Below are 288,358 nucleotides of genomic sequence, written 5' to 3'. Positions count from 1 at the left end.
AGCAAAATTCCTTGTCGACAGTCTAGATGTCAAGTCTGGACCTGAAATTCTCCGAGGCGGAACAACTCTGATGGAACTGCCACAGCAAAATACCTTGTCGGCGGTCTAGATGTCAAGCCTGGACCTGAAATTCTCCGGGGGCGGAACAACTCTGATGGACTGCCACAGCAAAATTCCTTGTCGGCGGTCTAGATTTCAAGCCTGGACCTGAAATTCTCCGAGGCGGAACAACTCTGATGGACTGCCACAGCAAAATTCCTTTGTCGGCGGTCTAGATGTCAAGCCTGGACCTGAAATTCTCCGAGGCGGAACAACTCTGAAGGACTGCCACAGCAAAATTCCTTGTCGGCGGTCTAGATGTCAAGCCTGGGACCTGAAATTCTCCGAGGCAGAACAACTCTGATGGACTGCCACAGCAAAATTCCTTGTCGGCGGTCTAGATGTCAAGCCTGGACCTAAAATTCTCCGAGCGGAACCACTCTGATGGATTTCCACTGCAAAATTCCTTGTCGACCACAATTTCTTATCAAAGATCTAGATGAGTAGCCTGGACATTAAAGATCTCAGTGGAAGAAATCAAATTTTACGGATTGCAACAACACAGTTCCCTGTCAACGGTCGAGATGGCAAGCCATGACCTGAAATTACTAGTTGAAGAAAATAATTCCTATAAATAGAAATACCGCCATTCCTTCTTATTGGCTTGAATGCCATTGTAGGATCTGACATTCTCTTGAATTTATGAATTGATCCAACTTACAGTAGTTACAAAATTCTATAACAGCTTAGTAGTCTCAGGTACTGTCTGTACTTGGGGGGGGGGGGGGGGTGGCGGAGGGTCAATTGTGAAATAAAGTTGTAAATGAATATGAAAATATTTATTTTTATTTCAATGAACGATAAAAAATCCTTAGTAATAGTTTAAAAAGATAACACACTATTGTGAATGAGCTGGTTTTAATGTTCAATAAAAACTTACAAAACATTCTTATTCTGGCTGCATTTCACAAAGCTAAAAATAGGCTGCATCTTATAATTTTGTCTTTTAGGAGACTTAAAAAGCTCTATTGCACTTAAAGAAATACTGTAAAATATATAATCTCCTTTTCACCTTATAACAAAATTATGCAGTGTTCAATAATATTTATCGTCACTGTGTTAAATAGAAGAAAATAAAAAGAACCATTTTTCACTTTTATATTTCAGGGGGATTTAATACCGTCTTCAGGAAGTTTTAAATTAAGTTTAATACAAATCTATAAAACGTAAACAAGAATCATGAAATGATAAATTTAAACACAGTGCATAACATTTGATAAAGTCCAGCTGACGTAAAATTTTTCTTATTTAATCTTGTTCGAACAGTTGATTTTTAGAAAGGATGGAATAAAACTTTTAATTTTTGACAAATTTTTAATCTTTAAACAATAATTTAAATTTATGTCTTTAAACATTTGTATTTAAATTTAGACCAAATGGGTTTTTTTGTCTTCAAACATGATTTAATGAGTTTGCTCTACGTGCTTTAGTTTTAATCTGTTGTAATTTTCATCAGGGAATGGTGGGTAGTTGGTGTATTCCTTTTAATGTAAAACACTCTTGTTTATGTTCTAGACCATGTCTTGCTAATGGTTTTTCTTTATTTTTATGGAATATATCAAACCTATGCCCTGTCATACGGATTCATAAATGGTTAGATGTTTGGCCAATGTATTGTATGGAGCATTACTTGCAATTTATTTGGTATATTAGATTTTTAGAATTACAGTCATTGTTGTCAATTATAGGATGGCTTTTTATATGAAAAATATATATCAAAGGGAGATGTTGCGGCAAGCCAATCAACCTTTTCACCAAAACTACTTCCTTTTAATATTAGTATTTTTTAAATAATTTGTTTAACTATTTTGCTACCAGGCAACTTATTTATAGAAAGGTGTGTCTCTGATGTTAAATTTCCAAAATATACATGTACGTATATTTTATATACGTAAACTCGAGAACCGGTTGCAATAAAACTATTGCATTGTCTGCTAACGACACCATTTTGAGGAAGGAACCACCTCACCCGAGCCTTTACCTGAGACTACCTCACTGTTGTTTCTGTAGTTGTAGTTAGAATATTTAAGTTTCATTCCATTGATATTTGACCATAGATTAATTTAAAACTGTTAAAACTATCCAATGCAAACAAACCTCTTTTAACCAACTTTATACATGTAATTAACAAATCGATTACATGGTATAGTTGATACGCTAAATATTCTACAGTTACACGATGGGATTAGCTACTGAGTGGTAAAGAAAGTTTTGATATCAGATGATGTATATAGTGTCGACTACAGTAACTCACCTAGACTTATAAATGAACTCAATCAGATATAATACAAATAACATACGGGTAGTGGAGCGCACAGAATTCAAGTAACGTATATGTTACAATATACCTAAATATATTACGCTCAGCCGAAAAAAAATGAGTATACATGCGCCAAAATGGAGCTCCTTCTTGTCTATGTATAAATAAAGATTCATATAAAAATTTAAAGCACACAAAAAAGACATTTTTAGAAATATCTTGCGGATGGATTAGGGTACTTGTGTTACCATGCCACATCTAAAAAAATGTCATATGATGTACACAGTTTGCTTACAAAATTTATTTCTTCTGCGATTTTCCCGTCACTGTACGGTTAACCGCAATAGCAATTTAAAAGTGATCGCTATAAATCAGTAACCATATATAAGTCAATTCGTTTTCGATATATTGTGCGGTCATACAGACATACAGAAATTAAATCTTTCGTCCTTCTCATATGAGTGGCTTCGGCACTGTCAATCGAATTCCTCATAGTGCATGTTTTGGAGTTGTAGTTGTCAAAATTTAGTATTAGTGTTTTTCATTTGTTTGCAATGTTTTCATTTTAACTTTAATTTGAACGTTGGGTACTGTTTGATTAACCATTTAATAATAATAATTAGAAACCTCAACCTGTTTCCGACAGAAGTAGAGAAAATGAATGACAGTTACATTATTTCAGTTTATGTACATGAGTGAAATATATTTTAATACATAAATCAAGAAATGGGAATCATAACTAGAAATGTATGTCTTAAAAATATTTCTTATATTTTATAAATACAACTGTTTACCAGACTTTAAATCTAGTTCAATAATATATACGTATAATAAACAAAATATTTAGATATACTTATACAAAGTATTTACCCTTATATCAGATGTTAGGACTAAACTCGGCACAGACGCAGCGCCTTCATGCCTACCGGGCTAGGAGTTAACTGATTTTACCCTGTTTCGTTTGAAAGTGCTTGTTTGGGACGGAGGGGCGTTGAGACAACGATCAGTTGAGTAAACGCCCTAGAATGTCCTTATTTGAGGTTAGATGCATTATAGGGTCTTTGAGTCAACGACCCCTTAATACATATATTTCAACTTATTCTGAAACTAGGTTGTTGATTCTACGGACCTTTTTCTACTTTTCAACTTTTAATTTATATTTGGGCCGTTGATACAAAGATCCGTAGTGTAAACGGCCCAATTTAATGAATTAGATAAAAAATATAGAAAAAGGGTCGTTGTGTCAACGAACCCACTTGTAGTTCTATTCTTATATTCGGTATATGGGTCGTTGTGACAAAGAACCATTGGATTGAACTTTTAGTTTTCTTAGTAAATCGGTTCGTTGTCACAACGCTTCGTAGAGTAAAAGACCCTCTGTTATTTGTTATTTTTTCAGAAAGGGTCGTTGAGTCAACGATTAGTATTGTAAAAGACCCAACACTGATATTGCAAATATAAAAATAGGGTCGTTGAGACAACGATTCGTAGAGTAAAAGAGCTGCCCCCCTGAAAATCCTCATAATGTTCGGGAACAAGAAAGAGACAGCCCTAAAATAAACGTTTGATGTGCATTGGCTATAGATGAAGTGATAGGACCCTTTTTCTTCGCAGAACCGACAGTCACTAAATAGGTATACCTCGACATGCTAGAACTTTTTGCAATTCCGCAAATTGAGCATAGACAATGTTTACTGGCAGCAAGATGGTGCCGCTCCACACTGGGGTAAGATAGTACGTGACTACCTAAATGACTCGTTTCCTGGTCGTTGGATTGGACGGGATGGTCCAATTCCTTGGCCTCCACGTTCCCCAGACATTACACCCTTAGACTTTTTTTGTGGGGCTATGTCAAGGACAGAGTCTTCGCCAAAAAAGTTCAAGATATTGAGCAACTCAAAAATAGAGTTCGAGAGGTTATTGGAAGCATAACTCAAGCAATGCTCAGAAAACACATGGTGTGAGGTTGAATTTAGACTACAAACTTTGCGTGCAAACCTCGGAGAGCACGTGGAATTAGTTTAGTTTCCTTGTAAAAGTATGAGTAACAGTAATCTTTTTGTCCTTCATTGGTAATAAAACTGTTTTAAATTTGCTATTTAATAAAACAATTTCCATGTTTTTAAGTTGATTGGTTATTTATTTATTCAATCTTAAAATGTGTACAATAATTTATAACCACCCTGTATTATCCAGCTTCGATGTTATATGACAATCATAAGCAACATGAACTACAGTATATTAACAACAAGAATAGTACATAGGTAGAATAGTTATAATTTTTAATAAAATAAATAAAAAATAACAAAACCAACAAGACCTACGTATCAGAGAAACTTTAAAATATTTATAACTTGCCTTGATAGCAGTGAGCAACCGCTTTTGTGAAATGGAGGAAAGGATTCTCCCCATGGATAGCCAGGAGCCAAACTCACGATCGAAGAAACAAATCTCGTCACTTTCTAAGAGACATCTCCCATAATTTCTTCATATTTCATATTCATCACATCATCATTTTAAAAAGTCTCCAAAAATTTGTTATTACAATATTATTCTACGGCTTTAGATTAACTATAAAGAAAAACCCGGCCTTCAACTTATTATAATTAATAAGTTGAAATTCTGTGTTAAGTTTAATAGGTTTAATGTTGAATTATACATTGGATTAAAACAAACAAAACATTCGATATAAACAACCGAACAACTGTATGAGTGTAGGCCGCTTATAAAAAAGTTCACTCGATTTGTAATATTACTCACGAATTACAACTTTATTCGTGAATAGAGCCACATTACGGCTTCGCCCGTTTCTTAATAGTCCAAAGTTCTTTATTTACAACAGCATAAAGAAGTGTAATGGCGTCAAAATTTACAATGAATTAAAATCTTCAGGTCTCTTGCTTTACAATTTACTGTTTACAGAGTCAAAAAATTCTGTCATGGTGTAACAACATTTCTGTTTAAAATTTAGGATCGCCAGGATTAAGTTGGTGTCGACCTTTATCCAAACATCGCTAAAATCTGTGATGGTCATTAGAATACTGTTATCCACACCATAACTCTCCACACTGCACCAGTTTGGTTAAAATATTAATCTTATTGTTTACAATAAGGAAATTGCATCAAGCAACGTTACATTAGTCATTGTAAGCAAACGTCATCAAATTTTAATCCATTTTAAAGCTTTGATGTCAGATATTTAGGGAAAAAGGTGAGTTCACGTGAGTATTAGCGAATTTTTTCTATGAGTTTTCACGATTTATTTGAAAACGTGGAAACCCCCTAGTGAAGTGTCTCACGGATTTCTATGGTAAGGCTTCGAAATTTAAAAACCCGTTTTTAACGAGTATCTTAATGATGTCAAAAACGAAGATGTGTACGACGGTGATAGATATTTCGTGAGTATTAGAAAATATAATATAATACAGAAAAAATAGTAGCGTGCATAATTTAGTGTGACAAATATACCTATCTGTAACGTACACAGTGAATATTTGGAACTGTTATCCATAACTGTATAGTTGTAGTTGCAAATTTTTGGCTTTCTCCTTCCATTATCCATGATGGAAATAAAATATGCTCCCTCTACTTTGAATCATACATGTTGTAATATGATGTTTTTAACAAAAATACCTAATTTAAAACTATGTAAAAATATTAGTAACAGAATACAACTTAAACTTAAAAATTAATTTGAGAAAACGAAAAATATTTAAAGCCGTTACCACACAACACAACAGTAACTGATATTATTATTGAAGACAGCGCTAAACTTTAAGAAGCATGTATACATTAGCCAATCATTCCCAAGATACGTGTTATACAGACATTTTACTCGATTACAACCATTTTTAGTTTAATGTGTAACGTTTCATAAACAATAAAATAGTACTTTAGATCAGAATAAACAATTCAATAGTTGAATATCGATAAATACGTTATATTCGCCATTCAGAAGTGAATACCATTATACTACGTGTTTTATGTATAAGATATAAAGATTGTGCACCCTTTACGAAAGTTCGAATCATAAATTTTATTATTTAAACTGCCTTGCCAGCAAACGAAGGCAATGAGAACATTAATAGCTCAAAAGTCAATGGCCTAAACACAGACGTCATTTTGAAGCTGAGATATCGTCAAACATCTAGCAAACAATGAAATAAATTTCAATTCCGCATTTGAACAATTCACTTCACAACATTTTGTTTCACTGCGACTCTGGCTTGGAATTTGTCAAGTCCAAAAGGGATTTTGTTGGACTATTCTTATTTGAAAGCCAGCCTTTGTTAAACTCTTCTTCAGAGCTCATTCAGTACATTCTTGAGGCGTATTTGAGTAGTGTATTCAGAGGTTATCTAACACATCATACAACATTTTGTTTCACTGCGACTCTGGCTTGGAATTTGTCAAGTCCAAAAGGGATTTTGTTGGACTATTCTTATTTGAAAGCCAGCCTTTGTTAAACTCTTCTTCAGAGCTCATTCAGTACATTCTTGAGGCGTATTTGAGTAGTGTATTCAGAGGTTATCTAACACATCATACAACATTTTGTTTCACTGCGACTCTGGCTTGGAATTTGTCAGGTCCAAAAGGGATTTTGTTGGACTATTCTTATAAGCCAGCCTTTGTTAAACTCTTCTTCAGAGCTCATTCAGTACATTCTTGAGGCGTATTTGAGTAGTGTATTCAGAGGTTATCTAACACATCATACAACATTTTGTTTCACTGCGACTCTGGCTTGGAATTTGTCAAGTCCAAAAGGGATTTTGTTGGACTATTCTTATTTGAAAGCCAGCCTTTGTTAAACTCTTCTTCAGAGCTCATTCAGTACATTCTTGAGGCGTATTTGAGTAGTGTATTCAGAGGTTATCTAACACATCATACAGCATTTTGTTTCACTGCGACTCTGGCTTGGAATTTGTCAAGTCCAAAAGGGATTTTGTTGGACTATTCTTATTTGAAAGCCAGCCTTTGTTAAACTCTTCTTCAGAGCTCATTCAGTACATTCTTGAGGCGTATTTGAGTAGTGTATTCAGAGGTTATCTAACACATCATACAACATTTTGTTTCACTGCGACTCTGGCTCGGAATTTGTCAGGTCCAAAAGGGATTTTGTTGGACTATTCTTATTTGAAAGCCAGCCTTTGTTAAACTCTTCTTCAGAGCTCATTCAGTACATTCTTGAGGCGTATTTGAGTAGTGTATTCAGAGGTTATCTAACACATCATACAGCATTTTAGAGCTTATTTTATGGGCAAAACAACAGCTTGTATTCTTGTCGGTCTTTTGTTTTATAAAACATGTTTCTATAAATGTATAAATTTCTTAATTCCTCCAGACCATTCGTCCACAAACAAATACAGTTTTTTTTATCTCGTAACTGTACATTCTCTGTTATCCCTGTACATACAGCTGCTATACACAGTTTGAATGTCTGTGTTTTTAAAGTATTCAGTTTGTATCCGCTATGGCAAACTACTCCATGTTCAGTTTTTGAAATGAAGACATGTAAACTGAAATGGCCATGTTGTTTTACAAATGTACGAGAACAACTACCGAACATGGCAGGATTATGTGACATCACCTCACTTGTGCGTTGTTAACCCTTTTACTGCCAGCGTGTTCTAAAAGCTGTTTATGTCAGTCTATAACAGCCGAGTGTTGTAGCAGTAAAAACAGTGGCTTATTATGCGTTTTTTTTTTTTAATATGAAAACGTTTCGTTCTTTAAAGACAACTTTTTATGAAATATATCGTACACATAACATTTGACCAAGTGTAACACAGAGTCAATTTAGGTCAAAATATTGCTTCAAATAAAAACTAGACTAATTAAAATAAGTTCAATAATAATTCGCTATTAAATAGGGATTTTTAATGATAAAGCAATAAATAAGTTACATCAAGTTTTCAATGTTCAACAAGTAATTTGTGACTTTCAATAAATTTTAATCCTATTTAAGCCTACCTGTGAAAAACACGTGATCATTAAAAAGCATTTATTTTATAAGTTAACTTTTATCCAATAAATAAAGAACCAATCCTTTGTAATTTCATTGTCTAATCTTTATGTATATTGAAATTTCCATGCTACCACTGCAATGTTTTTTTTTTTTAGTTTCTTTTAAAATCTTTAAATATGTGCCACTTTTAGACTAATTACAGTTATTTCCTTTAAGTGGTCTAATTAATATAAATAGTGTTTTAATTTAACACGTTTTTGTGTTAAGAATATTTAAATAAAAACACATACAGTCTGATAAACAGAAAACCAAGGTCTTCACTTTTAAAATTAATATGTTGTAAGTACACCTGAAGTTTGGTATTCATTAGGATGTAAAGACATGTTTTATAATGTTGGTAATACTGATATGATATACAAATAATCATTTTATATTTCTACTTTAGTTACGAGATATGAAATAGCAGTTACGCACCAGTTGCGTTACAGCAATCTAAATTAAACTATTTTCGGGTTAATGGGTTCTTGTAAACATTAAAGACAATACAATAAATGACCACAGCGTACGATCCTGCTTCCTTTCATGACCTTTTTCATACGAAGGATGCAAAATGAAAATAAGAAAAATTAATGAACTTCAAAGCATTCATGATGACGGGAGAAGACACCATTGGAATTAAACTACCTCATTGTCAATAAAACAAATGTCATACTCTAGAAACCCCATCACATTTAATAATTACAAACAACTGAATTATTCCTACATAAAAAAATACAAAGAGTTAAATATACTATATTTGCAATACACTTTAAATATCGTTGTTGTGAGTTGGCGTAAGTGGAAAGAAGCAACGCCATCTCTCATTTCCATTCCCACTTGTCGGTCGTCGATTCCCTTCGAGTCCCACAGCTGCAGCCCATTCAAGTTATCACACAAGACATTAATCTTTAGCATCTCCCAAATTAATGCAGTACTGAAATTACTTCATCTTAATCTTTAATTGTGCATATTTATGATCGTAAATTATATACTATTTAAGTAACCTGAAAATGTGTTTAAAACGGCTTATATTCTTATTTATAAGTGCGATTACTAATTACAAAATATGCTTTCATTAATTGGAAGGGATATTCACATAGTATATAGTAGTTGTCCCGCTTCTCTAACCTTTTGAGTTTTTACAAACATTAACTTGTTATTTTTTGTCTAACTCAAAAGATATATAGGGATTATTTTATGAAATTTATAAGTTTATTTTATGATACATTTTATATTGTAAACAGCTCTTTTAGCTCACTCGGAAGAAGAAGGTAGATATTGTGAAAACTGAAATATTATTAATTTATTCTCGTGGGATTTACATAAACTTAATATCTTGAAAACGGTTCGAAGTAAAAAAGTTTAGGAAATAAACATTTCATAACAGTTATAGATTTTTAATAAATAACGAAGTTGTGATTTTTTTAGTTTAAGAACCGAGTTGTCCAAGAACTTACCCGAAACATTTATAAGGTAAATTGTTGTACCAAGTTTTAACATTTTTTTGTATAGATGTTTTCCATATGCCAGAAGCTTTGTGTACCAACGTCTTATATATGATTGTATACAATTTATATAATTGTGTGTGTGTGTGTGTGTGTGTGTGTGTGTGTGTGTGTGTGTGTGTGTGTGTGTGTGTGTGTGTGTGTGTGTGTGTGTGTGTGTGTGTGTGTGTGTAATTTAATAAATTGTACTTGTAAATATGTGTTTGTGTGTGTGTAAAACATTTAGAACTGAGATTTGTTTTAGGCTCGGGAGTCATGTTCGGTGAAGTTATGCAGATTTTTACTGCAAGTGCTACCATGAGGACGATTGCAATAAGCTAAATTTTGTATACCAAATCTAATTAAAATCGGACGATCTTAATCACATAAAGGTGGTTCCGAATATGTTTTGTTATATGTCGGAGGAAACTTGATGAACTTCAACATTGATAATTAGTTCCTTTTGTAATAAAGTATGCATTTTTTTTAAATTTTACATGTAAAAATTGCGAAGTTGAGAGAGTGGCTACTTGAAAACGTAATTTGAGATGGACTCTGACATATATCAAATTCCTTCCAGCACAGATGGAAAGAGAAGATTCATATGCACAGCACATGATACACGAGTAAATACAATATTTCCTGGAAGTTATTTGTGCTCTGGGGGGCGCTGTAGGCTACAGTTTTGTTTTGTCGGTTGGAAGAAAGTGAAGAGTGAGCTAACGTATTTCAACAATTACGATTTCAATATCAATATATCAATTTGGTGTAGAAAATAGTAATAATAATAGTTCCTTAGCTTAGAATTTTGCATTCGTTGTATGAATCCATCCAATATTATATGTAGAATTTTGTAGCTTATTCGACTCAACAATTTTTTTGCAGTTTATGCCTCCTTCCACAATAAGAGAAAACTAAAATATATTTACAAAATATACCCGAATGCTCAATTTTATACATACAGGAGTAGTACCAAAGTTTTGTTGAGGTAGGTTATGCGATGTTAGGTGCAAATTGTTCTGATTTGTTGTACAATTGATATTAAAACACGATTTTAAAAATATATATTTTGGCAAAATGGAGGATATTCATCAATTTGTTTCTCTTGCCCAATAAGAGTATTCCAATTTGCATTATCTGTGTAACAAAATTGGATTAATAGATATTAATCTACTCAATACTTATAATATACCGTGATCGTTTTGTTGCTTCAACCCATAATAATTGTACTCTCGTATGTATTGTATTTCAAATACTTACACTGATACTTGCAACTTAAAGTTTAACTGAACGACCGTGTCGGATATTAAAAGCAACTTCTAGGCATGTCATTTTTCCTTGTAGGGTTGTGTGGGAGGGAAAATATAATTCACTACATTATTAAACTTAGGTTTGTTTTCGAGTAGTTCTTTTAATGCTAAACATCCTTATGTAACAAAATTATGATTTTATATATTTTATAAGGCATCAGTGGACCCAGATTGTCTGTATTTCTGATGACAAATATAAACTAATGACAAAATCGTATAAGAATGTTAGTAACAATCGGCCATGCTAGGATGCTAGAAAAAACAAACTTGTCAGGTACACAACTTTATACAAGTAGAAGTATACTGTACAAATTTCACTGCTCCATTTCACACTGTTTAGGCTAACGACTATCGAGTTACGGAATACAAAATGTCATTTATTTTATGCAAAATTTAATACGTGAAATAATGACAAATAATTTGAGATAATCTACTTCTTTTTATTATTAGGCACTGGATTTATCCATTGATGAACTAAACCAGCCAACGTGCTGTTCACACTGAAACGTCTGTAGTTAACAGATTGGCCGTATCATTACTACATGGGCACAGTCTGTTACAAATGGTTACGGTTAAGCCACGATTTGTCACCGAATAGCGTCTCCGCGGTCACGGTACATTTAGGGTATAGATCCTGGGACACGCATGAGTTTATAATATTGGGCGATAACTGGCAGTCAGTGGAATATTACCTCAATAAACAAGTGATTCAAAATTTTCAGAAAATTATCTCATACAACTAGGAGCTCGAGAAATCTTCAACTTAAACAAAGAGGAAGTACACCTATAATAAAACCTATTTTCGGTAAGTTTGCCAGTTTCTTGTTCACTTAGGGGTATTCTTTGTCAGAAACACAACAATAAATGACAAGCTAAAATACTATAATATAAGAAAGGAATGTATTCCATATCTAACAAATATATAAATTAAGCTTTAGTACGCACTAGCCATAGTAAATAATCATAATGAAACCTGTATTATTTGTTTGGTGAATTGGCTTCTGGAAAGTCAATTTATTCTGGCAGACACTAAATTGGTACCGTGTCAATAACAAGCGGAAGTCCATGATGATATCCATAATTATTCCTTTTGCGTAATATAATAGTGACCAAGCCTTCTTGTAAATATTAGATTAAACGTCTTATAAATACATCATGAAATTTATTTGTACTTACGTTTAGTTATTGTAATGATATGAACATTTTATGTTTAAATGTACTTAATTCTAAACCACTGTTTGTTGTAAAGATCGGGAAACTCAAACCCCATATTTACAAATAAGATAGACGTGATATTTAACCACCTGAAGAAGTAGAGGCTTTACCAACTATCAACAAACATTCGTATATTGAAATTGTTCATGGTTCGATGTACTTCTAACCGACAAATTACAAGTTCTTTAATATCAAGTGTGATTAGTAGGACAGAGTTCCATAATGAGAAAGAGAGGTTTCATAGAGATTTTGAATTTGAAATTCGTCAAAATACTCTAACAATATGAATTAATTGCATTTACAACTACTCTCAGTAACAACAATAGAGCTTTGTTAGTTAAATTAGTGAGAGTGAGTTGTAGAGAGTAACAATTGGACTAACTTGTACCGGTAACTAACCACTCCAGTATTGCCATTCCGCCACCAGTAGGTAACCTCCATTCTGGTTTCTTGACATTAAGGTAGTGGTAATTTACTGACTTCACTAGTTACTACTGGCACTTCTCCTATGAATTCCTTAACCCCCAAACATGATAATAGTGTTTCCGAATACGCCTGTGAATAAGTATCGTTACACATTAGTACTGAAAACTTAAATCCTCAATTCTATTTTGCTCTTTTAAGCTCCAACTATAAATGATTTTATTTCTTTTTCTGCATTTTGAATGAAATCTTGAAACTAATCTTATATCAGTTCTCTGAATTACAATTACTTCTCAATTCGAGATGTAAAGCTACTTGAGCATATTGACTCCTTAATTTATATCTCCTGACAATCTCTTTTAGAATTTAAAATACATATTGATAAGACTTGGGGATTCAACGATTCAATCTACTTCACGGGTAACCCGAAGTTTGTTTTCGTCATGAACTCATGCCTTGGAGTGAATGTTTCATTTTTATTGATCCCTTGGCCATGTGAATTTCCTGTTATCCGCATTTAATCGACCCTTTAAGCTTTTATTGATCTGTGAATTTAGGTATACATGTCTAGTTTTAGGATTGTTGATGATTTTAGGATATTTGACTCTTTAGGTTCATTCAAAACCTGAGTTCTTAAACCTCATTAATTTTAGCTCTCGTACCGTAAACCTTTTCTTTCCTGTGGATTCTCAGGACAGGATCCTTGGTTTCTAATAAGTCGGTCTAAAATACAATACCTTTATCTACTGATAGCTACCTTATCCGATCCGCATATTGGCTTCCATTTAGAGGGAGGGGGATGCTAAGACTTACCTGAAGCCGGCAAGTATAATTCCAAGAGAGACAAAGTGGGAACTGTGAAAAGGAATGGAAATAGAAGAGGTTCTTACTTCCAACTCAATTCCATTTTTACACGCAGTGACCTTGCTCTTGCTTTCTGTACAGGAGTACAGTTCGAGGACTTTAGCTGTGCGCGTGACCTTGAATGTGTGGGTTATAGGCGGGAGGGGTGGCGGGGTAGCATTATGCGCTGCGTCCCGAAAACATTTCCTGTGACTCATGAGTAAAACCCTCCTTTCAGGAATCGTAATGACCCAAATAACTCATCACATTTGCTAAAATCAGTATGTTTTGTGACAGTGCTGATTGTGGTGGAATTAAATAAATAAGAGAATACCAAATAATAGCAATAATAGGACTTATCCTTGTTTTTCAGTTGATATAGTGTTGTTTAACGTGTTTTTGAAAATAACGGATTTGACAATACTAATCTGCAAATCTAAATCGTGAGTTTAAAGTCGTTAAAGAGATGGTTGCGCCTTCATCTCAGCGGCTAGCACGTAAACACAACCCGCCACACAGATAGCGTGTATTATTGTTGAAAGGGTAGTATTAGTGTCCTACGAGCACAGCTAAATTCCTCCAACTGTAACGTGGTTTCCTTTATTAGGCTGTTAGTTTTGAATATTGTTCTTGAATTTTTCTAATGTTGATGTCTACTTAAAGTTGTATTTAAAGTTATTTCTCCGTCGAAACTTTTGCTTCCTTTCTGTACGGTTTGTTTTTTCAAAATAGAAAAAAAAACAGTTACAAAATAGAACAATACAAATATAATTTTTCATTATCCTTATCTCTGAGATGGCATGTTCGGTTGTACACGTCACACATGCCTCGAGCTGTTCCTAGTAATACTCGTATCTCAATACTATCCTTTTAAGGGGAAATAAATATATTGGTCTTGATGAAAAAATAAACTTTTAAATAACCTAACTATCCGACAGTCACGTACGAGTTACAAGTTACCCCACCCAAGGGCTAACTGCTATTGGTAATTAAGTTACTAGGTAGTCCTTAGCCTAAGCAATTTGGAATGGAGCAGTGAAACTTGTATGGTACACTTCTACTTGTATCAAGTAGACGGGGACAGAGATTGTGTCATAAAATATAAAATCAGCTTTTATTTTTTAACGAAAATTGAGATTTATAGTTAGTTTGGGGACGATAAAAGTGTATTTTACCGAGGGTGTCGGAATATCTTGCGCCGGCCTGGTATTACTCAATCATTTGATATATACAGGCACTTAAATGAACCCTAGGATAAAATCTCGTGGTGGTCGCTGAGCTGATCTGTACTTGCAGTGTTCATTAGGAGGTATGTTTTTATATGCAGAGTACCCTTTTTTACAAACAGGGCATGTTCGTAAAAAAGTTAAAGTTATCAATCAGTTAAAGTTATCAACAGTTAAGAGGAATAATTGTTTACAAACTTAAATCTTTTCTGCATATACGAGATGTATAAATCGAATGCATATTTCTTTAAAGATTGTGTATTACTCTTACACCCAAGTTTTGATTTATTTGGATGAGGCCGTCATTTTGCGGTCGTTTTTTTATCTGAGTTAAAAAATCTTTAAAAAAATATTATTACCAGATCTACGAGTGCTTCTATTGTCTCATGCCGGATGGTTCCGTGCCCTACAAAATATATTGTTCCATCCGAATTGGATGTTGGAGATTAAACAGGCTGTGCTCAAACTAAAACATCAATATTATACCAGATACAGGCCTGCAACAATGCTGTATAAACACATATAGTCAGCTGGATAAGTCAATCAGCCACTACTTCTTCAACACGACTTCTAATGTTGTTAATTTTTTAGCAAATACAGCCTGGTCAACTTAGTATCTCATTTGTTTTTAATATTTACAATGTAAAGATTGTTTATTTAAAGATTCCAAGGAGGCATACATTATGTAATTAACCTTTCACATAACTACATATAAATACAACATCTTGACTTTGTCCTCTCTCAACAATTTCACTCACTCAGTATATACTGTCAGGAAAATAGGTAACTTAGTTTCGACAAATTTGTTAGTTAAAACCTTATCAAACCTATGCTACGATTTTTTGTGTGCATAACCATCAAGCGCTCTTATCTTCCGTTTACCCTGCAGGTCCCCCACCTGCCACATAAAATGAGAATCCCAAAAGTATACATCCCGAACCAATCGAAATCGCTATAACCGGAGATCTACTATTGCGTATCATGGAATGCCAGAGAAGTGATACCTGTCACAGTAGAATATTAATACAGCGCACAAACAGATCTAACCATCTCTACTTTCATAATATTATTTGTAAGTTATTGTGCGTAACAAAAAACCGTGATAAGACAGAAACGAAATATTTTAGTGCGCTGTAGGGATTCAAAGTTTTCGTTATCAAAAAAGATACGAGATAATGTAAAGATTCACGCTGCAGGAATACTCGTACCACAGCAGCAAACTCTTGTGGAATTCATGCACATTTTTGAAATGTGCTAGACTATTTAAAAACTATAAAATATGTAGTCTATGTACTTGGGTGCAGTACACATCTTATTCTTGATACTAGCCAATCTCGCTCGTTACCCATTTCTCGTTAACCACTTCACCCATCGGGATTAAAGCAAGCCTATGCGCTGACATTATTTGCTTCAAGGACTTCTTAAAGATACACTATGTTTATGTTGTACTTTTGTGTCAGCGAGATTCAGGGCACAAGAGGAAAAGCAGGGAAATAGTACTGGAAAATATTTATAGGGTGTGACAAATTTGATGGATGACGCGATTAAGGTGAATGGCAAGTGATTTTATCGAGTGGAGCTCGGACTGCCACTTTCAATAAGCAAGGACGTGAAGGAAATGGGGCAACAAAACCTACTCGAAGGTCTAAAATACAGTTTATTTAGATTTGAATTAACAGTAACCTAATATATAGCTCGGTTTGAAACATTAATGAATGAAATCTTCTTCAACGAATGTATAAAGCATAAAGGAATCAAACGAGCCTATAATGAAGTGTAATTTACTTCCTCTAATGGGCTGAAGATTTCGGGAATAAGAATGAAGGAAGAAATATGTGAAATATTGGATTCTTGCTCGAGCAAGCGCAAAGTGGATTTTTCGAGGGAAGCCTTTTATATCCACATTCCAACCGTCCTGTTGGAGGTATTATCAGTTGGTTTCTTACTCCTTATTTTTCTGAGAATTCACATCGAAAACGAACGCAATTAGATGTTGCCAAAATTGGAATGAAAGCAAAAATAGGTAGGAAAATTAATCGGCAGTTACTCTGTATTCAATATTTCCTGAACAATAAAAATGTATAAATATACAGTTTTGTTGGTTGTACAAAACTGTTTTAACTCAGTGTTAAACAGTATAGTTTTCTTGAATTTGCAAACAATATTTTTTTAAATGTTATTAGCACAGCAATACGTTTTATTACTTTTAAGAAAAGATCCATGAAATTTCAATATTGTAAAAATCATATTTTAAAAGGGGTTATTTTTATAAGGAAAGGTGAATTCTATCGCAATGTCTGGTAGCGGACATAAATTTAGAAGCTTTAAGCGCTTCATATCAGTACGCGAATCAGTTAATGTTTGAATATGTTGGCAAAGTTAGTAGACTGTTCATAACATCCCCTAAAGACACGACTTAGCAAGTCTAATAACCATAACAGTGCATGTCTTTACAAATATGCGTTTAAAACGCATTGCACCAAACATAATACTTCTCAATCAAATCAAACCACTTTTGTTTCATTAAGTCAAATTTCTAAAATTATAAAAATATTTTAACAGTATTTCTTTAATTCTCCCCACAGAATACATAAAAACGAATTGCAACACGTGTTGCTGTCTCTTAATTATTGACATTGAGAAAATTTGTATTTTATGTTTGTGGTTTGTTAACATAGTTGGTACCTTTAAGGTACACTGCAATCTGTTTATGTAAACAGTTCCCGATACATGCACCTCTGTATTATCACGATTACGGCCGTAATTCTTAATCTTTATAAAAATTGGCATTGACGTTCTAAATCGGACAAAAGTGAACTGAGCTCCATCCAGTCTAAACCGTTTTCTAACTCTAGAAGTATTAGGATTGGGTGAATTTTAATCAAAGTTGTCATTACTATTCTATAACAATTGTTAGCAATAGATGGTTCGTAAGCGACTTTGAAATCAAGGAAGTAGAGCCCTAGAACCTAAATGTAATAAACAAAAATCCTTGAGCTTTCCAGTTATCTATTGACCTTTGATAAAATATTCCTACAGGTAACGTCAAGTTGTTATTAGCCCCAATCAGGCTGAATTGGCATAATTTCCTAGAGGCTGAGATCACGTTGAGGTCCTAGATACATTGTGTTAATCACGTATGTATATAGTATATAAAATTACTAGAATTAAGCACATAAGCACCTCGGAATTCATACACAACCAGGTCTTATTGATCTCTAATATTTTAGTAGGGAACATTAGTAAACTATTTTTCTATTCATTTATCTCACAGTGGATGTCATAGGTGTTCAGTAATTAAGTTCAACAGATGCTTGATCCTAATTTAATCACCATTAGATAACGTCATTGTGTGGTTGCATTGAAGTCATGAAGCGTAACGGGTACAATTACTCAGGCTTCAGCGACAATATTGGAATTCCCCGTACTGAACAGAACAATTGCGGTTTGATTGAGTTCAAATATTGCGAATTCCGTGTTGACAATTTTATTTATTTGGTCTCGATTGTTTGCAACAAACCCATAGAGAATAATATTCCTTCCGGCTATGACGGAAGAATTTTACGTTTGGCTATCACCTCAAAATATCAGAGGGTTCGTTATTAGTTTAGTACAATAATTTGCGCAAGTAATGAATGACGACTCTGACGTACACATAACTACGTTATGTTGAATGGGTTGATTCGATGTGAATGTTGAGTTAGCTCCAGTTCACCTTCCTCTTATTGCAGCGTCTGAATTCTCTGACCTGTTGTAACTCCTGGAATATGGAGTCTTGTTCGTATGAAAAGATCCAAAGGAAATCGGTGACGAAGAAGATCAAATTGTCTATATAAATACAATTTTACTTAATTCCTTTTACAATTCTTTGAACGTCCATCATTTGAAACTAAAAAATATTGCTAAAAATGAACTAAAAATAAAAGTTGCTAGAAATTTCTTTAAAAACTTGTTAAATTTAAATGTTGTGAAATACATGATAGACATTTGTCACAAATATGAATGGGCGCCATCTTGAGAAACTGTTAACTGGCTAAAAATGTGTGCGATTATACTGTCTCTGTTAAAAGTTTAATCTGAATCCGTTAAACATGTACATAATGTAAATACATATTTACAAGTACAATTTATTAAATTACACACACACACACACACACACACACACCACACACACACACACACACACACACACACACACACACACACACACACACACACACACACTCAGGGTCGAAAAAGCTATATGCATTTTGGACCAAATATGAAGGTATATTTATGAACTTGTGTGTGTATATTTGGACTAATGCACCCTGTTTGACTTGATAAAATAGCACATCCCTGTCTGTTTGCTATATTTGGATTAATATACCTTGTTTTATATGATTAAGTAGCACAACTCTCTCTGTGTGCTACTCGTATATTTGGACTAATACACTTTGTTTGACTGGATAAAATAGCACATCCCAGTCTGTGTACTATATTTGGATTAATATACCTTGTTTTATATGATTAAGTAGCACAACTCTCTCTGTGTGCTACTCGTATATTTGGACTAATACACTTTGTTTGACTGGAGAAAATACGACATCCCAGTCTGTGTACTTTATTTGGATTAATATACCTTGTTTTATATGATTAAGTAGCACAACTCTCTCTGTGTGCTACTCGTATATTTGGACTAATACACTTTGTTTGACTGGAGAAAATACGACATCCCAGTCTGTGTACTTTATTTGGATTAATATACCTTGTTTTATATGATTAAGTAGCACAACTCTCTCTGTGTGCTACTCGTATATTTGGACTAATGCACTTTGTTTGACTGGAGAAAATACGACATCCCAGTCTGTGTACTATATTTGGATTAATATACCTTGTTTTATATGATTAAGTAGCACAACTCTCTCTGTGTGCTACTCGTATATTTGGACTAATACACTTTGTTTGACTGGATAAAATAGCACATCCCAGTCTGTGTACTATATTTGGATTAATATACCTTGTTTTATATGATTAAGTAGCACAACTCTCTCTGTGTGCTACTCGTATATTTGGACTAATACACTTTGTTTGACTGGAGAAAATACGACATCCCTGTCTGTTTGCTATATTTGGATTAATATACCTTGTTTTATATGATTAAGTAGCACAACTCTCTCTGTGTGCTACTCGTATATTTGGACTAATACACTTTGTTTGACTGGAGAAAATACGACATCCCAGTCTGTGTACTATATTTGGATTAATATACCTTGTTTTATATGATTAAGTAGCACAACTCTCTCTGTGTGCTACTCGTATATTTGGACTAATACACTTTGTTTGACTGGAGAAAATACGACATCCCAGTCTGTGTACTTTATTTTTAATTGCTCCAACTCTTTTCAGTTGTCATCAGTACTACGTTACTGGTACAAATTTGAAAGGTATATAGTTGAAAGGTTTCAAAGCAGAAGATATTAGTTACGTTATGTGAAGTAATTTATTTTCAAGGGAGTGTGCTGCAGGTGACATCTATTATCGTTACCTTGTCTTGGAAAATTGAATTTGTCATTAATAAAAAAAGTAGGCTATTACAAAATATTGTCATATGCACTTTTGATTAATTACACATTGATTTAACAACTAACTAAAGCGTATTGCGGAGTGTATTTTTACCCATTTTATAAATAATTAAGTGTTTAAAATGGATCTCATTAACGCCTGTTTTAAACCTGCGATACCTGCAGTACGCTAGACGAGGCTCAGAATTCATCTGAAGAATATGTCGAACTCGATGACTGTGTGGCCTGATAGACAGCTCCGGACCCACTCATAAAACTTATATAGGGTTCCATATGCGTAAAATAAGTTTCATGACTAGGTGGATGTGGCTGATCTTGTCGAGAGCCTTCGAGAAATCCAGATAAGTGACATCGGATTGCGAACGAGGACAACATAATCACCAAAGGAGCAAACTATATTATCTTGTAAAGAAATTACATTATTTTTAATAGTAGTTATTTGTTAAAACAAATTTACGAAAAATACAAACAGTGACGGGGCAAATTTTTCAGCGACATAAACAGTTGTTCTAAGTACTGTAATATGTAATGGACTGTATCACATTCTTCTTGTTTTTTTCTGCTACATTATCTGTTAATTTGTTGATTATATTGATTAACTAAACAAATGCAATGTTTAGAAATAAAACAAAATAATTACGTACATGAAGCTCAAACACGTGCAGAGATATGTAATATTAAAATAGCGTTAGAATTATGTAATATATAAATATCTCATATAAAATACACCAATAAAGTGTATTGATAAAATATTGAATAAAATATTTAACAATATACTCGATTACCATATTAAACTAAGTGCATTTACATCAAAGTTGATGCCTAAAAGTAACGCTTTGTTAAATGTATAATGTGGCATAAAAAATGTTTTTTTAAATGTATTAATTAGACAAAAGGAATGCAATTACTAGCGAAAAGAATAAAGTATTGGACCGTGAATGGAATATTAACGAGCGGTAAACACGATTCTGAAGAAACATAATTTATAAACATTCAACCGTAAATTGAGATGGTTGCATAATATTTTTTATATTAATTATTCAATTAAAAAACATTAAAGAAGAATATGTGCATTAGTTCTCCACTTTACTTTATTTTCATAAGAGATTCCAATGCCTGCAAATTGTATATTGTAATTATTAACTTCATATATTCAACATTACATTTAGCATTATTTCTAATAACGTTTAGAATTTTTTTGTATTACATTTTTTCTGCAATATAGGCAACTCCTGGTTAAATTTTAAACTACACATTTTTCAATAGTTAACAAGTGACATAGAAAAACAATTTTATAAACTATTGCTGGTGCAATAATATAGTACCAATTGCAATTAATATATATAATTTCAAAGCTACTACAGTCATAACTACTTTTCCAAACAACGATGATTTTATAAACATAATTATCCTAAAACGGTTTGACAGAGGTAGAGGTTAAGTGCACTGGGTTCCCCACTCATAACTTATGGGGACCACGTAACCTCTATCCTTCCCATGTTAATTTTGCCAACTTTATGTACCTTTTTCCCAAAAACTATAAAAAATGTGTGCTTGAAATTTTTACCCTATGTACTATACACCTTTTTGTACACATTTATAACTTTTTGTAATAATTGGTTCATAGTAGGAGTTTTGTTAATTTTTTTTGTAAGTGTATACAAAATTATTTAAAAAAAATATGTTTTAATTTTGTAAAAAATGCTTAGGTATAATTTACAACAACCAAAAGTTATAAAAATGTAGAAGGCTATAAGACAAACACAACAACAAAAACTCTATATTGATATCTTATATGGTTGCTGAGAAAAAGGTACATACATAATAAAAAAGTACACTTTCGGAAAACGCAAAAGAAAGAAAACAAAGAGAATTTTTGACCTATTTATTTAATACGATCCAGATGCATATGCTGGTTGGTCTAGCCCCTCTTCCTCAGCATACAACTCCTCCAGTTTCTTTTTAGATAGTTGTTTTGACTGTCTGGCTTTTTTTGAATTTCTGCATTTAGTCGATCCGCTATCCATATGCGCTGGTCATCAAAGTTTTTGAATACTTTTGCAGAGTGTTTTCCTACTTGAAGGCCCAAATTATTCAGAACCAAGCACTTGCTGATGTTTCCTTTGTTGAAGGCACTAACTGCATCATAAGCTCCCAGTTGAAGTGTTTTTAGTTGAACAAATGTATTCTTCGGATTTCGGTTCCATACTACATTGTTGAAGGATTCATTGGGGTTCTGGCTTTTTCCATGCAAGCATTTTTTTTAGTAAATCAGGTGCAGCTAGATCCTTGTATATAGGTTTTACAACCTCCATGATAGCTTCAGGCAGATGAAAATGTGAAGTATGGTCATGGTCATATTTTTCTTTATTACATCAAAGTTGATGCCTAAAAGTAACGCTTTGTTAAATGTATAATGTGGCATAAAAAATGTTTTTTAAATGTATTAATTAGACAAAAGGAATACAATTACTAGCGAAAAGAATAAAGTATTGGACCGTGAATGGAATATTAACGAGCGGTATACACGATTCTGAAGAAACATAATTTATAAACATTCAACCGTAAATTGAGATGGTTGCATAATATTTTGTATATTAAATATTCAATTAAAAAACATTAAAGAAGAATATGTGCATTAGTTCTCCACTTTACTTTATTTTCATAAGAGATTCCAATGCCTGCAAATGGTATATTGTAATTATTAACTTCATATATTCAACATTACATTTAGCATTATTTCTAATAACGTTTAGAATTTTTTGTATTACATTTTTTCTGCAATATAGGCAACTCCTGGTTAAATTTTAAACTACACATTTTTCAATAGTTAACCAGTGACATAGAAAAACAATTTTATAAACTATTGCTGGTGCAATAATATAGTAACAATTGCAATTAATATATAATTTCAAAGCTACTACAGTCATAACTACTTTTCCAAATAACGATGATTTTATAAACACAATTATCCTAAAACGGTTTGACAGAGGTAGAGGTTAAGTGCACTGGGTCCCCACTCATAACTTATGGAGAAGCCCGCGCCCCGAACCTCTCGCTCTTTGTCACTGCGAGAGCCGTCCGACCTGTGGAAGGAATGCTTAATGTTGGCCGCTGTTTTGTACATGAAGATTACAATTTACAATATGAGTTATAAGAATTTTTCCTTCTTATGATATTAAAAGTATGGAATTTAAGGACTAATATATCTAATTCTCTAAAAATACAAATTAACGTTTTTGTAACTACATTTTTAAAATTACTGTTTGACATATTTCATTTTAACGTATACTAATAACATATAATGTCTTCACATTATCTAGCCAATAAAATACTATTATTAGAAGTTTGTACATTCCTAAAAAGAACCCTGTAATATCCTACCAAAATAAGTTGCCTAGGCCATTAGGAACCCTTTCCAATATAATTAATAAAAATATTGCATTAGTCGTAGGCTGCTGCAGACAACTAACAATACTATTACATTATTTTTTCTAAACAAAAATGCAATGTTCTCCGTTTACTGATGCGTACATAAATTATTCTTTGCTGGTACGCGGTGTCTTAATTATCACAACTCAGACGTGTCGTCCATGACTGAAAGGTCTCAAGAAGGTGAAGTACGAGTACTTTCCTCATAACGAGAAAACGTTTCAGTTTGTTTTGGCGACGCTCGACAACCTGTCGTTCTTAACAGGCTCATCAGCCTTTGTCTTCAAGCTAGACTCGTCGCTAAAACATTTCACAATATGTGTTTAAAGGTATTTTCATTTTATTTTCATTCAAGGGAATTTTTAAGCTTTTTTACCTTTTGCCGTACCCATCACACATGGCGAGTTCTGTAATTTATTTCCCATCTGTGAATACACGAATGGTATTTTAGAATCGCTCACTATGCATACATGTTAAACAAGCTTAGGTCATATACAAAGGTGTAGAACGAATTGGTGGTCCCAAGGAAATTCTGGACGTTACTAATTTATATTATTTACTCATTTAGAAATATGAGTTACATGATTGGCCTAGCCTTATCTATTAATCCTAAGTAACAAATTTTGTATATGTTCCAATTGTTACATCCCACAACGTATCGATAAGAAAAAATACACTACATATAATTTGAATGTACTTACATTTGGGACACCAAGTCTCAAGCTAAAATAACTATATAATTTCCTTTTATAATCCAAATCGAACGAATAATTAAATGAAGTAACAATAGAACATTCTTGAAACAATTCTTAGCATTGGAAGTTTCCGATGAACAAAATGTGGAGAGTACACCTGTAATAACAATTTAAACACAAAATGTTAATCCTACGTTTTCAATTTACCTTCCAATTCTAGTTTTCTGTTACGTAGCAAATCCTATTCTCTGTACAGGAGCGCGAAATCATGTAGTAGGAAAAGATCTCCATCCAAAGTCAAGACAGCCTATATCACAATTTCAAAATCTAGGCTTATAAAGAGTGTTAGAAGTCATATGAACCTACAAAGCTCGTCTAAATTTGTGTTGGACTAGATTGATTTTTAAATACCACGGAATTTAGCAGGCTACTTGATTATTTTGTTATGTTCCACAACATTTTAAAATCCTAATGTCATCCTAATAAGAACTAGATCTGTGCAAAATTAATACTTTTGGGTTGAGCATTATTGAAGCTGTGAACTCGAATGGTTGGAAAAATTTCATTTCTGCATGTCTGTCCGCACAAAAGGAACTCACCTAAAAACTTGAAATTTTGCATGAAGCTTAATTTATATAGTGGCAACATTGAGTTCTATTATGGCGAATGTCACTCCATGCGCCATATACAAATATTTGCTGAGAGTTATCAAATATTTTTACACTGGTTTTATATGGTTAACCGTGATGGCAACGAGAAACCTGCAAAATAAATTAAATTTGTAAATGAGATAAGTACAGTCCAATTGTTTTAACCGTAGACTCGACCTGGGAGAGCGGTGGTAGGCGAGGGGTGCGGTGCGGGAGGATTGTAAAGGGCTTTCTGCAAACGTACGCTCAAGGTCACGCGCTTGTGACTAGCGGGATAGATGCGAATAGACGGTTTGGACCTCTAATCGACTGTCAGTAAAGTTATATACCGTTACACAGAACTCTATGGTAATATTTATTGTCCTATATCGACTGCCTGCCTGCCAGTTCAGTCAGTTCACTTTGCCGCGACCTCGACGATCGCTTCGTGAAAATTGCTTATAGCCTATAACTTAGTGCGAATATTTTTTAACATTTTAAGTTTTGCTTACTGGAGTGTGTTTTAGGTTAGTGCGGGCTTCTATATAATGGAAACATTCGTATCGAAGGTAACTTCAGGAAAAAACTTCACAGTCAGGCAAGAGAAATAATTTGGCGAGTGAGCGTGTTCATGCTTAACGAAACTATTGAGCCAAACCTCATACCGTTAAAGAAAGGTATAGAAAGAACAGCGGCAGCTTGCGGAGTTTCGGTTGGAGTAATGAAGAAAATTCGTAAAGAGAAGAAAGATCTTGACACCACGGATGATACAACGTGCTCATTTGCTACACCCAAGAGAAAGAAAAGAAGTAAAATCGTCACAGATATTGACGACTTTGACAAATGTGTAATAAGAAGAAAGATTTACAATTTTTACAAATCCGAGCGTTCACATTCCTTCGCTAAGTTATTAAAAAACACACTCGCAAAAGATTTTAAATTTCAAAGGTAGTGTATCAAGTCTTCGAACAATTATTAAAGAATTAGGATTCAAATGGAAACAAATTGAAAACAACAGAAAAATCTTAATTGAACGGAATGAAATAAGAGCTAAGAGGATTGATTATTTGAAAAAAATAAAAGAAATCAGAAAAGAAAACAAACCAGTCGTATATATGGACGAGTCTTATGTTTTGTCTACTCACGTTACTCGAAAAGGTTGGTGTGATGGTAGCTTAGAGGGTTACAAAAGTAATATAAGTAAAGGCGATTAGAGCGATTATAGTCCACGCAGGAGGGGACATGGGTTTCATTCGAAATGCATGTCTAGTTTGGAAGGCTGGAACAACCGATGTGACTATCACATGCAAATGAACCATGAAAACTTTGTGACTTGGACAAAAAACACAGTTAATTCCCAACCTTCCATAAAATTCGGTCGTTGTCATTGACAATGCTTCTTATCACAAACGTACAAGTAAATAAAGCTCCAAATTCAAACTCGAAAAAGGCTGATATGACTAAATGGTTGGATGAACATGAAATTGAATACGACTCTTCATTTCTAAAACCTGAATTGTACGAACTAATAAAAATACTCCATAAGGACAGATACAAAAATTTTTGTTTTTGATAACCTCCTCCATCAATTCGGTCATTCAGTTCTTCGATTACCGCCATACCACCCGGACCTTAATCCAATCGAGATGATTTGGGGAATAGTTAAAAACTTTGTAGCCCAGAAAAATGTTACCAATAAAATAGCCGATACAATTCAGTTGTGTAAAAATAAAATGGATGCTATATCTGTAGAAGAGTGGGAAAAAGTTTGTGATAAGTTAATAAAAGTGGAAAATGAGTATTTGGAGAAGGAAAAACGTAATATATGACGCAACCAAAAGTTTTTATAATAAACATCGGTGATTCTGAGACCAGCGATAGTGAAGAGGATAGTGACGCCAATGATGTGGAGGAACTCGCCGCTCCATTGTAAAAAAAGTACTGTAAGTATTAAAGAATATTATTTTAATGCAATAAAGTTCAATGCAATCATTATACTTGTTGTAATTGCTCAATATTAATAGTTAGTTTAAACATAGAATACAAGTGAGTTAACACCGTTGTATAAATAATACAGTTATTGCTACGGATAAAGTATACAATTGCAATAACAATTAAACCCACAATATTTTTAAGACTAATAAATTAGTTAAATTAACTTGGTTCTTTCGTAAAGGTATTTTTATTGCACAATAAACTAATTTATTGAGTTAATACGGTATCAGTGAGCCAATGCGCCAACTACAGTTCCGGCAGAAACGTTCACTCATCACTTCATATACTACAGGCTAAACTAACCTTCCAATAAAAAAATGATAAATTACAAAAAAATATTTTCACACTATTTTCATCTATTTTCACACAACTTTCTCGCTGACAAATTTTGTCTGACCAAAAAATAAAAAAAATGCTCGCTTACTACTTTTTTCTTGTCATTGTAAACGCTATGTAAAATGTAAACAATAATCAAAATTATTTCGAATTTTTTTAATATTTAAAAATGTAACCAATAGATTTGCCAATATTAAGAGCTTTAATTTTGACGCATCTTACAGAATTGTACGACATTGGCTTCACTTTTAAATCGCGAGAGGAAGCGTTAAAGGTCACTGATTTTTGCAGTCCGTTTTCATACTCCGCCGGGACAGTTTAACACAGCGAGACTGACTTTTTTCATGCAGGTTAGTAGTCCGCGGCCAAGTCTACGGTTAAAAAAATATTAGACTGTACAAGCAAATGAGATATGTAGATGATTCATACAATAAAAAGAACATAATAATTGGGTGAAAGTCATGTTTGATGACAAAATCCAATTTCAGAGCATGTTTGCGTTGTAGTACCCTCTATGTCTCACCGGAATTTCTATTATTTAAACACTCCTATAAAACACGAGTAACTAAAACGTGATTGTATCGCCTGGCAAGATTTCTAGATAAAGATCATCTTAAGACTTTAAATTTTGTGTGAAACTTTATTTCTAAGAGAGTAAATTCTATGATACGTTCTGTATCGAACCATGGAATTTGACTAAGCGACATTGAAGGCTCTCAGTAGGTTGACACGATTTTCTTTTGTCTGCTAGAAGATAGTAAAATTTCTGTTTTTTATGTTGTTTGTTTATTATTGGACCGTAGGACATTTCGAGAATGACATAGGTTTGAAATTTTGCATGCAACTTCTGCAAAGCCTGTTACGCGATACGTGGTGTGGCGTACTCCTGCCTTGTTTGTAATCAGATGTAGAGCGGAAATTAGTCTTTGAAGACTGAACTATAATGCTTTCTTCTAAAGTACATCCGTCCTTTTTACGTCATCAAAATAAGCTTTCAATTATCATAATCATTTTGAGAAGCTGTGAAAATATTCAATTACGTTTTCCAGATGCAACTTCCGTCGTATAACAACTACCTATCCACACGTGGTAGACACCTTGGAAAACAACGCAAGGATCACGATGTGATAAAGGTGGCAAAAGGGGTTTATCGATAATGTGTGCATCCCAATAAACGTATATATCGAGAGCGTGTCGTTCGGATTCTGGAGACTTTTACTATGACCAATTTTGCTTCTTTCTCCTGATTTCTGATTGATGTTATTTTACAAAGGATCTAACGTGGTTGTAAAAAAGGAAGTAGGTTGTTTCTACGGCTTGCAACTGCCCACTTATATGAGGTAATAGTTGTTAATGTCCTCTCCACACCGTATCCATCCCATATTTGTCGCCAAAAACTGTTATAACTGCAAATATGTACGCGTGAATTCTCTACTTACCCATTACGAGTTATATAACATAATAACAATATAAACAAGCGGAATTAATACAATATACTAATATAACAGTCAATAGACTATTTATATGAATAATATATCACAGACGTATAAAATTTACTGAAACAATTTTATTTCTGTACTAGCTGTTACCCGCGGCTTAGTACGCAACTTCATTTTGAAAAACAGGTATAATAAGAGCGTGCATTACTTTTTAAATGGCACTCGAAACAATCCTGAAAAAGTGATAGTTGCTGAAAGATATTCCAATCTCTTGTCCATTATTCATTTAAGTTTAAAATAGGGCCATGATGTCGGAGAGAAATGTTGGGCCATAAGTAGAGAAATTTCTAGAATTTCTTTCCAATGATATTTTATGGAATAGTCTAACGGTTTTAGTAACAATTTGCAAGATTTTAGCCCAGCGTGGAAAAATCCTGTCTAAAGTCGAAGCTCTCACCTTTTCAGTTAACACTTATGATGATAACTGAAAAGTTATCATAAATACTCAATACTTAAATAGTCATAAATTTGGCTATAGTTGATTAAAATCCAAATAAAAACAAACCCAGAAAAAGAAAAGCTTCTGTATGTAAATGTTTAATGACAGATGAACAACAAACATTTATTATAACCTATTTAAATGTGTTAAGCAGTTATATATTTATTATTCTTGACTTTTGGCGGGTGATTTATCATCTACTCATTAAGATAATGGAGTACGTAAATATAATCGATAATGGAGTGTTAAGGGGATTTTCAAGACCAATAGGGGTGGTTTTTGAAATAGAATGTTAACCAGGGACCCTAAATGTCCATGTAAAATATCAGTACAATCAGTCCAGTAGTTGTACTTGCCTGAGTAAAAAAACAAACACACACACACACCACAAGACAGACATACAGACACTATTAGATTTTTATATTATAGTATAGAATGTATAACAAAATCGTTGAAGCTGTGTACTGTACCGGCCTAACGTATACAAAGTAGGTTTAGTTCCATCTTCGTTCGCAGTTGAGCTACTTTGATGCACTTTACAACTTTCAACTAAAACTTCGCTCTTCAATATGCCAACTTTGATACTTGTTGAAATTGATATCTCAGGTCTATAATTGGAAATAAACTTGTTTCTAACAACAACAATTTTAAACTAAATTATATAGTTTGTTAAAGTTTATATTTTCACTAGTAAATTACGGATGGCGAATGTAATGTCAATATTTATGCTTTAAACGGGTTTATTTCTTTTTTTTATTGAATAAATAATAAAATACAATGAATGTATAGTGTTAATATTTATATTTATAATCATAATAAAATATAAAAAAATGTAATAACACTGAAGACTTAAGTGACAAACTCGAGAAGCATTGGCTAGAATACAATAATATGCTATGATTCTACATTTTTTTTAGATTATATACGTTTGATATAATGTTACCATTAAATACAATATAACGTAACAAGACCAAAAATAATGGACTTCAAAAAGGAGGAGTTTTTCAATTTGATCTATTGCTATGTTTCTTTTGTTTGTCCACCGATTTTGTTCTGAAACACTCAACCTATTTGAAGAATCATTTTTTTAATAAAAGAGACCTGACCACAGTAGAAGTTACTCTCTAATGTTTTAAGGATTAGACAAATATATCAATAAGAAAATATTTTAGGCCACACAAAATAAATTCTTATGAAAACCAAGACAAAGTAGATTGCAAGAGAACTTCCATTACATTTCCCTGTGTAATACTAATACCCGCATCAGTCTTCATTAAGCATTACTTTAAATCGTTAAATCGTGGACCAATCACTTAGTCAGAGTAGAGATCTCGAAACTTAGTGTTTAGAATTATTGAAAAGAGGGCAAATTTACGAAAGAAACCCTTTCATTTTTTCTTTTAAATTAACCCTCTTTGTTTAATTTGAAGTGTTTATACTTATAGGAAAATTTAAATGCTTTGATTTTGTGGTGACTATGAAAGTTAATACTGAAATACTCGTAACTTCTGTATATGGCATACCAGAGATATTTAAATGATTGAATGGCGTTTTTTTGTACGTACTTTTTATCTTATATTTTTAAAGTATCATAACCTCAAGAGAAGTTGTTCAACTAATTCAAATTTTTCTACAAAAACGATTTTAGATTTTTGAAACATGCGAAGACATTGGACACCAAACCTACCCTTGTTTTGAATATTCTCAGGGCAGTTTATATATTAAACCTCGTATAAAACTGTAGAGACATGAATAGGTGGGGTCCACAAAAAGCGCTTTCGAATTGCTATTTTCTTCATCCATAACAAGACCGACTGATAAAAGAGATCTGACTTGGGGACGGCGTAGTAAGCCACCCAGTCGGTCGTGTGAGTCATCTTACGTAACCTCCAATTATTTTGCTAAAACGCTGTACTATGAGGTCAAGTGTACAAAGTAACCAATTCTACTAACTAAACACACTTAACTTTCCAGAGTGGGGATCACTATAGGACAGATAGAGGACTCGTTATTAATGAATAAGTAAATAATCTGCTCATGACCAGATATAAACAAACCTATTGCCACTGAATAGATATGTTACTGGCGTTATCAAAGGAACCGACGTGCCCCAAGGGTTAGTTACTAGACTAAAGCATCCCGCACTAAAATAGTCGGAGGGTGACTGGTCCGTCTGAATACACCCTCTGCAAGTCGTGCCCAACGCTGTTTTCAGTTTTAGTGATTGAAACAATTAGCGATTAGTATCTACATCTGTGCAACGTGGGAACATAATCAGTTTTTCCAACAAACAAATATACGAACTTTTTCATTCGTACGTTTTCCAGCCAACATTGTAAGTCAACCAAACAGTTAACGGCCATAGCTAAAACAGCTGGTAGTCAGTAGCGTTATGTCAACACCACTTCAAATGTAATCGACTACTTTGGTGCGGGCTACTGTATCATCTACTTTTCTCGTACATGTAATTAATCTGAATTATTAATTAAATATAACTTTCAAATACCAACAGTCCAGAAGAGTAGGAAATAAAACTCACTTCTGTTTTCATATTTAGACCCAATTCAGACACTAAGGTAACCCAACCCTAAGGTAAGGTTACTAAGGTAAGGTGGGGTTCTGGGTAGTGTTACCCAGAGGGGATCAGTTCTGGATGGTTTATACCTTCCAGATGAACCCACCACTGGGCACAGCAAAAACCGATGTGTCACTTCAATCTGGGCAACCTTATGGATGTCCAGGAGCGGCACATCACTAACCGCAAATGTCAAGATTCAGGGGTTCATGGGCAATTCGATAGATCTAGTCTACTGTGGGAGATGACTGTTGGAGTTGGTGGGGTTTGTTCCCTAACCTCAGAGGTTCTTGCTAGCCTCAACAAGGGTGTGCCACCCCCTGCCTACTTTTACCGGAGACGGAGAGGCTGGTCCAGAGCTGACCTCCAATTCTTCCGGGGAGACATGACTTTGAGATGTAGTGCTCTAATTCCCGGAAGCAGCGCAAAGGTTCTTACTTGACCAAGTGCAATTTATAAGCTTCTTGTCCTAAGAGAACAAAAAAAATCGTAAGTGATGGTATGGCATAGGTTGATATCTATAAATAGATAGCGGTCCAAGTTAGATTGTTACTTGTTCACATGTTTAAGGTAATAAACCAACAACAAGTACAGTGATACAGTTAACTGTTCAGTGTTGAACCAAAGTACATCGTAAATCTACTTAGTTTCTATTTCAAGTAAGATAAGAACTTTCTAGAGTACGTAATGGAGGAGTTAGACACGTTGGGAACTGAGTACTTACCGGTAAATGTTGGTTTGTTATCGTTAACCCCTTAACAGTATTTGGTGCCTCAAATTATGTTGTTTTGTGCTGCTTTTGCTGAGAAAGGTTTGTACCAAGTTTAGACTTGTTTGGAGTATTTATCTTTTCTTGACTATTTAGAAATAAAGTTTGCAAGAAAAAGGTTTTGTGCAAAATTGAAATTCTACAGATGAACTTTCTCTTGATGTTAGTCAGAGATTCCCTCGTGGCTTACAAAACAGAAATAGCACTCACCGCAGTGTCCATTACACAAATCGTCCCGAACTTTGCGACTTTTCCCAACGTTCAGGGATAAAACTGTAATAAGTTCGGGATGAAGCGTAAAAATTGCAGAGCTGTTCTGAATTCAAATTATCTCTCTTAATATCATCATTTGTATTATAATGGAGGATTTAGACAACGTTGGTGACCTAATTGCATACCGATATTAGTATTATTGTAATTTGCTACGCTCGCGTTAAGCAAACAATGTACTAAATAGGATTTTGCATTTAATTGAACTTCATTTTTGGACAACTAAATCGTTAGTCTGTTTTGTTACAGGTTCACATAAGTTAAACATGTAACAAAGTACTGTGGTAACGTAATGGAGGAGTGAGACATAGGTTGAGAACTGAATTAGTTACTGGTACAAGTTAGATTGTTACTTGCTAACTTGCTGAAGTTGAATCAACTAACACACAACGTAGACTGATGCGGTTAAAGGTGTTTCACGTTTAAACAACATTGTATGAATGTTTCACATAAGATAAGATAATAAATTAAAAGAACACTTTTATTGTACTATTAGAAGACATGGGAGAGGAGTCGTAGAACAGCTTTTACTATCATGTATTATTATATATAAATTAAAATGAAAAACTATTGTTGTCACTAAGATCTTCTTCATATTTTTTATCCATAGCCACCTTTTGCCCGTTGACTCAAGGAATCTAGTACTTTCCCGTTTAAAAGATCTAGTACTTTCCCGTTTAAAAGATCTAGTACTTTCCCGTTTAAAAGATCTAGTACTTTCCAATATAAACTTTTAATTTAATTTAGGGTGGTTGAAACAACAGCATATCTTATGAAATATAAATAGGCAAAAGGAGGCGTGTCACTACGATCCCTGTTGACAAATCGACATTTTCATTTTTTTTAGTGGGGTCGAAGAAAATCTCAAATATAAAATAGGGTCATTGTCTCAACGATCCGTAGAGAAAATTACTTTTTTCTCAGGAAGGGTCGTTGAGTCAACGATTAATAGTGTAATAGACCCATCAGCAAATGGGTGACAGTGGTCATCATACACATTGCCATGTCATCTTGACAGTAAATATTTACCTTACAACTTCAAATTGAGCGTATAGTTCTCGCAGTTCCTACACTGGTACAGGAAGTTAGGTCCTTTGAAAGTTTATTTGAGTTGATGTGAGTTAGAGAGTTTCTGAAACTAGTACATTTGTGAAGAGACTTTCAACCTTAGGGGTTTAGACTTATTTATAAAATTCTTAGATTTTTAAACGAATGAGTTAAATTCTTCTACCAATGGCGTTAAAATATCCAAAAGTACAATTCGCTAAAAGATCGATAATGGGAGATCATTACTCGCATTTAAAAGAACATATTACAGAAGTAACAGGCTAAATCTCAAGATTACAGAAACAATCTCATCTTTGACTGTTTAAATTTGGTTTAAGAACAGAGACCCTTTTTTAATTTCTCTAATAATGATCTTTTATAAATCATTATTGAGGAGACATTTCGTTTTTTTTTCGTTGAAGCTCTTTGGGTTTTTACTATCAAGATTCCATTTGTACCTATTGACTGTAACTCGATTCAGAAACTATATTGGATTCAATCGGTGTATCCACGTACTGGGATTTCAGAAATGCTACAAAAATCAGATCCTGATGGATCCACGATGGCAAAGGATCGATTTGAAAGCTTTCACTGAATAGCGAAACGACGAATCAGCAAGAACGTCGGAGCTGGAGGAAATAATGACAGACCGCTCCAGCTTGCAAAGGGTGGTCTTGAAGTCACTTTGGCGAGTCGCTACGTTGATATCGTCCATTTCAACTCATTAAAAAAGGGTTAAATTAGTGTTTACAGCGTCCCTCGTCTCTTCTAGAACAGCGCCCTTTCCCCTGAAGACAGTGTCAGACAGGGTGTCTTCACTTAGCCTAGTGACGTTCCAACCTTGAGGTTGTTGGTGTTTAGATCGTAAGTCTGATTTCTTGGCAAGATACTGTGGATTGTTAAGTAGTACTGAAGAGGTTGTGAGAGGAGGCTACTATAGTATACCAATATGCTCAATGACCTGAACTCCGTTGTCTATACCACAAATACGAGTGTAGGGAACAGTGTATAAAAAGTGCACTCATTATTAATATTCAAAGCATTTATAACTAACACTTTTAATGAGTTTTAAAATGAAAATCCAGAACCTGATATAAATCCACTGTCCCAGACAGTCTTCTGAGCAAAGTTTTATTGAAAGAGCCGCAATACGTGTCTAAACCAGACGTTTCTCGGTTAAATTTACTTGTGTTTTAATCCAACTTTTAAATCCCGTGGAAGTTCATTAATGATCTAAACTCAATATACTTAACAAAATTCGGTGTCACCTTTGCATTATAAGAAACTGTTATACTCTGTAAAAACATTCTACTACAAATTAATTTATAGTACCTAAAACAAACATTTAACAACTACAAACTAATTCTGCCACCCAAAAAACTAAGACTTTACAGTATAATGTCATTAACATTCCAGGACAGAATTTTTCTGCACCATGGAGTAAATTCAAACTTCTGTATTATAAAATAGTCATTAAAATGTATTGTATTTTATGAAATGAAGCTCGTATAGATTAGAAAATACTGTTAAAGAGTGAATACAACATTGAATGTAGAATATTTTAGGTAAGTTAAACATTATCATTGTCTAAGGTAAGGATAGAGAACTGGGGGTGACTCGCTCCTCGGATAGCTTGGTCTGCTGGCATTGTTGAGAACATTCCTCAGCTGAGGTAAGGTTGATATTAGATCGTGGACTTGCACTTTCACAACTTCATAAATGAGAAGTCTTCATAGCTAGATATTGTTTACTGTGTACATACTTGGTAACTTACGATTTTTCTATTAATTACGAACATCTTTTATGGACCTTGAAAGTGAACTTATCTGTCTTATTTATAGGACATAAAAATATTATTACATTTCTAATTTTTAGGTCGAGGAAATGAATTTGTTAGATTGGGTGGTGGGGGGGGGGGTAACGGTAGAGGTGAAATATATTGTTACAATCATTAGCTAACGAGTTTCCTCTCAGTTTTACTTTGTTCCAAGACCTTCCTAAGTTATAAAAAGTGGATGGAACGGCAACTTAACATGGATCCATATCATGTTTAACTCAATTACTTATAAACAAGTTGGTTAGTTTGTTAGATTGTTTTAGATTTCATGCATGTATTATGTACCGATTCATTCGAGAAATATTCTTGGTTCATTAAGAAAGAGAATATCTAGTCAATTATTATTATTATTTAATAAGTAAATCAATAATTCGATCAAGAACCAAGAACTGTAACCATTGTATCCTCATGAGATTAAATACTACTCACAAGCTCAAAATTAGGGTAATTGCAAGTTGACGTAAAACGTACTTGTAAAACGTATTAATTTAATTATATACTTTAAATGTAATTAATTAGTGTAAAAGTCTAGTTCATCAAATCAGCTAAAATAACACTTTTATAAAAGACCATTTGTAAAGAAATCCAAGTGTATACACAAGTACAAGTATATTAATTATAAAAGTGTATGCTTTTATAATTAATATTAAATTGAAAGTCCAGGCACCATGCGCGAATATAAATAAATTCGAACAAACTGTTCTCTTTACTGATATCAAACAATATTATCATTAATAATTCGCCCATCGCAAAATTCTATGTACTCCTTATATTTGGATATAGAGTAACAGTTGCAAATATAAACGTCAATCTTGTAAAACTTTATATTTTAAGCTGAGTTAATATTATTTTAATCAAATTAAAAATCTCGATACTTTGATAGTTATTGATTCCTTGATAGTTTTAATTAATCTATAATTTTTTACATTCCATGAAAGAGATCAACAGAAATGAGTTACTAAGATATTTTATTGCTCTGCAAATTACCAAATTACGTGACATATGGTCTGATGTTCTCCTACCTTGTATAACATACGATAAATGAATAATATTGTACCTCGTTATTTGATTGCTAAAGGATACTGTGTAGTTATGTGTTACCATTATAAAAATATAACAATCGTAGGGAATGAGATGGAAGAGTAAAGCAATATAAGATAAAAACTTCAAACATATTCAAAAAAAGGGAAAATGGATTGTGTATGGGTTGCGTGTAATTATACAAATACAAATAAAATCGAAAATTATTATTTAAATACACTTGTTCATAATTAAATGTATGTTTAAACTATGTGTTCAATAAACTAGTATCTGCAACATACTTCGTACTCATTTAACGAAACTTGTAGGTTGAGGTGTTTGTTTTTTTACTATTTATGTGGTCTAGAACATAAAGTAAAACGTATATAAAACAACAAAAAACTATATAAAATAAAGGAAGAAAAAAGCCTTCTTCGTAATCCCATTAATATTTCTATAAATTTCGTTTCTAAAAGTTACCATTTTATTCTTTGTATAGAATATTTATTGTATGTATACCCTTTTTAACACGACATTTGATGAAATGGTACCTAAAAACTAAAGTATAATGAAGACTTTTTTTCATTATTAATTAAAATAAGCCTTAACGCATTAATTTATTTATTTTACATTATATATTGTCATTTATAGTCCAGTTTTGGAGCCATTTCAAATTCAAATATGTGTATATATATATATATATATATATATATATATATATATATATAATACCATAAACTAGTCTATAAAATTGTATATTAAAAGTTCATCGAATTTTTTCGAAAACTCTCAAAACGATAATGAAAAATAAATAATATTATGTATGAAAAATCTAATAGAACAAGTTTCAGAACTACTGGAATATATATATATATATATATATATATATATATATAACATTTATTTTTACAGATTTACAGAAAGTCTCTTTTTCCTTTTTCGTAATGTCAAAGAATTTATAATTATTTATTAATTTTATGTAATTGTAAAAGTTAATTTTCAAACACTCACGAAAAATCGCTCAAATTCAACAAAATTTGTTTTAAAAGCTTGAGCATCTTGGAAAATATTACTAAATTTCATGAAAAACAATTATTTAATAAATATTATTTTCTAAATAGCCAAACTCATCCTATATAAATAAAGCGTGAAAGTTAAATTATGCAAAATCTCTACAATTTCTTACGGTTAAAACCCTTATAAAAGAAATCCATTATACAGAGATCAATGAATTACCGCAATATTTTAAACAAAGTTTGATGTAGGCTATTCTTTGTTATCTACTTTAAATTTAAAAGAGTTCTTTGAAATTTTAAAAATGTAATTCGTAGCACACTAACAGTAGGGTACCTATAAATATTTATGTGAAAGATTTGTATGCAAATTTAAAATGCAACAACCAGAACATTTTCATTGATTGTTGACATTTCTTTTTTATTATAATGACTATTTCTAATACGAATCGTTTGCAAATGGATTTATCAATCCAGAAGAGTTAGTTAAGACTTTAATAAATATTCTTTCAACGCAATTTAATAGAGATTACTTTATGATCATTTTCTCTTATGTGGTGATATTAATATAAAATCAAAGGTACCAATCATATTAATATAAAATCAAATGTGGTATTAATATAGATAATATTAAATTAATTTCTGAAGAAGAAATACAAATGTTTATTTATTTTTCAGATCAGTATAAGCACTGCTAAAACCTATTATCAAATTTTCCTAATAAATACTTTATCTTTAATTTTAATTGTGCCAATTTACAGTTTTTTATTACTTTAATATTGTTATAGTATAAAACATTTAAAAATATATTAGATAAATTTACTTTAATATCTTCTAATTTAGTAATTGTCAAACGAAATTTTGTTTCTATTTTCTCTAAATTCAACAATTTTATTTCTTGTTTTCTTGTAATTTAGCTTCTTATATTTTTTAATTTAAATTCTCATGAAGTTCAGAATGATACATTTAATGACAAGAACTGGGGAATTAAGTAATGTAGGAATAGGGGAAGGGTTCAGCAAATGGTCCATCAACAACAGTTGCTACTACTCGGCTTGTTCTATAGTCATTACACTATGGCCACTTATACCCAACCACTCAATGATAAATGTGTCCTCAATATAAAGCTCGCTCACGGCCTTGGATTTCAACCCCCTTGGACACTTCTACTGAGCTATCCAGACTTCCTTCCAATAGTTCAGTGAAAATCAGTAGTAGCATATAACTCATAATATATAATCATATAACTCATAGAATTATGTAAAATGTTTTTTGACGTAACTTATTCAGATGGGCAAAATCCTCTTATCTTTCTTAAAATGCATAGAAACTTTTAAATATAATAGAACTTTAAAAACAAGCCAGTTCTACTGAAAACTTTATGAAGATTAACGAAATTTCCAAAATCTACACTAACCACCCCTTATATTAAACCTCTTATATCTCGTGAACTATGTATGTTTTATGGTGGAATTTGGTATATATAGAATCAGAAAATATAAAAGATCATTTTAAAATCATCACTTCCGGTCCAACACTTAAAATTACTTTTAAATTTATTTTTAAGGTATCATATCCATTTTTTTAGAAATAGTTTTTAAATTAAAAATTAATACTTCTACCAGTGTGTTTAACATTTGTGGAAAACAAAAAACATATTCAACCTTATAAAATATTTCAAAAACTCAATAGGTTTACTTTAATATCGTATTTTATAACATAAAAACCCAAAAAATGAATTGTCTTTACTTCAATCCAGATATTTCAAAGAAAGATTATAATCGACGTCACAAACCTAAAAAACGTATCAAAATAAAACAATAAAAGACAATGAAATTAATCGTCAACAATCTGGGCAAAATAAAACCAAATTAAAAAAAAAAACTTAAAGAATTACAGAAATTGATTTAAGAAAATAATAGCTACCGTGTACACACGCGCGCACGCAAACACTTCATACGTTGCTTTATGCTACAACATTCGACCTACTTCATACCCATTGCGATGGTGTCATACAGTTATCGACAATATGTAGAGTGTCTCTGAAATACAAATATCGGAGTATTATCTCCTATGTAAAAAGAAAAGTAAAATTAATGTTCAAATAAATAGTTCATAGAAGTAGCAAATGGCAACCTGCATATATGTTTGTTTTAGTAATACTTACATTATTGCAAAATATTATTTAAAAAAAATGTTCTTACTGGTGTCAAATTATGGGCGTTTCAAACGAGTCACGCTAAATTTCATTAAAAGCGAGTCAAAAACCAAATATTAACACAATATATAAATATTACCAAAAGAACAAATGTTTAATTTGCTAATTATTTGTTCTCATATCAGAGCCTGTTAATTTATATTTACGTTTTCAAACAAAACCATTTTATAGTTCTGAATTTTATGTAAAAAGTACTTTCAATGAGAAAGACGGATAACTAAATATGGCAAACTCGTGGCTATTCTTAGTTTTTGCCTTTTTCTCTGAAGTCTTTTCTATAGAAACGGCTACATAATAGCCTATGTGCAGTTCCCCAGCCCAGAAAATATAAGGAACAAGCTGTGGGAATGTTACAAAGCCCGCCAAACAAGACCTTGTGGCCGAACAGCTGGATTGAGAGAAGATTTCTTTGAGCAATGACATTAGTGGATACTGTAATATTTTGGTTATGGAGAAGGGTCAACGCCTCATCTCCGTAATATGATCCCCCTTCGGATAATTTGAAGTTATAATGTGTAGGCTATGTGTATGTTTTTGTGTTTCAGGGCCAAATTTATAATTCTTTATTAGTTTATTCTCTTCTATCCAGTTGAAAACTAACATATTTCTGAGTGTACTTTAATAAGGCTATGAAAGACGACTGAGAGTTTAAATAATGGTATTAATCATTATAGCTTCTTCATCTTAGTCCAGGCAAGAACAATTTTTTTTAGCAAATGATACATTAATTATTGTTAGAGTTCCGATGGCCGAGCGATCGAAGACGTTGGACTTTGGTTCTGAGTTTGAGATAGCGTATGTTCAAATTCTGATGCACCGTTGCACTTTTCAGCAGTACCATCGACCTTGTACTGTATCGACTTTCCCCCTTATTCTGTTTGATAAGATCCTCGCACAGGCCAGTGACCCATTAGGACGGGCAAAACAAAGCTTAAAAGGGGATCGGCCTCTCCTAAGAAAAGAAGAAAAAGAATGCACATTTTCAAACTAATTAACATTAATGGATGGCCCATTGATCAAATAGAAATTAAGGGGATTATATAATGTTACGTGGTGTCCAAACCAACGAGATTCCGGTGCTAGCTGTTCATTATTATATTTTAATTCAGAACTATATACCAAAAATACATCATAATATAACATACAACAGTTATTACAATATTGAATTGATAAACTTATTAATCTGCTAAGTTACGTGCGTACAGCTGTATTCAGTAAAATTATCAACAATCCACATTTGAACAGCAAAGAAGTGAGACAATAGAATCATGACAGCCTTGAACAAATTTGTTGACGTGGCTGGTAATTCCATTAATCTGCGAAAGTAAACGAAAAAAGTGGAGTTCCAGCTTTAAAACGGAGTAATTTTCTTGATGAGAGAATAAATCAATGAAATCTAATCACCATTAACATTTAACTTTTCATGTTGACACCGTATTCAAACACTGCTAACACAGTTACATTCTTGAAGTATTTCGGCCTCGCTGCGGGGAACAATCTTCAGTCAGGCGAATAAGACTCTCACAGCGGGGCTAAAGTTTCCAAGAATTTAATTGTTTAAGTAAAACTTGGATATTAGTTGGTTACGGCACCATCGCGTAAGCTTGAGAACTAAGATTACTAATTACTATTTGCCAATTTCATATTAAAACAGCAAATACAGGTGATTTGAATGATACCAGATAAAATTTAGATAACAATTACTAGTAAAGCACAGCTTATATCTATACAATATCAATATACAGGATGTCCAAAAGTCATGTCACACTTTTAATTATTGTTTACAGATAATCTATAATCAATCACAGGTCTATGAAACATATGTCGATTAAAACAGCAGTCCATAAAGTTTTCATTAGTTGATTAGTTGTCATCATGGTAACTTAGGAAAGAAAAGTTTAGTGTATTTTGTGGCTAGCAAAGTTTAATTTTGTTATTTCAGTGCAACGTCAGTAGCGTCGAGTATTTCATGAAAGTTCCTCTGACACACGCAGCATTTATCGATGGGATAAAAAGTTATTGGAAAGGAACAGATACCTTGTTAGATATAACGTGGACAGTATAAAACAGGAGATCGGTCGAGAACATTCAACACACTTTTGTAAGAAGTCCAAAAATTGGTATAGAATAGTGATCGCGAGTTGGATGTCCCTAAGTCTACAATTTACAAAGTTTAATTACTACTTAATTAAGTAGTTACTTAATCGTTATAAATCTCGACTATTGCATTATTTAAAGCCTGATGACAAATTAAAGAGGTATGGCTTTGCCGTTGTTATTCTGCATCAAAATTGACTGAAATAAAATGTTATAAGCAGCAGTTTTCTTTATTGATGAGGCTAACTTTCACATATTTAGAAATTTGTACCATTATAACGTTCGTATATTGAACATTTTAAGGAAAGAATCAGAGTTATGATTAAATCAATTGCCCCAGAAGTCTTAATCAAAGTATGGGATGATATGTTCGCTTGGACGTCTGCAGAGCAATTCATGGTGCTCGTGTCGAGTTCAGATATACTGGTGATCCTTCAAAGTGTGGTGCACTCACTTTTCGAGCTTTTTCAACTTTTCAATATGTTTTAAACCTCTTACACTGCTGGTGACTGAAGCCTAGATTCCTGCGCAAATCCTTGAGCCTTTTGCGGTGGGTGAGCTTACACCAGGTCCTCAACAAACGAACAACAAACAGTAACACAAAACTCTGAGAACTTTCATGCCAACCTAATACAATCGTCAAAATGTGATAAATCAATTATTATCATTTCATAATACTCAACATTTTTGGACTCAGTGCTATAAAGATTGCATATATCATAAAATTCATTGAATAAAACAATTATAAATCTGATCAGTGCAGTCGATGATTGAGGGGTAGCCGAATCATTAGGGCTGTGAGCTCCTGGGTCGGGGCCATCAATCACGCCATTTTAATTGCACTGTTGTTTCATCGTAACGCAGGGAGCTTTGAGGACACAGGGCCCATTTTATAATTTAATTCCGCTAAATTATCTCTCAATAGCCCAGATTTTAAAGTGGGAGCACCAGATTATGGTATGAATACTGTGCATATTAATGTGTCCAGATGGTTGCACTGAGCTGCTACGAGTTAAATAATTACTATACCGGCTAGTTTAACTTTCAGTACATACAATTATTTTATAAATCAAGCTCTTGGGTAAAACAATTAAAAAATTTGTACTCTTGTAAATCGTTTTATCATAGACTTAGAATATTTCAAGAAGCGCCATTAAAAAAATAATCAACAGGTTTGAACAATTTTTGAAACCTCTATGAATGAAACCTCTTTAAATATTTGTAAAATTGGCATATCGTGTAAACTAAATTTCAAAACACATTAGTTATATTTTGACTAAAACAGATCCTGGGAACATATTTTAAGATATAAGGAGAAAGCTCAGTGATACCCTTTGTATCGTGTCCATAAATTACTTCATCAAACCACCATTTGATTTGTCAGGTCAAAATAAGACATGAATGTCGTATAAATTATAGTCCTTCCTTGCTAAGTTTACCGTCTGTGTCTTTTATTTAATTTAAAAATATAATTTTTCCTAAGATAACAAACAGACGGTAAAATATACAAGAGGTCTGTACTGCATATGACATTACTTATTTATTGAATTTCTTATGGACCAAAGTAAAATGTTTCAGGAAATAAAGTGTTTCCGAAAGTAGGGCACGTTGGCTGATATGTTTAGGAATTAACTCTAACTGAGAGATGAATTATTTTATGTTTCTAGAACTCAGTTCAGGGAAGAGTAGTGGAAGTTGGAATTATAAGAGCTGCAATATACGCGTATTACAGGAGAAAGACGATTTCATGAATCGTTATTGTTGATTATGCTGTAAACCGAGTGTGAACTTGGGGAAGTCAATTATAAGTTTTCCTGATCCCTCCCACTGCCCCTCTCCCACCACCCCATTTAACGCTCAGGACTGCCCAGGATCACGGCTCTCAGCATCGCTCTACAAATCCTCTTTTATATTAATGATTAACTGTGGATTACGAGCTTCCATGCCAAGACTTAAAGTAGTCTTTGCTAAACATAACGGAAATTGCACATCGAGACTGAGCTGTTTTATTCCTATCATTAACCGTCGTATTTCCTACCGTCGATATTTATTTCCTCACGGGATTTCATAAAAGACTCAACTTTTCTGATTACATTCAGAACAGTGATGATTAAAATTATCATATAATGAGATATTTTTGTCGTCGCTTACACTTCTTTATTTGTTAAATAATAATTTATTTCGTATTAGAAACCTTTATATTGATTTTTGCCAGTTTATTTCTTAATATACAGTATTTGTCAAAGTCAAAATATTTATGATACTATTCAACATTGTTTTTAGCGTTAGTCAAAAATAAAATAAATTTAAATAAACAATCATTTGGAATATATAAAATGTCTATGATGCAGCATTGACAAAACCGCTCAGTGCAATAACTGTCAAGATCCTCATTAATAATATATTAGCTTAAAATGCCTCTCTTAAGCTATAAAAACCCCTTTCGGACAGACAGAACTTTAATTTTGTTCTTACAAATTAATATATTAGGGGCATGGTTTATTTTAGGTGGAATACTATTACACAACTTAGGCCCTTGATAAAAAAAATAAGTTAATAGAAAGAGAAATTTTAAAATGGATAGAAACAAAATTATGTTTGTATCTCGTTTTAAATTGATGAGTCAGAGTTCTAAAATAAGTAAAGTGCTTGTGAATAAAACTTACAGCTGTCATGTGACCGCATCCCCCAAACAATTCTCAATGCCCTCTTTTGGAGAGCGATAACCTTTTGGAAATGATTTTGAGTGGTAAACCCTCAGAATATTAACCGGTAGGTTAGAAGGGGCACGAGGACTCCGTGGTAAGCGAGCAAAAGAGCATCCTGCGAACTAACTGAAGCTAGATATCTCAAGGCATAAAAAAAGAGTTTATTTTTTACATATATAATATATGTAGACATCCCATTTCAGATTACTTGGATACCCAAACATTTTCCAACAGATGAAGCGCAGAGTATTTCATTATTCAGATGGAGGTTTAGAGGAAGATTAAAAAGACGGTTTGATGATAAAATGATCAATTCTGTTTTGGCCAGTTTAGGAAGAATTTATTAGATGAGGATCAGAGAGTTAAACGTGAAGAATATTCGTCAAACTGAGTTTTCATGACCCTTGAGTCATCGCCATTATATTAATGAGAAGACTAGTATCGTTGGCAAATAAAATTATTTTGAGGTTATAAGGAAAGACATGGTTCTTTACAAAAGAGGGTAAGGTATTAAAGAATATTAGGAATAACAACGGTCCCAGTAAGGAACACCTGTTTTAATTAAACTAAAATCAGACTTACACACAGTTGCAGGTTGGGAGATTTCAACAAACTGAATCCTGTTTGTCAGTATCATATTTGTTTACCTGAATCATATTTGTTACAGTAGACCTATAATGTAGATTTCAAACTTCAATATTAATATATATGTTTGTGTGTGTTTTTTGATTTTTCAAATCCAAACAGATGGGAAAATCTTTGGTAGACTACCTGCATTAGGAAACCATCACTTCCCAGAGTGTGGGATTCTTACTCTAAAGAAGTACATACCCACTAACACCACCACCAAAAGTACTTCCTATTCGTCCAAACACCCTCATGGGACCGCCGTCAGTCATTATTTCATGGGGGCGGACTGGCTATTCATAGGCCCTTGTCTACTCTTGCAGGTTGTTTAAATCTCCTGGAGGCTCCTCTTTTTCTCTGCTTCTCGGAGTTACAATACTATTTTTGCTGCAAATTCCCACACCGTTTTCCAGATGGTCTCATTTGCCAGCATCTCCCCAATGATGTTGTCTAGGGCCTGGTGAAGGTATTGATGCAGGGTCTCCAATTCCTTTCGAAAATGTGGGCAGTGAAAGAATACATGCTCCACGTCTTCTGCGTTGTGCTGGTATGCTAGGCATGTAGCGACGTCCTCCAGCCTGAAGTGAAGCCAATAACTTCTGTGATTCAATGTTTATTGAAATATATGCTACTGTTATAATATACAGCAAAGTTTTCATTTTTTATATGTTTATAGCACATTGACCATGCATTATAACTGTTAGCTTATAACTACATTATTTACTGACTGATTATTTATGATCTAAGTGCCAAAATGTTTGGAATTGGATTGAGAAAATTTTATTATTGTTTTAAAATTGTCATAATTTTATGTTTTTTATGGTATTAAGCTTCAAAAACTTCAACATTCCGCTATCTTAAAATGTAATATGATGATATCATATAAATTTTCTCATGGCTTTAGACTGCAATAATAATTGTGCCAAATTTTAGTTTACGTCTTTACTGGTTTCTGAAATAAAATTAAAAACTAAAAAACATATAGACAGACAGTAAATGAAAAGAGATAGACTATTGGTTGCATTTAGTTTTTAGCTCCTCTTTGTCCATGGAGCTACATCATAAAGTTTTTGTCCAGAGATTTGTTACAACTTGTAACATTCTTTGGGATATAGCATATATGATGTTATACATCGAGACTACTCTAGCTATAGTACATTATGTTAATTGTTAACGTGCAGTCAAATACTCAGCTTGGACATTCTGTGGGTTGTTTCTGTCCAATCATCATTGACTGCTAAAATATCACCTGGTGTCAATCTCTCTATATCCAATTGGGCCTTCATTTTTCCTGTAAGGCTAATTCCTGTAATGTCCTTCTTATACTGTTTCCCATGACTTTTGTTTTCCAATACGCAAACCACTGAGACTTTTCGGAGGTTATTTCATACTTTTTAATTGTTGATGACACAATACATCCCTGTATGTATCTTGGTTATCCCACTTACGTACCTTGACACTTTTGTTGAGAAATATCTTTCTGGCTTTCCCTTCTATGACTTCTCCAGCTTAGTGGTCCAAATCTCACTTACCAATCATTATGATAACTTTCTTGCCAAGTGAACTAGCTTTCTGTGGTTGGAAAAAATTCTTCTATTTACTAAAAGATCTATGGCTGGAAAATCTGCCAGCACTTCCTGAAACTGTGTTATAAGCAAACACTATTCTCAGGACTGCATTGACTACAGGCTCTTACTGAGAGCAAGGACGTAGCCAGCGAGGAGGTCTAAGGGGTCCGAATCCCCCCCCACATTTTCAATTTTTTCAATTGTCTTTTTTTAGCAAACTATTATTAATATTTAAATGATTCAGTACAACTATACTTTAACTTTATTACCAAATCAGTTTGAACTCATTTTACTATGCAGCTTCATAAAGCCCACTTCTCTTTATTATGACTGTCTTTACGAGCTCTACGTATTTGCGTTGCTACAGGATAATGCACATCGGAATCCGAGCGGCGAGCACTGACCCTGAGTCCTGACCGTCAAAGTCAACAGCCTCTTCGTCAGGGTGTTAAGAAAGCAATCCGCAGGTAGTGGTGCAGCCAAACTACAAAAGCGTGTTTGTTTGACGCTTGTCAGTAAAGAAAAGTCTAGCAAAACAACTACCTTGCTTATTCTACTCTCACTGCTCAGTAGCATCGTAGCGCAGTAGCTCTCTACATCTTGTTTAGCTAGTTGTTCTGTCATTATACCAAACCAAAGTGTATTAGGTGGTTTTAATACAGTGATAGTGAAGAGTGTACTGTTTTCCATAATGAAGCGAAGTAATGTCAAAACTTTTTTTAGTGATTGTTTTTTCATCAGGTATGGAAAACAAGTTTTAAATATTGTAAATAATTTGAATAGTCATTCAATTTTACCACAACTAATTTTTGAAGATGTAAGAGCACCATGCACTTCATCATCCTTCACTCAGACCAAGTATCCATGAAATACAGAACTAGAAAGTGATGATATTGGTAAAATTTCCAAATGCCTGTTTTCTTCTTGTCATAGTCTCGAGTTTTCTAGTAAACAGCTGCAACAGCAACGTAGCAAAGTTTTATTTGCAGTAGATGAACCAAATAATAAATTTTTATTCCCTACTAAATTAGTAAGTAAAATAAAAAAAACAGTAATGCTTCCAAAGAAACTGGTTGAAATGATTTACTTGTTACCTTACTCTAAAACGGCTGATGGCGCTTACTGTAAGTATAGTGTAAGCATTTTGTACTGAGGCAGTTTGGAATGGGTCCCAAGAACACACATTAGTGCCATCAAATAGAAGAATGCTTTAGAAGCATGTTGCAACAAAGTATCAAAACTTGTTCTACCACAGCGAGTATTTTTTGAAGGTGAAAAATAATTCATAGTGTTGCTTTTCAGATAGATGTCGAAAGGAAAAAAAGTTTGAGGAAAACAGAAGTACTCTTAAGCCTATAATTGAAACAATTATCTTTTGTGGGGAGCTAGAGTTGCCTTTGAGAGGCGATGATCATAATTAATTCTTGTAACTATGGTCCGATTGTATTGGATAAGCCCAGGTTTAAAGATGGAAAATTTAGGACTCTTTCAAGGCATAGAACTAATGCAGGGGATCAGAAACTAAGAGAGCATTTGATCAATATTCCTAAATAAACAACTTACATTAGTCCTAATATATAGTCCAGTATAATCCAGGAAACTGTTGTTAGATAAGCCAATAATGGTAGAGCATTTACTTTAATAGCAGACAAAACACTGGACGTGTCAAGCATGAACAAATGTCTTTATGTTTCATTGATTCAGAAAAAAATGCTCACGAGAACTTCTATGTTTTGTAAAAGTTATTGATATGACTGCTGCAGGAATTTCAACTCTAATTCTTAACTAAGTCGGAGTCTTGGACTCAAATTGGAAAATTTAGTTGGCCAAGGTTATGATGGCATGAGCACAATGAGTGGGAAGTTTAATGGTGTCCAGACAAGTATTAAAGATCATCCAAGAGCATTATATGTGCCCTGTGCTAGTCACAGATTAAATCTTGTACTAACAAATGCTTTGAACAACAGGAGCGTCAAGATTAGAAGTCAAGAAAAATGTTACTTTTGTTAAAACTCTTTTACATACATCACTTCTTAATGTGCATTTGTATACTTGTACTGTGTTTTCCAGACAGTAAGCATTGTTTTTAAAATTACATTACTACTTAAGTATAATAAAATTCAATTATTAATTTTGTACAGCCTACTAAAGCAGTGCCTCCACAATTATGACTATCATTCATCAACACAACCTATTCAAATACATAAAAAGTGCAAAAGTCACTCACTATTTTGCTTCTTAAACTTGAAAGTTTCAAAAATTAGAATATATCCGGATAGGGCCACAATTTCGTCTAGAACCCCCCTCCCCCAAACCTTTTTACTGGCTACGTCCTTGCCTGAGAGATCATTTTCCTTATAGAACCAGCTAATATCACCTGTTATTAAAGAAATAATACTAGGACTGGATACAAGCAGAACATCTCTGAGTGTATGACTTATCCAGCAGCCTCCTTTTTACATGCTTAGGTTCACCAAGGAGTTTGCTGCAACCTAGATTCTTTTTGCTTAAAAACTCTAAGTTGGCAGATGATTCCATTTATTTTTCTTCTATAATATTCTTTTGCACTGCTTTGGTGCTACTTATAACATAATTAACAAAACCTTATTATCTGGGATTTCTTTGGCAACTTCCTTCTAGAAAAAAAGGTCTGTGGTTCTCCACATGTATTTTCTTGTTCATTGTTCATCTATAGCTTTTTGAATATAGTGGTACCTTCGCTTTGATAACTTTGTCATATTTCTTAAATAACTTGGTAGCTCCTTTATGAGCAGTGCTTCCTGAATGACTAACCATTTGGGTGAATTTAGTTAATTTTTTATTGCAACGGTGATAAGTTATCCCTTTTTCCTTTCTGCCCTCGTTCCTTACTTGCTTGACCCATTTGTTGATAACCCCTGTGGAAGCTGCACTGTTTCCCAATAACCTGTGTTTGTTTTCATCATGTTTCTTAAGGCGATACAGGATGATCCCTCCTAATACTTTTTCCACTACACAGAATGTAAGATAATGTTCTTTCCAGTGCCTTATCTTCTTTCTTGAGGAAAATTAATTTGTGCCTCTTTCAAATCTTGAGGAATACTCTCTTATAAGAAGGCATTAATTATCTCCAATAAGATAGCAGAATACATACCAATATCATATGTAATATACAATATGATTCCATTATATCTTAAGAATTTCGTATTTCACCTAGACCTGATGATTTGTTTAATCTAAATCATCTATTTGACGATCATGAGTTTGCTATATACATCATTTTTGCCACTGTAACATAAGAAGCTAAATCCACCTTCTTAAGGTATGAGATGTTAATTTTGAGTTTAGCTCCAGTTCACCTTCCTACCATAAAAGCTAAGTTATGTGGAGAAACTCGGTTGCTCCACCGTGTTTAGAGATCGGGTCTATCACGTAGTGCACTCAATTGTGTACCTGATGAGACAATGAGACTACCACTTCACTTATACATAAGGTGTCTCTGATGTTGAAACAATGTAAATGTTTCGTTTTGAGCTTTTTTGTCATCGAGTTTCTTTGATCTCTTCAGACGAACATGATTCGAGATTCCAGGAGTCAAGTTTGAGACAGCGTCAGATACCAGACGCTGCCATAAAAGGAAGGTGAAATGGAGCTAAACACAAAATTCAATTGAATCAACTCTTCCTACCACAGTTACATTATGCATAGAAAACTCGGTTGCTCCATCGTGCTTAGAGATTGTGTCTTATCACATCATAGTGCATTCAATTGTGTAGCTGATGAGACAATGAGACTACCACTTCACCTATACATAGGTGCCTCTGATGTCAAAACGATGTAAATGTTTCTTTTTCAACTTTTTCATTGTCAACTTTCTTTGGATCTTTTCAGACGAACATGACCCCAGATTCCAGGAGTCAAGTCTGAGACAGCATCAGATACCAGATGCTGCCGTAAAAGGAAGGAGAACTAGAGCTAAACTCAAAATTCAATTGAATTAACCTTTTTATGATAGCTATTTTATGTACTCATATGTTAATTTTGTTTTAGGTAAAGGAAGTAACTTCAAAATTAAAAGGTAGTTTCCTATATCATACCAACTATAGTCAAAGAAACTACTAACCATTATAATTAATTCTGTTTTAAGCAAAACAGGAGCTAGCAGATTTGATATATTCAGTTAAGGAGCTGATTATAAATCATTTGGATTATAAGCTGAACTTTCAACATTGTGATTAAACTGATGTTGCATGTCACATAACTGCACTAAAATTTGACGGTGTCTCAGCTGATATTCTTAAATCTAAAATTTAGTTCTTTCTTTAAAGCTGAAGCTAAGTAAATCTAAGTACTCTGTCAGGTGTCTTTCCTGATGATTTTAAATTGGAAAGGTATTTCAATTATACAATTCGAAAGAATTTACTGACAAAGTTAATTTCAAACCAATTTCTCATTCAGTGTGTTTTCTAAGGTATTATAATGTATAATTTAAGGACAAGTTAGTATCTTAAATTTTAAAATTTAGGCCTACTATCCACCAATCCAATGATCATGTACTTTTACAATGACAAGTTACAAAAACTTCTTATTCCTTCGTTGTCAGATCTTTTTAGTCGTGGTGTTGAATGGCTTCATCATAAAGTTAAAATACAATACATCACTGTGGAAATACTACTAAAACACGACCACACATGATACTACATGCAGGAAGCTGTGGAACGGCAACAAAAGGTATGAGGAAATTCTTGATATAAAAAAAAATTGATTCATTGATGAGAGACAATGAATTACCAAACTTGAAGCTATTGGACTCCCGTTGAGATGCTCGTGAATGCTCAATGCTTTTCTGACTGCAGAGAGGATAGTGACCCTTGTCAGTGATTTACTGAGTTGTTCAGTAAAGTGTCCTTGTGATAATCTTTTTTATATTCATCATTATTTTGTGTGCCACGGCATATTTTCCCATACGCATAAATTGCCGGAGCATTTCCTTCTGTTTTGCAAGCGTGTGTGTGGAAAAAACTATATTAAAAAAACTATTCAACCGATTTGAATAATTTTTTTTTAGTTTGTGTGTTATAAAACAAGGTATTTTTCCATATAATATTATAATTTTATTTTTATTTACACAAAAAGAATATAGGTTATAACAAAAAACTAAAAAATGAAAAAAAAAAAAATTTCAAGTTTTAACTAAAATTTTATTTATACAATATTTTTTTTTAAATTTTTTTTGCTATACCATATGAAAGAGCATGAAAAACTGAACAAAAATCATGCATAATATGGTGTGTGTTACAGTAATATTTAACCAGATACTGCAATATATACAAAATACAACAAAAAGCAATTTTTGTTCAAGTTTGTCAAAAGTTTAGAAACAGTATTATAACTATCCTATTTCACTCAATGAAGTAAGACGACTGTAAAATACTAATTATATAAAAAGTATATAAAAATATACACAGGCCTACAATATAACCTTACTTCATCTAAAATCAATAGTTTGATTGGAACTTGCGTTTTACTTCATCACCAATCCAACAATAAAATATACGTCACTAAACACGAAAAAAGAAGTTTATAAATGCATTGTAAGTTTTACTGAACACAATTGCAGAATAGTAATAACAACAGTTTTCAGCATAAACACACGAAACTAGCACAATGTAAACACACAACAAACGAAACTGTGTAGTTAATGGCAACAAGTAGCAGCTGACCAACTATTGCGTCATCTGTTTTTTTTCTGATGGCAAATAACTACAAGGGGGCGGTGAACAATAAAAATCAATCACAATCGATTGTTCGAAACTTGTAGATTGCCGTGAAATAAGTTATTTGTCAAAACAAAAATGAATTATATGTGATATTAATTAAATACAAATCGTCTACTGGGTAGATGCCGGCAATTTATGCACATTTAACAACATCTACTATGTAGACGCTGCGGCACTCAAAGGGTTAAATAATAAATTTTAATTCGTAACTATTCCCAGTTACTTTTAACTTTTAATTATTTTCAAAGGAAAAATAACTGTTTGGAAAATACAGAAAAATTGTTTAACAACAGAACTGTGGTGCTCGATATTATAATGCAGAAAATCTAACCATTCATAGTGCAGAGATTAATTTAAAATTCAACATATTACAAGTTACGAGCAAGGACGTAACCAACCAGTGAGGAGGTCTAAAAAGTCTGGACTACTCCCAAATTTTCAATTTTTTTAATTACATTTTTTATTAAACGATTATTTATATTTAAATAATTCAGTATTACTATAATGGCTCTTACTTTAACTTTATTAACAAATCAGTTTAAATTCACTTTACTATGCAGTCTCTTATATAGCCCTACTTCTGTTTATTATGACTGTATTTACACTCTCTATTTACCGAGTGTCTCAACAGGTGTGACAATCACTTTTCATTTGTTAAAAGTGTTAAGGACACTTCCGGGGTCAACATGTACTGCTGAAAGATCGATTAATTCAGAATTTATGATTGTTTATTTTTACTCGATGGATAAATGAGGTTATGAATGAAAGAGAGGTAAAATGGGCACATATTACACTTATATTCAGTGTTCATGTTCTTAAGGAAATATTGTTTATGACAATATTTAAGTATGTAACATTAGATATTAGTATACTGGGAATTATAATGTAAATTATAATTTAATTTTGTATGTTTAGCTATATTGTTAGATTATTATTTAAAATTTTGGAATACTTAACTTAAGAGCTGGCTGTACTAGCGGCCATCTTGACTGTTAGTAGTTCCATAAGAACAATGTGAAACCTCATGTACTTTTACAACCTTATTTTTAGTCATAGAATTATGGGTGAGGTCTCATTTTACAGATCTTAGATTAGTATTAGATTAGAACCCATACCATCCTCATGTAAGCGATTTTTAAAATTCTGCATTTTTTGATGAAGTGTGTGTTTTTTTTACTTATTTGAAATAAGATTTTCTACGATGTCCACAATTTCGTTTAGTGGTCAAGCCTCCAACTAATATGATTTTCCCATTTTGTATTTTTAAGACATACTTTGGGGGTTGGATTGATCAAAACCCATAAGATATGCACTGGAAGTATTTTTAAATCACCATAGGCACTAAAAAACTCAACAGATCACAAAATACTTTGCAATCATGTACATCATCAATATGTAAATAACTGTAAAACTTTGAATATTGTAAGATATTCTAAATATGAGTGGCTCAGTAAATAATTGAGATGCCAGTTTGTAGTTTGAGGTCACAAATTTTTAAAGGAGGTTAATTATTTTGCACTTTTTATAGAGGATAGCCCATCACTTTATTACAATATAACTCTGAAATCAACAAAATGACAATTGTACAATACAAAATGATAGACGCAACATTAAAAAATACACAATATGTACAGAGATCAGTGTTGTGAGCATAGACCCGATACGAACACCCTTATAAAAATAGTTAATATACACAATAAGCTATTATGTACAAAATACTACAATTTTACTATAAGGCAGGGCCCATTCAATACTAGGCAACAGGTGACTGTTGCCATCACTTAGTCTTAATCTTGCCTTGAATCCATCACAATTTGTATAGCAGTGAGTACTTTTTTTAATTTACTGGATAAAATCTTATTTTTTGACTTTGATGTTAAAGCCATTAAAAGCTTAAGAGCTCAAAATATTATGTGAAAAACGTGTTAATAACTCTATTAAACTACCATAAAAGCTAAGCTATTTATTTAACTTAATCGAGTTATATTAATTAAAAACAACAAAATCTACAACATCTCTTACGAAAATAGGAAAGGCTCAACCCATTAACCAAAAAAGATACTTTGGCTAACAATTAAAAAAATAAAAAGGTTAACAAAAAGCACAGGTACAAAGTAAAAATATTTCCTAAACACAACTAATTATTATTCTTTGATGTTATTAAAGATAAACCTTAATTTTATTAAAAATGAAATAAGCAGGAAGCCGACAGCTTAAAGACATTTGCATTACTTGCCTATAATAGTTTAAAACACTTTACTTCCCTGTATATTTTGAGGAGTAGAAATAAAGACTAACAATGTAATTCAAAGTTCTAAATGGTTTACTCCTTATGAACAATGAATGTTTTAAGCAAATACAGTTCTTGAATGACAAACAAAATCTAGATCAAGGATGTAATCAATCAAATACTGTAAGTGGGGGGTTCATGGCTGCCTAAGTCTGTGGTCACAAAGTAGACATCTTTTGAAGCTAAAAATATAGGCTACCATGTATGGCCTATATAGTCAACGTAATTTATAGCTAATTTGAGATTATTTGTTTTCTAAGAACATTTTTTATTTCTAAAAAATGAGCAAGAGTAAGTCAGAATTAAGTCAATTTACAATATAATATGAGATGTAAATAGTTTTTCTTTTTAACAAATAATTGTTTGATCATCATATTTTTAAAGTAATTAAATAACTTTGAAACACAAAGCAAAATCAAGAATCAAATCAAAAGTTCATTCAGTATCAGATGGGAAGATATTTATTCAAATTTCCAAATTTCTTTACACTAAAATTGCACCACACATTGCTATAATAACTACTTCAAATTAAATATATTCACAAAAGTGTTAATCTTCATCTTCTAAGATTTATTGGTAAAACAAAAACAAAAATATTAAAGTAACAAAGTTATTTCAATTTATTTAACACATTAATGACGATGTGTACCCCATTGGGTACACGTGACTTTTCACAACTGCTGTTGTGTACCCGATCAGGTGCACATGGGGCTTGCGTAAAGCATGTTGAGTGCCTAATGGGGTACACAGTCCTATGTAATTTCTTATTGTGTATTTATTGTTTGCTTGTCTTCGTGGTTTGTTACATTTGATTCCGCACTTAAATAAACACCTTGGACTATTGTGTATCCTGTTGGGCACATGATTGCTTAGTTTTGATTGTAAATTCATTTTTTGGATACACCTTGGGGTACACAGAGGAAAATTGAAAAAAAGCATATTGAAATCATTTGTTTTGTGAAAAATTGTGAAGTTTACATACTATTATAGTTATACTTAGATATTAAACTTAAAAACACAATTATGGTTTTTTGCCGTTAGTATTGAAAAAGTCCAGAAATAAGCCATCATCGTGAATGTGTTAAAAATTACTAATATTTCATTGTATTTACGATAGAAAAATATACACACTTCCATTCACTTATTTGTATTTTATATTTAGACTGTATTGTCTTGAATATAATTCATTATATCCATTTTCTTCAAATCAACTGAATTTACTTTTTAATCTATTAAACACACTTTCCGAAATTGTTTATTAAATTTATATTTTTGGATTTCAATAATTTGTTACATAAGACACAACATAACATATTTTACAACTGTTATCCTATGCAAATTTTTAAAAGAAATACTATATTTAATAGATTTTTACTAATAATTATTCTTTTATATATCGTGTGATCCCCTCAAACAAAAATAAAATAGTACATTAGGAATTTTATATAGATTAAAGAGAAATAAGTGTTAAAGCCTATTATGTTCAATGCAGAACTGCTTTAATTACATTCATAGACTGGACAAAACACAGTTCAAATAAACCTCACACTATTCAACATTCTCTGACTTTTCACTAAACATCAAATAAACAGATAGTTATCATACTAAGTAATAAGTAAAAAAAGTAATCCTTACCTTAAAAATAGAAAAAAATAGAGAGATGTCAGATAAATTTCAATGCCCATAATAAAGAAGTTGAGTTTTACAAAACTCGATGAACTAAATTTGGAATCAGCAACAAATAGACTCAATTTAACTAAAGATGCTAAAAAAGGAGGTTTTTCTCTTTTACTTCAATATCCAACTTTTAATACAATGATTAAATCAAATTTTTTTAAATTTATAATATCTAAGCAATAAATGTAATTTTACAAATTATTTGGTATTGGAAATATGCTCTCATAAAAATCACTTAAGAAATAAATGACCAAATGAAATTAATCGCTAAACTAATATTTTTATAATCATGCACTAAGGCAATTATAACCTTAAATAATATTATGTACATATATGATACTTAACTTAAAAATTTAAATTATTGACAACCTTTTTTCACTACTAATTCTTAGCAACTATAAAAAAATAATAATGCTGATAAATGGTACAGTTACAAACTGTTCTCAGTAAATCAAAATTACTGAGAAAAAAATGCATATCCTTTATTTAGAACAATGTGAAACATCCTCAAGAAAAGTCAATGTTAAAAAATGAATCCATTGATAGCAACTTTGGAAATTATTGCTAACCCAATTTAAAAATTTAAAAGTTTTTGGTGTTTTCTTAGTAATATTAAACATTTTCAATGTTAAAAATAAATCCTTAATGCGAATAAAACTATTGTTTTCCAATATACACAATGGGAGTCTTATGTAAAATATATACATAGAATTTAAAATTCAATTATGCACACAAATCAGCCTCAAGGTTTGCGGGAGGGATCTGGTTCCTTGTGCTTGGGCCGAGGTTCCGAGTCGACAAGGGAGGATGAGGTGTTGTTGCGTGGTACCAGCAACACGGAACCATCAGCTGACTGCTGCAAGCTCCACTCGTACGGAGAGTAGGGATTACCTTCCGAGTCTCTGAGAGCCTAAACAAACACATTTATCTCATTCCAAATGTGTGATTCTTAATAAACTATTGTTTATAAGAAAGTAGGAATAGTCCCCACTGTCAAGCCAATCCATTTGGCATTATGTCAATACTAAGATATATATTATTATAATGTAATACAAATATAAGTAAATACACATGATAACTGAGAAGTTTGCAGACAGATTGATAAACATACAAAAGTCAATGTTGAGATGGAGTTCTTGCTATTTGAGACTTCAACAACTTCTGTGTTGTGTCAAAGAAAAGGGAAGGAGTCAAGATATTTTAGAATTCAATGAATATGACAGCTTGCCAAAGTAAAATTGGCAAAATGCTTACAGGTGTGCATGAGTGACATGCAAAATTGTGACTATTTTTTTATAGTATTTTAGCTACACCGCAGCCTCAAACAATATGTGGTGAAATGGAGAAGATACCTACATAACAATCATTATAAGCTTTGAAACATAAAAGGTTAATAGTGTTTTTTTTAATACCCTTTATATTTTTATTTTATTTTTTTTTATTTATAGTATTTTTCCTGTGTGTTACCTAGTCCCATAAAAACTACTGGACTGATTGTACTGATATTTTACATGGATATTCTTATGGGCCATAGTTAACATATAGGCCTATTCTTATTTGAAAAATTCCTCACTGGTCTCTAAAGTTGCATTACAGCAAACAAATATTATTAAGTGAAAGATCCTGTTAAATGTTATCAGCTGCTCTGTATAAACATTATTTTATAACAGCACAACCATCTTTAATTAATTTAACCACTATTTTCAATTTGTTGACATTTATAGTTTTGTAAGCATAGAGTAAGCTTGATAGTAACATCAGTTCTTATATAAACCTTTTATGCAACTGCTGTTTAGCATAGAGTAAGAAAAGTTCCAGATAAGAAAATTAATAATTTTAATAAAAATATACTTTTAAACAATGTACATTTGAGCAAATATTAAGTATTCAGTGCTTGGTCAGTACTGTAATGCATGTATCAAAGGCAAGGTTACTATCTAACTTTAACTATACATTTAAAAACTTATAAAATCCATCTTAGTTGTCTTTTGACAGAAGTAAGCTTTTTAGACTTGTGTGTGTGTGTGTGTGTGTGTATATATTTTTTTTTTTTATATATATTATTATCAGGGAAACAAGGCAAAATCAACAGTTGCACAAAAATTACTAAGACCAGAGTAAATTACAATGGCCATTAATTATAATTGGGCTTTCCTTTATTAACTAAATATTAGTTAGAATAGTGATTCCATGAAACATAACCAGTTGGTGTCAATGTCATTAGTATTTTAAAGTATGTATTATTAAAAGAGTTTAATACTCAAAAAGACACTACATAGACCTTCTTCCCATGTAGTGGTGACGTACAAGGTGGGTGAATCTAATACAATAGTGCACTGTGTGATTAATTAAAATGTAATTAATAATAACTGGAGTAACTTTTCACCATGTTCAATCTGTACTGCCATTACAAGACCATGACTGTTCTATACCCTCCTTTACACCCTCATCCTCATAAATACCCCGATTCAGTTTTACCCCATAAAAGCATAAGGAACAAAATTGTATTTTTATTAAATAAAAATAAAAGATAGGAATGTAATCACAACAAACTGGAAGAACAAACACTAACAGACATATACCTGAACCGATAATTAAGATACTTGTTAAACATGTTTAATGAAAATCATATTCCACCAATAAACCAATGCATAAAAGTATTGATCACAGTTTACTAAGGTTAGTACCTGGAATATATGCCTATACAGCTGAGTGTATTTGTTCTTCATTCTCTGAGTCTCTGCAACCAGAAAGTCACGTTCTCGTACGAGTCTATGTTTTCTGTCCCTCATCTGTTTCACTTCATCTGCAAGACTCATGATCTGGTCCAGTTTGCGTTTACGACAGTTCTGTGCTGCAACCTACACACAACACAAATTACACCCTATTATCTTTCAATTGCATGACTTTTATTGGATAAAACATACAATGAAATGGAATCAAAACTGTACAACTCAAACTCGTACTTGGTACGGATGCACTATCGAGTACTGTTGTTGTCACATAGTGCACAATATTATGATATAGCAAGACTTGTCATTAGTCAACACTTTGTTTGAACATGAGAAACTTATCTGAATAAAAATGGATTCTTAATTTTTGATATCCAATCAATCTATCTCCACTCCAGGCAAACCCAATAGCTTCTACTAGTCCATAGTCTTAACTAAGAGAAGTACATAGTATGCACCCATGACAATCTCAAGATTGTGAGCATGCAGGTGAAAGCTTGTCTGCGATGCTTCATCATCTTGTACACTCTCGATAAGGTAATACTCCACTGAAAATTTGGGTTTGGATAGAAGGTAACAAAGTTGTAACACACGACCATCACCACTCTTGATTCACTGTGACTTATGATACGTCAGTTTTATGTGCAATATGCAATTACTAAGAGAAGGTAAAGTATAATCTTTGATGCACACAGAAAAAAACAGAAGCAAGATGGTTGTTTTTAGATTACATTATCGCTAAGTGTGTTCTATGAACATTGATATCATATGTCTTAAATTATTTAAGCATAGCAAATCTACAAAAGTTCAAAGTTGCACCTTATTCTTGCCTCGGCGGCGAATGTCTCTGATGAGAGAGAGCTGGGTCTCACTGAGATCGTACTTGGACAGTCGTTCGTTGAACTCGTCCATTGGCAAGTTGATGATGTCAGGTACCGGAATCGGTACATTGAGAGCTCTAGCTCGCTTCTCATCCCGTGTCATCGGCTCCTCATCACTGCGGCGTCCTGGGTAAACATACACACCCAAACGTTAATTTAAGTATTTTGTATAGTTAAATTTTTTGTGTTCATATAGTGATACTATATATACATTTAGAAAAGCTAGGAAGAAACAACTGACCTTTCTGCTTATCTCGGGTAATAGGTCTCTGCATGGCACCCGTCTGGTCGGGAGGCAGGTGGTAGGTGTGGTTGTGTAGCACGTGTTCCACGGGTGCTCGTACTCCTGCAATTAACCATAAACCCATTGTTGTGATTTCCTGTCTTGATCATATTTAAATGTACACGTTTTCTACACAAACATATATTTGGTGAAAATAAAATTATTTTACACAGTAGAAACAAATTTTAAAAGATTTTTATTGACATTTGCTATGCAAAATCTCCAACCATAATTTTTGTACTCAGTTTATCTAAAAATAAACTTTGTTTTATGTATGAAGAACAACATATAGTTTAATTTAAATCATTGAGAACCTAAACTGTGCATGAACTAAAAGTAAGATAATTAAAATATAATGTACAAGCGTTAGAAAAGTACAGTAGACAGATATATGTGCCAAAACAATACAAACAAATCAAAATTAAGATAATAACTTAAATAGAATGTTATATCTTAGGCTTAACTGGCCAGTGCCATGGCAAGAATCATCTACGTTTTCCGGTCGAATATCAAATCTTGAAATATTTGGTTGGGCTTTTCAGTTAACAACTTTAGACCAAAACTGACAGCAGTTGTTAGGTAATGCACTTTCGCAATGAGAAAAGGAGAATTTTTCATGATTCACTGAGGCTTAACCAAATGTATAAATATAAATACATGAATTACAATATTAATAAGTAAAACGTGCTCAAATGTAACTGTTAACTCCAAAAATAACATGTAAATATCTACTCTTACACATGATCGTTGACAGACTAAGCATCCGTAGATCTTGAGTTTTTTGGTAAGATAGTGGAATCACAGATAAACCCAATTAGCCCTCTTCACAGGTGTGACTTTCGATCTAAGCTCTTTTAACCCTCCAGCTGGTATGAAACGAATTTTCGTCGCCAAAGGCCCGTCCGATTTGGCAACGACGAATATTCGTCGCCAAAGTAGACATGTACAGTTATTGAAATTTTAGGCAATTAAGATCATATAAATGATTTTTATTTGATATATTCTGGAACAGCATTAACTATAGTACCGATTTACTGTTCTTACTTCGATTATTGTCTTCTTTGTTTACCGTAAAACATCGTTCTCTATGGACAGCTGACGTGAACATAGTACGAGTCAACCACATTGTTGTTAAACTGTAAACAATTGCCGGGTTTTCTGTTTTAGGTTACGAATCCAATAGTATTTGTGGATATTGTATTTTATAGTGTTTTAGTGTTGTTATTATTGTTTTTTAGCTTTCTTAGGTTATAGTTTTAGTATGGGTGAAAACTTTAGAGACCGATAAATCTAGTGACGCTGAGTGAAAAATGAAACTTTGTATATATTGTACATATGTAAATAAGGTAAGATTAAAATTTATTATTTTATTTTATTTTTGTTTTATCTGTCATACTTATATAAGTAAAAATGCAGTCATGAGATTATGTTTACCCATGAAAAATAATATTTATTTAGAAATCTACGCATTTTTGAAAATAAGTAAATACGCGTGATTTTTTCATACAAAGCCCTGTAACACATACGTTTTGAGGTAAAAGTTACAATAATTATATATTTTTGGAATCAGGACAAAATTTTGAATAAGTTATACATTTACAGTTTTGATGTAAAGCTTATTGCTAAACAGTTATACAACGGAATATTTACAAATATAATGTCAAAAAAAATGTTTTCTTACATTTTGTAAAAAAAAAAAACAAAAGTATGTTTCCATGGAAACAATAGGATATTGTTATTATAATGCTCTCCATATAATTGTGAATACATTGACATATAATAGTTTATATTTGGACTAACAGTTATGAAATGTGATACATTATAAGAAACGTCTGCGAGGCTGTTAAAATAGAGCCGCCAGTACAGAGTGACACCATTGCCAGCTCTAGGGTTAAACTATTTATTGGATCTTAATTTAGAAATATAGAAGAAAATGTTGGCATATGCAAGATTTTAAAGAATAAATAAAAGAAATACTATAATTTTGTTGGACACTCAGCATATATTGTAGGGTTTTGAGCACCTGCTTGATGTTGACACTATGTTGATGTAGTATGACTTTTCCTCTATAATTCTACTGACATTATTGGTTCTTGCCACTATTTTATATGTGGCTCTTAGAAATCCTTGGTAAAATAAAAAAAAATAAAATTCATGAAATAGAAGTATTTTTAATAGTTAATACATTTTAAGTACTGAAAAATGTCTTTCCAACACTACTGGAAGAAAGTTAGTTTATGTATCTGACTGCTTTAAAATGTATTAATCTAGGAGTATAAAATGCAAGATAAATTTATAGTTTTTCAATGTAAAATTTTAGAATATTGTTGTTGTCAAGACTAATTGCTGACATGTTAATTATTGTTCCGAATATTTGAAAATCCCACCAACTTAAAAACTTACAAGATATTAAAATTTTTTTTAGCAATTAAGTAATTTCTAAAAATGCAGAGTTTGTTAAACACTTTATTTTTGCTCTGTATGGGATCATAATCTCCACATAAAATGTTGTAAGAATGTAACAGCTTCAACAATGTGCAAAAAAGTTTAAATGTTGCCCTCCATGTGTATGCCCTCCATTTCAAACAATTTACCTAAGTAACCTGACTAACAAATTTATCCAAGTGCAAGTACAATTAATTGTGAAGCCAAGTTTAATCATCAATCAGCAAATAATTATTACAGTTATCATGGTTAGTAGTTTGATTACAGAGGATTTTAAAACAATTTTTATATACGATAATAAAATTTAAAGATATAAAATTTATTGTTACGAAACTTTTAATAACTTTAACAGTATTTCTCCAATACTTCAGTTGATTCAGTAGAAGGAAAGTAATTAAACATTGTTAATTTGTAACTATTTTCTAACCTGAATGTAGGTGTCTGCTGAACTCCACACTGCAACTGTACTTCATCTCAGGACTGGCCTTGGGCTCTGCATGGTGGAGAGCAGAGAATGCTCCGTCACTGGCTCCATAGTCAAACTTGGCTGTTGGAGTGCAGGGACCTGGACTGCCCACCACCACACTGCTGTTGGAGCTGGATGCTGTTTAAAGATACTCCCGTCAGGAACATGTTACAAACAAATCTAAGAAAGCTCACTCTTAAATATCCAAGAAGGGAGGTCCAAACAGTTTGTTTTGGAATTAGCAGGGAACATCATTTTACAATCTAATACTCTTTCCATTTGTAAATCTTAGAAAAAAAAACTCTGAATTGAAATTTATAGTCATATAAGGTAGTTAATCAGTCACTCAGTAAAACCCTTCATGAGGGAGAGTATTTATTTCTTTAACATTCTCATATGTTCTTTGAACACGGTCAGAAATAATGTAATTTATGAACTGACATTATTTCTTCAAGGATAGGTATTTGTATACTAACTAACTAGGTATTGCTAACTCATGTTTTCTTTCCATTACAGTCTGTATTGCAGGGTTTATTTATATTTTGATCAAGATTTCTAAAAGGGTGTTATTTTATAAGTAAAAATTGTTAATATTGTTACAGAATCTTTACATCAAAATCATATTGTGACAAAATAAATCCAATACTTGTGTAGACCTCTACACATCAGAACAAATAAATATTTTAAGCACTGAATATATACAGAAGTGAACCACATATATTGAACTAAAAATGTGCCAGTTTAATATTTTAGCACAAAAACCATTTGTATCACTAACAATTTCACTGATGGAGACTGTGGCTGTTATTTGATATATTTGTTTGGTATTTTATAATGTCATATTGTAATTCAGTTGTGATTTTTAAACTTACAAGTGCCAATGTGCATTATGTTCATTCTTGTAAAATTACTGCTGGACATTTGATTCAATACATAAGGAAGCTTTTTACATCCTGTGACAAACTAGAGACACTACTCTAAAAAAGAAGTGTTCTGCAATAGAAAACAGTAGATCAAAAGATTCAATTAGCTGTTGGTATGCTGCAGTTTCTTTAATACATCTCAAAATTAAGTGTACTACAATATATTTCTAATTTTAGTATATAATCTGAAAGTTTATTTGTATATTTTTGGTAGAAATTGGTGATCATTACATAGTTATTGGCAGCCAATTCCTTAACTGCAGCCAAATTCTTACTTAATAAAAATAATAAGTATTTTATTATGTACATTGTTTACTAAGGACAAATTTTAGTTTTAACCTCTATTCCAATTTTTTACTACAAATCATTAATTTTAATTATTTCATCATACAACGATAATATATAACATGGTAAGATTTTCTTTGTATTTATAATTTTAATAATGACATTTATCTGACATATGCTCATCCGTGTTTATGTGACTTATTATATTTTCCTTGTGACTTTCTTATGAATGCACGATTTATCAGCTAATGGTCATCTCATGTGCTTTAGAAGGGAACATGTGCAGAATAATGCTTTCTAAAACATTTTTGAAGCAGGTCTTCAGACTTTTGTCATGTTTTTCTATAAGTTTATAAAAAAACAATATATTTTTTAACATTTTGACTGTGACAAATACATTACAGCAAAGAATCAGATTGAGAGTACTCCAGATCACTCAGTATGGAGTGACAATGAAGGTGGTGACTATCTGCTTGACGTTTTATCACTTAAGTAACATTTTCAAAAGTATAATATAAAAAACAAATATAAGAATAAAAAAGTTTAAACAAATCGGGTATGGTTCATAACACATGGTATCCAAACAAGTAAATAAAACATATGTAGAGTAATAAAAATTTGATTTCTTCTAGGGTATAATATTGAATTTTATTGCCAAACATTGTTTGATTGTTCACCCGTTGCATGAGTGATTTTAATGTTACACCAATGTAGTCTTCAAAGTTGACATGATAGTTTATAAACCACATTTTCATAGCTACAAGTAATTTGTTTAATAATAAAATACTGTTTCTAATAGTACTGCTTTTGAAACAGTTTGTCAATTTCATCATGCTCCACACATTTTAGTTTAATGCATGAATGACACTTGTGCTTGATTTGTTTAATATTTTCATTTTTTTCAATACTCTTTCAATGCAAACTTAATATTTTTATATAAAAAGAATTTTTTCATATAAAATATTTTATTTAGAAGATTGAACTGGATTTATTAAAATTAGTAGTAAATATTATGGGTTCATTAAAAGTTTTGTAATACCAAATAAAAATTATATGAAATTGTAAAATTGGAATGAAAAGTGAAAGAAGACTCACTTGCGACTTGCTCCTGGAAGTATCTCTTGCCGTACATGTGGTGCTTCTTCTGGGCAACTGAGGGTTGGGGTAGCCTGTGACTGTTAGCACCACCTTCTGCGGCATGCTGACGGCCCGAGTAACTGTAGTCACACCACCGCAGCTTGCTGAGCACACATTCATATTACTGATGTGTAGAAAAAGGTGTACACACTTATACATAACATTAGAATCTATATCACACAAATCTCGACTGAGGGTTGGGATAGACTGTGGGTATTGGTACCACCTTCTGTGATGTAGCGTAACAATGTCAAATTAAAATTTAATTGATAAATAAATTTGGGAGCATATATATGTAAAAATATTTAAGAATATAATCTATTTATGTCAGATTTGTCAAAACATAAATAAAATGAAAAGTGTAATTTCTTAAGAAAGGGTCCGTGAAGGTAGGTTTGGTACAGAAAGACAGCGGTTTATCTGGAAGTCAAGTACGATAACACTTTTATTTAACTTAATAACAATTTAATAAAATTTTTAAAGTAATTTAAGTAATCAAAAAAACATGTAAAGGGATATTGTGGGTTTTGAAGATCTCTCTACATGCGGCATGCTGCCAGCCTGAGTAACTGTAGTTATACCACCACAACATTTTTGCTGAGCACACATTCATATTACTCATATGTAGACAAAGTGTACACATTATACACTACATTGGAATTTAGATAACCCAAATCTTGACTGAGACATTTGTGACAGTGAGGTTCCGATTAGACTATTAAATTAAACTATGGTCTTGTGCTTCAAAAGTAGTTTAAAAATAAATTCCAAACATTACTTTTATCCAGATTAAATTAATTTGACCTATCTGTTGGATGAATGATAGTACAAACCACAGACAGGTGAATTTATAGGATTTTTATTTGTTACATAAAAAAATCTATTTTCTTTATCCATAAAACAATTCTTTTTTAATTAATTGAAAACACCCACTAAATGAATATCTCTATTCTCAAAATGTGTTTATTTTTTCAAACATTCTAAATTTTACTGGATGTTATAGTTCCAGGTTAACAACTATTCCATCTTATTTAATTACGCCCCATGTTTTAAGTAATATTTATAAATTAGATGCTGTTTGTCAATAGGTTCTTGGATACATAAAAAGTAATTTTTGTTTAACGAATTAGTTCTATTTCAGTTTTTATGAATATTTATATTTCAATTATTATTATTCACGTTTGTTTCTTGATTAGATTGTTAACCACTGATTGTATATTATATGCCAATGAAACATTTCTTTTAATTTGGTGTTTACAGTTAACTGTTTAATGCGTTTTTATGGTACTAAAGTGATGTAGTAGATATTATATTGGGACATTGTTATATTAATCATACAACTTTATATTTGTGATAACACTGTTAATGGATATGTTTAACACCTGACAAACTTTGCTAGTTTAATTTTGAAGTTATTCAATGATGGATATTTTTCCAAAGTCCATATTTTTAAAATTCTTTATGAGGTATGGGTAAGATCAATAAATGTTCCACCACAACATTTTCTAATCCTGAGAGAAGGACTATCTCTCAGTCGTAATATTTAAATATCCATTATTCTTTACAAAACAGGAGATCTAAATTTTGTCAATCTTATGACGTTGATTTGTCAGGAAGGATGAAGAAATCTATTCACACTTTGCATTATTTATTATTGTTTGACAAACTGTGTGTTCGTAATTATTTTTTATAGAAATCTTAAATGTAAGAACTTGTCAAGTCACACCTTATTTTAAAGGTCTCATTTAGTACAGAAATGGTGAAATGTAGAAGAAAACATCTAACAAAAAATAAATAATGGTGTAAAGCATGATTACTCTCATATATAAATGGTAATAAAAGCCGATGCTCAGTTGAAGGAATTTATTAAAACTGATCTTAATCCTACAAATTAAAGTTATTTTTTATAATTTTAGTAACTTCCCATCCATTAGTAAAAGGATTACATGACATTGCTACTTTGATTATGTTTCTAACTAATGTTGGTGAATTTCTGTTAATATGGTTTTCTCCATAAACAAATAAATATGTCTCATCACTTAACCAGGCCTTGGTGACTACCTCATCAATCAGAGTGGTCAGTGTTTAAACAGTCAATTTACCTATTGAGCTTTATGAAGGAAGTCAAAATTTTATAAATAGTAGCAAACAATATCTATGAGCTTTTGAAAGTTCTGGCATTAAAATGTAGAGAATAACTTTACTATGATGAGGGATATGGTGACCGGGTACAATCCTTTGAAGAAGTTACTTATTTGCTTAAGCTTATTGCCAAAGATTTCTCCAAAGACCCCATATTGATTCTGGTGTATTCATACAATACAATATTTTGAGGAGGCTGATTGTATTAAAGGCTATCAAAGAAGTGGTAGATCCATATCTGGAATGGAAAGGTATGTAGGCACAACTGTCATTATTGGAGTGATGAAAACCCTCATTAGGTGGGAAAGCCATACACTGAGATCTGAAAAAGTTAACGTCTGGACTGGAATTCTTGAAACTCACATTGTTGAACCTTTCATAGTCAATGGAATTATGAGGGGAATTCTTACCTATTATAGCTGTACAATTCCATTTTACGAGTTTTGCTGGGGCAAAATGTTAATAGACATTAATTTTAATTTTATGTTGTTAAGAAAAGAACACTACTGGACTTGAAATTTTCACCATCATTGGATCAGATATAGAGGAAAATATAGTGTGGCCACACAGATCATCTGATCTAAACCTTCTAGATTATTTCTTATTGGGATATTTAAAATAAATAGTTAATAAAACTAAGCCTGCGAGCAAAAGGCAGTTTATCCAGTGCATAACGGGAGAAGCTCAACGAATATCTCATGGTGTATTACAAAATGATGTTCAAAGGATTTGGTACAAGTTGCCACACTGCCAAACAAGAGCACTTTGAACACATATTGTAATTGTTCTTCTGTTGTTAGTACAGTCTCTTGTATTATCTTTTATTAACTGTTATTGTAAGTTGCCATTGTATTGTAATGGATGTTTCCCCAGATATTTTTGGTTAGTTGTGTTCTTCTACACGCCTCCATTTTTCTGACTGAATTAACTTTTTGAGACAGGGTTTGTGGCATTTAAGTCAACTAAATGAGACCTTTAAAATAAGGTATGACTCAGCCCATTCTTACGTTTAATATTACTATGACACCCTCCATGAGCCGGATTATTTTTCAATGGTATTTGTCAAATACAATTACTGAGTCTACAATTTGAGATATATAAAAATAGTTATACCGCTTTATAGCTTATAGTTTAATTACATACAACATTTTAAACTCAGGTCCTCAGCAATAATTTTAATGCTGTATCATTAGTACTGATATTATGACATTATAAAACTGACCCATGGTAGTCTGTGGTGTAATGATCGGCTGGTGTGTGGCCAGAGTCAGAGTTGGTCTCCATCCACTCATTGTCTGAAGAGAGGGAGGGAACCCGCTCACTGCCCATGGAACTGACAGCACTGTCGGAGTCTGTGCCTCGTTCGTGGGGCTGGGAGTGACCCGTTGCTCCCCCACCTGTGCCCTCCAGCATTCGCATGGTGTACATACCTGCACATTTTCACTCACATGTAGGCTCCGCATGCTCTAATTGACAGCACTTGTCTCTTAAGAAAAGAACATTACGACTGTTAAGCCGTTAGTAATTACTATGAAAGCTTCTGAGAATGATGATGTTAGCTAAATCTGACATGTTTTAGGAAAATACCAAGTTAATACTTTTAATCTGGTGTTTTAGAGTTAGCTAGACAACACTTGTAGTTTCTGGTATTGAGTCTTATGACTAAGAGGTAGATAACAATAGGAACCCATCATATCTTTATGATTGCTAATAAACACTTAAAAATTCAATTCCAACAATATACTGTAGTAACCTATATTAAAATGGACATGACTTCGTTTAACAGCAACATTTTGTGAACACAATTTTGTTTCTAACATAATACGGAATAAAATAAATCATCAAATCTCATGTTTAACTATGTTTCTTAAACACACCAGGAAATATCGGGTTATTCTTATTCACTTAAACCCAAAGATAAAGAAAGAAAATGTTAAAAGAATTTTTTAGAGTATATTTTAAACTAGTAAAAGATTTAAAATTTTAATGTTTAATAAATAATGGTAAAATGCAGGTAACAATGAATTTGTAGCTGTGTCACGACGTTATTCCACTTTCACAATAGATTTTAAAGTTGCAGGACCTGAGCTCTTGTCACCTGTTAATTACATCCTAATTTATAGTTTTGTATACATCAAGGACATGTGTAAGATGTTAAAAATACGAGTATCAATATGTAAATTGTAATTTGGCATTTAAACACGCCTTATACATGTTTCTTATCACTATTTTATACATGATGTAATAAATGATTTATCCCCTTAGCCTGCTGAGGGCTGTCATCAGAACATCACTTAATTTTCTATTGCTGGGGTAAAAACTATACTCATACTAGTTTGAACATGTTCAAAGGAGAATTCAAAGTTAATTTAAGAGATGTACCTACTTAAAATTTTATGTAAGTTGATTGTGCATATATATTAAGAACATGGTTAAATTGAATAATTTATTGACATTTCACGTATTTAAGAGATTTTAATCTACATACATAAAACAAATTCGGGTTAGTTACATTATTTATAACTCAAGAATGGCTGTACTGATTATAATTATCTCTGATTTGTTAAATTAGTCTCCTTCCCGAATAACAGAATAACCATTAAAATGTAAGGAAAAGTTCATGGAATAAATGAAGTAAATAGAAAAAAGGAGATCTTTATATAATAGTATACATTGATAAAATTATTAAATGTTATGAACTGTTATGTGTAAACATTGTCTTATGGCAGTAGAACCATATGTTTAATTAATTTAACCACTATTTTTAATTTGTTTACAATTATAGTCTTGAGAGTTTAGAGTAAGCTTGATATAAACAACACTTCTTATTTCTGCCTTTTCTGGAACAACTTTTGAGTACAAAGTAAGTATATATTCTGATAAAAAATTAAAAGTTTTAGTAATATATACTTTTTACACTTTAGTAAATATTAAGTATGTAGTGCTATGTCAGTACTACAATGCAGATATAAAAAACAAACTTAATATCTAACATTTACTACCAATAAAACCCATCTTAGTTGTCTTGTAATAGAAGTAGGATTTTAAGACCTGTGTATGTACATATATTTCCTTGATCATGAAACAAGGCAAAAATCAACAATGGCGTAAAAATACTAAGACAGGAATACATTACAACAGCCATAAAATACAATTTTTGACAAATTTTTTTATTGATACATGTGCAAAGCCTACGAAGTTACATGCGGTAACTGCCTGTTTTGTATAAATAAATTAAACATGACATTGAAAGAATAGATCTTAGGAAGGTGGATGCATAGTAAAATTAAAAATTTAGAAAATAACAAAAAGCTATATATTTTATATCTATGCATTTAAAATATATGCATACCACCCTTTCATGCATAATTCTTAATTGTTGTATATACAATAATTTAAGATTATACAGTATTAGCCAAAATAAACAATACTGAACTCTGGCTAGTTTGTTTCTTCAGTTCAAAGGTTGTATCCTGTAGGGAAAACCACTGATGGGTTTGAACATTTTTCGCATGGACATATTGCTAATATTCAGTTTGGGAGACGCTCGCATTAGGCTTCTTTTCGGTGACTGTAACACTTGTTGCAACACTCTTCCATGGATTTCATTTGTACAAACAGTAGTTGGGCAACCTGAAAAGCCCTTTCGCTGTGTCAAAACACTACCTGGTCTTCGTAACTTTTCAACAACACTAAGAATAACAGCATTACTAGGCGGGTTTTTGTTTAAATGTTGCTGAAAACGTAATGCAGTGTATGACAAGCTTGGCCCACCCACACGTCTAATTCCATATGAGTGAAAATAATTATCTACAATAAAAACTTTCTCTACCGTTGTTAGCACCATGCTAGCTAAAACTAACCTCAAATAAGAAAGAAGTAATGAACACGAAGCCGTGGCAACAATCGACAACTGAATCAGCAAATGGAGAAGGCAACTACAGCTGATTCAGTTTCAGTACTGTTTATTATGGCTAATACTGTATTACAATTACTATGTCTATTATGTTGAAAAACCAATTTGCTGACATTTTATAATTATTGGTATAATTCCTTTCGATTTTGAAATGTCAAAATATTGTTCAAACTTTCCTATTCACATTTGGCATCATCCATTTTTTTTATTTACACTAAAAATAATTTTTTAAATATACCATTCATTAAAAAGTTGCAATTTAAAGCAAACATTTTCTTACTTCTAAAATATAAAGTTAATATGTGCATTCTCTTATACCTTAATCATATAAGGAATAAGAACATAAGGATGAGCCCAAAGTTGTAAATCGACCATAAAAACATGTGAACAATATTCCTTATATGAACTCATTCTTTAAATATATCATTTGTATTAAATAAATAAGTCATCTGATAAACAAAATCATCAAATAACCAACCCAAAAAACTGGGGTTTAAAATATTTAGAAGAATTTTAAAGAAATACCTGAGAGGACATCGTCAAGTAGTTTTTGCCAATGAGAGCAACAGTGACAATGAACCGTGGCCAGTTTGCACATGACACAACACACTGCTGACTGTCTTGGTATCAATCGCAGACAAATCACTTGTCATCACAACATTGCCTCACACTTGCCAGGAAGTGGATATCTGTTAAGATTACTGTAGCCATGCCACCCGATATTGTGTAACGATTATTTGTTCATTGAATCATTACATTACAATCCAATGTGAATCAAACACTATTTCTTGTACACAAAATGTTCACTGACACTCATCATTTAATCAATTCTAAAAATGATTATGGTTACAGGACAACTTACAACTGTTTCCATGTATTGTGCAATGGAAATACCACTCACATCATTGTGATAAAATGTGTGGGTGAGAGAGAGATAAGTGGGTCACTACTGTTGAGACTCTTCTGATAACACTTGCTTATCAATTTACAAAAGTTAGCTCTACTTCTCAGTCCTTACTTATGATATAGCCAAATAACAGTTACAATAGTTTATTCCAGTGCACAAGAACGATTCCAATATCTCTGACTATATGAATTCCAAGATGTTCATTTGAAAATGTTCACATTTCTTAAAGAAAATTAGTATCATTTAGTTAATAGGTCTTTGGTGGAGAGACAAACTATTAAACATATACTTCTTCCAAAGAAATAAATGTACATTTTTGCAATATAAATAATAAGTAAAGATTCTGGCACATCTTGCATGTATTATTCACAAATTTAACATGAATTTGTTCTAGCATTTCTTAGGATGCACAATGTCAATATTTCAACTAACAATTTTTAATCCAAAAAGTAAAATTAAATATAAAATTGGGAGATAACGCTATGTATTTTCTTATTACAAAATACATTTCCAATGCATGGCTACCCCTTTTCTAATTTTTACTAATAAATAATGTATGTATATACATATTCAGTTCGATTACTGAAATTTGATTAACTAAATTTTCAGACTGACCAAGTAGATTATAAATGAAAACGATTTTTTATGTTTCTGTTTCATAGATAAATAAAGACCATATGTTAAAATATCGCAAAACTCAATGTACTGTACTTCCAGGGTAGTAGCATTGATCTGCAGGTGAACCGAATCTTAAAACACGTTTTTGCTATAAAAAGGGAGATTACTAATATAGGAGGGAGATTTCATATTATCATTTCAGAGATCATTCCATATTAACCTAATTTCCATTTCACCAAATTACCTCAGTTATATCACATTTAATTAAATCAGACTCTAAATTGCATATATATTTAATTATTTATATTGCAGCATTGGCTCTGGATACGATCTTTTGCTGAATAACTGAGTCACTTAAATTTAATGTATATCCTATTTATATAATATATAAATCACTCCTGAGATGGTCACTGAAAGATACTGTAATCTTCTAATCCATATTAGAATGATTGGAATTTAAGTTTAAAGACAAGTGTTTTAGAAGTTTGAAGTTGGAGAATGTAACATTTTTATACACACAGACAAGACTTTTCAAACCATTACATATAGCTAATAATATTTGCAATTTGTTTAATTTCCTAAAAGAAAATGTATGCCTATTTTTCAGCCTTTCCTATAAAGTATGACACAAATATGCTTTCCAATACCAGTTCTCTATATTATCATATTTCTTTTGTTTAGTCAAGGAATTATACAAGTTTTTGTTTACCTATTGTATCCCTCATCAGTGTAAAACAGATTTTCTGACACCTTAATGGTTTTTTGCCATAAACAAATTTTGCTTAGTGTCTGGTGCATTGCTTTTTGATTCCATTTGAAATAGTCAGTGTGCTCACTTGTTTCCTCAAATTGTAGTAATGGAGTGAATGGTTCATAGAGTCATGTTGGAACCCGGCTCCTCCGTTTTTATTCCATCATCTTTTGTAAATATATATTGTCAAAGGATGCAAAATTCAAGTAGATTTCATGCACACATTTACAGCTATGTTCATTAAATTGAATTTGTCACTTTTGATAGGTTCCATCTGTAGTAGTTAATACTATTGTCATTGCTATGTGTATCACACTACAACAGCAGTATTTATTCATGATACTGCATGGCACATTGCGTTCTGTCAATTCAATCAGCTGTGAACAATTTTACCAATCTTTAAAGTATATAATTGCCTATAAACTACTTAAATATTTAGAGAAAAAAACCATGAAATGGTAATGGTATATGGAATAAAATACGTCTATGCTTTATTCTGATAACGAAGTATTTTACATGCCAAATTTGGAATATATCTGTCCACTATGTTTTGTATGAATGATTTTCAAACATCTAAAAAAATTTTAACAATTTTTCATATTTATAATATTAATTGAATATATACAGAGTGTAAATTAAGTCCTGATACGCCTGGATGTATTCCAAAAGGATTGAGATATTGATGTACAATCTTCACCTTACTTATTAAAATACTGGTTTTTCTGAGGATACAAAAATCCCCCCCCCTTTTTAAAACAGAGTAGAAGGGGGTAACTTTAAATTTTCAAATTGCAAACCCTATCTTGTAAAATGTAACTTTAGAAGGCTATTTAATAGAAACACAATGACATGAAGATAACTTCTCTATCACGTTCCTAGCAAACGTTATGGGCAAATAACCCCTTACATTATAATGCCTTAGAAAAAGACACCTCTTACCTAAACTATACACACTAAAAAAATTACACACTACGTAAAGGGATAAGCTGGGCACCTCAAAGTCTTACTGAAAGATATCACTCCTGCATTGAGTTGATATGTGTAAGAAATTGACATTTTCCCTACTGATTATTTTTTGCGTTATTTGCCCATAACTTTTGTTAGAAACGTTGTAGAGATCTGTTCTTAGTGTCATTGTGTTTCTTTTTAATTGACCTGTAAAAGGACATAAGTAATTATATAGGTGTTTTAATTTTAAAATTTAAAGTTACCCCCTTCTACTCCCCTTTGAAAAAGGATGAAGAAATTCTTTTATCCTCAGAAAATCCAGTATTTTAATAAGTTTGGTGAAGATTGTAGATCAATATCTCAATCATTTGGAATATAACCAGGCATTAGGACTTAATTTACACCCTGTATTTAAATAGTGTTAGACCACATGAGGAGTCTGATTGTAGTTAGTTGCAAGAGCTCTACACAACTACTACAAGATTACACCGACAACCAGCTGTAGCTTAGCATGAAACTACTTCAGCTTATGTACAAAAATACTGATGATTTTATTGTTGAGCTTTGCAAAATCAAGCAACATTTATCAGATAATATAATCCTTATCACAGCTGATGTCATATACTTGAATACAACATCGCATTTGATGAAAGCATAAAAAACTAAGCATTTCCTAGATAATACATCTACATATTCAAAACTACTCCCTTCATTCAAAAATTGTATAGAGTTTGTAATAACGATTAACTATTTTAAAATTTTACAATCATTTCTATTTAAAACTACAAGGTACAGCCATGGGAACACACATGGATTGCTATTATGTAAATGTTTTCACAAGGACATCTGAAAATATTTTTTAATTCCAAAACAAACTTACTTTGATCTGTTATCGTTACACTGATAATATTTTCTTATTATGGCAACATAGTGAAGATCTCCACAGAGACTTTCCTCAACACATTTCCTAGATTACAGTTTATTTAAAAATATTCCCGTACAATTATTTCTTTCTTATGAATTTTTGGAAGAAGGATTTCTAAAAAATAAAATTCATATTAACAGCTAGTATACCTGAACTTTACTAGCTGTCACCATACAGGAGCGAAAAGAGTACTCTACAAAGTTTAGCCATTCAAGAGAATAATCTGTGTGAAAAAGCAGTTGGGTTTTTTATGAATAATATTAACAAATCAATTAACACATTAAAACAATTTGAAAACATATATAATACCACAAAATAAGCTTGTTTGTATTTAAGAGAACTCATAACACATGCTGTATTTAACATTACAAATTAAAGTGGCGATTAACTGGTGTAAAGTTACCTTCATTCATCGCCATATCCATAAGCTGGAGGTCTTCATCATTGAGGATGGACGACAGGAACCCATCAGTCGTGTGGTTCATCTCGGTTGTCCCATTCTGTAACATTTCCATCAGAATAACACCAGCCCACTCCATTCACACTAGCCATGAATATGTTAATGGCCCTAAACTGCCCCGTCATCCGCTATTGTACTAAGGCTTAATACATACATTGATACCTGCCACAATTAGATATCACATTGACTCACTGAACGCCTTCAATGACCCTTCCTTCATACGGATACATGTACGAGATCTTGTTAATTACCCTTCTGGAGCAATCTCTTCCAATATTAAGCAGGTCTTAGTAAAGTTCTTTTTATTTTTAGGAAATATAGCTATTATTATTAGTTAATAATGCAGGCAGATAATAATAATAAAACTTGAAAACTAAACATACATTTATTATACACCACGTACATTTATAAATTTCTAACAAAAATTGAAACTGACAGACTAATAAAATATTAATACAAATGGAAAGTTGTTGATAATTACATTTTAAAATTTAATATAAATATTTATTATATACATACTAATTAAATTTCAAACAAAAACTGAAAACGAGAGACTATTCAAATTTTTTATATTAGTCGTTAGATGATCTAAGCTGTTAGAAAACTCCCCTCTAGCCTGTAAAATTTATCCAGTCTAATAAAATGTGGCGATTTGAATAAAGGATCATTATTTGCTTTCAACAATCCTTATATATAGGATCTAAATATTTTTACAAAACAATTTTGTATTTACTACAAAATTTTTATATATATATATATATATATATATATATATATATATATATATATATATATATATAATGATATCCATATAGATGAAGTACTGTGTTTTTATGCAAGCAAAAATCAATTTTAATCTAACTACATGAATTGCTGCTGGTTTTTACTAATCTCCAGAGTTATAACATTGGATGCATAACATAACTAAAGGAAGTGATGGGAAGTATATTGAAACATTACTCTCAGGCCACATTGATTACAGAGAAATGGATGAGAGTGACTTCATTAAATGTAAGAAAAACAGTTTAGCTCAAATACAAGAAAAATAAATGTGTTGGTTATTCTAAGTATTCCGTTCAACTGAAGACGTACTGTCCTGAGAAGAGAACTTCTAACAAGGCACCAGTGCATTACAACTTGTCACACCCAAGTACACATACCTGATAATACATCATATCATGGGGGTTCTCAATCTTGAAGTTGACATTCTGATGTTCCCCTCCGATAGGCTCACTGCTGTTAGTCAGGTTCATTGAGGTCGCTACTGCATTGCCCAAGTTGGAACCTCCTCCTAATATACAACAAAGTTACTTTATTAATTTTGGTACAAACAATTAATCACAATCACCCACAAGAGGATTCAGGGGAGCTGGGGCCTTCGTAAAGCTGTTTGAAAACCTAAAAAAAATCTTCTGAAAATGGAATACTTTTAAAAATTACATTTTATTACTGTATGACATCTTACTGACAATCTTACTGATAAAACTGTATATTTCTCACATAATCAGTTTTTAAACTAATATGGTGATCTAGAAATGATTTGTATAGATATTTGTATAGCTTTAGATATTTATATATAACTAGCTATTTCCCGCGGCTTCGCACGCGTCTCTTAAGCTTTGCCCGTATATTTCTTTGCCTTCAAATAGTGTTTGGCTATTTAATATACGTAACTGTGTCTTAATTGCAGTTTATAATGTGAAGGCGCTTTGATAACTTTTATATCTTACAGTACAGCTTGGTGGTGAGTTACATCAATGGGCATTGCATATAAACCTTCTACATAGAAAAATACAAATAAATACAAATTTTCATAGTGATAGAATGCAGCAAGATTTAAATCAATGTGCAACGTTCGTCTTGATCGAACGTTGCTTATTCTAATATTTTGCAGCCTTCTTTCCCGTTGTTCAGTTGTCTCAGACGAACGGGCCTGAGTAGTACGTATTGGATTAGTTTCCAACCTCAATTTTCGTTGTTCAGATGATTCCGTCGAACGGGTTTCAGCGGCATGTACTCGAATATTTTCCAGCCTTAATACTCGTTGCTCGTCTGATTCTGAGGCTCGTATTGCTCTATTCTTCCGAGCTTGAGGTGTAGATCGACCAATTGCTTGTCGCTTTGGAGGCATAATTGTACGGGAACAACGTAAAAAATGCGTTTGAATTTATAAGATGTTAATCAGCACTCCGAATCACATAATGTATCCGATCCAATTGAACCGGCTGTTCACACACGGATAGATGCTTTCTAACTTTATTAATATTATTAATATTAATCCTTCATAACTATTATTATAGTTGTACTTACATTTTAAATAATTTGACAGCTCTATATTTTATAATATACAAAGAACAGCTGATTAAAAATTTGAAAAGACGTTAACATATGTTTGCTGCAATGCATTTCTTATGGGTATTTCTGTAACCAGTGGGGCGGAATCCTGAATCGGGAAAGGGATAACATCAATGGGCATAGCATATAAACCTTCTCCGTGGAAAAATACATATACGTACAAATTTTCATCATGATCGGTCCAATAGTTCACGATTCCATAAAGGACAAACATACAAACATTCATTTTTATATATATAGATTAATCTATTACTGGCTTGACATCCTTTTATTTTCATTGCAAATATGTTAGATACATAGAAAGCTTTTTTTAAGCCTACAAATGTTTTTGAGTATTTTCTGAAAAAAATATCACTAACAAAACTCTTTACTTAGACTAGCGGAAGTGAATGTACTTAATTTAGATTAGGTCATCAATAAATAGAATACAGGGACAAATAGAATCACGTTAATTTGATAATGCTTATTAATAAATGGATTATGGTCCTCACTTTCTAAATCCTTTTACTTTTTATAATACGATAAATATCTAAAAAAGATGATCATTTTCCAGAAACATTAAATAAGATATTATTTACTTGGGCCCTCTGCAAACTAAAATCCTGGATATGCATATGCTACTAAAGTATTAAAATGAACGAATTACACAAACAGCATTTGCAATTTGTAAAAATATAATAAGCCCTTGTTATATTTAACATTAACAATAAATGGGGACTTATTTTATTCCAAATTACTGCTTAATGCATCTGGAATTTGAACTTAATATACTATATTTTATGGTTTACTTTACTTAGAGACTGTGTCCTTATAAATTATGTACCAATACGTTATACTGCATTACTGTACATGATACAGTAAGTATATTAGAGACTTCTTGTTGGAAACACTGAGAATAAACTAAGTAATATTGATTATGACCAAATTATTGGCTACTAGTTGTATTGGTGTTATATTTATCCTTTTCAAATTGATGTCAATATAGCCAATCAGAATAACAAACATTCAAAACTCCCCTTACTTCTTCATATTTTGGTAATATACTAATATTACACATCAAATTGTTCAGAAATTAATGGTTTGAAAACAATTATGACTAAATAAAATTGTTATTCAAGAGGTATAATTTGCTTTCTGTATTATGTACAGTAATAACTTTAGATTAATATTATATTGAAGTTCATAAATTAACTAATAATTGAATATCAGGTCTGAACTTCAAAATTGAGATAGAAAACAGATTAGAGCATAGTAGTAACTGAACTAACAGACTTCCATAACAGAAAACGCAATGTATAATGCACATAATAATATGGCATACAGCTATAATTACCTACCTAGCTTGCTAAATCTCTTTTTACATTTTTTAATTATAACGGGTGTCCATCATAATATGTTATCTCAAAAACTACAAAATTTACAGGAAATTTTGAATGGGAATTTGTTTATACTTTTTTTTGTTTTATTAAAAACATGAATTAAAAATTTCAAAATTTTGCCTCTTTTTCCACCTAATTTTTCCTGTAGATTAGTGATAGCCGTGACATTTGTGTCAGTTAGTGGGTGAATAAGCGAAATAAAACATTATATTCCAAATAAATTAACTAATTTAAAAATGGACTTTTATATTTGTAAAATGGGTTTACCAATTGAACAAAAATAAATACATAATTATAAATAGGCTATAATTGATTCTTAGTTTTGGTATATTTGTACAGAGAAAGCATTCATTAAGATTAAAATTTTTGTCTTAAAAATTAATTTTTTCATGAAACTAAAAACACTAAGTAATATATAATGAATTTACCAAAACTCAAAATTAATTATATTACTTTAATTTGGAAATCATCACATTTTGTCTGAATATCAAAACTTAACATTACAGAAAGTTTGCTATCAAGTGTATCTTCATTTGTTTACTTATTTTAATACAGTGTTACTGTGCAGTTGAAAAGTTGCAATATAATTAAATATTTTGCAGGTCATAATTGTTGTTAACTTTCAAACTTCTCTGGATGTGTGTGTGTGTGTGTGTGTGTGTGTGTGTGTGTGTGTGTGTGTGTGTGTGTGTGTGTGTGTACGTGCAAGTTTAAAGTATGAATACACTATATATATATATATATATATATATATATATATATATATATATATATATATATGTATGTAGGCCTATCTTGCAACAGAGAAAGACTTTTTTGGTAGTAGGTAAAATGTATATAATTAATCTATTTCCCAATTCGTTCTTTGACTAATGACAAACGTTTACAGCAAGGAAACATTTTTTTATATAATGTTTAATTTTTAAATCCGGCACATACATTCAGTTATTTATATAATTAAAACGTGAAAGGGAAATATAGATATAAATGAATGTGTGTTCTCCTATGAAAAGAAAAAAAAAACACAAGTACTAAAAGTGCGCAACATATATCTTGACCATATTTCATAGTTAATGCACTCCACTCAGACGCCAAATGGAGATTGTGAATGAACACTACCCAATGTTGAAGTAGTGACTGACCTAGCGGTTGGTAGGGAGTGGAGTTGGTAGTGATGTCGCCCATGGGTGGGGCCAGCGTGGCGTTGTGCAGCAGCACGCTGCGGTCTGCCGAGTAGCTGGGACCCCCTGTGTAGGGGCCCGAGGGATGGAAGTGGTGGTACGGGTGGCTGGGGTCCGGCAAGCTGAGCAGGTTAGCCAAATCCTGCCAGCGCTGCTCCATGCTCATCGTGCGCACATACGGCATGCGGCCCTGCAACCAAACACGATTTACATCACCTTATTGTTTAAATTAATCACTGAACCTTTAGGTACACCTACTGCTACAGTTTTTTAATTAGATTGCAAGTTTATTAACACATCCTCACCTGTTTGTAAAAAAATATACTATACATTGAAAATCACTCTTTATAATACCACAGTATTCTAATCATTAATACAAAACACAATAAAATTAATTTTAACAAAATTTACATTAATAAAAATTACTCCAGAGTTTTCAACCTTTTAAAAGTTCTGTAAAACAATAAAAACAAATTCTAAATCTAAGTTTCTAAAATAATTTATCCTAAAACACAACGAAAACATAACATAATTACAATGTTAATATCGATAAAATTGACTTAACAAAAGATTAAACTAAATGCAGAGACGAAATTTATCAAGGACTATTCAGCATTCCATGTATTGTACATGATTTTGTTTTACAATGTAGGTATTCAGCGAGAAATCCAAATTTATAAAACCCCATTGTTACACTGTTTTAAAAGAAAACGTTTTTTCAATGAACGAGCACCAAGAAAGTAGAAGGTTGCAGACAACGATGTTGAGGTACGAGATGTGATGAGGTGGTGATTAAGTGCCAACAATAACCTTTAATGACTTGGGACAAGGCCAAAAGGTTTTATCAAGTGAATATCTAATCAATTACACACTACATTATTGTGATAAAAAGACAGGACACCAAGGAGACTTGTTTTGCAATTTTACAAGGCATTAATCAATAATTGAATAAAAATAGTATTTTGTTCGGACAAAGACTATTAAAACGAACAACCAATTGACATGACCAGACCAGCTTAGTTAATAAAAGCACCTATTAATTACCCAGTACTTTATCTAGAGTTAACTACAAAACACCCAGTGGCCACGGGATGGTATACTACAATTATTTATAAGGCATTCTTTGGCAAGTAACTCTTGCCTGTGATGTGACCACGAGAGGCAAGACAATCCTTTGACAAATGACGACTGGGTGTGCAGACTCCTGACTTTGTGGAAGAGTCTATTGCGAGCACTGCGGTGACGTGCGTCTATAGCACGTTTTACGGTTAGTTCTTACTATACTGGCTTACTGGCTGTGCTATTTTCACCTTCCATGTTAAACTTTATCACGTTCAGGTGGTGAGATACAACAATCATGAAAACTGATTACTGAATTTCTTCTGGTCTATCTACAATTTTCATATGTGCTGTAACCGATCGTACAAACCTGATTATTCATCCACAGTCCGACATTTTGATTCCCTGTAAGATATATTATAAAATTGGCTTAACATAATGTATTAATGTTACAAAACAAAGTAAATTAGTGTTCTTCTATTAATGTTTTTTCTTGATGAGTGAAAGTAACTATTTTGATTGTTTTAAAATGTAAATATTTCACCTGTATCAGCAGGTGAATGGATAATGCCTATTGAAATTGCCCTCATAGTAGAAATAAACTAGAATTACTGTATAACTTTACCACACCCCAGAACTCAAAACAACCCCCGTTCGAAAGTGTAAAATCTGGATTAAGCCCGTTGGCTAGCTTGGTACACGATTTCGTTTCAATGTGGCGGCCGTAGAAAAAATCACAACTCTGTTATTTATAAACCTAGAGTAAAGGTAAAGTATTCTGGAACGCTTGTAACATGTCCTATAGTTTTGGTTATAAACAATGTGTTGTATCTCAAACGATTTTGTAGAACTGTATAAAATCAATAATATATACGCAGTTTAAAAGATAGACATGGTATTAAACGTTTGCGCAGTCTGACCTGCGTGTAAACACTTTGTCAACTATCAAAACCTACCATAATATTGATAACAACGTTGACAGAGATAATAGGATGATACAAATGTGCGAGAGTAGAACAATCGATTAAATGAATATCTGATCTCGTGTCTCCACAGTTGAGGTATGTCCCCGCGGCCATGTGGGTCAGGATCGCACGCCGCGCCGAGTCGCCTGCCGAGTGCTGGACAGTACGCGCGATATTTGCACCGTTTAGAGCAGAGCAAACAAGGGCGTGCTGATGGACAAACAACGGACAAGGGCACAGAGATGACGACAGTGATGTTGGCCTCCACCAAACACTTGGCCTGGTTGATAAGCTCACAACACTATCAACTCCCGTCATTATATATGATAATATAAAATTATTAATATATATATATATATATATACATACACACACATATATATAATTTGTATTGTCATCATAATTATATCCTGAGAACATTGCAGTGCAAAGTAATTATGTAATTTTATGTAATCAATCAAAATTGTCACACAAAGTAAAAGAAACTCAACGCAACTTAAATCTACATGACGAGAAAACGACATATTTGTCCGAAACTGGGTAGGCCACCAGTATTAAGTATTTTTTTAAAGATCTAGGTTTTAACCCCGTACATCTAAAATAAGGCCCGAACACCACAAAACAACTTCTACTATTAAATAATAATAGTAACCTATTAAATGCACCAACAAAGGTACTGATGAATACTGAGGTCTGATTATCGGTTAATACATTAAGGATATACCCAAAAAGCATCATTCCATCACGCCCAACCGGGCAGATGGTCTGAGAATGTGGACTATAGAGAGATAAAACCAAAGAGAAACGTGTAAAAACGACCGAGGAACGCATAAAAAGTAAAAGGAGGTTTGCGAGGTATGTTGTTCCAGGTGTTTGATTGACAGATCTCGGCTCCGACTCCTCCACAGGCCACGGTCAATATTGACTTGAGTCGTGAGCGTGCTTCGGCCCACGCCTGCGGGATCTCGCCGCCGAGCTACCGGCTGGCCGGCTACTCTCTCGGCCGGCTACAGTGTAAACACCCCCAGATTGTACATTGCCAAGATCACCTTCAAGCTCTGTTAAACTCAAAGCTGAATTCTTAATTAGGCAAAAACTTTCAAAGGTCGAGACCCAACTCTACTCCTCATTCAGCCAATTTATTGTTTTAACTTTTGCGTCATAATTACCGTTTTTGTTATGTTCAATCTAGTTCTATCTTATGTAAAAAAAATAGCTTCGCTTCTAAATAGGTCTTCAGCTATCTCCTATGACAACCAGCTTTGCAACGTAATACAAGTACAGCAACAACTACAATAGTGCCGTAAACTGTCAAACTCCTTTGGAATGTAAATAATGCTAATTGCGGATCAACTGCTACAGGAACCTCTGTAATCACTGGGTCCTAGATTTGTGTTTTACACATACACCGAACACGAGCAAGAAATTGACTGGAGACGGTAGGAAAGCCAGGCGAGAGGGGCGATATGTCAGGACGGTGTGTGCCCGGGGGAGTGATTACAGTGAAGAATGACCGAGAGGTGATTGGTGATTAGCAGCCAGCGCTGTCCTGTGGTACCATCGCTCACGCCGGAGCAGAGGTACTCGGCCCACAATGGGACCCGATACTTGGCGACTTTCTCCAGAAAACTATCGCCCGGTCAGTGGGTCGGCAAGTGCTCCCGACGACTGTAATTGTCTAAATAGCTGTTCGGTGCAATTGTCGACGTTACAAGCTCGAACAAGAGTTCAAAATCAAGGTCGTCTTAATATTGCGAACCTCCACTGCACGGTCGCTTTTGTAAAAACGTAAATTATCAACTAACACCAACCCCAGCAAGTCTTATAAACAAGCCCATTTGGTACGATTATATTCATAATTATTTGTTATTAATTTGTAACGGAAGTGTGTTTATAAACCTAATTAAAACATTAGTACCATATATTATGATGTATAGGCTAAATTATACAAATAGCTTAAATCAAACTCTGTAATTAATAAAAGATTTAGTAATTTTATTTGACAGATATATGCCAATCGATAATATTAAAAGCTGGTAGAACAGCAAATATAATTTTTTATGCAAAGTGATATTTATGACGTAAAGCTCTCGAGATCATGATGGGTTTTCAATGCGACTTGGCAAATATCTTAAATGATGCAGGTGCACCTTTATAGTCCACGTGTTGAAAGTAAATCTCAGTTGTGAAGAGTCTCCGCGACTCAGGTCGCCACTAGGACTTGGACGCCCGGCGTTGAAGTCTCCGGAACGACGCTGCGGCTGTAGCCCGGTAGCCCTACGGTAGCGGCGCGGCGGAACGAGCAAGCCGGCTGCTGCGGTCGTGAGACCGTACACCGCCCACACCACGTCTATCACAGCCTCACGAATAATTATGACGGAACCACTAACAAAGCCGTCTCTCCCACAGCAATCTTTTACTGTAACGAGGAACGTCACATTCAGGCCCGCTCTTTAAGTCGGTCTCTTTCATACCGCAACTTAATCTGCCGGGTGCTACCTACTCGACCTCTTATGTGATGTAGCCAGCTGAGTATAACGCTAAAAACTGCGCTAAGTTTTACACTTATCCCTGAATTCACTTGTCTTGTACTTAGTTTGTTTAAAAAATAGATTTTAATTTGATTGTTGATAAATGATGAATTTGATTCTAGTGAATCACTAAAGAGTTTAGTAATTTAATTACAAATCAATTTATTTAATTTATTTTTAAAAGAACTGTAGTCAAATTTACCAAAACATAGTTCTCCGTAGCTATGTATGTACCAACACTATTACTTGGGAGGATGTTTGATCAGCTCCTAGTCCTTTTACAAGAGTCTTTGGTCGAATGCGGAGTACGTAAACATCAGCATAACAGGTCAACTGTCCACCTCATTTAGTCAAATTTTTTGATCGCACGAGACGCAAAATTCTATCCGGGAGACTACCAACATTATTGCTTGGGAGGATGTTTGATCAGCTCCTAGTCCTATCACAAGAGTCTTTGTACAAATGCGGAGTACGTAAACATCAGCATAACAGGGCAACTGTCCACCTGATTTAGTCAAATTTTTTGATCGCACGAGACGCAAAATTCTATCCGGGAGACTACCAACACTATTACTTGGGAGGATGTTTGATCAGCTCCTAGTCCTATCACGAGAGTCTTTGGTCGAATGCGGAGTACGTAAACATCAGCATAACAGGGCAACTGTCCACCTCATTTAGTCAACTTTTTTGATCGCACGAGACGCAAAATTCTATCCGGGAGACTACCAACACTATTACTTGGGAGGATGTTTGATCAGCTCCTAGTCCTATCACAAGAGTCTTTGATCGAATGCGGAGTACGTAAACATCAGCATAACAGGTCAACTGTCCACCTGATTTAGTCAAATTTTTTGATCGCACGAGACGCAAAATTCTATCCGGGAGACTACCAACACTATTACTTGGGAGGATGTTTGATCAGCTCCTAGTTCTATCACGAGAGTCTTTGATCGAGTACGGAGACTTGGAGGAGTCACTATAGCAGTATCTTTTCTACGTTATTTGCGGGAAGTCTCTAATAGAGGCCAAAAAGAACGCGAACATATGTTCTTTTCCCTTATCTATTGGTCCCTAGCCCGTACTACACCTGTCTTTCCTACAATTACTTGTCCGAAGTACCCTAATAGACATATCTGTACAAAGTGATGGAAGTAAATGAGTAATTGATATCTGTAATACTGAACTCTTTTATAAGTATCGATATAAACGACTGTACTATATTACTGACTTCGTTATTAAAATGTAAGAATTATCGAATTGCCCGGAAGAGTAATGTAATGTATCGTGTTCAACTATTATCACTCAACTGATCCACAGCACAGCGGTGGCGGCGCGGCGCGCGTCCGCAGGCAGGCTATGGGCGATTCGCCACACGATGGCGCAAGCGGGGACAGGAGTGCCGATTTACGACGGTGCTGCTGTAAATGTAATATTTTAATAGTTAGATGCTAATGTTGGCCATAAAGGTGCGTGGCATGCAATATATCCTTATTGCTGGACTGCCGCGGCCGGCAGGTACAGTATACTCGCACTGACACCAGTAGCGCACTGTCCGTACTGGAAGCGTTTCTGTCTCGAGTAATATTTATATTTCAATACATATACTTTGCTATTTCCGAGCTTCGTCATCGAGAGTGAAAATATGATCATTGGGGTCCAGAAAAGTGCCAATATTTTACTAAATATGCGTCCGTACCGTACGTAAAAGAGCTTATAAACAAACTGAGACTTCATTATTCCCTGACGTTTTATTCGTTCTTCACAACTAAAACTATTAAAGGATATAATAAAACACAACATAAAACTACGCGTTTATTTCACATATATTGACAAGTATAAATGAAATGATCGTATAATCTAAGTAAATGTCAAAGTGTTACGGTTGCCTTAGGGTCGAAGGCGTCGGACTTACAGTTTTATACATAGCGCAGATTGAAAACCTGTCCATAACGGTGCAATATCTCTTATCCAACACTGTACAGATTCTGTCCTTTTTAGCTTTTTAATTGCGCTGTGCATATTAGACAATTAACAGACTGAGGCTAAAAGGGGGTAAGTCTCTCCTTTTGATATACAGAAATGTCACTTTTACTCCATTTTTTTCCAGCATAGTCAATAATAAATTAATATTGGTAGTACTTTAAAAGAAACAAGACTACTTACCATGTACCTATATATTGTAGTCCATAAAAACGAGATGGTATAAATTATGAACGCGGTTGTGATGGACAAAACTGTACGTACTCGTAGATGTTGTACTAAACAGGATGATTACACTAATTTTTGCGCATTCGCTAAAAGCGTAATTCACGAGCTCAAATCTAGAATTTATCGTCAATTTAGAGTTCTCTGAAAGTTGGTCGTGAGCTGTGTCTATTACATCTTCGCGCTTCTGGTTGGATGTCGCTCACAGCCAAAATTGAGGGATAGTGACAGATGGGCGGGCTGACATTAATGCATATTTTGTGTTCTATTCCACGCTGTTTGTCTTTTTCGTTGTCACATACAATTATATCGACACAGACCTGGTGTCTATGTGTACTAAATGTTCTATCTATGTCTTACAGTAATAAGTTGTTTTGGTTAATCGTCTATAAAATTATATAATTTGTTACAATAAACAATGTACTAGTTTATCACCTGTACTTTTTGGTTGTGTGTGTGTTTACGCATAATTTAGCAATTCATTTTATATTAGAAAACAATGTTTAGATAGGCCTATTGTTTCTAAAATTATTTCAAACTTAGCCTCTTAATCGTCGCCAGGGGTTTCCCAAGCGGTAGCCTAGCCCGCGACCTTCACAGGTTGTACGCAGTAACAATCATAAAACAGCTTTGAGCTAGCTAATTAAAAAGCTTCAGATTCCTTTTCATCCCAAGGATCATAATACAGTATAATGTGCACGGATAATACACATCAACGGATCGCATCATATTCACATTTTTATGTTGAGAATATTAATGAATAAAGTTTAGTGTCTTAAAAACGCGTTTTATTAAAAATAGTTATTGCAAGGCAATTAAATGAAACAAGGATCTGTAAACCTGTACTCGAGTTTAAGCGCAATAAAGTCAAGTACTTCATAGTTCATAAATTGTGAATGCTACATTTTACGATTATCTATATTAAATGCGGTATTTATAAGCGTGCACTTCCATGCTTATACGCACTAATAATAATTTTATTTTGCGTGGGGGAATATTCCGTTGAATATTTACAAGTTCTTCTTGTGTACAGTTTAAAATTAACAAACCTCAACCGACAAATGCCATCATAGTGAAATGAAATATTTAGCATAAAGTGTGTTGAGTTTCTGCAGACGAGAACACACACACCTGTGTTTGTGCAGTAGGTCGGCACTCGCCAGGAATGTGTCCTGTCCGTTGTGATTGAAGTGACATGTGATGATTGATCACCCCAGCCTCTGCCTGCTCGCCTGCAACCTTGTACCACTGCATATTTTACTATCCGGTAGACCTTTAATAGATCCTCTTTCTTTTCTATATGCAAAGCAATTCAAGAGCGCTTCGATCAGGAACTCTATACTCAAAATTCAATTATAACATCAAAATTGATTTCGTTTTAGCACTAAATAGCTTAACAATTAATGGTGTTCATAGTCCATATCCTATTATCGGGCACCCAAGATGACAACATTGTTATTTTATTAAATATCGTTAAACTTTAAAGGGCATTTATAAACTCAATAGAAAGATTACGTTTCTATATTAAATATTTGTACTTGCCATTTTATCTTTTTATCCACACTACTATCATACTTAAATAATGGCTGGGGATGTGAAAATCGTTTACAAATTTCCTAACAGCCTGGCACTCTAAATTCCAAATTTTATATCGTTTCTTGGTCGACAATTAAATACAAGTTTTGCTTTAGTAGTTTTTAGTCAAGTGTACACACATATTCCATTAATATGAGCGAATCCAATAGTTACATAATCTATCCATCCGCCCTTTCTGTAAGGATTCCTCATTTACTTTAATCAACTTTTATCCATGTTCTTATTTTACGATTTACGATTGAAATATAAAAAAACACCCATAATTTAAAAATCGCCATAATTAAACTGGCAGTTCCCAGAGAACGGTGCGTGTGTACAGTGTGGCCAGCAGTAATGTCCGACAATTTGTCATCGGCGCTGAGTAATAGCTTGGCCGGCGGTAATCACAATAATAGCGGCCGACTGCCATCTGCTGGCCGCGGACTCGGCAGGACACGCGGCGGTCAGCTTCACCGGTAGTCTCGTGTCCTGTGCCTTGTGTCAACTCAATAAACATGTACAAATGTTGAACTGCCGACCGATCTATCTCACAGGCTGTGTAACCTGTGGCGCGGGAGTAGCCATCGCCGAGAACGAGTGGTCTCTCGCCTCCCGACTCCGCCGTTAGCGACCATGATGTGGCATAGACACACGCGGATGTCACCAATTACAAAAGGAAAGCCCGCCGTAGAAACTGTTTAATGAACCACTTTATGGCCTTCTGGCAAATGAGGAATCCTAGTTTAGTGGTCGTAAAGTGTGTGCATTACGAGAGTTAGCATCGGTTTATTGAATTTCAGTGTTGATCCGACGCTCCTCGCTAACTAGGCCTTGCTTTCTCGCCGGTCCCGGGAAATCAGCGACATCCTCATTGCACATTGTCCGTTTAATGTTCGCTGCATGCGGTTAACAATACCGCCATTTCGTTAGTGTAAGCCTCGCGTCTCGGCTGTTTAGGGAAATCGCCACAAGGGAAATAAAATCCTCCTTCGACTTCCCCGACACTGAAATACTGTGCAGAATTCACAGCAACACGTTGTCTAAATGTCGACAGACGACAAAGCATTCATACGAGGCCGACAATTGAAGGTGAGGATAGTCATGGAATCAAAACGCGATACCTGAGTTGATGAGTTTACGAACCAGTCAACTATTTGGTGAGGAGATTGCAAGCGCCCATAGTCTCACGTTGACGAGGGCTCCCAAGACTCCCAGTGCCAGAAGAACTCGCCCATCGTGGCACACTTTACTCCAACAGCTTCTCTTTTTCTATAGCCCAACACTACAGCCCATTTTCATATTTGATTTACAATCATGATTAGGGAAAAAAGAGGACATGGAAGGGTACACCTCTGGAAAACACTACCAGTAAAACGTGATGGTCAAAATCCAGCATCGTTCGATGAGACATGTATTATAAATACCACCAGCCAGGCCCCTGCTGAGAATAAACGTTGACATTCCCTATCGTTCTTGCTGAGTCCAGCAGCTATCAGATCCAGAACTCACAAAGATCATAATTTGTATTGATATAACAAAATTACACCTGAACCCGTAACTGATGCGAGGACTATTCTTCCACAAGATAGCTAAATAGTAAGATACGTACCAGCACAAGTCAATTTTGTATCAGTTCTTAGCTTATTCCGCTTTAATGTTTAAGTTAACCGTACGTAGAATACTGGACATATAGTGGAGGAAAACTGATCCAAATAGATAATAGACAAATCATGTACCTTGTAATACTTCATGTGTAAAAAATAAGTATTTAACTTCTTACAGCAAATACCCAGACCTTACAAAAACGTTACAATATAAAACAGCTAATGAGCTTACGCAGTCGAGACATAAATATTCCCTTGGTTTTCCGTTTCAGTCGCAAGTTTAGGGTTTATGACGCTAAAAAATGTTTTAGCTCGATGCTTCAAGTTGTCGTTAAAACCCAATATGTACAACAATTCAAAATTGGGATTAAGAGAGAAAACACAAAAGTACAACACTACAGTAGCTTCAGAATTTGGATAGTACCTCATACAAGTGCCACGTACATCGCCTCTGCACCTCCTCTCTACGTGTATTATTGAGTAAGCATTACGGCTCGTGGTGACTGGGTAATGTATGCATACACAACTCAGTTAACAATTAGGACTTACACATACTGGATTACGCCTACAATTGTATCAAATTACTTGTCTACGATTGCAATTATTTGTCTATTGTGTACAAATGTTAAAGAGCAATTTAAATGACATACGGCAACAAGTCTAATCGGCATCATTACATAGTCAGGATTAGCCGTAGCATTTTATCAAATTTACTTGTCTAAAATTGCAATTATTTGTCTATTGTGTACAAATGTTAAAGAGCAATTTAAATTACATACGACAACAAGTCTTATCGGCATCATAACATAGTCAGGATTACGCGGAGCATTTTATCAAATTACTTGTCTACGATTGCAATTATTTGTCTATTGTGTACAATTGTAAAAGATCAATTTAAATTGCATGCGGCACAAGTCTTATCGGCATCATTACACGATTTTGGCATAGCTAAAGTGTGTAAGGGATGTGTTTGGTACTAGCCCGTGTATAAAATAGAAACAACATTCTTTTCTGTTAGAAAATACAACATATTTACATCAAATTCTTGAAATGAAAAAATCACCCAGATATCAATCAGATTAAAACATTAACGAAACCAAAATCCCACAACCAACAAATACTTAGTCTTCATCAATAAGTGCTGTATTTTGAGGACTAATAAAACACTATATGCATTATAAACGTAAAGACTATGTTATGTATGTAATATGTTCATTTCCTACATTTTAAAAGGTATATAGTCTTCTACTTTGCGGTTTACTTACCACGTTCAATTATTATATAGTTTCATATGATAAGAATCCTTTGTTTGACGCATTAACACAACATGAACTATTCAAGTTGAAAGAGTGTAACCACACAAACTGGCCAACCCGAGCCCAGTTACTGGCATTGACAATTTGGAAAAACAAATGAGAAAAATACCGGGTACAGAAAATGCAAATATAATGGGCCTTAGGATGATCCTTGCCCGGGCAAGATTCAAACCACCCTGCTATCAGCCCACGACAAGTCAAGGTTGATTATAAGAAAAACTGAGCAGTCCCTCGCTCTGGATATTAGAGCGGCTGTCTGGGCACCGTACCGGCGCGAGGCGGGTTACACTACACTGTTACCTTCCACGCGAGAACTGGAGTGTCCATGTTGTTTGAATTTCTAAGTATTTTTAACAATTTATTTGTCTAAACATTGTGCAATTATGATATTCCGGTAACTATGAAAACCCTTGTTTGACATGAAAGGGTAAATCTGAACTCTACACTTAATAAATGTCGCTTATAAGAAACATGTACATGTGTATTATGGTATAATATAGATATTTATAAATTGAAACCAATTACATGATTATCGTAATTATAAATTATTATGGGCCCCCGCACAGGTCCATTCTTTAGGGGTGTTGTACAAGAATGTTTAGTAACTATTTAAAGACAACAGTATTTCGGACATTTGCTACCGTTATATCAGTATAACAAGGCGTGTTATACCTTTTGTAATATAAAAGATGGAAAATAACTAAAATCTTTTATCCTTTCAAACCTTCCATCGTCAATAACAAACTTTAGACAAAGTATTTAAAGTCGTTTTACATGTTCATAAGTCTCTTGAGATTAAAAGAAAATTGCAACGAAAAGCCCCGCTCCATCACAGCAATTCCTTTATAAATATTTTTAAGAGGGAACCATGCTCTGGGTGTCGTAACAAAATTGAGCAGCAAGCACAGAACAACTAAATTTGTCAATGAAAGAACACACAGCAGAAGTTCTAAACAAGCTAAAATGTATTTTATTCGATAATATTGACTTATGTTGCAGCATATTGGTCTATTAAATCGATAATCTAACAGACTCAGCAATTTAATATTAGTAGTAGTATTATTAGAGCCATTAAATATGTTAGATATAGACTAGTGGACGGTAATTGCCCAACTACTGGAGACACAAGTGCTACTAGAAAATTAAACTGGTTTTGATATACTGACAAATGCAATCTTTGACTAGGTTAAAAACACAAGAAAGAGAAATTGTTCGTAAGCGTTAAGTATTTAACTTTTCACTCTTCGACAAATTATAAAGAAAGAGTGAATCGGTAGAGTGGTGTGGAAAGCAGGTTGATGTGAGGCGCAGCAGTCGTCAGCAGACCTTGTACAACAAGGCCCGGGCCACGATTATTGAGAGCCGGCCTGGCATTTACACAAGTGGAAAGTCTGACAATAAACAGAAGACATTAGGACGGACACATCAGCCGCTAGAGCCGCCAGGATCCACGCTACTTTCCTGACCTTGCGGCACGGCGCGGCGTAGTGCAGCAATCACAGGGTCGTTAGGACAACTACTGGTGTTTACGCGTTTAGGAACTTTACTCCGCGGATTTACTTGATATTTCACCATCAAGGATGTGGTTTTTGGCCGACAACGAGCAGCACTTCCACTAGCATCGTGTCATTGGACAATTTATCTCAAGAACTTCAGTTATTTCTTAAATGTTTTACAATCGATCACGATATTACGGGGAAGGACACTCCTGCCCGCGCAATGAGCAGCAGTACCGCCAGCATCGTGTCATTGGACAATTTATCTCAAGAACTTCAGTTATTTCTTAAATGTTTTACAATCGATCACGATATTACGGGGAAGGACACTCCTGCACGCGCAATGAGCAGCAGTACCGCCAGCATCGTGTCATTGGACAATTTATCTCAAGAACTTCAGTTATTTCTTAAATGTTTTACGATCGATCACGATATTACGGGGAAGGACACTCCTGCCCGCGCAATGAGCAGCAGTACCGCCAGCATCGTGTCATTGGACAATTTATCTCAAGAACTTCAGTTATTTCTTAAATGTTTTACAATCGATCACGATATTACGGGGAAGGACACTCCTGCACGCGCAATGAGCAGCAGTACCGCCAGCATCGTGTCATTGGACAATTTATCTCAAGAACTTCAGTTATTTCTTAAATGTTTTACAATCGATCACGATATTACGGGGAAGGATACTCCTGCCCGCGCAATGAGCAGCAGTACCGTCAGCATCGTGTCATTGGACAATTTATCTCAAGAACTTCACTTATTTCTTAAATGTTTTACAATCGATCACGATATTACGGGGAAGGACACTCCTGCACGCGCAATGAGCAGCAGTACCGCCAGCATCGTGTCATTGGACAATTTATGTCAAGAACTTCACTTATTTCTTAAATGTTCGATTACGATGTTACGGGGAAGGATACACTTATCCGCCCAACGAGCAGCAGTACCGCCAGCATCGTGTCATTGGACAATTTATCTCAAGAACTTCAGTTATTTCTTAAATGTTTTACAATCGATAACGATATTACGGGGAAGGACACTCCTGCACGCGCAATGAGCAGCAGTACCGCCAGCATCGTGTCATTGGACAATTTATCTCAAGAACTTCACTTATTTCTTAAATGTTTTACAATCGATCACGATATTACGGGGAAGGATACTCCTGCCCGCGCAATGAGCAGCAGTACCGTCAGCATCGTTTCATTGGACAATTTATCTCAAGAACTTCACTTATTTCTTAAATGTTTTACAATCGATCACGATATTACGGGGAAGGACACTCCTGCACGCGCAATGAGCAGCAGTACCGCCAGCATCGTGTCATTGGACAATTTATCTCAAGAACTTCACTTATTTCTTAAATGTTCGATTACGATGTTACGGGGAAGGATACACTTATCCGCCCAACCAGCAGCAGTACCGCCAGCATCGTGTCATTTGACAATTTATCGCAAGAATTTCACTTATTTCTTAAATGTTTTACAATCGATCACGATGTTACGGGGAAGGATACACCTGTCCGCGGAACTCAACAGTATGTTTCTACAAGTATCTTAATACCTGGATATTTTAAATTTTCACAATCTAGCCTTGTACAAATTAATACCGCATGAAATCTTTGTTTAAAAATTAAATTATGGGTGGATTGAAATAAAATTAAACCTAATATTATACTAATAAGAATCACAATTGTCTACCACTGTTTATTAAATATAACAATACAAAGATATTAAAATGTTTAACGTATTTGAACATTCTACGAATTAGACACAGAATAAAGAATAACTAATAAAGATTTGAACACCGCTATGTTTATTATTTTCTATTATTTTTCTAGTACTGTTAAATTCAAACTTTAAGTATACATTGTCATAAAACGTTGTTATACGTTATTAAAGATCAGTGGAAACAATAGTACCAAAGATAACGGAACATCTAAAAAATATCTGGTTTTTACTAAAATGAAGTTAGCAGCACATCCCACCCACGATTAGATCTTTATCTTGCCGACTGCATCTTTACCCTTGCACTGGTTATAGAGAAGTAATCCGACAGTGACGAAGACCTTACAGTGTCTATAAAAAGCTAGTAACCATGTTTTCGTCGCGAAATTGGAAATATACTAATATAAATCGCCTCTGAAGCAGCTCGTCCCTTTAATCGTCTTATCGTGTTATCTCACAGAGTTCAGACTTCGTTTATTGCAATGATTGGAGAGTAGGTACTTAGATTGTTGGCGATCTAACATGTGTAGGAAGGAGATCGGATGTAGGACGTGGACTCGAGGTGCAGCGACCCCCGCGCTGTTAGTGTGTAGCTAATGCCAACTGCGGCCGTACAGCACGTGGTTTATGGCACACATCACATTCTACCGGCCATCAATCACACTTTCCACTCAACATTTGGCCAACTACAATATATCCACGGTGAAAGCTCCACCACTCAAAACATTTACGATTGTTTCAAGTAATTTTTCTTAGTTGTTCTCACACCTTTCGCTCGCTGCTTTCAAAATATACGTGATTTACTCGCATTACTCCCATATTGGGCGATGTCACAACAACATACTGAGCATATATATATTCCCAAGATTTACACTACCCCTGATGAAAATACAAGTACTTCGTTATTTTTTTAAGGAGAATATATTTCTAAACTCAAGAAAATGCAAAAATGTTAATATATTACGTCACGAGGTTCTTCTGCATAAATCTTTGGCCCCTTAAATCACCTGACTGTTGAAAGGCTTTAACTCTTGATTTCAAATCATCTCTAGACAAAACTTTAATATCTCTGGGTGCATCTCGTTTAAAAGTGTTCCCTAATTCTAGGATCTCTTAGTCACTCGGTGTTTCCGGCATTTCAGACATTCCATCTCTTGAAAGTGCCCAGCCTAGGTGAGCTCGAGATTACTGGGAACTCCCAGTCTCAAGCTCTTCCTGGTCTGTAGAAGCTTCTAGTCCTCTGGACGCTCCCAGCCGTTAGTGGTAACTGGTAAATCAACCATTTACCTACATTTAGAGGATGGCAAAACGAAACAGTCTTTAGAATCGGAACACAATAAAATTGAGGGATGGAACTGTTTGTATGTTCACAACTTAAAAGGAATGTCTCATTACCGCATAAAAGAATGAAATGTGTTCGATTGTATAAAGAGTCTCTTCAGGGTTCGACGAAACATCATCCTTGATTGAATCCTATATCATGACATTGCGCGCCATCCCATATGCCATCCCAAAAGCATCACACTTTTATCGCAGCCGTCTTATTCGACAAACTTGTTCGATGTGATTATTTTTTAATTTTCATAAACAAAGTCAATGGTGACAGGATAAATGTATAATGTTCAAACAGCATCACCAAAGAAGAATTGCAGTATTTATTTCTTGAATGGAAATCCGTAGAAATAGTGAGAGAGCTAAGGATGCTACTATGAGTATGTAACACTGATGTTAATAAATATTTTAGTTATGTGGATCAATCTTACATAATATCTATGTATGCAGTATGGAAAACTTAGTTTTATTAATGATCATTTATTGGCGTTTCATTCACACAAACGATAAATTGCGTGTTCCGATAATGTATAGAACACAGAATATACTTTAAAATGTCTATACATGAATGAAACGTTGCTGGCACACTGGAAGAATACAGCGACGCGACGTCAGCTAACAAGGGCGTAGCGTCAGCCCGCTGGGCAGAACGTAACGCCAGCACGAGTACGTTCGCTCCACTGCAGCATTCCCGTCTGTCATTAATAACTCGTCCGTCACCCCACAATACGTTCATCACCATCACTCTGCCGGTCTAATCGAAAATATACGGCTAATTAGGGAATAACTAGCGAGCATTGTGGACTACGCGGGTAGGGCCGGACCGGGTACCTCCTCGGATGTCCATATACTCGCGTGGTCCGTAGGTGTAACGTGGAGTGAGGCTACACTCGTGAGCAATGGTGAGCACCGAATAGGGGCTCGATAAGATGAACAGACGAATATTTTTAATAAACCAACTACTTTGTCAAACCAACCACTCTTAAATCTCAGCCAGATTAAACTTGAATAACTAGTGTGTGGTCTACCTCAGGAACCGATCTTCGACCCGCTCTATTTTCGGCATCGGCAAACTTTTAATGGCGGCGTAGGCGGTGGCAAAGGAGTTACGACAGTTTCCGCAACACATTGAATCTGCTAAACATTCTTTACGAACACATTTATTCGATATAAAAAAAACATATTATTTGAAAGAAATTCAAAACAAATAAAGAGCTAAATAAATAATTTTAATTTATTTAATAGAAATTTATAGGAATGAGATTTATGTACAGGTAGTTACTTGAGATCATACTTAATGTAAACATTGCGATTTTGTGCTCCACAATATTTCTGCGGTATATAACGAGAATGTATGCCTCATAAATATACCTCGGACTACGTTTCATTTAAATATCAGAATTTAAAAGTTTATTCTACTTAATCCCCAGCATGCTACATCATGAGATTGAATGACAACCATAGAGAGTCGTTACACAACTGGTGGCTGAGATATATAAAATTCTTGAACTCAAAAATAGTTTTCTCATGGCGTAAAATATGACTTCATTATTAACTCTAGAACTTTACTTGAAAGATAAGAGGTTTGAAGTTACATTTTTATCGAAAGCAATTATGACTTAATCATTTTCAACCATAGAAAATGTTTACACTGGTAGACATTCTGCCCACAAAACCTGAATGGGATATATCAAAACAATATGCGTTATTGTGGAAAACTGCCGCAAAGACCGTGATGGCCCCGAAGTCTTGCAGATAAGTTATCTCATATGTTAATGTAAGAGCAGCGATGGCGATGGAAAGTAGGAAATCCTACCTACTCTTCTGTAGCCGGCGAATTGCGGACCTTCTCCGTCTCCCTCCACTCACTCGGTCACGAGGCTAGGTCCGTCGCAACTGGCTGGGCCAGCGCGGGTGTCCCGGCCCCGTCCCCACTTGGCACCTCTGGGGGAAACTAGGCGTTTTCCTCCAACAATAACTTATTGTCACAGACACTTACGACAACCAAATCGCAATAACTACCCAGACTACAACCAATAAAATATCCCATCCGGCAGTCGGAGGGAAGTTAGACCTTTATATGCGGCTATGATCTTGTAGTGTCAAACTGAAGATGTATCAATAGATTTAAAAGTTATCACTATAATATAACAGGGAAAAATACTTTACCAATTAACTTCCGACATTTCCAGTTTGCATCACGTCAAAACGTTTTAATCCGGTTCAAGTGGTATGACTCTGATAACTTGGACATACACAAGATAACCATGAGAACGGCCGCATAAGCAAAGGAACGGTTTTATAAATTAATACTCGTAAAATAACCGTCAAAACCTTATCAGGGCATTTAATTACTACAGCCCTAGGTTTGGTTGTAGTTAGTTAGTTGTGGTGGTCATATTCACATGTAGAGGTATTGAAGCTACGTTATCGACTCTTACTCTTCAAAACTTTGGACGGCCAATATATGAAAACATTAAGACATAAAACTAGTTTTATAGTAATAACAGATTTTTTTTTCATTCGGTACAACTTATATGAGAATTTTAAAATTCCTTTGCCTGTTTTGGTCTAGAATGTAGCAACTGGATTATTACAATTATTCTCTTTCACAATTTAAACGTCATCTCCCTTGATGATAGCGTTGTTACAAAAAAAATTACATTCCTTAATTACTAAAGAAAATAATAAAAATTGGTAGGAATTTTGTTACATAGATATACGCTGATGTTTGAAATTCCTATAAGGCTCTATTCAAATTCAGGTGTTGAAGCAGCACAAGCATACTTTGTAAAAGATCATCACACTCCCATTTGTAACACCATACAATCCATACAAAATAATTAAAATTAAATTCTTCATTTATTTTGAGTGGAACAAGTAAAAAACCCCGTTACACAAATTATTTCTTATTTATAAGTCCAAATACTGTATTTTGTTAAATTGTAAACTTAATGAAATGGCTTCGTTATGTGTAGAAAACTCGGTTACTCCACCGTGCTTTGTGGTCGTGTCTTGAACTTCGTAGTACACTCAATAGTGCATCTGGTGAGACAATGAGAATACTTTTTCACCTTGACTACACTTTATTTTGTAGTATTGGTGTCTCTCATGTGGAAAAGATGAAAAAGAACCCGTTTAGAGCTTCTTCGTTGTCGTCGTTTTTGGATCTCTTCAGACGTACATGACTCCAGATTCCATGAGTACAGTTTTGTGACGGCGTCATATTGCAGGCGCTGCACTAAGCGCAAAGTGAACTGGAGCTTAACTCAAAATTAACTTTGAATTAACCATTCCCACCTTATTTTATGGTCCTCCGATTCAATTGTATGGACGTCAGATCCGTGCGAGCATTGTAACAGAAAATGGGGCAATTTACAACAATGTAATCCGGACATTAGATATCAATTCCTAGTTCAAAAATATAATAGTTTTAAATAATACAACTGATCTAAATCTGCCGTGCTGTGTGCACGTAAGAACGGAAGCGGTATAAAATTATATTTTGCATTTTGAAAAGCAACGCCGATTGATCTTTAATACAGTTCGACTGTTTCAGACTGTATTGTTTGTAAAATTCATATAAACGTCACTCAGCTATCTGGAGAATTTAATAAGATAGCGTAATAATTGGCCCATAACTTTACAATAAATACAACATACGTTGACACTGCTGTTTCTTGAAATTATGGACACTTAACTGAACAACAAAAAACTTCCAATGGCCATCAACAACAGATTTACTACTCATCAATACTCATGAGTTTCTTGGAAAAGTCAAGCCATTACAATGATCTATAGCATAGTGAACACGTGCTACCTTGGCACATCGGCGGAGTCAAAAATGCCCCTATCAAATCCGTGTGAAAGGTTTAAACTAAAAGCCCCCTTAATGGCAGATTTATATTTTTGTTCCGACTATCCTGAAATCAATGCGTATGGTTCTAGGAAATCAATAAAAATTCCTAAAAAGACACATCACGTTAAAATAATTGCTATACACGTTAATGTTACCGAATCCATTTTCAGCGGCAAAGAATAAAAAAATGACCACACCTCAGTGTAAAGGTGTCTAACCTGTTATCCCATCAACCTATTAGGAAGTTCAATACGATGCGATTAATACTATTTTTACGGCACATAGAATTGTACAACATTGGCAGGAGAGCTGCTCACTATTGTTTTACAGAGGCCAAGTGCGACCGTAAGTAGAGGGAAGATTAGGCCTGAGCCTGAGGCCATGTCATTATCGTTTAGTCCATCCCACATTACGATCATACGCGGCTCCGCTACGCCAGTAGACGATACGGCCGAGAGCGTAACTACCGCAATGCGTTCCCTAGGCTCCATCGCACGATCACCGCAGTCCATACTTAGCTCGTCTAAACTTACCCACGACCATTCAGCTAATCGTTCATACATATAGAGCCGGAACGCTGTTCAAACAAAACCTTTGATTGATGTGACTTGGTTTGTTTTGAACATTTGAAGCTAATAAATACCAATTATTTACTATAGTTTGAAATGTAAGAACACTAATATTTGACTAATTTATTATACAACCATTTCGGACTCTAAAGGAATTTTAAAATAAGCAACAATATTCATCTAAAATACTAGTTTATTTCTCTTTTCACATTATGGCCATAAACTAGTAAATACGATATCATCTACAAAAAGCTGTAATTTTCGATTAACACACATTAATCCAAAAAGTTATACACTAGCTAAAAATTAGAGTTAACAACCGACTGAATAATACGTGAAGCAGCTCCCAAATTAAAGTAACGGATCTTGCTTCTAAGAAGTCTGATGAATCGTTAAGCTTGCTTTGTTGAACACAGCTCAAACAAATATTTCCGGAATGCGGCAAAGATTTGTTTGACTTCTTCGAAAAAAACCAATAGGGAAGAAAGAAACCAAAGTCTCATCGAAAACCGGATATCACCGACATTTGCGTTGCACTTATTAGACAGGTACCTGATAGAATCATATACAGATCATATCTACAGAATCTAATTTGCAATGTAGTTCTGTCAGTTATGGTTCTAACCAGTAACTGTATGATATTATACTCACACCACCAAGAGGATGATGGCACAGTACACAGTTCCACCAATACGCTTCCCTGAGATGGAAATTTGATGTATGTTGATGGATGAGCTGCTGCGACTACAGGTTTCACCCTGTCTGTGTTAATCTGACTCACTACTTTGGGATGAGCCGGCATCGGAAATTTCGACTATTTACATACTAAAAAATATAGTTCGTAGAAACAGAAATATACTCGGGAAGAGACAAAGAATGGACCATAAAACCACGCTAGGACCGTTCGTCTTAATGCCGTGGGGCGAATAGTAAAAGTATTAAGACGGCGTTCTGTATTCTGTAATGACCTCGGCGATAAACTGAACCGTCGCAAATTCCCATGTCCACGAAATGTATTCCTGGTGCCATCTGGTGCCTGTGTACAGTTACCGGTGGTAACGTTACCACTGCCACTACCGGTAACTACCAGTGTTGTGCGGTGCTGGGGCCGGTGCCATAAACTACGTATGTCCGGTAACTACCACGTACAGCACAACTACCACTACTAACACATGGCTACTCTATACACTATTTATATAGATTGGCTTGTCTTGTAGTTTTCGCTATATCAAATACTTAAAAAATAACCTCGTGCAGTAACTTCTATCGGTTGTCACACTAGCCGACTGCAGTGAAACGATGTTATGTTAATCGTTAAACACGTTTACGTCCTTATTACATCTGTGGTCGTAGAGAGATTGATGCCTCGTTTTGAAGATATGACTAATAAGCATACAAACGGGTGTTCGTTTTTGTTAAGTGTGTAATATTTTAGCATTACAATGGTAAAAGTACAATAAAATATTATATTTTTGTGAAAACCTATTTAAAATGTCTAAAATCTATAAAACACAATTTTAATGTGTATTAATTATGTGTTTAAAACGAAACATCAACCGAAATGCCACAACCAACAATGAAAATTTAGTGTTGTCACATTGTTCTCATGAGCCGCCGCCGCAACAGTACAGCCGACCGTCAGTTTATGAGTTCAAAACATTGTTTAAGTAGTTTTGTTTGTTAAGTTAAATCCTTATAGAGTTATAAATAATTTGTATGGTCCGGAATATTTACATATCACTATACAGGAATTCTGTAATAACGGCAAACAAATGGAGGTTTTCGTTTAAATAATTAAAAGCCCTGTTCCTTAAGCTCTGTCTCTTAAAAGCTTTCGCAATATATAGATAGTAGTTATGTAGCAACATAACAATATAGATATACTTTTAGATTACTGCAGATTATAAATTAGGATACATTTTTTTAAAGGAATCCAATCATATAGTAGGGCCTACCCTTTATACAGATATAGCATCACAGTAGTTTTGTACAATTCGAATTGTTTGATTTGAACGATATGTATTATAGGACGAAAGCATAGATATAAAATGACACTTTGTTATTGTATCCAAATCGCCAATAAATGTAGATCACGGGGGACAGAAGGCCTGAGAGGTGTGAGCGGGTGAGCGGGAGAGCCGAGTGCTGTACACACAGCCCGGCTGGACGGCCGACCTTCCCCGGTCCCGGTGAGCAAACACTCGACACTCTACTCGCCTTGACTTTGTCAACCAACACCACACTCGCCAAAAATACCCCGGCAGTCGCTCTTCACCACTTCACCTTCGTCTTCGGGGAACATTGGCGCGGCGGTCCGCCTCCACTGGAATTTGTTTGTATAGTTATACTAACTTCGAGTTAAGCAGTATTTCTGAATAAAGAGTTATGATCCATGGCATGCCATCGATCGGGGCGAGTTAATTGTGTCTATGATTCCGAAAGTTAAGATGTGTATCATCTGCTTTAATATCTAACACAAATTTTGAAGAAAATTCAAACGATTAAGCTACTTCCGAATTCTGTAATCCTTCAATTTTCATTAGCTCCTGATTAACAAACAACTAGTATTTGAATAGTTTATAAATACATCATTACACAAATAAATGTTATAAATATTATTTTGTTCCAACTAAACCATATATAGGGTAAACATCTAATCATTTAGGAATTCCCATGACAGGGCGTAAGTTTTAACATTTCCTATCAAAACAAAGACAAATCATTGGCAAAATAGTCTTGAACATAATCAAGACAAAATTGAACAGTGTTTTAAATAGGGCTGTCGGGCAAATATATCAATTGAAAATTTTACTCCAAGGGGAGCTCATTGAACTCAATATAATTATCAAAAATATTAATTGACTAGAAAAAATTTGTTTTTAAAATAAAGTAACACCATGCATTGGGTCGCTATGAAATGAGGCTGGGAGTAAAATAAAAATGTCAGAATTATGACATAAGTAGTATCATTCGAACGGTCTTTTATTAGCTGTATAGCTTAAAGCTATTGTTATTTTATTAGGTCTATAGCACTTCAAATTGTTAAACGTTGGCGTTGCTTCAAATCTGCTAAGATAGCTAAAAATAAACTGTAATAAAACCTAAAATTGCTAAATCAATTAAATATTTGCCAGCATTTAAATCAGTTAAATATCACCATTTCAATACAATCAACTAATTCCAGTTCTTCCTCTCATTTAACACATATTCTTAAATATTTTTGGCATCAACCAAAACTGATGAATGCTCGGCCCACTGTGCCCATGAAAACTCAAGAATACATAACGTAGACTACTGCGTAGTGGATCCTCGGTTACATTACGCCATTGTTCGATAAAACAACACTTAATAAATCAATTTGGAAACAATTCTTATAAAAAACCGAACAATCTGAAAGAAATGGTACCTAAAACATACATAACGTTTTATAAGGATCAAACCTTATACACATTTTAAAGGGCCGGCTTGAATGTTCCCAAAAAGGTAACCACATTTACTAAAAAAATACATTTAGCTAAAACATTGGTTTTTACTTAAAACGTATGACCACAACCACTGTAGTTGGCACGTAGAGTCGAATAGTTTATAGCCTTCTCAGACTAATGACGTATGTGACAGTTGAAATTACTCAGATTCGTGCCGCCCATGCCTTATGCCATACCTCGAACTTATAAACAGAGTCATTAACAGGCAACAAGTTATGGCTCGCGCTCACCAAGTGCACGATGTCGAAATTCAATGCAACATCGAGTTTACGGCGCCAGTGATTTAGAGCTCTTTAATGGAAACTTGACCTGTGTACGTTGGAGGAAGAATAGACGCGCTAAGTGGAAATAGAAAACTACAATACGGACACAAATATAAATATAGTATAAGCGTTACAGGTTGATTTAGGAATAACATTATTACGCTAATCCTTCAGCATTCAATGCCATATCGTGGGACACCATACAAATGATCTCTAAAAATGAAAACAAAACAAACTATACTCGTAATAAAATTTGGTGGAGTACATTACGAGAGTTGCGGCACTACTAGTAATTTAAGTTTTGGTGTACCTCAAGGCTCCTATTTAGGTACGTAATTTTTCAGACCCCTTCTTTTGCTTCTTCTCACGAGAAAGATATTATACAAGAAGCCCTCTGTTCAACATGCAATTATTTACGAAACCAGACTTCGTACACATAAGAGTGTCCATGATACCAAAATCGGCGATGTAAGTTTTGCCACTGTAAGGGTTCTTGATAATCCCTTATTGAAGGTCCTGAGCTCCGGAACTGGTACTGCAAGACGGGGTGGGTTGCTGATACATACCCAAATCAAGTAGTATTCAAAAGTCTGAAGTGGGAAGTTCTGGTGCCATGTTTTTGGCTTGTTTTATATTTTCGGGGTTGCTGAACACATATCTGATGATGTCAACTATACAAATTGTATGCAATTCGGGGATAATACACAGGAAAATCCAAGAAGTCATGCTCTTCTAGACTATTTTCTCTATTATACAAACACCAACGGGTGAGCTACTGTTACGATCACACAGAACTGTGTTTTTTACAAAACGTGTAAAGTTCATAATGTTCGTTTTAAAAGGAAGTATTATACTACACGTATAGCAATAGGCAACTGCTAAACGCTGCTAAAATTAAAGTCGAGTTAGGTTATATTTTTCATCAATAAAAAATTACACATAATATTTTAAACCAACTTTGAGATTAAGTTATAGGCCTTGGGCTTAAATAAATTATACTTTGTTTACTCTGTAATTCCTAACTGGAGTTCACTACAGATGAGATAAAATATTTCCGTACCGAGACAATGAAAACCAATGACTAAAATCTAACTAATAAGTAAAAAAAAAAACCTATTAAGGGCAATATTAGTTTCGTAGTTATCCAATAATTGTATTAAATAGAAATTGTAGACCGTGGAGAAGTTTAAAAGGCAGATTCTGCCCTAGAATAGAAACTAAAAATCCAATAATTATAGTATGACAAACATCTGACATATACTTTATAGAAACTGGATGGGTCACAGCTGTTTTAGTCCGACTTAAAGTAAACTTAAGAGAACTTTCGGAATACCCTAAAATAGGAACAAGTTTAGGAAGTTGATTCTTTTTAGATGGGAAGAAATAATAGTAGGCATATTTATGTATAAAAGCCCTCCAGCTACCTCGAAAAGTCATATAGAACAATATATAAACACCAAGAACTGTAACCCTTCCTGCTGTAATATAACTTGAACCCCTGATGACCCAGCCCAGAGGAGTAGTCAGGTATTATGAGAACTTATAAGAATCGAACTATTGAACGTTATAAACATCAAAGTGTTCTATGCCTTCGGTATGCATTTCCGAGATTGTGAGTTCCTCAATGAGGACGGAACCACGTGCAAGTTGACAATATAGTAGTGTTCTACCTTCTGATGATTTTAAGTTGGAGGTATTAAAGTGCTTCATACCTCTCCGTTTCCCTTTAAAAGTGATAAGATGTTCTGTGGATATCAAGAAAGTTGGTAATATCAAAGTTATCCATACCTCTGAAAAACCTCAAGGGTGGTCAGGATTGGTTAAAACCCCCAAAGTTGGAGATATATTATAAAGCTTCATGCTTCCTCGGTGACCTCAAGAGTGATAAGATATTCTGAGGACCTCAAGAATATTGGTAATATCAAAGTTATCCATGCCTCTGACAACCTCAAGAGTGGTCAGGATTGGTGAAAACTTCAACAAAGTTGGAGGTATATTAAAAAGCTTCGTGCTTCCTCGGTGGCTTCAAGAGTGACTGAGGAGCTCAAGAAAGTTGGTAATATCAAAGTTATCTACACCTCAGGGTGGTCAGGACTGATGAGGACCTCACGGAAGTGTGCCGCTCAAGGCCGGGTTGCTGATGTCATTAATCCCAACTATCAATCAATCAATCATGCACGCGCTACGCTATCTCGCTTTGATTAGAGTTGCGAAACCTGCTGGAAGTCCGGCGTCTACCACGTCGGTGACAACTTCTTTACGCTTTCATCGTCGAACTGGAGTAAAATATAACACATAGCACCTCGACTTGGTTATTGCATTTGTTTTATTTTTATTGGAAATCATTATTGTTTATTACAAATAAGCGTAGAATACAGTTTGAGCATATACTGGTCTGCTAGACGGAACTCTTCTCCACACACAGACTTATGTCTATGTGGAGAATATATTCTGTATTTAGCTAATTGAACTGAATTTTTAAATTAATGTGTATAAATTTATTTTGAATTTGATCTCTCATGTCTAGGCTACTGTGCCGAAAAAAAGTTTATGAGCAACAGAAGAATACATAATACTGTACGTTAAAGTGTAAGAACTTCTATTATACACACAACACGTATTAGATGTTATAAAAAGGTTAAGGTTTGACATTAATATTATCTAAAATGCAGTCGCACTCAAAACAGCTGAGCTAAAAACAAATGAACCAATTTCAGAACCTAAGCTATTACGACAGGTAATACCTCCATGTTCTGTTTTATACACCATGGACGGTTTAAACATTTATTTCGGTATGCAATACGAAAATGGCACGTGAATGCATAAAATTATAATGGAAACTTAATACCGACAAGTCCATAAAGGTATGGATAGTCAATATACATGGACATCTATTACGTACTAAACATCAAGTGTACTTTATTTACAACCGTAAATAGATAGGAAAGAAAAAGATAAATCAGTTAATAGAATAATTCGTAACACAATATAAACGTTTATATGCTTTATAAAAGAATGACATAAATTACTGTCATATTCTTCCGCATATACGAATATAATGTCAGTTATTTTTTTGGAAATCCCAGAACTCTAGTAAACTACCTAGTGTCATTACCCATCTCAAAGTACCGAAAGAACCATACTTTATTTATTTAAAATATTTAAATAATTAGAAATTCGCTGACTACATTAGTTTGTATCAAGCAACAAAATTAAGTTGTCATGTATTGACAATTGAAGGAAAGAGCGCAGAGTAATTCTCGGAACATTCTGATTAAGCTTTTTGCACCAAACAACGACGTCATGTTATATGAGAGTAATAGTTCAGTGAAGTGAGTTTCTGTTTTCAGCTAAGATTGGCAGCTTAGCCGAGTATCACTGATTCTAATGGCTATACAAATATAAATATTATACAGATTGTCCGGATTTGTTCACTAATACGATGTCCACACTTTACCATCCACAAGTCAGATGGTCAGTCACCTTCACAAGTCTGTGTTATTCAACAAATACTGGCCTAACACCATTCCGAAAGTTCAACCCTTAATAGCTAAACAAAATTAAACAAAAAATAATTACGTTGCAATAAAACTCCTTCTGAAAAGCTACATTACGAAGTTTTGTACTTTATAAACACATCTTTTATGTAAGGTTAGAGTAGAAAGAAATAGAATGCCCGATAAAATAGATTTAGGAATAACATACGCAAAGCGGAATTGAGAATTTACTGGTGGAGCAAATCCAGCACACGAGAGAGGTATTTACTGACAAAACACCAATAAAAGGAAACAAACTGACCATATTATTTATATATGTCAAGCATAGTAAAGCTATGAAATCAAGGCACTTGAAAATGTAAGAACTGAAAAATGGCAGCATTCGGAACATAGGAAATCAGATGTATGGCAAATCTGAGGATCCTTGTTTAGTGGATGAAGACTGATCATTGTGTATAGGCCATGAAGACAATACATATCTGACGGTACAGGCACCGTTGTACTGTAGGGGCACAGAACATCAGGAATGGACATTTGAAATGTTTCAAGGCCCAAACACAGAGAGAGAGAGCAGGGAACTCTTGATGCAAAAGGTTTCTGAAAGAAGATGCTAATGCAACTGGGATATCCGAAAAATCACTAGTCCTGAGTATTAGAAACATAAACACTAGGAACTTAACACTAGAAACAATCTAGTATACGTCAATAACATGAAGAACGAAATCGTTAAAATTGTCTCCCGTGCAGCCAGAAGACAGTAGATTTTATGTGTTGATGTAGATTCCATCATCTCAAAACATCAAAATGAAGACTCACAATTATTTTTAAATGTTAATGTGTACAACACTGATTGTGCAAGGACTTAAATGGTTGACATGTTAATAAACTCAAGCCTGTATAATAATTCCTTCATCTTGAAATCTTACATGATTAAAATAGTATAAACATTTAAATCGGATTCTAAAACGTCGACTTGGTTTGGTCGGAATAAATTGGAACTTGAGTTTGAAAAATATTATTCGATGTTATCGTATACTTTATACCATATGCAATAACATATCGTAAATTGAGCACCGCTGCGATGAGTAAGGTCATAAAAATTTGATACTAGCTAACAAATTCATCCAAGCTATTTGTAAGGATAAACTTGTAAACATGGAAATGAATTTTTAAACTCAGGGTTCAGATAAATCACGTCAGTTATCACGTTCACCCTTATTCCGTAATTTTATTGCACATTTCTCAAATCTTTATAAATACCCCTACCTCGAAACCTCAATGTAAATTACTTGAAAATTCCATAGACGGTTCTGTTTTACTCTATCTAAATTGTCTAATAACTAAGACAACCATTCCTTATCTAAAACCCCGAAGGTTTGCCGTCTTGGACGCTTGCGAAAAATCAAAAAGTTAGTACGCTTTAAAATTGCTTGTTTATTGCTTGAAATATTTTTAAAATACTTTGCTTTTTTCTATGTTGTAAATTAGTTGAAACAGGATTTTTCCTAATTGGATCGGCCACCTTCTTAATAAAGTTTAGCAGTTGAAAGTGGCTACAATCTTACCCGATTCCACGTGCATGTTATCCAAACTAAATTTGGTTTCAATCAATTTAAAATTATGACAAATTTCATGTTTACAAGCCCATGTTATACTGATATAAGTTTTTTGGGTTCTGAGGGGCCGTAATTGGCGAAAATCCAAAGAACTTTTCGGAAATTCAGCAATTAAAGTGATAATAATAGATAAATCTACTAAATTTACCTAAAATGTTAAAGCTTGTTAAGTTTAAAAATCTTAAAGCGCTCTGGTGTTCAACACTTGAGATGCTGAAACTAACAAAAAATGGGAGGTTTGAACATATTGTAAACTTACAAAATACTCAGAACTTCCGGTAACCAAATCTCAGGAGAACTTAACCACGGACTGGATCTAACGGTTAAGTCAGCAGTCGTAATACAAACACCCGAGTTTAAAAATGTCCGCTCTTGTAAGCTATTATACACTAAAGTCTCATAGTAAAACTCTTCAGAATTTACCCTTTCAAAACTGTTTTAAGAAATTCAGATACATTTTTCAAAAGTTTTTACAAAAAAAGAGCAACATAAAGGTGTGTGGAAATGATATAAACTTTATAACTATTCATAGAAGCTAAATATTATTAATATAAAGTATTGAAGAATTTGTACGCTGTGAAGTAAAATATTTCTATCCGTTTAGAATTGAGTCTTCTGACTATTAATTTTTTATGAACTTATTATTACAAAGTACACAACTTCAATGCAAACCATCTCTCGTCTTAAAAATACTACATGACATTGATTAACAATAAAATACTTACATAGAAAATCAGAATAGAGAAATTAAAAAACAACACATTCGTCACATCCACTACACTTGAACAAGTACTGAATGAATAAATTTTTCAACTTTCTTGACAGAATCGCAAATTAATATGAATTTTGACATGGAATTTAAAATATTTCTTAATATTCTAAGTATATACATTATAGCCTACCAATTTAGTGATTTTACACCAAGTACTATTAATTACTGGGCAATACAATTCACCAGATTACCCCATAAACTTTCGACAATAGTTAGTTCTAGTCAGAATTCGATAGTTATCTCGTCATGCTGGATTTTAATAACCATTTAAAAGCTGATTTCTCCATTTAAGGGATATAATTTGAGAGAGCCACTCTGTTAGTTGTAAATAATGAATACAATCTTATGCCCTGCTGTTTACAAATTAAAACAATTAAGTTTTCCTTATAGTGAATATAATTTAGTGTTAACATTAATAAAATAAAATCGGTAGTTTACTATTGAACGTTTTACAGACTGATTGTATAACACATATATCAATTATGTAAACCTTTCCGATTAAAGAGCTAGACAAATTATTGCTTTTTATAACTTTTGCTTAACTACGACCAAAGATTTAATTCATGTTTTCTGGCTGCACAGTATAACAAAATTTTTAATATTCTGCAGTCATACCTCATTTGATCCAGTTTATTAGGAAAGAATTGAGTGTTTTATAATATTATCAGCCTTCTTAGTATAATATTTCATCCGAAAGCCTCCACACAAAGTAAAATATACAATTCTATTCAAATAACTTAATATGTTGTTTTAAAATATTTGTTCAACCAAAAACGATATTATTAACTAATTTTTGAAATATTATTAAATTAAAACAAAAAAGTCGTTGTAAGTTGAAGAAAGGTTTGATATTACTAAATATTTCTAAATGAATTTCCCAAATGATTCATAGTTTTCAAGAATTAGCCTTTTTTATAGATGTACCACAAATTCTTGTACGTTTTACTCTTGACACATTGCACGTAATGTTCAAAGCTCCTAAAAGATTTTAAATATGAGGTGATATTACTAACTAAATATCTTAGTATCCACAAAGCTCGTATCATAGAGATTTTTAAATGATAAATGAACTGATAATGAATTAATTTACTCCAATGCCATCGTTGCTACAGGGGATATATTTTGTGGAGGCGTGAAATAAGAGACAGCTCCAGACACCAACTGGACATTTGCTTGAGATTCAGTAAATTATTACTAATATTAGTTTACTAACTGTGTCACCAAGTCAGTGTGAAGGTATAATAAAATGATGTCCTTTATGGAACACATGTTTCAAACGTATTGTATTTATTTCACTCTAATTTTGTAGTATTGGTATAAATATTTATTAAAACAGATAAACAGATATTACCATTTATTTACTAATAAGACTTGGATATACAAATTCATATTAAATTCTTCTTTCATATCAACAGATTACCTGAAGAGATGGTTCCTAACTAAAATTGATATAAATATAAATATCAAATAACAGAATAAGTGTTTGTAATTCTGATTGTAATGTACTTTTAAATATGTAGAGAAATGTAAGCATGAATATATTTAAAAGTTAATATTTAAAAAGTGACTGTCGCTTAAAGACAAATTATCAGGTGCAACACTTGGTCCTACTCAAAACGTTACATATACAAACTATTCCATTCATATATAAAACAGACACTTAACGTTATTAACGGTCTCGTTTACCAACATTAGTATTTTCTTAACAAATCATATGATCGTCAATGAATTGTTAACTTTGATTTATTAGAATTCTAGAACATTAAGAAATTAAAAACGCAATTAAATCAGAAATTATGCTCAATTTTTAAAATTCCCATTTATGAAATGACTCTTAGAAGTGATTTTTGTTATTAGAACTTCAAAGATTTAACAAATAATATGTCTGAAAATTAGCATTTGTAGTACTGATACAAATAACTATATTATAAAAAACCTTGGTGTTCATAAAATATTTTACTATAATTCAATTAAAAGAATATTATGGTATAACAATTCTCGTAAATAAAAATCAAGACGCTTGAGGTAATGCAAGGATAATGATTGGTATAGAAAATTATAATTTTGTGTAATGTCTAACCTGTATTAACCTGTCTAGGTTTTTTAAATTTTGAAAATTCCGCTTTGATAATTTTTTTGTTCATTTTTATACCCTCACAACCCCCTAAACGGGGATAATATTTGTTTTATTATCGTTATTATATCCATGCACGGTTTGGATTCGATTTTGGAGAGAATATTAGTTTTGTCATTTAATAGGTTTAAGATAGGTATGGTTGGACATGAACCACCAGATAACATATACTTGTAGATGAAATATTTCTCAAGATATATTTCCATATGATACAGTGTATGTTCATTAAATTGGGGTTTCATAGGAGTGTTCAAATAAAAATCGTATACACACTAATTCACTAACAAAAAACGTTTGTGTTGGGATAGTTAGGATACATGAATTATTTCATTACGTCAAATCATGTAAGCTTGCACTCTTATAACAATGTATTCATTCTGTGATTTTTTTCGTTCCCATCATGTTACTCATAAGACAAACGTAAAAATATTCGATAACGCTCCGCGAAATTCTATGGTGTGACATGCACTATCATCGAACTTAGTGTCGGCTACACTGAAATGAAGATTCGTGCCAACTTTAAAGTGTATAGGCCAATTCGTTTTCGTGATATCGTGTGGAAAGATAGCTATAAATAAATAATTTCCAACCATTTAAGTGATAGGCTATGCTAATGAATATATATGTAATCATTAGCCATTGATATAAATATAATTTGCTATGCCAATTCTTTGATACAAGAGTAGCTTAGGCTACATCCCATTTTATTTGATGATAGGCCTGAGACTAACAAACAATTCCTAGAACTGGAAGTTACTAACACGTATTATATGGTTTAAACGTTCGGTGTGTTTATATCCGTTGTGATGTCCGCAATGGGATTTCCGTCACCGAGTAAAACTTTTTTGCACCTAATATAGACTAAGCTTCATTATTTAAATATTTGTAGATTTTAAAAGTAAACATACACGTTTCATAGGAAATTGACGTTCTTGTAATTAAGTTAACTTTGTTTACCTAATGTATAAATAAGAATCCTACGACGGGTTCGCGGCCCCAGCCCCCGCTTGTACTCGCTAACACCCCACCTACGGCATTGCGAATATTGTTATTACAGTACTATTTATTATAAGCTATTCACGCAGGTAAAGTTATTAGAACCAGTTCTCCGTAATACAATAAAAACTATTAGGTTTACAACACATGTATTAAACGATCAAATGTAAATAGTGGCAATATGCATAATGGAAAAGAAATAAATGGGTCTTTAACGCTCACTTTAGCATATTTATTGCCATACAAAACAACTTATATTCATTATCGATTATTATAAAATGTCGTGCTCTTAGTTGGCGTTAATACTACTGCTTTGCCTCGTTGCAAAGACATTGATGTAAACTACCCCATAATGGAGTTTTAAGAAAAACATGTTTTAATTTGTGGAATATAAAAAAAAACAGTGCAATTTTATTTCAATTTTATCATCTTCTATTATTTAATTTATACTCAGTTGTCATTCTCCGAAAATTGAAAACGTAGAATTCATATAATAATATCGATTTGTAGTTAGAAAGCCTCACAATGTAGTTTCTGTTTTTATCTCCAATTTATCACAGCCGATGGTTAGACTCGCATAGTCTTCATGAAGTACAAGCGTTGAAGTCTCCGACTCAAGTATGGGCAGCCGACCAGACTTCCAGTCTTGTACTTGTACTTGTACACTACAAAGTACGAGTAGAGTATACACTTGTTATATTGCCGGATATTTTAGTAGATCGTTTTGATGGTTATAATAAACTCAATTTTTAGCTATATTTGGATTTTTGGTATTCTGCCTGTATTGGTTTTTTATTAATATATATTAAAGTAGAGTGCAGTACATATTTGTGTAGAATATTACTTTCTACGAACAATCACAAATTATGACATGCATGTATTTCCAAATCGAATTCACTTTATCAAGAATAAAACAAAGTTAAATTATGTTAAATTTTTAACCTCTGCCGCATTTGAAACCCGAGATTTACAAACGAATGACGACAAGTTATTTCGTCGTTTTTTCAACGTTGTTAATACGTTGAAAAAGAATTCCGAATTTCCAAAAACAAAGTTACACTTACTCAGCCTTACTACACAAAACACATAACAGTGATTGTTATTCGACACACAATCAATATTGGTAGTAGCTTGTCTTAAAGGCTTCATTTTATTTAACACTATTAAAAAGGCACATTCGAGACGAGGGTTTATTCGTACACTTAATCGTGTTTCTTATTTAGGGAAGTAATTTATTATCTTTTAAATTACTTATAAGAATCTAAAATTGTTTAGATGTTGTAAAACATTACACAACGCTTCAGATGAAGCTTACTGAATTATAAGGATCAAGCAACCATAGGTACTTGCATGTTCTGAATAGTTTTATCTTAAGAAGAAATTTTTATAAGATTTTAATTAATAAAAGAAATTATCCAACGTAAGGGAGCTCACAAACAGATAGATTTCAATAAAAATTGTCATCTGTAAGAATTTAAAATTAAATGAGAAACTAGCCGCATATAAGATAAAGAAGTGAGTTAACCTGCGCATCCTTGTCGCGGAGCCGCCAACATGAGAGATGGTGTTCCTGCGGGATGTGCGGGAACTGGGGAAGAGCGGGAGCAGAAGCGGCGGCGGCGGCGATCATCTACATATACATCTGCAGACACTCGCACACATAGCCCGGCACTGACACTGCACTGACGTCTGTACTGTACTCGCGGTGGTCGGTGGCCCGGTCCTCCACCACCACCGTCCCGGCACCGGCCTCGCCTCCCCGGTCCTCCTACTGATAACAGCAGGACTTCCACACGGCACTGCACTTTGACCACTCCTATTCACGGCGAGCACCCAGTAATTTTAGTTTCCTACACTTTTTCAGATAAAACCTAGGAATAAGAATTCCGTTCACTATCGGTGTTGCAGCGAAAAGGAAAGTGCCTTCTGAGGACCGTAGGAACCACAAATTTCACGGCGACTAGGACCGGCCGGCCAGGTAGCGAGACCACCATTTTCCGCCCCCACCACCGACCCTTACACGGTGTAAACACACATCATCGGTCTTCTCCACCAATACCGCTTTGTGCGGCCCGAGCAGGTAGACTTCCTGACTTGTCTGCACCTCACAAATCACCCCCTTTGTGACGGCGACAGCTGCCCTGGCCGCCGATGGCCCGGGGATAACAGTCCCTAATTGACCGCAGCCTTGTCTATCTGAACCGCCCCCACCACTGGGACAACTAAAAAAATAACTCTCGTTCTTGAAATGTCTAAGGACAAGGGGTTTACTGCTCCTTGTGACTGAGTCATTAGGGGTTGTCGAGTGGTGCTAATTTGATGGTTTGATGTAACAGTGGTACCTGTCCTCAACAAAACGTAAGTCCTAGTAATATGAGTCAAAATTCAAATCCCATGTTCATGTTTTAAATTTGAAATGTGAATTGCTTCTTAGTATGGCGAGTTGGCCATACTCATAGTTAGAAAGAATACCACCGAGTTGTATACTTATTGTAAAAGGTCGACACATTCAATCAGAACTCCGCTCAGGAGTTGGCATTCACTAGCATCTTACAGCCAGCTGCATGAACGGCAATTTTGGTTTTAGTATATGAGAACCATGTTAAACTTGAAATACTTTTACATCCTTATTTGTAGTCGTAGAATTACATATGGCACATTTTAATGATATAATTAATACACATTTGTTCGCTATTTACATTGGTTATTCCTATACAATCTCAAACCTCAAACTTCATTATTTACACTGTCAAAAAGTATAAGCTTATACTTTACAAGAAAAACTAAAAATTGTTTGCATGCCTATTAGTCGTATACTGAGACAGGCTTTAATGATGCACAGCCAAACCCTATGGTGTGACTACACCCACATCCATGGTTGCATTGGATACGTAAGCACGCGGCCACATTTTTTATTAAATCGATAGAGGAACTTTATCTGAGAAAGAAATCCACCATAAGCTGCAATAGATTTTGTTGGGAGTCGAAACACGATGGAATCAAAAGGTTTAAAATATTAAATGTTAGTATTTTCACATATCATATTTGTTATGTTCAATTCAATCAATTTCATTTGTAATTGTCCATTTACACAACAGTATATATATATATAAGAGACATCAAATTAGAAAGGCCTAAATCTATTTGTCAATGTTTAAAAATTCAGAGTCTGCCGCCTTGTTTGATGAAAGAACACTGCATTATGAAAGATAAAGAAAACATAAAAATTAAGTCAACAATAAATAACATAAGTACCAATAACCTTTTTGAGTATGAAAATGAAAACTTTATTTTGGAAAAAAGTACGAAACTCAAATGTCTTACTTCATACGGTAGCCTATTGCATCGGTCCCACAATTTTAATAACGAAGTCTTGTTCTTATAAGTAGTATTTGAGTGATACACCTGTCACCCAGTCCTATAGTCATTAATATTTTAAATGTAAAGAAAAAGAGTTTACAAAGCATACACGTAACTTACTGTTAAAATCTGATTTTCTATGAACACCTAATTTTAATGAGATAGTCATAACCTTATGATTCTAATCACCTCGTTCTGTATAATTAGCATATTATTGGTTTTATTTAAGAGAACGCAAAACATTAAATTATAAGTACAGAACTTTGAAAAAACAGTTTGAGGGATCTAACCGGTTCTTTACTATCGTATGCAAATCTCTGGTTCTCTTACTTCGTGGAAACGAGAGAGGGGGTGAAAGTGAATTTACCGGTTTGCTATAATAAATATCGAACCACCTCCTTAAAAAATATTGAAATGCAGCAAAATGTCGTCAAATTATAGAGGTCTACTCGGAATTTAGCTTTTCAGTGAACAAAAGTTGAAAATAAAATACACACAAACTTTTCAAGTTTTTAACTATACAGAACCTTATTCACTAAAAAAATAATGTAACTCACTTTTATTTGCAATTGTCAATAATAACTAATTTTGTCTGATTGTTAGCCCACTATTGATGGTCAATGAAAGACAAACATGTTAAAGCGAATATTGTGTTTTTGTCCAGGCAAAACGATCTAACAAGATCAACCAAACACCCGAGTGTGTGTTAGTATATTTTAATATTTCTAGAGTATTTTGTTTCCAGTGTTTTGTCGCTTAGGTTGGGCGTACATAGTATATTTAATTTAAGAACAAAGTTGAAATCAATTGGTGTAAGGAATGCTATTAGATTTAATAAACCTTGATCTGGTTCGCCAATTTATGTTTAAATTCAATTTTATAACATTTTTTAAATATGAAGCCCAACTCATTACGCAATACAGTTCTAAATCAAAATCTTTACATCAAAAACTTTGCGACAGTAATTATACGATTGGATTGTGAAAAAATGTTTTGTGTTTATCTGTATCAAGCAAACTGGTTTTCAATCGGTCCGTGATATGCCACCTTTATTCAGTGAATCTATTAAGTACACTTTAGACATGTAATTAAATGTCTAATATGTTTCTATACACTAAGCATACAATCATAGTTATAATAAAATAAACATATTGACAAATAGATTTTAAATACGTTAAGTTCAGCTCGATTTCAACTTTCACTTGGTGCAGCTGTAAAGTCTAACACCGTAACAGATTTGACTCCTGGAATCTGGAATCAACATCCGTCTGAAGTGATCCAAATCTTTCACTTGGTGCAGCTGTAAAGTCTAACACCGTAACAGATTTGACTCCTGGAATCTGGAATCAACATCCGTCTGAAGTGATCCAAATCTTTCACTTGGTGCAGCTGTAAAGTCTAACACCGTAACAGATTTGACTCCTGGAATCTGGAATCAACATCCGTCTGAAGTGATCCAAATCTTTCACTTGGTGCAGCTGTAAAGTCTAACACCGTAACAGATTTGACTCCTGGAATCTGGAATCAACATCCGTCTGAAGTGATCCAAATCTTTCACTTGGTGCAGCTGTAAAGTCTAACACCGTAACAGATTTGACTCCTGAATCTGGAATCAACATCCGTCTGAAGTGATCCAAATCTTTCACTTGGTGCAGCTGTAAAGTCTAACACCGTAACAGATTTGACTCCTGGAATCTGGAATCAACATCCGTCTGAAGTGATCCAAACTAATCGACGACGAAGAAGCTCAAAACGAACTATTTACATCGTTTCGACATCAGAGTCACTTAAAGTATAAACAAATGGAATCCCGATGAAGTTTGTAATCATTGAGCTTTTTCGTCGTCGATTGGTTTGGATTTCTTCAGACGGATGTTGATTCCAGATGTAAAGTCCGTCACAGCGTTAGACTTCAGACGCTGCACTAAGTGGAAGATTAAATAGAGCTGAACTTAACATTCGTGTTGAATCAACCCTTCCCATCATTGTTATACGTTATGAGTAGATTTAAATAGTTCAATACGTGTGTTAAAATGCGGTATGGTGGTAGAGTTTTATAAGAACCCTTTTAATTTCTTTTAATTCGCACATTATTCCAAAATCAAATTTTTGTTATTAACTTAGTTAAATAAACGTTGGTAATATTTATTGTTTTAACAAGAATATGATTTAATGTATAAAGTGTTTAAAATTCAAGATCTTTTGCATTTACCTTATCACCGTTGGTTTCAAAATTATAATTTCTAAACTACTCCCAATTCTCTACTGAGAAAGTTGCAGACGTTATAATATGTTTTGAAAAACTGAATTTCATACTACTGCACGCAGTTTTTAACTTCACAACGACTACATTTTGATTTGTGTTATTTTTTATTTTTGTTAATTGAACTTTTTAATTTTTATCTCTTAATATATTTAGATATTGATTATAATAGGTTAATTTAAATTTATACAAACCATTTCTTTACTATTTTTTCAAAGTACTTATTCTTTGGCAAATGTTTGTGTTATTTTTTAACGATGTTAACAAATCATTCATATATGAAAACAATTTCTGCAAAATATTTTAATACTTCCTACTTTATTTAAATTTATTATTAATAGATACATTCAATAGTCTATATATCAGTGAATAAAATATAGGTAATCACTACAAGTGGCATGTATGGTTAAAGGTTTTTATGTTGTTGAATTATGTGTAGAAAATTTGTAAAATCACTTACAATGAGTGATCATCATCCCATCACAAATATTTTTATACAGATGGTCCAACAAGTAATCGGGCACAGGCACAGCAAGCTGGATAAGGTGTGGACAGGCATCTCGGGCGTCCATAGCTTAACAGGAACATTTCGTCCACTAGTTTATTCTAATGTATTAATGGATCATCATTATAGATCATTGCTAAACTATTAATAATAGTAAACTGAGAGCACACGTGGAATGTATTTTTCACGAAGAAATGATAAGTTGTAGACCTACTCACCCGGTAACTGTACAGGTAAGTGACAGCAAATGTATTGGTGGGTTGCACTCTACAAACCTCAATCAAACTAATGATCAATAACTTTGAAGAGGAACAAGATGTTTGCTCAACAAACTAGAAACTGTTGCAAGACTAAGATTAAAAAACTGAATGTCGACGTTGTACAGCCAGTCCTCAATACTTCACCCTATTCAACTTCAAACCCTGGTACTTTTTGAAATTTTTACTTGATCATGATATTGAAATAAAAACTACAGTTAATATTTTTCACTGTAACACGGTTTCGCTGGAAATCATTGTTATTACATTAATTTTCTAACGTGCCTCAGCAAATAAGATTTGTAAAAACGTGACAGCTAAAAAAACTCGCATGATTAATTACCGATTTTCGTCACACACCTGTTCATAATTATTTCAGTGGCATTCAAACACGCCTATAAGGGAGCCAGGTACGCCACCGTTAAACAATTAATTAGAGCTCACGCACGCGCAGGCGCAGGCGTGGTGTGGCGTGTCAGATATCAGGTGTCAGAAGGGAAAGCGGTCTCAGCGCCAGCGTCGTACCCGCGTTAGCCGGGCGAAACCCAAGAATCGGTCCGATGATAAGCTTATCACTTCCTTCTCGGGCTTAATTAACCCGTCAGTCGAGACTAACTCCGACTGTGATTGGACGGCGAGGCCTTGTGGAAATAGTTCAAGCTCGCAATCAATCAAGCCCAAGATCACTCGGCGAGGCGCGGCGGGCCATCTGCTTGTTATTTTGACAGATACAAATACGTTATTATCGCCAGACATCATCATTCCGCGTAAACCGCGCTGTACCGCCATACCGCGCCGCGCCGCGCCGTGACGATGCCTGCCTGTACAAGTAGGCCTCTCAACCGATCACGCGGTGACTTGTCAAAGCCCGGCTCTACCCCACTGACCCAGTCGGCCATACTTCACGGCCCAAATTACTCGTCAGCACCTCCGAGTAACATTTGTTTCCACCTCCATTTACACAGTTTCACCCTAATATCGCACGACTAGAGCGCTTGTACTGTGAAATCGCAATGAAGGGTTAATTGTTGGCGCGACATGTATTCGGCAATCACCGGTGCTATATTAGTCTTCAGTCCCTGAGTTCACCACGGATACTGTTAGTTGTTGATACACTAGCTGAGATGCCGAGTTAATTGATAATAACTGATACGGTTCAGAGTGCAGTATACGTGTGATGAACAGGAAGAAAACAATTCAGATATCTTACAATAATTTGTAACATAAAAATACAAATACATTTGTAATACTGCTTAAAACACGCCCAATTAGTGTAATTTTATGTGAGTGATTACAAAGATAGAGCACTTTATTCCTTGAAGTCAGTGAACATGAACAATAAAATACACGATTACACGCTGACATATTAAAATGCATATTTTCAATTAGCTCTCAAGTAAGAGCTATAATAGATGCGGGTCCACTCACGGCCGACTGGCAAATGAAAGTGAGTATCGCAATAATGCCGTAAGTAGTATTCACGAAATGCTACTGGTGGCAGCAAGGCAATGTAAATCGTAAGTTTAATGTTGTAGCCTACATCTAGTTTGGACATCTCTAAGCTACTGGTGGCAGCAAAGCTATAAAACCCATCATTTCAATGTTATAACCTACATCTAGTTAGACAATTTCTAAGCTACTGGTGGCAGTAAGGCAATGTAAATCGTAAGTTTAATGTTGTAGCCTACATCTAGTTTGGACATCTCTAAGCTACTGGTGGCAGCAAAGCTATAAAACCCATCATTTCAATGTTATAGCCTACATCTAGTTAGACAATTTCTAAGCTACTGGTGGCAATAAGGCAATGTAAAACGTCAGTACAATGTTATAGCCTACATCTAGTTGGACAATTTCTAAGCTACTGGTGGCAGTAAGGCAATGTAAACCGCCAGTTCAATGTTATAGCCTACATCTAGTTGGAAAATCTCTAAGCTACTGGTGGCAGTAAGGCAATGTAAACCGCCAGTTCAATGTTATAGCCTACATTTAGTTGGAAAATCTCTAAGCTACCGGTGGCAGTAAGGCAATGTAAACCGCCAGTTCAATGTTATAGCCTACATTTAGTTGGAAAATCTCTAAGCTACTGGTGGCAGTAAGGCAATGTAAAACGTCAGTTCAATGTTATAGCCTACATCTAGTTGGAAAATCTCTAAGCTACTGGTGGCAGTAAGGCAATGTAAACCGCCAGTTCAATGTTATAGCCTACATCTAGTTCGAAAATCTCTAAGCTACTGGTGGCAGTAAGGCAATGTAAAACGTCAGTACAATGTTATAGCCTACATCTAGTTGGAAAATCTCTAAGCTACTGGTGGCAGTAAGGCAATGTAAACCGCCAGTTCAATGTTATAGCCTACATCTAGTTGGAAAATCTCTAAGCTACTGGTGGCAGTAAGGCAATGTAAACCGCCAGTTCAATGTTATGGCCTACATTTAGTTGGAAAATCTCTAAGCTACCGGTGGCAGTAAGGCAATGTAAACCGCCAGTTCAATGTTATAGCCTACATTTAGTTGGAAAATCTCTAAGCTACTTGTGGCAGTAAGGCAATGTAAAACGTCAGTTCAATGATATAGCCTACATCTAGTTGGAATATTTCTAAGCTACTGGTGGCAGTAAGGCAATGTAAAACGTCAGTTCAATTTTGTAGCCTACATCTAATTGAGATTGGTGGCCTCTAATATATTGGTGGCAAAAAGCTATGTATATCGTAAGTTGAACGTTGTAGTCTAAATCTAGATGGGTCATTTTCAAACGCTTTCCGATGAAAAATAAATTTGAACTAGTTTTGTCAGTACAGATACAATATAAAAGCCTAAAGTGTAACTTAATAACGTTAGCTCTATGGCGAATGTGAACTGTGTGAAGTCAAACTAGCAACTAATACCAGCGATGGGTAGTGCCACTCGTATACGGAGTCGCCTAGATGTCCAGCACACATTTAGGTAGTAATAGGATAAAATTTGATATTTGAAACAGAACTACAAAAACATTCAGGTAAATTTTACACCCCTCCCCCTCTTGCCCTAAATGTTTCCATACGTCTTTAAAGTCTTGAGTCTGGACCACCGCTCATCAGTGACGGATAGCAATTACTTTGTCTAGGATAACTTCATATATTCGGCCAACATCTTGGTTCTGCCATATAGTAAATTAGTTGATGTTGTTATATATGGTTTAAATGTATTTTTTGCACTAAACATGATGCCGATATCCTTTTTTTATATCTTTATTTGTTCAAAATATTTGTACTTTTATCATTACTTAATAAAATAGTAATAAGTAATAAAGTGTTAAAAAATATAAGAGTTTACAAAATGCACAAAATAAATGTTAACCGAAAAAATACCTATAGTATTTAAAACTGCCATTAAAATTTAAACAATAATGTATTTATTAGATTACATTTCTACAGCTTGTCACTTGAAAATACTATCTACAGATAAGATATTCCGTTGTCTAAGGAATATACTGTTAAAGGTCGGAGACTGCCAGTTTAAACATCTACTTAACCAATGTTAAGCTGTTAATAACTTATAATTAGTTTTATTTAGGTAGTAACTAAGTATAAACTAATATGCTGGCCGCAATTCTACTATTTCTAAAAGTATTAATACCTCTAGGCTAAATATTGGTACACTGAAATCGATTATCACCATACAAACTTTACATTTTTTTAAAGTATCTAATTTCATTATGGTGGAACCAAGTTGGCGGCCAAATATATGATCTTAATCATAACAAAGTATTTTCAACATGCTGTACTGAACAATGATCAGCAGTGTTCCCAGTCGATATCTGTCTGAAGAAATGTGAAATATAGAAGCATTTAAAACTCAACTATAGACCCGAGACCGAAATGCCCGTGAAGTTGTAAGACCCTCTTCGTTACCACGAAACTAGGAATCGTCATAGGCGTTAATCATTTACATAAACTATCGTTCTGTGTTTCCTCCCAGTTCGGCACCTCTTGTTTCATACCCGTGTATGTCTCAGCACATTCAGACATACTCAATAATACTGTATCCAAAATGTAGAAACTTAACAGCCAACAGTTGCATCTTCATTTAAGGCCGATCTGCAAGACTCTCCGAAATCAATGAGTGTTATTACTAGAATTGCTTTCTTTTGGAGCTTGAGTGCTACCAAAATTTGATTGGGGGGGGGATATGAGGGTAAATTGGTTTATATACTCCGGCATCAATACTATGGAAACCGGCCTTCGGTCTGTCTGTTGCTATAATTAAGTTTGCCTCGATAAAGAAAATATAAATACATATATACAGACCTGAGAAGCCTACTTCTGTAAAAAAAAAACATCTAAGGTAGGTTTTATAACAGTCATTAAATCTGCAGCCACAGATTTACATTAACTTTTCTTTAATATCTGCATTACGCTACTGATCAAGCACTGAATTTTAAATATTTACTAAAATTTAAAACAGTAACAACAGTAACAGTAACAAGTTAACAGTATTTTTTGTACTAAAACTTCCACATTTTTATTATCTGGATAACCTAAATATGCTCAACAGTAGTTAGGTTATCTACCCTACAGAAACGGTTGAAATAAGAAGTCTTGTTATTTTTAAGTTTATGCTTTCAAGACTAGAAAAATGTAAAGCAAAATTGGAAATGTTACTTAAATAAATTAAACATATGATTGTACTGTCATGTTAAAGAGATACATAGAACAGTCGATTACATTTTAACAGGACCATTCAATTAACAACATAATATTGTGTTTGCTACAATGCGTTTCTTATTACGGGAATGTTCGCAACCATACAGGCCAGTGGGACGAAGCCATGAGGTCGGAGAGAAATGTCATTTAGTGCGCCTCTAGGGCACAAGATTAACCTACGTACAAAGTTTCATATCTCTATCATTCATGACGTTTGCTGGGCGTTGATGAATCAGTCTGAACATCTCTTTTTACATACCACACATATATATTTAATTCATTATAAGGTTTCATAATTATAAGTTGACGATTGAGAGTTGTGAATGATACTGTGTAGCCGTGTAATAGTGTAATAACACATCGTAACGCCGACCACCGCTCACTACACGCTGATGTTCCGTGATTGGCGAGGGAGGGGGGGAGGGGCGGAGCGTGCAATCAAGGCTGACTAATTAATCATAACTCTGGTAAACAGCCGAATACAAGGAAAGGCATTAACTGCGCATAAGTGCTCGCGGTAACTGCGCTCATCAGCCGTGATGCGCGGCGCGGCGCCAACCCCGACCGTACTCAGGTAAACCTCCTACTTTGTTACCGTCAACCAACTGATCACACAGTCAATAGGAAAGGCATTAACTTCACGTAAGTGCTCGCGGTAACTGCATACATCAGCCGTGATGCGCGGCGCGGTGCCAACCCCGACCGTACTTGGGTAACCCTACTTTGTTACCGTCAACCAACCGATCACACAGTCAAAACGAAAGGCATTAACTGCACTTAAGTGCTCGCGGTAACTGCATACATCAGCCGTGATGCGTTTCGCGGTGCCAACCCCGACCGTACTCGGGTAAACCTCCTACTTTGTTACCGTCAACCAACCGACCATACTACTTTTTTAAGTGTTTTTCAGCTTTCTGCATTATTAAATAAATTTATTATATTATACGTGACATTCTTCATCCATTGCCTATCTGCTCTACAATCTATATTTAAGTATAGAAATAAAACACTCTAAACCATACTTAACATTGTCCTTGAGGAGTTACGAAAATGCCGCATAAATATTCAATCAAATACAGTAAATAAACATTTAGGAAAAAGTATGTGCAGTATATACAATATTTCGGTAATACATTATTATTAATAGTTTTGTTTGAACAATCGTGTGTTTTGTTCCAGGGAATATAAAACTGGACGAATGTGAACACTATCAATCAGAACCAAAGGAGGCTAAAGCAGAGTTCTGAATAATGAAACACTATGTTTGCAACTTAGGCTAGTAAATCTGTTGCAGACGTAGCATATTTTAGACATATTTCAATTTTTCTATTACTAAAATAATACTTCATTTGATGTTTCAAAGACTAATCAATGCAGCCAAACACGATACAAGACCGCGAGTACAAGATCACCAGTTGTGAGTACACGTCTGTGGTTTGTGTGATCCTTAGTTCTTGTGACAAAGAATAACATCATCCTTAACTCCTGAAACGGCATTTGTCCTAGTCCTGGTGCTCATAGAGTCACCAAAATACAACGAAGCCTCTACATCAAAATATCTCCCATTCTCCCCATATTGAATAGAACTGAATAAAGGCGCCATACAGATTGCAATTATTAGATGAATGTTAACATCAAAGTACTTTGCTTACAACATATTTTATGAAAACTTACACACTTTGTGGTTTAATCAGCTTGAATATAAAAACGTTTTTCGCACCTATGTTATATAAAGGCTGAGTTTTTTTCCTAGATGCTTTGCACTATAGCAATATTATTAAGTGACATTGCGTTTAGTATACGTTTTCATTCAAATACCTTTCCAAACCTACAACACTTTGTGGTTTAATCAGCTTGAATTATAAAAACGTTTTTCGCACCTATGTTATATAAAGGCTGAGTTTGTTTCCTAGATGCTTTGCACTATAGCAATATTATTATAGTGACATTGCGTTTAGTATACGTTTTCATTCAAATACCTTTCCAAACCTACACACTTTGTGGTTTAATCAGCTTGAATATAAAAACGTTTTTCGCACCAATGTTAATAAAGGGTGAGTTTGTTCCTAGATGCTTTGCACTATAGCAATATTATTAAGTGACATTGCGTTTAGTATACGTTTTCATTCAAATACCTTTCCCAAACCTACACACTTTGTGGTTTAATCAGCTTGAATATAAAAACGTTTTTTCGCACCAATGTTAATAAAGGGTGAGTTTGTTCCTAGATGCTTTGCACTATAGCAATATTATTAAGTGACATTGCGTTTAGTATACGTTTTCATTCAAATACCTTTCCAAACCTACACACTTTGTGGTTTAATCAGCTTGAATATAAAAACGTTTTTCGCACCAATGTTAATAAAGGGTGAGTTTGTTCCTAGATTGCTTTGCACTATAGCAATATTATTAAGTGACATTGCGTTTAGTATACGTTTTCATTCAAATACCTTTCCAAAACCTACACACTTTGTGGTTTAATCAGCTTGAATATAAAAACGTTTTTCGCACCAATGTTAATAAAGGGTGAGTTTGTTCCTAGATGCTTTGCACTATAGCAATATTATTAAGTGACATTGCGTTTAGTATACGTTTTCATTCAAATACCTTTCCAAACCTACACACTTTGTGGTTTAATCAGCTTGAATATAAAAACGTTTTTTCGCACCAATGTTAATAAAGGGTGAGTTTGTTCCTAGATGCTTGCACTATAGCAATATTATTAAGTGACATTGCGTTTAGTATACGTTTTCATTCAAATACCTTTCCAAACCTACACACTTTGTGGTTTAATCAGCTTGAATATAAAAACGTTTTTCGCACCAATGTTAATAAAGGGTGAGTTTGTTCCTAGATGCTTTGCACTATAGCAATATTATTTAAGTGACATTGCGTTTTAGTATACGTTTTTCATTCAAATACCTTTCCAAACCTACACACTTTGTGGTTTAATCAGCTTGAATATAAAAAACGTTTTTTCGCACCAATGTTAATAAAGGGTGAGTTTGTTCCTAGATGCTTTGCACTATAGCAATATTATTAAGTGACATTGCGTTTAGTATATACGTTTTCATTCAAATACCTTTCCAAACCTACACACTTTGTGGTTTAATCAGCTTGAATATAAAAACGTTTTTCGCACCTATGTTATATAAAGGCTGAGTTTGTTCCTAGATTGCTATTGCACTATAGCAATATTATTAAGTGACATTGCGTTTAGTATACGTTTTCATTCAAATACCTTTCCAAACCTACACACTTTGTGGTTTAATCAGCTTGAATATAAAAAACGTTTTTCGCACCAATGTTTAATAAAGGGTGAGTTTGTTCCTAGATGCTTTGCACTATAGCAATATTATTAAGTGACATTGCGTTTAGTATACGTTTTCATTCAAATACCTTTCCAAACCTACACACTTTGTGGTTTAATCAGCTTGAATATAAAAACGTTTTTTTCGCACCAATGTTAATAAAGGGTGAGTGAGTTTGTTCCTAGATGCTTTGCACTATAGCAATATTATTAAGTGACATTGCGTTTAGTATACGTTTTCATTCAAATACCTTTCCAAACCTACACACTTTGTGGTTTAATCAGCTTGAATATAAAAACGTTTTTCGCACCAATGTTAATAAAGGGTGAGTTTGTTCCTAGATGCTTTGCACTATAGCAATATTATTAAGTGACATTGCGTTTAGTATACGTTTTCATTCAAATACCTTTCCAAACCTACACACTTTGTGGTTTAATCAGCTTGAATATAAAAAACGTTTTTTTCGCACTCTATGTTATATAAAGGCTGAGTTTGTTCCTAGATGCTTTGCACTATAGCAATATTATTAAGTGACATTGCGTTTAGTATACGTTTTCATTCAAATACCTTTCCAAACTGAGTTGTGAGCCCGAGGAATATACAAACTTTTCTAATCATGTCTATAAAACATATGTGTAACTATAATCAGTTCTAGGTGATTGGTCGGCGAGTCCAGACCTACTGTGACGTATGTTATGTAGTTCAGTTTTTTAAATTAGTGTTGTTTTCTTTCACAGCAAACACAACACAACAGTGTAGTGCATGTTTTAGAGTTAGTGTGCGTGGAGTTGACATGCAACGCGGTTGTTGTGCTTCCTGACTGATTGCTCTGTTCTGATTTGTTTATTTTAACCCAGATTGTAGTTATATGTAAGATTAATTATTCATCTGAGGAAGAGATCAGATTGCATATATCGGAACGTAGTGTTACTGATTTTTTGTATCACCGAACAATGGCAAATGTCCGGAAAATCCTGGTTCTTTCATAACTGTAGAATTAGCAATCATTAGGATTGCAGCTGAAGTGCCAGGTAGTTGACTCCCACACACTCAAGCACATAGAGGGTTGGGCCAACCGGGCACTGCCGTTTTCAGTCCCGCGTTAAATTCAGTGACATCTTAAACTCATGAGTAAGCAATACCCCATGACAGTTTCATGCATTGTTTTGTATCTGTACTATGTCTATTACCTGTGTATAATAATTACTTTAGGATAAAATTAAAAAAATAAAAATAATCTGGCTTGATTGAGGAAGTTACTAAACTCTTGCACTTGTATGAGTGTGTTCATGTTGTATTATGTAGCAAAACAAGATGTTAGATCATTGCGTGTCGAACCCGAACCAGAGATCCGCAGAGAAGCAAATGTAACTGTTCCATCATAAACCGTTAATTGTTACATTGTGTCGTACACTTTTGCAGACATACAGTTTCCTTCGCTGTGTTACAGACAGCAAAAGTCCCTGATGCACAATATGCAATAAATTGCTACTCTGTTTTGTATATTTTTACAGACATAAAGATTCCTTCTCTGTTTTGAAGACGACATGTTAGGTGGCGGCAACTCGAGCCTAAGCTAGAGATCCGCAAAGAGGCAAAGGTAACCTGCTGCACCAGTAAATTGCTAATCTGTTATGTATATTGTTGCAGACATAGAGATTCATTCTCTGTATTGCAGACGACACGTTCGGTGGTTGCGACTCGAGCCTGAGCCAGAGGTCCGCGAAGAGGCAAAGGTACCTGCTGCACAATGTGCAGTAAATTGCTAATATGTTTTGTATATTGTAGCAGACATAGAGATTCCTTCTCTGTATTGCAGACGACACGTTCGGTGGTTGCGACTCGAGCCTGAGCCAGAGGTCCGCGACGAGGCAAAGGTACCTGCTGCACAATATGCAGTAAATTGCTAATATGTTTTGTATATTGTAGCAGACATAGAGATTCCTTCTCTGTATTGCAGACGACACGTTCGGTGGTTGCGACTCGAGCCTGAGCCAGAGGTCCGCGACGAGGCAAAGGTACCTGCTGCACAATATGCAGTAAATTGCTAATATGTTTTGTATATTGTAGCAGACATAGAGATTCCTTCTCTGTATTGCAGACGACATGTTCGGTGGTTGCGACTCGAGCCTGAGCCAGAGGTCCGCGAAGAGGCAAAGGTACCTGCTGCACAATAGGCAGTAAATTGCTAATATGTTTTGTATATTGTAGCAAACATAAAGATTCCTTCTCTGTATTGCAGACGACATGTTCGGTGGTTGCGACTCGAGCCTGAGCCAGAGGTCCGCGAAGAGGCAAAGGTACCTGCTGCACAATAGGCAGTAAATTGCTACTCTGTGTTTTACGATCACTTCGCTAGGCCTAACGGGTTCCTATCCCATCCTCTCGGTTCCGGGTCATAAGCATAAATACACTTCAACATTTAATGCATATTTGCTGGCAAAATACATTATACAGCTGTTGTCCACATGGTGCTCGCCGCGAGATTTCAGTTGCAGCCGCCGTAAAGCTGCCAGTCCTGAGCGCCACTAAAATAATCGTGATTTAACGCCGCCAGCTTCCATTGTGCTCGTGGCGTTATGTGCAATTAGACGCGATAAGACATTTTAGTGACAATCAGCGGAGGACGTGAAAGTCGCTCCGAGGTGCGAAATATCTACTTTGTCTATGATTTACGCTCGCTGATCAACGAGGTAGGCTTTGGAATTGATCTCACGTTTATATCAAAGATTATTCATTGCATCATGTATTAATTAGATGTCTTGAAAGTATTATGTGACCTTAGTTCCCATAGGTCTAACTTTTAAAAGTAAATATTCGTGAAATAAGCTCGTTTTCAACGCAAAGTATAATTAGTGATTCTAAGCTGGGTGTCCCAAAAGCCCGACTCCTCCTTCCTTATCAACTTTAGAACAGAGATATATCAATCAATATCCATTATACTACTGGGGAGAACAGTAAAAGTCATGATTTTTTGGAGATATATGAGGACTTCAACACACAACCCTATATGGGGAATTTCGTTGTAAGTTCAAATGTAGATTCCCCATTAAACCTTTGACGTCCCAATGTGAAGACCCTTGCACAGGAAAACCAATACCACAAACCAGTGATCTCCGTCTCAATCCAGTACAACATGGGGGCTTTTGTTAACATCTGTAAGCCTGTATCCTAAAATAGATAAAGTGCAACTGTGATTTAATTATACATAGGCCAACCATCGTGCTTCATCTGAGACTTGTGTAAAAGTGAAATTTGTAACTTGTAGCGAGGCTATGAAACAGCTAAGCATGTCATATTTAAATTTCCAGCATTACATAGCAAACGCTCAAGATCCCTAGGTTTTCTTAGGTGTACTGAAGAGGGGTTGGTACATGCAAGCATTGTTCAGAAGATTTCATGGTTTTGTAAAGGCTGGGCTGTGACATAGCTCAAACCTGGAAGAGGGTGAACAATAAGCGGGATGGCTGAGAGGCAATTACCAGACCCAAGAAACCTGATCCTCTGGAAAAAGGCATACCAATAAAATGTATGTAGTTATACTATGACATATTTGAAGTCAAGATATCTGAAGGAAAGTTTAAGATCGTTTTATTTAAGTTTTCATTTTTTCACTGAACTTCTTGACTCAAAAAAAGAATCAGAAAATTAAAATTATAATGCCACTCCCCAAACAAAACCCTTACAATGTCTAAGTGTATGTTTCATAAAGAATTGCACAACTAAGTAAAAAATCAAGCACAAGGTAGTAATCAGTCAATTAATCAGGCCTTGGAACTGAATGACACCCCAACAATAATAATCTTGGGAGTGGCCCATATCTATCTACACAAGAGACAACTACTGGCATTTGCTTATACATATAAAAAATGACCTCAACACATGAGAGGTCACACCAGTGGCAGTTTGCTGCAGTTTTCGAATTTCTGAAGTAGTCAAACTAATCACGGGGAATTTTTGATACAATTTCCCAATGAAGGAAAAGAAAACATAATAAAAAGGTAAGCATGAGCAAATTGTCTTCACACAACCTCTCTTGTCCAGGAAAGAGGTGCAAACTCTCGCGTGTTAAACGATATAATGCTAAACATTTTCTAATTTCAATGGTAATTGACATAACACTGAAGTTTTCTGTTTTGTATTCTTGATGGAAGTGAGCAGGTTTTAATAGAAAAGACATTTTTCATTCTTCCACATTTAATTTACTTAAAAAGCGCTTTTGCCGGTTAAGGCATCAAAGGTTAGATATTGTTTAAAGAAAAAACTTATGTGTAAAATAGAAAAAAACATATGATAAAATAGAATAAAATTTAAAACTAATTGTAAAGACCAAAAACTAATAAATTATAAAGGAGTTACATAGAAAAATATGGTTTGCCGTTCATAATTTGTAATGGATTTCTTCTTTCACTAATGGTATAAAAATATCAGTGAAATTTGGAAGGTTGGGAAATACAATTATCTTTTAAACTGTCATACATGCACTTTCAATTTTATTTCTTTTAGTCCAGGAAGATTCTTTAAAAACTACACTTGATGATTCAACATTTATATGGTGATTTTCTTTTACAGCATGCTCAACTAATTTAGATTTTTCAATGTTTTCTTTTTTATAATTGTAAATATGTTCTTTTAGCCTAATTTCCACAGGTCTTGACATAATACTGAAGACTGGATGTATTAAGTAATTTGCATTACCATAAATAATTACCTCTTTACCATCATAACTAAAATCTTGGGAATCTTGACTAAAAATAGAATTATATTAAGATCCTTTTATCTCAGCTTGTTAAACAGATAGTTTTTGAAGTTGGGTCTAAACCCTTTTAGTGAAGTGGTTCAACACTAATCTTACATAGAGACATAGAGAGAATTCGAGGAAAACTTCTCTAGACACTCAGCCAAGGGTTACACTGAATAAAAGAGTTGTCTTCTAATGTACTACCATATTTGCTCATAAAAGTACCCTTGATTATTTCAACATACTTCAATATGAAAACAACAAAATCATTTGAATTCATGATTCAAACAAATCAAGATACTATTCATGTCTGTATTATAAAGAACCAATCATTTTACTATATAGACGTGCACCTTTCACTCCTAATAACTGCTAACAATCATAATTGCATAAAACCATAATTTTGATAATAAAATGATGAAATCAGTTTTAATGATAATGTAATGAATCTCCTAAAGGTAGTATAAGACAACTAGTGAAACATTATGAAGTACTGGTTTTCCACACAGCACCAATTTAACTTTAGCTATTGTTAAGTTGAACATCCACAAAAAACACAACATACAACAGCAAAGTTAGTAGAAAGAGTTAAATACTTTTCTAAAGACTAATAAGATGCAAATCTTAAAATCAATAAAACTACTGCTTATTGTAAATAACAGAGCGATACATTTTATGACTTTAGAAAACTTGATAAATTTAATAAAAACCCCTTAAAGGTTTCTTTTACAGTATTATTTTCATTCTACATTCCTTATTTAAATGCCAGAGATATACAGTTTCAGACACACAGTTGATGACTATCAGTGAGGAATGCGCCCCGGCCAAGTGACTGAACAGGTGAAGACTTGCAGGCAGGTTAACACAGTAACCTTTGCCCAACTGGCAGAACAAGGCCTCTGTCTATCGTTGCATGCTTCAATCAATTAGACCAAAACTCATTAGGTGACCCCAGCTTTGTAACTTGACGTCAGGTCAAGTTTAGTAAGTTTTTAAGTAGTTTACCTTATCTGAAAAACTTTTATCGTCTACTTCTGGAGGACTCTGGATGACTCGTGAGGAAATAGTAATGTTGCAATGTTTTATTCCCATTGGTGAAACAAGTATAAAAACACTTCTTCAATTAAATTCAATAAATTTATGTATGGTGCTAGACGGATAAAATCATTTTGATATCTTATATTGAACTGTCTCCTTTCCTAATCCTTTTCGTCAATGTTCATTTAAATAGTTTTATTTCTATTTATCTACTGCGTTTGATACGAGTACTATTACTTCTATACTCCTTGCTTAAAACTCTTCTTATACTACTTTATACTTTTTGTTAACAAAAATAAGGAAATTATAAATTGTAATTAGTTTAAATGGATTGGAAATTAAAACTAGTTTTGTATTTTTTTTGTCTAAATAACTAATTCTTATACTTATAATATGATTATTATTATTAATTATATCACCGTATTATTTCTAAGTATAATAAAAATACAATTTTCTTTATTTAACTATATATATATATATATATATATATATATATATATATATAATAATATATATATATAGTATAATATATTGTATAAATGGCAATAGCCTTATTTAATTTCAATAAACCTTGAATCACAAAACGTACTTGCTCCGCCGGGAGCATAGTATTATATTATATTATTATTATATGTATAATATATATATATATTATACTATATATATATATATATATATATATATATATATATATATATATATATATATATATATATATATGTATAAGTATTTTTATTATACTTAGAAATAATATACATATAATTATACTTATATATATATATATATATATATATATATATATATATAAGTATTTTTATTATACTTAGAAATAATAAACATATAATTATACTTTTATATATATATATATATATATATATATATAATTTTGTATATCTTGATGACAGTGAAACTGAAATATTGAACTGTATTATTATTTTTGTATTCAATTATAAGGAAGCATTTAAATGTTTTAAGTATAATTTTCATGGTTGCTTTATTTACTACACATCAAAACAAAAAAAATTTATATTACTGTTTTGGGCATATATTTGGTTTTTAGTTACTACATTAACTATAATCAGCTGTAGGCAAATTTGTAAAGAAATTAATGGTTTAAATATATATGTAATAACATTCAGTAAGTATCTGAGGGTGATACATTTATTTCCAAAACTCGAGTTACTACTATTCATGAATATGTATGACATACAAGTGTTGTTACCTACTTCAATTGATCTTTTTCTGGTAAAAGACACAAATTGTTTAACTACAGAAAACAGATTCAGTTTTATTGCAACTGATCAAACCTACAGAAGTGACTAGATTAACTCCTACAATCATTCTACAAACACAGCCTTCTTATCAGTTGCATAAATGCATTCAATCACTTCTTCCAACTGTCCTTCAATCTTTACATCTCATTTGCCTCATGGATAAAAAAATATTTTAATTTTTATATCAATGTTCATACTGTACTTTACATTTTGATCAAAAATTTACTGAAGAGAAACAACGGAAATACGACAGTTGTAGTCGGTCGTGCTTGAGGAAAGTAATACTCGATTCAGAGAAAAATTAGGCACCTTATTAACACCTTCACAGAATAAAGTCATCAACAATGTCCATATCGTGTTGCAACGCACAGGTTTAATGGACTGTCAATCAAACTAGGAAAATAATGAACGATTGCACGCGTTGATGTATGTATGTATACATGCGCCAGGCAATCTCCGCATACAAGGCCAATCTGTTCTGCAGCCATAAAAACCGCCAAATTACAACCGCAATCATCACAGTTGATAATTACAGAGAATAAACTGTCAAAATCAAATTATTTTGTCGTTTGTAATCAGGCATGTGCCGGTGATTGTGACTCATTAGTCGGTTAATGTGAGTCTATGACGTGTACCGGGACCGGGTCTTGGTGACCACCGATCGACCAATCGCAGTGCAGGTCACAAGGTCACCGTTTGTTTGTCTGGAAAGGACAAACGCAACCAATTATCTCATTATCACCTACACCTAACGATCTCCGGTGTAATCATCCTCCATCATAATTAATTCGATCACATGGTTTCTTTCACATAAGGAGTCGTATGTATCTTCTAATTAGGCCCATTTGAAAGAATTAAAATGTCAGTGCCATCTTCAGAAAGTAGGCCAACAAAACAAAGTGAACCTCATTTTTCACCCCAATCTTTTATATGTGTACTTTTTACAATATTGTAAGTTACTATTTTTCTTAATTATAAACATTAATAAATAACCTATTTTAAATATTAGTAATTACAAAATTGTTATTCTTTATAATATACCTCTTTACACCATTCTGTTCTCCAATATCATGAATTAATGCACTCTGCACTTAGCACTTACTGGACAAATTAAGTTCCAATAGTGGCATTGAAATAGAAAAATACATAGGTATTTATTTTTTTTAACTTAAATAAGAGAGTGAACACCTCATACAATTGGAAGCATAATTGATCGAGAAATACAATAAGCATTAACAAAATATTCCATACAATGTAATCAAATCAAATAAAATGATAATAAGAATAAATTCTGTCCTATTCTCTGATATTAAATTACCAAATCTTAAACAGGCAGAGGTTAGTTAATTTAAATGTATATTTTATAACAAAAGTATTTTTTATCAAAAAACTAAACAGTTTTTATCTAAAGTAAAACCGTTATATGGGATATATTTAACTTGTAAGTAGACCTCTTCATGGGTTAAAATTGTAATGACAGCACACATTATTATTAAACAATAATATTATATTATATAATGGAGCGAAAATTGTAATAATTGAAATACACTGTAGTTCAGAGTCAGTAATTATTATATAATTTATTTATTTACTATATAACATTAATTGTCAGAATATAAAAATTTGAGGTAATCGTGTACATAACTTTTGTTTTAGATTTCTTTTGGATTATATGTGTATCAATATTATTTATTAGTAATTATATTAAAAAACTGTCAATATTTTGTTGTACAATGGATTATTTTTTATCATTTCGTTAGTGAGATATCCACCATAATAGGAGAGAAAGTGATGGGAATAGCTAGTGTTAGATACTGATTTTATATGGCTATGATAAAATGTTTATAAGTAGGCTTATTGGTAAACAAATTAGAGCAAACACTATTGATATCAATACTAGAGAAATCAAGGTGTTTTCTAGAATGCTTAATGATTACTCCTTTATAAAAATTGTAAAGTAAGGCACTTATCTCATCACTTTTAAAATTCAAAGGTTTTTTAAACATTGGAAATTATACCATATTGGATATCAAATTAAGGGTCAACACAATACAAATATGTTTTGTGTTTATAGTTTTACCATATCTTCAATGGTTTCAAAATGGTAAATGAAAAAGTGACTTTTTATGAGTTAATCTATGAAATTATATCAAAATGTTGAAAATAGTGATAAAAACAATTTATCTGTTTTCCCACTGCATTTGGAGTACATATGTTAAAATATTTGCAACATGTGGTCTCTCATCTAAAGGTGCTCAAAGTGTTTATAAATCAAATATCAGATAATATTGCTTCTCTTATCCTCCCCATCATGACTGGTTGGCCTTGCAAGATAAACAATGTTATATGTCAATTCCAATTATTAAAAATCATTTGTAGTTCAAACTGGAATCATGTCATCAGAAAATATTTAAAATGGTAAGAAGTCAAATGGAAATCTAAGTACCAGCTTTATTATCAAACATCAAATAGAAATAGAAAAGGTAGGCAATGAGTGAAGGTAGTAAAGATAAGACAATGACATATCCCAACTCCATTGATAATATTGCAGATACAATTCATTAAAAGTGGTGTTCCACATAGTTTTATGTCAGGAGCATTTTCATAAGTTGTTAACAAAAACATTTTAAGAAAAAAATAGTTTTTTCAACATTATAAAACCGTATAAGATAAGGTAAACAAACACAACAGATGTTTGTTTTTTATTAACTTTTAACTTGATATACAACACCATAGTTTGATGTTTAAAAATTAAGACTATGAGTTTTTTATTTTGCTCATGTTTATATTTTTTCAAACTTTGAACCTGGGAAGAGAGTGCCTTGATTTCTTATTTTTAGAAAGGATGATATCATTAGGAGTATCACAAATTAGGATGGAATAAGTAAGCATTATATATATTTTATTGATCAGGCTAATGAGTGGCCAGTAAGTGTGAAACACACAACCTCGTAGTATACGTTTTACTAAACCTATGTCTCTAGAGTTTTTTAATCAACGAATAATAGTTGCACAAGGGTTAAGCACAAAATAATGTACATAATTAGACATACTTTTACAGGCACTGGCGACATGTGTTTTGTAGTGTTTTTAGGTGTTTAGAACTGTAACAATACCTAATTTTTATCCACAAGTGGTGTGGACAAGAGAAAAGTTACAACACTTTTTTGTTTCCTGTGCCATAAAAAGCTAATATATTTATTCCCGTTTCTGGTCTTGCTGATTTCTGTGGTAAAGCATTATTTTTAGTATAACTTGCTATAATACTGCACCAGCCAGTGTGGTTTTGAAAAAGAATAGAATTTATTACAAAAATAACATCTTATTATTACATAGTTTGATTTTTAAATTAACAAAGGATTGAACTGATTATAAATCTTTCTAACTAAAAAATATACTAATATTGTAAGACAAATATTTTAACTATATTTATAATGTATTTGAAATTGTTTGAACTCTAAAATAATAATTGTATCTTACTCATTCAAAAAATATCAACTCTTCTGCAAAGACTATGAAACTAAATTACATACTTTTTAACTTTAATAATTCTTAAAAATTGTTATCGAATGCGAACATAATTTATTTGGTTTTTTATGGGAATAATGTGTATACTAATTTAATTACCACATTTAAAATTAAATTAAGGCGAATGTATTATATCATACTGTTATGATTTAAATATGTATGACAAATAAACAAATGGACTGTTAAATTCAGAAATGTTGTATCTCCTTCAATTACAGAAAACGACAATGTGTGCCATTGATGTCATGCTTATTGCATCCTACTGAATGAAGGAGCTACTCATATAAAAAAGGGTTATTCACTACAGATCATGATCAAATGCTCATATCCAAGTTTAAGAGGACTCACATGTTAACTGCAAGTCGTACATCTGAGGTTCTGCTTATATCATGGGGCTAAAGTTTAAAACTATGTTTGAAATAGAAATTCATCTCAAATATATAAATATTGCACTTCAGCAATGTAGATTTAGAGTAATGACACTTAAATCTACAATTTATATGTCACTACTAATGGCCTATAATTCACATTTAGTGTAGATTTTCTTGTATAAAAATGTAAAATTATATTTGGTGTATTTCATAATAAACTTAACATTGAACTCATACTCAAGAAGCATAATAAAAGGTCTATATACTAAAAATGATATATTATTTCAAATTTTAACACTTTTTAGATATTAGATATATGTTACAGAAATCTGCCTAATGCAATCATCCTCATAACAGAATTTCCAAGTTTTTTTCTTCATTTTAATCAAACATGGCCCACCAAACCCAAAACCACTATGGCCAATGCAATGTAAAATATGCTTGTGAAAAAGATAACTGTTAATTTTTAATACATCCAGATTAAACTTGGTATAACGACAGGAGTTGCACATACCTTGGATGACTTTGTTAGTTAGTCTTACTCTTTAAAACGGTTCAACATGGTGGCCTTCACATTTGTACCAGAAACATACGTAAAAAGTTGTTACCAGACTATTTTTCAATAAAATGACAAGAAATTACACATTAAAACAATTATGTATTTATTAACAAATTATATTATTGCAAATTTTTATTTATAGTTCCAAATAGTAGGTTACATTTATTTATGTCATTATACATCACAGAGGAAACAAAAGTTTTACGATTCTCAGTTTATTTCCAATAATGATTGTTCTTACATATTATATTTTATATCCAGTAAGGTTTCCAGAGAGCAGCTATACCGTTTTGAGTAGTTTACTACAACATTGCAGAAGTTATTATGAACACAATAACTGCCATAATCTATAAATATAAAAGGTGATGTCCTGACTGACTGATTCATCATCAATGCCTAGCAATAACTATAAAAGACAAAAACATAAAATTTGATACATAGGTTTATATGTTGGGCCTAGAGGCACAATAGGGAAGTTTCACTCCAACCTTAGCGCTCCAACCCCACTGGTCTTAACTTACAAAAATTTTTTCCTAAGAAATGCTTTACTACAAAGACATTTTATTAATAGAAGATTTTGATTGATGTGATCAATTGTTCAATGTACAGCGATTCCAATATTCAATACATGAATACTTTGATACAAAGCGTATTAAGGTATTGAAGACCCTGCTCTTTTCACTTGATTTCGATACCAATATTTTCTAAATATTTTATTAACTATTACCTTAATATTTAATTTATTTTATACTATTCATTATTACAATAAGTTTATAAACCAACAATATTTTATTTATATGCTTTCATTTATATAAATAAAAATGAAATGATGTTGATTGCAAAGTTTATAAAATGATGGGCTTGTTGTTAACATGAGGACAGCTGAACCTATTTCCTCTTTTGTGTTCTTAAATGTTTCTAATAATCCAAATTAGGTTATCATGGAAAGAAAAATTATAAAAATATATATGCTGCAAACAGTAATCAATAATATTATCATTAACTCTGACAACAGATCCTACCAGTGACAAATTCAAACCAATTTAGTCTATTCTGGATATTATTTTAACATTGCTAACAAACTCGCTTCCCACTAAATATTGACTGTTTCTGAAAGTAAACACAAGAGGGATGAGCCATAATATAACTCAATGAGCCATTCATTACTAAAACTTGAGAAAACAAGCAAGTGCAGTGAGCCTCCCAGCATCAATCACTTATCTCACGAGTGCTATGCTATTTACAAAAGATAGCCTATGACATTTTTGAAAAGATAACCTTTGGAAACAGCTAGTTTTTAATAAATCCAGACTAAATTTATTATAGAGACAGTATGCATCAGCTTGGAAGAATTCCTTAGCCAGGCTTAATCAACCAAGAGTGTCAAAAGATGGTAGCATTTGCATTTCCGTAAAATTATAACTGAACTATTTTTAAATATAGACCAAATATGACAAATTAAAACAATTATTATATGATTAAAACAACTTTCATCCATTTCCATTTTTTGACATCTCTTATGATTTCAAGGTGGCAACTATTCAAATTTTGGAAAAGGAATAGTTATATCTCAGTTATAATGTAAGTAGGGCAAAGCAAAAAAGGCATTTTAGAATTCTTAGGTCATTTAAAGTAATGTTTGTTCTTAAAATTTGTATTGTAACTAATAAGGTTTTCAGATATCTTCTGTATAAAGTTTTGATAGTATACAGTAACACTGCAGAAATAACGGTGAAAACTGTTGTAATTTCTAGTTGATTCAAACTAAACTTGGTACTACGACAATACTTGCACATTGGTTAAATAGGTTTGTTAGCTAGACTGAACCAATAAAATGTTTCAAAATGGTGGTCATTTGTATTAGTGCAAAATTCCTTCCTTAAGTATTTCACTATATAAATAAAAAATAAGACTTTTATAACATCCCATCTTTACTCACTTTTCAATAACTCAAGTTTTTAAAATGGCGGTATTTAATAATATATTCCCATAAAGTTTCAAATATAATATTGGACTGATTGGATTGGACTAAATCGAATCCATGTTATTACAAACATACTTTATAAGCTTTACTGAAAGGTTATGAGTTTCTCAATGTTTTAAAGAGCTAGGAGTATACTAACTTGCCAACCTTGAGAGTAATAGCACCATTATTATTGTGCAAATTAAACTAAACGTCTAAGCTAATAATGCATTTTTAATTTGACGTATCAAAATTACAGCTACATATAAAATTCACCTTTCTTCCGACTAAGCTAAAGGAGATATCCACTTGTACGCCTAACAGTTTTAACCCCATATATCGTAAGACTTGATGGTGGATTGCTATAAAATGTGCAAGAGGAGGGAATTCTTAACATTATTACTGGTTTGTCAAACTCGAGCATCAAATTTTCGAAACTCGATTTAATAAATTTAACACTATTTCAAAGTAAGGGAAGAAGGTTCTTGTACTTAAATTTCACTTAAAGATTTCATAAATCTGAACATGCGGCAAAGTACTGTTATATTAACAATAGTGAACTGGCTGAAGTAGTGATTATTAATTTCTGTCAGCAATCTTCTGCACTGAAACATTTATTCTTATAAGATTTATATAAAACATTCTTGTATAATAATATCACTTTCAGCATACTGCATAAATGTTTTTGATACTTAAGATAGCCCACTCAGTGTGCAAGTTGATCCATGAAGTTTTTTCAGTGCAAACCTAATGCTTTGTTATTGATTCAGATTGTGTAAATACCACCTATTTATTATATGTAAACTCGACAGCATGACTATGTTGCATGTTTAGTTATTAATTAGTACAAATTAAATACAACATGCAAGTTTCTAAATTGTTTACTATATGATAGAAAAGTGTTCATCACAGAGCAAAAGTATCTTTTGGTGCTCAGTCATAAAACATGATTAGACACAGAAAACTCCTAGTGATAAAACTAACCTTTTATAAAAAAACCCCTAATAGTAAAATATTAATATGTCTTATTAAGATATGATTTATCAATATGTTCAGCATTAATAGATGAGAAAAATCAGCTTGTACATAAAATTACAACAAAGTTTTTTTATAACATTTTTTTAAACCAACATATTCTAGAAACATTTCTTTCATGTTTAACAAAATGACTGCACACATGTGAATGGTGAGATTCTACAGCCCTATCCAGGTAATGAGGAGGCACATCAAGAACCAAACCTCCCAATTTACTATTACAGTCTCAAATGCTTCAATAAAGTGAACACTAAAATGTAAACTAGAAGCATATGGTACATGAAAACAGTTATGTTATTTATACTTATATTTTATTTTCATCCGTAAGTGGCATGTTTGCAAGTAACTGTTCAAGTCTTATGTAAAATACGAAATAAGGGAAAGAAAGGAAAGATTTTGATGGCCTTTGTTCTTGTTACTATTTATGGCTAAGGTCAAAGCCACTAGCCAGGGAACCAGGTGACCTACAGCCCGGCTGTACTGCAGTAATTGACAACACAGACCCTCAATTTTCATGCCTTCTGAGGGCAGGCTCTAGTTTTGCTGTGTAGGCACTCTGGCTAAAAGAACCCTTTTACATTTATTAATTTTTCACAAAAGTTCAGGTTGATTCCTTTGCACAACTTTTCTTTGGCCTTCCTTAAACCTTGAAACATTGATGAAAGTACTGTAGAGTAGGATGGACAGGAAAATTGAATAAAAGTTCTGTCACTGTACAATGTTGATGCTCTAAAAATTGCAACATGCTTTGGACATTGGAATATATGTATTTTGAACACCCACACTATCAGATTACCTATTAAGTAGTTTGTTTTTCAAGCATAAATTTCTTTACAATTAGATGATTAGATCAGATGTCATTCCACAATCTGAGCAGAAAGTAATGAATAATTTTACAAATATATGCATTTCCAGTATTATATATTTTTGATCTATTACCATATATGTATATACACGCACGCACGCGCGCGCGCACACACACACACACACACACACACACACATATATATATATATATATCAATAGGTATTTTCAATAAACAAAAATTAAACTGTCAATGGTGTTTTAGGAATACTTTGTAAAACACCAATTTTCAATCAATTTTTTTTAATTCTCATTTTGTTGCTTTGTTTTATTGATATTTTCAATCTTGGTGATGCCACGATGACGTGCACATACTACACCACCTGTACCGATGACGTCACAGTGGCATCAAGTACAAGGGTATTTTGTATGCCACAATATTTTTTTACTATTTAATAATAAATCTTATTATTATCATATTAAATTTTTATTTAACTTCTAAGAATACTATCTCAACCTTGGTTTACGGAAATCAGTCTTTTAAGTATTGATTAATGTTTTCAGCTTCTTTACAATCAACTGTTCTGATTAGTTGACTAGATTCATGCCAGTCTCTCACATGTTTCTATTACTGTTAGCTGACTCGGATTCTCACTATTTTCTTACAAGTTTTATTATTATTTGCCATAAATATTTTGTAAGCATGTTGCATGTCAACACCATTGGTACTGATGACACCATGGCAGTGTCATAGCAATGTTTGTGAAAAAGTATCATAAATGATATTATTTTGTAATGTTATTATTACATATACTTGTATGTATGTATTATATCAAGAGGTTAAAAGCAAATATTTGGTCAGTGTTACAAGTGTCCACATGGTTAGTACCGATGATGTTTACAAATGATTGTATTCTGTAATTATAATGATAAAATAAATACACTAGGCTAAAAAACTAAGTTTTGGATTTTAAGTGCTGTACCCCCAAATAGGCCTGTGGTTAAACTTGTTACAGGTTCGCTGTGGGCGGTAACTCTGGTTACCGCTTCTATGCTGGGCCAGGAGCGAGCGGTAACACTATGGTTACCACAGAGTCTTTGTTCTGAAATGAGATCAGTGTGCGGCCAGCACTCGAGCTATAACAACACTGTATTTCTCGCTACTCGGGAGGTACTTTTCTCACGTTTTTATGCATTTTGTTTTCACATAAGACTTTTTCATTATTTTTAACGATTTTTAAAATTTTTTTAGTGGTAAGTGATTGTGTAACATAATCGATCTTCCTCCGGGACCAAGTGATGTACAATAACCAAGTTCTAGGCATACAACAGAGCCAGTATTGAGTTCAGATGATGAGGATGACAACATAGACGATATAGAATACCAGACAGACACAGAAGTTGAGGATCCTAATTACAAGACCAACCCACCCCAGTGGAGCGCCCACAACTGGATTGGAATGGAAGTTATTCCCTTTACTGGACAGGAAAGATTTTTAGTTCCTTTGCCAGATGACAAATCTTCAATTAGCTTTTTCACATTGCTTATGGATAGTCTTTTTAGAGGGGTATTTTTAGCATCGAACGTGTTAAACCTAGACTTCTGATCTACAGAATGAATGAATGAATTAGTTTATTTTCCACCAATTTACAATATATACAGGAACAGATGATACACGTAATAATTATTATCAATCTAAAGGGACAAATAAAGTAACTAAACAGGTTTATTATAATAAATTGTTATCTTATCTGCTTGAGGAAAGGTTGCTCTAAGGAAATGGATCTACATGGGCAATGTGGCCTGTGCATAGACCCGAGTTGTTCAAGTAAAAACAATAATTGCAACAATGAGTTTGAACTATTATTGTATGGTTTAATTGAAAGCCACAACCCCAACTATATGCAGCCGATGCTGAGCACAGACATCAAATAAAAAACAAAAACTGGGCTCCAGGATGAAGAAATAATGAAGATGTCCAGCCTAATCAGTGAAATATAAGACAGTGCTGGTCTAAGATGGTTTAACGGAGGAGACTAGTGTAAGCACTACTTCTACTTGCTCACAATTCACTACAGGTATTTTGTTCTATATGAGGGTAGAGATAAGATTCATTAATATAATCAGTATATTTTCAATGCAATATACCTTAATAAGAACATTTTTCACAATTAACCAAATAAAGTGTCAATATTTACCATGTACTGGCAGGTCATGACACCACAAATGTTTCAAGCAAAATTCTCTTAAATTTTATGTCATGACTAAAACACACCTCTAAATTACAGATGTATTTCTGTAGCTATAAAATGGACTACCAAATACTACTTGGTATTTATATGAAATTGTTCTACTGTAAAGTTAACACATTAAATTTCTCTCATGCAAATCAAATTCCATTTACTACAGACACAACTTGAACAGTACCTGGAAAGGGCGAGCATGGCCATGGTATTGAGGAGTTTGAATCATTTCTGCAAACAGGTCGAGATCCTCGACAACATCCGGCGCAGTTCCGTCCTCCGGGTCCGGTTTCGCTTCTTTGTTGCCCGCTTCTGCCTTTGGCTCTGCACTCGATCCCAACTGAAATTTAACATAACATTTGTCATTTCAATCCAATGCAATTAGCCCTCTTTCATGTGTTAGCATATACAAGGATAGGGGTAGTCACCAGCTGAGTGAACAACATTGATGTCAAATGTTAAAACACATAGCAACAACAATGGTTTAAGAAATGTTTCACTCTTGTTTTTGTTTAAATTCTTCACCAGTATCTTGTACTGTCTTAACACATGTGTCCTGTACTTATTTTACAAGTATGTCCTTATCAATATAGGAAAGGCTTCAAAATTGAATAAGTTAATACTGATGTAATTTTTATTTATATAAAAAAAGTTTACTTATATTTGGAACATAGTCCCAAATCATTTAAAAAATGTCATGTTTACTGTGGTTAAATTCCATGGAAGTATGTGTGATTTATGGGCATGTATACACTATTGATAATCATTTTTGCTATAGTATTTACTAAGAGTCATTCACATTATACTTATTGAACAGTAAACTAAGTATTTAATTAAGTAAATACTTGGTTATAAGCTTTGTGAATTTATTATATTTAACTTGACTCTTACAAAATTCACTTCTCTAAAATAATAATACCCTATTGTATCCTCTCTTTTCTTTTACAACAGTCAGCCTCCTAATAAAAAATATTTTATCTGGTGAAAGTCTGATATTCATGAGCATTCGCGTATATTTAGGGTTGACGCAGATGGAAATTCAAGTTCACACAGCAGCAGCACTACGGCTAAAGTATTTTGATACTGTAGTTTTGTTTTTAGGTTATATCACTAAATTAAACTTTGTACATACACTTTTAAATAGTATAGTTGTTATTTTCTTTATAAAAGACAAACTTTTTACAATTTAATTACAAAATTTTTAATGAGATCTAATAGTTTCATTTAAAGTCTTTTAAGTACGTTTCAGGCACTTCAAATATTCTAAAAACTTTCAGATTATTTATAGTGCTAAAACAATGGTTCCCAATCTTTTTTTATTTCTTGTACCTACCTCCTTCTTGTCAACCTCCTCCCCCCAAACCAATCATTTAAATACAGACACTGTTTTAACCTTAACATCAATTTAGTGCTCAAAGATAGAAAAAGCCTTAATAATATGTTATATAAAGAAATATATTATTTTATTTTACTAAACAAAACTCGATATAAATTGTCATAAAATAATGTACAAACACAATGAAAAACTGTTATTATATTATACAGAGAATATTATTGTTTTGAACAAGTTGATGTAATTTTACTCAATAGTATCCTTAAGCTTATTTGCCAGAAATCAGGTTTTAAAACCTGGCTCGAATGATGACAAGTACATGCTCGAAGCTGCAGATGCTTCAAGGTTGTCCTTACGTTTATTTTTTTATTGATACAAAGAAATGCTCACTCTATGCTTCGAAAGGGCAGTAAACTTTAATGTTTTATTTCTGACTCTTTCGTATTCTGTTCCTACTCCAGCCGAGGATTCGATAAGATTTGTAGTTTTGAACTAAGAATGATGAGAAGAGTCTATTGAGATTTCTATGTGCTTCTTCATCTGGTATTGGAAAGTTTGAAATCCAATTCTCTTCAAAATTTCACTCAGGAGAGAACTCTGAATGATGCGGCCTTTTATGTGAGTTACAATATCAGGTTTTACTTCTTTAGACAATTGAGATAGTTCTCCACCAAAAAACTACAAAATGTACTGAAAACTTGATAAGACATGGTTTTTAATGAGACAGGATTCAAAAAAGTATAGAAGTTTCTTATCACTGACTCAATATTGTAAGGCCTGGAAAAAGGTAATTGGATTATAATTGTTCTGTACTTTTAAATTAAGTGTATTATTTTCTGAAAAAATATTACCCAAGTATGCAAAATGCTGAAGGTAATTAAGAAACTTGCAACCTAACTTAATTTCATGTTTGTAGAAATAACCTTGAATATGTAAATCTTTCAGTGAGAGGACGGCATAACAATTGGTTTTCCTCGAGTTTGTTCCCACTAAAGTATTTAGCACTGACAACAAAACTGATACACTGCAACCAGTGCTCTCACCCTGAATAGAAACACCAGGGACTTTTTTTATTTTTCAACAACTAGATCCAATATCATCAGACATTTCATTTTCCTTAAAGTTTTATTATTTAATAAGGGAATTTTTAAATTTTCAAACATTTTCTTTACACAACATACATTTGACAGAATATATAATGCAATCAGAAATTACATTTTCTGCAACTGTATGGCTTTTACAACTTTTGGCTATTTGGTAACTAATTTTATAAGACTCTTCGAATGCATTCTTATCTTTTGTTTGCACATGTTAAAATGAAGTCAGATTATGGCCTTTCATTAATCTTTAGAAGAGAGTACTATCTTTTTGTTTAACATATGTATGTTTTGAATCTAAGTGGCACATTGTTATGGATGGTTTCATACTGCCATTAGACAAAATGTCTCCACAGACAATACACAATGGGTTTTAGAGTCATCATCAACCATGAACCTATACCTCAAGTATTCATCAAAATATTTTCTTTTCCTTACGTTAAGAACACAAGCATGCTGACAGATCGGTAGTTCATTACAGTGGAATATAATATTTTAAAATATCTATTTCCACCATTACTGATATTTTCTTGTGTACTTTTGCACACTCCTATAACGACCACTTACCAATTTAATGATACACACAGATCACCTCTCTAGCAGTCCAATTGAAACCTACACCTTCCTTAAACATACAACAACTTACTGCTCTTATAACATAGCCATCAAATCACATATATACATCATATTATGTTTGGTAGAACTTTGTAACTAAGAGCTTGTTGTGCTTAGGATTGGCAGTTAATTCAAAATGTATTGAACTGAAAATCATCCTAATCCAGGATTCTCTCAAAAGCAGAGTGTTCACAGGTTCACATTTGAACTTTCCCAATGTTCAAAATTGTCCATCAAAATGTGAAGTGATCTAGCCAATAATGACTCTCATAATTTATTTATGAATGGCTGATTTCCACAATTATGAGAAAGAACATTCTGAATCCAAGTAATTTGCGTCTCAATCCATTCAGTACGACACCAACCTGCCAGCATAAGACCAGCATGGAAGAAGTCTGGTAACAGCAGCCATCACTAATTGAAGCATATACACAACAATCTACCAATACAAACTGTCTCAACATTACTTTGCCAAGGATAAAACTTTGATATTTCAGTTTTCAGGAACAACTAGGCATTTCAAATGAGCCATCACTATCCATTGAAGGTGCATGTGAGTGTCCAGCCACCCTCTCTGTCTCGACTCGATACTGAAGTAATGCCACTTACTTGACACAGACATCTAGGGAATACTATACCTTCCCCAAAATAACTGTATTAACTTCCGTGTGTTATAAAACACTGCATTTATCTGGATTGAAGATAAGTCACTGCCCTAATACCAATGATGCTAACTGCTATAACCTATCTAATGTTTTCTGAAAACTCCTTTTGTACTTAAAAAAGAGAAGATTTACAGCAAAAGCCAAAGGATTGAATAATTGACTGACAGCATCCACATTAAAATTACAATGAATTCCCATGACACAGTACAACAAAACCGTAACCTGACCAACCACTTCAAATGCTGTCAAACTTGTCTCATAAAAAAGCTGGTTACTTACTCTCAAAACCCATATGTCACTCTTACCTCAGCCCAACCAATAACAATGGTAAAATAGAAAATACTGTACATATGTAGTTACATTTATATATTTAGTGTAAAACTTGGACTAGAAACACTATTCCTCAAACTATTTTTTTTTTTTTTTTTTTTTTTTTTTTTTTTTTATTGTAAATAGATAAAATTAAGAAACCTATTTCCTATATCATACTGACCAATATTGAAATTGTGAAAAAATTAGATATACTCAAAAATTAAATTTATAATATTTTGTGACAGCACAATCTTAACACTACACGTAAATATTTAAAGAAGTATATTGATTTTATGATACTATTGAAAGTTTTCTTCCATTTTTTAAAGACAATTTTAATAACTAAACAATTACATTGTACATAAATTGTAGAAAACTCAATTATTTAAAATTGAAAACAAAAACTATTTCTCCAAAATATATACTTTAAAGCGTTAAAATACAAAACTTGAGAGAACATATAAAATTTCATAGTTTTTGCCATAGTGCAGTATACCATTACCCATGAAAGTGAAAAACTTTCCTATTTATGTGTCAACTCTAAGAATTACATCACACATTCAAAACCACCAGACCTTCTGCAAGCTAAATGTCAGATTGACTTCACTATTTTAATAAGATTCATATTATTGTTAAGTTTACAAGAATTATTAACAATATTCTTATCCTTAAAATTTGTCTATACATGCCCAGCACACTAACCGTGTATTGCTACAAAGAGCTTGTATATGTGAACACTACTTGTGATTTTAAAATACAAACATATACTAGAATATCTTTTAAAAGCAACACATAAGAATTTAGCATTGGTAAGGAAGATCATACAAGAAGCTGTCATGATTCCTCAATAAACACCAACAGGAGAAGAGGCATCATTTTTTATATCATTGTAGGGTTATTAGTGGTGTTAATTTGGATAGTACTAAATTAAAGTATATTGTTTTTAGAAATTTTTCACCTGATAAATTTCTAATGATTCAGGATAAAGGAAAAGTCAATAAATTCCTCATCGTTATCAATGTATAAGAACCTTAAATTTCCATATTACTTATAGATTTTCAACCTTTGTCCTCTATTTTAAAGTTAGAATATTTTCTAAACTACAAATCACTACTTATATCCAAAGAGTACTGATTGTGTACCAATATATAAATAAAAATTGAAGTTGTTTAACCTAATTTTTACTTGATAAAATTACATTTTTATTGCTGCTCATATAAAATATTATTTCCCAACATGGTGGTATACAAAAACAAAGTAAAAATACTTTACATCTGTAAAATATAATTTGCAGATTAGTTGAGAACATAATGCATTCCACCCTTTGGCCATTTTGTTTTATTTACGGCTTTATAACAAAGTATATTAGTATTACTTCATTTGTTTTGTGATTTTATAAAGTTTTATTTAAGTGAAGGGAAATCCTTTCTGGACCAATAAAGATTAAGAGTTATGACTGAGAAAAGCAATACTTCTTATACATTTATTCTTTTTTAAGCTGATAAACACATCTGCATATCTTGACAACTCATGTTTCTCTAAGTTAGTTACTCTGAAATTTCTGAAATGTAGACCAGAAGACTATAAAACATCTTTTAAACAGATGCACATTACAAACATACCTCAATGCACGATTCATCAAGACAGACAAGTTGGAAGGCTTGCTCTAGAGAGAAGTCTGGTTGATGAAGGAGGGCAGAGGGCGGCTCATCAACGGACAGTGAAGTCACATTGATGTCCTCCTTCAGCACATATTCACCTGGAAGACAAAAACACAGTTGTACAAACATCAAGACAGACAAGTTGGAAGGCTTGCTCTAGAGAGAAGTCTGGTTGATGAAGGAGGGCAGAGGGCGGCTCATCAACGGACAGTGAAGTCACATTGATGTCCTCCTTCAGCACATATTCACTTGGAAGAGAAACACACAGATTGTACAAACATCAAGACAGTCAAGTTGGAAGGCTTGCTCTAGAGAGAAGTCTGGTTGATGAAAGAGGGCAGAGGGCGGCTCATCAACGGACAGTGAAGTCACATTGATGTCTTCCTTCAGCACATATTCACCTGGAAGAGAAACACACAAGATGTATATACATGCAAAACTACTTGTAAATTTGAGTTGGGTTAAGTTTAGTAGAGGAATTAGAGCAAACATAAAGTTACAGTGATATTTACCTTCAGCATATATTAACTTTAAGACCAAACAATATATTTTTAACTCAGACATGCTTTCTGAAAGCTATTTAAGAGTAGGCTGTAGCAATACGACGTTCAGCATTACCCCACGAAAACAACCACAAAATGGTTCAACAACTTCAAACACTTTTACACCCTCATTTTTAATTTCGGATGTACAACAATCTATGGAGGAGTCTCTTTTTATACATTCAAACGTTTTTTCTGCTTCTTATTAAAAATATACTAAGTATTTAATAAAAAAAAAACTGAAATGTTTGACGTTTTTGAAATAACTAATAAAAATAACTAAAAAGCATTTGGTTGAACATTAAAGAATATCATTAAACTGACACAAATCTCATAAAAAATAAATAGTAGAACATAAATATAAAAGAATTAATCTTGGCTAGCCTGTCAGAACTCTCCTGTGCCGTTTTAGAGAAACGCTTCACCAAAACATTTAGAAAATTTCTTCCTGTCCGAGATCCTTCAAAAACTTGTGTACAGAATTTGAAGGAAGATCACATTTTCCATCTTTTACTGCCTAAAAGTGACATTTATTTGCTTTTTGCCTTACTGATAAGCATAATGAAGTGTACTTATTAAGTTTATATTCATGTTGAGATAGTATACTGGTGTCCCAAAGTACTGTCAGTCTAATCAGATGACAAGATTTCAGTCCAGCCAACATTGCTGTTAAGTCAGAGTATAAACTTTTCAAAAAGTATAAACTTCAATCAAAAAGTATAAACTTTTAATGAAAAACTAAAAAGCATTTGGATGTAAATTAGTTATATTTTTAAAATGAGACATCTTTCATAACTCTACAACCAAAACTGAGAGCTAGAAAGTGTTTGAGGTTTAACATTGTTCTTAAAGGAACAACTCAATGTCGTTCATTAACAGCCGTCTTGTCCCTACAAATTATTTAACACATTATGGCTCTCAGATATTATGTTTCATTCATAAAGTTTGTAAAAACCTATCTATATTTAAATTACCACTGTGAATGCTAATATTTTCCCAAGAGGTATGTTTTTTGTTGAAAGACTCCTGAAAATTTACTTTTTCTACTGAACGACTATTTTTATGTAATTGCTAGTGACCAAAATTTTACTACACTTTTATCAACAGCAGCATGAAGGCTACAGTATACATTTTATATTGTATACTGTAACATGTATGAGGTGTGTTTTTTAAATGACAATGTCTTTTGGTGGGCTATAAATAGATGTATGTTTTGAACACAAAAAAACCTTATTTTCACGTCAAGGAACTTCACGCATGTTTATGTTTTCCACATGCTTTCAAAGTAGAATGACAGCTTTACCAAAAGTAAACAAACCGATATGTAAACATCTGATCTGAACTAACAGGCAATTTAAAGCATGTTAAACTGAAACTACCAGCAGTCAACAAGTAAGTAAATGGTGTCATTAATCAGTTGTGACAAAGCGTATGTATTGTTATTATTATTTGTAAAAGTTAATCGTTTACTTTTGTGATGTGTTTGACAAAGATAGCTATGCTATCGAAAGGCCTCACAAAAATAAAAGTTTTAAGTATTGGTTTATGTGTTTTAAACTTAATTAAATTTAAATCTATAGAAGAAATCTTTTTCGGATATCTTGCCAAAAGATACATTCACATTTTTGTTCATTAAGTTAGGTTTCATAGCAGTGCACAAATAATAAAAGTTCCGGTGAGATCGAGAGGGTACTACAATGTACTGAAATCAAATCTTGTCACTGACTTTTAACATTGGCTATCCACTCTATTATTTATTGTTCTACTTCATAAATAATTATGTCACATGTTCAACTCTCATATAATTGTACTCAGTTTATTTACAAAATTATTTATTCTGCTATTATCTTGTTACCAACATGGTTCACGTATGACCATTATAAAAATATGATCTAATGCTCAGCTAAAACCCATGGAGTGGCTTGCATCATCGTCAATTCCTCATATGTGTGTTCCTCATATTTAAATTAAGCTTCATGCAAAGTTTCAGGTCTCTAAGACATTCCATTTTTGAGATATCATGAAGACAGACAGAAATGAATTTATTTCTGAAATTTATTTTAACCTCTGAAGTGACAGGTTTCGCTAAAGCTCTGTCAATAAATATTTTTGTTTACGCCCAATATAAATTGTTTAGTAAATCTTATACAAAAATATTGAAAATAATTGAAGATGGCGGCTCTGTACTTGACCTGCCCTTAAATATCATTAGCAGTCATTCAATCTGCTTCTCTGGTCAGCAATTTTAAGTGCAATGTCTGTTTTGTACCTCCAGAATACACATATGGTAGAAACTTTTACTTGTTGAGGGTCACATTTACAGGTGGAAGATTATAGGATCTACCTGATTTAGCCCACAAAACATGGAAGTTTTATCTACAACTGTATTCCATCCATTGATGAAAATAAACAAACTACTCTGATAAACACTTACTGCAGATTATAATGTACATGGTGTATTGTATGAGTTCAAGTTTATATATTCTGCAATTTAAAGCAAAACACTTCATATACAAATTGTATGTTATTAAATAAAACCATGAAGATTGTATAGAAATAATATATATAAGGGTCATTCTCTATCACCCTCCGATCTTACACCATGAAGGCCAAACACTTGGCAGGTCCGCGGTGTGGGCAGCAGTTGATCGCACATATTCCCCGTTACAACATTTGCCACTGCATAGTTCAAGTAACTAGCAATAGTCGCATAAACATGGCCACCTCTATTAATTCTCCCGCCATATGTGAATTGAGGAGTGTTATTCATTTCCTTTAAGCAGAAGGGAATAGTGCAGCAGAAATCCATCAGAGAATATGCCTTGTTTACAGAGAAAACCTTGAGTGATGGTGTTGTACGTGAATGGTGTAGAAAGTTTATAGATAAGGATTTCTGCTACACTATTTCCTTTTACTTGCTGGAAATGAATAACAGTCTTCAATTTACATTTCGCAAGAGATCCAATAGAGGCGATCAAGTTTATGTGACTACAGCTCGGCGCAAACTGACTACCTGAACTCAGCAGTGGCAAACATTGTAGCAGAGAAGAGTATCAACCACTGTGCTCACCACTGACCTACCACTTGTCTGGTCATCATAGCTTAAGATTGGTAGTAAAAAAAAAAACGCCTTCATAAAAATGAAATGAAATACAAACTGTCTCAATTTAACAGAAAAGGTTAGGTTTAAGAAGTCCTTTCTGCTCTACCTCTGCAAAACTAATACTACTCATGAGCATACAACACTGTCAATGGAATTAACACTACATTTTGGATTCAATTATATTAAATGTTTGAAATTATTGAAATTTAATTACTGTATATAGATATTGAATCTAGTCTTGAGTTAAGACTTTTTGCATTTTTGTGATAAACTAAAGAAATATGAAAATGCAAAGTATTTGTGGACCAATATGTATTACATATGATTTCAATATGGGAACAAATTGAATGTTCACTTCTCATTTGTTAACTTTTGTTATATTTTCTAATTTGCCAAAAAAACAAAATCATATTATTAATTGGTGGTATATAAGGGCCAATAACATTATTTTCCCAATATTTATTTAAATTAATAATACTAATTTCCAATTGTCTTGAAATTTTTATCTTCAAGTGTATAGTGCTAACACTACAAATCTACAAATTCACTTAAAGATAATGGTTTTCTTCACCTATGTGAAATAAGGGTAGAACTACGATGAAAATGTGGTAATTCATTCATAATCTTTTAAACAATGTTCAGACACTATAGACAATTCTAGATTGTTAACTTGTAAAACATGTTAACTGTGGCAGGCATGTTAATGTGCCATACACTGTTACGTAAATCAAAGACAGATACTCTAGAGCTGCAATGAAGGTGTTAGACTACAGAACATAATCAAACTGGTAACTATTACACATTTTTATTAATTTCATAAGTTAGTTTTCACATTATATAAATGTTCTGCTGATTTCTATATCAATCTTCAGTATTACTAAAATTCTGAAATTTGTAAAATACTTATTTGGTTGTTTGAAGAAATCTAAACCAAAGATCTACTGTAAACAGTAAATTTTACACACACACGCACACACACACACACACTCACACGCACGCATACTGAGGTTGTTACTGACATCACATGACATTGTACTTTAATATCAGCCTTATATTTATGTGACAGTGGAGTGGTAGTAGTGTAAGTTGTGAGGGGCTTTAACAATGCTATTTAATGTTATTTAAGTATATATATTTTTCGATCCAAGAATAGGGTATGTATATTTTGTAAATAAAACAATCATTTTGTGTTCTATACATAGGAAAATATAAAAACTTTTATATTTTACATTACTCTTCATAAAAATGTATTTCATTCCATAGATACATTATTAGCAATTAATAAAAAAGGTAAGTATTTTACCATCCAATGTTTATTATGATTGTTCTAATAAAATCCTTCATTTTCTACAAACAACTGCTTTGGTGTAAGCAAATCAAATTTTAAACATAATGATTATTTTTGTAAAAATAATTATGTTAAAAATACGATTATTGTTACTGACCATAATAAATGTTATACTAAGTAATATACTAAGTAATATGGTTGTCTGATTCAAGTAAGACATATTTTAAATATTTAGATTGAATCTCGATTCAGTATATTATTTAATGTGTATTTAAATTAGTCAAACAAGAACCATGTGTGTTTTTAATCTGATTAACTAACTATACAAGCAGCTGAATGTTATAACAATAGCAATTTCAATTTCAATTTGACAAGATAAAATAATCCCCTTTTTAAAGAATATACCAAAAGAAAGGAATAATATGTGATAAGAGGCATTTCTTATCTGACACAAAATTGGTTTGTTAAAGTAAACAGGTCTCTTCAAACACTCACAGCTGTCTCTGAGCTACGACCCAATCACTGCTCTTGCTAAACTTTCTTAAAACATAAATGGATCATTATTCCAACTTTACTATAATTTAAAGTCTTATTTGCTTAAAATTATAATGGAGCTAATTTTGAATCATAATTATAATTGTTACATCTAAATACCTTATTACATAGAAGACAATTTTTATGGATCCCTGTGACAACATAAAACTTTTATATTCTGTAATATTTCATTTAAATAACTGAGGCTAATGAAAGGGGTTATAAAAACTATGTGAATGGTTATTATATACAAGCAGAATTAAGAAATTAAGTCTTGAAATTAATTTATTGGATATTAAAACACTTAACAGCTTTAGGAACTAAGTTAGTGAGTAAATATATTTCAAATAATATATACATACTGTAATTAGTATACTAATAATAATTACCATTATTATTATTATTATTATTATTAACTCATGAATTAGCTTACGTATGAAGGCTTAAGACATTTCTTCTGAATGTTTCTTAGTTATTATAATTAGATTTCCCAAATATCAATGTTTTATTACAATTTTGTCTTTAAAACAGATGATTTTCATATTTTTTTATCATAATATGTAATGCCAAAGATAACAAACATATTTCTAGGCGCAGTGCATATTCTCAGAAAATAGTAAACTCTTACTTTTTAATGATAAATCCTGTTTTTGTAAAGATGTTATTATTGATTAAACTACCTTGATGGTCGAAAAGAAGTAGAGTGATTAGATAATGTTAACCTAAAATAAAACTTTAACACACATTTTTTTCCCGATATCAAACTCCTAATCAAAATTTAAAAACTACTTTTAATAATTAATATTAAATGTTTGTCATCTGACTTGCTAAATTTTGTAAAGGTAATTTCATATTTTAAGATAATTTTACCAAATTTATATGAAAACCATTAAATTTAGTGGTGACAACAGTTGTTAATATTAAATTACTTGTATAGAACTACCAGTAATTCTACAACTTACATAAAAACATATGGCACATATTAAAAAAACAAAACAGAACAAAACACTAATTAGAGCCCACTAGCTTCTGACCAATGAATGTATTAAATGTCCTATTTAGGATAAATTCAAATATCCTTCTTTTTTATAATAAAATAAAATAAATAAAATAGATACATTAATGAAACATGTTTTAAATTTAATAGTAAAATTAATATCTATTAACACATCTGCAATTAAAATATTAACTAGAAAGGTCAATGAGGTTTGAATCATTATTGTTCCTGTCAATACTAATTTATTTTCATCCTACAATATTTATTAAAACACACAAATTTATGTGGTAATCAATTTAATGTGTTCAATTAAATATGTACTGAAATTCAATTTGTCTTCATTACATTGGTAACGATATACATTATTTTGAAACAAATTTGTGATATTTTAAATTCACATTTTGATTCTATTTATATTCAACCAAGGATAACTTAACATCACTTACAAATTAGGTGTATAAGTTATTACGTCTAGTCTCCAGACATGTCAACAGTGATGAGATGTCAAGAGTGATGAGAGGTGAGGTCAGGTGGACAGTGGACCAAGAGATGTTGTTGAGGGGCTGCTACTACCTGCTAGTGCTGTATCCATTAAAATCCCACCTTGACCTTTCCTAAACAATAACACCCTCTGCCACTAAAATGCTCAGTCATTCTACTTTTCATCCTTCATCTGTTATTTCAGGCAATTCCTGCCCCCTCTTTCAAAAGAATCTAAAAACATTCACATACCTTAATATTTGACTTTGAACAGAACAAAGAGGCACTCTGAGAACCACTTGAGACGAAATCCTCCGACACGCACTCGACTACAATCTTGAATCTATTCACCACCTCACATGTGCTGAACCGGCACACAAAAACTGTTATAAACCCGCCACTTTGGCCCGAGCTAGAAACAACACGGATCCATCAGGACGCAGGATAGCACTGGGGAGTGAAGTAGAGCGGAGACACGGCACAGTCACTCACTGGTCTCTCCGAGCACTCTGACAACATGGCCGACGCTGCCACGACGGCTGGGAAAAACACAATTGGGCACCGAGCGGGCGCTTAACTTCCCCTCTACATCCGACGTTGCCGAATCAGCTCGGCTCAGACAAAGCTGGTTCGACCTGGCAATGCTGCTCCCCCTCCCACACCCCCGCCACAGCCAGTCTCACACAATTATAAATGGTGGCCAATTCCGTAATCATCTAATATGAGGGACCTACTCAGACAAGAATCCATTATCTTGGGGGCGAAATGAAAGCCCTGTGACCTGCCGAAGCACCCAGAGTCCTCATCAGACCTTTGTTTCCATCTCCACAGCTGTCGCCCACAAAAAATATTCTGCTCTACCTCTAAACACTAGAAGAACTAACAGACATTTTGGATTCTATATAATAATGTGAAAGATTTAAAACCACTTTCAAGAGCCATGTAGAACCGATTTTCCTGCAATGAAACTATTCATACAGAACAAACGTATTCATTACGTAAAGCACTGGTTGGCAGCTGCACAGCATAATGCGTTGAGATCGCACTAACCATTTTTCAAACCCTGCTGTCAGAAGTGTGCCTGGAGGTAGGTCAATAGAGGCCCAAGGGAGTTTAACATTCCTCCATATTTTACACAAAGGATAGTCAGATGAAAGAAAATATGAAATTTCATAACAAGACCATTAGTCATTTCAGATGGCCCCTGGGATCCTACCTGAGTCTGACAAAACTTTCAAAATGTTCTACAAACATCCAAAACTGATAGTAGATAATACAAGGACATCAATTTATCCCACAACTGATCCCTTGTGGAGAGTTTACCACCATTTTTTAAGATATTAATTAAAAAATCATGTGAATAGTGAATTAACACATATATTTAATAACACAACTAAACATTATAGATTTAATAATCACAGGGTTATTCTTCCTGGTGGTAGCTAAATAGTTAAAACCATTAAAATGTTCTTTTAAACATTATGATCTTATTTTGTGTTTAAATGTACACATAATAATCTTATTGTCACAAAGTTCTCTGGGTCATCAATAATGTTAGCCAAATAAAAGACTTTCTAATAGATATTCTACTCCTCCCTGCAGTTGTGTAGCCTGGTTGGTGCAACTGCCTGGTCCAGTGGACGCGAGGTGATTGAACTGCCATCGACAATGACAGTTGCCGCCTCGGTAACGGTCTGCCCCGAGACAATGGAGCAACCCTTGCGGATCAAGGTCACCTCGGCATGCGACAATATGACCTTAAAAACATCCTCAGGTTCTGCTGCATCATCTGTGTAAATTACAAGCAGCCGGATACTTCCGCCTACACTGAGCAAAACATTGCAAGAAAAACTCACAGTCTCTGAATGATAAAGGATCTCTATAGAACTAGTTTGTGTGAAAGCAGTCCACAACAACTACAAGTTTGGAGTGATCCTTTGCACTTTCAACACTCGTTAATTCCTACAGTATAGAATAATTTTAAACTTTCTATAATGTTTAAATATTTATTGATCTTAAAAGACAAAAGCAAACACTTCAAAGTTATGAAGATATATAACCTGTTTTGCTACAAGGACACTAACAGAAAGAAAACTATAGATTTTTAACATCAGGAGCCAAGAAATGAAGGTTTTTTTTTAATTAATTGAATACCAACCAATGAATTCCAACTATAATTAATTGAGATATTTTAGTTTATAGCTACTAGGAACAAATTTAAAAATTTGTTAATTATGATGAGCATATTATATTTTGGTCTGTTGTGGTTTTCCTACACATAATTCAGGTTCCAAATTAGCAAGTATTACATGTCTGAGCAATTTACCAAATGTTAGGAAAGATACTCAATATCAAAATTAATTATACATTGTTTTTATTTACACTCTTTTCTTATGATATATTTCTATGGTACAATAGTGGAAGCTAATGCTATGGATTTTTGAAAGAATTACATTTAAAGGAAGACAGACCTCAAAGACAAAAAGATTTATTATTATTTATGAAATTTTAAATAATGTTCCTCACTTGTATTAACACATATTAAGTCAAAAAGATGAATGCAGTAATGTATTTAGACCTGATTATAAATATATATATATATATATTATATATATATATATAGAGAGAGAGAGAGAGAGAGAGAGAGAGAGAAATATTTGAAATATTTGTATCTATATGCATTTTAGGTCAAATTTGTGGTTCTTGTTCATTTATTACATAGTATATAGAGATTTAATTTAGTTTTAAGGACTACTTGTTAATATTTAAAATATATCATTTACTAATATTAGTATATAACATTAGCGATGTTTATTACACTTAGTGTTCAATTTTAAATAAAATCATTATTCTTTAATTGGCATTATGAATCCTTATATTTTTCAAACCCATCTCTATATACTCAACCAGCATTGCAAATTTTGTAACTAGAATCATAAATAAGCTTGTTATAATACATAAAAATGTATTAAAGTCACTATCAGCCTGTTAAATGTAATATATAAAAAGCCCAGTTGTGATTTTACTGAATGAAATTCATAGCTACAAATCGATTGAGCGAATTATCTATTTTGAGGTATTGATTAGATGCTGTGATCGTGGTGGCAGCAGTGAGAGGGGCCAACGGGACCCGAGACCTGCAGGATCTATTCTGCCGACTGGCTGCCTGTCATGCTGACTCTCCGACACACATTGGGTCAACACTCCACTCGCTCTAACCTTGTCGATTCATCAAAACTCCAATACGCTCAATTAAACAGAACTTCCCCTGGCATTGCCCACTTCCTCCGTCCTTCGCACCTTGTCAATGGATGGCTAGATCCACCGTTTCACCAATACTTCTCTCTCAACTGATTGGAAATTTCATCACCTTGAAAATTAATAAATACTAAATATGTGATTATTTTACTTCTTACTTATTGTTTTTTTTTGCATAAAATGGAAGAAGGTATCACAAAACAGCAGAAGTTAAACAAAATGGTTGAATAACTTATTTTATAGATATGGAAATATAAGTAATTTACACAAAAATAATGGATGACGTACCATGTAGACTTACGGAACTGTACTACTGTATAGGCACATCAGAGACTGATCAAAATCAAATCAAAATAATTTATTTCTCATTGACATTAACATGTATCGAGAATGGTCAATATGTATAAATAACTAAATACTAAAAATATTCTTGTCAAAGTTATTGTTATATCTGGTAAAACTACAAATTAAAAATTATATTGAAAAACAGTACTAATGATATTTTTACTTGTAAGGTTGGGTGGGGCACAAAAATTCAGAGAGTGAGTAAAAACAGTTTTTTACATGAAAGTCTTTTAGCTTGTTTTTGAAAGATGCAAGTGAAGTGCTGGCTTTTAAATAATCTGGCAATCTATTATAAATTGTAGGTCCTAAATATTCTATTGATTTGCGGAACATATTATTACTATGGTGGGGTACTGTCAAACTATTTTTATTTCTGGTGGGATATGTGGGTAGGAAAATCGGTAATGTGTTTAAAAGTGTAAATTTAAACAGAACAAATAAAAATGGAAGGGAGGGTTAGTATACGTTCTTGGTGAAACACTTGCCTACTGAGCTATAGTCCAGTAATTAAAATGATATTTAGTCTTCATTATTGACCATTTGTTCCAGCTTGAAGTTCTCTTCTCCAGTATTAAATTCTCTGAAGGGCTTGAAAGCTCCTTGAGTCCAGTAAGAAGTATTTTTTTTTCATTTTATCGAATGTCTAATGTTCTTTACAGAAGCAGACACGATGCAGAGCGAGTCTACATTATGCAATAGCAATTCTTTGTGTAACACGAAGGTCAACCATCTGTATAAAAATCTTCTACATAACTTTAAACATAGGATTTTTGAGTTAAGTGTTAGTTGATCATACAATAAGTGTTAGTTGATCATACAATTTTTTTCTAGCAATATTTTAAACATAGTAATTCATTTCAAACTAAAAAGATAACATTTAAAATTTAAAATTGTTTAAATAAATAACATTAAATAAATAAGAATACATAACCGTGTTAACAAAATACATAAAAAAATCCATCCTCAAGACTGATAATTAAAAAAATGAGCAGTTTACTCTCACGAATGTTTGATACACAACTATCTTTCTCATAAAAAATACCTAATGCTTAATGGATATTACTAATGTAATATTTTAATTTTAATATACTAATCACACATCAGAATGAAAACAGAAAATGATTAGTGTACAGTTTAGTTTATAAGATAGGACCAATGTTTAGAGCGCAATCTTAAAACTATTCTTTGAACTGTTTTGGATATTTCAAGAACTAACTAGATGAAATTCAAAATCTTCTCACTGAAACTTGAGTAATATTTTTCTTAACTAATTACAATGATAAATCATATATTATATTCATTAAATTTCAATAACATACATTAATTTGTAGAAGCCTCTTTCTTACTTGATTCTATTCATTTATTTAAAACACACCCTTAAATAATAATTACATTATATTGTAAATTGTGAAGCCTTTAATTTTCAATGAAAACATATCATTAGACCTGTTATATGGTTTATGGTTCTCAGTTATGTGGGTCTAGTGATGTTTTTCATTGAAAATGAAAGGCCTCAAAATTTACAATACAGTTTAATTATTGGAATGTTGGTTTTAAATTAATGAATAACATATATTAGATTTCATTAAATTTGTTATGTAATCTTATAATACCAATGAATAAAGAATATTCTGATTCGATTCATATCCCAGGATAGGTGAGCTCCACTTCCAACAATAAGATATTCTTGAGTAGAAAACAATACATAGAGGATTTTTATATGACCAGTAACTTGTTTTTCATAACAAAAAAGCTGTTCTATATTTTCAATTGGTTAAAATCAATTACTGAATGTAGCTTGTGACATAAAGCAATGCTGGAGCACTAATCAGTAACTGATGTAAAATGACAATTAAGCCCAATGAACAATGCGAGCCGAGCGAGTGAGGGATTGACACCTAGCGAGACTCACAATCAGTGTCAGCGTCAGGGCAGCTCGGAGCCAGCTAATAACACACCGGCCGACGCTGGATGCAACAGACACCTATCATGCGCGACGAGGTGAACCGCATTTCAAATAATAAGAGTAAATTAGATCCTTTGGCATTATCGTGGCCTGGATCTTAGAGTGACAAGGTCTGTATTGTTCCTGCACTCCTCAAGGTGGCCTCCGTTAATGAGTTTATCATAGGAACATAACTATTTGATAATCAATTATATAATGATATTTTAGTGTAACAAACGGTTAATTACCTAAGAGTTATGTTATAGTTACCATTAGTAAATTTTATCTAAACATCAAGAACTGTGGAAAAAATATCAGATGAAGAATGAAGACAAAGTTAGTTACAGAGAATACATATTTGATGATACTGAAAGTGTACACCACAAGAAGACAAGAAAATTATCACTCACTGAATATCAAATGAAAAATGGTTTTTAGTTTATAAACTAAAGAAGCAAATATAAAAATATGGTAAATTAATATTTTGAGAATTAAAGTATACAATTAGGTATCAGGTTTCTCTAGCATATGTGATTATAAATTTTAAACCACCAATAAACAATTTGAAGTTAATCATTTTACTGGCTCAACATGTCAATAATATGATTTTTAGTGAAATACTCTAGCGTGTTTTCATATATATAATTCTTTGAGACATCATGGTTCTTATTGAACTAAAGTCAGGTAAAAGAGAAAATGGTGGAGAACGGAATCAATCATACGGTTTGACAACCGATACCATTAGTCAAGTGGAGGGAGACACCACTGGGATTACTGGCAGGCAAGAAATCTCCACAGGAAAACAAACAGGCCACACAATATCGCCTGATTGGATGCTCACCACACGGTAGGCATGAGGCATGTAGGCCAGCCATTGTGGACAAGAAAGTGTCCGTTGAGCAGATTTAATCAGGTTTTTGTGGTATACCGTGTCAACCACCGTTGTCCGACGGTACGGTGACACTTCAATCATGCCAAGACAAAGCAAGTCATCCTTTCACCGGCTTTCTGATACCACCTCCTACTCCTCCCCACCCCCACCTAACAACTGACATCACGGTTTAAACAGAAAATGTTAATGGAAAAGATGTAAATTTGTTGAGGAACAATACCGGGTATAAATATATACAATATCCCATTCATGTTTATTTATATTCATTATTTTCAATTTTAACATTCAGTGAATGAGAAAAATTTGTAGCTTCTAATTCTCAAGGAGTGAGTTTCCAGTATAGTAACTGTCTTTCTTTCACTTTATTAACTGACATTTAATATTAGAACATTTGTAATAACACATAAAATTCAAAACTAGTTGACATAATCAGTGGAATGGTTTCTGTCATTAGGTAAATGTTTTTGTAATTCAAGTTTATAGTAAATTTAAAAGGAATTAATAAAACTTGACAATGCTAACAAAGCAGTGATAAATAAGAAACTTTAACCCTACTTTTATCATGAGTGTCTAACATACTGTGATGAATGCCTCAAGCACTCTTAAAGTTTGAAAAAAGAATTCGTGACGGATCATCAAACAACCCTTGCAACCAGTTGTATTTCAATCGGGATGTAACGCTGAGGGAATAGCATGAAGGTTCCGTACCACCCCACAATGGAAACTCACTTACCCGAAACCTCCTTCCAATATCATTTCGAATTCACCCCCGGCCGGATCCCCCAACAAAATGGAAGTGCTCTTTCCCCTCGCGTTCGGATTGTATGTTCTGTCCAGAGCAAGATTAATGGTCGCCGGCGAGGGACTCTGGTAATCACAACACAATGGCGGTCGCTGGAAAAATATGGATTGGCCCGCCTATATGAGTAATGATGTCTGGGCACAATACTCGTCACGACTCGGCCGCCTCAGCCTACTGGCAGTGTTCATGCTCAGTCTCTACCCCACACCACTCTCAATGTTAGAGTACTCACTATTCAATGTTTTACCAACCAAACTGAAATACTAAACTACAATATTATACATGCTTAAATAATATTATAAATAGTCATGGCCAGGACAACTGGTGGCAGGCAAAATATGCATTATACCATGGGAAACTGTGCTAATGTGAGAATTATATGACAACATTATGCCCAGGTCCAAAAAATTTTCCTTAATAGAGAATGTACCCAATTAGTGGACTGTGTAGAATGAAGTACTGGCAACATTTTGATTACATGTTTTTTTTATTGCTCGAGAATCGACATCTTTGGAATGTTTTATTGTTTGAATGGGGCATCACATATTTGTATGAAGACATAATTTACATATTTATATGAAGACATAGTTTACACTATCTGCCAGTTGCCGAAGTCACAACTTTAAGAACGTCTATCAGTGTAATATTACCAGTTTCCTCATCAACTGCATAAGGTAGACCGTCCAAGTCATCCAGCTCTGGCAGCTAAATCAAACAGAAAAATGATTACTGAATCATTAATAAAATATAATTCACCTAAAACACAAACCATGATGTGACCAACAACAGAAATACCCTTCCAAGTGCACTAAAACAAAGTGAAGGATATAAACAAGTAAATTAACAGTGTTGAATTAAACTACATTTAAAAGTTTTATGATTTAAAATAATTATTTTTAACACTGCAAACACTATTAAGTAAAAAAAAAATGGCCCGTAAAATTAGAAAATTAAAATAATTCTGTATCATGAATGAATTAAATTAATGCTTAATTGTAATTGTCTAATAATTCATTATTATCTACGAAGTAGTTTTCATTTAACAATGAAACCTTTGTGATTGAAAATATGCCACACTTTTCATCAGAAATATCAGTTGCTATGCACATCTAATACTAACTGAGTAAACATGTGTTTGGTTAAAAAAATTGTTTTTAATTAATTGTTTTGATAACAACCACTGGAGGGTTAATTTTTTTAGTCAGTGATTAGCTTTAAAATTTAAAAAATATAAAAATAGTTTGTTCTTATACTTAAGAATATAACAAAGGAATTTTAACAAAGAAATTAATAAAGTTAAAACCATCTTCTTCATAACGAATTCTTCTTTAAGGATTTACAGATTCTGAATAAATATTAATGGACACGCTGTTTTCTTTGTTTGGTTGGATATGGCTGATCACAGTGTAATCCAAGCAGCTAAGGATCACATTGTAACCAGTTTTGGAGCAAAGGATGAAGATACAAGGAAGTAGAGAGGTGAGATCGTCCAGCCTAGCAGTGAGAGCTGAGCGAACAAAGGTGAGACTTGTGATTGGCAGCTCATGGAATGTGTCCATGTTGCACAGTAACCACTAGTTCCCACAATCTTCTCTCACATCTCTCCACTTCCCTCATACAGATTTACTTTCCAACTCCTTTCAACAACAATAATTTTCTCTTACAATTTAAATAAAGCAACGCTAAACATTTAACACTTTTAAATAATTAAACTTTACTGCTTACAGTGGGAGACTGGGAAGGTGTTCCCTTAAACAGACACCAATGTTTTTAAGTTACCATAAGATTGAGATATTTTTATCACTAGCCAATATTATTCATTACCAAATATCTGTAAATGATGATTATGAATATATTTAGACACACTGATAAATTTAAACTTTTATGAAAAGAAATTGTCTGATTCAAAATAATCAGAACTTAACCAAGTCTTCTTTTCAACAAAATGCAAAGAACATCAGGTAAAGAGCTTTTAATGAAGGCTTCACACAAGAGATGTGGGAGGAAGGTCCAGTCTGAAAGGTGATGTGGGTCCGAGAAGATAAACATCAATGTGGCTGTGGCTATGCGGGTCTACAGTGACTTGCATCACTCTAATTGATGTTGACAGCTGATCATGTGTTGACAACATCTAATTAAACACCTGATAACATCTCTATCCTTACTGACTACGATACTTCTTCATCTGCGACTGTCAGGTGCTCAAATACCAACCAGAGATTTGACAGTATTAGTGGATGTAAAACCTGTCAAATATTGTGCCAATGTGACAACTGTCTGATGCTAAAAACATTGACTGACGATACTGTATAGAATAAAAAAGCAAAACTAAGCTATCTCCTGGACCACCCAAAGTATTCACTCTGTCAATTCAAAATCTTTCAAATCCAGTACATAGTCTATTTGAGGCATGTCTGAAAATAATCAACAAAACACTGCACTAGTGTAATACTGCACTACTGCTAACAGAAATGACAGTTACGCTGCTCTCAAATGAGACATGTGTAGGACAGTTTCAGAAGCAAGTGAAATAACGTACTGATATAATAATTTCTAGAGTGCTAGAAATACCAACCAAAGTATGTACAATGTTTTTGGAACTAAAAACTGTTGGTTGACTTATAGTGTGAAAAAAACTATCAGCTTTGAATACTGTTTAGTACTGAGAGGATATACGGATACTACTCGATACTTGGACAGGACAACCAAAATGAAAACAATGTCAAAATATCACAAATGGAGAACAACAAGTTAACTCCAGAGTTCCTCAGTAACTTTCTTGAATATTAAGTGTATTAAAAACATTTAGATTCTTTACAACTGTACCTTGTCCAAAGGTTCGGAGAGTAGCTCAGTGAGTGAAGTGTTGGCCTTGGGGTCTGGGTCAGGACCAGGTTTGGTAAGGGGTCCTGATTCTGGCTGCATCTGCAGGGTCTCCAGAGTGAAGCCCATGTCCACGTCCTGCTTCCACAGCACCTCGATAAGCTCCATATCCTGCACAACAAAGAACTATCCATCAGTGATCACAAATCCTGCAACTAACCTGATATACTACTCTTGTATAAACCATTTACAACTGTTGAGTTTACTCTTTGTTTATGAATCACAATAAATAATTTACATCTTCCACTAAACATGGTAATTGTAACTTGTAATAAACTGATTTTGAATTCTAAACTATAGTTAACACGTAAAACTTGGAACGAAGTGACAACAATATTTAAAGCTTGTACAGATGAAATATAAGTTAACAATAAACAATATAAAAAATTTGTTTTTTAATCAATAAAATACAGTATCTTCTAAGCGTACTACCATGTATCGCTCATGATAAGCATTTTAATCACACTTTTATTCAAGCATAAAAGCTTTTCCTCTTCTGTTTTAATGCTTGATGCTTATGCTTTGATTTCTCTAAACGTCACTTGTGTTGTGTTGTACTTTATTTTCACTTTCCTTTCTCTGTCTGTTTGAATAGTTGAGTTTATTAAGTTTATATTATTTTTAAGTATTTTAATCCCAAGTACTATGGTGGGGAAAATTGGAAACAATATATAGATACTTTAATTAATAATTTATAACTTGGTTAAAACCTATTTTTGCAAGAAAAAGAAAACCATTCATATAAATAAACTCAGTAACATGTCAAACAGAACAGTAAAATCAATAAACCATAACATTCACAATCAGCTTTTATTAACATCAGCTGGTGCATTTAAAACAGATTATTAATAAAACCACTGTTTGTAGTGATGAAAAAGTTTACTTTGAACATGTGACTAAAATTCAAACTATTTATTCATCACCGATTTGAAAATTCCTTTAAATATAGAGACCAGTAGGTCGGACCCCATGTAATTTAATTGCTCTAATGTTGTTTAAATAACTTGTCACAGCATTTGAGTTCATAAGCAAAATTTCAGTTCAATCGAGCAATTTATTTTTGCATTATGATGATATACATACACAGGGAGTTTGCAAGGTAATAATAGAAATTGTCTAAGAAAACATGTTTTTCTTCAGTTGTTTTTATTGTTTTTCTAAAGTTACCTATAGCTTTAAAACTAAGTTCTTTATGATAACAGAAGTTTTTAATTGTTTATTTCTAATATATTTGATCTAGTCAGTAGTTAAATATGATTTCAATATTTAAACTTGAAAAAAAATTGTGAATAATAAATTTACTTAATCACTAATAGAAACACTATATTATTATTAAAGACCTTTAAGTTTCTAAATCAGAAATTTCTATGACAATATTTATATTTAGACATATAAACTTGTTCCTAATATCCTAAAATTTCAGTACCTCATGTATCTGTGCTCGTGATTAAAATAAGTCAAATCTTATTTCCCTTCATTCAGCCAAGTCCAACAACCCATTTAGTTTAGGACTGGTGTAATGACACCATATAGATCTACCCAAACTTCTTAGAAAGTATGTACAGGAAAATTATATACTATGTGACTTGTCGTTTGGCAGTTGGTCCTGCAACCATAAGATTGATTTAAGATCTTCCCCAATTGGCTTCTGAGACCAAATGAAAAAGACGACACATAACCTTAATAAAGGTTTCGTGTGATTCCATTTTCAAGTGGATAACAAGTTGATTTATATAATCTTACTATACATGTAATATTTGTTGACAAAATTTATAGTAAGAGATCTTTCTAAAGGGGTAGACATTTCTGGTTGAAATTAATATTCTCCAGAATTTTTACACGTTTCATTGTTTATTGGTCACTTAGGAGACCTTTCTTAGGGGCCAGACGTTCCTAGGTGGAATTAAGATTCGCAAAAATATGCACATGTTTCAATGTTCATCAATCCGCAAGGAGACCTTTCTTATGGGCCAGACTTTATTGGCTGAAGATACTATAGAATATTCACTCATTTCAGTTTATTGGTTAGCTTTAAACATCGTAATCTCGATTTCCTGTATATACTCACTCTGAAACATCTTAATGTAAAACAGGATTTGCATTGTGAAATGATCATAGCTCGTTACCGTTGTAGAAGTAAAAAGTAAACCTGATGCATTTTTCCACGCTTGTTGAGAAGACCAATATGTTTTGGTAACTTTCCATATTGATGAGAAAAACTTTCCATAGTACAAATAGCTATTGATATTAGGATGAGCTGGTCGTAAGAATATGGGGAAGTACTAAGAACCCCTTCCAATAGACATTGGTTTCATTAGCAGATAACATTAAGAGAAGTAAATGACGTAGGAATAACCATAATACTACTGAAATTGATTGTGCATGTTTTTTACCCCAAAAACCATATGAACAATGAATAAAAATTATTTTAATTCAAGAATTTTTTTTTAATTTGTCTTGGGATTTTGCAATTAAGTATTAGAGTTTAGATAATAGTAATAAGATGTTCATAAACTATTTCTACAAATAAATTTGATCAAAAATCAGTCAATTTATTAGGTCACAGCTGACGGGATGGTTAAACACACATACACATTTCGACAATCACAAAGTCTTATACCATACATGGAGAGAAAATTAAATTTATCTCAATAAAACAACTCAAGAATATATAAAATCTAGTCAACATGTCAAGAAACTATTAGGTAATGTTGACAACTTACAAGAACAATTGTTTTCTTTTCATCTGATAACAAGTAAACAAAGATATGAATTAAGCTAAAACAAATAAGATAAACAATGTTTGGATTTTAAATACAAGAATTACAAAATATGTATGTAATTTTGGCTACCATTATTCTGGATAATTAGGGAATTAAATACAACACAAGGTAGAAGTGGGCAACTTTGCACAGAGGGCTTCACTAAGGTTGCAATCAAAATTTTAAGCCTTTAGCTCATTCCATTTTCAAGATGCTCTAGGGACAGACAGACAATCATACACAAAAGAAATGTTTACATCTCTTAGAAGACAAAATAAAATTGTGTTGCCCTACTGATAGTATCTATAGACTTTAATGACACTCAGCCAAATTCCATGGTTCCACATCCACCATTATAAAACTTATTTTTGTCTATATATAGAAATGAAGTTTCACACAAAATTTAAAGTCTACAGATGAAATGTTTCTTGAGATATGTTGCTGCATGATACAGTCAAAGTTGGGCTGCACAGGAGTGTTTAAATAATAAAAACTAACACACCGAGTCACTAAGAGATGATTTATGTATTGGAGTATTTAAGCTACATGTGTTAAAGTATGTCACATGTCAAAATCTCATAACATTGTACTAGGTTTGTACAAATTTTATTATTGTCCTGTGATTTTGTCGTTACCATCAGACCACTGTGATTACACAAAAGACCAATGTAAAAATGATCGCTAATGCTGAGCCAAATCCCATACAGTGTGCATCGCATCATAATCAAACTCAGTGTTGCCTTCATAAAAATAAAGTATTTATGCAAAATTTCAAGCCTACATGTCAGTTCGTTCAATCTTTTTTTTAATATTTGAAAGTTTTTATTATAAATTAAAGTCCAATAAAGTACCTAGTCGACAGAGTTAGAAACGCTTACCATTCAAGAGCTGGAAAATTTTAATTCATAACTATTTATCTATTTGTCCACACAACATTTTCTTGACAACAAATTCACCTTGATTTTGAAAAGTTGCATGAAGTTTAATTTCTCTGAGCCTGTGGAATTTGGCTGAGCATGAACCAAATATTTTGACATTGGTCTTAAGGATTTTATATTGGCAACAAAACATTGTAGTATAAACACATTATTTAAGAAACTGAGTACAGTTATTTTATATTTTAACATGTGATTTAGTTACACATGTTATGAAGCTTTCTTTACTTTATTGGATTGGTTTATAAGACATTCATTACTTTCTGTTAAGTCCTTCCGATACTTAGTTGTGTTGGTTATTTTTTGTTATTTTGTGTGAAAAGCGTCTTTACATTATTATAGTGCGTATACAATTACAATTAAAACATTTGTATGAATTTATAAACACAACATAGAACTCAAAAATATCATATGCTAATGCGTGTACATGGAAAATACAAGACATAGGAGGCTATAATCAACACAAACAGTCAGAAAATTTAGAAATATTAATTTTACCTGATCTAAATTTAAATTGTTAATTTGTATAAGGATAAGAATGAGTTTGGTTATGGTACTTGGCTCTCCATGGTATTTATTTTCAATTATTAGTAAAGTTTATAGCCTCGGATGATATCTCAAAAATGAATTGAGCTTTGACGTTTTGTATATTTTATTTAACTATTTATTACAAAGGGTCCTGGCAACATTATTCCTCTGTCTGTCTGTTTCTCTATATGTGTGTCTGTTTTCCACTGGATTTCTGAAGAACACATTGAGATAGACACTGGTTTACTCCTACCTTGAAACAAATAAGTCCTAGTTTAATCTTTCTGGGATTGTTTATGTACAGGTACAATAACACTGCAATGAAATGTTACCAATATTTATACAATACTTCAGTAAACATTAAAACAATAAATTTGATTTTTCATCTCAGTTTAAGAAAAAACACACATTAAAACCCATTTGACTAAGAAAGGCAATATCAGTGCATGTAATTATAAATTCCCAAAAATACCCGGATATTCTTGTTTTTAATTTTGAAGGATAAATATTGTTGCTAATTCAATTTAAGGCATCAAATGACAACCCTTGTTTGCTCAATACATCATAAACACAACAATAAGTGTTGTATAAAGTTAAAAAACTAACCTTGTTTTTAGTATTTAAATTATCATTGTGTAAATACCCAATTACCTCCCCACTGGGTATTCACCCAGTCCACATCACTACGCATAAGCGATTTTTTTATACAAAGTACCCCGGTCCAGTCAAGAGTTTTGCTTATCCTCAACTGAGACTCAACATTGACAGGCCGAGTGTAAGTTAAACGTCAGCAAGTCAGTGGTTGCTAATCTGTCCAGCAGGGTGGACAAGACGACAATAGAACTTAGCAGCAGACTGTCAGGCCCTTCACCACCTCCTCACGGTTAATCCTCTTCACCCCTTTTCCGGCCCTTTTGTTGTCTTCTAATTACTCTCTTTGTACTATCTCACTAACACTTTTCAGAATGTTGTCATATGTCATCTTCTAATATCAATAGTAACAAATAACATTTTTATCTCAGTCGCATGGATGATTTTTTAATACTAGAAACGGGCACAACCACAATGTTACCATGGATTGACAAAATGTTATTCTATCTCTTTTATCCGCGAACCTTTAGACGTGTAAGTGTATCTTTAGATGTTATAATTAGACAAAATGTGTGCATTTTTGTTAACAATTGTAAAAATTGTTTATCACATACATCGGAAACGATGATTTTAAGTTCTTTTATAGCTACACGAGTTTAGTTAAGATAAATAAAGTTTAAGTTTTCTTAATTTGACCGTTCATTACAAAAATTGAATTATACCCTTTAAATCCCTCTCCCACGATTTTATCTATGATCACGATTTTAAGTTACGAAAAATACTTGAAAGTGTTCTTCCCTCATTTTCACTGCCGTACATGTGAGGCGTTGTGCAGGCACATACTACGATCTCCCCTCGCATTTAAATATCATAATTAAATCACAGCGAGCGGTTGCCTTGGCGTGGAGCGGGCGATAAGCGACGTCGATCCCCCCGAGTGATTCTTGTAGGCGAGCAGGAACCAAGATTAATGGAGAGGTGTTTAGTCCGCCATCGCAACAGTCGGGCCGATCGCCATGGCGTGTGCCTCTCGTCGCGACGGGTGGGGACAGGATATAACGTGCATTTACTGAGGAAAATACATTTTACTTTGGTAGTCCCAATGTACCCTTGTAAAATATCACATCTATTAGTCTATTACTGAGAGTCTGAATAAACTGAAAAGTATTTTAATCGAATTATTTGAGAAACGACTATAAAGTAATTTCAGATATTTCCAATGCCTTCCATTGACAGGTCTAGACATAAATTTTATCTGGATGAAGAGGGGCGCAAGCTTGTACAACATGAACCAACTCGTAAAATGGAAATGTGTTTTAAATTCTCTTATTATACGTACATTCAACATTATCAAGTGTAACGTCGGACATAAGCAGTGTTTCCGTTAGGGCCACGATCACCAAACGATTTAATGAACACGCTGATGCAGTATAACCATAAAAAATTGAAAGCAATTTTAAAACCCGTTAAACGGTTGTTATTTATTTTGTTACAGAGGTGTCTTTTTTTGTTCCAAATAGGTCGAGAAGTTAGGAACTTGACGAACACAAGCGAACAGCTACTTACTAAGTGCCCACGGGAGAAGCGGCAGGCTAGTAAGAACATTTCACAGCTCAACTAGCTGGCACTCTTGGTCTCAGGAAGAACGCGATTTGTAATACCACGACTATAAGGAAAGACAAGTTTCCCTAGAATTCCAGTTCAATATTATGTTCCGTTTGTTGGTGAACAAAATAACTGCCTACAATAATTCTTTTACACGACACAGCAAAGTAACATTTGGATGTCAATTTCCAACATACTGTGCATCTTGTAAAGAGGCCAAGTAAAAAATATAACGCGGCGACAGACCGCGTGGGTATCACGACTTGGTCTCTACGAGACTATCATAGGCTACCATGCAGCAGCTGGGGATCAGGACTTAATGTATATATTATTACTGTACTATTCGGGTGGTTAGTATAGTATCAGATTCATTATATTATGTTTCCACTCCTCTCCTATTCATACTCATTTATCTTACGTTTTTATTTACGTTACAAGACAAGTAGGAAATTCCTCAGAACACTACCGCTTATACGCATACGAAAACTATTTCCGAATACAATAAAAATGATAACTGATACATTAATGATAAGAGGCGAAGCGCGGAATGGCACGGCGGCGCGGCGTACGTCGCAACAGTTGTTATCAGACTAACTAGCGGCGCTTGTTATCTTCGCCGTTTGATTAGTCTCTACCGCTGCCGCTGCTGCCACATGATTGTGTAATAGCTCCACATCAAGATGTGCTGTGAATGTGGACACAGTCAACACTGACACTACTCAGTCACCACTTCCATCCCTACCCCAGAACTCGAAACAGTTGTTATCAGACTAACTAGCGGCGCTTGTTATCTTCGCCGTTTGATTAGTCTCTACCGCTGCCGCTGCTGCCACATGATTGTGTAATAGCTCCACATCAAGATGTGCTGTGAATGTGGACACAGTCAACACTGACACTACTCAGTCACCACTTCCATCCCTACCCCAGAACTCGAGAAACAGTTGTTATCAGACTAACTAGCGGCGCTTGTTATCTTCGCCGTTTGATTAGTCTCTACCGCTGCCGCTGCTGCCACATGATTGTGTAATAGCTCCACATCAAGATGTGCTGTGAATGTGGACACAGTCAACACTGACACTACTCAGTCACCACTTCCATCCCTACCCCAGAACTCGAAACAGTTGTTATCAGACTAACTAGCGGCGCTTGTTATCTTCGCCGTTTGATTAGTCTCTACCGCTGCCGCTGCTGCCACATGATTGTGTAATAGCTCCACATCAAGATGTGCTGTGAGTGTGGACACAGTCAACACTGACACTACTCAGTCACCACTTCCATCCCTACCCCAGAACTCGAAACAGTTGTTATCAGACTAACTAGCGGCGCTTGTTATCTTCGCCGTTTGATTAGTCTCTACCGCTGCCGCTGCTGCCACATGATTGTGTAATAGCTCCACATCAACATGTGCTGTGAATGTGGACACAGTCAACACTGACACTACTCAGTCACCACTTCCACCCCTACCCCAGAACTCAAAACAGTTGTTATCAGACTAACTAGCGGCGCTTGTTATCTTCGCCGTTTGATTAGTCTCTACCGCTGCCGCTGCTGCCACATGATTGTGTAATAGCTCCACATCAACATGTGCTGTGAATGTGGACACAGTCAACACTGACACTACTCAGTCACCACTTCCACCCCTACCCCAGAACTCAAAACAGTTGTTATCAGACTAACTAGCGGCGCTTGTTATCTTCGCCGTTTGATTAGTCTCTACCGCTGCCGCTGCTGCCACATGATTGTGTAATAGCTCCACATCAAGATGTGCTGTGAATGTGGACACAGTCAACACTGACACTACTCAGTCACCACTTCCATCCCTACCCCAGAACTCGAAACAGTTGTTATCAGACTAACTAGCGGCGCTTGTTATCTTCGCCGTTTGATTAGTCTCTACCGCTGCCGCTGCTGCCACATGATTGTGTAATAGCTACACATCAAGATGTGCTGTGAATGTGGACACAGTCAACACTGACACTACTCAGTCACCACTTCCATCCCTACCCCAGAACTCGAAACAGTTGTTATCAGACTAACTAGCGGCGCTTGTTATCTTCGCCGTTTGATTAGTCTCTACCGCTGCCGCTGCTGCCACATGATTGTGTAATAGCTCCACATCAAGATGTGCTGTGAATGTGGACACAGTCAACACTGACACTACTCAGTCACCACTTCCATCCCTACCCCAGAACTCGAAACAGTTGTTATCAGACTAACTAGCGGCGCTTGTTATCTTCGCCGTTTGATTAGTCTCTACCGCTGCCGCTGCTGCCACATGATTGTGTAATAGCTCCACATCAAGATGTGCTGTGAATGTGGACACAGTCAACACTGACACTACTCAGTCACCACTTCCATCCCTACCCCAGAACTCGAAACAGTTGTTATCAGACTAACTAGCGGCGCTTGTTATCTTCGCCGTTTGATTAGTCTCTACCGCTGCCGCTGCTGCCACATGATTGTGTAATAGCTCCACATCAAGATGTGCTGTGAATGTGGACACAGTCAACACTGACACTACTCAGTCACCACTTCCATCCCTACCCCAGAACTCGAAACAGTTGTTATCAGACTAACTAGCGGCGCTTGTTATCTTCGCCGTTTGATTAGTCTCTACCGCTGCCGCTGCTGCCACATGATTGTGTAATAGCTCCACATCAACATGTGCTGTGAATGTGGACACAGTCAACACTGACACTACTCAGTCACCACTTCCATCCCTACCCCAGAACTCGAAACAGTTGTTATCAGACTAACTAGCGGCGCTTGTTATCTTCGCCGTTTGATTAGTCTCTACCGCTGCCGCTGCTGCCACATGATTGTGTAATAGCTCCACATCAACATGTGCTGTGAATGTGGACACAGTCAACACTGACACTACTCAGTCACCACTTCCATCCCTACCCCAGAACTCAAAACAGTTGTTATCAGACTAACTAGCGGCGCTTGTTATCTTCGCCGTTTGATTAGTCTCTACCGCTGCCGCTGCTGCCACATGATTGTGTAATAGCTACACATCAACATGTGCTGTGAATGTGGACACAGTCAACACTGACACTACTCAGTCACCACTTCCATCCCTACCCCAGAACTCGAAACAGTTGTTATCAGACTAACTAGCGGCGCTTGTTATCTTCGCCGTTTGATTAGTCTCTACCGCTGCCGCTGCTGCCACATGATTGTGTAATAGCTCCACATCAAGATGTGCTGTGAATGTGGACACAGTCAACACTGACACTACTCAGTCACCACTTCCATCCCTACCCCAGAACTCAAAACAGTTGTTATCAGACTAACTAGCGGCGCTTGTTATCTTCGCCGTTTGATTAGTCTCTACCGCTGCCGCTGCTGCCACATGATTGTGTAATAGCTCCACATTACATGTGCTGTGAACTGGACACGCTGAAAATGCTGCTTCGACACTAATTGGCCAAAACGCGCGTCTCGAGAATAACTTAGACATTTTGAATACAAACTGCGTGTTTTCCTTTATCAAGCATTAGCACATTAAATGAACAGGTACTAAAACAGAATTGGCTTAATTTTCGAATTTATTCAAACTAATTTATTATTAAAATAAGTAAAATAGTTTACTAACTATATGGTTTAGAAAAATATTTTCAAATTTTATATCACTCCAAAATGATTTATTGGCATTTAAACTAAACTTCGGAAAATATTGTAATTAGTCCCAAGGAAACCTCGCTGATGATGAGTCCGAATGTTACGTACGGTATGTATATGAGGGTGACTTAATTACCGACACGTGTTAATGATTCTGATCAGAGGAAATTTCATATTTTGAACGAAATGTGTACACTACTGTGATTAACACTGTTTAGTTCCAACAAATTAATTCATCCAAACATCAATCGTCTTACTACAAACTAGAAGCGTGTTTTCAATTATCTCACTATGATTTTAAACTGCGTTCCTCCCAGGAGTACATTGATTTTGTTGAGGATAATGAGTCAATCTTAATTTTTTTTTTTAATCATAAGAACATGACAACACTGTATTTATACTAGCCTTCTATTCGGAGTAAAGTCGAAGCAACTTCTATGAAATACATCTGAAATAAATTAAACTCAACGGGAGTATTTTGAGGATGGTTGTAAATTAATTGAAATCATAAAAAAGATAATTTTTCAAGAATACGGTATTACAATCACTGTTATCTAGCAAACAGAAATGACAACATTTCACCATTACGTATTTCAAGACTCCACTTATTTGCTGATTCATAGATATGACAGGAACTATCAGGAATCAGGTAAACATGATTGGTGTCAATGTACACACAATAAGAGATCAGACATTTGTATTTATATCCACAATAGAAACTATCGTCTACTCCTTTGAAGCTTATTTTGAGAATACATGACTCGGTATTTGTATCGTGACCAAGTTTTCTTCTGTACATTTTCAATATTGCGACGCTATGTACTAATTTTAGAAGTATTATTAAAATATTTTAATTGAAATAAATAAAATAGTAATTACAATTTTTTTTATTTCAATATTAAAGAATAAATTCTAACTTAACACTACTCAAGAAAAACTCTATATAATCTATGACTGACGGATTCACCGTGTTCTCTAAATTAGCTGTTCGGAAATATTTATATTATTAATAAACAAACATTTAATGCACCGCAATATGCGTGTAGAATTCCTACACCAATTACAATTTGATGCCCGTGAACTGTAAATTTCCTACAGCGTCAAGACATTTTTCCATATAAGCGAACCATACCAAATACATACAAGAGTGTTCAGCACGTAACTTCTATTATAACATTTTTGAAATAACAAGGCACTTTTTATGCAGTCGGAACATTACGACGCATACAGACAAGCGTTGTTGCATGTCACTTCTGTTACGTGTTGTTTATATAGCAAGATCTTTCTATAAGCTGAACATTAGGATGCACACAGAAAGGCGTTGTGGAATGTCACTTCTATTATGTGGTACTCATATCACAAGACATTTACTACATAAGCGGCCATTAGGATGCACACAGAAGAGCGTTTTGGCATGTCACTTCTGTTAAGTGTTGTTCATGTCGCAAGACATTTACTACATAAGCTGCACATTAGGATGCATACAGAAGAGCGTTTTGGCATGTCACTTCTGTTATGTGTTGTTCATGTCGCAAGACATTTACTACATAAGCTGCACATTAGGATGCATACAGAAGAGCATTTTGGTCGGTTACTTCTGTTTGACTTTGATCAAATCAGCAGATACTTTTCTGTATAAGCTGAACATTAGGATGCATACAGAAGAGCATTTTGGTCATGTTACTTCTGTTTGACTTTGATCAAATCAGCAGACACTTTTCTGTATAAGCTGAACATTAGGATGCATACAGAAGAGCATTTTGGTCATGTTACTTCTGTTTGACTTTGATCAAATCAGCAGATACTTTTCTGTATAAGCTGAACATTAGGATGCATACAGAAGAGCATTTTGGTCGGTTACTTCTGTTTGACTTTGATCAAATCAGCAGATACTTTTCTGTATAAGCTGAACATTAGGATGCATACAGAAGAGCATTTTGGTCATTTACTTCTGTTTGACTTTGATCAAATCAGCAGACACTTTTCTATATAAGCTGAACATTAGGATGCATACAGAAGACCATTTTGGCATGTCACTTCTGGTTATTCAAATCAAAAGATACGTTTAAATGTAAGGAAAATGCACATGGGTTTCTTAGTTTATTTCTATTATAATGTGGTGCAAAAATTAATAATGTGTTTAAAATGCGAATAAAAATTATTATCTGCCACCGTAAGGTTTTCGTGGCTTTCAAAGTGAAGAGTGATTTAATTACAACGTGACGATATACTACTGTAAATTGCGTCTGGCTGTTAATGTTTAGCCGATATGGTGTACCAAAGTACTAAGGTTTAGGAGGAGTTTATACAAATTAATAATGGAACAACGACATATGAGCAATGATTGATATTTATATCAATTATAAATTACGAATATTCAACTCCTTTATTCAAACAGCGTGAACGAACTTTTATAAATATATCTCCTTTTTTATTGACTTTGGGAATCAATAGCAAGAGACCTCATGTGGAAGGTTATAATCTTCCTTATCTTACCTCTGTTTGTTCCACTGCCTGTGTATCAAAACCTTATAAAATTTCGCATTACAACATAATAAATCCGGGTTCAACAGAAGAACGGTGTGAACACCAGACTTTCACAAGGCCTTGCTCTCAGCTCTTTACGGCACTCCACATTTGTCGGTAACAGTCTCAGACGGCTCACCCCTACAGTGTAATGATGACGCACAGGCAGTATCTCCTAATGGCATCGCTTAAACGAATCAACCACCGACGCGTCGCGTAGACTCGAGTCGGGGAAGAGGAACATCTAACAATAATTAATCTTGTTGTAATTGTAGAATTGTTATTAATGGCCCACCTCTGGCCGGCCATGATAGCGGTGTGGCCCGGGCCCGGGCTGGCGCGGCGCTGGCCCCACCGTCTGATTGATGTTTCGACAGATCACCTGATAAATGAACCTCTATGCGGGCGCTGCGCCACGCCGAGCCGCCATCTTGCTAACGGCCCCTTTGTTCACAATTATTGTTACGCCTTTTCATAATCGCCGAGTGCCACAGCCGATCGCTAATATGTAGAACGGCTCTCTATGAAACGCATCCTGTTCTTTGTGACTTCCCGTGGCTCTCAAACCTACCGTTGAAATTGGATCCCATTCCTGTGTGTTCAAAACGAGTGTTCCAAAGGAGGCTATCTTATTTCATAAGTCTTTTTTTTATAAAAAAATTGCTGATCTAAAAACTCTTTATATTGGCTTAACTGTCTATGAAAGTTTTAAATGGCCTAAGATATAACAAAACTCGTGTGGTTAGTTAAAAAAACAGATTTCAACTGGATAAGAATTCCCAAGATGAAAATTTAATTGGCAAAGTACGATTTCTCAAAAGATGACAATGATGCACTTGTTTCAACTTATTCACTAGTTACCTGACACACTAAATAGAAAGATGTTATAGTGGAAATGCTGCTTACATAATTCTATGACAAGACAGATTCAATATATTATTCAAACCGTAGGTTCTCGGCATCGCGTAAGATAAAGTTAAATTAAGCTGGACTTTAAGTCATAGTAAGGTATGAGAATAGAAAAATGTTCCCTTGAAGTTTTATGATAAATAACACTCATGTGATTTAATACCACTAAACAACTTTTTTGAAGGGTGCGATTATTATTAAAATTATTATTCATAACGTGCATAATCGAATGTTTGTATTCACGCAATAATAGTGTTGACTAGTTGCAATACATGACGTACCTCACTCATTACAAAATAGGTATCAGAATAGACGGTCAGTAACAGTAACACACATTAATTATCCTACAATAACGTATTCTGGCAGTGTTTTACGGAAGTAGAACGTAGAGTGAGTCTAAAGCGTGACAAAATTTGGAAACCAGTGAGTGACTGAAGACCACAGGGCCGCTGTCTCTTGTGTGGCCGGACACATGTTTCTCCCAGGTAAACCACAGTGAGGGCGGGGTGGTCCGGCCTGGTGACAAATGACTGTTACCTCTGCCGTCTCCTGGGACATCCTCAACCATTCACGCGGGTAACGGTACCAGTAATCATGAGAACTAAACACTTTCCAGCCCACGGGTGCGGCGACTACTTCCATACCGAGATGCCACGGCATTGTTCGAATTCTGCTGTTTCCGCTCTGGGGGCAGTTGCTCAGCGTCTCATTCGAATCGTAAACTGGTCTGTAATGCTTTGTTTCCTCAGCTGCCATTTATAACATATTAAAATGTATTAAATTAAAAGCTCTGATTACTATAACATAACTGAAATACTTTGAGATCTAACTTAATAATGAATGTCAACCCCTTCAGTCATTTTCTCAAGCACTTTACACATTTAATTGTTCAATGGTCGATCAAGGATGCAATGCAACGGCACACTCTTCCTCTCTCAGTCTTGTCATCAGATCAACACGAATTTGATTGCATAAATCAGGGGTGCCCAACCTTTTTTACCCAAGGGCCACATTGTAAAGCCTTTATGGCCAGGCGGGCCAACATCCCAGGGGATTTGGAACCCCAAACAAAACGTATTGCCCGGGGTTTGTTCCAGAAATCTTGTGCAAAATATGAGTTTTAAGGTTATTTGGCCCTTGTTTCCTGATTATTGTAATTTCTTATTATTTATTAGTTGTTAGGTAAAGGTTTATAATATATCATGTTTTTAGGTTCTTTTAGTAGGAATAAATATAGACCCAGACTTTTAGACGTTTGCTCTAATTCTGAGGGAAAAATAAAAAAGTCACTAATAAATTGATTTTAATTAATCCTACTAGGATACTAGGACATACAAATTACGTGGCGAGTGGTGACCTTGAGTTGGGTAGGGGTTACGTCGCCGCACCGCGCGCTGTGCCGTGCTTTACGCGCGTTCTATTCGCCAGCCGGCAGCCACCACCGTAGTCAGTGAAATCTGTCTGCAACTACTTTACTTCTTTCAACACTCATACTCCACCAAAAGAATACGGCTCGTTCTACGTGAAATCGGCTGGACTGCTTGGTTCTCAAAATTTGTATTTATTTAATATTTCAAATGCTTGTAAACAAATTTGGTTGTTTTAGCAACAAGGCGGGCCACATAAAACTGACTCGCGGGCCGGATTCGGCAGCCCTGGCATAAATTATAGTTCAAGTTGTATGGATATCGTGTCAATCTTCGTTAATACATTTCTGGGGAAAACACGAAAAGGGATAAGATGAACGCTGTATTCATCTTGAAATGTACGATATGGTAGACTATGTAAATGTAGCTGAACACAAGTAATGTTCCCGATAAACATTACAGTAACTAACCACATTGCGCCACCAGAACCACCAAGTTTCGACACGACCGCCGTGTCAGGACAAGGTCGTCAGGCCGGGAAAGCGATGGTTGCGCCCCACACAATGGTCAGGTATAATTAAATGAAACAATGTGCAGGCGGGCGGGGGCCCAGGGGGCTCCACCAATGGGAGACCGCGCCCCCCGGGGCCCATCAATCTCACCACCCATAGTTACACCAATGCCGCTGCCGGTAACCCAATTACAGCACATGCAGGGAGTGTGTTTGGCACATATTCCGCATACCAATCAACAAAGTTCCGAGGCCGTTACGTACAGGACCACTGTTGTTAAAAGCATGAATTTGAAAACATGGATCTTGATCTTGTAAATTATAATAATAGTCCAGTTGTCTAGCTGGTAATATCTTGATTTTGTTACCCAAACAGGCGCCCTAATGAAACAACATTCCAGAAGAAATTTATGGATCACACAACAATATACCATGACAAACAGCCACTCTATATGTATGTTTCTGTAACACTGTATATATCAGTGTTAAACCGAATTGCATAACTTAAAAACGTATATTACAACTCATTAATTAGTTTTAGATGATAACTACTGTACTGATAACTACACCATAATTGTCCAATTTTTAGAATCGCTGGGGACTTGGCACGCCGACTTCATCGTCGGGCTTTAAATTAGATTACATGATCAATAGTTGACAAGAGTATTAAAAGTGCTGGTATTTAGTTCATAAAAATCAAAGTTTAAGGAGGCGTTGATGTAATCAAGATTTTAATTTATCCGGAAAATAAGTTAAAGATATGAATAAATTGAGCAGGTGATTTAAGTGTACGAGGCATGTAATGACCGGGGTATTACACACACACCATGGATTGCGAGGGTAATGTTCCTTATGTAGCTGTGACTCTCAATGTATACTTAACAACTGATTAGTAGCTTGACCAAAGCTTTCACTCGACTGGGAAGAAAGTTACCTGTGAGTTAACTTGACAGGCGAGTTCATGTCTGTTAATTAATCGCCGATTATTCATTGATCGGGCTGTTGATTCTTCTTAGGTTTTAGTGAATAAGGGAATTTAGTTTACCGGGGGAGATTAGTTTATCTAAGATAAGTTGTACAAAATAATCGGTATTTCGGGGACGTAAGACTCACCCAGAAAATATCTTTTATCTACAAAAATAATAAGGGCTTTTAACGCCAGGGCGCTTTAGATGTTTTGAGTCGTAGGGCAATCATCGTTAGCAGCAATTGTTTCTTTGTCGAAATGATTTTGTCTTATTAGCTCTGTTATCCTTTCTTTATATCTGTCACTTGGTTGTTCTAGCTTACACTAATTTGTAAACGGTAATTTGAAAGTTTATCTACACTTAAAATTGGCTATTATTAGTTCTGAATGATAATTAACATTTCATACCTGTATTATTCATCGGGTCTTTTTTGAACAAAATCTTCATTTCGAAGGTTCATTACTTGTTCGATAAAACCACCAAAAACCCACCAGGACGACGAGTGTGTAAGTGGGGGTGGGGAGTGAGGAAGGGGTAAAATCAAGTTTCAGAATCATGACACTACTATACTTTTGTTGAAAATTATGTAACTTGACAAGGGATTTAAACAAGATTGATACGCTAATTCTTTGATATACTTAACCCAAAAAGCAAAATAAATAGCAAGTTAACCAAAAATTTAAAATTCCCTGAAACTGTATTTTAAAATTGATCAGTTTCTTTGAAGCAGCATCATTCCCGATGTTAAATTTACCCAATAAACTAATTATCAATGATCCGTAAACTTCCAAAATTTAACATTTGCTATTAATATTTCCAGTTACGGCAATACATTTAATTATATACTGCAACAGAAGCGGACAAAAATGAATGAGGAATAATCATACTGCGTTCACTTTCAACTACAATTAAAAATATAAACAACTACGACTAACTGGCCATAGTTTTTTTAATGTGGCAATATTGGATGGCAATATATACAATGGAACATTACGATAAGGTAGATATGGCTTAGAAAAATCTAGTAAAATCTTACAAATACTGTATATAACTCAACTCTCGACACTACTAGAAATTTCCTCCTGGAAATTCTAAAAAAATTGAGATAAGCTTGTATTTAGGCTAAGAACACGGTGTCGGCAACAGACACTGCAATGATCCTAGTTCTCATGGTGTGGAGCGTAAGGGAGATCTGGGTCATTCCACACCAAATTAACACTACACCTCAGTTATTATCTTAGAGCAAAACAAAAAAGTGTTTCAGAATTGTGAGGTCATCGAAAATCTCATAAGCTTTTCAGATAGCAATCCTACAACGTTTTAAGTAGTATACAACATTGCGGGAATAATTGGGAATACGATAACAACCGAATAGATTGTTAATAGATTGAGCTTAAACTTGGTACTAGGCAATATTTGTATATAACTTGGATGTGCTTGTTACCAAGTCTTAACCAATACAACATTTCAAGGTGGCGGTCATTCGCATTTGGGAAAATGTTTTATCTCGGATATTTTAGAACATTAATAAAAACTTTTCTGAAAAACTATCAACAACTTCAAGGATAATTATCCTTACATATTTTTTCAATAATTTTTATGGTTTCAAGATGGTGGTCGTGTGTGTTATATAAATATAGAATTGAAACGTTTAAGTGAATATGTTTATAAAGATGATTTCGCATTGGTTGTAACGTAATCTAGTCCACGACTTAACAAATAAATCTGAATACCACTGCCATATTGTACATACAGAGTAGGCCTACTATTATGAAGTACTAATACTTAGTACTTTGCATTTAAATTTAATTGTCCAAGTAACCAAAATAAATTACTCTGTTTTTTTTATCAGAGCACATTTTATAATCCGCTTCTGGAGTCCAAATGCTGTCTTATTTGTTATTGCATACGTACTTTAAGTCAACATAAACATAGTACTTAAGTAACGAAATGAGGTAATTGTAGAAGAAATTACAATGAAGCAATACATGTATTTATTTTGCCGTTACATTTTATTTAAATCTACCGAAGAAGACAAACTAACATTGTAATCACGTCGTGTATATCAATAGGACACGGCCGGAGCGGGGTGCGCGAAGTGTGTACTTCAGGATGACTCAATAGGGGAGAACATATCAATTAATAATATAATTCAGCTGCGGAAACGGCAGAGAGCCAGGCAGCTGTATCCGGGTCCGGGGGGGGGGGGATACCAGTTTAATTGAACTACAATGGCGGTCCTCGCCATCGCCATACCTGACAGGCAGCCGCCGCGGTGTACGCTGCAGGGACAGGTGCGCTCTACTTGCATCGGAGAACAAACTCGGTATGGAGAGAGAATAACCAAGAACTAGAACTGCTTTGTCATCTACGTTCAAGACTGCACTAAGAGATTCCCAGACTCTGACTTGTAAGCGGAATTATGAATACACTCGGCAGTCTCCAGATGACGTCATCAATCCAGTGCTATACTATAGTCCCACAGACACAATAATATACTTGTATACGGCACTGCGTACGTTGTTCAGGCTATGACTTGTTTCTCCTACTTCCGCTATGGGTAGGTAGGTAATAGTTTGGTAGTACACCGGAAGGGACATTAGTCAGTGTACCACGTTTATGATTGGCTGAAGGTGTTTCACTCCTAACGTAAAAGTATCAGCCGAGAAAAATAAATGAAGACAGTTATTTATGTTCATTATACTTCCTATGATTTAAATAACAGCATAATTTGTTCACATCGCTATAATTATTCAATAATTGGCTATAATTCATTGAAACAATTTGACAATTTGTAGTTGTAGGCTATATGTATAATTTCAATAAACATTGAATCACAAACAATACTTCGTCCGCCGGGACTCGAACCCGGACATCCTCTCACTTGCCGGGCGAGTGCGCTACCATTTATTACAAAATGTTAGACTATATTGATGAATTGGTGCCATGTGGTACAATATTGACGGAGACGAGGCCGTCACTTTTCCGCCGAGCTAGGGGAGTACTACAAAGAGAGAGCGCGAGATCGAATTTGGTAAGCGATTTTATAATACGGACTTTCCTGTATATGTATTATTCTTTAATCCATGCCATATTGGTTGATACCACCATAGAAGAAGTAGCAGTAAGTAAGTGTACTATACAATCAATAAGAGTAGAAAACAAACTCAACTTCTTGATCCATTAATGTTAGAAATTTAAAAAGTTTTATTAATAACATTTTATAATGATAAATGAGTGATTAAAGAGTTATAAGGCATTAATTTATCACATTGAGATAAAAACAGTAGCCTACCATGAACTTTAAGGGATCAAAAACCTATAGTTTTTTAATTGTCTCAACACAATTATTGTAAATATTTACCAAATTTACTCTAATGTTTGTGGGTTACGTTTATAAAATCTAATCGCCATTTTGGGTTTGGTGGATTTCCTTACTTTCATTTTTTCCAGTGGTAAAGTACACAAAAGCCATTTAGTGGATATACGGTTTAGTACCATCTAGGACAAGATATGTAGAAGAGAAAGCAAGGAAATGCGTAATCTAAAAATAACACAAAAGCGAATACTAGTGTGAAGAAGCTAAACCTATCAAGACAATGTGTACTATTTTACAGAAGGAACTGACCAAACAACTTTTCTCAAACGATTAAAATGAATTATCCTACAATCAACTAGTGTCCTCGGGACGGAAAAATTGCCAACTTATAAATGTAACGTGAACATGGAAGCCGCACCGCAAGAAGTGCGTGACGTGGACCGTGGATAATGGGATATGGTTTACAAGATGGTAAAGAAAGTAAACGTCCGCGGGGCCCAGTTATCGGAAGTAAGTGAGGCGTGTCGTGTTGGCGATGGCGGAGGGAGAAAGCTTGCGGAAGAATCGACACTGACATGCGGTCTACGTGTCCTTGTCATCATGCATATCCAGCGTGGCGTGCAGGTTGTGTAATCACGAGTGTAGCCGGTGCACCATGTAGTGAGGTCCAGTATATAGATAACTGTCAGGATATTGAGCTAAGAGATTATTGGGACCCGCACCTTCATATTCACTTTCTTCACATTTCTCCGCATAATCTCACTACCAAAGCAATACACAAATACGTTTATACATAGTTTTACAACAATACCGATATACCTTGCTAAAACTAAATACGACACGTCTTTAATAGTGAACTTGAAACTTTTGAACTCTAAAGTTAATCCACTGCGCTACCGAGCATCAATAAATAGTCTTTGAAAAAGTAAAACTGTACATGTTATTATGTACCGTAGCCTATTGCAGCCAAGGGTTAAATATTAATTGCATGTCTCGCGTATATGTACACTTTTGTGACAATAATGAGGTTATGATTGAAATAAAACTTTTTTACGTGATCAATTATTAAAGTAGTATGTCACGGTATAAGTTCGGGAGTGAATGGTCTAGGAGCGCGCGTACTAGTCATCTTAACAATGCGGGTGATTGAGTGACGGATTGTGTTGCTTTAACATAACACAATAATAAACATTACACCAGGTAAGATATTTATTTCAAAGACATAAAGAACACAATCCAATACTAAACGATAAAGCACTTAACCTAAAAGTAACACCGTAGGTACACTTGGTGTTGGGAAATAAACACAGGTCTGAAGCAGGAAGTGGAGTTGTGGCAATTTTAATAATGAATCACTTTAATCACAGGTGAGAAACAGATACATCCAGTTCAGTAGAATAAAGAAGATGTTATAACTTAACTACTGCTTTAAGTTAAGCAAAAGTTGACATGCAGTATTTATTTGTTTTAACGCTTTACAAATGGTTTACGTTCAAAACTCTACAGTATGTTGTTTTGTCAAAAACAAGGAGCAGAACTGTCAGTTTTGGATAGAACATTCACTAAAATATTTAACCAACAACTTAGACTAAAAAAACGTGTTAAAAGAGACTTGGCGAGACAAGACTACGACGTCTCGTTCAATTTCAGGCACTAAAAGCTGCACCTAAACACTCCACCATTTTCCCACTAATGAAAGAACAAGTTCCGTATAATCGAATCCCCTACTTTACCCAAATGCGGCAATCAAGAGAACCTCCATCATTTCGGAGTGTATAAAAACGTCGACAGATGAAAGATAGGCGGGCCGCCCGGTCTCTCAAAGTCGCCGCCGCTTCTTCCTCGGTTCCCACACTAAACAAGTGGATCCCCGGGAATGGCGGCGCAGAGCGGCGAGAGGCGGGCCCTTGGATCAATTAGTCGACAATGGCCATTAAAATGGCAACCCGTGATATGGGCCCGTGATCGGAACGCCGCACCCACAACACGACCTGGGGTTGTCCAACACCGCATGCGAATGCAATAGTTGTAGTCGAAATTGCCTTAGATCCGTCTTTCAAGTGCAAATAAGTCCGGCCTTGAAGGCCTACTGGAGCGTGATTGGAAAATCCTGCAGCCGAATTGTAGGCATGTTGGAATACCCATGTCGTCTGCCTGCCAACCATTTACCGTACATACGAGTACACTACAGTCCTTCATCTCTCTTTCATCTCTGATGTTTTTTGTAAGAACAAAGCATGCACCCTTCTAACAGAACATACACAGCACCTAGTGTACATGTACTCAAGCCAAGACAGTCTCGTTTCCTATATTGTTTTGTCTTACTCTTTTTTACTTCAGTTTTGCTGTATATAAAGAAAGAAGAGCAGTTTCCGCTATGATACCGTCTATCTGAGTAATATACGAGTATGATGTGTTCATCGTGATCCTAGATGTCACTGATTCCCAGAAAAGTATTATCTGAGTCCGTAATATGAAAATATCATTAATATGATGAACCGGTGGAATTAAATGTTGAATTCCCTCAACGCATGCACACATGGACTAGCAGTTAACAGTATTCTTGGAATTACATCTAGTTTATTTAGGCCTGCATTAGAACAACTTCATAGCCCACTACGAGCAATAATCACGTGTACAGAGCGAGGCTAGCCGACACGCGTTGTCCAAAATTTCTACAGAACAACACAGTGTGTTTCTCTGTACACATTACTCATGGTGGTCGCACATGACGTCATGTGTGCGACACTGCGGCTGTCACTGTATCCTATACTGATTAGATTGTGGTACATGAGTTGTTCGTTATACAATAATGACAGATCTCACAGTAAAGTATTTGAATGTGTAATATTGAGCCCAATAAAAACGTCTTCTGTTCTACCACCTGAATGTTCTCGTCATCGCAGAAGCTAATAGTTTGTAGAGGTCACTGCGGCTGTCACTGTATCCCATACTGATTAGATTGTGGTACATGAGTTGTTCGTTATACAATAAGGACAGATGTCGCAGTAAAGTATTTGAATGTGTAATATTGAGCCCAATAAAAACGTCTTCTGTTCTGCCATCTGAATGTTCTCGTCATCACAGAAGCTAATAGTTTGTAGAGGTCACTGCGGCTGTCACTGTATCCTATACTGATTAGATTGTGGTACATGAGTTGTTCGTTATACAATAATGACAGATGTCGCAGTAAAGTATTTGAATGTGTAATATTGAGCCCAATAAAAACGTCTTCTGTTCTACCATCTGAATTTTCTCGTCATCACGGAACCTAATAGTTTGTAGAGGTCGCCAGGGCAAGGACCCAAGAGCCCAGCATATATACACTCTTCCAAACCGATTGTTGCCAACAGCTTTTTGTGGAATATAACTGAAAACTAAACACGCATTACGTGGGGCAAATCGAAGACTTATACTTATATACAAATGTAGGGTTGCTTTTCTTGTTTCTCTACTACAGCGTTGTACCGTACACTACGGAATTTGCATATCCCATTTGAAAGTAGCTACTATGTTTGATATACAAATATTAGTCCATAATATAAATAAATTGTCGTTAAAAGTTTTTATTCTTATTGTAACCCCCATAAAAACAATCAAGCCTCATATAATTTTACGATCTTATTATGTTTATTCGAAACACCACTGTCTTTATCAACGCCCTTGGTCAAAGCTAACACTTCCTCTTATTTACGCAGTCTCAAATTGCTAAACAAACGTATAATCATATAAAACACACGACCGGCAAATAAAATGTCGAGTCACGATTAATATTTATTTATTGCATAATTTGATATCTTTTTCACCGAAATGGCTATAAAGGAGCTAACTCGATGAAACTAGCAATATTGTAAATAAGAACAATGCAAACAAACACCAGTTTGTAATTGCATTCACAGAATAATTTGATAATCTTATCGAAATGGTTGCCAAGGAACCAACTTGATCAAAATAACAATCAATAATGATTACCACACTTACTAAACAGCAGTTTATTAAAAATGTCATTTTTTACAATGATAATTTAATATATTTTGTATTGAAATGGCTGTCAAGGGACCAACTTAATAAAAATAACAATCAATAATGATAACAACACTAACTAAACAGCAGTTTATTAAAAATGTCATTTTTGTTATGAGATAAATTTATTTACTGCATATTTGGATATATTTTTTATCGAAATTCCTGTCAAGGAGCCAACTCGATAAAATAACAATCAATAATGATAAAAGAACAAACTAAATAACAGTTTGTTAAAAAAAAATTTTTGTACGATTTAAATGTATTTACAGCATAATTTGATATCTTCTTTATCAAAATGGCTGTCAAGGGGCTAACTTGATAAAAATAACAATCAATACTGATAACAACACAAACTAAATAGTAATTTTGTGAATATATATTTTGTTATTAACTTAATAATTCACAAGAATATAATTTATATAAAATTTGCTAGCGAGGTATCTTTGGAAAAATAGAAGCCTACGTATAACATATTCATCGTCAGATAGGATATTTGTCAACGAAGCTGGCAGATTTACGTTGCGCTCTGTGACAGCAGTGTCACATGGGGCGCAGATCTGCTGCAGTCTCGGCTCATGAGGTAGCAGTGAGTCAGCAGCGTGTGTCCTAGTCGAAGGCGACACAACACCACCTCGTCGCGATGGCTCCAACGCGACGTCGTGTCCCATGGTATAACACTGTCTTTGATTGACCTTAGCTTGACCATTTTTTACCTGTTATTGTCGACTGCCCACCAGTCGAAACTCCACTTAGCTTTAATTTCAGTATGATTCCATCATCCGTGTAGAGAAAGGCTGGAGGTGAAGTGAATCTTTCATTCATTTATCTGCCACCTCGTTACCGATATTCCTACGTGATTTGGCATCCAAACAAAATTTACAACTACACCTATGTTAATGACAAAGGGACTAAACTTAGATAATGATTTTTCCGCGACTCCTTGTGACTCAACACAAGAAACAGAGGAGTAGGAGTCAAATCATCTTCAATGTACGGACTTTCACATTTTATTTGTTTTGAATCCATTTAGTTTTCTGATCAGAGAGCTACGCTTTTTGCCAAGGTCGCTCTGATTCCTGGCTACAACACAATCATTTGCTTGTCATAATGGTGTGGGGGGTTGGTTTTCATAAAGGTTTACACCAGCGGATCGTGTTAAGTAGTACGGGCTGGCATGGTTAATCTCCCAAAGAGGATTGGAATCTAATTTCAAAAGGAAGTAACATGAACATCCCATGGAAGCAGTATGGCGCAAGTGGAAGTAATGGTCGCCATATAGAGATTATGACCCCTGAGCGATATGCTCTCTTACTTATAGTTGTATGACTGTGCTATATATTTATTTATTTATTTATTTACGGACTACGTATGCATCTTTATAACTATTTTATTCTAATAAGATTTTACGATGATGAACCCATGACTTACTGCTTTATAAAGACTGAAGAAGATGAATTTTTTTGAATGATAAGAGATTAAACAGATCATAAAAAGAATCCTGGTAGAGATTATGTAACATAAATGTACCTGAACATATAAAACGCTCACTGTATATTTTGTCAAAGAAATAAATCTTAAAAAATAAACATAAGAGAGACGATTTACCAACACAAGAAGGACATTGTTTGCCACAAAGTCCATCTTATACGTACAATTTATATTTTAATTGGTCACTTTGATATACTTGTACGTTTTTTCAACCAATGAAAAAACCTTTCATAAAACCTGTTTCTATTAAGATATGTATATATGTATATACACGTTTACATATGTAAGGCAACAACTGACATAGAGTTAGTCGAGGTCCATGTTCCGCTCACTATGCAAATAAAATGTATTTCTCTAGCTTAAGGTACAATCCAAGTAAAAAGAAGTTCATTGCTAATAATTGATAAACGCGATGAAGATAAGAGTGGTCGTAATTTCTCGCATGCATCAGTGATCAAGTGATAAGATCGGCTCTTGGCACTTCTTGCATGTAATCTGCTCTTGTCACTGTTTTAATGTGTTACACTTCCAAATAAAAATATAATTACCCTATCGACCCACACGACCTGTTTACTTGTGTACCAAGGCCTGATCTGTCCCAATATGAGACAGGAGTGAGTTACTCGCCGGCACCACCGAATCTTTTGGTTATCAGTTCTACGAGAGTGAATGTGCTGATGACATCAATGTCAAGTTCAGACAGAGCGCATGCAGGTAGAAGGTGTGAAGGTTGTGAGACTAGCGGCTCGGCACGGTGCGGCAACAATGTAACCGCCGTGCCGCGCTGGCCCAATCACAGGCCGCGGTACAGCGAGGGGGGAGGGGAGAGGTGCAGGAGGGGCGGGGCTACACATCCATGGTGAGTGCACTCCGCTACGCTGCATATTTCTGAGTACCAGATTTCGTAGAGAGTAGTCTACAACTCGCATCTCAAGTGTAATAGCCTAACAAGGAAAGAGTTTGATAACGTCTATATACGTTGAACGTTCTTCGGGGATCAGCCCTCACGCGGAAATGGTAGGAAATACAAACGTGGGCATATCACTGTAAACACCAAGCATGATGAAACATATACCTGATACCTGTATGAAACAAATAAAATTACAACGGGTTTGGCAAAAGGGTATCTGATAATTCAATGTCACGTATTAAAGTCATTGATTTCTTTCGTAATATTGTACCTTTATTGAGAAAGATTATCAAAATATATACCTACAACTACTAAAAATTTGTAAATGCAGTAGTGAATGCTAACAGCTCTGTATCACGTATCAATGGGGTTACCTTAAAATAATGTTCTACCCCGGTTTACCTTCGCTCCCTCGGAATTTTACCTTTAAAACGTAATATACGAATATACAGTCAACCGTGGAATTATTATTCATGTATGAACACAACCACAGACATACGTATTGAAAACGTACACTAATTTAAAATACAGACTTTGACTTAGAAATTATTTTTGTCGTACTTTTAAATAATGTAGGAGTACACCACTTCACGCGTCGCTCATATCAAGATAAGACAATATGAAACATCTTTCCACACATCATAACCATCAGCCAAATGACGACAAAATAAAATCGCAAAATGATCGCTCTAGTAGTGAAAACGTACCAACGGAATCCTCTGGATACCGTTGACACCCACAAGAGTACACCCCGATTCTATCACATCTTTTTCTCTCTATAATACATTCGCATATAATGTTAAAAACCAACAAAACCTAAGTAGCCTATTACGCCACAGTAATACGTATGCAGCAATGAAGTTTGAATGATTTCTCAGTAGTGATTTCACAGATTTAACGCACTGTATGGTTATTATTGTAACATATTATAGTTTTTAAAGCAATTATATATCAAGTCTTTTAATAAAAACCAAAATTTGTATCGTCTGGAAAAGCAGTCCCCAATGAGATAGCCTATATCAGAACAGTTAAATGACAACGACAAAGTTCATAGGGTAAGTTGTAGTTACTGTTTGATGAACTCAAAACGAATACTTCTGGTGGTTTTGTAATATAGTTTTTTGATCGAGAAAGTATATTTAATTTTAATTTTAAAATTTAATATGTAATGGAGTTTGTTGGGAGAATTTCTAAAAGTAGGTGGACTGTAGTTTTCTTTAAAATAATATTTAAATTTAAATTTTCATATGTTTAGTTACATATGGAAAAAAATTGAAGTGTTTGATTTCAGAATTCATTTTGATTCCAAGTCTAAATACCCTCCAAAAATTGGAATATTTAGACGACCACAAGAACCTATATAAAGCCTTCAAAACAAAATACGGCGTGCCATAACAACTGATTTTGGACCTGTAATGTTTTAGCTATACGTGAACAATGTCAAATTATTAATCGAATTCAGACTCATCATCCAGTCCGCATGAAATTTGAACTTATTGAGTACCAAATAGCTACAAGCAATATTTAATATGAACAATCTAAAAACCTAAAAATAGCACAAACCTAACAATATATGTTATTTATCAACCGGGATCCTGTAATGCCAACAATGATTCTGGGTAAAGAACACTGAAAGAACTCTACAGAAAATTCCATTGTATACCCATAAATAAAGGGTAGGTGTAAAATATGCGTTTGGATAGTGTGGACTACGTAAAGTAGCTTCAGGTAAATTCCTAGGGTATAATATAACGGTGCAGCTGTCTGTAAATGTGTAGTTTTTAGACTATTCCGATTACCAACGACAGCAGAATGAGTAATAATTCTAAATTTTAAAATAAATAGATTCACGATTAATGTTATCACTTCCCTGTTCGTACATATGCTGACGTAGGCCAGATACAATTACCGCTACGCTAGGCAGGAACACGCTAGGTGTAGGGATTGTTTACTTGTAGACAGGACTGGAGTTTTTTATTACTATTCATTCTGCACATTACTTTAATTTTATTAATTTATTTTAGAGGCTAGTTATTGTTAAAGGCAATGGACGATTTGAAAGGATAATAAGTTTCGGACATTTGACATATTACACAATTAAAACACCACATTTCGAGTATTGGAAACTATCTTGATCACATCCAAAACCCTTAAGACATAAGACTGAAAAATTTTAAAATAATAGGTGTATAAAAAATCAAATCTGCTCAAGCTTCTATAAAGATGTTAGACGCCAGTTATAAATAATGTATTGTATAACTTTATTTTTCTCTTACACCCTTTTAACACGTATTTACTGCATCTAGAACCTAGCTTTATTAATTAGGCTGCAATCTTACCTAACAATTATTGTGATTGAATAATTATGTGCCACTTAATTACACAATTAGAAATCAACACTGAAATATCTATATTTTTTAATACCAGTATTAGTGACAATGAAATATCCGTAAGCCACATAGGTTTAGGTTTATCTTATCGTTGGTACAGGAAATTGTCGATATCATAGAAGTGAAGTCATCGTCGAAGGCCTATACCTTATCCATTTCATCTAAACCCGTAATGGTGTTTTATGTTAGCAGTACTTTTCCAATTACTAGGCTATCTAAGATAAGCAATTTGTAACAGCGTTGTGCTAATTTTTGTAAATCTATACTGTTATACCAAAATTCAACGGCGTCTGTCTGTGTGTGTGTTTTACTCAATCACGTAAAAACTACTGGATCAATTGACTGAAATTTTACATGGATATTCTTAGTGTCCCTGGTTAACATATAAGCCTGTTCTTATTTCAAAAATCCCTCCGGGTCCCATTGGTCTCTAAAATTGCGAAACGTTTCATCTTGGTCTCTAAAGTTGCATTACACAAACCAAATATTATTAATTGAAAGAGCCTAAGTAAACATTGTTTATTACAGCACAACTATATGTATAGTTAAATTAGTAATTATTTTTAATTGGTTTACTTTATAGTCTTGTAAGCGAATAAGCTTGATAGTAAAACACTTCTTATTTCAACCTTTTCTGCAATCGTTATTGAGCAAAGAATAAGAAAATATCTAGACAAGAAAATTAAAATGTTTATAAAAATGTATTTTATAAACAATACACACATACACATATACACATATTAGCAAATATTAAGAATGCTTGGTTAGTACTGTAATACTGCAGATATCGAAGACAAAGTTACTATCTAACTTTTACGATAAATTTAAAGGCAGTTATAGTAGACGCTTGTTGTTATTCATCTATCAAAGTCAGTTACACTACTTATTTCATGTTACGTGTAAAAGCTTTCCTTTGTCTGGGTTTGTTTTATTGGGATTTCAATCAACAACAGTAAAATGCCATTGTTTATTACAAGAAGTGTGTTCTCTGAAAAGCTAAGGACTTCAACTTTAGACATAGGATTTCTCCACACCGGCCTAACTACATTTAGACGATCGAATATATTCTCTTTCTAATTCAGGCGACGAAAACGTTAACATGCAAGGTCAAGCGCACAAAAAAATTAAAAACTAACCAATATATGACGGTGAACTCGCTCAAATCAAGTCGCTCAAGTCGTACGCCGTAAAATATAGCCGAGGTTCAGAGTGATTAGATACCATACACCAACCATGTCACTGAACAGCACATCCGCACTCATTATCGAGAGGAGACACTGAATCTCAAAAGAGTCTTTTTAGCCCGATTACTAGATACTTCTCCAAATGCCTGCAATCCTTGGAATTATAGTTTTTATAATTTTCTTCACTTAGGAAAAAGTGTCTTCAGGAGATGTAACTCAAAAGTTTCAAAAAAAAAAAAAACAAATAAAACATAACCAATGTTCGATTTAGTCACTTATAATTATTGTGTTCAAGTTGTAACTCAACAGTCGGTGGTAAACAGTAACCAACACTGATCCCGAGTGGACTCAAACAGCGAAGTCTTTGTTTCTGTACTTAGAATAATTTATACTTGAAATATACAAAATAACCACAGCACTGTCACAAATTTCATTATCTTATGTTGTAATAGTAAAAATACCGATAATAGAAAAAATAACTGTTTATTATGGATTATTATTATTATTATTCATAAGGTATATAATTTTCTGTACCAGCGATAGAATAAATCTAAACGAATGGCTTGGATATTTAATTGTGACTGATATTTTCAAATACATATTTCAATGTTGATTCCTAATGTTAGAATTGAAATGCACCAAATTATTCGATCATAATATAAAATTGAGATAAAGGAAAATTGCATCGAACTAACCATATATTTTAGTATAAATGTACTTGTTAGGTAAGATCGTGTTCTAATCAATACAGACAGGCATAATTATTTATGTATGTAGAAAATAAATTGTGGAAAAGGATGAATAACAATTCGTCGTCCAACAACAGGAGACTTAAAAAAAATAAAAATAAACTACGAAGGTGCAAAATCTTAAACAAAGGTTGGGGTTCTTTACCTTAATATACCGGCAAATTAAATTTCTCAACATGTACTTTCGAAAAGAGAAAAATAGAAACCCTTTATATATAACGATAAATAGTAAAAGTTATGATTGTCCACAATATGTTACGGCATGATATTGACAGTATAACAATATTTTAGACGTAGCACAATACACTGGCCCTTAGATTGGAGTATTTTTTATGTTTAATAAAATAAAAATTAAAAAAAAGTAGTATAATACATTTTAAATTCCACAATGATCACGAAATTATTGGTGACTCATATGTTACGGATTTAAACGTTTCATAAACATTGGTTAAAGAAACATATTAAGTTAAAAAAACTAGACTAAGAACATAACACATCAGAGCTAAATGCGATCTTCAACTTGTGTTTTCTGATACGTCACCTACAAGAATCCATGATATCTAAATATATATATATATATATATATATACATATATATATATATATATATATATATATATATATATATATATATATATATATATATATATATATAGTCTCTTAGAGCAGTTTCAAAAGAAAACTACAATTTTTTCGTACAATATTTCGTTGTAATTAACAACTTTTTCAAGTACACTTTTAAGATATACACAGAATAAAATAAACAAACAAAAGAAGAAACACCTGATAATAAACATCTGATAATACACATTCTAAATGTAAATACAATTTTTACATGTAAACAAGTTTTGATTAGTTGTTAATTTAACAATTATAACATAATATAATATAATTTTGAATTTAGGTAAATTTGTAGCACAATTATTCAATTGGAAAACAATAATTTAGCGAATGTTAAGTCCATATATATATACAGCCTAGGAACTGCAACACTAAGCTTATGTTACGAAATAGTAACGTACGATTTATTGCTAAACGTATTTGATTTCAATGAAATCTTCCTATCAATAAATCACAATTTCGCACAGAGAGAACCATTTTTTAACCACAATTCAAATCTTCCCGTGATTATTGGAAACTGAATTTTAAAGTTACTAGGAAGATAGACCTGTTTTTGTATATGTACGGATGAGATTTCTCCCACGAACACAAGGCTGGTATAAACCAGCTGACTACTCATAACCGGTACTTGTCCAAACTCACCGAGCCAGTGATTCTCTTAACCGATCCAAACATTAAAATTATATTTATTTGTATTATTTATTGGGAACTTTGTATCCCCACAGTCGAGGGCGGGGTAGGAGACATCCAGTCGCAAAACGCGTGTTGATTAAGCTATCATATATCCCAGTACTACATTATAGTTTAACTGAAGTTAATGGCGATTAAAATCATATTATGGTTATAGTTTAAATATCGAGCGTGTATGGACGAGTGCTCCAGGCGTCTGCATTGCCCTCTTCCGTAAGGTTGTCATATGTACTTCTTTCTATTACAGATAACAGTTAAAGGAAACTTTTGATAGTTATTTAGACAAAACTGGGGAAAAAGATACATTAAAAATCCCTAGTAAATGTTTTATATTACACTACTAACTTTCTTTAAACATCAATCTGATTGTTTTATGATACAAGGATAATATAACTATTATATCCAATTAAACAGCATATATCTGAAAGAATTCAGATCTATTATTGAAGCTATTGAAGTACGAAGAAGCTAAAAGCAAAAATTAGGAGTGTATCAAAAGTTTGGATGAAAAAAATGAGAAGCAAATAATTAAATAATAATTATTGCTTATTATTACTGGTTTAGCCATACTTTACAACTACGGATAATTAAAGGCGACAGTATATAATACAATAATAAAGAGTAAAAAATAGAAAGGTTCTTACTTAAGCAAACCAATTTTAATTCTGAATTTTTACGTTAAAACACATTTCTGACTTATCAAGAAAATAATTAGATTCGCATATAATATAATAGTATATTGTTAAGCAATGTATTACTTAACTGTGACTGTATTAAAGAAATAACTTTACTTACAATGGTTAGTGCATTTTAGGTAGCCTACCTTATTTTCTGTAAAATTATGAAAAATAGCATTGCGCTACTAAATTTTAACCTTTTGTTTTAAAACTATGTTAAAACGATGCCAATGTTTATCTTGTGATTAGTAAATATTTTCTTTGCTTTAGTTAATTCAGATACTAATACTAATAGCTCAATTATGATTGATATTGTTCACAACCATTTTATTCAATGTAAGGTACGCATGCCTTTTGTCACGTTCTCGAGCATTGTTGTTGTTATCAATGACACAATTTTGAGTAGTGAGGTCATGTTGTCGTAAGATCCATCAGTTATCGTTGGTCATGCGTAAGAGATTTTAGTAGTCCACTAATACTTGGACATTTTTATTTAAATAATACCGCAGCAAATATGTTGCTCTGAACAAGTACAGTAACTAGGACCAGTCAATAGAATTCACTCGCGTTGCACTCATCGTATGATGGTTGTATTCTACAATCAAACCGTATACATACCCGAGTTTGAACGTTTACCACAAACTAACCAACTGGTAGAGTTACAATAGGCCTAACGGGAGCTTATTAAAGTTTAGCTTGTTTATTTCTTCGTTCAGACATACAAAGTTAATTATTTACAAACGATAACTTCTATTTTGTATGTCGGTGAGAACGAAAAAGTTGCCAGTTTTTAGCGCTTCAAACCAAGCTGCAAATTTGAAAATTAATTAATAACTGGGAAAATTGTGATTTGATTAGAACAAAACCTTTACAAAATTTAAAAAGTGCACTGTTTTTTTTTATGACCTTTAAGAGTTATATGAAAAAAGTTCTTTTTTAATTACCAACTTAACTTTTATTCTTGACTGAAGGAGGGGAGGTGGGGGTTTCAAATCATTAAGCATTGGTCTCGTTATGGAGCTCTGAGAGTCATTGTCTTGGGCTTGTAATGTTGTTAACCACTATTTATAGGGTATAATTGTTAACATTAGATTTAATTGAGCAGGGTTTGTTCATTTATCGCGGTTGGCGCAGGGCCTGCTCGTTTGGACGCGTAGACTGTCGTGAACTGCGTTTTCTCAGCAGTTTCCGACGTCAAACTTACAATATGACGAGACGAATTAAGAGCGATTCTAGTTGCGCAATTTCAAGCTCGAACTGGCGGGTTAATGGACCAGGTTGTTCAATTGAAAATGTTCTCGTTTGAAAATTTACAATAATAATAGTATCCTTATCTCTTATCCACATTTCTTTCCAAATTATGTTCAAAATATCTTTGTCACGAGGATATAATATTTTTCTCATACATCAAAATCCATAAAAGTAAATATATTGTACTAGACCTACTACATCATACAGATGAATACTTAAATTATATTCCTATGCATTTGCTTAATTGTAGATTCGGCATAACATGCTTTTGAATAAATCTTATTCTTCATATTTATTTATTTTTAAAAATTTGTAATTAAATAAAAGATTGGTTCTTTTACGTCTGGTTTCACAACTAACGAGCAAGTTTTCAGGTTCATAACATTGCTTACACTTACACAATTAAATTTTTGAAATAAGTCAGACGTGCCCGCCTTAAGTATCCAGGTAACTTCAAGAATTCAATTTTGTAATCAATGTGAACCAGAAAAACTTGATGTGAACTGTAATGGCGTTAATAGAGCGTGATGCCTACGACAAACTTACAATTCTACTCTTATATCTGACCTGACAGACCTCATCTCTAGCCTAAATAGCCAATGCATAAATCTGAGGTCGTTGATAAGAACGAAACCCTAAGCTTGATTAAAAAACAAAACATTCCCAGTAGGTCAACTTAATAGTTTCTTTGTTCTCACCAACAAGAACAAATCCAAAGAAAAATTACAATACCGTAACCCAATATTGAGCAAAGGTGATCAATCAATGGTAGTGTGATCAATCACTCGACACATACTCCACAATTTTCTTTAGTTTCTGATCACCTCTACTGAGGACGAAAGTCGTACAACCTAGTATTTTCTACTTTGAGTTTAGCATACTTTGGTGAACCAAATTCTAAACATTTTAAATGTAGAAAAATCACTTTTAAGAGCTACTTTTGTAGTAATGATGTAACTTTCTTTCGCATAATTGGACGATCCGAGCGTTAATATCAAGGGTTCAAGAATTAATTCTTATTGTGCTATAAAAGGAAAAATAAAAAAATTATTTTAATATCACTCTAAAACTCTCTACACACATGTCGAAGGGCAAACAAGATATGAGCGAAACCCTAGGGGAACAACCACTATGACACCGTAAAACTCATGTGTAACTAAGAGAAAATCATGTTAGACCAACGCGGTGTCAAAGGTGAGAGAAAGGTCATCTACACGGTTCATAGTATCAAGGATAGGATCAGTGTTCTGCAGAAAGTCCATTGTGGCATATAAACTGCATTTTTCTAGACATATCCGGATTGAGTTCCTAAACTATCTGAAATCCGCTTTGAACTAGACGTTCAAAAATTTTACTTATGATTTTGAGTAATAAAACTGTCCATTTTTTTAAAGGAGAACACTAACTAGCCTACCATCCTAAAATAAAGGTCTCTTCTGTTTGAATCACTTCATAGCAGAGAGAATAAACAATGAGAAATAATGGTTTATATTGTTGCAAGAAATTGAGATACAGTACCACGAATCAGTATTGCAATGGGTGGGGACAAAACTTAGATATCTGGCGACTTGTTTGTCCCGAAAGTTGTATAATTGCAGATATTCCAAGCGATTTGTAGGTGAGATAATGAAACCTCAATGAACACTTACAACACATTAATTAATCTCTGTTTTATCTTACGTTAAGTGATATACGACTGTTCTTGAAAGAAGCTAGAGTAAAGAATTTATTAGACTTATCATGATAATTACATTAAAACTCAGTTAATTTATGTAATTCAGCTTATTTTACTCTTGTCAAGACTAGTTAATAATAGCACGTCAATATAAGTTCTTAAAATATTCCAGGTAAGGATGTGAATTTCCAACCTCAAACTTATATGATGGCGTCACAACTTAGTTGTAGGCAACTTCTATTTGTACTGCCTTACATAATTCTGACAATACAAGCAACATGGAACAGTGGACAAGCAAACACAACATTGTCTCGAACCGCACAGATTATGTGAGCGTTATCAGGCGAGATGCGACGCAGCATCAGCTGGATTGTCGGCCTAATAATAGTTCAATCATCGTAAACTGTGCGGTCGAGGTCACAGTGCTGCGGCACAGCTGCTGTCTGTGTACACGGGCAATGACGCACAATTCACTCAGAGCTACACCAGTCTGTGTATTTAGCGTTATACTCTTTATATCTTCTGTACTATACAGGTGGAGTTAAAACAATAACAATCTGTGCGGATTTAACTAATATCGGTAAAAAATTCTTCATTTTGCTACGGAGGATAAAAGTTTTTCTAATAGACGAACTACATGTGGCCATAGTAAAAATAATGAAAGTACGAGTACATGGAATATATCAATAATAGTTACCATTATAATACTATGATATGTCCGATGAGTGTATACACGTAGTGCTCGCTGGATGTTTATCGCCCAAACGTCAATAGTTTCATTTACACTGGCTGACCTCAAGATGATTCTCACTTCTAAACATTTGTATAAATCTACCCAACAATTTGCCAATTACTTGATTAAAACGACCTTTCAGTACATTTTGCTTTAAATAGTTCTATAACAAAAATGGCAATTCGAAGAATTGTGTTATCATGCGCGCAAATTATCACATTTCTTTTGTATTTTTAAGCACAGGGCTCATCATTATCTCGACAGTGTTATCTGCAACAAGTACCACGCCACTCCTATCCGCAGCGCAGATAACATCGACTAGCTTGCAAAAACAGGACTACAACGATCTATGATTTGTTTCATATCATCTGGTGTGTTATACAATAAGTGTTTATTGTACTCGTACACGAGACTCGTCACGTTAGCTACAATCGAGAGAGAACACTATAGTTATCTGCAACAAGTACCACGCCACTCCTATCCGCAGCGCAGATAACATCGACTAGCTTGCAAAAACAGGACTACAACGATCTATGATTTGTTTCATATCATCTGGTGTGTTATACAATAAGTGTTTATTGTACTCGTACACGAGACTCGTCACGTTAGCTACAATCGAGAGAGAACACTATAGTTATCTGCAACAAGTACCACGCCACTCCTATCCGCAGCGCAGATAACATCGACTAGCTTCCAAAAACAGGACTACAACGATCTATGATTTGTTTCATATCATCTGGTGTGTTATACAATAAGTGTTTATTGTACTCGTACACGAGACTCGTCACGTTAGCTACAATCGAGAGAGAACACTATAGTTATCTGCAACAAGTACCACGCCACTCCTATCCGCAGCGCAGATAACATCGACTAGCTTGCAAAAACAGGACTACAACGATCTATGATTTGTTTCATATCATCTGGTGTGTTATACAATAAGTGTTTATTGTACTCGTACACGAGACTCGTCACGTTAGCTACAATCGAGAGAGAACACTATAGTTATCTGCAACAAGTACCACGCCACTCCTATCCGCAGCGCAGATAACATCGACTAGCTTCCAAAAACAGGACTACAACGATCTATGATTTGTTTCATATCATCTGGTGTGTTATACAATAAGTGTTTATTGTACTCGTACACGAGACTCGTCACGTTAGCTACAATCGAGAGAGAACACTATAGTTATCTGCAACAAGTACCACGCCACTCCTATCCGCAGCGCAGATAACATCGACTAGCTTCCAAAAACAGGACTACAACGATCTATGATTTGTTTCATATCATCTGGTGTGTTATACAATAAGTGTTTATTGTACTCGTACACGAGACTCGTCACGTTAGCTACAATCGAGAGAGAACACTATAGTTATCTGCAACAAGTACCACACCACTCCTATCCGCAGCGCAGATAACATCGACTGGCTTCCAAAAACAGGACTACAACGATCTATGATTTGTTTCATATCATCTGGTGTGTTATACAATAAGTGTTTATTGTACTCGTACACGAGACTCGTCACGTTAGCTACAATCGAGAGAGAACACTATAGTTATCTGCAACAAGTACCACGCCACTCCTATCCGCAGCGCAGATAACATCGACTAGCTTGCAAAAACAGGACTACAACGATCTATGATTTGTTTCATATCATCTGGTGTGTTATACAATAAGTGTTTATTGTACTCGTACACGAGACTCGTCACGTTAGCTACAATCGAGAGAGAACACTATAGTTATCTAAAACACACAGTTCCAAGGTCACTCACCAAAGTTTGCGAAGCGGGGGCAGCATGTTGACCGGCCGCTAAGGAACCCGGAAGGGTTGAAGAGTGGCGCGGAACTGTCTGGCGAGGGCGACACTGTGTCTGTGTGACAGTAATTAATCGTCACAGAACGGTACCTGTCACGTAGGAGTTGACCACACAGTGCCGTAAACAATAGACAGCTCCGACGTGTGGGAACCGACCAGGAAATTTGAGAACTCGACCACTTTACACAGAAACGTTCGTTTTCAAATGGGAACTCCTGAGGTGCGTTTAAGGAATGGAACAATATTTCAATAACCACCGATGATCACTAGCTCTCACACACAGTTTTACAAGACTTGTTGTCCTCTAAAATTTTCCACCAAACTAACATTAGAAACCAAACAAGTCATTTATTTACCTTGGACGTTTACAAAGAATGCTATTTTCAAAAATTGCTACATTTAACTTCTCGTACAACTCTTCCATACTCTATCACAAAACGACAAAATCTTATCACATTGTTGACTTGCACACAAATCCAATTCGTTTTCCTTCCAACTTCGGCGATTATTTTTAAAATTCTAGAGACACTGTATTCTCGAAGCGAAGCCTGAAGTACAGATCAACAGCTCGTTCCAATGAGAACAAATTGTCTGGATAATTAATTACGCTTGGGAATAAGTTTGACTAATTAATATTAATTTCTTTGGATTCAGATAAAACACTTGGTAATCCATCCCTTGTGTAGATAAAAAAGGTTTAGGTGGTATGTCGAATCTTTGCCTTCAGGTGTCTTAGATAAAATCAATGATGCAACATACCACATATATTGGTTACCAAGAAAAATAGAATGTTGGCCAACACCGAAAATCATAAACACAGTTTAAATCCTTACATCCGCACTTTCCCTCGACAACGAAATACAAATATTGTTTGATTTCTGTTAAACCAAACCGTTTTGGACAGCATTATGTTCTTTCACTCTGTTTCAAGCACATGCTAAGCTCCCAGTACTCACTTAATTGGGTTAGGTTCTGCTTAAAGATTAAAAAGTTATGTCATCAATACGTACAGTTCCAATCGAATAAATGTCAGATGAAATGGTACAAATATGGGTGTAAATAATAATAGCTAACATTAAGAAATAATGTAAATAAGGCCACTACATCTGATTACTTTTGAAGGCTGGAGGATTTCATCACACCGACTTTCAAATATAAGTAAATTATTTTTATTGAAGCCATTTTAAGAAAATGTAAATATACGTTGTTTGTTTGAACATTATCACTCTCGAAGGATGATGTCTAAGTACTGTACAATATTATTAAGGACAATTACCATTTACGTTACAAGCCAATGGCAAATATATGACCATTGACAGTATTTCGTTACAAAAAATACTGGCAATCTATTCAATGTATATCTCCGGATATAACATATACGATACTGAGGTTATGTTACTATTATATGGCACATGTCGAACATTGACAAAGAGAAAGTCGTGTGACCCGATCTTACAGCACTCCAGTTTATAATTAGTACCCGAGTATGGGGCAACACGTGGTGTGGAATGTGAACTGTTGTTTTTCCCAAATAAACACTTGAGCAGGGCAACTATAGCAGATGAGTCGTGGCCACTTGGTACGTAATCGGTTACGTAATCGCCAGACATAGAGCAGATAGCACTCACCAACTGCACATCGGCCATGGTATCCTGATAGTGCCGTGCACTGGACACGCGGTAGACAGTACACAATAACACACAATAACTGTGAACACAACACCGTCACAATATCACAATCGTACAGACAACTGCGCTAAGCGCTAAGCTGCTGCCTGGCACGAGAGAGGCGCCTAACTGGCTTATCAACTCGCGTGGCGTGACCTTGGCTTATCACCGGCGGCGCGGGGCAGCGGGCTTCTCGTCAACAAGACGCGACGATCAGCAGTGCTGTAGTTAACAGCGGAGGGGTGCGACTTCAAAAATAAAACTTGGTATATACTACCAAACAATTTTCTAACAGTCGATTCAAATAAGAGAAAACATCAAAATTCGGATCCAATAGACCCAAATTCTTGTACTTTCTTCCAATAGGCTACTCTTTTTTACATTTCGTTCTAAAATCCATAACATTTACTTTAATCAACAACCAATTTTACATTTCCATATTTCTTCAGCGATTTATTTTTGGATATGTGGCTTAAGTAATACAATTTATGTCAACAAACATGCAGATCATATCAATATTCTTGAACTTATAACTGTTTTAAAATTATCCTTCTTCTTAAATTGAAAAGCATAATAACTTGAAGACTCATTAGACTTTGGATAAATAGTTAAACTAGTGCAATGGTTTAATTAAGGTTAGATACTCCTAGATTTATTAAAATTAATTTAAATTACTTCACTGGATGATGGAGAGAAATGAACTAATTTTTTATTTCTTTTTTGCCAATTAAATCTTTACAACACATGACAAACGTCTAAATTTAGACTCATACATTTATTTTCCCGATAGGCTGACAGTGATAGAGCAGTTTGATAGCAAACAAAAAAACATAATTTAAAACAGAAATAGGGACACAGAAACAAAAACTGCCACAATTACCGATACGAATACTTCTGGACATTTGCGCATTCATATTTTACATATTTTATACATGTATTTCATTAGAATACGATTCTTGGAACCAAATTAAGATCCCAAATTAGGAAGAAAATATTCATATGCAACTTGTACAGGTATAAATTTCTGAACCACCCGAAGTCCTAGCTCTGGTCAAAAGTGGACCTCACGATAGCGATCTTGATGGGAAACAAGAATCCTATATACTCAACAAACATAATATTGGGTAGGCCTAGAGCATAGCATACGGTTAAGGATTGAAGTCTGCAATCCTTGATTAAACGAAATACTAGGTACAGCACTGGCCATAACAAACTGGGCCTCAAGAGATATGGGAACTAATTAGCGATGTTTACAAAAACAAACAAAATTGTTGACTACCCGAAATACTACCTGCAGCACTGGTAGTGATGGTATTACCTAGGCCTCAAGAGATACCAGAACTAATTAGCGATATTTACAAAACCAAACACAAACCTTGACTGGTACCCTAAATACTACATACAGCACTGGTCATAAGTGTACCTCAAAAGATACGGGAAGTTATTAGCGATGTTTACAAAAGCAAACAAAATCGTTGACTACCCAAAATACTAGCTCAGCTCTGGTAATAAGTGGACCTTTAAGTGTCGTTGACTATCCGAAACACTAGCTACAGCACTGGTCAATAAGAGGACCTCAAGAGATACCGGAAGTTATTAGCGATGTTTACAAAAACAAACAAAATCGTTGACTACTCGAAATACTAGCTCAGTTCTGGTAATAAGTGGACCTTTAAGTGATACGAGTAATAATTAGCGATGTTTACAAAAAGAAAAAAATATTAACTACCCTAAATACTAGCTACATCACTGGTAGTGGTGGTATTAAGTGGGCCTTAAGAGGTATCACAACTAATTAGCGATGTTTAAAAAACAAACAAAGTCGTTGACTACCCGAAATAGGCTACTAGCTACAGCACTGGTCAATAAGTGGACCTCAAGAGATACCAGAACTAATTAGCGATGTTTACAAAAACAAACAAAGTCGTTGATTACCCGAAACACTAGCTACAGCACTGGTCAATAAGAGGACCTAAAGAGATACCAGAACTAATTAGCGATGTTTACAAAAATAAAAAAAGTCGTTGACTACCCGAAATACTAGCTACAGCACTGGTCAATAAGTGGACCTCAAGAGATACCGGAAGTTATTAGCGATGTTTACAAAAACAAACAAAGTCGTTGATTACCCGAAACACTAGCTACAGCACAGGTCAATAAGTGGACCTCAAGAGATACCAGAACTAATTAGCGATGTTTACAAAAAGAATCAAAGTCGTTGACTACCCGAAATAGGCTACTAGCTACAGCACTGGTCAATAAGTGGACCTCAAGAGATACCGGAAGTTATTAGCGATGTTTAAAAAAACAAACAAAGTCGTTGATTACCCGAAACACTAGCTACAGCACTGGTCAATAAGTGGACCTCAAGAGATACCGGAAGTTATTAGCGATGTTTACAAAAACAAACAAAGTCGTTGATTACCCGAAACACTAGCTACAGCACAGGTCAATAAGTGGACCTCAAGAGATACCAGAACTAATTAGCGATGTTTACAAAAAGAATCAAAGTCGTTGACTACCCGAAACACTAGCTACAGCACTGGTCAATAAGTGGACCTCAAGAGATACCGGAAGTTATTAGCGATGTTTACAAAAACAAACAAAGTCGTTGATTACCCGAAACACTAGCTACAGCAGAGGTCAATAAGTGGACCTCAAGAGATACCAGAACTAATTAGCGATGTTTACAAAAAGAATCAAAGTCGTTGACTACCCGAAACACTAGCTACAGCACTGGTCAATAAGTGGACCTCAAGAGATACCGGAAGTTATTAGCGATGTTTACAAAAACAAACAAAGTCGTTGATTACCCGAAACACTAGCTACAGCACAGGTCAATAAGTGGACCTCAAGAGATACCAGAACTAATTAGCGATGTTTACAAAAAGAATCAAAGTCGTTGACTACCCGAAATAGGCTACTAGCTACAGCACTGGTCAATAAGTGGACCTCAAGAGATACCGGAAGTTATTAGCGATGTTTAAAAAAACAAACAAAGTCGTTGATTACCCGAAACACTAGCTACAGCACTGGTCAATAAGTGGACCTCAAGAGATACCGGAAGTTATTAGCGATGTTTACAAAAACAAACAAAGTCGTTGATTACCCGAAACACTAGCTACAGCACTGGTCAATAAGTGGACCTCAAGAGATACCAGAACTAATTAGCGATGTTTACAAAAAGAATCAAAGTCGTTGACTACCCGAAATAGGCTACTAGCTACAGCACTGGTCAATAAGTGGACCTCAAGAGATACCGGAAGTTATTAGCGATGTTTAAAAAAACAAACAAAGTCGTTGATTACCCGAAACACTAGCTACAGCACTGGTCAATAAGTGGACCTCAAGAGATACCGGAAGTTATTAGCGATGTTTACAAAAACAAACAAAGTCGTTTGATTACCCGAAACACTAGCTACAGCACAGGTCAATAAGTGGAACCTCAAGAGATACCAGAACTAATTAGCGATGTTTACAAAAAGAATCAAAGTCGTTGACTACCCGAAACACTAGCTACAGCACTGGTCAATAAGTGGACCTCAAGAGATACCGGAAGTTATTAGCGATGTTTACAAAAACAAACAAAGTCGTTGATTACCCGAAACACTAGCTACAGCAGAGGTCAATAAGTGGACCTCAAGAGATACCAGAACTAATTAGCGATGTTTACAAAAAGAATCAAAGTCGTTGACTACCCGAAACACTAGCTACAGCACTGGTCAATAAGTGGACCTCAAGAGATACCGGAAGTTATTAGCGATGTTTACAAAAACAAACAAAGTCGTTGATTACCCGAAACACTAGCTACAGCACTGGTCAATAAGTGGACCTCAAGAGATACCGGAAGTTATTAGCGATGTTTACAAAAACAAACAAAGTCGTTGATTACCCGAAACACTAGCTACAGCAGAGGTCAATAAGTGGACCTCAAGAGATACCAGAACTAATTAGCGATGTTTACAAAAAGAATCAAAGTCGTTGACTACCCGAAACACTAGCTACAGCACTGGTCAATAAGAGGACCTCAAGAGATACCGGAAGTTATTAGCGATGTTTACAAAAACAAACAAAGTCGTTGATTACCCGAAACACTAGCTTACAGCACTGGTCAATAAGTGGACCTCAAGAGATACCAGAACTAATTAGCGATGTTTACAAAAAGAATCAAAGTCGTTGGCTACCCGAAACACTAGCTACAGCACTGGTCATAACTGGACCTCAAGAGATACAGGTTCATATACCACTTTTAGGGAGAACAACAATGTAACAATCAACGTAAAATCTCTGAGTAAACAGCATAAATAAATCTATGGAAACACACAGAAAGTCTTACCCTTCAAATCTACTTAAAATATGTTAATGCTAAATTTTGTAAAAAAAAAGTAACGTAAAATATGTTTAATATCAATGTAAAATCTGTTAAAAACCAATGTCTTATGTGTTAAAACGTAAATGAAATTCTGTTAAAATAACTAATGTAAAACCTGTTAGAAACTGATTAAAACTGTGTAACAACAAATGTAAAAAATGGAAAAAAAATAATGTACAATATGGTGGATGCAAGTATAAAATCTGTTAAAAATAAACGTTATACTTATTATAAAAACACAAATACATTCTGTTAAATATACATATAAAATTAGTTTTGAATCAACATAATATTTTTTGAAATCAATATAAAATATATTGAGTATGTTGCCATATATGTTTTGAATCGAATTAAAATATATTGAAAACGAATGTACATTTTTAAAAAAAATGAAACGTGTGTAAAGTATGTTAAAAATGAATGTAAAACCTATTACAAATTATTGTATAATATGGTAAAAACAACGGTAAAATGTATGTAAAATCCGGTAAAAACCATGTACGATATGTTAATTAAAAATATCAAGTCCGCTAAACATAAATGTAAAATTCGTAAAAACACAAATAAGTTCTGTTAAATATACACGTGAAATCTGTTTGGAATCAATGTAAACCTTTTCCAATATAATTAGTTTTTTGGACGAGGCCTTTCTAAGCCAAATTTTTCACCGTTAGGCTAAACCACAAATAAATATCTACGTTACTGTTATTACAATTAACATTAAATTACCATATGGTGTAAATGTGTAAATACAAAAGTTGTAGAATCATTTCAAACAGTGTCAAAAATGAGATAAGACTACAGTTTAACGTTTGAATAAATTGAGAAGAAAGAAGACTGGAATTTTCAAGTGCCTTCAATGTTTATGAGCTTTAATTTATTTCAGTTTATGTGTAGTGTTTCCCAAGCATTTAAGTTCATTAGTTTTGTTACTTCTTTAATTAATTTTAATTGGTATTCTATGTCCTGATTCAATTCAGTGCTTGGCTACAGCAGCAGATTTTTAACCCTTCCATATTTTGTGTGTGATAAATGCTCTAAGACTTGATTTTTTTAATGTTCTCTCTGTTGTCCAATATAATTTTTGTCACAGTCATCGCATCCAATTTCATACATTCCTGGTTTATTATCATTTGGAGTTTTCTCTTTATGATTTCCTAAAATTTGGGATAGATTGCAACTTGCTCTTTGAAAGACAGTTTTATTTGTATGTTTTTGATAAAAGTTTTGCACATTTGGCTCAAGAAAGTGCTGTATGTTGTGCAAATAAATTGTTGTCTTGTATCTTGATGTGGCCTTAATGTTGGCTTATCTTTTCTAGTTCTTCTTTCCAATGCTTTTATTAGTATATTGTCAATAATTTGTGTAATGTAACCACTGAACATAGAAATAATGTTTTACGTAATTTAGTTCTTTATTGTATTTTTCTGTTGAAAGTGAAATTTAAAAGTCTGTAAATTATTGAATTAAATTTTATTCTTTTTTGTGTAGTTGGATGGTTAAATTTATTGATGATAAATCTATTTGTATGAGTTGGTTTCCTGTAGATATCGAATTCAAATTTTGTTTCATTTCTAATCAACAATACGTCTAAAAATGGGATAATATTCTTTTGTTAAATTTCATATGTAAATTTAATATTAGTTTCAAAATGGTTCAGAAAAATATTGTCAATAAAACGTAAAAGAGGATTTTCAATAGCCGTTCCATCAATTTAGGTGTAGTAATATTCTCTATATGGATTCCCATATGGATGATTTGTACAAAAATTGATCATCAGGGAGTATTTGTCAATTATTTCCTTTTCTACGTTTCTAGAAGTTAACCAATCTGTAATCATTTTCATTATATCCTTAATTGGAATATTAGGATAAAGTGATGTTACATCAAAAGATATGAGATATTCATCTTCATCTAGAACAACGTCTTTCATTGATTCTATAACATCGTATATGTTCTTGATGGAAAAAAGGAAACCCTTCTATAGTTTGGAATTTTTCGACAACCATTGAGACAGAAAATATGTTGGAGAGTTTATACATGACACTATTGATCGCATTCCATTCCCAGGTTTGTGTATTTTTGGGAGACAGTATAATTTTTGAATAGTATTATAATCTATAAGTTTTCTACGTATTGGTTGTTAATTAATTTTTCTACAGTTTTTAAAGTTTCTTATACTTGTTTATTATATTATTTTTAAATTGAATTTTTCAGAAGGATATTGTATTATCAGTATTAACATTTACTACGATTACACAAAAAGATCCCATTTGTTCCAAGAGCCTTTAATATAACATTGTTTTGAATCAATGTATTTTTTACCGTATTTTTTTATCAACAGAAAATATGTTTAGCATGTTGTCAAATATGTTTGGAATCTAAGTAAAATATGTTAAAAACGAATGTAAAATCTGTTAAAACGAATGTAAAATCTGTTAAAAATTAATGTTTAAGTCCGTTAAATACCAATGTGCAATATGTTAAAAAAATATATAAAATCTGCTAACCATGAATGTTAAAGTTGTAAAAAACACAAATAATTTCTGTTAAATATAAATTTGAAATCTGATTAGAATCAATGTAACTCTGATTAGAATCATTGTAACATCTATTGGGGTTCAGTTTAAATCTATTTGGAATTAACGGAAAATCTGTTGGAAATAAATATAAAGTCTGTTAAAGTTAAATGTAAAATCTGTTAGATATAAAATTAAAATCTGTTATGAAACAATGAACAAATATGTTTGGAATCGGTGTAAAATGTGTTAGAAATCAACATAAAATATATTGAGATTGTTGTTAAATCTGTTTGGAAACAAAGTAAAATCCTTTGAAATTAAATGTGAATCTGTTTGGAATCGATGTAAAATTTGTTGTAAATCAATATAAAACAAGTTGAGAATGTTGTCAAATGTGTTTAAAATCCATATGTGTCACTTATAATAGTTTTCTAATATAAGTTAAATGAGCTTCGGAAGAAAGTTTGATTAGACAAGTATTCGGACGCTCCTAAAACTAGTCTTATTTGCGTTTCCTACAAGAAGAATAGCAAGCTTTCTATACCTACACTTTTAGAGCTATCGGTTAATGATAGTCAATGCGATGCGACATAACCTGGTAATATTCGTAATTATTGCTGTTGAAGCGCCGCACCGGTCATTGTCTGAAGGTCTAGTAACTACAGAATCGCGGCAGAAATAGCGGGTAAACTGGTCGGTATCTATTAACCATTAACCACAGTATAATCTGTGTCATTTACGGTTATGCTGTCATTATTGTGGAAAAATTCAACATGTACTAAGATGTCCCTTTACGATCGTGAAGGGGTATAATTTCATACACAAATGTTAAATCCACAGATTTTTATTTTCAATCATTTCATTAGTTGCAGAACAACTCTCATGCGCTCTAGTGGTAAACACTACAACCGCGCGAGCGCATCTACTGTTGTATATCTGGATACTACTGCTATCTACCGGAGAAATGCCGAACTACCGTTCCTCACGGACCATCGATTCTCGATCTACGCTTTTAAATAAAGGAGTGGCAACTTTTTATGAAGGCTCCATTACATAAAAAGGGTTTATAATTTAATTTATAATTAATAAATGAATATATTTAAAGTAAGAAACTTGTAGTGTCCTAACCTGCTTACTAGAGTAACTTGAGTCACAAAGAAAATTCTGATTTCTGTGCTAGTAAATTGTCTATCTCTACAGAAGTTTAAAAAAAAATTAAAAATAGTTTCATTCGGTTCTTATAAGACTTACCACGCAAATGACCATTACCCTAGTGTATTTATTAGGTATTAGAGTTGGTAAAGAGATTATATGGGAGATGATAATGTCACTTGAATGCCTACGAATCGCGCAGCAGGTGATGACAGTTCTAAAATCTGCAACAGTCTCCCCATACTTATCTCCCTATTTTCAGAATTAGTTGGTGTTCAAATTATCTTCCGGCTTCATATTACAAACTATTACATTTATATTACTCCCAGTAATTTACCTACAGGTTCGCACGCAACTTCTTGAGAACATACATGTATAGTGAGCTCCAAACAGTAAACAAATCAGTATTGTTTTTATGTGTTAAAGTTACCGAGTTTGTATTACATTTTAAAACTTCGGTTAGTCTTGTAACATATATTTCGAATAGGAAAAACAATTGTTTCTTGTGTAAAATGTTACTTTGTACATACCAAACTGAAATTTCACTGTTAATGTTAACAGAGACCCTTTTGTGAATAGACTCTTTTTATAAACAGGACGCACACTTCTGTGTCATGGAACTACGTTACAAAAGTTGTGGGAAACATCAGCAAGTAGGCTAAGCCCATTTTATGTAATTATATAAAAGAGAAGTATCTCTTTGCATACAAATGAACTTTTAAAACATGCTAAGCAAAAATAGTTTTTAAGTCACCACGTTGTGGGTGATAAATATAAGTTTGGAATTTTCATATAACACTAGTTAATTTACCGCAACTTTCAAATCAGAATCAGTGCAGTACAGAGAATACAAATAGTAGTACAGTAGAGTATTGAGTATCCCTTGATTGTCTGGAATAGTTACGGATGTCAGAAATCCTGTACGTGGGTATAAGGCAATCTTAGCAGACACTTAGTTATAATGGTAAGAAGCTCAAATGATGTGTTCATCAGCGACCTTGGTTGGTACCGAGAACGATGTGGTGGCCAGTAAACAAAGTTGAACAGGAACATGCAAGACTCAAGGTCACAAGGAATATTACATGACAGACAAGAAATATAAACGCCCACGTCAAACACTGAATTAACAGTTTGTGTCTAGAGATAATTTTGCTATATAGCACTGGTATGAGAAAATGTGATCGCGCTAAAACTGTTGTAAATCAGAGCTACTACATGAGGTGATGTTGCATTCGAGAATTTGTAAATAAAGAGTAAGAATGATAGTGTTAGTTCTATCACGTTACAGTCAACCTGGTGTTCACTCCTTCGTAGATCCAATATTTTTGGGATTAGAATTCGTAGTTTTATAATTCACGGACCCTAAACCATTGACTTTGTTTGTTACATACAAAACCTCATGTACCAAATGAAAAGGAAAGTGGAAGTCAACATGACTACTGTTCTTCCTTTATAGTTGAACCTAATAAAACTAATTACTCAATAAGACGAAGTTTGAAAATTTCGTAAAACTTAATGCTAAAACATCTCTATCAACGTAGTAATTAGATAAAAACCTCCAAAAGACGGTTTTTTGTGATTTGAGCTAATACTGATTAACCTCTATACAACGAATAATCTTAACACAGAACCTCTTTATTAAGAATACTTTGATAAGAATACCTTTTCCATAGCCCTTGAAATTTGTCTTATCAAGGTTCGACTACCACAAAACTGGTTGCTAATGAATGAAACAGTAACGAAAAACACTGAATTCAGTAAAGTGTTTTCAAATAATTAGCAAGCTGTAGATATTTGTAAAAGATGTTGCAAGCACAATACTCGGAAACGATGAAAAACAGAGTTATTTGGACTATAAATAAAAGAGTATGGTTTAACTTTTCCTTACAGTCATAAGGGTCAACAGAAGAGGAGGGTTGAAATCAGTGGGTGAAATCAGTTACATTTTCAAAAAACTAACATTGTATGTACCATCCCTGAACATTTTTAGCAACGGATGTAGGAAATGGTAATACTAGAGTGATTAAGTTTTTAAATCCCATGTTTCGTATGTTTCAACATGCATAGTCTTTACCAACGTACATAATTTGTGGAAACAAGTTTAGAAGTTACTTATTACAATTTTTGGTGAAATATTACGATTGTTGGTGAAACATATATCACCATTCTTATCTAACTACTGAAAGAATGAGTGAAAGTAGTGTTACCATTTGCTGCTTGTACTACTTCTTCAAAAGCTTTTCTTTCTTCTTCTTCTGTTGAGGTAATCTACCACAATGTCTCTTACCTTGAACAGTTACTTGTTTTTACCATTTTCATAGTAACACATGAGGTATAATGGAGGTCAGTTGTGATATGTCTGTGTAATCTTCATAGAATAGGTCTTGCAGTTTTGAGCTACTGTTCAACAAAACTTACATTTACGATTTGTATATGTAGCTTTACTCAACAACAACCAAAAATGATTTTTATGATGCATTAGAGAGTATTAAAATAGGCTAAAACAATAACCAACAATAAACTTGTAATAATTAAACAGCACCATATAATACAGGAAAAACGTATAACTATCTTGATCTTTGATTTATACAGTAGTTGCAGGAAAATGAACATAAAAGAACATGAATTAGAGTAACAAGACTCATACAATAGATGGGACAATTGAGCTATTTACGTTTAAAATATTGGATTATTATATAATTTCTTTAATGGATAGTCAGGGATCAGAAGTAAGATACAGAGGATATTTGGCCATGAAGATAAAATTGATAAGGGACAGAACATTTGCATTTAGTACCTACATCTGCAAAATTCTATTTATCCCAAATGTATTTGTTTTGTAATTAATTCAAAACTATTTATATTAGTTAAAAATTATGATCTCAATAAGGGAATTAAAGTCACTGTATAATGGTCGATAGTTGCCTGGTTTATAAGTGAAATAGTCTACATCTACCAGTTGATTAATAAGATCTACAACCCAGAAGTAAATACAATATTTTCAGGTGTAATTTCAAATCTATAGCTCAGTTCATTCTCTATACGTCAAGCGAAATAACATCAAATTAATTTAGTCAATCCCCTGATGGCCAAATTTTAATCCTACAGCCCAAGTAGTCCTTGAGATCGGTAATATTTGGCCATAGTCCATGAATGACATGCACCATCATCGAACTCGATCTTTCGTAGGTAGAAATAGTTTGCTGAGACTGAGTCAAATTCCATGGACAACATACACCATCATCCAACTCAATGTTGTTTATGCATAATTAAATGTTCATGCATATTTCAAGTCTATGCCTGAATTTTGTTTTTGAAATACTATGCGGACATACAGACAGAAGAGAAATTTTAATATTCCGCACAAAGATAGGCTTCATGAACGTTCGACCAATTATAAATGGCAATATACCTCTATATATATATGGAGTCTAGAAGAAGCAGATAATTGAGTTCAACAATGAGGGTTAATTCTATTAATTATTTGTGATTTTTTAGTCACTGATAATACAATACTCTGACAGTACAATAGTTACAAATACTATACTATAGTCTTTCTTACTATTAAATTTTATTTTAATTTAGAATTTTGTTATACAAGTGTGCACAGAAACTTCTCTGATATAACTTAACACCAGACTATGAATGATTCGAAGGTGGCACAATAAGCAATGAATGTGTAGTTAATATATTGAACTTTTTAGACATTCGTTTAAGTATATTTAAAGAATTAAATCTGTATTACTGTCAATCTAGACATTTATTATACACATATTTACATGTTACTCACCATTATTAGTTGTCTGTAACTGTTTCAAAATGTATTTAAAGTTACTTGCTTTAAGTTTTTCAAAACTGACATTTTGAAAAATTGTATAGATATAAGACAAATAAGAACAATGAATCATTCAATTAGTCAAACAAATTAAAAACTTCTAAACTATGAGCTAAAATATATTTGTTATGTGAATTATCAAGCCTTTAATAGGGATTTTTAACTATTGCTATTTTAAAGGCCTCTGCTTTCTCTAATTTGTCTTGGACTACACATTCAAGTATGTGTACTAACAAACCACAATGCATTCCATAAATGTACAGGAAACGTATTTATAAAAGTACTCGTATTACTTTCATAAACACACCAATAATAATATCCAAACTTAGATTTACTTAAAATGTGTATAATTAAAAATATTTTATGCTACTAAATTTTAAAGACATAAAATCCTCCTACTTTAAGATAAAAGTGTAATAATAAAATCCTGAAATTTACACTTAAAGAACACATAATATAATACATAACACCTCGGTATACAACTGCCAAAAACAACCTAACAGGTCCTCTTAGGAAAATTTACCACCCTTATCCAAACTACCAAAGATGGCACACCGCTCCCTTGCTACTGCAGGACAATCAAAGAGCAAGTGTTCATTGGAAAGTAACGGAAAGTCGGTTGGCTTGTGTAACTATGTTATGTATAAACATTAGCACATCCATTTTCATTAAGAGCATAGAAGTTGGGAAACCTCCATTGTACAGGGTGTCCGTAACTCTCAGGACAAAGGTATACCATGTTAATGTTAAAGTCAACACGAACATATTTAACTAAATGAACATGGGCCTCTGAGGCTTGGTTTCCCATCTGCCTGTATGTTTTTTTTTTTTTTTTTTTTTTTTTTTTTTTTTATATAAAAATTAATATCTTAAAAACCAATAAATTCAATTATATCAAATTTCAAATTTGGCTCAAATGTTTATAATAACAAGGCCAGTTACTGGAAAAACTAATTGAAATTATCTTTAGTATTTTCAAAATGGCGGTCATTAAAACTTTTAAACTTTGAACATCTTAAAAACCAGCATTTTTTCTCAAAAATTACAAGAATCACAATTTTTAGATGATTTTATTACAAATATAAAGGCACTAAAATTATTTAAATCAAATAATAAATAACTGACTTAGAGCAGATTTACTGTAACAAGACCACGGTCCACATTAAGGTTCTCAGCGAATAGCCAACAATACAAAAACTGAATAGACGCCAGCTCTCAATGTGGGCCATGTCTTGTTACAGTAAACATGTATTAAATGAATGATCTATTAATCGATTTAAATAAATTTGGTGTAATTAGATTGATGAGAATCCTCTCTAAATACTGTTATTACTGCATTCTAAAGAAAAAATGCTAGTATTTAAGATATTCAAAGTTTAAAAGTTTTAATGACCACCATTTTTAAAATACTGAAGATAATTTCAATTTATTTTATTTAGTAACTGACCTTTTCATTATAACATTTTGAGCTAAATTTTGTACAATTTATTTTGTTAGTGTTAAGATTTTAGTTATTTTGTAAAAAAAAACACATACAGACAGATAGATTGGAAACTAAGCAAGAGAGACCCATGCTCATAAGGTGAAATATGTTTGTCTTGGTCTGGGGCAATAACGTGGTATACCTTTGTCCAGTGAGTTACGGAACACCCTGTATAATTGTAATATCTTCCTTAGTCTATTGCAACATTAGATCATAATATAGAACATTTTTATTGCCAAGATACTATACAGTATCGCATTATAATTTCCCATTGCTCCAAGCATTGAAGCATTCACTTGTATCTTTGTTTACATATAAGAAATTGAAGTTTATTTAAGGTTTTTGGTTTTTTTTACATTTCATTATTAATTTAATAATGTAAACCAGCTTGTTTTGTTTACATTAAAGTTCTTTTTATTGTTATAAATTATTGACATAACGTTTTGAAGTTAAAATTACTGTAATGGAATGTTCACTCTGTAGCCATCATGTACAATTTCAGTAAATATATAAGGTTACAGTTTCAAATGCCTTTAAACCACTTTTTTTTAAATTGTATGTACTACAAATATTTTGTTCTCCTTGGAAACATCCTCAGATATAAAGAATGAAAAGTAATAAATAATAATAATGGTAGATTGCCAGTAAAATAGAAACATTTTCAAATCATGAGTACCCATATCTATGTTAAGCTCTAAAGATATTTTTGCTAATATAGTTTAAAAAATCGAAAATACATTTTAAAATAACATTTTGTTTAAAGTGAATATTATATTTAACATTCAGGTTTTCATACTGAGAAGTATGAGACAGTCTGCTCACACCATCTTCTTAAACCTAGAAATAGTGATATGTATACTATATACAGTAAATATTTGTATATGTCTATACACATACGTATTTATCTAAGTAACTTACCAAATCTGCATAATTACTGACCTACAACAGAATACAATAATTATAAACTGCATTGTCAAAAATGGCAACAGTTTAAAGACTATAATGATATTTTACAATTTATCCTTTAAAATCACAATAAAATTTAAAACACATAAGTCAAAACAGTTTTAATACTGTGTCAACCCTATATGGCAATATGGCAGCACATCCACAGCAGAACTCATGCTAAAAAACGCCGTGCAAAGGCAAATCGCAAACTGAACACATCAGTGTACCCGGATTGCATCAAACAAAACTGAAGGCACTAGGGAAATGCGCTTAAAATGCTCCTATAACACGTAAAGTATGAACGCAGTTGTTGATCAATTCCGTAAAGCAAATATTTTACTCAAATTCTAAAAAACTCAAAAATAGAATTAAACAATTGGCTGATGGAAATGTACGTATATGATCACAAAACGTTTAATACATAGGGTTACCATCAACACTAGCTGTCTGAGATGCATTTTTGAGTACAAATAATAATACAGAAATTATATTATAATACTCTATTAATTCTGCTGATTATTATCACTGTTTATGGAGAGACTTAAAACACTTAAACCACAACAGATGATTCCTGTAAGATATATTTCAGGAGGTATTTTGATTTATTAAGGATCCAACAAGATCTCAAGATTCTAACGTTGTCTCTCCGTATATCTGTCCGAGCGACAACTCTGGATACAAAAAAGGTTTTATTGAGTTTGGGAATCATACAATCAAAATTAAAGGTTCTGTCGGTCCATCGATATTACATTGTATCGGCTTATTAATTATTAGGAATTGGTTGATTTAACTTCCACACTTAATAACTAAACGGCTCGCAACGTGTTTATTTATTACGTATTTATTTTCACGGTTTTGACGATACATGAAGCGCACTGTCCATTCGACGAACTCAGTAGAATATTTATAGAAACAGAGAATTGCTAGTTTAGTTACATTTAAATATTAAATACCACCGTTTGAATTTTTTTTACAATCAAATCAAAGCTAAAATATTTACAAAGCACATAGCAGTAGTATCAGCAGGTGACAAACAGACGTATTGTATTACAATGCTGCAGTGCGCGTGGTCTAGATTAGCATTGTAATGGCGCTGGTCGGCGTATAATAGTAAGTCATCAGTATAGAGTAAGTAGTAGGGTAGACTAGTCGCATACGGAGACCGCAGTTCCCTATTTACTGTCAATGTCGGTTAAGGCTGTGTCGATAACAGATATCTTATCATTAGTACGGCAACCTCTCAGTAAAAGCTATTTATAATGAAATGAACGTTATGCAACTGTGCGGAATTGAACTGTAAACTTCACAACATTTAATATTGACCGCTATGACTATTACCGAAATTGTTTGCTATTTATGTGTTTAACCCACATTATCTTACTCAGTATATATGTACTCAGACAGACTCACATCTGGCTGCATAGGATAGACATTATGCGTGTTGCTATTTAAAAAATTTTGATTTTTATTAATTTTTCAAAATTCGATTTGGAGGTCAACACTAAATTACTCGTAAAAGTAGTCTTGTGGCTTATGAAAATGAAACTCGTGAGCAAGAAATCGCATTCAGATTAAACAAAACTGAAACTGATAAATAGGGTGCTCCGAAAATTTCAATATTTTTCAGACTTTTGAAACGGACAGAGATGAGTGAATTCTGTTTGTACCAATGATTTGCTTTGAACAAAACTTTTAAAATGATGTATTATATGCCCTATGCTTACATTTTGGATTTGAACACTCTTAATTTTGGAACACCCTGTACATACATTTTGATGGACATAATTTCAATAGACTCCTCATGTGCGTGTTACGGGGAAAGCACTTTGTTTTACGTCTATACACCAAACCGCTCTCCCACTATACATACTGCACGGGTGGTCTGCCACACCCGGTATATATATATATATATATATATATATATATATATATATATATATATATATATATATATGTGTGTGTGTGTGTGTGTGTGTGTGTGTGTATATGCCACATTGGTATCGTGTATCAACTATCCTACGATACCTATTAATAACTAACTTCCTTTGTAGTTATCGATTAGTAAGTAATGCTTTTTTGATGAGGAATACATATATTAATTAACATCTATATATTTAAAATTGATTACGAAGAGTCCAACCACTTGTTATGTAAAGATTGTTTTGACTAGGGTTTCACTTTAGACAGTTTAAGTTACATCAATTCCAATAAGGAAACCATTTAACAAGAACCATTGAGATGTTCCACCACCTGACACTGTTAACACGTAGCATTACTGAAACCAAAGGTGCCCATAAGATTTCACTCAAAAACACCTACAGAGAGACGAAGACTACGTGAATGTGCACTGGCAGGAAACCGTGCCTCAAACGTTATCGGTCCAGGACCCCGCTGAGGGGCGTCACTCGCCCCATTAGGGTGAAGTGCGGGAGTGTCGTTATCTACTGCGGCCGATTCCAGCCTAAGTTGGGAGAAGCCATCAGCCCAGAGGGACAGATATGGAGTCAGCCGAGCAACGAACACACCACCCACCACAGTACACTTGATAATCATAACTGAATAATCTTCTTTAGTAAACAAACTCTAGGGCGAACTGATGATCATGACATGCTTAAAACGCAACTACTGTTACAGTGTACTAGTCAAACACTGGTCGACATTAGTAGGAAACAAATTTGTTTGAGTACAAGTGTACAACCATCGTTGTAGGAACTGGCTATATCGTAAAATATCGGATTCGCGCGACGTTGTAATGGTTAATTGTTTAATTTTCATGAAATCGTAGAATAGTAACGAAACTGTTCTACGAATTTGCGATAAAAATTACGAATAGAAATTTAAATGAAGCTTTAATTTGTGGTTTGACTAAACTCAAATCCACTCTGAACTAAATCTTCGTCTGCATTGTACTATTAGTTTCTGCATTGAGCTAAAACCGCTAAAGAACAGTTTTTTTTTTTTTTTTTTTTTTTTTTTTTTACGCAAATCATAAATTTTGATTATACTTTGACTGATGAAGATTCTACTCATCTCCTCACTTTCTGTCTTCATCAGATGAAGATCAATTCAAGTAACGTTTTGTTATCGGCTCAACTCGACCCTTACACGTTAATATGTGTTTATCAGTAATCTAACAGTGTAATGCATTATTCAGTCAGCCACCCCATCCATCCTCCCTTGACCCTCGAGCCGGGCCAGGTAGGGCAGAGGTAGGAAAGGGCATTCACCGCGCCATATGGCCGTATCGGCACACATCCTATAAAGGCAAAGTCTCGCCACAAGGCGGTAGAAAGTCACCTCGACCCCGTCAGATCCTCCGGTACATGAGTCACCTAACACCGACAAGTTTCCACAACTACAAACACCGCAGTCGATCAGGCGATTCAGATTTTCTTCTGTGTTTATTTTTAAGTGGAGTCTAAAATGAGGCCTGAATAACTATCTAAAATGCTACGTTACAAGATACTTCATATTGTAACATTATAATATACGGCTTTATTTAAAAAAAGTATTTTTTAAGAATTTTTTTAAAATTTCTTTTGCTATTTGTGGACATAGTTATTAAAAACATTTAAATCCAAATTTTACATTTTAATTTATGATAACATTACTATAAAGTGGTCAGTATTAAGTGCGGAGGAGACTGATAAACAAAAATACAAACTACCCCACAATTATAATGTGATAACCTACTGAAAACCAATTTTCAATAAATTGACCGAATCGGACTTACTCAGAGGAGTGTCTTCATGGTCACGCTCGAAACGCTTGTGAATCCCTAACGTAATTCTGTCAGGATTAGCCTAAATCAAATGTTGTAGTTATAAATACACAAGCCTGAGTATGAAGCGATTGCTATACTAATATGAAAACAATTATTAAATATTAGTAAACCTGGCATTAAAGTCATAAAAAAGAACCTTAGTCAATTTCACGAAGAACAGGAAAACAACACAGGCAACCCATTCATGGTACTTGGATTTGTCAGAATAACGTTCTTCTAAATGTAATACATTACTTTTCGTTTAGGTTTTTGGGAATATTCTGTTTATTCGATAAAAATTCACGATTTTTGATGAATTTGAGGTGCATTCATAATGATTGTGAAGATATGTACTTTGAAAATGAGGAAATTTATCTAATAGTATAGTTTTTTCAACAAAATAAAGCTGTAGAAATTTAAACAAAGAAGTAGAATGTAGATGTTAAAGTATCGTATGAAGAATAATAATTATATTAAAAAAATTATATTCCCGATATAGTTAAATTACTTTCACAGAGCAATGTCTGAAACTTGCAGTATTGGTATATTTTGATGAATAATACATTTATTTAATTCATATTAATTTTATTGTGATACAGCAGAATCAGTAGGTTATCGCAGTTTGCAGTTATAAGAGAAACACAGAACCCCCTGTACATGTAGCGGGAGAGAACGCACAGCAAATATCAAAATCAGTAGGTTATCGTAGTTTGCAGTTATCAGACGGGGAGCCTCTATGATTAGCAGAACCTCCTGTACGTTTAGCCAAGAGAGAACGCATAACAAACACCAGATTCAGTAGGTTATCGCAGTCCACAGATATCAAACGGAACACAACTATGATTAGCAGAACCTCCTGTACGTTTAGTCAAGAGAGAACGCATAACAAACACCAGATTCAGTAGATTATCGCAGTCCACAGACATCAAACGGAACACAACTATGATTAGCAGAACATCCTGTACGTTTAGTCAAGAGAGAACGCATAACAAACACCAGATTCAGTAGGTTATCGCAGTCCACAGATATCAAACGGAACACAACTATGATTAGCAGAACCTCCTGTACGTTTAGTCAAGAGAGAACGCATAACAAACACCAGATTCAGTAGGTTATCGCAGTCCACAGATATCAAACGGAACACAACTATGATTAGCAGAACCTCCTGTACGTTTAGTCAAGAGAGAACGCATAACAAACACCAGATTCAGTAGGTTATCGCAGTCCACAGATATCAAACGGAACACAACTATGATTAGCAGAACCTCCTGTACGTTTAGTCAAGAGAGAACGCATAACAAACACCAGATTCAGTAGGTTATCGCAGTCCACAGATATCAAACGGAACACAACTATGACTAGCAGAAACCAAGTACGTGTAGTCTAGAAAGAACGCACAGTAAACACCAAAATCAGTAGGTTATCGTAGTTTGCAGTTATCAGGGGAGCCACTATGATTAGCAGAACCTCCTGTACGTTTAGTCAAGAGAGAACGCATAGTAAACACCAAAATCAGTAGGTTATCGCAGTCCACAGATATCAAACGGAACACAACTATGATTAGCAGAACCAAGTACGTGTAGTCTAGAAAGAACGCACAGTAAACATCAAAATCAGTAGGTTATCGTAGTTTGCAGTTATCAGGGGAGCCACTATGATTAGCAGAACCTCCTGTACGTTTAGTCAAGAGAGAACGCACAGTAAACACCAAAATCAGTAGGTTATCGCAGTTCGCAGTTATCAACGAAACACAACTATGATTCAAACCTATGAGCCTCAATGCATTTCAATGTGGTGCTTTTAAAAGAGAACAACTATACACTTTTTCAATAATATATAATCGTCTGTGAATTAGTTTGAATAGTCAATAATGTGTTTTATTTTTTGACTGAATATTACCGAATTTGCTAAGCAAGAGTTCCTGTAGCATATATTTGGCATTAGGTACAAATTAATATCATTGCGTACATTTTTGATTGGTGCTGTACATAACACTTTCGAAAAATGGAAGCATAAAGTAACCTATAGCGCAGTGTCACTCATGTTTTCTGCAAAACTAGCGGAGTTTAGAGACAAGACATCAGACAAAGATAAATTATATTAAAAAGTGACACATGTCTGTCTATACAGCCAGATAATAAAGGGACTGAGTCCTAACGTAGGTATAGTGTATAATCCCAGACTATTACTAACTCTGTCGCTATACGTATAGCTTGTATCAACTACCTATATTGTTTTCTTTCAAATTATGGAACTTCCCAAAAATTGTGCCTATGAGGGTAAACTATCTACAAGTAGCTAAATTGGGTAATACCTTTTATCAAAATTGTGAGTGTTAGCATGAAATATAAAAGAGCTGAAAACAATAGACGACTCTTGAATAATTCTAATTAATCCACAGAATTTGTATTGCCAAAACGAACGTGTTGATATTTTAACTACAATTTAACAGCTAAACTGGTTGTTGTAACTATGAACAATCAAATTGTAAGCTTTACCCGTAAAACCAGGAGTATTCCATCACACGAGGAATTTAAGATATTATTGCAGATAGAAAATTTATATTTGATAAAACGTGGATATTGATTGTGTGTGGAAAACTTGAGCCTGATAATAAAATTAAGCATTTATAGAATTAATGTTTTTTATCCGATTAGTATATTTTTATACCTTTATAGTTACGCTAAAGTATGAATATAACGTACTGCCGAATTACGCTAAAACAGTGAAACTGAATCACCTTCATTAGGAAAGTAATTACATGTCTCCTCCACTCATGCCTGACCACTAGTAGTCATCCACTTTTTGACTGAAAACAAAATCTGATTGTTCGCAAATAAGACAGCTTTCTCTAATTACGCTGAAATTACGCCTACAGTTGAAACGCTTGGGTAAGGGGTGTTTGTTTAGAAACGATGAGATGATTGTATGCCTAATAGTTCCAAAATCGTGTATTGTCTCATTTGGTAAAAGTAAGCAGTTAATCATTTGTTATTTACCAGCTAACTAACTGTCAATACCAGAAACAACCAGGATGGTATTTTTAAAATAAGTCTTGGATCTTATGTATTTATTGACTATTACAACTTATAAAAGGTATTACGTTATTCGACATGTAAGACAACAAATTTTATTTAATTGATACACGTAGATGTCAATTTTCGCCCTTTCATATAGCGAAATTATAAAACTTCTATCATATAAATATACTTTATTTGATAAAAAATAATATTACTTAAAAATGTTTTAAGCAATATTATTACTATAGCAAAAATATTATCAGGCACAGAAAAATACCTGTTTCTGATTTTTTACTGATATTTTCAAGATAGTAATCAAAATTCATAAATAATAATGTCGCCCTACTTATAACCAACTGAAAAAGTTATCAACTGTTTTGGGTGTAGGTTCCAACGGCATCAAACTTCTATTTCCTGTAATACTTATTCGATCCTTAAAGCTTTGTTTATTTATTTTTCAATTACGCCTTTCTTGTGGTAGCCTACCGCAATATCTTTGAGTACTGTATTATAAAAATTCGTTAAATAACAACTTAACATTATTTATCTTTTCTTGAGCTACGACATTGTACATAGTGCACTGGGTTAACAAAACCTTGGGAAATCTTGCAGAGATTATACGCAGAAAACATCCCTTCGTACTATATTTGCTTGAAATAAACTAAATGAATACATATTAAATTTGTTTTACCATTCATTCAACGAAGCTGTAATTGGGTTGAGACGCCTGTGTACTACGCTTGCAAATTGTATTTTTTAAACAAATTACAAGAAAATGTGTAATCTTGTAACGTAAATTTTGAGAAATTAAAACATATTCTGGAAATAAATGTTAAAGATTGTACTTAGGAAAGTTATCCTGTGCATTTATCTAATAATATTGTATTACGCCTATTTAACTATGTATGATAACAGAAGGAGTGCACCGATTTCATCAACACCAATATTTAAATTTATCAATATATATAACATCAATATTTATCAATTAACTATCAACAGATTACTTGAACCATATCAGTGACAGCTCTTAAAGAAGATTTACCACAGAGATGCATGACGGTCGTAACGTTAAATCGGGTGCAACACTCTGTAACAACAAAATATGTAACAAATATAACTCTAGTACTGGCACCCTGATTACTAGTGGCGGCTGGTAATATTTAAACAAAAGTACACGATTAATTAGGATCTTGATACAAGAACTGTAAACATAGGAGACTGCTGTGATTTGTTCACATTAACACAATATCTCACTTGTGTTTCTGTAATATTAATTCGAATAAAATGTGTTAAGATTCCAAACGGATTTGTTTGAGACATATTTACAAGCAAGAATACGCGCCGTGCACAATGGGTGTACACTAGTTTCTGGCATACAGATTACAACGAATATGTACTCTAATAAAATAACTATAACTTAAAAATTATAAATAAAATGACTTTCTTCATAATAAGCTGAAAAACAAAAAGTCATTACAATATTTAAAAAGCATATTTAGGCGTGTGCTATAACACGAATGATCAACACATCAGAACACCTGGCTAATCGTGATAATCTCTGTTAAAACAATGATAATGTAATTCATAACAACGTAATCCCTTGCTAAAATGTGTCTGCAGTCTATACACTGTCCAAGACTATGCGACATCACATATGATTGAGCAGCCCTTGGGAGTAGTTATAGGCAACAATTACAAAAGTGCAATTAGAGTCAGTTTTGTTTTGTTCAGTTATTTTATTTTAAATTTAAATTAGTTTTGTAATTTATAAACGAATTTTCTAAGCATAAAATTTACATAAAAACGAAGTCTAGTGCCAGTGTTATCGTGATATACATATTTTATTGCAAAACACAATGTAAAAATGAATAACGAGCTAAATTGATGGAAATAATTAAAACCATAGCAGTATTAAAAACTTAATTGCTACATTATCATTTTACGTAACTGATACACAATTTACAGTATCTCAACACAAATCTCGGAATTATGACAATAAAGCGTTAAGATTGTGCAATAGACCCCCGCTACTTAGGATAAGACTGTTAGTTTAATTTGATATGCGTAGCCCTTTGAAGATAATCTTGAAGACAGGAAAATGTAAGGAATTTGTTTCTTTCCTACTAAGAATAACAGGGATTTAAAGTAATAGTTTAGGGCAATTTCGTAACCAGACCCAAGGACAATGGCTGATACGTTTACATAAAAACACGACACTCCCTCCAGTCATCTTTAATATTATACAACATATAAAAATTCACATCCATACCTTCAGACTTTTTTGTCTGAAACTACAACATTAACTTCTAAATTCCTCTTTCTATTAACAAACAAAATACCTCATAGATCTGTGACTGAACAATTTATGGATTAAAAAACAAATCCAACCGAAAATGATTGCCCTACAATAAGCGCTGTAAGGAAGTAAGTACTAAAGCACGCTTGAAACACGTCTATAATCTTGGTATGGTAGACAAACAAGATAAGTAATCAGGAAGCCGCAGTGTGCATTACTCATGAGCTCGTGATCAACTTCGCTTGTTCTCTGGGATCGATATCCGACATCTACACTCTAATCCATGAGGTCAAACTTCGTGTTGTTATTCCACAACGTTTTGCTGTAAAAATACAATTGAATATTCCATGTTTCTTGTGCTGTTAACCCTCCCATATCATATATCGTCCATGATGAGTTTTGCACAAAGAGAGGAACCCTTGATCATTATCCCATCATGGCGAGCCTTGTATAACGTCACATAACACACATCAAAGTTATAGACTGATATATAATATAAGTTATACTAACACGAAATACAATAATATTTATCACAAATATTACATTACACAACTAGGCTACTATAAAAAAAATATATAAAAAAACAGTTCGCTACAGGCTGAAAAATATCTCATCAAAGGGATGCGGTCGAATTATTACTTAAGATAAACCTCCTAAAATACTGTTGAGTTATTATTGAAATTTTGGGTTCCAGCGAGTTTGATTTAACAGTTAAACGCTGAGAAACATACCCCAGCTTAGTACATTATACATCGATGATATACATATGCGGATGAAAATTCTTAGAATATCTGGCATCTGGAACCACCTAATCAAGCTTTACCTTGGTTTTTATTAAAATATCCAGAATAGCCTACGTATATATCCATACACGGATTGTAGAATGATGTTCATAAAACGGCAGTGCACATTATATTTCCAAAAGTTATTTAAAATTAATATTCTATAGAGTAGGAGCTAGAGTACCAGGAAAAGACGACAGAAGAGGGTCCATTACAGAACACATTATGATGCTTCCCAGGTGTAGAAAATAACTATAACACACTGGTGTGACTAGAGGACACACGTGTAATGATCACAATATCAGAATGTATTTTTGATAGTGAACAAAGTTGGCGGACTCTCTAGTCTAAATAACGTGATTCACAGAGCGCAGTACGTATACAGAGACGGAGAAAGGTGTGGGTAGAACAAATATCACTTTCTGAACAAGCCCAAAGAGGTAGGTATAATAAATGCAATTTAGGTATTACAGCGTTGTTACATGTTACGATAGTTTAAATTTTTTCGTATAATCGGATATATCAGTAGTTTACTCGTTCAGTACATGACTAAGTACTAAATACTGTGTTGAAAGTAATGTTAGTTCAGAAGTCAAGTGATGCAACTATCGATATCGAAACTTGCAACGGTTCGCCTGTTATGGTAGCTATCGTCATTATCAAATCCTCTAACAGGACAACACGGTCAATTAAATTCAAAAGAATTAAAGACCAGACCCACTCATTAAGGCTTTGTTGTTTTTGTAACAAAGATAAGACTTGAAATCGACGCATATGTGTAAAAAAGTATTACTAAAAATAAGGTATCTGGAACAAACATTTTAAACTATAAGCAAATTCATGTTGTAATTTTTAACTTATGGCACAGGTGCACCATTATTTACTCATTTTTAACTGTTAACCGTTGATACACCTCGCTGGTAAATTTATACAGACAGACAAGAACACTAACATATTATTTCCTGTTTTAAGTAAGTATATACGCAAGTGTTACTTAGTTTATAGCATATTTTAATGAGGTATGTGTTCACAGCAATCAATTACTCTTTGTTATAACAGAAGGTAAAGTTTGTAGAACTTTTAAGTATAATAGATAATACCTAGTATGTGTTATCACCTTGAAGCATAGTAGGTATGTGTAGTATAATGTAGTAGTAGTGCAAGTTCAGCAGAACGTACAGTGTAACTTCGGAGTATACAGTGTACAATAGTATGTGTACACCGGAGAGTACAGTAGAGTGTAGTAAAACCAGTAAAGGAGACATGTGACTGACAAGAGTTAAATAGACTCAGGGGATATTTGCCTATTAAACTGCTAGGTAGGACTTGATGGGATTTGTTCGTTAGAAAGTTCGTAGTTTCACTAAAACCAAAACATTTACATTGCGAAATGGTTGTGACGATAGACTCGCCCAGCAAACAGTGGAGCCCTCCTGGACACGGTGGCTGTCTAACCCGACGCTAGCATTGCCTCAATAGTGGAAATTCATTTAAGTCCTCAGCGGCGATTATCAATACACATAGGAATTCCCAGTTAAATGTTCAATACTCAAGCCACATTCACTGTTCAACCCATGCGTGAATATTCAATTAGTTTTGTGTACATCATACAAGTGTTACAAAAACTCTTTTTAATAGAATTCTTGAACTTAAGTGTCTAGGTAAAATCCATACAAAGTATTAAATTTGTAGTCATATTTACACATATGTCTGATTTAGTATTATGTCATTCAGGTTGGAATAGCAAACTAGAAATTTATCCTGTATCCTGATAACAATACATAGGAGTTTAGTTATTCTTCGTATTTATACGAATTGAACTGGAAATGAAGCAGTACAAGCAAATTATCGAGTAGGATTTTCTAATTAAACTCGTATTAATAACATTTAAAAATCGCAGGATTTTAACGTTTTGTCTATTTATACATCTAAAATACATAAATTATATAATACAAAATTTAATAAAAATTAAAAAAAGTGATAATTTATCACTTCACTATGAAAATGTTACTTTTTCATATGTGGAAGAAGTGTTACTTTTAAACTGTGGAATAGTATACAAACAATATAATAAAGTGTCTATTTATTAGTTTTATATAAGTTTCAGTGAACATATTAACACATACAGTAATAACACTAATTACCTCACGTTTTATAAAAATACGAGTTACTCGCGTTTTTTAAATGTACCAACCAGTAAACTCATTGTTTTTAAGACTCTACGAACTAATTACAGTAAGACAATTTATACAAATCCGTCATTATAGTTCCGGCTACGGGTGTAGAAAGTCGTTGCAGCCTAACGAGAGAAGTTTTAAACAACCCCACGGTAACGTTTTCACACATAGCCTGGATTGTTCAAGAGTACAATCTCCGTCACCAACGTTTAAGAGCCGGCTGTACTGACGGCCATCTTGATTGTAGTCCAATAAGAATAATGTTAAACCTCATGCACTTTTACGACCTCATTTTTAGCTGTGAGATAAAGGGAAATGTTCCATTTCCATATAATCAACACGCATCCAAACTCTTTATAGTGTTTTCAACATTTTTACAGGCTATTCACAAAAACCCTAACTTGTTTTGTACCAATACGGCTACGACTAAATATGAGATCATAAAAGTGCATGAGACATAAGAATTCAAGGATAGCTGTAATCACTATGACGTAACGAGTAGTTACTGGAAACAGTAGTTAGTGAGAAACATGTCAGCATTCTCTTTCAGAAAAAGTAGACATTTGAAAATCTAAATTGACAGAAATGTCAGTCCTATTCAAATGTAATTATTTACTAGGATTTTTCAGCTAGAGAGGCTGTAGAGCCTCAGTTTCCGTAATCCCATCAACGTATCCCTCTCTTTCTCTCCTGCTACATTGTTTTTATGCCCAACTTTAAACGCTTGCAATTCTCACGAAATAAAACTACGGTTTCAATAGGCAAGAGAAAACTGTACAGACTTGTTGCAGCATTACCAACACAACCCAAGCGATCACCTCGTGCTAGTTAACCTTTTTAAGATAATTCATGGCAAAATGGACGAACCTAAAACTATAAAAGTGTGAAGTATAGCCATCTATAAATACAGATAACCGCACTAGCAATAAACAGCCAAAGTAACGTGTTGGCGCAAGGCCATGCGGCGCCCCAGCGACAGCGGACATCTGATGGAACCAGGACACTGGCCTCACGTGCAGCTAAATTAGACAGTGTCGAAACCGCGCTGGCTCTCCAAAACTAGAATTAAAATCTTGACTCGGTGTTTGCATGTCCTCTGGGAATAAAACGGGACCATTTTCACAACCAACAGACAGGTGCTGATAACACAGGTGTTGTGGAGAAACCACCGGTCGTGTGCACCCGATTAGAACTGGATCAATTATGACGAGTCGAGTTAGATTTGGCGCCGATAAGTGACATATATACCGTCCGGTGCGACCGGTGTCACCGGTGACCGGCCGGTGCGGTGGCGCAAGAACCGCTGATGTCACACGAGTACTTCGGCAAACATGTAAACTACGCCGCGTTTGGTCGGGTCGTGTCGGGCCAGGCACATCCAACCAGGCGAATTTCTCTTCGTTAGGTAATCTCTAGGAACTAATGTCCCCCACACAGGGGCAAGATCAATTAATACTACTGTTCATTTTGGTAAGGACATTCTAGGTCTATAACATTTTATCTTAACAGAAACCAGCCGTAATTAATGCTATTTAAAATGTTAATATATTAATATCTACTTGTCTTGCAAAATAACCAATTAGCATAACGAGTCTTAATTCAAGGCTATAACATCGTTTCGTTATACATGTTCAACTTGTTTGTTTTGGACTCGGTTAGCCAGCTGCAACTTAAATAACATTTCAACTTTGAAAATACAAATATAAGAGCGATGTTTAAAGTAAAACGTGATAATTCTGAGAACACGACCTCTGGGAATTTAAGAACGGTATTTAATCAATAGGCTATATTACGTTATAACGTTGCTTATCATATTTTCATTTATAATAATTTCATTTATTCTTAAAATAAAAACAATATTATCATTTAAAAGCAAAATTTATTTTTGTTTAAAAGCCAAACATGTTTACATAAAACATTACGTCAATTTCTGAAAAAAATTACTAAAAAATGTTATTCAAATAATTTAAACTTCTGTAATGTAAACCCTAGGTGAGTTTGTAAATACACTTAATATATTAGTATTACACCAATTAGGAATCTCTATATCGTTATTAATTTTTATCAAATCTCGGTTGCATCACAATCGAAATTTCTTTGTTATTAGGTAACAAATTTTTTTATACTGTGACAAATGTTTAAATATAAAATGGACATATTGTTTTCATTTTGTTGCAAAGCAAAATGCCAAATACAGCTCAACTATGCGTACTTTTTGAACATTTTCCGAAAATTTCAATTACATAACTGAAACTAGCTAAGTAAAAGTGTAGCATAAAGTGGATACTTCAGGTTCTTAAAAATAAGAGCATCAATTTTATTTCAAATGCCAGGTGCTCAAAGTGTATTCAACAAAATTTGTATTTATTTAGTAAAGAGTTGGCTGCTAGCTACGAATCTGATACTCCGTTTTTAACATGTTGCTAAAGTATAAAACTGCATTATAAACAAGAATTGGTCTCAAATCCATAAATGTTTCTCGACAGAGACTTAGATTTTGGTGTCTTCGTGGTAATAGATTATCTGATAATACTGCTTTATAAACAAGAATTGGTCTCAAATCCATAAATGTTTCTCGACAGAGACTTAGATTTTGGTGTCTTCGTGGTAATAGATTATCTGATAATACTGCTTTATAAACAAGAATTGGTCTCAAATCCATAAATGTTTCTCGACAGAGACTTAGATTTTGGTGTCTTCGTGGTAATAGATTATCTGATAATACTGCTTTATAAACAAGAATTGGTCTCAAATCCATAAATGTTTCTCGACAGAGACTTAGATTTTGGTGTCTTCGTGGTAATAGATTATCTGATAATACTGATACTTTATAATTTATATTCAATATATAGTTAGTTTCTTATGGGAAAATGTATACCGGATAGAAATGATAAAACAGTTGGTCTTAGTCTAAATGCAAGGTACGATCAAAATGTCAACATCGTATACTACAGCTAGTGAAATATTGACTGACATTACAGCCCCGTGGATGCATGCCAACACACGTAGTGTCGCCTTCTCATCTCCTTTTACATCTATAATATAATATAGATATTATGTTAAACGCCCTATTAAAAAGTCATTTTTGTGGTAGTCCACAATACTATAACTATATAGTATAAAAATGGTCAAATGTTTTCCTATAATCAGTTCAACATAATTCCCTCCTTACCATGACCCCTTGCTGGTAGCAATGGCTACATCTTCCCCAACTTCAAGCTTCATTACATTCTACTCCTTCCACCATTTAGTTCAAATTCAGAGTATGATTGGTCATCCATTGGGTATTAGTGAACCGTATTAAGATTACTATATGGTAATATATGGTGAGTATATGGAAATAAAACACTGAAACTAATCCGCCAGGAAATGTTGGAGTTCAACAGATTTGATGGTCTTTCGTAGATTCAGGGAAAACTTTTTTTCCTTGTTCCTATAACGAAGATTTGCTTTCGTATAGATCCTACTGCATAAATTCAAATGTACTTTTGTATATTATGTGTACAGTTATCACAATGATCTTAGAATAATTGAGCTAAACATCAACAAGTCGTCAAACTAAAATATTTCAAATGATTTACTCTGTCAAGGAACTGTTGAAATAACACACAATTCGGCTCAGCAGACTTGTGCAAATTGTGAATAATGGCAAGAATTTAACTTCGTGCTACCTATTCGGCTTCTCAATGTGGTCAATTTAAAATGTAACGGTGTAACAACAAAAATGTGATGATGTAGTTAGCGTCACTGAATCAGTGACTGTGAGCGATTACTGCAGATTGTGGGCCCGGCCCTGGTACCGGGTCTGGGAGCCAACGTTCACAGTCAAGGTCCTCATGCTCACGGCCGCGACGCGCCTCCACACTTGCACTGGAGGACAGCTTACACGTACTCCAGCAGTTTCCAGTGCGCTAGAAATTCTATTATAATACGTTGTAATAATGCGAATGTTACCACCCGCTATGCTAACTACGTTGTACAAGATCACAATAATTGCAAGTAGAGTATCAAGGTCAATTTTTTCCTTTATTTTAATAATTCTTAATAAATGAGCACCTTTAGACTATTTCATAGTTTTTTTGTAAAAGTGTTTATCACTGCGTAATTATAGATGAAGTGTTATTCTAAGCTAACTGGGATTACTTCTAGGTGTACCCATTTTTTTTTTAAATTACGTCCCCACGAAATGCAAGTATGAGATCTCTCTCTATCTTTTTCGTTTTCTACATATAGTATTCGTGATCAAAATATCAGTTTGGCACTTATCCAACTTTAACAATCACATTTAAACTACAAAAAACTAACACAAGTAAACACGTTTGACATCGCAATTAATTTTGAACTAAAAATAAGAGATAAACATTATTTAAGCCACATTATTTAAGACCTTTTGCCACCAATGACACATAACACTTGACATTAACGCGTTGTTTTTTGTTGTTGCAAATTCTTATAAGTGTTGGTTCAGTATTTTTATCCCAAACTTATTTGTGACGACGAACATACAATTTACCCTGTAAATATGTTTAAATAAAACGTATACCGTTTGCGTCAACTTAAGCTTTCCTTATTTAGATAATTTATAGAAATAATTAAAGTTTTCCGGTTTGTGTTAATACTTGGATTTTCATTACCTTTAAAATAACTCAGCACAAATTACATTAGGGTTTCATTTTAAAATCTTCTCTTAGAGGATGCCACATCAATCTTTAAGAATGGGGTATTCCGTTGTTATTAAAGACATTTCTCAAGCTCTCCTATTCTATCTGCAATCTTTCAAAAATTATATGTAATGTCTGTGGAGGTCGCGCTAGACGTCTGTCGTTGATATATTAATATGACTCCTTCCTCAAATGCATTTGTACAAAAAAAGTATCGTGGCCTAACGCATTACGTACTATGGCCGGCAAAGAAATCATTGGATACAAAATTTCATTCTTGCAACAATTTGGCACAACACTCGTCTTCTGAACTCGGACTTCAATGTGTTGAATCAAACACATATTTTCGATCCAAAACTCTTGCGATCTGCTACAGTAGAAACAAAGCGGCAGACACAATCATGAACCCGAAATGTCAAATGTTATCGAACAACTTATGTCGGTGTGGCCTACAATTGACAGTAAGTGTCGCTCGCCTTGTATTGTATAGCACCAAGAATGGGAGGATTGAACTGATAACTTATCACAGATAAAGTATAACGAGCAGGAAAACATAATTAGAGCGTACCAACAAGTAACTGGTAAAGCGGTCGCATCGCGCGGTCATTCCTCCACAGTAGCCACCGACTGTTATTGTAGTTTCTGTGGAAGAGCTACGTCGCAATATATACAATTAAACTACACCACTTCTCTGGTAACAGGACAGCAACGATTACACGATTACAGTTCAGTGATGAACCCATCGTTACTATCCAGTACGATGTTGAAACAATGAACAGAAAGAGTGATGGCACGACCAGTGACAGTTACCTACTCCTAAATTCATGGATTACATTTATGGATACCTTGTCTTAGGCACCTATTTTCCTCTGGTCCTAGCATTGCCACCCTTAACCAGAAAATAAAACATTATTAAGAAACTAACTAACCATATACAATTATAAATTCGTGTGCGATAATAACTAAAACAACTGCTGTAACTGATCTGAAAAACAGTTGATATCTACATAAATCTTCTTTAACCAGGTAAAAATATTTTAAATCCATTGTTATTTATAAAATTACTATTAGTTACCTATCGGTATCTTGTATACATTAAAAACAATATACAATTTACACAGATACAATTTTCACATTTAACTCAACTATAAACCTATCAGCCAGATGGCTAAAGCCTAGTCTTAAAAATATCAATTGATAGTAAACTTTGTGCCGCTTCAGGAAAACGTTTGAGACATTAAACTGTAACATCTTGATGTAATAAATTTACATACGTTCGGTAATAAATCACACTTGTCTGTTATGGTGGCTGTGTTGCAATGAAGGATATAATTTAATGAGCCAGAAAACTTATAACAGTGTTAATGACTCAGCTGATGATACAACTAATGACAACCGTCGCTCCTATCCAGGCCCCAGACTACTGTAGGAAGCAGATAACTGACACAGCATTATAAAATCTTGATTTTCAGTTTTAATGTTTTTGAAGCTTCATATTTTAGATTGCCGGTTTCCTTTACTTTAATATACGTGCCAATTGAAAACCACGTTTATTCAAATAACTTTAAATCTTTAAAAAAGTAGCGCGACCCCTGTTTGTTTATTTTAACAATATTAATAAACTGGCAATTTTCTTACACTTGTAAAGGTTCATTGCCTAATCTTAAATAGTCTTTAGAATAAAATGAACAGTTACAGCCAACTTAAAAAATTAAAACGATGTAACTAAGTACGCATGTAATAACTTGTGTATGTTTATTGTCATCGTTCAGTGATACAAAAATCACTTCTTGATCAAATTGCAGATCTCGAAACGTAGTATTACTGATTTTTTGTATCACTGATCGATGGCAAATGTCCGGAAAAAAATCCTGATTCCTTCACAATCCTACCATCGTCAAAAACAAACTTCATACAAAGAATTACTCGTTTAGCTTTTATTCCTCAGCGAGAAATGCTGCCTAAAACAAAATGAGTGACACACATCAACAATATACTACACTATGCTTATTAATTTGCTCAAGAGTGTAAACACGATTCTAGAGATTTGCTTGTGAGACCTCCAGAGAACAAATGAGTCAAAACAGATTGAGTTGATGACAACCGCAGGGTGCTACTTTTAGCATCGTCATATCCAAGTCGTTGACATGCCGTCGATTATAACAACGCTCTACACGTTTCGTGTGTTGATAGAATTAATAATCCGTGTCTTTAGTTTCTTTCTAGCGGACATTTACTCGTATCAAACAGTAATAATCTCGTCACTTTTCATATCAAACATCAGTCCGAAACGAATTTAACAATTTCGTCACAGTGCGTGGGCAATCAACGGCTGACTGCCAACTATCGTTTTGCGACAACTATTCAACTTTCATAGGACGAGAGACAACAGACAACTGCACACTTAGCAGGTGTGCAGACTACCGTCGCACCAGCAGGCCAACATTCACAATAGGACGAGAGACAACAGACAACTGCACACTTAGCAGGTGTGCAGACTACCGTCGCACCAGCAGGCCAACATTCACAATAGGACGAGAGACAACAGACAACTGCACACTTAGCAGGTGTGCAGACATACGTCGCACCAGCAGGCCAACATTCACCGAGAGGAAACAGACAACTGCACACTTAGCAGTGTGCCTACGTCGCACCAGCAGGCCAACATACCGTCGCACCAGCAGAAGGTGGCAGACTACCGTACCAGCAGGCAAACATTCACAATAGGACGAGAGACAACAGACAACTGCACACTTAGCAGGTGTGCAGACTACCGTCGCACCAGCAAACATTCACAATGCCACTGCACACTTAGCAGGTGTGCAGACTACCGTACGGACGAGAGACAACAGGACAACTGCACCGCAGGTGTGCAGACTACCGTCGCACCAGCAGGCCAACATTCACAATAGGACGAGAGACAACAGACAACTGCACACTTAGCACAACCGTCGCACCAGCAGGCCAACATTCACAATAGGACTAGAGTCAACAGACAACTGCACACTTAGCAGGTGTGCAGACTACCGTCGCACCAGCAGGCCAACATTCACAATAGTGCACACTTAGCAGGTGTGCAGACTACGTCGCACCAGTACCAGTCGCTTCACGCATGCACCACTTAGCAGGTGTGCAGACTACCGTCGCACCAGCAGGCCAACATTCACAATAGGACGAGAGGACAACAGACAACTGCACACTTAGCAGGTGTGCAGACTACGTCGCACCAGCAGGCCAACATTCACAATAGGACGAGAGACAACAGACAACTGCACACTTAGCAGGTTGTGCAGGACTACCGCGCACAGCAGGCCAACATTCACAATAGGACGAGAGACAACAGACAACTGCACACTTAGCAGGTGTGCAGACTACCGTCGCACCAGCAGGCCAACATTCACAATTAGGACGAGAGACAACAGACAACTGCACACTTAGCAGGTGTGCAGACTACCGTCGCACCAGCAGGCCTACATTCACAATAGGACGAGAGACAACAGACAACTGCACACTTAGCAGGTGTGCAAACTGCCGTCGCACCAGCAGGCCTAACATTCACAATAGGACGAGAGACAACAGACAACTGCACACTTAGCAGGTGTGGCAGACTACCGTCGGACCAGCAGGCCTACATTCACAATAGGACGAGACAACAGACAACTGCACACTTAGCAGGTGTGCAGACTACCGTCGCACCAGCAGGCCAACATTCACAATAGGACGAGAGACAACAGACAACTGCACACTTAGCAGGTGTGCAGACTACCGTCGCACCAGCAGGCCAACATTCACAATAGGACGAGAGACAACAGACAACTGCACACTTAGCAGGTGTGCAGACTACCGTCGCACCAGCAGGCCAACATTCACAATAGGACGAGAGACAACAGACAACTGCACACTTAGCAGGTGTGCAGACTACCGTCGCACCAGCAGGCCAACATTCACAATAGGACGAGAGACAACAGACAACTGCACACTTAGCAGGTGTGCAGACTACCGTCGCACCAGCAGGCCAACATTCACAATAGGACGAGAGACAACAGACAACTGCCACACTTAGCAGGTGTGCAGACTACCGTCGGACCAGCAGGCCTACATTCACAATAGGACGAGAGACAACATACAACTGCACACTTAGCAGGTGTGCAGACTACCGTCGGACCAGCAGGCCTACATTCACAATAGGACGAGAGACAACAGACAACTGCACACTTAGCAGGTGTGCAGACTACCGGTCGTACCAGCAGGCCAACATTCACAATAGGACGAGAGACAAACAGACAACTGCACACTTAGCAGGTGGTGCAGACTACCGTCGCACCAGCAGGCCTACATTCACATAGGACGAGAGACAACAGACAACTGCACACTTAGCAGGTGTGCAGACTACCGTCGGACCAGCAGGCCAACATTCACAATAGACAGGGTTTTATTAATTCTGCATCTACAAACGGGCAGTCATCGTTGGAATTAATTGGCAACAATTTAACTAATATTTTCAAACAAGAATCTGATAAGAGAGGAAGAATTTCTAAACAATAAAGCGTCTCCACAGGTGCAACCAGCTGTACAATTCTAGTTGGAACCGGTTTTGTAGTGTTTTACCCAGTTGTGATCAGATACCACTATTCGTATATGTCGAAAACAACCGAGAGGCGGTAAAAGACTTCCTCCGTCTTCACTGATGCGTTTTTGATCATACAGATACATCGACACCCCGAACCCTAAATATCTCAGCATTAAGAGGGCGTGTCGGACTGATTTTCTGTGAGTTTTTCTTCACATTGATGCTGAGTTTTATGTTAACAAAATATAAACACAAATATGGCAATTTTCGCTCATGCTTAACTTTATCTCTTAAGTTTTTACTCCTGAAGAAGAGATCAGATAAATACCATGTCCCGAATATCCTGTTAAATACATTTAAAAGTCAAACTATCTACGATAAACAGTGTAGATAATAGCCAGGTCATAGTTTGGTACTGTTAGCTATAGTTTATCTTTATGTAATGTTAGACATTGTGATACAGCGAATTCCACATGTTCAACAAGTTACCAATAGTAATCAATTTTTGAGACCTCCAGAGGTATAATTATTACTAATAGCTATTTCAAACACCTGAGAAACAAAACATGATGCAACAGTCTGTCTGATGACTCAGTGTCGTACGAGCGAGCAAGGGCTACAGCCTACGATGACTCACACGTAGCCTACTCGTGTTGTAGCCTACACCACGTACAATCCGTGTGAAAAGGCACAGAAGCGAAATACTTTAGGTTTATTATTTATCTAACACAGGATGTTTCAAACTCCCACTACAAAAACTTTAAGATAATGTTCCATGGACCAAAAGGAACGGAAAACTGGAAATATCCAATGCTCTTCACTTTTCATTTACCGTCAGTCTGCTGCATGAGTTTTTATTTTTTTATCATACTTTTTAATCTAATCGCCTAACTTTATCTATACATACCGATATGCATGCATGAAAACGTACTAATGGAACGTATAGTTTTTACCTTTTTTCTTAATCAAACGTATGTATAGAAAATCACAAACCAGTTGTATTCGAATAATGAATTTTTAAAAGTACCCGTTACCACAAGTTTACAGCTTCACGAGCACAGTGGAATTGTTCAATTTAGCATTATTATTATGGGCAAAATCAAGATGGCCTATAGTAAAAAACTAATAATTTTAATTTTTGTATGAACTCATAAATAATATTTATATTTATTATGAAAATATAAAAAATAACACAACAACGACGCAACTTAACTACACAGAAAATTTATTAGTTTCGGCCTGAATTGAGCCACCTTAGAAATGGAATGGAATATAACTACAATAGATACGAATAATCTATATTGACTTTGAACGAGAAAAGGCTAATCTCTTATCAAAACTTGGCAGTCAGTATGTTATGGTTTCTAACATTATGTCGAAAAATTACATACTCAGGGATCCAACTTAGGTCCATTATTGTTCCTAATATACATTAATGATCTTCGCAATTATTTAACACGGTCTAAATCCGTTTTGTAGGCTTATTTGTGAGACGATGTTACTGAACTGCAATCAACGCTAAATGTACATAACCTTTGGTGCTTAGATAACAGCTTATTTTAAAATGTAAATAAGTGTTTTACGATGACATATACAAGGAAGTTTTTACCTGAATACTCTACAAGCAACAATTCGTGGCTCAGATTAAAGATCTTGGCAAACATTTTACTTGGCTTGTACGTTTGACGATCACCTTAATCTTACTTAACATAAACGGGTGCCATGGATATTGGGTTTTGTAATTAGAAGTACAAAGTTTTTCCATTCAATTGATTCTCTCATTAAACTATAAAGTTCATTCATGAGAAATAGGCTGGAATATTGTGCAGTAGTTTGGAGCCCTTATTCATTACATAGCATTGCTTATCTAGAGCTAATTCAAAACAAGTTTTTAAGGTGTATATTTTAAAGAATTTGATTTTTCTTGTGAGCGAAACTTGTCAGCAATTGTCTTAAGAAGTATTTTTTTTTCTTCTAAAACTTTAGAAACAAGAAGAGTCCGATCCATTTTTGATTCATTCATACAATTCAACATAACTTAGTTGATGACTCTTTCCTGTTTCTAAAGTTTCTCTGCATGTACCAAGAAGTAATCTGACACCCTTCTTAGTTTTTTTACACCACGTTGCCATACAGTGCAGTTTTCAACTTTTCAGGGTAATAAGTTGTGGAGTGAATGAATGAAGGAGTGAATTGGATATATTTGATAGTCATTTTAATTCATTCGTAAATAAGCTAAATATAATTTTTTAATTTAAGGTAGTAACAGATTTTTGTCAAAGTTTTAAATATATTATGTATTGTATTATATTTATATTTTTTCTCGTTCTGTAATAGAAACAATTAAATTTTACAAGGCCTAATAATGATTTTGTAATTAAGTCATGTACTCATATTACGTTGTTAATGTTTATTATTAATTTATATTGTCAATATAGCTGTTTAGGTATAATATTCCTGTAGCTATTGTACAAAAATAAATAAATAAAAGTAAAATACCTATTAGTTGTGTTTGTTACTCCAGGATCAGGCCAACTGAACATATATTCTGAACAATTGCTGATGTAACATTTTCATTGCAATACACTGCCAATCGAGATTCTAAACCCATATTATGACTTGAACAAATTAGAGTGTTATATTGATTTTTTCAATTTAGTGTTTGATTTATGTCACTTTCGATGATTAACGACCTAATATAGACGATTGTTTTATACAGTGCGGAGGGGGCGACGATTTTCTGATATTCTGATATGGATCTGGTTCTAGTTGGCTGCAAGTTATCATGACAAGTGGTCAGACTACCGCGACAGTGCATTGTTATCTATAACCACTTTACTGCCATTTGAACACTAGAACCACATACATACCACGATAACCTCATCTTCACTCCAGCTGTTGAGTTACGGCAATGATTCCGCCTGTCTGGCCACAGCTCAACAGTGAAGATTAATGCCACTGCAAGTTGTGGATACTCTTCGCTTTCAAATTTAAACCAGTATGAACTAGTTTATACAGTTAACATGCATAAAGTGTTATAAAAACCCTACAGCTGTTGGAGTAAATGTTACTAAAATAATATTTTTAACTAAATTCTGATTTTTGTCATTTATAATAATAATGACTCATCATAAATTTAGATGTTTATTTCATTATGGGTATTATTTATTTTTCAACCTCTCAAATATAAACACAGACAGAGCTCACAGCTCGTGACAAACAAAATATGAAGAAAAACCACTAAGCTAGTTGATATGTGTTGACAATATCTGAGACGTGTGGCCTGCGGTAGCCAAGCCACAATATATAAACACACAGCTCGTGACAAACAAAATATTAAGAGAAACCACTAAGCTAGTTGATATGTGTTGACAATATCTGAGACGTGTGGCCAGCGGTAGCCAAGCCTCAGATATAAACACAAAGGCGAAGCACACAGCTCGTGATAAACAAAATATGAAGGAATCCACCAAGCGAGTTGATATGTATTGATAATATCTGAGACGTGTGGCCAGCGGTAGCCAAGCCTCAGATATAAACACACAGACGAAGCACACAGCTCGTGTTAAACAAAATATGAAGGAATCCACCAAGCGAGTTGATATGTATTGATAATATCTGAGACGTGTGGCCAGCGGTAGCCAAGCCTCAGATATAAACACAAAGACGAAGCACACAGCTCGTGACAAACAAAATATTAAGAGAAACCACTAAGCTAGTTGATATGTGTTGACAATATCTGAGACGTGTGGCCAGCGGTAGCCAAGCCTCAGATATAAACACACAGACGAAGCACACAGCTCGTGATAAACAAAATATGAAGGAATCCACCAAGCGAGTTGATATGTATTGATAATATCTGAGACGTGTGGCCTGCGGTAGCCAAGCCACAATATATAAACACACAGCTCGTGACAAACAAAATATTAAGAGAAACCACTAAGCTAGTTGATATGTGTTGACAATATCTGAGACGTGTGGCCTGCGGTAGCCAAGCCACAATATATAAACACACAGCTCGTGACAAACAAAATATTAAGAGAAACCACTAAGCTAGTTGATATGTGTTGACAATATCTGAGACGTGTGGCCTGCGGTAGCCAAGCCACAATATATAAACACACAGCTCGTGACAAACAAAATATTAAGAAAAACCACTAAGCTAGTTGATATGTGTTGACAATATCTGAGACGTGTGGCCTGCGGTAGCCAAGTCACAATATATAAACACACAGCTCGTGACAAACAAAATATTAAGAGAAACCACTAAGCTAGTTGATATGTGTTGACAATATCTGAGACGTGTGGCCTGCGGTAGCCAAGCCACAATATATAAACACACAGCTCGTGACAAACAAAATATTAAGAAAAACCACTAAGCTAGTTGATATGTGTTGACAATATCTGAGACGTGTGGCCTGCGGTAGCCAAGCCACAATATATAAACACACAGCTCGTGACAAACAAAATATTAAGAGAAACCACTAAGCTAGTTGATATGTGTTGACAATATCTGAGACGTGTGGCCTGCGGTAGCCAAGCCACAATATATAAACACACAGCTCGTGACAAACAAAATATTAAGAGAAAAACCACTAAGCTAGTTGATATGTGTTGACAATATCTGAGACGTGTGGCCTGCGGTAGCCAAGTCACAATATATAAACACACAGCTCGTGACAAACAAAATATTAAGAGAAACCACTAAGCTAGTTGATATGTGTTGACAATATCTGAGACGTGTGGCCAGCGGTAGCCAAGCCTCAGATATAAACACACAGACGAAGCACACAGCTCGTGATAAACAAAATATGAAGGAATCCACCAAGCGAGTTGATATGTATTGACTATATCTGAGACGTGTGGCCAGCGGTAGCCAAGCCTCAGATATAAACACACAGGCGAAGCACACAGCTCGTGACAAACAAAATATTAAGAGAATCCACCAAGCTAGTTGATATGTGTTGATAATATCTGAGACGTGTGGCCAGCGGTAGCCAAGCCTCAGATATAAACACACAGACGAAGCACACAGCTCGTGATAAACAAAATATGAAGAGAATCCACCACGCGAGTTGATATGTATTGATAATATCTGAGACGTGTGGCCAGCGGTAGCCAAGCCTCAGATATAAACACACAGACGAAGCACACAGTTCGTGACAAACAAAATATTAAGAGAATGGAACAAGCGAGTTGACATGTGTTGACTATATCTGAAACGTGTGTCACAAGATTTAAACACACAGACGAAGCACACAGTTCGTGACAAACAAAATATTAAGAGAATGGAACAAGCTAGTTGACATGTGTCGACTATATCTGAAACGTGTATCACAAGATGTAAACACACAGACGAAGCACACAGCTCGTGACAAACAAAATATTAAGAGAATGGAACAAGCTAGTTGACATGTGTCGACTATATCTGAAACGTGTATCACAAGATGTAAACACACAGACGAAGCACACAGCTCGTGACAAACAAAATATTAAGAGAATGGAACAAGCTAGTTGACATGTGTTGACTATATCTGATGTGACGTGAGGCCTGTGGTAGCCAAGGCTCAGATTCAAACACACAAAGCACACAGTTCGTGACAAAGTACAAGATACGGATGGGGAGAAAGCGACAGCGAGCACTCTGTGAAGACATCATTCCCTACTTGGTAGCGTTCGTTCGTGTATTCTGCTGCTCTACAAAACAGTATAGTATAGAATGGGTTGTGCAGGTTAGGCGTTGGAGATCAATTCCTTCCTCTTATAATTCCACCATATATAAATATATATATATATATATATATATATATATATATATATATATATATATATATATATACATACATACATTGACAATTCTAAAAATATGACATACACAAAACCATAGGTAAGACAAAATATTTTTACATTTATAATTTGATAAGTATATTTACATACGCTTTTAATCTCCGGAAGTATTTACTCAAATCCCCTCCATGTACTGCCGAAATAGTTTTTAGAATAAACTCCTGTTACACTGGTGTCCATAAATTACTACGAGTATGTCAATATACACTAGCTATTTTGAATTATCATGTAAACTGTAGCCATAAACCGGTTTAGTTTACCACCTGCCCATCACGATTTTGTTTTCAGAACAATTCAAATCTCTTACACGGTTACATAAATAGAAAATGTACCTAAGCCCTACATTTTAGCAAAAATATTAATCTATCTATAACTAAAATAATTGCTACTAATATCAACAACTATTTTTAATAGTTTCAAAATATCACCTGTTTTAAAAATTTCATGCCATATTTTTTCGAAAGATCAATTTAGTAAAAAAAACTGTCAAGAGACATTTTGTCCAGTCTGCGAGGCGGCGCGGCCGGTGCCGACGACGCTACGGTGGCCTCGCGTCCATAGCTCACATGACTTGACTACATCAGACAAAGCAATTTATCACTATTTTATTATTATATCTTAATACGAAATGTATTTATTTAAAATTATCAGAATTATAAATTGGTTCATGGTCCTTTTTAATCCGCCCTAAAAGTTCTGTATGTTTCACTGTTTCTCTCTAAGTTTCGGCTGCTACAGATCATATGTCCTGATCTGCAGACTCGAATTCCCGCCAGTTTCCCAAAAGTGTCGCTACTGAGCTGGTGGATTTATTTACTCTGATAAAACAGTATGGTAACGTCAACTTACAGAACAGTAGCATCCATTTAATCGTCAAAAGATTTTAATTTATTTATTTCTAAAACGGTTATAATGTACCACTATAATACTAAATAAACATTAAAACATGTTGTATAGTTTCATTAGCAACTAATATTAGATCAGTATGAGGCACACCACTCTAGCTACCGATGACGCCACGGTGGTAACATAGTACTTTTCATGTAAATAATTTGGTTCCCTAAAATTTATTATAATCACAAAGAAATTGGAGCAAAGGATTTATGACATTCTAACACGAAAAATGTGGATTAAACATGTAACTATGACACAAACCTCGAGGACGGTTAGCATCCGGCTCTCATCACCGTCATTGTGTAACTTGCAAATCTCTAGTGAATAAAGGAAGTCAGCCAACATTATCAGACGATACTTGAGAAATAGCTTAGTAAGCATTGTTTAATCTAACAGTTGGAATACTTTCGGTAAAACCTCTATTTAAAAGTGTAAATACTAAATTCAACCAATTCCTTTTTACACGGTTATTCTACAAGCATGTTCGAATTATAACACCACAAAACCAAAAAAGTTAAAAATAGAAATTGTACTGATATTTTAAAACTTTAGTCAATCATACTTTTACTACAAAATATTTGAGTAAAATTACTTTTAATGTGAAATGTAATTGAAAACGTTTTTGTTATACCCGTATTTCTTTCCCCATTTCTTTTGGCCCTGTTTTTTAGATATTGCTTACTCTGGTATATCCTATTGTTATTCAATAAACCAGTACTTGAAAAACATCATCGAAACTAGAACATTTTTACAAGTTTTTATTAAGACTACGCGTATGAAAACAACGCTACATATTTTGGTAACATTTCCAGGGAGAACTGAACCCCTCACTAGCCTCGATGTATTGCACAACGTACATCCCCCCCTCCCTCCCTCCCGCCAGCAATTATCGACTCCGCTGCTACTTTCACGGGTCCAATTATTAATCCACACGATGTTTACAAACAAACAATAGAGATAAACTGTGATTGCGGATGTCGCAGTAAGTAAACAAGCCGTACCCTGTCCACGGAACGTTTCACTACACACACTATACGCGATACTTGATAGTGTGAGAGAACACCTTATAACGAAGCATGCAAGAAATTAACGGACTATAAATAAAATATTCTGAGTGTTGTTCCAATGTAACGATTATTATACTTTAGACATTTTATATAAGTCAAAATTAAGTTATGTCTAAATGCAAAATACTCACATCGCGAATTGTATTTTAAACACTAACTGCAGTATTTATGCTTGATGGTTATTAATGTTATGATTTCTAGTCCAGATGCAAAATACTCACATCGCGAATTGTATTTTAAACACTAACTGCAGTATTTATGCTTGATGGTTATTAATGTTATGATTTCTAGTCCAGAAGCAAAATACTCACATCGCGAATTGTATTTTAAACACTAACTGCAGTATTTATGCTTGATGGTTATTAATGTTATGATTTCTAGTCCAGAAGCAAAATACTCACATCGCGAATTGTATTTTAAACACTAACTGCAGTATTTATGCTTGATGGTTATTAATGTTATGATTTCTAGTCCAGATGCAAAATACTCACATCGCGAATTGTATTTTAAACACTAACTGCAGTATTTATGCTTGATGGTTATTAATGTTATGATTTCTAGTCCAGAAGCTAACAATTATTTATCACCTTTTATTGCAACATTAAACGTAACATAAACGACGAGAAAACGAAAATACAAAATTATATGCAACTGCGTTTAACCCATTGGGAATTCATGACACAACACCGAATAAGAAATAATAACATTTTAGATAAGTAAAAGCAATAGTTCAATTGCATCACATTAGTCAGTATCTTCACTTCAACTACAGACGATGAAGCTTATCTATTCTATTCTTCCATTTATAAGTCATACACAAAGATAACTTTGTTCGTACACAAAAACTTCATTGGTCACGGGCTCTTTATTTTATTTTTACGTACTATGTAAAAGTTTAACGGACCACATCATGATTTTGTCAACATCTTTCACACAAATAGGCGAATTACAATTATTCTTGGTTAATTGTTTGGCAAATTGCCAAAAGTACATCATTTTCATGGGACACACCAGTGTGAACTAAAACAACCTTAACAGTGCGTTTGAAACTGTTAGTGTGTGTATTACCAATGTCACATCGTTGGCAGAGAATGTGGTCCGTACAACGCATAATTGTTGGATAGTGTCCAACGTGCAAGTTCATCAGCCGATACAAGAATCAAACAGCTGTTGTTACGTCAAAGTGCGCATGCGCAACATTCGACACACGCATTATAACTCGTCATTATTATTATTATTGATGAAATAAAACAGTAGAACACAAATTCTAGTTCTGCAAATAACCCGGCATTTTAACACAAATTGTGAATAAGATGTAATTGGATGATATCAAGTCTTGTTACTAGCTTAGATCTGCCAATTCCTACGCCACTTACATCAGCGTAAAGCTCGACCTACGCAAACGTGCAGTTTTATGTGGAGCCCGAACCACATAAGTTCCAGCCCTGCATGTCGTGCTTCCAATTCCAAAAACTCGTTATTTCACCACATCAAGTGACGTATTATCTTTCTAATATGAAGATACAGATTTTTATATATGTGCCACTGCTGAAACTCGCTCTTCTGTATAAATACAAATACTGTGATACAAAATTGTTTAAACGCATTATAAATGTGTCAATTGGACATTTTAATAATCCTCAGTCTTAATAAGTGTATACAATTTTGGAACTGACTTTCTCCGAGGAACAAAATTACGAATCTCATGGCCCACGCCCAAGAAAAAAAGCGAGCTGCTGGTAAAACATTACTTTATGGTTGTATACTGATTCGTAACGAGAGCAAAGAATTCTTTTTAAAATTATGAATAATTCTTAATTTTACGATTATTCATTTTGAAATCGTATTGAAACAATAATTCATTTTGCTTTAAAAACTTATTGCATTATTAAATAACAACAATTTACGAAAACATATCACACAAAAGGTGTTTCACTCCCTTCATCAAAACAACAACAGTGGCCATTTAATTACTGCGACTAATATTATTATCGTTATACATAATTAAGCACTCAATTGTCTTACTTCAATACAAGCAAGTATAAATTATCTGCAAACACACTGATGCACTACATATATTTTAGTGCAAATCGTAAATAATAATGCATGTATGAAGTCTTGTTAACCCTTTTAACCCCGGACAGTTATTTTGGTTCTTCACCCACGATCCCATATCTATTATAGTTCCTGTGACAAATACCAGCAAAAATAGGTAAATACACATTCCTATTTATCAAAGCAACGGGCTGAAAAAATATGAGTTAAAATATGCCTAAATTTGTAATCTACAATTCATGAGATTCTTAGCAGATTATTACTTGCCTACTTTGCATTACATGGATAGCCAATAACAAAAATAATAGCCTAACGCAATAACAAACAGCTACGTCCTACATGTAACAGGATGCTATTTTTAGCAAAAATGCAGACGCCAGTACTGTATTTTTAAGGAAAGTCTCGCCGACTTACGTACAGCATGTTAGGAAGAACGGTTAGTAGCTAATGCATTGCTAGTTACTTTGCTCTGGTTGGCACAAACAAGGAGTACTTTATTTACACTCTGTGTCCGAACCCTAGAATACCTATTATGCTTGAATTACGAGCGTAAGTAAACAGCTGAAATGGCGCTTCCAATTACAAATTCTCATATTCTTTACCCACTTGAATACGTGAATGTCTATGACATTCAAGAAGTTGACATGGACATTACACAAGAATATCAGTTCCTTTATACTGTAGTGTAAAAACGATTCTTGTAACCCAAACCCGAGCTAACGTCACGAGCATCATAAAAGCGAGCGCAAAAATTAACCTAAAGAAAACATCGTAAGTCGTCCCATATACTACAATAATGCCTAGAGCCATCGTTTGGACATTACACAAGAATATCAGTTCCTTTATACTGTAGTGTAAAAACGATTCTTGTAACCCAAACCCCAACCCGAGCTAACGTCACGAGCAAATCATAAAAGCGAGCGCAAAAATTAAACCTAAAGAAAACATCGTAAGTCGTTCCCTATACTACAATAATGCCTAGAGCCATCGTTTTGGACATTACACAAGAATATCAGTTCCTTTATACTGTAGTGTAAAAAACGATTCTTGTAACCCAAACCCTGAGCTAACGTCACGAGCATCATAAAAGCGAGCGCAAAAATTAACCTAAAGGAAAACATCGTAAGTCGTTCCCTATACTACAATAATGCCTAGAGCCATCGTTTGGACATTACACAAGAATATTCAGTTCCTTTATACTGTAGTGTAAAAACGATTCTTGTAACCCAAACCCGAGCTAACGTCACGAGCATCATAAAAGCGAGCGCAAAAATTAACCTAAAGAAAACATCGTAAGTCGTTCCCTATACTACAATAATGCCTAGAGCCATCCGTTTGGACATTACACAAGAATATCAGTTCCTTTATACTGTAGTGTAAAAACGATTCTTGTAACCCAAACCCGAGCTAACTAACGTCACGAGCATCATAAAAGCGAGCGCAAAAATTAACCTAAAGAAAACATCGTAAGTCGTCCCATATACTACAATAATGCCTAGAGCCATCGTTTGGACATTACACAAGAATATCAGTTCCTTAATACTGTAGTGTAAAAACGATTCTTGTAACCCAAACCCCGAGCTAACGTCACGAGCATCATAAAAGCGAGCGCAAAAATTAACCTAAGAAAACATCGTAAGTCGTTCCCTATACTACAATAATGCCTAGAGCCATCGTTTGGACATTACACAAGAATATCAGTTTCCTTTATACTGTAGTGTAAAAACGATTCTTGTAACCCAAACCCCGAGCTAACGTCACGAGCATCATAAAAGCGAGCGCAAAAATTAACCTAAAGAAAACATCGTAAGTCGTTCCCTATACTACAATAATGCCTAGAGCCATCGTTTGGACATTACACAAGAATATCAGTACCTTTATACTGTAGTGTAAAAAACGATTCTTGTAACCCAAACCCGAGCTAACGTCACGAGCATCATAAAAGCGAGCGCAAAAATTAACCTAAAGAAAACATCGTAAGTCGTTCCCTATACTACAATAATGCCTAGAGCCATCGTTTGGACATTACACAAGAATATCAGTTCCTTTATACTGTAGTGTAAAAACGATTCTTGTAACCCAAACCCGAGCTAACGTCACGAGCATCATAAAAGCGAGCGCAAAAATTAACCTAAAGAAAACATCGTAAGTCGTCCCATATACTACAATAATGCCTAGAGCCATCGTTTGGACATTACACAAGAATATCAGTTCCTTTATTACTGTAGTGTAAAAAAACGATTCTTGTAACCCAAACCCGAGCTAACGTCACGAGCATCATAAAAGCGAGCGCAAAAATTAACCTAAAGAAAAACATCGTAAGTCGTTCCCTATACTACAATAATGCCTAGAGCCATCGTTTGGACATTACACAAGAATATCAGTTCCTTTATACTGTAGTGTAAAAAACGATTCTTGTAACCCAAACCCGAGCTAACGTCACGAGCATCATAAAAGCGAGCGCAAAAATTAACCTAAAGAAAACATCGTAAGTCGTTCCCTATACTACAATAATGCCTAGAGCCATCGTTTGGACATTACACAAGAATATCAGTTCCTTTATACTGTAGTGTAAAACGATTCTTCTGTAACCCAAACCCGAGCTAACGTCACGAGCATCATAAAAGCGAGCGCAAAAATTAACCTAAAGAAAACATCGTAAGTCGTTCCCTATACTACAATAATGCCTAGAGCCATCGGTTTGGGACATTACACAAGAATATCAGTTCCTTTATACTGTAGTGTAAAAACGATTTCTTGTAACCCAAACCCGAGCTAAACGTCACGAGCATCATTAAAAAGCGAGCGCAAAAATTAACCTAAAGAAAACATCGTAAGTCGTCCCCTATACTACAATAATGCCTAGAGCCATCGTTTGGACATTACACAAGAATATCAGTTCCTTTATACTGTAGTGTAAAAACGATTCTTGTAACCCAAACCCGAGCTAACGTCACGAGCATCATAAAAGCGAGCGCAAAAATTAACCTAAAGAAAACATCGTAAGTCGTCCCATATACTACAATAATGCCTAGAGCCATCGTTTGGACATTACACAAGAATATCAGTTCCTTTATACTGTAGTGTAAAAACGATTCTTGTAACCCAAACCCGAGCTAACGTCACGAGCATCATAAAAGCGAGCGCAAAAATTAACCTAAAGAAAACTATCGTAAGTCGTTCCCTATACTACAATAATGCCTAGAGCCATCGTTTGGACATTACACAAGAATATCAGTTCCTTTTATACTGTAGTGTAAAAACGATTCTTGTAACCCAAACCCGAGCTAACGTCACGAGCATCATAAAAGCGAGCGCAAAAAATTAACCTAAAGAAAACATCGTAAGTCGTTCCCTATACTACAATAATGCCTAGAGCCATCGTTTGGACATTACACAAGAATATCAGTTCCTTTATACTGTAGTGTAAAAAAAACGATTCTTGTAACCCAAACCCGAGCTAACGTCACGAGCATCATAAAAGCGAGCGCAAAAATAAATAAACCAAAAGAAAACATCGTAAGTCGTTTCCCTATACTACAATAATGCCTAGAGCCATCGTTTGGACATTACACAAGAATATCAGTTCCTTTATACTGTAGTGTAAAAACGATTCTTGTAACCAAACCCGAGCTAACGTCACGAGCATCATAAAAGCGAGCGCAAAAATTAACCTAAAGAAAACATCGTAAGTCGTCCCATATACTACAATAATGCCTAGAGCCATCGTTTGGACATTACACAAGAATATCAGTTTTCCTTTATACTGTAGTGTAAAAACGATTCTTGTAACCCAAACCCGAGCTAACGTCATCACGAGCATCATAAAAGCGAGCGCAAAAATTAACCTAAAAGAAAACATCGTAAGTCGTTCCCTATACTACAATAATGCCTAGAGCCATCGTTTGGACATTACACAAGAATATCAGTTCCTTTATACTGTAGTGTATAAAACGATTTCTTGTAACCCAAACCCGAGCTAACGTCACGTGGCATCATAAAAGCGAGCGCAAAAATTAACCTAAAGAAAACATCGTAAGTGTCGTTCCCTATACTACAATAATGCCTAGAGCCATCGTTTGGACATTACACAAGAATATCAGTTCCTTTATACTGTAGTGTAAAAACGATTCTTGTAACCCAAACCCGAGCTAACGTCACGAGCATCATAAAAGCGAGCGCAAAAATTAACCTAAAGAAAACATCGTTAAGTCGTTTCCCTATACTACAATAATGCCTAGAGCCATCGTTTGGGACATTACACAAGAATATCAGTTCCTTTATACTGTAGTGTTAAAAACGAATTCTTGTAAACCCAAACCCGAGCTAACGTCACGAGCATCATAAAAGCGAGCGCAAAAATTAACCTAAAGAAAACATCGTAAGTCGTCCCATATACTACAATAATGCCTAGAGCCATCGTTTGGACATTACACAAGAATATCAGTTCCTTTATACTGTAGTGTAAAAACGATTCTTGTAACCCAAACCCGAGCTAACGTCACGAGCATCATAAAAGCGAGCGCAAAAATTAACCTAAAGAAAACATCGTAAGTCGTCCCATATACTACAATAATGCCTAGAGCCATCGTTTGGACATTACACAAGAATATCAGTTCCTTTATACTGTAGTGTAAAAACGATTCTTGTAACCCAAACCCGAGCTAACGTCACGAGCATCATAAAAGCGAGCGCAAAAATTAACCTAAAGAAAACATCGTAAGTCGTCCCCTATACTACAATAATGCCTAGAGCCATCGTTTGGACATTACACAAGAATATCAGTTCCTTTATACTGTAGTGTAAAAACGATTCTTGTAACCCAAACCCGAGCTAACGTCACGAGCATCATAAAAGCGAGCGCAAAAATTAACCTAAAGAAAACATCGTAAGTCGTCCCATATACTACAATAATGCCTAGAGCCATCGTTACATCAAAACCGAAATAGAACGATTCGATGGTTGTAAATCAGAGAGTTCGGCGAGATAAACGATGGGCGACGGCCACGGACCGTCAGCCGCCTGCCAACAGAACAGAACCAACCGTGCCAAGGCCCGACCAACTGCCGTGCAAGGCACAAGGCCGATTGTGATCGCTGTCCCTTCATCGGCGCTCACCAAGTAACATCAACAAAGTAACGGACATAAATAACTACAGATCCTCTGTGCAGTCCAATAGTATCCCTTTTCAGAAGCTTTTACAACCATCTAAGCAACGATTTGTGTATTAATGTAAATCACCTCTTTAAAAAGGTTATGCTATCAGTAGCCCATAGCCCTTATAATAATAAGCCTCCCACTATCTTATTAATTTATAGTTTTCCTAATTATATAGAAACCAGTAAATTATTGTTTGCTCTTACTTTATTTTCGTAAAATAGAATTTTGTAAAAAAAAATACCTTGAATAATAATAATATGCTTTAAGAAAATAAAAAATATTATTTAAATTAAAAAATATTAAATCTGTTACTTAATTATATATAACAAATTTTATGATACACATTGTTATATGCAACATTGTGTTTGTAGTACTGGGAAACGCTTAAGGAAAAAGGTAATTTTTATTTATTTAGTAGGTAATACAAATTTATCTAAACGAGAGTAATCTTAATAATTACCATTATTATTGAGGCTTACACTACAACATGTATTTTTTTATATTTATTAACTTATTAACAATCACAGAAAATTTAGGAACAAAATAGTGCATGCTTAAAATTACGGTACTTAATATTTACTTCATGCTTTTTATTATTGTTACAGAATTAAATCTACACCAAATCAACAAATTATGTCCTGTAAGCATACCATCAAACGATTTAGAAAAAAACTTTAGAATATATACCATTTGTTCTTCATTAACAGGTCCTGTTGGTATTTCTTTAGCTAAATCTAAACAACTGTATTTACAAAGAAATATTGCTTCTATTTCTATCAATATTTATTTTCAATGATATTATATTGTATTTGTTTTAAAAATAATTAACACTCTTGTACATGCAAACTAGACACATAATACCACAAGTTTTCAGAATAAACCCACAGGAAATATTCTTAATGACTAGGCCTAGATGAAGATATTTCAATATCATAAGCCATATTTTACAGGTATGACCCAGTGATTTTTTCCACCATTGCAATATCAAACTTCTATAAACAACAATTATGAACCTATTATGGTGTAATAAGGTACAGCTGTAATTTTAACTCATTAATAAATTAATAAAAATCCTTTGGCATATAGTGTCAATAATCATCCCCAAACATTATAAAATGTTTCCTTGAAGCAAAATAAGGAAAAACGTTTCTATAAAATATATGATAAAATGAAATATTTTTCCTCTGTCAGTTTTGTTTGAAAAGTACATAACTATAAATAGGTTTGTTACAACAATTGAAAAGAAAATCTACTGTAACTGTACTAACTATAAGCTAAGTTACAGCTAAAATTAAATTTTTAATAAGTCTGAAATTGACGAGTCCCATAACTATCAGCAAATTATGTTCTGCATCAGTATATCATATATATATATATATATATATATATATATATATATATATATATATATATATATATATATCTGAGAATAACTCATTAATACCTCTTTATTGCTAAATTTCATTTTTCAAAGTCTTTAACTAAAATGTACAAATTTGAAGCTTCCATATCTAGTAATCAGTCTTTAAGCAGTCAAACCAAGAGGCAGTCAAACCAAGAGGCTTTCAAATCACTGGAGCTTATAGCAAATTTTCTAAACCAACATTTGTTCATTTGCTATTTATATTACATCAAAAAATATATTACAGATAACTGGGATACCCAGTATTCATTCACCATTTATTGGCTCCTTATATCAGAGATTCACATGAGAACCATTATATATATATATATATATATATATATATATATATATATATATATATATATATATATATATATATAATAGTTGATGACAATAACAAGTACCCTATCCGTACCTCTGACATTGTATCAATAATTCAAGACAAAATGAAAACAACACCAGGACATGAACCAGCAGGTCAGAGTTTGCTTACAATTTATTCACAAGTCAACTGTTTGGTTGGTATCACTGCAAAGTTGATAATATGAATTTGTAATTAAAAAAATCAATGTGTTTTTATTAAATGGTCCACAAATGTTAACTCCCTTAAAACTATTTAGATTTTGATAGTAAAACAACTAATAAACTTATACAATTTAGTTTATTAAGAACTACTGATTATAACAACATGATGTGAAAAATCAATTAAATTGTAATTTTCTAGTACCCAATTAATGTCTCTACCTTTCCTTACATTCAAATAACTAAACATATTTTTAGCATTATGAAGACAAAGGAAAGTTTCTAGATAAAATATCATGGATTACAAACCGAATATTACTGTTAGAAATGAAAGGGTAGCTATTATAATGTAGCACAACATATAAATAAACCAATAAACATAAATAATTTGTAAAATAAAACTGACATACACATATAATTGTTCATGTTGTAATAGTTTGTATTCCTTGCATTTTAATTAATATAGTTGTGTTAAATATTTATTTAATGTAATATATAGATATTGATATCTAATTTCAGTTGGTATTTTGTTCCTTTCATATGACCCTGTTCCTCAATAAGTGCCAGACTCAAAAACATTTAGTGTGGACAATGCTATAGTACTTTATGTATAAATGTATAAGTTTATGAAAAAAAAAACCATGAAACATATTCATTAGAGATGCATTGTGTTTAATTTTAACGTTTAATCAAAAAGTCTTTGAAATGTGACGTTTTTCAACTTTAGTGGCAGCATTTATTAAGTAAATTATTACTTAAAATTGTTTAAACTTAAACGTTTTACCCCAAAATACTACCATACATACATACATATACACAAGTGTGAGTTAAAGATACGGATACACTCTGTTTAGTTTTTGATGGATAAAGATGGAACTCAGGACACTTTTCTAGGAAATAGATCAAACTCTTTAGTCACTGTTACAACTTTGCCCATTTCCCCAAAATGGGCTCAAAATTTTTAAATATAAAGACCAATTAAGTGATACCTCATTTGAAAGGTCTTGATAAAAGAAGAACAGTGGAAACTAAAACTTTCTATCTCAACCCAATTAAAACACTGCATCTAAATCAAGAGTTCAAAAAACAATCTAATGTTTCCAGGAAACAGGCTGCGTTAAAGACCGCCCCAAACCTGGACGACCAAAATCGGCTACAAACAAAGCACTGTCACTTGAAGTTTTACAGTCTGTTGTAGAAGGTCCTAATGCCTGATAAAGAAATGTGTCTCAAATATTAGGTTAAAAGGCGTACAAAATTTGTTGAGTAAATGAGCTAAGTGGGGACAATTTTGATCGTCAAGTACAATTTTGTAAAATTATGATGAGGAACATTGATAATAATACAATTAGATTAAACAACATTGTTTCCTGAGATGAAGCAACTTTCGTGTTAAATGGTAACTTTAACAGACACAATGCTTGTTATTGGGCTGATGTTAACCCTCATTGGATGAGAGAGCAACATACCCAGAACCCTGAAAAATTAAACGTTTGGCTTAGCAATGTGAGGGATCAGTTTGTTGGGCCCCTTTTTATTGATTGAAACCTCTACTGCTTAATTTAAAAATGTTGAGCCCCCAAATCCCATTTTGGGGAAATGGCCCAAGTTGTAACAGTGACTAAAAAGTTTGCTTCCATTTCCTAGAAAGGTGAACTAAAATTGAAGAAATGTGACTTGTTTTCTTTTTTACCTATACACTATATATATATATATATATATATATATATATATATATATATATATATATATATATATATATATATGGTATGGTATGGTATGGTACTATATATGATATATGTATAAAATAAAAAAAATATATATATATAATTAAATACTTGAAGGTGCTGTCTATAAGTGGAACAACCTAGCAAGGACACTTGATAAAAGCTAATGATGAGGATTCACACCTAATTAGCTGTGTGTACAGTGTACTGTGAAAGGTAAGGAAGGTAGTGTGTTGCGACACAAGACACAAGAAGTCCACTGGCTTGCTGATGGCAAGCAACTACCGGCCAGTGACAGACCAGTATGGGAAACAGAGCAAGGCCTTCTTGTATGGTGTGAGGTAACCTGTATTCTGATCTGGTCAATTCCCACTTCAGTAAACAAATACCTACGACAGGAATTTTCAGTCTACTGTGTGTACTCTAAAACTTCAGAAACGCAAATAATGTTAAGTTATGGTACAAACTAAACATTGTATTTTGGTGGTTCCACAAGACCAGAGAGTTATATAATAGGCATGATTCAATACAATTTGCGTATTGTCTAACATATTTTTATATCGAATACAAAAGTTTAGATTAAAAAAGAGAACCTTGATGCAGTTGTAGTAAGGTAATTTTAATTACGGTATTTAAAAAGTAAAAATGGTGGTAGTGGTTTTATCATAACTAGTTATTAACAACTTTGATTTTTAGACAAAATATATGATCTTTTAGAAAATCTTTGTAATGTAAACCGCCTTACACATCAAATATCATAACATTCAATATGATGTCTCAACTGTGATTTGAATTGCATTTTACTTAGAAATTTAAATACAAATCTTTTAACTGTTCGATGAGAACTTTGGAGAGATTAGTTTTGAGCCACTTTTTTAGTATTTAATCTTTTGTTTTTACCAAAAATGACCTTTTTTCTAAATATATTGAGGAATTTACTAATTACAACCATATCCCAAATTCGATATGAATCGATCAGTGGATGGGATTTGGTCACAGTTAATGTTTAAATTCAAACACTTGCTAACATTTTTTTTTAATCAATTTTTTACTCAGGGTTCAAATTGGATATATTTACTAAATACAAAATCATTTTTTTCTTATTTAGTACTTTTTATAATATGTTTGAGGGTGAAAGTAATATATAGAGCAAGGTAACTAATCAGCTATTGACAGCAACATCATTATATTTTATATATACAATGACAAAGACAAAAATAATTCAACTGAAAATATATACTCATCATAAATTGTAGCAGTGAAACAATAAAAATAAACCATCACAAACAATTTATCCTCCAATGAAACTTTGAGTGATGTAAATAACTGTCCTGGTTTTGAGAGAAATGTGGACAACGGAGTATATAAAATGGTGTCAGTGACTAATAATAATCTTCACTAAAAGCAATAAATTTTGAATCACTCAAGGCACATGGCAGATGGAAATGCTTTCATAGGCTGACATCTGCACTTAATCTCTTGTCAGCATGAGTCAGAACACACAACAAAGGGGCATTGCAATGGGATTGTACTAAAATAGACCTCCAATTGCACAAAAATTATGCGATGCTTTTGTTACTAATCATATAATTAATGTTATAAAAGAGAACTGGCAACAAATCAAAGATTTAGATTATTCTACAAGAAACTTTCATATCTTTCAGAAACTATGTTTAATGTTAAAGTTAAAATAAACAAGATAACTGCTCAAAATCCATCTGGATCTGATCTACTGGTGCAGAGATGACATCAAGACTGTATCAAATAGTAATAACTAATCAGCTGATACTAAGTTGATCAGTGGATTGAGAGTATTATACTTCAAAATTTAAAGGATAAAAGCACCTAAATTTAGGATGGGGTTTATCGATTAACACACTATACTAAAAGTAGGTCATAGAGAAACGAAGAAGTGGACATCGACCTCGTTCACTACATCAGACATTTTACAGCTGAGACAGAGTTTCACAACTCAGCTGACAGTGTACTTTACGAGGACAACGCCAGAGTTTCGGTGGTTGGGTCGTCAAACCCATTACATCAAGTAAACACTTGGCCAGTGATCGCACTGTACACAGATCTCAACTCTATTTTGGCCGTCACTGACCTACGACCTGTTCTCCGAATGATGCAGTGGGTTGCAGTCTGCAGTGACCCATTCTCGGCAATAGCCATTACTGTTGACAGCTCTGACTTGTGGAGCTGAGTTTCCAGAGAAATCTCATCCCTTGACAGGCTATAATTTGCAATTAATGAGAACGAATGTAGTACACAATCCATTTGAATGTGTCAAGAGAATTAATTGACTTCAGAACGTAAAGTTTCAGTTGTTTACTGTCCCAAAATATTTGGCAATGATCAAATCAGCGCTCCAACAAATAGGAATGCCTCAACTTGATTTATTTCAACGTACATTTATTTCAACTATATCTGAATTTTTTTAAACTGTACTTTCATTCAGTCCTAATAACATAAAAAGACCTTTAGAAATAACTTTAAAATATTTAGTGCATCACAAGAGGTTACAAATATGAAACAGCCCAAATGACAAACATTTCAATTTTTATTATAGTAAAAAGATTCAATAAGGTTTTTTTAACTCATCTGTGCAATTCATACACTGGTATTAATGTTAAACATTTTAAAACATTATTGCTTATCCTAAATTATTACATAAATAATTAAATAGCTGTAAAAGTTAATGAAAATAATTCTCTACAAATACAGTTATAGCATATGCGTGTCATTTCAATTTTACAACCTCCAGAAAATACTGAATGAAATGTTTGGACAGGTTTAGTGAATAATGTTTTGATTATTTCATCTTGATAGTTATTAAATAAAAAGTTTACTTTTTCTATATAATAAGTTAATTATTAATTTTAATGCATAAACTGAGATCAATAGCCAGAACCAATTACCAGAATTTACTAGTGTTGATCTAGGTCCTGTATATGGGTAGTTCGTAGGATTACACTGAGATCAGAAGCTAGAACCAATTAACAGAATTTACTAGTGTTGATCTAGGTCCTGTATATGGGTAGTTCGTAGGATTACACTGAGATCAGAAGCTAGAACCAATTAACAGAATTTACTAGTGTTGAGCTATGTCCTGTAAATGGGTAGTTCGCAAGATTGCACTGAGAACTGTGTTCCAGTGAGACTACTTTTTTTAATTTAAATAGACACGGTTTGATTTACAGAATAATACTACAGCATATGAAGTTATTCATGATCTGGTAGGACTAGGACCTTCTTCAAATCATGTCCATCCGTCTACCCTGTCTGAACCATAACTTTTGATAGTAAGGTCCTAGAGACTTGAAACTAAGTGTGTAGGTCTCACTTGATCGAAGGAAAATCAACAATGGTATTAAGGCCGGACAGACATCTATCTGTTTGTCCTTTTGTCTCTGTGTATATGATAATTTTAAGACAAAAATTCATAGTAACTTGAAATAGTACATAGTTTCGTCTTGATTCACCTATTGATTTTAAGGTCAAAAGGTCAAATTGAGGTAAAGTAAGTGCAGTCCGCGTGTGATAACTCTTGATAAAAAGGTCCTAGAGACTTAAAACTTGGTGCACAGACTCCTCTTGGTCCAATGAAAGCTCCAAGTGATATTGAGGTGAAAAAGTATAAGGGCCATCTATCTCGCTATGCGCTAACTTTGTTCAAGTTCTTAAATACTCAGTTGTATTGGTTTTTAATTATTATTTTGGCTTGAGCTTTTTCAACCATCTTCAATGTCAAAAGCAAAAAGATATCTAAAGATTAAGACGCATTGCTTGTATTACTGTTGAATAATACTATGTATTTTATAAAACGGATGACTTATTTTGTAGCTGTTAGTACTAAATTCCATTCATATAGTCTATTAATTAAATTAATATTATAGATATATGTAAAGGGTGCTTACAACAATCTTTCTAATAACGAAATAAACAATTTGAATTTGAAATGAGAATATTTCAGTGATTGGTCCTGCATACTAATTGCTTCTTGTTACTGACCGTTGAACCCTCACCACTGATAGCCCTTTCTTTCTATTCCACTCAGTACATAAGGACTATTTTTGTTAATTTTGAGTTCTATCTTCTATTAAACCTCATAAGTCACTAAGTTATTGTCAACTAAAACAATGCACAATCAATAGTACATCAGGATACATACAGTATAAAAAACTATCGGTGAAAATCTTGTACATTCAGACCATAAGCGTGAGAGCCATAAATAATTATCAACATAATTTTCATAACATTCTGTTAATAAATTTTACATGTTTTATTTACACCTCTGCTAATGATAAAAATAATAAAGAATTTTTATCTTTATTTTCCATAGAAATAATGTAAATTAATCCTATTCTTGAACACAATTTCAACATTGATATTGGTAGTATTGTAGAAAACAGAGTACATCTATGTGTTATCAAACATAAAAAAATGGTATCAGCTGATACTGTGAAATTGGTTCTGATCAAACATTTAATTACTTTCAGCAAATATGCAGTCTACTCTTATTTACTACTACTAATTCATGTTGACGAATGAATAATTTTAAAACATTTGTTCCATCCTTATTTGCGATAATTAATCAATCTGTTAGTGAATCTTAATCTACAATGTTATAAATACAATCTGACAATTCCTACAGAATATAAAATACACATGTTACAACATTTTTTTCTATAGTTTAAAATATTAGGGATTGCAAAAAGAACTTGTGGTCATTCTTTTTTTACAATTTTAAATCAAAATATTAAAGGATTGTGAAACAGTCTTCCTTTATATATAAAACTCAAATAAATAATTTTGGTGTCTTTATTCTATAATAGATTTAATACAGATTTATACCATAAATTTTACTCACGGTAAATCTACACAACATTTTATAAAATAATCTAGCATCAAATTTATTTATTCAAATAATCTAAATTTTTTAATGAAATTACACTAGTTGTCTCAACAAGAAAGAGTTACGGAAACATCAATAATAACTCAACTAGCCTTATCAAGCTTTTAGAGCTGCATTAGATAGTGATTTATTTTAACATCATTTACTATGTGGCTAGATTAGATACTAGGCAGGCCAACATCCTAATTAACCAAAACAGTGAGTGAGTCTTTTAATGATATAACCTACCATTACCCATTAAAACCAAAATTTCAACTCTATTCTAGAACCCACCCACACAATAGTTCTTAGAACACCTATACCTAACTGCAAACCAGGAATATACATCCAGATCTATACATCTGCATTATTGTTTAACACATTCACTGTGCTCCAAACTATTGCACTTGAGCTGTGTAATATCTTCTGTTTGTGACCTTCCTCCAATATTGCGTAAGCTGCCGGCTAGCATTTCACAGGGAATATTGTGCTGTTATAGCATTGTACACCCATTATACCCTTACTTTTACTCGTATGCGTGTTTTACTGGAAATTATAGTACTTATCTTTCAGTAAATATAAGTTTTACTTGTTATAAATTTATAACAAAGCCATGAACATTATCGCTAATATGAGTGATACCATGACAGTTTGGGCTACTCAGATGCTCAGCCCAGGAATCCCATTGAAAATTGTGATATCACTATTTATGACCTTAAAACTTTTTTTACATAAGTAAATCAAGTATCTATGTTCTAAGTTACACGTTTATGATATAAAAAGTTTAATTGTGTCCTGAAATCTCTGTTACACCTACTGAAGGAGGAAATCCTAGTTAAAATTGTGACACCGTAAAAATATAATTTAGCTTTTAAAAAGTTTGTTAAATATTTTGTATGTTTCAACAATATAACTTAAGAATATAGAATGAATAAAATAATTTTGGGAAATAATAAAATAGATGGTTTAAGATCTAAAATGCGCTATTCGTCATAAAGCTAGGAGAGACATACTCCTTGAACACCATGAAAACCTGAAAAGTGAAATGACAAGGCCTAAAACAGTTATTAAATAAATTTATTACGTAACATAGATATTACAGATGAAATTGCTTTGATGCAATTTGATGAAAGCTTTGAGTTTATTGTAATAAGTAGCTAATGGATATCAATTGTAATACTACACTCTAGTGAATAATTTTGTTCTTTCTAAACTTTTAATAACAAATTTATTTCTGTCCCTTTTATTACAAAACCAGATATTGTACAATAAAAGCAATGAAAAGAAAATCCACAATCTAATGCATATAGAATCAGGGCCGCATTTACAAATTCGGCGCCCCTAGGCCTACAGACCAAAAAGCGCCCCCCCCCCCCCCCCCCCCCCCAGAGGACTCTGATTACACTGACGTAGAAATCCAGTAAATTTCTTAATTACGTAATTTTGATGAAAGATGATTACAATATATATATATATTGCTTATTTAAACCCATATGTGACAGATACGGCCAAATACGTAATAATTGAATCGGAAAAAGTAAGCGCTCTGTGGTGTAATGGTAGCACATTCACCCGGCAAGTGAGAGATCCGGGTTCGACTCCCGGCGGAGCAAGTACTTTTTGTGATTCAATGTTTATTGAAATTAAATAAGGCTATTGCCATTTATACAATTTAATGTAAATAAAAGTCGTTTGACAGGTAATTGGTCTTCCGATCATATGTTAGTTTGCTTATTTAAACCCATATGTGACAGATACGGCCAAATACGTAATAATTGAATCGGAAAAAGTAAGCGCTCTGTGGTGTAATGGTAGCACATTCACCCGGCAAGTGAGAGATCCGGGTTCGACTCCCGGCGGAGCAAGTACTTTTTGTGATTCAATGTTTATTGAAATTAAATAAGGCTATTGCCATTTATACAATTTAATGTATATATATATATATATATATATATAAATAAAAGCAATGAACCAATGAATGAGTCAAAGTCGCACCCCGGACCTAGTTGACCTTGGCCACCCGCCCCGCCGAGCGCCAACACCACCCGCCGCCGCAACTTTTTTCTTTTGTGTACTTTAAAATTTATGCGCCCCCTAAAATTTTGCGCCCTAGGCCTGGGCCTAGTGGGCCTATAGGGAAATGCGGCACTGTATAGAATCTTAAAAATTTCTAATTATTTTTCCTATTGAATTAATACTAAAACAAAAACATATCTTAACATTAGGCCAGACTAAAAATCACTATTTAATTTGGCAATATGAAAGTTTTGTGTTTAATTTAAGAACTTCTTTTCAATTAATTTAGACTATTAATTAATTTATAATTAATTCACTAATTTAGAAAGTAGTGATGAATTAGCAATTTCATGCAATAGTACAATAAATCAATTTGCTGCTATCTCACATTTTAATAAGATAAGAATATATAAATTATTATGTATTAAATCCTCAGATATTTAGTTTAATTTTGAGAAAAATAAATGGAATGTAAAAAGTGAATTGCCAATTGCATAATTTGAGATAAGAGGCAATATTTTTTATCAACCCTTATCCCAGAGTACCAGATGTTTTTCCAGGTACTTGTAAAAGAAGATTAATACCAAAATTTGTCGTTTTGACAGTGTTTGCAAAAACTATTATTTTTTAATTATTTATTAATTAAAATACACACTTTTGTTTGTTATAAGACTGTTTATATAGATAAAACGTTAATTTAAAAATACAGAGCTAGGAAATGTTTATTTTTATTAAAAACTGTGTACATATCAAATTTTAATAAATTTGATATCCTTTTTCATACATTTTCTACTTAGATCCAAAAACTTGTCCAGTACAAATTTCACATATAAAACACAGTATTTTTAATACACAATATACTTTTTATACACAAAGAACCAATAAAATCAATTAATTAAAATATTGAAACTACTTTTTCAAAGCGCTACAATGTACGCCCATCTGATTCGTGTTATGTTTGTTCTCTAACTAATAAGAAGTATTTGTACTATATACAGGGTTTTCTGGAAAGATGGATTTTTCCTAATTATAAAGATAACAAACTTAATAAAATTTGTAATAAAAAAGTTTTATTTTAGACAACTTTTTGTCCATATGTTGGCTTTTCTTATATATTTTAGCCATGAGCTTGTCAGACATTGGGGCTCAAAGGATTAATTGAATTATTGCTGAATTGAGCTCACATGATTTCAAAGATTTTGTGCCCCTGACTCATTGCTGCGGAGCCCCTTCAAATGTGACGTGCACTCTTGGAAGAATTATCAGTAAATTCACTGTTCTCTACCATCCAGCATTCTGATGTGGACTCCTTGGTCATGCCAATATTATTATATCATTCTGACTTATATCAGTCATTATTTTGAAATCTCGTTAAATATTAAAAATCATGTAAATACACTGACGAAAATTGCTTGAGGATTCTAAAAATCTTCTTTGATTTGTTTTATGGCGCATAAACAAATAAGACATAACAGGTCATTCTATTTCCAAATTTGGAACAGCCGCCATATTGGAACCTTTTATGAGCTATTAAGAAATGACTAAGAATAAAAATTACTAATTACTAATCATTTCTTGACAATTCCAAAAAAAAGCGTCAATTTTGATTTATGTTACAACACCAAATATTGTAAGACTAGCAGTCGAACTTATCCTAGCAGTATGTAAATAATAGCTTAGTACCAAGTTTAGTTTGGATCAGCTAGAAATTATGGCAGTTATAGTGTTCACAACTATTTCTGCAATGTTACTGTATAATACTCACAATATTGTACAGCTATCAACCGTAAACCTCACAAGATATCAAAAAACTTTTTAAGAAAAAAATTATCTTAAAAAAACTGAGAATTCAAGACAATTTCTTGGTTTTTATCTAACGCGTAATAAATTAGATCTAACTATTCCTTTTTCAAACTTTGACCAGCTATTAAAATCTTAAGAAATATAAAAATGTTTAACAACAGTTTTTTTTTTTAAATTGCTTCATATTTTTTTAACATGTCATTTTGGATTTATATTGAAAAATGTTAAGGTTTTCATTTTTGTACAAATGCAAATTGTTGCTATCTTAAAACATTTTACTGTTTAAGACTGGTTAACGAACTGATATATAGTTAGTTATCAGCACATAAGTCTATTTGGATTATTGGGATCTGAGGGACCATGATCAAAGAAAATGCTAAATAATCTCTTGGAAATTCCATTATGAAGAAGGTGATTGCATAGGGAAATTTCTATGAAATCTAGCTAAAATATCTCAGCCCCTTTATATGTTTTAATACAACCATTTACTTAATTACATCAAAATTATGTTAGAGTTAAATTTCTCTTTATTTACCAAGCTTAATACAGTGGTGTTTTCTATTTTTGTTGTCTGCTTGCCAATTATTTCCTTTGGCCAATACACTGCTTCATACAAGAACAAAGAACGTCTGTGCCATATTGTTTGGCCAGAGGCCAAACTTAAAAGTTTTAGCAGCAATATAAAAAAGTATTATATTATGGTCTAAAATTACTGCTGAAATGTAACAAATGACCTCTTAGTTTTAAAATGTGATAAATCTAGAAAAATATCTGCTTGGTGGCCACGACCTAGAAAGTGGGCACAAGCTGTCAAGGTAAGCAACTACAGCAGAACATACAATTACCAACTAACCGGCTGGATGAGTGACTTTGGCTGGATAACATCACTCAACTATCATAACATGAGAGATGAATAAAACTTATTTATCCAAGGTTATTAAGAAAATTCCACTCTTTCTTAAGAATTAGTTTTTATGCATGGATGTCAATAAAATATTATTTTTATAAGACTATTGTCTAGTTGGAGATCATTAGTTTTAATAATTCATTTCCCTAATAATTATACTTTATTTAGACATTATCTAATAAAAATTGATTTTGAATTCTATTTATGTGTAAAACATAATTGAGCTTGTTTTGCAAATAATTTTTTTGTTTAAACTGTGGACGAAACATGGATACACTAGTACATTCTAGAGACAATAAACAATCGAAATAGAGAGGTTTTAAGGCAAAAGGGCTCCTGTAGAAGAAGATTATTTCCTGAACAAATGCATATTTTGAGGACTACCAAAATCCTACTTTTTGATTGGCTTAACAAAATTGGAGAAACGTTTTGAAAAGTGTATTGGAGAGCTTAAAGGAGATTAGGTTAAAAAAGTTGTTTAAATCTACACAAATTACTTTTTTTATCTCTTTTTAAGAATTTGTAGCACAACCCTTGTATAATAAAGACCATTAATCAGATTTATCTTCCTCTTAAAATGTTTGTCATAAGGGTTTTCTAGACTACTAGCAAGACAATATTCTACCAATCTTATACGGATAAATGATTAAATAAAACCATAAAAATAGCATTAATAACAGACAGAAACTAATTTATTGTGAGCAAATTAAAACATTTTACTTGGAATATATCTAAACTAATGGCCTAGTATATGTCTATTCTAGAGTATTTTATCTGACGCTGCATCATATAAATTAAACTATTGGCTTTGTCTTTTTAACAACTATCCCCTAAATATAACAACTAAGAGAAAATAAATATACAAAAATAAACCACTTTTAACACTTTTATTATATTTTATTTCTACTGTGTTAGAATTCAGTAATTTTATCATTATGAATTAATCAGTGAATTTCAAATGGACAGAGTAAAAATAAAAAGTAATAAAGATGTTATATTTTGTAATTCTATTAAACTCTTTTGGAGCTACATAAAACTACTAGATACCTACTTGTTTCCTAAAAAAGTAACATGTTTTAGCACATTAAACTTGACACTAAACTGTTTCATTTAATTTTCATATATTCTACCTTGGTTTGATATCTTATTTATATTAACTAAACCGTACTTCATTTATGGAACAAAACAATTAAGAATCTTGTAAGACCTCATTGACAATGAGAAATGACAAAAACATTAACTGTTGCAAATCGTTTCATTATTATATTATTATTTACCCCTAACAATCTTCTTTTTGTACCTTAAACTATGTATTCCTGAATGTATATTTTCTGTTTTTTTACAGAGACAGTTTTGTAGAGTTTATAGATATATACTTTTTTATGTAAAAAGTTATTTTAAGTGCACAAGCTCCTTCATAGTTTTAATAGTAATATAAAAGCATGAAAGCAGTCAATGCAAAATACACACTTATCACACACCCGAATATTCTCTTGACATAAAACTGAGGAATAAATAAGCCTGAAATCTATTGAGAACAATAGAAACTAGATTAATTTTTTGTAAGTTATCCATGAGAACACTTAATATGTGCTCAGAAAAACTTATTTAACCCTTAGAGCGCTGAATACAAATTCCTATATTTCCCCCTAGTGTGCTATTAGCATAAAAAATTAATTTTTAATTTGTTGAAAGCTCTATTTGATTTAACCCTTTGGGTGCCACAGCATATTTCCCAAGTCATACGCATAAATTGCCGGAGCATTTCCTTCTGTTTTGCAAGCGTGTGTGGAAAAAAACTATATTAAAAAAAACTATTCAACCGATTTGAATAATTTTTTTTTTAGTTTGTGTGTTATAAAACAAGGTATTTTTTCCATATAATATTATAATTTTATTTTTATTTACACAAAAAGAATATAGGTTATAACAAAAAACTAAAAAATGAAAAAAAATAAATTTCAAGTTTGAACTAAAATTTTGTTTATACAATATTTTTTAAATTCTTTTTAGCTATACCATATGAAAGAGCATGAAAAACTGAACAAAAATCATGCATAATATGGTGTGTTACAGCAATATTTAACCAGATACTGCAATATATACAAAATACAACAAAAAGCAATTTTTGTTCAAGTTTGTCAAAAGTTTAGAAACAATATTATAACTGTCCTATTTCACTCAATGAAGTAAGACGACTGTAAAATACTAGTTATATAAAAAGTATATAAAAATATACACAGGCCTACAATATAACCTTACTTCACCTAAAATCAATAGTTTGATTGGAACTTGCGTTTTACTTCATCACCAATCCAACAATAAAATATACGTCACTAAACACGAAAAAAGAAGTTTATAAATGCATTGTAAGTTTTACTGAACACAATTGCAGAATAGTAATAACAACAGTTTTCAGCATAAACACACGAAACTAGCACAATGTAAACACACAACAAACGAAACTGTGTAGTTAATGGCAACAAGTAGCAGCTGACCAACTATTGCGTCATCTGTTTTTTTTCTGATGGCAAATAACTACAAGGAGGTGGTGAACAATAAAAATCAATCACAATCAATTGTTCGAAACTTGTAGATTGCCGTGAAATAAGTTATTTGTCAAAACAAAAATAAATTATATGTGATATTAATTAAATACAAATCGTCTACTGGGAAGATGCCGGCAATTTATGCACATTTAACAACATCTACTATGTAGACGCTGCGGCACTCAAAGGGTTAATATTTCCAAAGTTACAATAGGCAGAAAAAACATAAAAACGGAATTTTTTAAAGACTAGTTTTTTTAATAGTTAATCTATTGTATAACCAAAAAAAGAGGGAATTTGCTAATTTCAAAAATATTTTTGTGAATGAAACACTTCGAAGCATGAAGTGTTTTAAATTGCAGTCATAATTGTTGAAATAATATAACTGTAAAAAATGTTCAGAAATAACGTAAAACACGCAACTCAACACAGTAACAAGCTTACGCACAGGTGTCGTGAACAACACTGTTGCCCTCACCACACGGAAAATCCCGTAAGACACACCAGTCTGCAGGTCAGAATGGCGTTCAGTTGCTATGACAACCAGTTTCAGATCGGCAACGGTAGACAGAGAACAATGAATGGAGCGCAGTCATTGTCTGAGGTTCGATCAAAATTCTACCACATTCTATCGGCAGTTTTACGAACTATAGTTCACGACAAAAAAATAAAATCTTCGATTGCGAGATTTACCGTAATACATGTGAAGTGTCATTTTCACCGCACGAGTATTCCTGTTAATACGTGTGGTAAGGGTTAAATCATAAAACGTACTAAAAGATACTGTTCAGCACCATAGCAGTTAATATTCTTCCTTTTTTTAAAAACAAAAACGATACCAGCAATCAAACAAAGAGCAAAAACAATCTTACCTCTTGAGTGAGCTCATCGCTCGGTTGAGGTTCCTCCTTTACATCAACAGCAGCCAAACTGTCCAAGAAGTACAAATTGTGATATTCCTCTTCTTCTTGCAGAAAAATGCCCTCAGCACCAAACAAGCCTCCGCTGAATGGATCATCTTGCTCACTATCTTCTGGCTCTAACTTTATGTCAACATCACCCACGTCAACATCACCCACGTCAACACCACTTGCCAGGTCACCCTCACTTGTCCTCGATATGTTCTCAGTCCGATCATAGACCTGGCTATTGTTCCCACTATCTGTGTCGTTGTTGTCGTTGTTTTCATCGATGTTGAGCAAATATGCAGTGACATCTTGTAGAGAGTTTATCCTGTTATATCTCCCCAATGAATTCAAATCGTCAAACACTTGTTGTTCATAGTTCAACAGAACGGAATCTAGATTTTTTGGGTGTATTTGGATATCTCTGCGGACTAACGAATGAGACCGGTCCCATCCCTGGATGTCGTCGATTCCCACTCCAATTGCTGGCACATCATAATCGTATCCAAATGATGATCTTCTGTCCACTCGCAGTAAACTTAGCAATATAGCGAGTTGAAGAAGTTCATCACGATACACTTTCTTCAAGCATAGCATTTTGATCAACTTGATTTTACTGCTTCCTAATCGATTATCACTCCATTTTCTGTCAGTATAACATCCTGAAACAATTTGAAAATATTTATACCAGCACCTGTGTAGACCTAAAAGTAAGTTTGATTTTTTTTGTAAGAACACTACATATAATTTTAATGTTCAATAACAAGCCAATTCTTTCACTCTTAATACTTTTTAACTTGTTATAGTTCAACTATTGTCATTAATATTTATTGTAATTTTTTGGTGTATATTAAGATTTTTTTGTTCTTCACTAATCATTGTATTTACATTGTATATGGATTTTACACCATTGGACTGAATAAATAAATATGTAGATGGGTACGAGTATAACTTAACACATTGACTGTGACATGAGATATTTACCAACCATATAACAGTGTATCAGTGGTAGTAGTGATGTGCATCCACCACAGTCAATGTGTTAAACATGATGCCTCTCTAGCTATATATATGACGTTACCGTCTTGACTGTGGCAATAGTCATGTACCAACATTAGGACAATGAGAGTAAGAGTAGCAGTTCAATGTGTTAAATATGATGCCTGTCTAGCTATATTATATGTTGTCAACACTTTGACTGCAGCACGAGTCATATATCAACATTAGGACAGTGAGTGGTAGTATGTGCGTGTGCAGCAATAAATTTGTTAAAAAAAGTGTAAAACTTTATTCTTTTACAATGATGGTTTATTGGTATTAGTTTAATGGGTAGTCATGTGAAACTTAAATTATTTGATTTATGTGTGTAAACATTCTAATTAATAGTGAATCAAACTTGAACTTCAAGTGCATTTTATGTTTTAAAAAGTTAACAACATCTAACTGATTGAATTATTTTAAACCTGCAATACATTTACTCATAGAATGTGATAATTCTACTGGATTCACGAAACTAATCATCACAGTTTATCTCATACTGTTTACCTTATTATTGCCATTCATTTTATAAACCTATTTATAAAAAAGCAATAACTCAAACTGGGAAAAGTTATGTCTTAGACTAAACTAAACAATTAAACCTACAAACGATACATAGACAAAACAATCATACCACTTAATCTGTGACGTGAAATCTGAAGGTAGACTTGTTTTCTAATGATATATTTTAGACTTCTTTTCCCTTTATAGCACTCCATTAAAACATGAGATGTAACACCAACAATCACTTGATAACTTCCATCAAATATGATAAACTAGCAACAACACTAAACTGCACCAGGCACCAGGCATGTTCATGGGCCGCATCGGTAATGTATACTGAACATTCCCCTCACCCAGAGGTCAGAAAGTTGACTGATTAAAATAACATCCATTATTCAAAGTTTAGTGCCCAAGTCAAAAGGAACAGAAGGCCTAGTTCAATTCCCACTGCACAATAGCTCTGTTTAGCATTACATTACACTGTGTGTCTACTAGGCATCATGCACTCATTATTATAACTGTAAACAATATTTTATTAATAAATTTTCACTCACGCTTCAAACTTTCACCTACCTAACATTAAATTACGGTTTACTACATAAAATTACAATAGTATTATTTGCTCACGAATTTTTTTTTAAACCACTAGACTTCATATATTTGTTTATTTATACCATTTCCATATTACAGTAATTAGAAGCCTTTTTTCTTTCATTGTATGATATTAAGCTGTCACCCAGAATATTTTTATCATAAACAATAACAAACATTTTACTGATATAATAACATTACATTTTTATCAATGTCAATATTGTATACTGTAATACATTACTTTACACTAGAAAAATAAATGTTTATTTGTTGTAGGCAAAAATACCACAGCTAATAGGATTGTATTTGCCGTTATTATATGTAAAAAAAAATAGAACACTATGTCACGAAGATTTAGTGTATATGGCAAGTTTATCGCCACACTTTTTAAGGTTTAGTGAGTATCTTTTAGAGTTTTTTTAATACTTGAAAAAGAGGTTAGGTTTCAATCTTCAGTAGCATATAACAATAGCAAATGTCTGAAATCCTATCATATTTTCAAACAACTATCATCAACAAACTTAAAACAAAAAAACCAAGACTTCATCTTCTTCTACGGGGTGGCCTACTGCCATGCACTGAAGTCTCAAGGCCTTTTGCGCACCCCGGAAGCACACCATGAGGCCTACCAGTCTATGATTTCAGCAGTTCCACAAACCGCCGAAAACAACCTATCAGGTCCTCCTGGGGAAATTCACCACCCTTGTCCAAACTACCCAAGATGGCATACCGCTCCCTTGCTATTGTAGGACTCCTTTACTATTTTAAAATTCTTAGGCATGATAGCAGCGCAAATCAGCCATACAAGGGTTACCCCTTAAAGCTTGACAGACCTCTATGTAACATGTATCCCGCGGTCACAGGTAACCAACTCAATAGGCCACGTGTACTGGCCAGCAGTCCATAAATCATATACGAGGTCTGTCCAAAAAGTATCCGACCACCGACCAGTAGGCGGCCACGGCGTAACCAACCGACTCGAAACGGTTATTGGAGGGGAGGGGCGAGCCTCCTCCTTCCCATATTAGGCATTGAATACGATCCGGTCACTCAGTGAGTCACAGCGCTCTGTTCCGTACAGTACTGCCGTGTGTGTGCGTCGCATTTCAATATGACTGAACGTGTTGAGCAGCGCATTTGCATTAAATTTTGCAAAAAACTTGGCCATTCAGCATCAGAGATGATTACTGTGATACGGAAAGTTTATGGTGACGTGTCAATGGGCGATACACAAATAAAAGATTGGTTTAGGTGGATTAAAAATGGCCGCATATCAGTGGAGAGTGATGACCGATCTGGCAGGCCTTCAATAGCCAGAAATTCTGAAAATGTTGAACGTGTTCGTGCAGCAATTAATGAAAACTGTCTATTGACTGTCCGAGAGCTGGAAGAAGATTTAGGAATACCAAAATTGTCAGTTTGTAACATTTTAAACGAAAGATTTAAAAATGAACCGTGTTTCGGCAAAATTTGTTCCTCAGCAGCTGACAGAAGACCAAAAGAACTGTCGACTTGAAATCGCACAGGACAATCTGGATTTGATAACAAAAATTATGGTTGCCTGTAAAGTCGGTTTTACGGGCGAAGATTTTACGTGACAACGTCTTTTTCTCGGTAGAATATTTATTGATATGAATATTATTAAATTGCACAATAGGAACAAGGAATTGAATGAAAATAAGAATTGCACAAATTTTAACTATAGAAATATATTTTGTTTACTAAAACATTGTACTACATAATTTGAAATTAATTAAAATTTGTTATTGTAAATGGTAAAGTTGAATAAAACATTTACTAAAATTGGAATTTGAAATTCTTGCTAAACACAGTTAAATTCTAACTCCGCGCGTGGTGATTGGTCGGTTTAGTTCGTTTGTTTGGTCGCACTGTTATGACAGGTTAGAGGTTATAATTTGTTATTTTAAATGTTTGACTAGCAATACGCGCTGTTTCTTCTCAATCGACTGAATTACGATTGATTGCAGAGTGATTTAAACTAATAATTTACTTAACACTATCAACATTTGTCAATAGTATGACATAACCTATAAACTCAGTTTCTCAACTTTTGTGTCAATCTAACAATTAATCAATCAATCATAGTTTACGATAATGAAATATCAGTGTACAATTATTTACCTTTATTGTTGTAGTTGTTGTAAATGACGAATCTAAGCACTCCACATTTTCACGAATAAACATAGTTATCTGCTTTATCCCGTGCGGCGGACCCACAGTTATCTGCTTTATCCCGTGCGGATCCCGTGCGGCGGACCCACTGGACGGGCATCGTAACGTTACTGGGCGTTACACTTTTTCATGAGTGACTCCGAGCCGCAACCTAATTTAAGACGTTGTCACGTCAAAATAACCCAGAGCTATTTAAAAAAGTTATTACTGGTGATGAGTCATGGGTTTATGGCTATGACCCTGAAACAAAGGCTCAATCTTCACAGTGGGAAACTCGGGAAGAGCAACGACCGAAAAAAGCAAGACAAAGTCGAAGCAATATCACGACAATGATGACAGTTTTTTTTTTACCAGGACGGCGTTGTTCATCACGAATATGCTCCAAGAGGCCAGACAGTGAATAAGGAGTATTATCTTGAGGTCCTTAGGCGGCTACGAGATGCAGTGCGAAGGAAATGACCTGAACTGTGGACAAGCCGTGACTGAATCCTGCACCACGACAACGCGCCAGCTCATTCCTCAAATCTTATTCAGCGTTTTTTGGTCAAACACGACATCAACCAACTACGACAGCCTCCCTACAGTCCTGCCATAGCTCCTTGTGACTTCTGGCTATTTCCGAAATTAAAAATTCCTTTGAAAGGAAAAAGCTTTGACGATGTTGAATAAATAAAACAAAAATCTTACTACTAGATTTGTTAAAATTTTTTTTATTTCTTATCTATTCTTTTCTTGTAAAAGTACCCAGCCATATAGGGGTTAATACTTAGGGGTTTCGTATTTAAATGCAGAATTAAAAGTGGACTAATTTTTATTTGTAAAATAAAAATATGATTAGTTTTAAGTACAATGTCAAGTAGATCTCAGTAAAGTAGCAACTAATGTGAAACTGACTTTCGGATAAGAAAACAATTTCCAATCAATGTTTTATGGTATATGATTGCTAATTGTGAAATATCAATTTTGTTCCTTCATAAGCCAAGAAATCACAGCACTTTCCAACCATGCCTGGATAGTATTATAGATATATGAACTTTGGAAACTGTGTAAAATACTGAGTCACACATAGTAACCAGATGAATTAAATTGGAAAGCAAGAGGAGCCACTCAGTGAGACCTGCCAAGCTGACAGACTGGGTGTGAAGATAATCCTCTGATCTGACAAAGAGAACTACTTTGTTCAGTCTTAGTAACACCCCCTCCTCACCTGAATTCAAAGTAAAATCATACATGTAAAACGTCAAGCTCTAAGAACTTAGCTTCTTTGCAAAGACTTCCCTATTGATAGTACTCAAATTCAAGCTCAGATCACCTGAGCACTTATAAAGATTATATTTAACTTTGTTACCAATACTAATATATTTATGATAACCTAATTACATCTACTTATACCATGTAATAACAAGCAATAGATAGGGACTGAATGGCCTCCTTCTCGCCAACATCGCTTCCTTTTGGGAGGCAGTAAACAAGAACCGATCGTCATAATGACACAGTAAGTCAAATAAGGTCTGTTCTTTCTAGTAATGTAATTTAGTTAGGTCCTTGGTAAGAAAAACTCTTCCAAAAATAGTGGCCTCCAGATAATGTACCACTTAAATTAATTTTTACTATTTAGAAGATAGCTATTGACTACGTTTCAGTACTGTTTCAAATTTACTAATGATCTTGCTATTATATACTTAAGCCTATTCTTGTGTTTTAATAAACTGACAGTATTTATATTAAAGAATGTACCTTTTTTACAGTAAAATTAGCATTGCAAGACAACATACTTGTATACTTTGTCTCTTTCATGGTTTATTGTTACCACTCACTTCACAAGAGATTGTGGAATAAGGCTAACTCTTTGCAACCACTACACTTGACATAGTCTACTGATATCTTTTAAAGACACCAGTAAATATATTTATAATCTCTTTAATTTGTTGAATTAATTAGCTATTAGAATCAAAAGGAAGTGCAGTCAATTACGCAATCACCACCACGATTGAATTATAAACATTCGAATGATTAAACTAGTGAAACCAAGATTTTGAACAGAATTACATTTTAGTTATTTCAAAATACAGCAGGCCTATAGTTCAGCTATTTTTATATCTGCAAAAGTAATTATTTAATGATGAATAAAAAAGTATCTAAGCTATACTTGGGTAAACTGCAGTATAATAAGTGACCACCACAACAATTGAATCATCAATATTTCTAACTTTCTAAATTAATTATCAAACAACACAAAACAGAAATGTCACAACAAATTATGTTATAGGTAGGCTATTTCAAATTATGGTAGTTGTATAGTTCAACTATGTTTTTATATTTAAAACTTACTTATTTCTTAAAGTCATTATGAAGGATAAACTTTATGTGTCTGACAGCTTGTATTGTACAAATAACACATGTTCATGGCCATTGTACTTGTGGTAATTACTCAAATACCACAAACTAAATGGTTTTATTTTGTTTGAATTAATTTCAAACAATGCTGGTATTTAGGTCTAATACATTATAAAAGTTGGCAATAATTAATTGTAAATAATTACAATTTAAGAAAGTGTTTGTATTCAATAGTTCAGGTATTTCTAATTGAAAATAAATCATTAATTCAGTTCATTTAGCCTATTTTATTGTAATGGTGGCTGTTTATTACATAGCAGCCCTTGTGTATTTATAAAATGTAATAGGCTAAACAAAACAGTTTAACATAAGTTGGTACCCTGATTCGATTGTGGTAGTGTTAATTCCCGCTTACTATACTGCAGTCTCCAAAACAAGTTCTAAAATTTGTAATATTTAAAATGTGGATAGCCTAAAGGCTATACACTGTTGTTTAAAGTTAATTGAAAATGCATATATAAATTCAAAGCCTTAATGTGCTGTATCTGTTTTGAGCTACTAAAATGGCTACAGTATAATAAGAGGCCACTACCACAATAGAATTATGTTTATAATTATCTAAACTATAGAAACAAAAATGTTGACATGAATTATGTTATATAAAAACTATCTATGTTGTGTATATTTATAAAGTGTAACAAACAAAACAATTTAACTTTTAGTTACTTTTTACTGTATTTAAGAATATACTATGATTCTATTGTGGTGGTAGCATCTTATTATACTGCTGCCATATAAATGAAAATTGATGCCCAATAGGCTAGGTCCTTAATATGTATACTTAATTCAATAGAGTAGTGTTGGTATTTAGTATGAATAAATCTTTCATAAATAAACAATGATTGGTAAAACTATACACTAAAACTAAACCTGCTCTCCATTCCAAATATATAAAGCTAGAAGACTATATGGAAAGGGAAACATAACCTCTTTCTTACCTGTCAACAATGAAGTAATGTCACAACTTTAATCTTTCTCTTCTTATCATAGTACTTCAGAAATACACTAATTTAATTATAAAATATAATCCAACTTTAAACTCAACACAACGTCGACACGATATTTTAATATTTCTGTTGTTATAAAGCTCGCTATTGCACCACAAAGCCGGTATGCTTAGTATTACAGAAAATTGTTTGTTGATCACTGAAGTCTATTATTTATAATCATAACTCAATGATATTATTGTCAAACCATTTCCCGTACAATTTTATCACACAGTTACCTTTTATCGCCACTAGTCAAGGAGAAAATATTGTAATTCACAATGGTAATCCTTGATAACTGACAACAAACTATCGGTTACAGACAACACAACTGCGTATAAGAAGAAGTTTCCTGCAATAATGAGTCAGCGAGTGTGAAGTCAGCTGTTCTTGTCCAGCTGATGAAAGTCGGTGGGGACTAAGAATCAGATGTGTTGGCAACACTGCCGTGAGCAGTATGACGGCAACTAAAATCCGTATCGTAATGATCACATTGATGAAAGTAAACACATTAGTAAAGAATAGACTACATCTATAACAAAGTGAGACAGAAGCTGCTAACTTCTTTTAAACTAACAGTTTAATAAATGCTATAATATCCATCTCCAACTGAAATAAATAATAGTGTTATATTACCAATATTTTTCATTCTCGACAGCATGCATTTCTCTTTTGATTAAATCAAATTAATTGGTACGATACGTTTAAAAATTAATTAAAATTATGCCCACCTTTGAAATTTCTCCCACAGCTTGATGCTTAGTAGATAGGTCATCCATGGCGTTTTGATTCATTTCACACAAGAATACTTAGCGCGAGAGGGAAAGTTATACTTATAAACAGAAGGTAAATTTAATGTTATATAAGGGGAAATATGTAATTCAGGTACACCTCAACACGCACGAGACGTCTGGGTTTTCTAATTTATAAAACTTAATTTAGACTGAAGTGTATGTGCTAAAATATATTTAAGAATATTAATCAGAAATAAAACTGTACACACACCGATCATCAACAACTCGCTTCTCTTCAGGTTTGGATTCAAGGTTCAAATGACGTCAAGATTCGTGGAAATCCCCACTATTTTATACAGTACCATAATAATTCATTTGAATTTCGCGGGGGAAATGAAAAGCAGCACAACCATATTATTTTCTTTACTTGTTCCTTATTATAATATAAATGTTTCCAACATTTTCGTACAATAAAGTGTGAGTCAGCTTGAGAAAGTATTGAAAGGATTTCAAACTGCGTTATGATTACACAAATTAAAAAAAGTAAATCTGTTACACTTACATTATATAATTACTTCCACTGAATCTCGTCAGTTTAAATATTATGACAAAGGTAGTATCGTCAGTACAAAGGTCATGAAATAGTAGTCATAATAGAATTATTAGTAAAGCTGTGCTCCTAACATAAATATTCATAAAAGAGAGTCATAAATGAACACTTTGAAAAGCTACCTCAATAACACCAACTCTTATCATAAATTTCAAATGTCTTAACATTAGCTGCTTACTTTTACAAGTTAGTTACAGTGTTATTTAAATCTAGTCAATGAATAAAGTTACAAAAATTGATCTTTCCATTCTATGGAACTTAAGGGATGCTTCTCCTTAAAAAGATAAAAAATGTTAATATGCATAAACATTTTAGAGGACCTCAAAATAATGAAATGGTATGTGCTTGATAGGAAATAAAGATATAGAGGAGGAGTCACCTCTGATATCTTTTAAGTTAATTTGCTTGGTAATGAAATAGAGTGGAAGAAAGGCGGCTCTGTTATAACCAGACTAAAACTTGGAACAGGATATTAGCAGAAAAAGTTTATGACAACTTATTTATGATACAATACCAAATGTCCCAAGTTGGACCATTTTATTTCTTATTTGCAGTCACTGTTTATAATAGTAAGACATTTAAATTACTTCATGTTATTGACTTTAAAATACAGCATATTACTCAATCTGTGTTAAGGTAAATTTAATACCATTACTATTGTTCATCCTAATGTATTCTATTTTTGTTTCAGTATATATTGAGACTAAATTCCATGGGATTTGGCTGAGTATTAGTGAACTTTCCTCATCTTTTATGAGAACATTTATACAGTACATACTAACACAACAACAAAATGTAGTAAAGATGATTGTGCCTCTGCTTCCGAAATTTTTCCATTGTTATGTTACAATATAAAGCACTAGTTGTGAAAACTGAGATCTCTCCTCTTCTTCGGGTGTCAAAAGATTTTAAGACATAAAGTTATGTCTGCACTCATACCTTCTGGTGCACACCACATGTGCTGTGCGGTGTGTTTATATTATAAAGTTCTATGGTATGAAATTATATTAAATTAAAACATTTTTTTGAAAGAGCTTCACATTTAAATCACATTATCCAAGTTTAAAAATGTACATGCGGATAACTATAATTAGAAATTACTAGAATTTCATACAAAATTTAAAACCAGTAGTGTTTGTGACACAAATCACTGTTTTGTCTTTCAGTTGAAATTCATCAACACATCACAGAATACTTTAGACAAATATACAAACTATATACAAATATAAAACTATTGACTTATAAATAATTTACTCGCATACATATTACACTACATACCACATCACAATACAATTATTCTATAAAATAAATAAATAGTTTACTGACAAATACAATACCCTAAATTAATATAATGACAATTTTACAAATGTTCAAAACATGAATTTATAAAGTGTAATAAAATATCCATAAAAAATCTTCAGAACAAGAAACACTTACTTCCAATAATTGTGTACATAAACAACAGCAGTAACTCACTATACTGTGGTAACAATACTATCCAAAATGAAAAGTGTTAATTTCTTTTCAAATGTTTTTGGCTAAGCTTAAAAATCTAATTCTTTATTGTTTTTATTAAAACTAGTTACTAATTGGTATTAGCACTGTATCCTGCTTGTTTCTTTGAACCATCTTGGTACTTGCAAATGTAATCAGCATTTCTGATATTTCTTAAGGAATTAAGTATACTGAAACAATAAAAATATGTCCTGATGTAGCTATAATAGTACTAAACAAAAATACTTCACTAAATTTTAGGATTATCAAGTCTATAAATAAAGGTTCAGCACTATCAAATTTCTTATTCCACAAAGGGTTTTGACAGCCATTTCGACAGTAGGTGCTTTTCCTGACTGTCGTATATAGTACTTTCAGAAGTTACGTGCTGATGACATGGATCATTGATGTAGATGATGGGAGAGAGTATGTAATCTTCTCCCACCTTGAGTCCGTTCTGACTTTCTGCACAGAAAAATCTAAAGTTACTATTAATTCCCCTCACCACCAGGTATGATGACTTCAGCCCAAACAGCCCTGTTCATAACACTGTTTGCCTGGTGAATAATTATATGGCAGAATTTTGTTACCATCATAATGGAGTGGAGTTGCTTGACACCAGCAGCATCAGAAAGCAGCACTCCTCATGGACTTCAACTCCAAGTAAATGGGAAGCAACTCCTGCCCAACATGACACTGCTACCTTCTAAACTCTTCCTTGAACCTGGTGCGGATGTACAGTGTCTGCATCACTAGCCATACCCAAGATTTTTGCATATTCAAGACTTACTCCGAGGTTGCCGCACAGCTACCCAGCTTCCGCAATACTCCTAGATAACCAACAACATGCAGTGACTTACAAAACATGAAAAGTCACCAGAGCTTTTTTAGAGAACTCATTTCAAAACCGCGGGTTAATTTGACCAATTCAAATCAAAAACATTCAAAACTTATAAACGAAATAAATTTGAAGCTGCTTCATGAAAACGCCCAATTTACAACACACAAAATGGAAGAACTTCAGCTTACGTAAGAAGATCAGCATGAGGATCTTCTTTTTATAACCAAAAACAGTCTTAAAACAAAAGCATCAAGCTTTCCAAAATTAAAAATTTCAATCTGACCAATGCGTACTGTCGTCTTTACTCTAAAAGTGGAGGCATCAATCTTTTCAAACAAAATCTAACATTATGATCATCCATTAATAAGCATAGGCTGCTAACGATTGTTTCTTCACTAGATATTAACATCTGGCAATTCAAAAATTGTGTGTATATTCTATGTTGTTGCTACGAAAATGTACCAAAGAAACAGTAATGGCCACCTGACCTGAGAAGAACAACAATTAAAAATATCTGAAAAACGGTGAAGCATTTGGATGAGTATTAAGTATACTTCTAAAAGGTATCTTTAAAATCAGACACACTCCACAATTCTATGATGAAAAATAAGAGCGTAAAATTGTTCGAGGTTTAACATTGTACTTATGAAGATAAAAAACAAGATGGCTGCCAATACAGCTTACTCTAATAATTTAATCACAAAAACAATATTTGAAATTATTGGAAAAGGGTTCTGAAACACTGTATTTATGTTTACATATTATTT

General features: G+C 33.8%; 1 protein-coding gene across 3 annotated transcripts; it reads right to left on the bottom strand.

The window, feature by feature from the left end:
- Positions 1-54,480: 54,480 nt before the first annotated feature.
- On the bottom strand, positions 54,481-284,934 carry LOC124375215 (segmentation protein cap'n'collar). 3 transcript variants are annotated; one of them, XM_046833335.1, is made up of 16 exons: positions 284,644-284,934; positions 276,171-276,865; positions 169,291-169,458; positions 167,115-167,169; positions 152,240-152,376; positions 146,780-146,935; positions 81,624-81,852; positions 77,908-78,038; positions 76,691-76,787; positions 69,445-69,652; positions 66,039-66,184; positions 63,697-63,873; positions 60,783-60,887; positions 60,480-60,667; positions 59,616-59,789; positions 54,481-57,838 (listed from the first exon to the last, which is right to left on the bottom strand). In XM_046833335.1, the coding sequence occupies exons 2-16, from the start codon at positions 276,798-276,800 to the stop codon at positions 57,671-57,673; spliced, it is 2,769 nt and encodes a 922-aa protein (XP_046689291.1). In that variant the 5' UTR covers positions 276,801-276,865; positions 284,644-284,934; the 3' UTR covers positions 54,481-57,670. The 3 variants fall into 3 exon arrangements, with proteins under 3 accessions (XP_046689291.1, XP_046689290.1, XP_046689292.1); XM_046833334.1 differs by lacking the exon at positions 284,644-284,934 and adding an exon at positions 283,865-284,290; XM_046833336.1 differs by lacking the exons at positions 276,171-276,865; positions 284,644-284,934 and adding an exon at positions 208,830-209,006.
- Positions 284,935-288,358: the final 3,424 nt, after the last annotated feature.

This window comes from Homalodisca vitripennis, chromosome 1 (genome assembly GCF_021130785.1).
Source record: "Homalodisca vitripennis isolate AUS2020 chromosome 1, UT_GWSS_2.1, whole genome shotgun sequence".
Lineage (NCBI taxonomy): Eukaryota > Metazoa > Arthropoda > Insecta > Hemiptera > Cicadellidae > Homalodisca > Homalodisca vitripennis.
Note: the sequence above shows the minus strand (reverse complement) of the source record. Positions and strands in the feature narration are given on the sequence as shown.

Bases quoted from the DNA above. Each gene is read 5' to 3' on its own strand.
- LOC124375215 (XM_046833335.1), bottom strand. From the start codon at position 276,800: ATGCTATGCTTGAAGAAAGTGTATCGTGATGAACTTCTTCAACTCGCT. The intron at 76,788-77,907 runs GTATGTGTACTT...GAAATGTTACAG, and splicing joins ATGATATGATGTATTATCAG to AATGGGACAACCGAGATGAA. The intron at 60,888-63,696 runs GTTAGAAAATAG...GGTTAATTGCAG, and splicing joins CAGCAGACACCTACATTCAG to GAGTACGAGCACCCGTGGAA.